Raw genomic sequence first — 288,358 nt, 5'->3', positions numbered from 1 at the left:
AGATCAGGGCCACTATATTATTTGGGCATATATTCCAAGGCCTCTGATAACCACTAGGCCTCATTTCCAAGATGGCGGATCGCAGCAGATCTCCTTCCCGGGCTTCTGCCTCGCCCTCCCAAGGACACCTTACTAGCGTGGCTCCTCCCCCTCACAAGAGCAGATCCAAATCAAGGGCTTCTGCCACCAAATCTAAGTCTTCTACTTCTCTCCAAACCTCTGCTGCTGCAGAGAGAGATGCCTCCAGAAGACAACGGGCCTTGGATAGGCAATTTGATAAAGCAAAACAAAGATTAGCAGAGGAAGGCAGGGAAACTTCTGTTCCACTAACTGAAGATTCTCCTTTATTAAATCAGCCTGGATGGTCTCCCACTATCCCTAGTGGTTCAGGAGAAAACCAGGAAACAATTTGTACAGTTTTTGGAGATTCTTCTAGAGCCATGCCTGAGCCCCCACATCAGGCACCTTCTGCCACCTTCACTCCCACAGCAGCGGGAGTCTCCCACAGAGAGGACAGTAATCCTGCCATTTCTCAGGATATACGGCATCTTATCATGCAAACCATTTCTCAAGGCATTGAAAATGCCTTCACTCAGAGAGGTTTCCCAGCTCCATCTCCTTCGAGCAGCTCTGACCAAAGACCCCATTCTGATAGCCACCCATCCAGACTATGCGCGCTGCGCACACGCTCTTCAACTCCTTCACACCATAGTGAGGAAGACATAACAGAGTATAATCTGTCTGAAGACGAAGAGTCTGCCCCAGACAAACCTGCTCCCACCGGCCTTTTTCGCCATGAGCTTTTCTACACATTACTACACAAGGCAAAAGTTACGGCCAACATGGGGGTTGCCTTACGCCAATCTGAGGGAGCTTCAGATCCGTCAGACCCCAACAAATTCCTCTTTACTGAACCAGTCTCAGAGCAACGGGTAATTCCTTCACCCAAGCTCTTCTTGGACATTATCCAACGTCAATGGGGTCACCCTGGTGCCATTCCTACTCCTAGTGGCTCAGACAAAAAGATGTACACGACGGATCAAGATCTTGAGGACCTCCTCAAGGTTCCTACCGTAGACACCCCAATTGCCACCTTGGCTTCTTCCTCCAACATTATACCTTCAGATGCAGCAGAAGGTCTCCGAACGGAAGACCGCAGAGCGGAACTTTCCACCCGCAAAACCCATCAAGCGGCTGCCTGGGCTATCAGATCTGCCACAGCAGCCTCATTCTTTGCTAGAACGTCTTTGATATGGCTCAGACAAATGCAGGAGAGGATTCCTCAGGATGATTCCAGACTACATCAGGACATAAATAAATTGATAGCGGCGGCTGAATACACTGCGGATGCCACCCTTAATTCTGCAAAATTTGCATCCCGAGCCCTTGCCTCCAGCATCACCTCCAGGAGGCTGTTATGGCTCAGACAATGGCAAGCCGACATGAAGACCAAATGGCGGTTAGCGGCTGCCCCATTTAAGGGTGGATCTCTCTTTGGTGAAGCCCTAGACCCTATTTTAGTTGAGGGAAAAGACAAACGTAAAATCCTTCCCTACGTCTCTAGACGTTCAGATAGACGTCCTTCTCTTCCTTACCGCAGACAGCCTTTTCGCACCCAGGATCCCGGGTTCCAATCCCCGGCCTATCAACGTTCCTTCCAACCTCCCCCTGACAGGTTTCAGGACAGACAGTCCTTTCGTGACAGGACCAGGCAATCCCAGACCAGACGTCCCTACCGTGGATCCGGTTTCCAACCTTATCGCAGGAACAAATGACTATCCTGGCCAGGATCCCATCGGCGGTCGTCTCACCAAGTTTGTCCCTACCTGGTCCCGCACGACAACCGATGCCTGGGTACTGCAAACCATCATCCTTGGTCTCTCCCTCGAATTCAATTCAAATCCTCCGAGGAGATTCATCCAATGCCAAATTCCCAAAGAACCCACCAAGAGGGCTCAAATGGAAGACGAGATTCAACACCTACTGTCCATCAGTGCCATAGAACCAGTTCCCATGCCTTACCAGGGGACCGGCTTCTATTCAATTCTTTTCCTAGTGGACAAAAAATCAGGTGGCACCAGAGCCATCTTAGACCTGAAGCAACTGAACCTTCACATCAAATATCGCAGATTCAAGATGCACTCCCTCAATTCAATCTTAGGAAGCATCAGAAGAGGGGACTATCTAACATCCATCGACCTCAAGGAGGCCTATCTACATGTACCCATCAGACCAGCCCACAGACGCTTTCTCAGGTTCAGTTATGCCGGAGCCCATTTTCAATACAGGGCCCTGCCCTTCGGTCTATCTTCCGCTCCTCGTACCTTCACCAAGATTCTGGATGCTGTGGCGGCCCACCTTCGCACAATTCCAGTAAGAATGCAATGTTACCTGGACGATATATTGATTCTGTCGTCCTCCACCCAGCAGGCGTTACGGAGCTTACAGGTAACAATTCAATCCCTACAGGATCACGGCTTTTCGGTCAACAAAGCAAAGAGCCATCTAGTGCCTACGACCGAAATTGTCCATCTGGGAGCAAGAATCAACACCAGATCCTGCCAGGTGTTTCTTTCCCGAGACCGTCTCCTCAACATGAGAGACACGACAAAAAAGGTAAAGGCACTCAAGAGGGTTCCACTTTCACTGCTCTCACAGTTATTGGGAAAGATGGTCTCTTGTCTGTCGATCGTGCCCTGGGCACGTCTTCACTCACGACCCCTACAATGGCTACTTCTCCCACACCAAAGAACAGGCAACAGCCATACCGATATCAGAATTCCTCTGCCCCCAAAGGTCAGAAAGTCTCTACAGTGGTGGCTGTCTTCAGCCCTGACAAAGGGCTGCTCATTCCAGGAACATTGCCGTCTCGTCCTCACCACGGATGCAAGCCTCTACGGCTGGGGTGCCCACCTATCAGACCAGGTAACTCAGGGTCGTTGGTCCCCCAACGACCTCAAGAACGACATCAACTGGTTGGAAATGAGAGCTGCTCATCTAGCTCTCAGGTACTTCCAAGCGCAGCTATCAAACCATCATGTGCTACTGCTGACAGACAACACTACCACAAAGGCCCATGTGAACCGTCAAGGAGGCACCCGATCCCGCATATTGATGAAGGAGGCTGCAGCCATAGGCCTGTGGGCAGAAAAACATCTTCTCTCACTACAGGCAGCCCACATATCCGGAGTCGCCAACACACAAGCGGATTGGCTGAGCAGGACGACCATCGATCAATCAGAGTGGCAACTGCATCCGGATCTGTTTCTCACAATCATGATCAAATTCGGGCAACCCATAGTAGACCTCTTTGCCAGCCCGACCAACAAACAACTTCCCAGGTTCTTCTCCAGGTTCCAAACCCCAGGAGCAGAAGGAACAGATGCTCTACGATGTCAGTGGTCCCGGGGCCTTCTTTATGCCTTTCCCCCGACTCCCCTTCTGCCAAGGGTCATACGAAAGATCTTGGAACAGAAGGCAGAAGTTCTCCTCATAGCCCCTTACTGGCCTCGACGGAGTTGGTTTGCGGATCTGGTGAGCCTGTCCATCAATCCACCTTGGCGAATTCCACCGGATCAGATTCCCCTACGCCAAGGAGCCATTCTCCACCCAGAACCTCAATGTTACCAACTAGCCGTCTGGCACTTGACAGGGAGATACTAAAGAAAGAAAAGCATTCCATGGGGGTCATCTCCACCCTTCTGGCTTCTAGACGCCCATCCACAACGCGTATTTACGAGGCCACATGGTCATCATTCCATCGCTGGTGTCTTAGACATCGAATAGAACCTACCTCTGCCTCCATTAGACATATCCTGCAATTCCTCCAGGACGGATTGGACAAGGGTTTAGCCACCAACACCATCCGCCGGCAGGTTGCAGCTCTTGCCACTGTTTTATTCTGTGACGGGACCTCCACACTTTCTCAACACCCCCATATCCGACGTTTTCTGAGGGGAGCTTACAATCTGCGACCGCCTCCGGTACACAGATACCCTACCTGGGACCTGACCCTTGTCCTTCAGAAGCTTACGTCTTCCCCCTTTGAACCCTTGAGCTCCTCCAGTCTCAAGCTCTTAACCTTTAAGGTCGCCTTTCTCATAGCCATAACCTCAGCCCGCAGGATCTCCGAGATCGCTGCCCTTTCGGTCAGGAAGGACTTATTGATTTTTCACTCTAACCGAGTCATTCTCCGATTAGACCCTACCTTTCTTCCTAAAATAAACACAAGCTTTCATAGATCTCAAGAAGTCATCTTACCGGATTTCTGTCCTCATCCCAAGCATCCATCGGAGCATCGATGGCACACGCTGGACATAAGAAGGGCCCTGCGTATTTACCTCAACAGAACAGCTCCTTTCAGGAAGACAGAATCCCTATTTGTTTCCTTTCAACCAAGGGCTCTGGGCACCAAAGTCTCCCTATCCACCATAGGCAGGTGGATAAAAGCCTGTATTTCCATGGCCTACGACCAGCAGAAACACCATCTTCCAGGCCGCATCACTGCACACTCCACCCGCAGCGCGGCCACCACAGCTGCCTGGGCCACCCAGGCCTCTATCTTGGACATTTGCAGAGCAGCCACGTGGGCCTCTCCTTCGCCATTTATTAAAAACTACAAGATGGACCAATTTGCCTCAGCCGAGGCCTCATTCGGACGGAGGGTCCTGCAGCGAGTTCTTCCTGTTGCTGAATCTTCCTAATCTTTCCTTTCCCACCCTAGGGATATTTAGCTTGGGTATATCCCATTGCTTTGGACTCTCTTAGCAGCGTACAGGAGAAGGAACATTGGCTTACCTGAAGGTTCCTTCTATGTACGCTGCGTGAGAGTCCAACCCCTCCCTATTTTCACTTATTGTTTTTGTACAGGGAATCTGGAGGTTATTGTTCCGTTTTTTCCAGTTTTCACATTGAGTTCGTCTTCTCCAATACTGCTTCTTTGTTAATAAACTGGAGCTAAACAGGAAGAGGAGGTGTGTTTAAACAAATTCAACTCAGTCTCTGGCCAATCAGATGAAGTTAACAACCCATTGCTTTGGACTCTCACGCAGCGTACATGGAAGGAACCTTCAGGTAAGCCAATGTTCCTTCTAGGAATCCAGTTCTTTCATTTTTATTTGCAAAGGCTTTAGTACTTCTCCACTTTCAGAGGCATTTAAGGAAGAGCCTGAGTCTTACAAGTTTTTTAAAAATAAAATTGAGAAAGAACAAAACATTCTGAAGGAGAATTTGGGATGAAAGGATTTAATCTACCCTCAGTTTATTGTAGAAAGGTTTTTAACTATGTCTTACTGCTGCTATTTCCCTTGTTCTTTTCTTTTTCATCGTATCTAAATTCTATAAAAATATCAATGATAGACATTTATGTTGATATTTAAACTTCTGGTATAGGAAATACCTTTTTTATCACTTTATAGTTAATTGTCATGTTTCTTTATCATATTTTCACATTTTTTTAAAAAATAGCAGTGTGTAATTTTCGTCATAATAATCTACTGTCTGAAACAGAATTAATCCTGCCATTCCCTATGAAACAGGGCAAAATATTATTGGGTCAACTTGGGTCAAATCATCTTGGCCCATATACTCGGCCCATATACTGGACAAAAGGATTAACTATTTTTCAACAAGTCTTCATTAGAGATAATTCACCACTTAGCGAACTTTGGCTGGTCTCAGAAAATTAAACAGGATTAAATCAAGTTATTTTTGGGGGGTGAAGGAATAAAGAATAAAGTGAATAATCAGATTTTATCCTGCAAGATGGCAACAGCAAAACTAGTTCTGTTTTTTGGCCAAGAAAATGGAATGATCCATCTAGGAACTGAGTTTGATTAAAGATGAAAGAGATGAAGACATTACAACTTTCATGTTAAGTATTAGATTGGAAATTGGCATGATAATAGGTGCTAAAAGAATTACCATATTTTTCGGAGTATAAGACGCACCTTTTTCCCCCAAAAAAGAGGATGAAAATCTTGGTGTGTCTTATACTCTGAATGTAGCCCCATCCAGCTTCTCAAACTGAAGTTTCAGAGGCTGAAAAAAGCATCAGAAACAGAGCTTCAGAAAAGAAGCCCCCAAACAGAGCTTCAGAGGCTTTTTTCTGAAGCTGTTTCAGAGGCTTTCAGAGGCAGAAAAAAAAGCAAGGCACAGAGCTCACAACCAAGGAACCTGTTGCTAAAATTCACCTCTGGGAACAGTTGATTGGGGGTATTCCGGGAGGCCGATCTACCTGCCAGTCAGCTTTTTTCTTATTTTCCTCCCCAAAAACTAAGGTGAGTCTTATACTCCAAAAAATACAGTAATAAATACATGGTAGGATCAGATCAATAAAGCAGAATTATCAAGGAAGATCTAGGAACCAACTCACTCTCAGCCTTGGAAACCTATAGGGCCATGATGGCAAACCTATGGCATGCGTGCCACAGGTGGCACACAGAGCCCTCTCTGCGGGAATGCCAGTTGTCACCCCAACCCAGCACCACCACGCATGCACGCGCACCTCCTGCTGGCCAGCTGGTCTTTGGGTCTCTTCTGCACGTGCGGAGATGCATGTGTGCATGCGTGGGGGGGCACATGGGCAGGGATGCATGCGAGGGAAGCACTCACATTGCATTTTGGGATTCATGCGCACACCCTCCTATACCCGTTTTGGTCCTGGAAAGCCTCCTGCACCAACCTGGAAGCCAAAACAGGGTGTGGGGATACTGTGCAAGCTGATTTTTTACTATCAGCTTAAATGGATCCACAAATAGAAAAATATCTATGGAGTATTTAGCAGTGTTCTGTATAGGGCTATCAAAATTAATCAGAGCAATAATAAGGGCAATGACTCTATTGTTACACTCAAGAAAATAAAGACTACAAATTTGTTTACAATTTGACTAATCTGTACTACATTTTTGCTCCCTTTATGACGGAAGGCAGATTCTTCCAGTGCTGATTTTCAAAGTGTCATTGTCAAATTAACTATCTTGGCCTACTTAAAGATTGTTACTAAGGCAATCACAACTGCTTCACTCCAAAACAAAATCACAATACAACTATTGTGCTGCTGCCCTATTTGTTACAGTATCAGCTTATTCAAGGATTATTTGTAATAAAAAAAAACACAGAGATTTTACAATAAAAATCTATCACTATGTATATTTTCCATTTTTTATTCTTTTGAAAAAGGCTTTCCTATTTCATGTTCACCAAATAATTTCAGCTCATGATGCTTTTATATACACCTTTATAATATGCATATTTCGGATGATGTCAAAATGTGTACCTCTAATATTTCTGGAGGGGAAAACCCTATTTAATTTTATGTGTGCTATATTGAAGTAATTATCTAGTGTTCCAGAAAACAAATCCGTGTTGTCATGGATACAAACAGGAGAAAGCATACCTTATAATAAATTTATAAGTTTAACTATTTTTAGTTTGTCTCTTTTTTAAAAATGATAACATTGGACCATGATTTTCTAAGTAAGTCTAGATCAATATGCCTCCCAATCCATATCTCCAACTATATTTTTACTATACTAAGATAACATTTTAATCCCTTAACTGTAATTTTGATAGATCACATTTAAACTATAAGGTCTTTATGGAGGAACAAATAATGTATACAACAACAATAAAAAACATTTTGAGTATGTCTACATTCTGAGAGCAGGTACAGAGTAGGAAATCCTATGACTGCACATTAGGATGGGAAATCTAGAAAACATTTTAAACGAAGACATTGGTAAGGGTCTTCTGTATTATTACCAAGGAACCTTCACAGCTCTTTTCATGTAGTCACAAAATGTCAAACTCAGATCAAGGGAAACTATATTTAATCATTAGCTTAGCCATGAAATCTAATCTTTAAACTGTATCTCCCAAATGCATCATAGTAATAAAGAACCAAATAAAGCCTTAAGTAACAAATAAGAAGTCTATGGAAAATTTCCTAAGAATCATTTTGTGAAACTGTTCAGTTATATAGGAAAAGACCTGCCACAAAGCAGTCCAGTTTACTGGGATCATGGTGCCTAAGTGGCCAAAACTTAACAGCCAAAACTTCTGAACAGGCAAGGAACAATCCAGATAATGTATATTTTGCATTGATGTAATTGCTTAGGGTAAAAAGCCTCATTCAGAGGAAGATATGACTGCAAATATTCCCAGTAATAAAATATCCTGACAAAAGAGTCTGTATTACTGCCAAGTGCTTTTCTTAAGGGTTTCCTTGCAGAATGTAGATTTTCATGGCTGCTGTTTATTGATAAAACTACTTCTAAATAATGAGTAATACATTTGTGAGAATGAATACATGCTGCTGTTTTGCTAGGCACACTGCTGGTTTCTGAAGAATTTGAAATTAAACTCAGAAATAGATGTAATGTCTTTGTATATTACCTTGTTCTTTTCACATTCTTTAATTTTGCATTCTACATAATGTCCCCTTATGTCCAATGTAAATGTCCCCACACTCACAAATTACATATTTCCATTATTTTTACTTCTATATACTTGTTAGAGAGTAGGTGCTCTATTTTGTCCACCATCCCAAACTTTATACTTATTTATCCAGTATTTTTCTTATTCTATTGATGATCCTGAAATATATGGAAAGTTTGCACAATGTTTATACTTTTTCTTTATTCATTCTTACATTTTTTCTTGCGCCAATTAGATTTTTATAATTATGTAGATGAGCACTGTAGAGCACTCAATTTCTTTTGGTTCAGTACTGTAGTTAGATTGCTTATTTTTGTGTCCTATTTATTAGTGACTTAATAAACTGATGTTTCTAGTTGTGTCATATTGTTTATACATGTCTGCTTTTTTATATATATTTCATGATTTTGATAATCTTCATTAGTATGCTTAATCTACCATACCTCCATCGGAAGAGTGGGCTCCCCATCTTTTTTGCTCTATCTACTGGAAGGAATAAGGGGAATCCATGTGTTTGTGTGCATGTATGTATTCTTTCATATTTGCATGAGAGAAAGTGTTGTGTAAAAGCTGCCTTGGGAGACACCACTGTTAACTGGTGCTGGGTTTGATAGGGCGCTCCCTATTTTGACTACTTGTTGACTGTTTGACAGGAATGTGGCTATCCACTTGTGCAGGGATCTGGAAATGCCATAAGAGCTTAGTTTTAACAGTAGTTTGTCATGTACCACTGAATCAAAGGCTTTGCAGAAGTCTATGTGAACTGCATCTATTGCTTTACCCTGGTTGAGTTATGTGGTTTGAATGTTTCTGCAGTGTAGGAGTTGCAGATTATAGGACAAATTTTTCCTGAAATCAAACTGCTTGATTGCAGTGGAGGGTGATGGATTGGTTTATAATTGATTCCGTGACCTTACAGGTGATGCAACACCGTGAACTTAGTCTGTAATTTTCTACTAGGCTGATATCTCCCTTTTTGAAGATAGGAATGACCATGGCTAATGACCATAGATTGGGCAAGGCGCTGGTTCTGAAAGATACCTCATAGATTGTGCTTTGAGGTTCGGCTCAAAGCTTTTTCAAGAAGTAGTTCACATAATCCATCAGGGCCAATAGATAGAGATGGCTTTAGGTTGCATAATGCTGTTTCAATGTTATCTACTGTAAAATCAATATGTAGCAGATCATTGCAATTAGTTGTGGTATGACTAGGAAATGTGGGGCAGAAACCATTGCTGTTGACAAAGACTGAACTGAAGAACATTGGTCTTAACCGCTTCATCATTACTGTCTTCCCCGTTAGGCCCTTTTAGGGGTGGGATAGTTTTCGAGTATTTAAGTTTGGTGTTTATGAAATTATAGAAGGCTTGGGTAGATTTAGAGTATAACAGCTCTTCCTCCTGTTCGCAATGGTAATTGGTGCATTCTGCCTTTATCCAGCGGCATAAGGCTTTGTAGCAGTTTTTAAAGTTAGCTATACAGCCAGTTTTGTTCTCGCACCAAAGAGATTTTTTTTTTGGATTGAAGCTTTCTTATTGTTATGGGTAATTTGGTTTTTTTTTGGCTTTGGGGGTTATTAATGGTACGTGTAGTTTAATGACTCTATTGACTTCAACCAAAAAAGTGTTATAATGGTTTTCTGCAGTATTACAGCCAGTGAACAGAAGGTACCAATCAAGAGATATGAGGTTGGCAGCTATGAGATCATAATTAGTTTTTTTAAAGTTATAATTTGTTGTGCCATCATTATGACCCTCTTTGCAAGGACGTAAATTGAGACAAAAATCAATCATGATGTGGTCACTGTTGGAAAAAGGTTCTTTAATTTGTAGACCATAATTGAGTTTAAGCTATTGCAGAAGATGAGCTCAAGGCAGTTGTTGAGCCTAGTGTTGTTCGTTACCAATTGATCCAGCCCCAGAGTTGTAACAGCATTGTAAAGAGTTGCATGTATAGATTCGGTTGTACATTTGTTTAGGGTCCAATTAATAAGAGGTAAATTGAGCTCACCAAGAAAGATAAGGAGGTGCGGGCAGGAGGCTGCCCATGGTAGTAATGGAGTTAGCTTGTTCGTATGACCAAGGTTGTAATCAGGAGCTCTGTAACATAGTAAGAAGCGAAATGTGGTATTTAGGGACAATTTGCAGACAATGGTCTCAGGAAGAGCAAACTCCTGTGTAACTGTAATCTTTTTCAGATTTAGGGACTTTTTATAGAAGATTAAAACACCACCCCCTCTACAGTTTTTACGGTCAGACCGGTAAACATGATAGTCACTTACTGTGGTAATGGAGTCTGGAAAGGATACATTCAACCATGTCTTGCAGACAAAAATAAGGTCGAATAGGGCCGTACTTAGTAGTAGAAGGAATTCAGGCATTTTGTTTGCAAGGCTTCTTGCGTTAAGTAGCTCGCATTTAAGGTCTGTAGTGGTGGACTTAGAGGAAGTTGGAGGCGTGTATGCCTAGTTTTGATTGTTGGAGGTGGTGGCTGTTGGGACGCGGGCCGTTGGTCTTGTGTTTGATACAGACAGCCCAGTAGTCGATGTATAGGTCGGTCTCTCCTTGGTCCTGGCATCTTTTGAGCTCCAAGCGGAGCTCACGGGCACGGGCATGTTGCAGTATGGACAGGTCGGACCATGAACAAAGTTTCTTATGGTTAGTACAACTTTTGGCGAGTGTGTTTATTGTGGAGATGAATTTGCATTTGCATTAGGGATGTTGGATCTTTGCTTTTCTGTGTTATATCTTTTTTTCCGAGGGATGCTAATCATGCTTCTGTGGTGTGGACTCTTTCAAGTAGGACAATAAATTTGTCCAGTCTGGGTTTGCATGATGGACAGAAAAGTGGAAACGCAAACTGGGAGGTTTTAAGTGAAGCTGATTGTAGGAATTGGTCTATGCTTTTAGTTAACCCCAAGCACTTGTGGTGAGCATACATGTCATATAGGGAGCACTTCATGGTACTCTCATCCTCCTTGAAAGATTCTGTACAGATAAAGCATATGCAGGAGTTGTGTGACTTTTGGTAGAGATCTCCCTTTTTTTGGGTAGGGGTTTGGCAGTGGAATGTTTGCTTGGCATGGTAGGATTGCTGTGGAGTTAGGAGTAGTCATCTAAAATACAAGTTGGCTGCTTTTTAGACAAATTCTGTAGTCACACCAAAATATATAAACACTGACTTCGCGTTATAAATATCAGAAAAGTGTAAATACTAATATCATTGTGGGTTAGCATAAAAGAAGCCAAATTCCTTATTTCACTTACAAAGAAATAACATGTTATGAAATAATTTGCCAAATGTTCTGGAAGATTGTAGTAGACTTACTGGGAATTTGACATCATAGAAAAGAGTAGTATTAAATGTTTTCTACCTGCTTTCTTTTTTTCTTTTTCCAGATTTAGGGGATCTATCATCTAAGGCTAAGAATGGAAGTAGGGATCTTTCGCCCCTGGGAGGTTCCAGCCACACTTTTGACCATCTCCCCATAGCTGACAAAATGGCCAAAAATCATAGCATTGTTTTTCAGCCCTAAATCATAAAATTTCAACAATTTGCATGTATTAGACATGAAAATACCCTTCTATTGTTTTCCAAAGCAGTTGCACTATATATTTCAGATCAGAACCATGTAACATTATTTCAGAAATGTCCCTCTTAAAGTTATATTGTGATTCTTTTCCTTACAATTTTGACCCAGTGACCCCACTTTATATTAATTGTTGTAAGAATAAAAAATATGTGAAGTCCGAATATTCTTGTATGTTACTTCTTTTGAGATCTTTGAAGAGAAATCTCTGTACAGGTACTCTTCAATTTACAACCACAATTGAGCAGAGAATTTATATTGCTAAGTGAAACATTTGTTAAGTGAGTTTTGCCCCATTCTATGACTTTTCTTGCCACATTTGTTAAGTGAATCACTGCAGTTGTTAAATTAGTAACACAGTTGTTAAGTGAATCTGGCTTCCCCATTGACTTTGCTTCTTAGAAGGTCGCAAAAGGTGATCACATGACCCTGGGACAGTGCAACTGTCATAAATATGAACCAGTTGTCAAACATCTGAATGTAAATCACATGACCATGCTGAAATGGTTTTAATAATGAAAAATAGTCATAAACCAGTTTTTTCAGTACTGTTGTAACTTCGAACAGTCACTAAATGAACTGTTAAGTCTAGGACTACCTGTATAGCCTTTTATGATATCACTTGCATATAGCATATCATTCTTTGAAAATATTACATAAGAATTTAACAAAAAATATTTGCTTGTTAATATAAGTGGCATTTTTCCAGATTTCCTCCCAGGTTTTTTAAACAGGTTTATCCCCAGTGAACATGCTTTCTCTCACATGAACAAAATATTTTACTTTTCTTTTTTTTTCTCCTTACAACAGTAATCTATAGAATTATATCCTAATTAATTGAGTTCAAGTAAAAGTTTATTTTACTTATTTCTGAGGAAAAGTGTTGCTACACAATAAAAGACTGCCGATTGTGAATGCTAACTGTTTGGTAATTTTAATGCTTGATGTAATTTCTAATCCACCAAAATGACTTTCAAGAATATAGTAAAATTGGTTACAACTGAATCCTTGAGGATTTAATAAGAATAGTTATAACTGAAGTAATTATTCCTCTATTCTGTACTTTGTTTCTTCTTTCTGTCATGTTAATATAACCAAAAGTCTGTTTCTCCAATGGCATTTGTGATAGTATTTATCAAAATCACCATTACTTTTCAAGTAACTTGGCTTATAAACCCTATTAAATTGGTTACATATACATATACGTATACATATACATATACATATACATATACTTATACATACACATATACACACACACACACACACACACACACACACACACACACACACACACACACACACACACACAGCTATCCTGGAAAAAATCATATGTTTAAATACCATAAAAAAGAATTGACAATGTTTAACCAAGCTCATTATCATCCAGATGTACAAAACAGTCTCTTCAATTCCACCGCCATCCTCCATGACCAAAATTATAGTAATTATTTTATCAAATAGGGGCATTAGATGTGTAGTATGTAACTACTTGGGATTTTTTTAATACAGCAAGATTATTTTTGTTTGATTAAGGAAATCTATAAGATGTAGGGTATTGCATATTAATACAGAATTTCATGGGAATGTTTGGGGGATAAGTATAGGAGCTGATTTGCTTGCAAGTTCAAAAGTAAGAGCTTACTAGTAAGAACATACAGTACCTTTGCTTTAAGCTTATCCTGTTTTCCCCATTTCCCTAAAGGCACCTGCAGTCAACATTATGACTATGCTGGGAATAAGAAAACTGTAAACTCATTGATGTTGACTTGTCAGATTATTACAGTGCTAAAGTGTTAGCAGAAATGTTATAGATTGTTTTAATAAATAAAAATAGTATGTCTCGCACATTTTAATTTGCATTGTATTTGTCCTTCTGTATCTGCCAACTTGAAAATAGGTATTCTGTTTTGAGTGTGGGTGTTGCAGGTGTGCTGTTAATTCCCCCCCCTTCAGTTTCTTTCTATATGATTTTAAATTGTTTATTGGGCCCATTTAAGGTTAACATAAGCTTTGTTTATTAGCATACTAGTTGTTTGAAAATTCGACTTATAACTCACATCCCTCTGGGTTGAACTCAGTCACTTTGCAAGCACAGCTGGTATCTCCTTATACTAAATAGTTACATCTCACCGATCACTGGCCCTAGTCCTCTAGAATTAACTTCTCCCCCCACTTTGGTTGGCCTTTGTAAGACTGGTTAAAGTATTAAAACTAAATATAAATGTGATATAAGATTTAATGCTTGTTTTAAAGTAATGGACTATTCAGTTTCTGGGGATAAATATTAAATTCTATTGTAGTGATTTTATCTACTAATGTGTGATATTTTATTTTATTAATTAATCCTGGAACCTTCTTAAATGAGAAATGAAACAATGGACACAGAAGACATCATACTTGGAATGATACCATTATTAATATAGAAAAAATGTTATAAATGACAAATATGATGCCATACTATTCCAAGTTTTCTTTAGATTCCATGTATTAACTGAAGATCATAAAATAATTAAGGATTCCTGGGTTTATAGAAAGATGAACCTGTGCGGGATAGTTGAAATCATTGTGGGATCAACAAACCTGTCAAATCCCATACTCCATTCCTACTGTGGTGAACCAAATGCCTTTTTGTAGGTGAAAAATATTTAATATATCCAGTTGTGTTCCCAGCATCTATTATTAGAGCTATATTAAAAATAATCTAGCCGCAATGGTTAGTAGCTATTGATAGTCTTGGCTCCATAGATACCTTTATCTTCCTCGCCTTGCAGTATTTTTTTAAAATGTGGCCTAAAGCATTCTATAAATGGAACATTTACATATGTTTAAGTAGAATGACAACTTTGCTTGTTGTTGGCTGTATATTGTGCCTGCAGCCTTTTAATAATAACCCAATATCTTGAAAAGTTTAATTGCATTTTTTAAAGATACCATTTAATACTGTGTTATGCATATAAGCCTTTCTTCCTAGCAATGAGGAGTTTCAGAGGTATCAGCACTAAATTGAAACTTGGTTTCTTTAGAAGAAAATCTCTGAGGAATGATGATAGTTCTGTGGTATAATGTTTGCTTACAGATATATACAGTACAGAAGAAAATTTATTGCATTGATACTCCAAATATTACTCTTCCACACCAGATTTCTAGATATAGCCACAGCGTTTTGCAGGTTACTTCCGCTACAGGGTGATCACAAAAATGACAGTTCTTCTTGACCCCTGGGAGAAAGTAAGATGAAGTAATTTCCATACCTTCTCAGCCTCCACCTTTCATCTTGGGCTATTAAAACACAATGACATCTGCCACTTGCCCCTTTGATGTTAGGAGGCATCGTCTCTGACTACCTATTTTGGTAGTTCAATTTACAGACATCTTGGACTCAAGAAATCAGGTCAAGTTTTATGGGAAAAAGGAATCCTTTGGGGTCACCTTAATCAACCTCCTCCAAACTCATAACAGTTGAATGCTCCTTTCAAGTTCATATAGCCATAATCACATTTGACACTTTTAAAGGCTTAACCTCTTTAAAGGCAGTGTAGTGTGTATACGGCATTGAAAAGAAAAGCCACGGTTTTTTTTAAGTATAGCCATTCCCCTCTTCATGAAAGAATGCATAAAATTTCACACATCAAGGAAGCAGGAAGCTACCCTAATCCAATGTACATGGTTACATCGGTTGTAACAGATTTATAGTTCCTTTTTTCTGAGATATACATGAAAATTGATACTTCCTTGTGTTTTTAGTTCATCCTTTAAACTGAAGGATTCTAGTCTTATGCTACTCATTGATCTGTGAGACCTCATATGGCTTACTTAGCAAAGAAAGAAAAAGAAATGCAAATGATTTTCAGTTATATTTTTAAAGTAAAATTGGCAGCTTGTCAGAGGGCATCCCCGTTCGTTTGCTAATAATAAAATGTACGCATTGCAACACGACTATTATAATTTTAAATTAAAATTCTTAAAATCAGACACAGTTCATCAAAGAGTGATTGTTTTTAACCATTTCAGAGCTAGCTAGCTCTTCTCATTATCGTCATTAAACCCCTCCCTTTTCCTTGAAAGCTTTTTATCTTCAGTTATGCTCCACAGGAGAAATTGGAGTCTACTTGTTCGCTAGATTGCTTGATATATTTTGTTGCTAGTTTCCCGTGATAAAAAAGCAAGCAAAAAGAGAATGCTTGTGCTCTAAAGGAAAGGAGCAAGAACGAACACACAGCTCTACTGCAGGCATTTTTTTAGAGCATGCTGTCCCTTTCTCTGTAATACGGTGCAGCCCTCCCCTGAGCAGCAGCAAGCAGTCTGATTGCTCTCATTCAACACATTTGGTATGCATGAGCACAACCAATCCAAGCTGGGAAGGTGTTTTCTTACGGAGGATCAGTGGCTAAAGCAAATCAGTGGCTAAAGCACTTTGTCAGATTTTCAGTCAAGTTAAAAGAGACATCTGGCTAATGGAATTGCAGGTGTGGAGCCCTAATGGACATGGAATTTCAGCACAGTGGAAGAGCATTTGTTTTTTAGACATTGGTAAGGTTTGTGTTTCATTATTCCAGTGGAATATTTGAGGGTCATGAGTCAAAGTGATGCTCCCCGACCACTAAATTGGACCATTCGGAAGCTCTGCCATGCTGCCTTTCTCCCATCTGTCAGACTACTTAAGGTACTGTGAAAACACTGTGTTTTACGATTGTGATTATGTTGTTAACTGTTTCCCATGCTGCAATTATAGTACAAATCCACAATTACTTTTTGCAGTAGATGCTGCTTTTTTCAATCAGTGGAGATATTCTGTTGCTTATATGTTGGTAAGAAAAGTGCATTTTTGGACTTGGGTGGAATCCTTAGCCTTGGTATAGTGTCAATTGCATTTAATGCTAAAATGAAATGTTTGAGATAGCAAGAATAATTGTTTGTACTGTACAAGTATGGACTGAAAGAAATACCAAAAGCTCTCTGTTTCTCTTATTAAGCCTCCAGATCCATTTACGGGAACAGTGGAGTGTTGTGCTCATCTTTGGTCATTCCCGTTGCAATTTATATAAAGACTAGTTCAAAATCTTCTCATGGAGATATGAAATCGGCTTCTGGACAGAGGAAAACTTCCTAATCATATTCTTTCCTCCATCCAGAAACAAGCTTCTTTTGATTTTCTTAAGCATCTGTGTCTTGATTGTTGTGATAAAAGTGTCATAAGCTCCTTTTGATCCAGTAGAAGACCCCAGACATATCCTCTATTTAACTATACAATAATTTGTAGGATACCATTGAGACTGATGTATTCTACTTGAGTAAATTTAAGACCAACCTAAGAAGGGGAGATACTGAGAAACAAGCATTTAATGTCTGTTTGCAAAAGTGGGTTTTATTAGACAGAGTTTGATACTTTTGCACTTTTGTTTCACAAAAAACTTCCACTTTGATTAATGAGGTTTTTCTCAGATGCGATCATAGGATTATAGCCACACTATGAATTACCTACCGTTGTATAATGCTTTTGGTATACAGAATGTGTTAAGCTGAAATGCAGCCACTGAGCTTTGATCTATGGCTAGAAAGCTAGAGGGAAGTATTTTTCCTTTGTCCCATTTCTCTCTTCAAACCTGTGCTCTGCCAGCTGTTCACAGGCAGGGGAAAAAGTAGCAAGAAAAAAAAATTAAGCAGACTCTATCTGGTGCTCTTATCTACATTCCTCCACCCACCCCCTAAATCATACTGCATTGTTATGATCTCTGGCTAAAGCTTTGCTATAAAGGACTTCCCTAACATGAAAGAATGTGGAGGGATTTGAGGACATTTTGTGATCCAATCTAAGGAAAATGCATCAAGTGCTTGGTTCTAATAGCGATACAGAACGATATAAAAGAATACCAACTGCTTTTAGAGATAGCGATTATAAGGATATCCAATTATTTCTTGCTTTTCTCACGTACGATGACATAATCTCAAGTAGAAATTTCTCTAGGAATTATTTATTAGAGGACAAATTTGCAAAAGGAGGGTCACTCTGGAACGAACCCCTGGAATCAACACGCATCACGCTATGTTTGCTGTGGACTAGTTTGTGGATTAAGCCAGTCCATAGTCTTATAAATTTATCAAATTATAACTAGAGGAAGGATTACAACCATATCTTGTTCCTAGTAAAATGTAAAATGCTCCTGCTAATGTGAACTTTGGAAAAATTAATTTAATTTTTTTTAATCCAAAATTAAGACCTAAATGTTTTTAAGATGGTTACTCTCAGATGGCAGCTTCTGATGAGTATAGAGGCCAAATTATTACAGAGGAGTTTCTCTGAGCTAGAAAAATGTCTGAGTTTCTTCCGAAAATTGGTCAGGAATTCCCAATACACCTACATTTTTATAGCTGAAGTTTGATTATTGTTCTCTTAGAGGAGAATCTTGTGGTACCTTAAAAACTCAGCAGTTTCTTTTCTCATACGCTTTCATAAAATGATCCATGGATAAATGCCGCAATTGCATACCACTTTTCTGAACCCCAAGGGCTCTTTATTTATTATTATTTTAGTAGCAGTTGAGGTGGAGTAGGAGAGAAATACAAAGCCAAGAGTACTAATAGAAGGAGTGGGTTTTTGTTTTTAGCTTTTGGTGTGAACATGTAAGCATTTGAAACTTAGAGAATTTGAATAACTATCTATAAAATAGAATTATAGGAACAGATAAACTTTGTTTAAAATGGAAAAAAAAAGCTAAAACAGTATTTCTCTCCTTCTTCTCCCCATGGATGCTATAACTGTTTCAAAAGTGAATTGGAGTCAATATGGAAAATCTAAAATACACTTTTTTTTAATTTTGCCACCTGTCTTGTCATGAGGATACTCTAGGAAGCTTACAAAAAGGAATAAATAAAAAGGAAGATATGAAAAGAGTGAAACACAATAAAAGTAAAATAATAGTACAGTAAAATAAACAATGAAAAAGAACACAATGAGAATCCATCAATATGACAACCAAAAAGATGGACAGGTGAACAGTAGAGAGCAAGGGAAGGGAGCCAGAGTCTGCCATCAGTTCAGCAGTCACCTCCAGCACTGACCCGCCTCCCCTCCATTTGGTCTCCCAGCCAAGAAATCTAGTTTCTATAATACAGCTAATTTTTATTTTCACCGTGAAACTTTATTTGTAGTCTGCCTTTATTCCCTGAAGTTAATAGATAATATCGTGAATGGTTAATATATAAATATCCTATAGGAATAACATCATGCTACTTCATCAATTGCATAGTATTCAGCAGATATCTCTAGATTCACATTTTCACATCATATGGATATATTAGATGATTCTCAGTTACACAAAGCAACAGTAAATAAACTCTGAGACACAAAAGTCCAATTAGTACTTCTCAATTGCTGCAGTTTCAAGCTAACCAATCTAATAGAACAGAGAAAGAAAGTTATGTGGTGCTTTTAATATTTTAGTGTTATAAGCCACTTAAGTGGTGCCTTTTTGTGCCCCCGTGCTGGCAACTGTCTGGAGAAGTCCCTGCCTTTTTCTTGACAATGTTTTCAGAAGTGGTTCACCAATGCCTGCTTCCTAGGGCTGAGAGAGAAGGACTGGCTCAAAGTCACTCAGCTGGCTTTGTGCCTCGTAATCTCCTGGTTTCTAGTCTCATGGCTTGACAACTACAGCAGAGTGGTTCTTTAGATTGTGGTGGCATAAAATCACTGTAATAAGTAAACAAGGAATATAAGAAAAACATTTTCCCCTTGATTTGTAGCCCAGGTTTTACCAGTATTTTAGCTATGGTTTTCCCCAGCAAGGGAGGGAGCTGTCCAGCAGAGAAAGATAAATGCTTTGAAGGAAGGTTACCAAGACTGTTGAGGAGCTGTCTATCTACATGAATAAATAGAGAACCTAGAGACAAGCTGTGAATCAGAAAAAGGTGTAACTAATACAAATGAATTATACCTCCTAATTCTGTACTTCTTCCTCAGATAAAATAGTTTTTATTTCCCAAAATTCCAAGTGGGTTGTTTTGATGTCTTTAGGCCCTGCAATTACCAGGATATGTCTTCAGAGCCAAAACTATAGGTGTCCAATTACTTATCCTCTACCTCTGAGAATGGTCCTTATAAATCAGACACTAATTGAAAACTACTCTCTGTATACCACGGTATTCTGAGTATTTTTGATGCTTTTGAATCTTACAATAAACCTATTCGATTCTTCTTTATTGTATGCTAAGATTATTTATGGGGCCTCTTGTTAGGTAACCTGATGAAGCAGATATAAAACCCACACATTCATAAAAGTATGTACATTCTTACAATGCACACAAATATGCAGCCTCTTTTTTTAACACCTTACTATAGGAGAAATGGGAAACACTGTTTTACTTTTGTAAGGTGGTCAAAACGTTATTGTTCCATCAAGCCTTTGGTACAGATAGAGAACTTTGGCTGCTATTATAATCTTTTAAATACTGTTTTTTGTGTTATCTCCTATTTAGCATTTATTTTTTACTGTATTACAAATATCCTGGAGTTATAAATATCCTGGAGCTTTCCTCTTCTTGAACCGAGGGCAACGTATCAAGAGTGGTATAAATCAGGGTTTTCAAATTAGAACCTTACCGTTTTCCAAAAACTCAGTGAAGTTCTGTGAGAGCCTAAGGACAAAACTTGAGCAGGAATGTCCGTTGCAATTTTTCTAGGATACACAGAAATGTGCAGAATTTCTTCCTTGAAAATAAAACAACTAGGCTGCCATTTGCAGATCAGAAATTCTCTGGGTATTTTTTTTAACAGGTTTAAGTTTAAAAAATTGAAAACTCCTGATATAAATAATTAAAATGATACCAATATTGATATGATAGAATTATTAATTTATCACATTTATACTCACTGCTAGATAGTTGTTAATAAACTAAATGCCCTAAGGTGCCTCCTGGAGAATGAAGGTGGAAGAAAGTATCTGTTGATTTTCTTTGAAATGTCAGAATGTATTTCAGCCAGATCGTCTCTGGCACCTCCTTGAATGCATGATATGGCACATTGAAGGTTGGTTGTGCTGGCTTCTGTCTCTTCTCTTGAGCTGTGACTTCTGGTTCTGGATAGTTGATAATGAGATTTGAGTGTCAGTTCCCCAAATGAAAGGAAAATATTTGACCTCTGCTATGAAAACATCATACTTGTAACAGTCCTTGTCCTTATGAACTATAAGTGAAACTGTTTTCTTTTTGTTGCTTTTATTCAGCACCAAACATTTCTGTCAAAGGAAAGTTTGCAAGCAACTTTGCCTTTGGGGAATGATCCAGCTCCCAATGGCTCTTTTATTTCTGAATATTGATGAAGTTCAATAATTATGTGAGAGTGAGGAGGCAAGCTGAAATTACTGAATCTAACTTCTTCTGGTTAATAAGAACCTGGACTTGGTGATTGAATTTCATCGTGTTCTAGACAAGATGGCATACCACTGAAAGAATGGGTTCACAGTTTGAAAGTGCTCCTTGATTCTTGGCTGTCACTAAATGTGCAGATGTAAGCAGTAGTAAAATAAGGTCTTGAGTATCTAAAGGACAGTCTTTCCTTTTATGCCAACACAACAGATTTTGTGTTTGCCCACCCAAATTTTGAAGAAAGTGTCAAGGGGGTGCCCAGTTCTCTCTCCTGAAGGACTTAGCATGAAATTTGTTTAGCAAATGAGAAGTAGAACTGCTTGTGAAGCTGTCCCTGATCCATGAGCCCTGTCTTGGCTTCTGTAAATTTTGTCATTGCTGAAGGGTTCTTTCTCTTCCTTATTTCATGTGAATGGAATTCATGTTTGTTTGTTTCCTTGCTTCCTCCTCCTCCTCCTCTTTCCCCCTCCCTCCTTCCTCCTCCTCTCTTGCTGCTACACACAGAGGAGGAAGAAAAAGTTGAATATGAGGTTAGGAAACCAATAAAATCTTCCTGACCATGGCTTCTGTTTATGAGGGAAGGGTATATGGATCCCTCTGATTCTTCTCAAAAGAGTGCCCAATATGATTTTATTAAATATTTTATTTTGTTTAAGGCTTTCATCATATTTCAACTCTTATGCTGCCATATATTGTCTAGTGGTCTACCAGGCAAGACACTGGTAGCCACTGGAATCTTTTCAGATTCAAAACCAGCAGTGAGTTGAGATACATCCATCCCATTCTCTTTGTTACTGCTGCTGAAATGGTTCTTTCAAAAGTATTGCTGAAATTCTTCCCTATCCCAATTAAATTAAACTTTCCTAAATATTAGGAAAAATAAAACATTTCACTTTTACTCCTGATTTTATTGTTTATCAATTTTCTGTTTATTTGTTTGTAAACTCTGAGCTCTTTCACTGAGATCCACAATTTTAATAGTAGTATTTTTTAAAAAATACCACTTCAGGAGAACATCTTTTATTATCTTTCAATCAGGATCTCCCTTAGAAGAAGTATTGAAACAGTTGCACTTCTGTAGAAATAAAAAGAATTATGCTTCTTTTTAAAAAAATCTGAACTGCCAAATTGTGGCTTGGTGAGATAGGACTGAAGATAGTTCAAGTGTATCGTCAACTCACAAACTTACTAGCAGATTTAGAGTTCAGCCTACAGATCACAAAACGAAGGAAAACTGTCATTTAAATACTTAGACCTGCAGGATTTTTTTTAAAAAAATGAAATACACATTAATAAATTAGAAGAACATAGACTATTGCCTGTTTACATATTTACATCTAAATTTCCTTAGAATTAGCAAGTTGCAAACAGTATGAATTGGTTTAAAAATCAATCAGATAATGTCCAAACCGCCATTAAAAAGGGAAATGTGAAGAAAACAAGTTCTGAAATGGTCTATGCTCCAATATAGTGTTTCTCAATCTCAGCAACTTTAAGATCGACAGACTTCAACTCCTAGAAATTCCCAGTAGAATGGATGGTTGGAGAATTTTGGGAGTTGAAGCCCATGCATCTTAAAGTTGCCAGGATTGAGAAACACCGCTCTAATAATTCTTAGTTGTTATCTAGCAAATGTTTGTTTTGTTGGTCATACTAAACCTGTGGCTAAGAAACAACTAGAGGAAGACATCTGATTTCCTGTTAACCGATGCTCATGCAAATAGAGTTGCGTGTCCATCACTTGCGTGGAAACTCCCCCACCCCCACCCCCAGCTGATCCACAAAGCTGGAAAAGTTGGGGAACTCAGGTATATTTAACTTATAGTAGGGAATATGCATTAGATTATTATGCTATTCTTTAAAAAAAACAAATTAGTTCTTTATTACCACATGATTTCATTCTGAGGAATATCTTCTATTAGTTTGACCCCTATTTTTTTTATATTCTCAGCTGTCAAAACTGCAGAAAGAAATAGAATAGAATAGAATAGAATAGAATAGAATAGAATAGAATAGAATAGAATAGAATAGAATAGAATAGAATAGAATAGAATAGAATTTTTTATTGGCCAAGTGTGATTGGACACACAAGGAATTTGTCTTGGTGCATATGCTCTCAGTGTACATAAAAGAAAAGATACGTTCATCAAGGTACAACATTTACAACACAAATGATGGTCAATATATCAATATAAATCATAAGGATTGCCAGCAACAAAGTTACAGTCATACACTCATAAGTAGAAAGAGATTGGTGATGGGAACGATGAGAGATTAATAATAGTGCAGATTTAGTAAATAGTTTGACAGTGTTGAGGGAATTATTTGTTTAGCAGAGTGATGGCCTTCGGGAAAAAACTGTTCTTGTGCCTAGTTGTTCTGGTGTGCAGTGCTCTATAGCGTCGTTTTGAGGGTAGGAGTTGAAACAGTTTATGTCCAAGATGCGAAGGGTCTGTAAATATTTTCACGGCCCTCTTCTTGATTCGTGCAGTATACAGGTCCTCAATGGAAGGCAGGTTGGTAGCAATTATTTTTTCTGCAGTTCTAATTATCCTCTGAAGTCTGTGTCTTTCTTGGTGGGTTGCAGAACCGAACCAGACAGTTATAGAGGTGCAAATGACAGACTCAATAATTCCTCTGTAGAACTGAATCAGCAGCTCCTTGGGCAGTTTGAGCTTACTGAGTATTGTGCTTATAAATTTAAACTATTATTGGTAATAACAGAAAACATTAATTTCATTTTAAAAACAGTATGCTAAGGTTTATAATATATTAAAATCTATATTTTTGAAAAAAGTAGTGAAGTGCTTGGGCTATTCATATTGCTAGATGTACAATATTGTTAACGCTGTCAGCAGCAAATTGCTCATAGAAATCATCACATGCTAACTGCAATGTGTGGCCCACTTAAAACCATGCACAAGATGTCCCAGTAATAAATAGTCATATGGATGAAACCAAATTGTCCTTGATATCACAAATGAATTGTATACCAAAATAGTTTAGTGCAACAGCTTGTCATCTTTGAGTAAGCTTGTCGTGCATGAGTGTTTTGTGTCTGTTTTCTGGTTAGGGCATCTATTTTTCTTTACTTAAAGAGCATTAAAAGCTTTATTTTGTTTGTTTTACAAAGGAAGCCAGAATATAACTTTTCAAAATAAATGCATCTATTTGTTTTAAGGCATATTAAACTGGTGGTGTAGGGATGATGTTGAGGGAGAGATGATCAATGTGGAAAAAAGTGAGACTTTGAATAGAGCTACTCAAGGGATTGAATATCCCTTTTGTTTCATATTCTTTAAATTCTTGCACAGAAGTTACATTCTGAATCTAAAGTCAGGAAAACAAGTTTATTAACCAATTTTTGGCTTAGAAACCTGTGGTTTTTCTATGTTATGATACTATACAACCTTTTACTGGGAATAGAGTATGTTGCTTCAAGAGGCATCTGACAACCGTAAATCTCCAAATTTACAGAGTCGATGCAGGGGACTGTGTGATTGTTAGATGGTTGCTGTCCTGCTTTCCTTAAAAAAAGTGTCAGTGGCTGACAATTTGGAATAAAAAAAAACTTGATTTAAAGACCTTTGAGGAATAATCCAAACCCAATTTATCCCCACCCCATTCAAATCCACCAAAACTGTGGTAAAATAAGAAAGGATAAGGAAGAGAGAGGACATCAGCTGTGTGGAGCATGCTTAAGTAAGAACTTTCCCACAATGAAATGCTTCACCGTATGTTTTTCCCTCCCTATTTTATGCATGGAATGTCAGGTGCATCCCAGACAAAACATTTGACAGATCAAACCCAAGGGTATTGAGGTAGAAGAAGTGCAATAAGGCAGTTTCAATGCTTCAGTATAGAAAGTAGAATTTGAAAGAGGCATCAGGAATAGCCAATTCACCAAGGATTCTCAACAAAACTTATAATTCCCTCATGAACTTTTGTATTGTACATAATTTGCCTATAAGAAAAGCCAATGCCCTTGTATGAGATTTCTTTTCTCTTCTGTTTCTTTTTATCGGAACAGACAGTGTTTAAATTACAAACAGCAAATAAAAGCATGCCATTTTCAAATTTAGAATGGAATGTAGTAGGTGTTGTGGGCATTAAATCTGACATTCCTGTACCCTAAAATTATATTATCAAAGTTAGTTTCTTTTCAGATTAATGAATGCTGTTTGCTCAACATTTTCTTTTACATCTAAACGATTTTCTTAGATTTATCTTGTAGGAACAAGTTGTTAAATATGCTGCTATATTTAACTAACTATGAGATAATACTTGCTGTAAGTAGGCTGTGTTATTTCTGTCTGTGATGATGGCATAAAGTTCTTGATAAGGCTACATACTGAAATATAGAATTTGAATTTAAAATAGTAAAGGTAAAGTTATCCTTGCGGGTTTTACTCCACTAGTTGTAGCCAACTATAGGGGGCAGTGCTCATCTCCATTTCCGTAAGCCCTTCAGCCAGCACTGTCCAAAGACTATTCCATAGTCATGAGGCCAGCATGATATCACGCCACAGCATAGAACACTGTTACTTACCCACCAAAGTAATAACTATTTATCTGCTTGCATTTGTCCAACTGCCAGGTTGGCAGGAGCTGAGGCAAGTGACGGGAGCTCACTCCATCATGCAATGGTAGGACTCAAACTGCCAGAGCTTAGACCTTTTCCCGTGTCTATTAAGCCACTGAGCCACCATGCCTCTCAAAGATAGTAATTAAATTTAAAAAAAAATAGTAAGAAGCACTAACATCAGTAAAAAATAATTTTATTCCCGAGTATATATTAGTCTGACCTGTACTAATATTCAGAGGAAAGACATATTCTAGATCTGTCAATATTGGTGATGTCTGTGCATAAACTTTGGGCAAAATTAGGCTCAATTTCTAATTTGAATAATCGAACTGGTTTACTAAATCTGTGCAGGGTCCATGATTGAACATGAGAAAGAAGCCCCACTGGTCTTATACCAGCTCAGGCTATAGTATTAGAGCTTTACTTGGTAACTCAAAAGCTCCAGTCTTCTCTACCTAGCAAGGCGTGCTAAATAAATGTATGTAATTGTAATGCTTACTTCAGGTAGCCTAAAAATGGAAGCAGGCTTCATTAAGTTGAAGTCAGGGCTGGTTATTTTTCATCAACCACTAATTTAAATTAAATTTCTTTCTAATGGGCTTAGTATCTCTTATTCTGATTCATATTTTTCAGTCCAATTGGCACAGCTATATAGAACTCAAAGTGGCCCCATTTGGATGCTTATGCATTGACTTTAGGGTGCAAAAAACTGTAACAGATTATTAGGAAAAGAATTTTAAATTGAAAGTATCAAGAGAATTTATGCAGGAGAATATCTGGTTTTTTTTCAACCATTCAGATAATTTTATTAAGTATTTGTTCATCTAACCATTTTGAAGTAGTACAGGGCCTTTATGTAGATTGCATTTTCAATGGTCTTCGACTTGAAACTGTGGTATTGTTACAGGAAATTGGATTTGTCCTTGGGGTAGAGGAAAGGTCAAGATCCTAGTTCATGTATTATTATATTATTAATTTTACTGAGATGTTTGTGTCACTTGCACTATTCTGTTTTTCATAAAAAGACAGGGAAGATTTGACCTATTTATTTTATCTTGGCAGCTACAAATTCAGCTGTTACACTTGAAGTAGCCAAATTTTGTGCTGCAGCTTGTAGAGTCAACCAAATGATTCTTCAGGAATCAATTGAGTGGTGAACTAATTAGTCCCAGAGCTCTATTCAGTCTGTTTCTCTATATTATTTTGGACTGGTCAGTGTCTGCATTAAAAATTATCATTAATCATTGGGTTGGCTTTTATTAGAATGTGATAGTATAGTAATTTATTATTACAGGTAAACGTCAATTTACGATCACAATTGAGCCCAAAATTTCCATTGTTAAGTGAGACATTTGTTAAGTGAGTTTTGCCCAATTTTACGATCTTTCTTCCCTCAGTTGTAAAGTGGATCAAGTTAGTAATCTGGTTGTTAAATGAATCTGGCTTCCCCTTTGACTTTGCTTGTCAAAAGATTGCACAATGTGACAAATGACCTTGGGACACAGCAATGGTCATAAGTATGAACCAGTTGCCAAGTGTCTGAATTTTTATCACATGATCATGGGGATGTTACAAATGTTGTAACTGTGAAAAATGGTCATAAGTCACTTTTTTCAGCGCCATTGTAACTTTGAACGGTCACTAAATAAACTGTTGTAAATTGAGGACTACCTGCATTAAATTTATTAAAGTAAAACATTATGTGGAGGAAACATCATTAAAAAAGAAAGGATGCATGAATTTTTAAGCTGTTTTTAAGTGCCCATTTTTCTTTTTAATTGAGTAGAATTAAATTTACAGAAAAGTTAGGCTGTTCTTAAAGAATGAAGGATGCCTAATGTCCTAGAAGTTGGATACATTTGAAACTAAATCCCTTCAATTCTGATGTTAAAGTTTTAAAGTGCACATAAGTGCTGAATTTATTAAAAATGTTTAAAAGGAATATGAAAAAGCACGTAATGAAGTCTGCAGTGATACTGAAGACCATCTTGAGTAATATCAGTAATAAATTGTAGCTAGATACTTGATGGCTATAAAAAGGGAAGAAATGGCTAGGAATATTGGTCCCCATTGTGAATAAATCGGAGCTGATTTTGGAAATAAAATGTGGAGATATATATAATAGATTGATTCATTTGATCTTTAAAAATAAACATTATCATTAAGACATTCAAATAACTTGGATACAAATGCTACTACAGGTAGTCCTTGACTTACAACAGTTCAGTTAGTGACCAAAGTTACAACAGCACTGAAAAAAAGTGACTAATGACTGTTTTTCATAGTTAGAACCATTGCAGCATCCCCAGAGTCATGTGATCAAAATTTGGATGCTTGCAACTGACTCATATTTATGCAGTGTCCTAGGATTATGTGATCACCTTTTGTGACTTTCTTCCAAGCAAAGTCAAGGGGAAAGCCAGATTCACTTTAAAACCATATTATTGTCTTAAGAACTACGATGATTCACTTAACAACTGTGACAATGGCACAAAATTAACTTAACAAATGTTTCACCTAGCAATAGAAATTTTAGACTCAATTGTGGTCATAGGTCGAGAACTACCAGTATTTCTTAGGACAGGTGATAAGACTTTGAGCCAATGGTGGTGCATGTGGAAGTCTAATTGCAGGATTCACTGATTTGAAAGCAGAATTGTTATTCTTTGAAACAAATATTTGTCATCACCATAAGGCATTTTAGTTCATTTGATAATACCAAAAAGTTATGTTAATAAAAAAATTATTTCTTTTTTATGCATTGGTTCCTTTTCCATCTACTGTGCTTAGCTCCCAAACTGTGTATTGCTGTCTTACATAACTTGAGGCAAATGATGCAGCATTTCAATTAAATATTTCAATTATGTAGTTTAGTTTTAAAGTGAAGCTAAGTCTAATTCTTCAGAATTTTATTATAGAAGGAATATGTGGAACCTGGAAAAGAAATATTAATGGAATAAGAAAATTTTACTTTGGAAATTTATTTTTCCTACAAAACATTGAGAATTCCAACTTTTATGGATCTCAAATTGGCTGTTTGATTTTTAAACCCTTAAGTAGTTGATTAAGGGTTTAATTGGATCCATAGCATTTGTGCATTTATTAGCTCTGCAAATTAACTCTATTTTCTGGATAGGATTGCTAATATCTAAATTTGAAAGAACAGAGTAGAAAGAATTTAAAAGATTTTTTGGCAACGTGCCAAGCAGAACTTGCCAAAACATAATAATCACTCTAAATTTTGCTGTTCTAAACAGAATTTCAGCCCTGCCTTCTTGCTGCTTAACATGTTTGCTTAGATTCAGCTTCAAAATATGATTCTGTTATCTGATAAAATCATACTTGTGTCATTCTAAAGAGAGGTCTGCATTTAGGGCAGTCCGTGTTCTCTTATTTTCTGATGGAGACAATGGTTTGGAATATAGTCATGGTTCATTATCCAACTGGGGTATGCAGTGCCTCTGACTTAATTTCCCAAAGATCTTGAAAACATCTTTGGAGTGTGCAAGAGCACAAATTTAGCACCTGTATGCAATAACTTAAATTACTTAAAGCATTTGGAGGGGGGCATTTCCTGGAAGTTGTTTTAAAATGCTGCAGACAGATAAAAGGTTCATGTTGCCATGTGTTTCCAAAGTATCTCTGGGGAGACCAATCTTTCTGTTCAAAGGACCATTGCCAGCAGTAAGGTGTTATGAATTTGGGAACCTAAAAAGAAAATCAAATGATTGACAACCAGTAGGAAAATATCCAAAGTGCTATAGAAGACAGGAACAGAAGGTAACCGAAGAGGGAGAATCTGTTTTCTGTTAAGGGAAACAATGTTGAAAAAGAACATCAAGCTTGAAACATATTGAATAATTTTCTAAAAATAAGATCAGTCTTTTGCCGCAACTTTGGGAATTTTCCATTTTGCTTTGAAGTGAAAATAACTAGATATCTTGAAAAAAACGAAAGAGTCAACTCCGAACTCCTCTCTTATTTTAAATAGCTTGTCAAACAAGACTCCTTTTTTTTTTTGCAGAGTGCTACCCACTTGCAAAGTTAATGTTTTATTTGTGAAGTGATCATTTTTGAAAAACAGGCTACCATAATTAGCATAAAATGAAGCAAATAGGCTATTTCTGCAGCTTCTTATTAAGCATTAATCTATATCAAAATAATTTTTAACATATTATATCATATACCTACAATGTGATATTATGAATTGTGTTTGTATTTTGTTTAATATTCATTTTATTTAAAATTAGCAAACTGATTTAAATCTTACCTTCAATAATTGTGAAAGTTTTGGATACTAAGGCATATGTATCTGAACACAGTAAACAAAAACAATTTCTAATAAGCTTGTCACATTCATTCTGACGAAAATAATACATTAAGTTGCTGATATCAGTAAATTAATAATGTGTACCTCATGTGTCTTCAATGCAAATGTATCCATTAGGACTCATGTGTGCAGTTTCCATTTCACTGAATAAATTGTGACAGTATAGCTAAAAAAATTAAGAAACACAGAATTGTTATCATGCCATATTTCTTTCCTTTTTGTCCTCAATGCATTATTTCACTTAACAGTTGCTGATTGAGGGTTTGCTATACTACGCAAATTGCAGACATCTCATAGAAAACATTATGATATGAAGGCATTAAGTAGCAGAAAGGTCAGGGAATAGCACTTTTATGTCTTTCTAATATCTGCTTCAGTGAAAACTCCCAACGTATTGAAGTGAAAAAAAAATTGTGCTTAATACATACTATAGTTGTTTTTCTTTTAGTCCTCCAAGTACTTTTCTCAAACCACACTGGATGTTTGAGGCATAAGAATCTCGTTTTGTTGATTTTCACAAAGTGGAAAAGAGACAGAAACTAATATAATATCTTGTTACAAAATAGCCTTGAAGTTTCTTAACAGCTTCATTTGCTCCTCAAGACAGTTGTTAAACTTAATCATTTGGGGGTTTTTTTGGTTATTTATTTTTATCACACTTTTTCCTCTTTACATATCTCTGTTATTTATTTAACAGATCTGTGACATTATTCATATGACTAGAATCAATATTCAATACATTGTATACATTCTATTTCTAAACATTCTATTCCTTTATATACATTTCCATTCCTTATTTCTATTATGTATCCATTCATACCATTTCTCCCATACCACATAATATTCCGAATCATCCTTTCCCTTTAACTCTAATGTGAGTTTGTCCATTTCCATGCAATCAAATATTTTTTGAATTACTAATCCCTCTGGTGGTATCTGGTGGCATCAAAGAATGTTCTTTCTACGCCAACTCAGAAAGCTCAAACTGCCCAAGGAGCTGCTGATACAATTCTACAGGGGAATTATTGAGTCTGTCATCTGCACCTCTATAACTGTCTGGTTCAGTTCTGCAACGCAACAAGACACACACAGACTTCAGAGGATAATTAGAACTGCAGAAAAAACAATTGCTACCAACCTGCCTTCCATTGAGGACCTGTATACTGCACGAGTCAAAAAGAGGGCTGTGGAAATATTTACAGACCCCTCACATCCTGGACATAAACTGTTTCAACTCCTACCCTCAAAACGACATTACAGAGCACTCCACACCAGAACAACTAGACACAAGAACAGTTTCTTCCCGAATGCCATCACTCTGCTAAACAACTAATTCCCAAAACACTGTCAAACTATTTACTAAGTCTGCATTACTATTGATCTTCTCATCGTTCCCATCACCCATCTCCTTCCACTTATGATTGTATGACTGTAATTTTATTGCTTACGATTTATATTGATATTGTTTCCTGATTGCTTATTTGTACCCTATGACTATCATTAAGTGTTTTGTATCTTAGAATTCTTGATGAATGTATCTTTTCTTTTATGTACACTGAGAGCATATGCACTAAGACAAATTCCTTGTGTATCGAATCAAACTTGGCCAATAAAAAATTCTATTCTATTCTATTCTATTCATTTCATTTCATTTCCATTTCTTGTTTCTATTATCTATTAATTCATACCATTTTCCCAAACTGCATAATATTCCAAATCATCCTTTCCCTTTAACTCTGAGTTTGTCCATTTCCGTGCAATCAAATATTTTTTGAATTACTAACCCCTCTAGTGGTATCTTTCTTCCAGTACTGCGCAAAGTCAATCCTTGCCGCCGTTAATATATGCATTGGGTTTTGTTTTATTCATCCGTTCTTTAGACAGATTTACTTAATTTTATTTCCTAGCCCCCTCTTAGGTTCAGAGAAGGAAGAAATTACTCTTTCCCAAGCCCTTTTGGAAAGCCAGAACCTGGGACAAACTTACTGTGTGTTATAGTCCTTGTAGTTCCTTATTTCATAGCCATCCAATTCTTTAATGAATTAGTCCAATCAAAATTCCTTTCTTCCTTATTCTACCTGCTTCTGCTGTGCGTTGTCCACAAACCTCTCCTTAGTCTTGTGCTTTTCTCTCTTGCCTTCTATTCTTCTTGTTATCAGCATCTTCTGTTGATTGACTCGTAGTTCAGGAAAAGCACATTCAACCACATAGAAATATCAAGGAAAATAAAATAAAATAAGGCTGACAAATATTATATTAGAAGGGAGATCTGTTCAATCAACTAGCTCTAGTTAAATCAAATATCTTGTAGTCATTTCCATGACATTTCTTTTGTATCTGACAAGATTTTGAGATGAACTAAAATACCAATCTGAAGATTTTAAGACAAAATGTAACACAATCTTAATCATGACCTGCCATACAGATAAAGAACTGTAATTGGCTGATGGGCCTTTGGAGACCATTATAGGAGCTGTAACCCTGGAAATTCTGCTAAATCTAGTAAACGTCTTAATTCAAAAAGACTGGGATTCTAGAGATTGCTCTCTCTATCAGTGATCTGATATATTGTCTCAGGTACTTTCCCCAGGAGAGTCCACTTGACTGTTGTCTCATTGACTATCAAGCTGTCAGAACCAGATTTAGTAACAGAGGACAGGCTTGCAAGTTAACAAACATATTTTCTAAAAGTATTTTTCAATTTTTAAAGATCATTTTTGCCCTAAAGCTGTAAAGATCATTAGTGAAGAAAGAGGGGGAAAATACTTTACATATAATGGCAGATGGTTGGTTGTTCTGCTGATAGGAAAAAAAGATGCCAAAAGGATAATATCACTTCTACCACTAATCCTTGCTGGAGACAAACCGTGATTTATATTAACTTTTGAATGAAATATTATTGCAATTGACAGTTCCATTTCCTAGTTGATACAAGAATTATAATTATCAGAAAGAACCTGCAATGGAGAATGGAAAGAGTTTATATTTCAATAACAATTATAGCTAATACTCTCCAGGGAAGTCTATTTTATATTTTTAGAAATTTGTCAGTTGGGAATATATAAGGTGTCCTCTATACTAAAATAATTAAAAAACGGTACTGATATACAAAAATAGACATATTTTGAAGACCAAAGTCAACATGAAACAAAACAATCTGGTTTGGCTGTCCTAAATAGTGATAAAAATAAAATGTGTCAATTCTTCATAAAATATTTATCTTTCAGCTAAAGTAAAGCTATATATCAGTTTACAATAAATGAAAGACTTCTATTGTTTTCAAGAGACAGATTTTAATTCAAAGTGCTATACATCTAATTTGTATTTAACAGTGTTTTATGATGATGTTAAAAACCTTTACCTCTTCTACCCAGTAGTAAATTTTAAATGCAGTACACATTTACAAAACTATTTGAGCATTCATTAAACAGCTTACATAGTAGACAAAAACACTTAGCTTAACAACTTGTGCAGGATCTAAATATATTGTAATGGTAATTTTTCTAAGTTGGAGAAATTTCCTTCCGAAGCAGCAGCAGCCACATATATCTACAATTCATCTAATCAAGCAAAATGAAATATCTTAATTTACAGTCAGCATTAATGTTTGTCAATTAATGAAATGCCAAGCTACATTTTTGCCTTAATTTAAGAAAGTGCTTGCAAAGGGTTTCTTGTTATAACATGTAGCTCTATGAACTCTTCTTCTAAATTCACTTTCTTGAGTAAATCTTTTAAAATCACTTTCTTGAGACTCTTGATGGCTACATTGGGATATACAGGTAGTACGAAGTGGTTTTGTTGTTTTGGACAACAAAACCACTTTGTTTTGTGGTTTTGGAATATTAACTTAGCTTTTTAGTCAATAGAATTTTCTGGTCATCTATCTACTAACTAAATTTGTTCCCTTAGCTAATGTTCTTGAGTTTTCTGAATTTTTGCAGACCCATGTAACTTTCCAGAAGCTATTAATGCTTTTGAATTGTTAGATTTTACTAAGACTGATTATTTATTATTTGTGCCTTCATTTAATTGGGCAGGGTAGGGAGAGGGGACGGTTTCACGCATGTGTCTGCTGTTTGCACAAATGGAGCTTTATGTGCTCACGCACGCACCCACTACTTGCACAGCCCAGTTCCCAATGGGCTGCAGCGCAGTACTGAGATGCAGCCCTGGGATTGGGGATCCCTGTGATAAACCATATGCAAGGTATATCGTACAGATCAATTAAAACGGATGAACTTTACATTTTAATTTCAATTCTGAGTAGATATATTTATATAAATATACATATGCACACACACACACACACACACACACACACACACACACACATATACACATATACACAGTATATATATATATGTATATTTGTTTTCTGAGGTTTTCACGGGTGTTTGTATGTAGGTTTTTGGTTGTTCGGGTTTTCTCCCGTGTAAAATTGGAAATGTCTTGGCAATGTTTCGACGAAGTCTCATTCGTCATCTTCAGGCTTCAGCTTCGTGCTTCGTGCTTCTCCCAGAAGCACGAAGCTGAAGCCTGAAGATGACAAATGAGACTTCGTCGAAACGTTGCCAAGACATTTCCAACTTTACACGGGAGAAAACCCGAACAACCAAAGACCTACGTATATGTATATACATATACATACACACACACACACACACATATGTATATGTATGTATATGTATACATGTAAGGTTAAGAACCTTACACCCAAAAATGCCAAGACCTACATACCTATACCCATGAAAACCTACGAAAACAAACAAATAAACATATATATATATATATATATATACCCTCATATAATTCATTTATATTTTAATACAATCCAGTTATTTAGTTTCAGATAATGTTTTTTATGTGTGTCTTTATTTATCTTACTTGTGTTACAATAAGTATACTGTGGGATATGAATATGTTGAGCCTGAGGGTGGGATCAAACACTTCATACGTTTGAAGTCGCTAAGCTCCCACAAGAGACCAAATCCAGGATGCTTCAGGTCTTGTCTATAAGGAAGTGTTGTCCACCCTTTTAAATGTATAGAATGGTGTTGTTCCCTTACAGCATGAGGCTGCTTTCCTTGTATCAGCAAAAGATTTTGATCCTGGGAATGTCTCTGCCTTTAGCTGCTTCTGTGGCTATGTACAGCAGAATAGATCTAAAGCTAATATCTTCAAGACCAGCTTGAAGATATTCATGTGTAGGTTCAGTAAGCAACCCCCCTCTGAAGAGAGAGAATTCTGGTATACCTTTTTGCAATAGAAATGATTGGCCAATCCAGTCACATATCATGCAGAGAATAAACATAGTTATTGATTCCTAACAGCTATGGGCTAAAGCAGTAAATCCCAATGAATACTTGCAGAAGAAGGGTTGTGTCTGTGACCATTGTATTTATCCTGTTAATAGGGTCTGGAAACTACCATTCATATTTGCTGTAGTGCCCAGATATGATACTGTATTGGCATCTATTCTAGGACATAATGGCAAATTGCCAATAAAATGTCACTGGAGAAAAAGTTGTCCATTCAGGACTAATACATATGAAAAAGCCTACTTGAGTGTTATTGTCCTGACTAGGGTCTGAGAATGTTGAAAATGTCACAATTCCCTTTAATATTTTTTTTCATTTATTTTCCTGTGAAATGGGCCAAAAAAACAAAATGCACAGGTACCGTATATATGATACCTTGCTCAATAGTAGTAACTGTGAGAGGGATCTTGGAGTCCTAGTGGACAACCATTTAGATATGAGCCAGCAGTGTGCAGCAGCTGCCAAAAAAGCCAACACAGTTCTGGGCTGCATAAACAGAGGGATAGAATCAAGATCACGTGAAGTGTTAATACCACTTTATAATGCCTTGGTAAGGCCACACTTGGAATATTGCATTCAGTTTTGGTCGCCATGTTGTAAAAAGGTTGTTGAGACTCTAGAAAGAGTGCAGAGAAGAGCAACAAAGGGGACAAAGATTAGGGGACTGGAGGCTAAAACATATGAAGAACGGTTGCAGGAACTCGGTATGTCTAGTTTAATGAAAAGAAGGACTAGGGGAGACATGATAGCAGTGTTCCAATATCTCAGGGGTTGCCACAAAGAAGAGGGAGTCAAACTATTCTCCAAAGCACCTGAGGGTAGAACAAGAAGCAATGGGTGGAAACTAATCAAGGAGAGAAGCAACCTAGAACTAAGGAGAAATTTCCTGACAGTTAGAACAATTAATCAGTGGAACGACTTGCCTGCAGAAGTTGTAAATGCTCCAACACTGGAAATTTTTAAGAAAATGTTGGATAGCCATTTGTCTGAAATGGTGTAGGGTTTCCTACCTGAGCAGGGGGTTGGACTAGAAGACCTCCAAGGTCCCTTCCAACTCTGATATTATTATTATTATTATTATTATTATTATTATTATTATTATTATTATTATTATTATTATTATTCTCAATGGAATTATAAATAAATAAAAGAACCAAAATAACTTTTGGTTCTTTTACACTGTCTGAATTTGCCTTGGACCAAACATTGGTAATTGTAACGTTGAACATTAATATCTGCTATTTGTATTTAAATTCCTGGCCTGCTAACTATTTGAGCTAAGATTTACATTTCCAGTAAATGTACACAATTAAGTAAAATAAAAACAACAACATTTACAACAGATCAGCCACTCATTGGGATTATTTTCATTCAGAAAGTTCACACTTACCGAAGTGTAACTATATCAAATATGCAATTAAACTCCTTAGCATTATATATTCTAAAAGAGAAGATAAACTTTTTGCTTCCACAACTGAATCAATAAAGTTAAAAAATAAAAGAACTAATCAGTTTTGATATCAGAATTACAGAACCTTTAATATTTTGTTTGTCAAACTTATATATTTAGGCTTTCTTCCTGTACATCAAGGTTATATATATAAAACACTTCCTCACCTAGCTTTTTCCCAAAGCAATAATGTGAAGTAGATGAAGCCAAGTTATACATTGGTCCCAAATACAGTGAATAAGATTGACATACTACTTTATACTATCTTTGTAATCAATTCATTAAAGGTGGATCTGTAAGTTGAAAACCTGTTCTTGTCCTTTTTCTTTAAAAACAGCTGGTTACCTTTTATTTTTGTTGTGTTTTTTTAATCTTATACACAATCTGTTTGTTTTAAAAGTTATGCTCCCTCAAAATATTGCATAAATATTTTCCAAATTAAGAGAAAGGGGCTTTCAGGACTGTCATTGTGCCACTGTATTTGTAGCATATACTTGGACTGTAAATAGAAATGATTAATCACACATGACCTCTCAAACTCCTAAATTTCTTGCAATTATGCTAATATAGAGTATAACCTTAGACCACATTCTAAATACAACCTGAACTGCATTCATTAGTGCATGACTGTGGAAGATTTAGCTGTTTGACTATTGCTTTAATTTTTGCTCTGCATAATCTGAATAAACGTTCAGAAAACTTAATTGCTTACACATATTTTTCTGAAATTTTAGAAATAGATTTTTAAAAGTCATGTATTAATACTAAGAATTATTTGAAGGTTTTGAAGACAGAAAAAATTGTCAACTGTCTTTACTTAAGAGGATCTGATAAAAACATTTGCCAAATAATGATTATTAAGAAAAATGTCAGGTTATACAAGTATTAAAGTTACGTTACATTTTTCAATTTCATCATTATAATTCAGTTTTTAGAAAACATTAAACCATGCAGAATCATATTTTCTAGTCTCAGGTGCACCTCAGTACAAAGAGAATTCTAATGCTAGGCTTGACAAATTTCATTAAGTGAAAGTTGGAAGTTGGAAACAAGTATCCCTCCAGGAATGCATGATTATCTTTTTTGCAGCATGTTTAATCTGACGTTCTTAATAAATTAAGAAATTCTAGACTTTGGGGATGTAATATAAGAAAAAAGAGTACATTTTTCAGCCACAATCACTTTCCAATATTTGGTTCATCATAATATTAATCTCTGACCAGTCAGGAATTGTAAGTAGAAATTCCATAACATGTGGACTGAAAATATTTTCAATTTATTACATTTTTTTCTTATTTTTTCTTATTTGTTTTATATTAAAAGTTATAGGCTGAGTGCTTAACTGTTATCTCTTTTTAATATTTTCTGATAGTTTTTTTAAAAAGGTATAAAATTATTGTTTCAATATATGAGATATTGATATTTTCTTGTAAATATCTAATAATTACATGGTTATATAACTACATGATCTGATGAATTGATTCTCTGTAATCAATTTCAATTCTTAATGACTACATAGATTGATTTTTCTCTATGATGATCCGTCCCCAACCTAGACCTTCAGGTCTTCCAATGATGTACCCATTCCCATTGTAACTGAGTCTATCCACCTTTCTACCAACCATCCTCTTCTTTTTTCCTCAGCCTTTCCTAGTACTAGAGGTTTCTCCAGAGGATTAAGTCTTTGCATAATGTGGGATAATTTTTAGAAATTATCATTTGTGACTTGTCATATGTGCCTTGAGTGAAATCAACACTCAACTGTCTTTTTGGATGATCAATTGGCTTCTTTTTCTTGGTTGTCCACATTATTAACAGGAGTCTTCTCCAATACCAAAGTTCAAAAGTGTCGATATTCTTCCTATTCTGCTTCTCCAAAGTCCAACTTTTGTTTCCATAGAATGTCAATAGTTACATAATTCACATATAATATTACATATAATAATACTTTTACAGAAATATTTATAATATTTTTTTAAAGATGAGTTACATTTAAATAAAAAATGGATACAGATAAAATGAGAAAAGCAAAAAGAGACCACACCCTTAGTAAGTTAATTAGTTAGTTAGTAAATTTGTTTGCTGCCCATCTCGTATCTAATGACTCTGGGTGGTTTACTTATGCAGAAAATATCTAGGGCCAAGAGATTCAGTACTTTAATTTATTTAGCAATAAATATTATACCATATTGTTAGTTAATAGTACATAAAACTATTTAAATAATACATTAAAGCTATGGAAATTATCTGTTAAAAGACATCAGGCTATATCATCATGCTTTGAATTCTGTTTTCTAAACTGAATCTAAGAATTGAATTATGTCTATGAGGACAACATCAATGTTACTAAGGTTCTCATAAGTTTGGTTGCTAAACTTTTTGGTTGAAAAATTAGGTAGAAGAATTTTCCATAAAGTTCTACACTGTTTTTAAAGCCTTTACTCTAGGTCAGAAAAATCCAAACATCTCCTGTTAAGGGACACGTGGCTTGGTTTGTACATAAATATTTATTTCATTTCATTTCCAATATCTTTATACTAGCTCAGTTGTGAGACTCTGGATAAAATATATATCAAAGCAAAGAAATAGAAATAGTAAAAATTAGAAGAGTAAAATGCACATGTTCCAATTACCGATAATTAATTGGTAGCGATAATTAATTGGCATCAAAGTCATGGTTGGGTACAAATATTTTAATAATTTTAGACTGCAAGGAGGAGTGGCCTGAGAGCCATCTCAGAGAAATTCTGCCATCAAGCTGTTTACTATTTACTTCCTGAGAGAAAGGACTCTGAGCAGGAAATCTGTTCATAACCAGATAGGCAGAATTAGCTTCAGCAAGGTAATGGCTAGACATAACCATAGGCTGTACTGTAAAGGATGTTATAGGTGATAAGCAGCATTCTGAATTGGATTTAGAGGCCTATAGGTAACCATGCAGTGACTTCAAGATTGGTGCAATCCTGAAGTGGTGGGGTTAATTTAACACTAGTCTGATCAGTGCATTCTGAACTGGGTTCATCTTCCATGCCATCTCCAAAGGCTCTTGAAATAGAATGACTTCCTATACTTGAAGGAAGGAAGGAAGGAAGGAAGGAAGGAGAGGGAGAGAAAGAAAAAGGAAGGAAGGAAGAGAGAGAGAGAGAGAGAGAGAGAAAGAGCGAGAGAGAGAGAGAGAGAGAGAGAGAGAAAGAAAGAAAGAAAGAAAGAAAGAAAGAAAGAAAGAAAGAAAGAAAGAAAGAAAGAAAGAAAGAAAGAAAGAAAGACCATTGTGAGGACATCATGTTCCACGTAGGATTATTATTGGTGCAACAGACAAAGTCTTCCCTACCTCCTACCATCTGTTGTACCATAAAAAAATGTTCTCTTTTTAGGGAGAACTGTGTCCCTGTCTAAAGGGTCTGTCAGGATTGATGTTACTACTGTATATCGCCCCAATGTTTATTGACAAGGCAACTTGGTCTGGGTAAAATTGAATCAAAACTTGTTCTGTCCCACTCAGAACCTGACAACCTCCAGTGTCGCGGGCTCAATACCAATAGTCACATGATTGTTTGCAGGCGATCGCGCGCCCCGATCCCTCGTCCTTTTCCCGTTCCCCGGATGGTCAAGACCCCCAGAGCCTGGGCCTTCGGCTGATGTTATGCAACGCACGGTCCGTAGTTAATAAGGCCCCCCTAATATACGATCTCATTCAGGGGGGCGCTGCGGACCTTATAGGCGTTACGGAAACCTGGCTGGGCACGGAAGGGGGTGTGCCCCTTGTTGAGATGTGCCCGCCGGGTTTCCGTGCATTCCATCAGCCGAGGGCTCAGGGTAGGGGTGGGGGGGTGGCGGTTGTGATTAGAGAGAGTCTAGAGCCGAGGGAGACCACTGTACCTCAGATTGCCGGGTGCGAATCCCTCTTTGTGAGATGGGGTCATAGGTGTCAGATGGGTTTGCTGATCACGTACCTGGCTCCTTGCTGCGTGACAGCTGCCCTGCCCGAGCTCCTGGAGGTGCTGGCCGGGGTGGCAGTTGAGACCCCCAGTCTTTTAGTCATGGGGGACTTTAACTTGCCATCGTCCGGCTCGTCATCAACGGCAGCTCGGGAGTTCCTGGCTTCCATGACGGCCTTGGACCTGACCCAAGTAGTTGATGGCCCTACTCACATTGGGGGTGGCACTCTGGACCTGATTTTTATCTCTGGTCAGTGGTCGAGAGATCTGGACTTAAAGGAAATAGTCACTGAACCTTTGTCATGGTCAGATCACTCTCTTCTTCGTCTGGACTTTCTGACCGCCATTCACCACCGCAGGGAGACGGAGCCGATTCGTTGGTTCCCTCCCAGGCGCCTGATGGACCCGGAGGGGTTCCGGATGGAGCTTGGGCCATTTCCTGAGGGTCTGGCTCATGGTTCGGCTGAGGAACTTGCTGCGGCCTGGGAACGGGCCGCGGCGGGGGCCTTAGACCGTGTCGTGCCTTTGCGGCCTCTAACCCGGCACAGGTCCCAACCGGCTCCTTGGTTCTCCGAGGAGCTGAGAGGGATGAAGCGCCGGAGAAGACGCCTAGAGAGTTCCTGGAGGTCTAGCCGTTCAGAAGCTGATCGGACACTAGTGAAGTCCTATACTAGGGCTTACCTAGTGGCATTGAGGGAAGCGAGGCATAGCTACGCCTCCTCCCTCATTGCATCGGCAGATAACCGCCCAGCCGCCCTGTTTCGGGTGACCCGCTCCCTCCTACACCAGGGGGAGCGGGATGACCCGTTTCAGGGACGTGCTGAGGAGTTTAACGGTTATCTATACGATAAAATCGTTCAGCTTCGGGATGGTCTGGACCAAGATTGCAGTGATACGGATGAGACGGCTGAGGGTGGTCTTGGTGACATTTTATGGGATGAGTTTGACCCTGTCGCTCCCGAGGACATGGACAGGTTGTTGGGGAGGCTGAATGCCACCACGTGTTTACTGGATCCGTGCCCCTCCTGGTTGGTGCTGGCCACTCAGGAGGTGACACGAGGCTGGCTCCAGACGATTCTGGCGCTTCTTTGGTGGAGGTGTCTTTCCGGCCGCCTTGAAAGAGGCGGTGGTGAGGCCCTCCTCAAAAGCCTTCCCAGGACCGGGCTGTTTTAGGTAATTATCGTCCGGTCCCCAACCTTCGCTTTGGGGCGAAGGTTGTAGAGAGTATGGTGGCATATCAGTTTCCCTTACACCTGGATGAAACTGTCTATCTAGACCCGTTCCAGTCCGGTTTCCGGCCCGGTTACAGCACGGAGATGGCTTTGGTCGCGTTGGTGGATGATCTCTGGAGGGCCAGGGATAGGGGTTGTTCCTCTGCCCTGGTCCTATTAGACCTCTCAGCGGCTTTCGATACCATCGACCATGGTATCCTGCTGCGCCGGTTGGAGGGATTGGGAGTGGGAGGCACCGTTTATCGGTGGTTCTCCTCCTATCTCTCCGACCGGTCGCAGTCGGTGTTGACAGGGGGGCAGAGGTCGGCCCCGGGGCGCCTCACTTGTGGGGTGCCGCAGGGATCGATCCTCTCGCCCCTTCTGTTCAACATCTACATGAAGCCGCTGGGTGAGATCATCAGTGGTTTCGGTGTGAGGTACCAGCTGTATGCGGATGACACCCAGCTGTACTTTTCCACACCGGACCACCCCAACGAAGCTATCGAAGTGCTGTCCCGGTGTCTGGAGGCCGTACGGGTCTGGATGGGGAGAAACAGGCTCAAGCTCAATCCCTCCAAGACAGAGTGGCTGTGGATGCCGGCATCCCGGTACAGTCAGCTAAATCCGCGGCTGACCATCGGTGGCGAGTCATTGGCCCCGATGGAGAGGGTGCGCAACAGCGTCCTCCTGGATGAACGGCTGTCTCTAGAAGATCATTTGACGGCCGTCTCCAGGAGAGCGTTCTACCAGGTTCGCCTGGTGCGCCAGTTGCGCCCCTTTCTGGACCGGGATGCCCTATGCACGGTCACTCACGCACTCGTGACGTCTCGCCTGGATTACTGCAACGCTCTCTACATGGGGCTTCCCTTGAGGGGCATCCGGAGGCTACAGTTAGTCCAGAATGCGGCTGCGCGGGTGATAGATGGAGCCCCTCGGAGCTCCCGCATAACACCCATCCTGCGCAGACTGCACTGGCTACCTGTGGCCTTCCGGGTGCGCTTCAAGGTTTTGGTGACCACCTTCAAAGCGCTCCATGGCATAGGGCCGGGTTATTTACGGGACCGCCTACTGCTACCAGATACCTCTCACCGACCCGTGCGCTCTCACAGAGAGGGACTCCTCAGGGTGCCGTCAGCTAGGCAATGTCGTCTGGCGACGCCCAGGGGAAGGGCCTTCTCTGTGGGGGCTCCCACCCTCTGGAACGAACTCCCCCCAGGACTCCGTCAACTTCCGGACCTCCGAACCTTCCGTCGCGAGCTCAAGACACATCTATTTACCTGTGCAGGACTGGCCTAGATTTTAAATTTATAGGGGTTTTAAATTGGTTTTAATCTTTATATTTCTATTTTTAATAATTGGGCATTAGAATAAGTTTTTTAATGATTATTTTAATTTGTATATAGATGTTTTTATATGCCTTTGAACCGCCCTGAGTCCTTTGGGAGATAGGGCGGTATACAAATTCGAATAATAAATAAAATAAATAAAATAATTTCAACTTTTTGTATTGTATGAACCTTTATGATCTATAAATCACTATTTATACTTTAGAATCACACATGAGCCAGATTCCTGAGGTGTGTTAAACATCATTAAAATAAACCATTGTTTGGCATAATATATGAACTTAGCCTTAACTTAATGAGAGAGAGAGAGAGATTGCATTTTATTAACAGTATCCGCCCACTATCTAAAATACAATGTAATTTTATGCTGTTGGTAGCTTTTGTTAATTGTATACAAATTTGTAAAGCATACATAAAATAAGAAAAAGCTCCAGCAAGCTCTGAAGAGCAATGTCAATGGAAATGTCTAGGCTATTCATGCATATTTCAAAACTACTGAAAATTAATGTAGCAACAAAATGGAAGAAATTTAAATGCTCTCCGCTGACTCCCTATTTAAGCCAAATATCACGTTAAACTGTCTAGAGCTATTTGCTCACAAACCTTTCCAATCTGCCTAGCCCTATTTCTCCACATAATCTAAATTTCTGTTTCCTTCTGAAATCCAATTATGTTTGTTTGTTTGTTCATCCATTCAGTGTGTGTGGCTTCCCCACTCAAACATATGATTCTGGGCAGCCACCAAGGATTTATTAGATTTCTGATTATCTGTTTCGTATTTACAGATGAAACCTTAATTATTTTGCCCAACAGTCTTCCAAATTTCACCATATTAAAGAATACAGAATTAATGTGTTGTAGTGTTTAAAGTGTTGCGGAAGGTCCATCCTCAGGCAAGGAAGCTGATTGTGTGACTTTGTACCCATCTGTCTCTAATAAATAAAACAATACAAGATAGCAAAATACTTCAATTGAAATATTTAAATAGGCCATTTATTACCTTCTAGAGGTCTGTATTGATGCTGGATAAATGTACCCCCTTTATGAAAGTAGCTTTAAAACAGAGTTTTTGAGATTTGCAAAATTCTATCCTGACTGTCAGTTGAGATTTGCTCTCATGAAAGTAAAGTTTGGCAGCTGGTAAAAGCGTTAATTTCTATGGTATAAATAACAATGTTTAAAAAAGAAAAATAAAAGCAAGTATTGTTGTTGCCTGCTTTTTTTGAGATTGCAACTGCCTTGTTTTGCATTTTATTCACAAAGTCAAGATTCATGAAAAATTATAATTACCTTTGCTGGAAATATTATCTTGGGAGTCTGTCACTTCAAGTGTTCCTGAAAGCTTTGTTAAAGGGACTTGTCAAAGGAGAACTAACACAACCGATTACTCTGAAACACTTGGTTGCTTCGGAGAAGAGAACTTTTCTTCATTGCCAACTCATCAATGTTTTATTTTTTCTATACTCTCTGGGTGTCTTAAAAGTAGGCAGAGTACATTTCCTAATTTGCTTTTTTAAAAAAAAGAGATCACACCACAGTGCACTAAGATTTTTAATGTGGTATTAGCTCCACAGACAGAGTGCCAAAAAGATTTTTCCAGCTGCCTTTTTTTTTTTGGCCTCCAGCAGCTTTCCAATATATACCAATTGATAAAAAAGAGAATTGGGTTTAGCAATGCATTGCAATATACTATGAGGTAGGTCATATCTATAAACCGAAAGCAGTCATGGAGACAGAAGCATCTGTGGCTATTCAGATGATAAAATATATATATAAATCTTTCTGTTTATGTTTTCATTCTTTGAATAATTCCAATTTGTTTTATATTAATATTCACTTACACTGAAATCTTGCACTTTCAAACAGTGTTCCACACCCCTTTCCTCCAAATAGTTCATTAAATCAGTTTATTAGAACGTTAGGAAGGATTTTGAGAAGTGTTGGTATTATGTTTAATATCCGTTGAACATGTTTAAAAACAATCTGCATCAATATAATATAGAACACAACGGCACACTGAGGTAGCATGGTAAATGTAACTTCTCTCTCTCTCTCTCTCCCTCCCTCCCTCCCTCCCTCCCTTCCTTTTCTCTCCATATCTCTAGAAATTAGAATTGATTCACATTGTGAAATTTGTAACCTATATTGTTGCTATAAATAAATACACTTTCTTTTCTTTTTCTTCCTATTGTTCTCCTTCTGAGAAATGGGTGTGTAGAATAATTAAAGCAGAAGTTTCCTATATCTGTTAAAAGTGGTTAATAATTATTATTCAATTTGTTCAAATTTCTTCCCAAATAAAATTTTTTTATGTTTATATTTCTAGCCCATATTTAATCCAGATAGAGCATCCAAAAATTAACCTCATTCAACATGTAAGGAAAATTCTGGGAAGCTCAATTGGGATTAAATGTGTGTTAGAAATACAAACTTAAACATTATTTTGGATGACTTTGAGAAGCATTAGACAAGTATCTTGGGAGCAATGGTTCATTGAAGAAAAAGCTTTTCGTAATTCTATAAGAAGATATAATTCTCAGGACAGAATGGCATCAACTAACAATATGGCTGTAGTATGTCCTCCACAAATGCAAATTGTTTTACATGCAAACAATTTTGAGAGTTAGCGTGCAAAACAGGGGGGAGATGATAAGAGAAGATCTGTTCGCACTCTGTTTCAGACTAATATGCCAATTTAATGAATACATTCATAATTTGGCATGATTTCAGATCATGAGTGAAAGCACTGCTCCATTGGAAGTCTGAGGATTATCATGATATTCAACTAAACCACTTTCAAAAATCTCCCCAAAGTTCATCATAAATAAATATAATGCAGGAAAAGCAGGATTGGTCTATTTTTTATTTAAACCCATATTATTGTGTTTGGTAAAATATATTTTAAATTATATATTTGCTTTAAAGAGAAGGAAAAAAGAAAAAAAGTCCAATAAACAATCTGCACACAATAAATTAAAACAGAGATTAACAACTATGTTTCACTGAAAAAGACTATGTCATTGGGACACTTGAAAGCATTTAATTAAAGGAATGAAATCAAGGCCTTGATGCTGGTAGAAATTTTAAAATTTCTTAGAATACAGATAGTCTTTGATTTACGATCACTGTTGAGCCCAAAGTTTCTGTTGTTGAGTGAGACATTTGTTAAATGAGTTTGCCTCCTTTTATTACTCTTTTTGCCACAGTTGTTAAGTGAATCACTGCAATTCTTAAGTTAGTAACATGGTTGTTACATTTGATGAAGTGAATCTGGCTTCCCCATTGACTTTGCTTATCAGAAAGTTGCAAAAGGTGATAACATGAGTCTGGGACCCTGTTGCCAAGCATCTGCATTTTGGTCAAGGGACCATGGGGATATGGCAATGGTTGTAAGTGTGAAAAATAGTACAAGTCACTTTTTTCAATGCCATTGTAATTTTGAATGGTCACCAAATGAACTGTTGTAAGTCAAGGACCACCTGTGTAAAGCTAGCCATATTCAGCCTTTGTTCAGATCTTATTAGGATACAAATTCAGTGTGTGTGTGTGTGTGTGTGTGTGTGTGTGTGTGTGAGAGAGAGAGAGAGAGAGAGAGAGAGAGAGAGAGAGATACAAACATATACACACAATGCACTTGTTTCAAATTTTAAAATTATTTATGAATGGTGATTATGGAGCCTGAACTTAATTTATAAAGCTAGTTAAATTCCATTGGTAAAGTTAAAAACTATTTCATAGCTGTTTTTCACACTGTTTGGGAAGGAAAAATAATATATATGGAAAATACAATCATTCTCGCATTTGTGTCACTGTGCTTTCATGTTTAAAGAATTAACCGCTGACACCCCCAATGCCCAGGAGATGCCCATTTGAGGACTTCTTTCATGTCCCCATTAATGAGCCCACTGCAGTGGTACCTATTTATCTACCCATGTTTGCATTCTTTCAAACTGCCAGATTGGCATGAGCTGGAGCAAATGATAGGAGCTCACCCCGTCACACAGCAGCACTCAGGTCTTGAACACAGGCTTGCAGATTGTCAACCCAGCATCATAATCATGTGAGCCACTGAGCCAAACCAGAACTTGTGCAAATATATTCTTTTAACCTTAATCCTGAGTTTTGATAAGGTAATAACATAATAATGTAATTTGCTTAATCTATGCCTTAGCAGGATGTGTGTAATTCCATAATAATCAGGCTATTAAACAAATCATAAAACAAACCATGGCTTGTCATCTTATGTGAACCATGGCATTATCTAAGTGCTTGAAACAGAAAGTCTGAAAATTTAGGTCTCTTAGGTCACCCAGCTTGACTAGAAATCTGATTCACACACACACACACCCTTTAGTTAGCATTAATTACTTTGCCCTATCATTATGAAATTTTTGTGCATTGTTTTTTGCCCTGATGTTGCTCTTATTTGCTATCAGTTGCTGCTTTGTAAGGATAAGAGGGATCCCTTTGGAATTCTTCATAGTTGGTTTTAATTTCATCAGTATGAACATTATTAGATTATTAGACATACTTGCCTATGTTACTATTTATCCTGACTCCATATAATTCATGAATAAATTATGTAACTGTACTCTTAATTAAGATTCTTGGGAGAGCATATTTATTAAATAAGTAGCACAGAGCTTCATTTATTTAATTCATTGAACCATGCAGCTTTATTTATTTGAAACCTATTAATACAGTACTAGCAAAGTTCAGCTACCTGAATGGAAATAAAAGCATTACAGTAAAAAATACATAAATCATATAAAATTCATTCCAAAATTAAGTTAAATTAAACCTGAGGTAATTAACATTAACCTAAGAAAAGGAAATGATGTTTGCTTTGTACAAAAAAGAAGTAAGATTTGGTCCCATGCATTACTGGACAAGTCACTGACTAATTTCAGACATAGTAAACACTGTGTATAAAAAGGTAAAGGTTCCCCTCACACATATGTGCTAGTCGTTCCCGACTCTAGGGGCGGTGCTCATCTCCGTTTCAAAGCCGAAGAGCCAGTGCTGTCAGAAGACATCTCCGTGGTCATGTGGCTGGCATAACTCAATGCCAAAGGCACACGGAACGCTGTTACTTTCCCACCAAAGGTGGTCCCTATTTTTCTACTTGCATTTTTTACGTGCTTTCGAACTGCTAGGTTGGCAGAAGCTGGGACAAGTAACGGAAGCTCACCTCGTTACGTGGCATTAGGGATTCGAACCGCTGAACTGCCGACATTTCAATCGACAAGCTCAGTGTCTTACCCAATAAGCCACCGCATGCCTTTTAACACTGTGTATAACTCACTAATATGGGAAAAGCAACAATGCTAATATTTGCTTATACTTCTCTCAACCTTTAATCTTGTCTAATCTTAATTTATTACTTTTTATTGTTCTGCAATGTATTTCATGCAATCCAAATTCATTATTTCAAAGGGATAATCTAATTATTCATAACCCATTCTCCATGGCACTGGGTGGAGGGAATACAGGAGTGGGTACTGCTCTCTCTCTTCTGCCTGGAGACTGAGCGTATCATAATTTTTGGGAACGCCTCCCTTGCCTGGCTAGTCCCCAGTTAGGCTCAGTCTTCAGCCAGATAGAGACATTTTTTTGCTTGGATCAAGGACTAATCACCTACTCCTGGATTCCCTTCTAAGCGTGAGACAATTTCCCTCCTTTCACACAGCACGAATCGTGCTTAGGTCATCTGACAGGTCTGCTGGTCAGACCCCTTTCCAGCTGTCAAGCCGAAGTCCCTGCCAGCCTCCTGGAGAGTGGAGGTGAGTCTGCCTTGTTCTTGACTTTGCCCACGGGAGCACAGAGGGGACTCAGTCCCTGCCCCGCTTCACCTGGGCACACTGTTTGTGGTTGGCACTTTGGTGCAGCGAGCGAGAAGGAAAGCCATGGCAGCAGTTATCCCCAGCGATCTGCCTGCCTTCCTCAGGGACCTTCAGTCCCTGCCCAGCTTAGCCTGGGCACACTGATTGCGGTGGAGCGCTTAGCACTCTATTTGCAAAGCCACGGCAGCTTTCACCCAGTTTGGGTCTGCCTGCCTTTGTCGCATGGTTTCCAGTCATGGTGGCTATGGAGCCTTCCTTCAGCAAGGCTCTGAAGGATGGGGAGGTTAGGGTGCTTTCCCTGCCTCCCCCAGGTCACAGCCACAGCTCTTCCAGCTGGGCCTCAGCTGGCAAGCAAATTAAAACTGCTGCTAGCTGAAAAAGACACCCAGAGGCATCAGGAAGCAATAGAAAAGGAGCTTGCCAAGGCAGAAAAGGCGGGAAAGAAGAAGGGTGAGCCAGCTCCTCCCTCAATGGGACCTGTCATTCCCCTCCCTTTGGAAAGAGAACCGTTGGGGAATTTTGAAAAGACAAGCCTCTCCCATCCTCTTTCTTTCCGAGCCTTTTCACCAGATGGCGTTGGTGAGCTGAATTTCCCTATTGACAGGGAAGGTTCAGTTTATAATGAAGTTTTTTTTATGCTGCAGCCTCAACAATGCCTCATTCAGTTATGCAGGGCCATTTTTCTAGGTCAGGCTCAGGTCCACCTGAGGCGACCTTTATGCCAACTGCAGCTGGCCTCCGCCAAGGAGAGGGTATTGAGTCAGGAATTTCTGACCAATTACAATTGCTTATCTCCCGGGCAATTACACAGGGGATAGCTTTGGGGCTCTAGCAAAGGAGTTTATCACCTCAAGATATTCCTCATCCTTCTCCCCAGCATTTGCCACCCTTGACTCAAGGTCCCTGGTTGGAACCCCATGTGATTCCTTCCCAGGCATCTTCTATTCAGAGAGGATTCCTTGGAAGAGGAAGAGGATTTTATGGCCTTGTCAGGCAATGAGGGGATGGCTCCAGATCCATCTCCATTCATTGGCCTCTTTCACCCTGATTTATTTAGGTCCTTGCTCCACAAGGCCAAGGCCATCACTAAATTGGGGTCTGATCCTGTCACTGCAACAGCTCCCAAGGCACAGGACTCCAGTTGCATACTCTTTTCAGAGCCAACCGTGGAGCAGGAAATGATCCCATTGCCCAAGCTCTTCTTGGACATTGTCCAGCGTCAGTGGGCCCAGCCTGGATCAGGGCCTCCTCTTACAAGGACGGAGAGAAAAATATATAATGTGGCTGCAGACCTTTCTCAGGTTCTGCAAATGCCAGAGATAGATGGCCCAGTGGCAGCTTTACATTCTACTGCCATCATTCCCACTGACTCCCTAGATAGCCTTAAGATGGAGGAAAGACGGAATTGAGTCTCCACAAGGCACACCAGGTGGCTACCTGGGCAGTGAAGGCCGCTACCACCGCCTCATTTTTTAACCGTGCCTCCCTGCTCTGGCTCCATCAATTGCAGGCAAGGGTGGCCCCAGATGATATCCAGTTTTACCAAGATATCAATAAGTTACTGGCAGCAGCTGAATTTTCAGCTGACGCTACCTTAAATGTGGCAAAGTTTGCATCTTGGTCTATCGCTTCAGCTGTGACAGCTCGTCTCTTGCTATGGCTTTGCCATTGGCAAGCTGACAATAAGAATAAATGGAAGCTGGCATCTACTCCCTATATGGCAGCAAGCTGTTCGGGGCGGCATTAGAGCCAGTCCTAGTTGACACCAAGGACAGAGGCAAGGCCCTGCCCACTGTGTTCAGACAGGGGGAGTGAAGACCAGTCCCCTATTTCTGGAGGCAGCCCTTTTGGGTCCCTGATGTTGGCCCTGAGTAACAGCAGTACCAGAGATCATTTTCTGCTTGACAGGCCAGGCCATCTGACAGACCGGGCTTTTGGAACCGTCAACCAAGCAAGCGATCCTTTCGCGGGGCAGGAGGTCATCCCTACTGGCACTCCAAGTGATTGCATGGCCAACCAGCCCATCAGCTGTCGGCTCAGCCTCTATATCCATCACTGGGAGGCTACAACATTGAACAACTGGGTCCTCAGTATGGTTGGGCTTGGTTCTGGAGTTCCTCTCCATTCCCCCCGCCCCAGAGTTCTTCATCCGCTGCCTTCTGTCACAGGACACAGCAAAGAGAGGCCTAATGGAAACAGCCATCCAGCATCTGCTGGAGATCCAGGCCATACAGCCAATTCCTCAGGACCATCAGGGGCAGGCATTTTATTCAATCCTGTTCCTCAGGGGGGGTCAAGAGCAATTGACGCCTCAACAAATACCTCACCTACAAAAAATTCAAAATGCAGTCACTACAACTAATAATGGAGAGCATTTGTGGGGCGACTTCCTTACCCCCATAGACTTGATGAAGGCGTGCTTACATGTACCTATTCTGCCCACTCATTGGCAGTAGCTCCGATTCTTTTACAAAGGCAAACACTACCAATACAAGGCTCTGCCCTTTGGCCTGTCATCGGCCCCTCGGGCATTCATGAAGGTGTGGGCAGCACTGGTGGCCCACCTAAGGACTTTACCAATCAGGGTCCAATGTTACCTGAATGATATTTTAGTCCAGTCCTCTTCCGAGCTTCAAGCAGAGCAGGACCTGAGGACAATGATCCAGGTACTACAGGACCATGGCTTTTCAGTCAACGCCAAGAAAAGCCACTTTTCTCTGACCACCAGACTGTTCCATCTGGGGGTGATCATAGACCTAGTGCGTGGTCTCCCTATCACCAGAGCGTCAAGACAGCTTGCGGACTCTAGCCAGACACATCCAGACAGAAGGTACAGTATCTCTAGCTGTCCTGTCGCAATTACTGGGGAACATGGTGTCCTGTATTGCCATCGTACCATGGGCACGTCTTCATGCCAGGACCCTGCAATGGTTTCTCCTGCCTTACTTAGCTGTCGGGCAGGAGCAACTAATCCCTCAGGGTCCGGGTCCCATGGAAGGTACTTCTCTCCTTAAAATGATGGTTATCCCAGGCCCTCGATAGAGGATGCCTGTTCAAAGAGCCTGCACATCTGACCATCACGATGGATGCCAGCCTATTCGGTTGGGGGATCCATTTCCAGTCATTGATGCCTCAGGGCAGGTGGAGTCAAATGGACCTGAGCAACAATATCAATTGGCTGGAGCTCAGAGCTGTGCATCTGACTTTCAAGCAATTCCAGAATACTGTAACCAGACAACATGTATTGATTTTGACTTTTACATGGCTGCAAAGGCCCACATCAACCCCAAGGGAGACTTATTCCAGGTCTCTCATGGAAGAGGCCATGCATCTGGGCCTCTGGGCGGAGAGTCATAGTTTGTCCATATGGGCAGAACATATATCGGGGGTGCAGAATGTGCAGGCATATTATCTGAGCAGAGCGACAGTAGATCAGTCGGAATGGCATCTACACCCTTCCCTATTTCAGGAGCTGGTAGATCACTTCGACGTCCCAGTCCTAGACCTATTTGTGACCCCTTAAAACAAACAACTGCCAAGGTTCTTCAGCAGATTTGCATTGCCGGAGGCAGAGGGCATCAACACTCTTTGCATTCTGTGGCTTCAGGGGCTTTTATATGTCTTTCTTCCCCTTTCGTTGCTGCCAGAAGTGATCAGGAAGGTATTGATGGAAAGGGCAGAAGTTTTACTGTTGGCCCATCATTGGCTCAGGAGACCATGGTTCGCAGACCTGGTCAGCCTGTTGGTGGCCAAGCCTTGGAGGATACCTCGGGACAAGATTTCCCTCAGCCAGGGAGCCCTGATCCATCTGGATCCACAGTGGCTCCAGCTAGCCGTCTAGCAATTGAGCGGAGGGTCCTGAGGCAAGACAACCTCTCCTCCAGGGTCATTCAGATTACTCAGGCTTCTAGGAGGCCATCCATCAACAGAGTATACAATGCTATCCGGAAGGCCTTTTGGACCTGGTGCTCCAGGATGAACACTGATCCTTCTTCGGGATCAGTGGCTCAAGTCCTGGAGTTTCTCCAGGAAGGCTTGGACATGGGTTTGATGCCTAATACGATCAGGTGACAGGGAACAGCTCTGTCTTCAGTCTTGTCATGTGGGGGTTTGAAGTCCCTTACTCAACATCCCACCATGTGCAGGTTTCTCAGGAGTGCCACTAATTTATGGCCCCCTATGGTCTATAGGTACCCTACGTGTGAGCTGACAAAGGTGCTGAATGCCCTTTTAACCACTGAGATTGGCTGGCCTGCGATTCCTCACATTTAAGGTGGCCTTCCTGGTGGCAATCACATCAGCCAGACATATTTCGGAACTGGCAGCCCTTTCCGTGAGGAACGACTTATGCGTATTTCATACAGACAGGTCTTGTGGTTGGACTCATCCGTCATTCCAAAGGGTTCCACAGGGCCCAGGAATTGATTCTGCCTAACTTCTTCCTGGGGCCCAAACACACCCTGGAGAAGAAATGGCACACCTTGGATGTAAGGAGGGTCCTCCGCATTTACATTAGAAGGACCTCCTCCCTGAGGAGAACGAAGTCTTTGTTTATTTCTTTTCAGCCTTCGATGCTAAGACAGTCACTCCATCAACTGTGGAACGGTGAATTCGGGCATACATTGCCAAGGCATATGAGATTCAATCCCTGCCAGTGCCTCGGAATGTGACGGCCCATTCCACCCGGAGCACAGCCACAACAGCGGCATGGGCAACACAGGCTTCCATAGAGGAGGTCTGTTGTGCGGCAACTTGGTCTTCTCCATCCCTCTTCATACGCCATTACAAGTTGGACACCTTCGCTTTGGTGGAAGAGGACTTTGGACGACAGGTTCTCCAGAGGGTCCACACTGAAGGGGTGACTGGGAACTAGGCTGCTTCCCGCCCTTAGAGTGCACCGGCTTTGGTAAGTCCCACTCCTGGATCTCCCCTACCCAGCGCCATGGAGAAGAGACACTGGTCTTACCTGAATGTTCTTCCTCATGGCGATGGTGGAGGGAATCCAGTCCCACCCTGCAGCTGTCTGGTCCACAGTCCAGGAGGAGCATTTATGTTTTTATAGATTCTGAGCCTCATCATTGCTGCGCCTTCACTGAACTGGGGACTAGCCAGGCAAGGGAGGCATTCCCAAAAATGATGACATACTCAGTCTCCAGGCAGAAGAGAGAGAGCAATACCCACTCCTGGATTCCCTCCATTATTGCCATGAGAAAGAACGTTCAGGTAGGAGCAATGTCTCTTCTCTGGGATAGCTAAATATACTTTTTCTTTTAGTTTTAATTACTGTGCAACTTAATCCACATCGTTTAGTTTTCTCTGGGAAGGTATAGGGACACGGGGGGCAGTGAGGGTAAAGAGGATCTGTCTTGTCAATAGATGTGAATGGACAAAATGAATATTACCAAGTGAAGGCAATATTTTGCACATTGAAAATAGAATCTTTTTATCTTAAATGTTGAATTGTTTGAAAATATGTGATTGTACATCAGTTTCTAGAAGTTATAATGTCAGAAGGGAACCTTTAATTTAAAATCAAAATGTAATCCAGTTTTTAATATTATAATGTGTTCCAAATTGAAACTGAATTCGAAGGCAAAGAGGATCATATTGAACACATTGTTGACTGTGAAACACACTTCTTCATTAATTATAAACAAATTTACAGAACCCAATTCAACAACACAAATATATTTTATTTTCTAAAAAAGGAAAAAGTTGTATGGTTTTCTTCATAGGCTTTGCGGGTTTTCACTCCAAGATAGTAACAGAAGAAACATTTTAAGTGACTGTACCATATATTTAAAATACCTGATATTGCATAGGTAACCTATTCCTGTGACTGAAGTTTTCAATAGAGTACAGCATATCAAATAGCATACTTAAAGACTGTCACAAAGACACAATGTGCATTGTTTAAATGTTGACCCAGAAAACAAAGTTGAAATCATTGACATGTGAAATGCTTAACTTCCCTCAGCTATTGAGATTATTTTAGTACTTATTATTTATATGTCGCTTGAAACGAACAATAGAAAAGCTGGCAGCAGCATTAATTTGCAATCATGTTTGTAAATTAAAAAGAGATTTGGATGTCATATATTATATATTGGAAGTATATATTTCATTCTGCAGATCTGAGTTTTCTAGATATATGACTTTAGCAGTGAGATATGAGTAGTAGCAAGGGAAACATAATGTATCTTTATATCACCACCATTTTTTCCATCCCCCAAGTCCACCCAAAGCCATTTGAATCCAACATGTAATCATTGACATTTAAAAAAAAACACCTTAAAATGAGGGGTGAAATGCTCCCGGTTCAGACCGGATCGTGCGATCCGGTAGCGATGGGAGCAGGTAGTTTGGAGAACCGGTAGCAAAAATCCCTCCCCCCCACTACCCACGCCTCGCTGTTCCTCTTCTCTGTCCCTGAAGCGCTCGGTGGTGATATAGCTGCAAACGGCCTTAAATGACTGCAGCGGCACTTCAAAGGGCCGCACTACAGCTGATCAGCGCTGTAGGAAGCTAGTAGACCGAGGCCTCTATTTTTAAAGAAGGTAGACCGGTGCCTGCCAAAAAAAGGCACTTGGTAGACCGGTGACTCTCAGTAAAACGTAATTGGTAGACTGGGGCCTCTATTTTTAAAGAAGGTAAACTGGTGCCTCAGTAAAAGGCAATTGGTAGATCGGGGCCTCTATTTTTAAAGAATGTAGACCAGTGCCTCTCAGTAAAACACAATTGGTAGACTGAAGCTCTATTTTTAAAGAAGGTAGACCGGTGCCTCCCAAGTTTTGTATACTTTATTATTTTTATTATTTATTATTATTGACCATGACCATTCAGTTACCTGATCACCAAGCCACATCCACCAATTAAGCCACGCCCAGAGAACCAGTAGGGAAAATTTTTAGATTTCACCCCTGCTTAAAACACAAAAAATTTGAAGAGGTCAGGATGTCCCCCACTTACGATAAGTGCAAAGAGCGCAATTCTATCATACATCCAGCCTCTGAGTGACCAAGATTCCAGGGAATCAGAAATTTCACCTCTGTGCAAAACATTAGCAAAATACCCGCTCCAGGTTGTTATGATGGGAAATTGTATGAGGGAATTTCTTTGTAAACTCAGAAATAGGGCACTGCAAATAAATTGGATTATATGGTGTTTTCAAATAAACTGTATCAGAGTAAGGGAAGGGAAATTCTCTACTTTCAAAAGCAGCCAATGGTGTGCAAAAACTTGATTCTAAATTGATAGAAAGCCCTCATATGAATGTACTGTTACTGAATATGTAAATGCTTAACACTTCTTATACCCTCATTTCTTCCCTGCAAATGGAGACAGAAGCTGATCTGAATGATTTCTTAGATTTATTTTAATTTTGTTATCTTCCCTTCAGTATTGATACACAGTGCAATGAAGAATATCTAATATGGAATCCATTGGTGAACTGCCAATCTCTGGTGTATTAGATGAATTTTCAATGAAGCCTTGATATCTGATATATCTTCTCACTTATTGCACAGTTCAACAATCCTGTCTCCTTCTGATGTTTCAGATAACCACAGGCTTCTAACATATAGAAATAAGCATCAACCAATTTCAGGATAGCAAAATCAGGAATTTGTAGAATACAGATATGGAAAAATCGGATTTCTGCTTTGGGCCTATCTATTGAACTGAGTCCTTGGCCATAGGCAAATCTTTTCACCTGCCACCCAAGTTGAGAGTAAATTAGAGAATCTTAGCGTGGCAGTGTTAATTAGTGGTTGAAATCCAAATGCAATTATTATTTTTAGAAATATTTTTTTAGAAAAGTTCTTTTCTATGCTGCTTAAAAAAGGCTCCCATAAACTCTATAGCTGCAAAAAACATATCCTATAAGCAGCTGGCAACATTTAAATTACTTTTCTTTTTCTCTCTTTCTATCTCTCTCTCGGCTCAAAGTGCTTGAATTTCAGCTTTTTGTTTTTTTACTTCATTATTTTAATTTTTTTATTTTAAAGGCAACTATCATAATAGTCTCATTTGGACTAAGGTTTAGCTATTAGCAAGCACTTTTATGTTTCTAAATATTTAATATTCTTGAGATACAATGAAGGCAAAAAGGCTAGAAATTTAATAGCACACTAAATAAAAGGTTTGAAATATTTTACAAAAGTGCAGCCTTTTAAGTAGTATTTACCATATCACTAATGACAGGAGCAAACAGTCCTTTCCTTACTGGAAAAGCTGTAATAGTGTTTAGAAAAATTATGTGAAAAATTATGTGAAAACATGTGCATGTGAAACTTTCATAATCAGCATATGTTTGGGAAATATAGGAAAAAATTGCACAGAAACTGGGGAGGGATTACAATACACAAAGTTATAACTTGTGAGTCTATGCAAAACTGGTTGAAGGATTTACACTGATCTATAAACATCCTTAGTCCTATATATCACCTCCAATATTTCATAAAATTCCTTTGCCTTCTCCATTTTATGATATATTATATAGTTTATATTTACCAGTAATAATTTGGTTATTACCAAATTTTTTGGAAGCTTTATTAGTAACCATAGTTAATTTAATTAAAAGTGACCAAGTTATAAACTCTTTATTCCATTTGGTTACTGGACTCTGCGTCCAGACATCACAACTAAAGAGTGTTTGCAGTGAGGAAAGAACAAAGAAGCATAACTCAGTATACAAAAAAAACAAAAAAAACAAAAAAAACAAAAACCCTAATAAAACTAATATAAGAATATATATCCCTGGGTTCCAGGGATTTTATCTCTTTGATTCTGGATATATTTACATTACCCCAAATAAAACCAATATGGAATTTGGAACAGATGGCAGCTATAGCTAAGGTGGCTCTTGCACAATTTCATTTTGTATGCCAACAGCATCCTTTCCTGGATCAGAAGGCATTGCTCAACTCCTGTATGGATTACTGCACTGCACACTACATAGGGCTGCCTTTGAAAACCATCTGGAAACTGCAATTGGTGTACAATACAGTAGCATGGGCTGCTATGAGTGCACCTCAGTACACTCATGTAACACCTGTGCTTTGTTTTGTTTTTTTATTAAAGAGTTTTACAAAGAATTTTTTCAATACATCCCACTCCCCTCCCCCGACCCATCTTCACCACCACCCCGGACTTCCCAGAGCAAAATACAGGGCATAAGATCTAACAATCATAAGCTAAAATACACTAATTATCCATAAATTCCCATCCCTCCCCTATAAACTCAACTCTCCATCTCCATAATAAAGGGGGGGAAAGGAAATATTCATTCATAAGATATTTTATATTTCTTCATCCAATAATTGTTCTAATTGTAGTCAGTCCATCTTATTTGTAGTATATTTTCTTGTGGGTATTCATTCAGGTACACTGAAATTTCCACCGCTTCCAACAGTTCAGTACTTTTAGCATCCATACCCAATAACATCAATTACTAAATAAACATTATGTTCTTCTAGATTTTTTTTATATATATAATCAACCAAACTTTAACATTTTATAAAATTTTCTTTAACTTTTTAACTTATATACAATTAACATTTAACCCAATTTTTTCCTCCCCCATATTTCCATATCAATAAGTTACCAAATATTTTATAACCATTTTGTCATACAAGCCTTAACCAATTCCATTTCTTTTTTTTTTTAATTTTTTCCCAACACTTTATATGACCCAACATCAGTTTTTGTCCAACATAACTAAATCCACCATATATAATAAAATAACATCAATATAATATATCTCCCACATTTAAATTACAGATTAAGACATATACACCCCAATTTAATTTCCAAATACCATCTATAAAACATTTTATATAAGAAAAAAAATTTTCCCGAGTTTTATACTTATCTAATTAACTACTTACTAAAGCCAATTATAAATTATCCTTTCTACTTTTTATATCCAAAAATTTTGCTTGTGATTTATCCTTTTCCATAAAAAGAAGCTCTTTTCGTTTGAAATTGTTGCTTCTTTACTCCTTGTTCTTTACGTTTAGTAATTACAATCATTCTTGCTGCTTTCAACCTTTCTTCCTTAGTCACAGCCTCTATTTTAGATTGTATTTGCTTTGCTACCTTCTCACACTTTTTAACCACATCCACTTCTCTTCCCATTTTAACTTCTAGCAGTGGTGGAGTTCCAGTCTTCAATACGTTAGTATAAAACTCTCTTGCTTTAAACACCGTATTAAGTCAATATTTCTCTCCTGCCTAATTTACTGTTAGTCCAGCTGGAACATCCCATCTAAACCGTATCTGACGATTTCTAAATTCATCTACCAAAAAAGCAAACTCTTTTCTATTTCTTAAAATTTTTGAGGAAATTTCTTTTAACACTAACCTCTTGTCCTAATATTTGAGTTTTATTTTTATAAGAAGCTTGTAAAATCTTCCTGGTTGTAAAATAAATCACTACATCTCTTGGTAACTGTCTGTCTCTTGCAACCCATGAATTAACATGATAGATTTTTTCAATTTGCGTTTTAAGATCTACAGGTTTCTGTCCAATCTGTCCACCCTCTGAAATTTGACCTGACCTTGCTTAAAGCCTTAATACCTTGGCTGTGTTTCTCCTAGGCACAGACATTGAGAAGTTACTTTGTGCCCATGATATGTGTTTTTTTTTGTGGTTGCAGCTATAGCTGTCACGACCAGTTAGGTTAGGGATGTAGGGTTACACATATGTTAATTTTTAAAATGTTTTTATATGCTCTTTAAAGAAGAATCCCATTTCTCTTTCCATCATCTTTATAAATTCTTCGTCTTTTGTTATTGGTTGATTTAAGGTCCATCTTATTTTCCTCTTTTGTTCCTTCCAACTAATTTTTATCGGATTGTGGTCTTCCCAAAAATTTGGTTCAATTTCAATCTCTTGCACATTCCCACTTAATTCTGAATTCATCCAAATCATTTCTATTCTAGACCAAGATTGATGCACATTAGAAGTAAAATGTATACTGCTTTTTCTCAGGATTTATTTCTCTCCAAATGTCATGTATTGATAGTTCTATCATTTTGGTAAAAGTTCTAGGTAGGGTCCTTCTTGTTTTCTTATTCATTTTACTATTTTTGTAATCCAGTTTTGTATAAACTATTTTGTTAAAGTCTCCCGTGATACAATTTTTTTCATATTCTACTTCTAGTATTTTTATATGAAGTTTTTTATAGAATTCACTGTGATGAATTTGGCGGCCAGATAAATCAATTAAAACTAATAAGTTGCTGTTCTGAACACCACACTATTGTCTATAAATAAAAGAAAACATATAACATCATGGACTTTAACTGGCCCTATATAAAACAGCATTTCTACATAGTTGGGAATACAAAGGAGAAAGAAAATTACTCTTATTCTTTGTGTTGAAATTTACCACCTGCAGCTATGAAATATGAAGATGTAGTATGTGATTGTTTTCATAACTGACTCTGTTAGCTACATTTTATGAATTTTCATTTTACCAGATGCCAATTTTATATAGAGTATGCTTCCTTTTCTGAAACATTAATGTTAAAATGACTCAAAATTTTAATTGTTCTTCTTTTAAATATTTCATATCCAAATATCTCATAAGCATTTTTCATGTTTCATCATGTTAGTCAATGCTTACATAATTCTTTTAAAAATATATTGCTTTTTTGGAAAAAAATGCACAGGATTCTGATACAAACTGACATTTTAAATACTAATAAATCAAGAGGAAGTAGACACTCTTCTTTATTTACTAGAGGTCTTCATACAACGAGTGCCAAAGCAGCTAGCATTGCTCATGTTGCTGGGAGGCATCAGTTTAGACAAGAGACAAAGTCCAGAAACAAAGGGTTAAGGTCTTAACAAAAATAGTTGATTTTGAACTGTTGTATAACAGTTTGCTTTAATAGCCAGTTTGGTGTAGTGGTTAAATCAGGAGACTGTGAGTTCAAGTTCCACCTTAGGCACAAAGCCTTTGGCCAGTCACAGAGGAGCTTTTTCAAGAGGCAACTGAACTTTCTGGTTTTCTTTTAAGACATTTCACTTCTCATCCAAGAAGCTTCTCCAGCTCTGACTGGATGATGGGGAATGGAAGGATTTATACTCCTTGCAGACAGAAGGTCATTTGCATTCTTTTAGCGAGTTATTAAGGCCACCTGGAGGTTTATCGCTGTCATCAGGGTCACCTGAGTGGTGCAAGTGGGTGTGGAGCCTTCTTGGAACTGTGGAAAGGACTGTGTTGTAGACAGGAGATAGATTATATCATACCCCTCACTCTGTGTTGAGAGAGGGCTGTTCAATTTTGAGATACATGGCTTCTTTGACCCCTCTTTCAAACCAGCAGTCCTCTCTGTCTAAAATGTAGACTTTGCTGTCTTTAAAAGAGTGGCCTTTGTCTTTTAAATGCAGATGGACTACTACTTATTACTACTGCTCCATAAATACTTTGCCAGATCACTTTATCTCAGAAGGAGGTAACGGCAAACTGCTTCTGAAAAATCCTGCCAAGAAAATTACAGGGTCTTGTTCTGTCAGTGACTGAGAATCGTATACAATTCAGCAGGGGGTGGGGGAATCCATGGAGCACAAATCCCTGGATTGTCAAATATGTGATGGTATGGTCTGCCAGAGTGCCCGGTAGAGAATAGATGGCAACAGAGCAACTTCATCTACATTGAGTTCCATCTCAACTTTTGATTCTGTGGAATTTTTCTCTAGAAGTGTCCCATTCCCTTGCAAATATAAGAATAAAAATGATTAAGAAATAGGCCAAGTGATAATATGGCCTTGAAACCACAAAAGCTTCCATGGCAATTCAAGGTTGACAAGTTCTTTTCTACACTCAGTAATGAAAGCACATTTTACTTCCTTAAAACAGCCAACAGTCATGCTGCTTTCAAATCACATTTGCTTCTAGATAGTGAAACAACTGTTATACTCTGATAAGACTATATAAGATCCAATTATATCAGAAACCAAAACTATGCAAACAGAGCTTTGTTCATTGAAAATTTGAATATTAATTTGGATGATCCAATTCCTTTATATTTTAAAAAAATAACTTCTTATGTGCAGCTGAACAAAGAGCAGACACTATATTGCTGGTTGCTGTTTACCACTCCGGTCATAATAATCATGTGTGTATGTGTGTGTGTTCATATATATACACAAACATAATCCATGTCTGCTTGTGTGTGCATCTCTGTCTGTGTATCTTTGTGCTTTTGTGCCTTTGAATCAGTTGACTGCTGGGGACTGCTTAGATTGCCAGTTTTCTTGGCAAGATTTCCGAGGGGGCCACTGTCCATTTCCTAGGAGTGAGAGAGAATGACTAGGCCAAGGTCACCCAGTTAGTTCACTTTGTGCCTAAGCTAGGACTAGAACTCAGTCTCCTGGTTTCTACTGCAGCCTGGTGCTTTAAACGATGACACTCAACTGGCTCTCCATAACAATCATATAGAGATTAGTTACAGTTTTTGAGGAAATTGACAAAAATCAAAAATTTGTTAGATGTTATCGCAAGAAATGAGAAAAACTGCAGAAGCATCTTGAAGTCTGCTAAAATACCGACAGCCTGGCAGAGAACGTCTGCTCCAATTGATCCTGCTGATCTCCTGTGTCAGGGCAAGAACTGTAAGTGACCTGTTAGCTACCCTGCTAAGAATATTTTACAATCTAAACATATTTTGCTTTCACTAGTGAAGAATGGGCTAAATTCAGGGCATGGAGACACAAGAAAACCATATCATATGAACTAACCATACTAAGATACTGTCTTATCTTATACTTCATACTGTCTGCTGTGTAATATTAATGTGTCCCAGTGGATTATTCACAAAATTACTTTTGCTTACTTTTTATCAAACCACTATTTTATTATGCTATCATAGATTAGACTAGATAGATAAATTTCAAATATTTATTCAAAATGGTTTCATAATGTCACTGTTAAATCTTTACTTTAGCAAAATATTAGAACTGTCCAACATTGTAACACAGAATGCAAAGATTTAGTATTGAAAACAGCTTCATGACCTGAAGTTTAGGAAACTCTGCCATAGAAGATAAAAAAGTGATGCTTGAGAACATAAATCATGACCTAGATTATATCAGCTTCACTGACTCATTACAGGCAATGCTGGTGTATGAAGTCACAGACAGAAGAAACTGCAACATTTCTTTGTACATCTAAAGAGTTGGATAATCCAGAAAATGTCACCAAAGCCAAGATTAATGTTTCATTAACTCCAGATGCCCTAGACTTAATAAATAAGAAAAATCTTACATTGACTCAAATATAGACAATAGAGAATATACAGTACAATAATTTCAGTAGTTACTAGACTGTTGCTGTATTGTTATGGAACAAGCACTTAGAAATCAGCAAAACCTCATTATCAACCCCTCATCAGAAAATGAGCCAATGCATCTATCCAAACCTCACACTCTTGTACAAAGTAATCAATTTCAAAAGGATGTCACATTAATTCAGTCTTGAAATATTGCACAAAGAGAGTTTTGTGGGCCCCAAGGCCTCAAAGAAACACTTCCATTGTAGCACCCAGACTCAAAGATGTTTCATTTGTTTGATATAACATTAATTATAAACTGCTCTTCTTACAAGTGACTTGGCTATCTGAGGACCCTTGATGGTTTTATGGCATTCTTACTAAATGTTTTGCCAGTTCCTCAAAAAGGCAGGTACGTAGAGGACACCCTGCTCGTCTTTTTGCCCATCCAAGCTACAATCATGACTTTCCAACCACATGTGCATTATGCAATAGCTCCAACAGTCAAGGCTGGTAAAATACATTATGTATTGATGTTTACATACCATCCATTCCCCCAAATCTGTAGGGAACATTATGAAATATAAATAAAAGAAATGAAATGCGCTTACTCACAACATACTCAGTGGTTACTGGAGACGTTAACTTTAGACTGGAGGAGAACAGTAGCTTGTTCTATATTAAGCTTCTCTCCTCCCCTTAATGGAATGAATGTTAGTTCCCAAATAATGACAATTATTCTTACTTGACAATATAAGAGCAAATAGGGAATTCTGCCACCCAGACATCTGATGCATTACATGTATATTTTTGTCATGGTGTCATAGTATACAATTATCTAACAGAATATACTTTTGGGGCCACATCTAGGATTTCTACAATTGACTGCATAGTCAATATTTCACCCAGATTTCCAACTCATTTATTCACATTCAAGTGCTAACTATCCTGATCATGACCATTTCCATAAGGAGCTGTGTCTGAATTTTCTAGGAAATGTATTTTGCCTTAAGAAAGTCAGCTTCTCAAAGTCAGGGCTGGAGATCTGATTCTCTTGTGCAAGGTGATCTCTTAAACATATTACCCCTGCACTGAATTCAAAACACTTACTATATCTTTGTTTTACTCTATTAATCTCTGATATGTCAAGCAGCATCATGGAGCATTATAACTGAATAGTGCAAGCATTGCAGCCAATCTTAATTATCAGGAGCCTACAGAGAATTCAAGGTGTTATTTATTGTTCAAAGACTGATTTGATATAGAAAGTATAAATATCATCAATGCATATCAAGAGACCATTTATCATTTTTCTCTCTGAAATAATCTTCCACACATCAGGGAAAAAGCATTTCCAGAGAGATTATGTGATACAAAATGCCTTTAATTAGCTATCCAAGCCATTAACCATTGTTGGAGTGTCCAGTTCAATCCTGGATACCAGGACTTCAGCAAAGTCTTTCAACAAATTCTTTTCAGCAAATTGTTTAAGGAATACACTCGGTATTTATCGCAACTTCTCAGAGATTAAGTCTGTTCTGTCCAAGTTTCTCAGAAATGTTTTTGGAGTGTTTTGATGTGCATCTAGTATGTTCTTTATATGGATGTAGGAAATCCAGCAGGTTCTGACAGGTTCTGGAGAACTGGTAGCGGAAATTTTGAGTAGTTTGGAGAACTGGCAAATACCACCTCCAGCTGGTCACAGAGAATAGAATAGAATAGATTTTTTTTTTTTATTGGCCAAGTGTGATTGGACACACAAGGAATTTGTCTTGGTGCATATGCTCTCAGTGTAAATAAAAGAAAAGAAACTTTCATCAAGGTACAACATTTACAACACAATTGATGGTCAATATATCAATATAAATCATAAGGATTGCCAGCAACAAGTTATAGTCATACAGTCATAAGTGGAAAGAGATTGGTGATGGGAACTATGAGACGATTAATAGTAGTGCAGATTCAGTAAATAGTCTGACAGTGTTGATGGAATTATTTGTTTAGCAGAGTGATGGCCTTCGGGAAAAAACTGTTCTTGTGTCTAGTTGTTCTGGTGTGCAGTGCTCTATAGCGTCATTTTGAGGGTAGGAGTTGAAACAGTTTATGTCCAGGATGCGAGTGATCTGCAAATATTTTCATGGCCCTCTTCTTGATTCGTGCAGTATACAGGTCCTCAATGGAAGGCAGGTTGGTAGCAATTATTTTTTCTGCAGTTCTAATTATCCTCTGAAGTCTGTGTTTTTCTTGTTGGGTTGCAGAACCGAACCAGACAGTTATAGAGGTGCAAATGACAGACTCAATAATTCCTCTGTAGAACTGAATCAGCAGCTCCTTGGGCAGTTTGAGCTTACTGAGTTGGCGCAGAAAGAACATTCTTTGTTGTCCTTTTTTAATGATGTTTTTGATGTTAGCTGTCCATTTTAGATCTTGCGATATGATAGAACCTAGAAATTTGAAGGTTTCTACTGTTGATACTGTGTTGTCAAGTATTGTGAGAGGTGGAGGTATGGAAGGGTTTCTCCTAAAGTCTACCACCATTTCTATGGTTTTGAGTGTGTTCAGTTCCAGATTGTTTTGGTTGCACCACAAGGCTAGTCGTTCGACCTCTCATCTATATGCGGATTCGTCATTGTCTCGAATGAGACCAATCACTGTTGTGTCATCTGCGAGCTTCAGTAGCTTAACAGATGGATCATTGGAGATGTAGTCATTGGTATACAGAGAGAAGAGAAGTGGGGAGAGCACACAGCCTTGGGGGCCCCTTGTGCTAATTGTACAGGTATTTGATGTGATCTTGCTTAGCTTCACCTGCTGCTTCCTGTTTGTTAGGAATGTGGAAAACATTCCTAACAAACATGTGGAAAACTCTTAAAAATATCACCGGCTATGGCAAACCTCCTTCCCAGGCTGAAGGTAATCAACAACTGGCAGATGACCTGAATGAGTTTTACTGCAGGTTTGAAAGGAAACTACAGCCACCTATCTCCACAACACCCATCTCAGACACACCAACAACAGCCAAGTCTCCTACAACTGACCCCATTTCATTGGGTTCACAACCCCTAGTGATCACAGAAAAGGAAGTGCAGGACCTATTTCACAGACAAAAGCCAGGAAAAGCTCCAGGCCCAGACAAGATAACTCCTTCTTGCTTAAAAGTCTGTGCTGACCAATTGGCCCCCATCTTCACCCATATTTTCAATAAATCACTAGAGATGTGTTATGTTCCTTCTTGCTTCAAACGCTCTACCATCATCCCAGTGCCGAAGAAGCCCACCATCAAGGAACTGAATGACTACAGACCAGTTGCTTTAACATCTGTAGTCATGAAAACCTTTGAAAGGCTAGTGCTTTCCTACCTGAAAACCATCACGGATCCGCTGTTAGACCCCTTGCAATTTGCATACCGAGCAAATAGATCAACAGATGATGCTGTTAATATGGCTCTGCACTACATCCTACAACATCTTGAGTCTCCAAAGACCTATGCAAAGGTCCTTTTTGAGTGAGAAGAGTGAGGAGGGAATGAAGATTTTGGAGTATCTTTCCCCTGGAGTGGGGTGGGAATGGAGATTTTGCAATATCCTTCCCTGCCATGCCCACCAAACCATGCCCACCAAGCCACACCACATCCACCAAGCCACGCCCACAGAATGGGTAGTCAAAAAATTGGATTTCATCACTGGATGCAGGCCTACTTAGTACATGAAATAATATCTTTGAATTTTGGCTACAACTTTTATTTTCCTTGATGGCTTAGCCACATGTTTATAAGTTGATCCCTTTATCTCAAAATGGATTGGATGAGGAAAAGTTGCACCCATTCTGTCCTCATGCATTAGTAACAATGGGATATAACTTCATCAGGAAAAACCTCAACCAAGAAATATTTGATATGGAGCATTAAATTGAACATAAATTGAAGATATCTTACTGATATCTTTTTAGGCAACCAAGTTAACCAAGCATAACATCCAGAGTTTCTAGGAGTTAGGCAGTGTACCTCTTTAATTAAATGAATGAATAAATCTTAATCTAATCATCATACCAAAATTTCAAAAAGATTTATTTATTTATTTATTGTTTATTTATTGTTTATATTTATATACCGCCCTATCTCCCAAAGGACTCAGGGCGGTTTACAGGCATTTAAAAAACAAAAAATACAATAAATACAATTCTAAAAACAATTAAAAAACTTATTCAAAAGCCTTAATTAAAAATATAAAAATTAAAACCCAAGATAAAACCCACAAACTAAAATCTAACTCAGTCCTGCGCAATTAAATAGATATGTTTTAAGCTCGCGGCGGAAGGTCCGAAGGTCCGAAAGCTGTCGAAGTCCTGGGGGCAGTTCATTCCAGAGGGTGGGAGCCCCACAGAAAACCCTTCCTGGGCGTCGCCAGGCAACATTGCCTCGCTGGCGGCACCCTGAGGTGGAAGTATGGAAGGGTTTCTTCTAAAGTCTACCACCATTTCTACGGTTTTGAGTGTTTTGATGTGCATCTAGTATGTTCTTTATATGGATGTAGGAAATCCAGCAGGTTCTGACAGGTTCTGGAGAACTGGTAGCGGAAATTTTGAGTAGTTTGGAGAACTGGCAAATACCACCTCCAGCTGGTCACAGAGAATAGAATAGAATAGATTTTTTTTTTTATTGGCCAAGTGTGATTGGACACACAAGGAATTTGTCTTGGTGCATATGCTCTCAGTGTAAATAAAAGAAAAGATACGTTCATCAAGGTACAACATTTACAACACAATTGATGGTCAATATATCAATATAAATCATAAGGATTGCCAGCAACAAGTTATAGTCATACAGTCATAAGTGGAAAGAGATTGGTGGTGGGAACTATGAGACGATTAATAGTAGTGCAGATTCAGTAAACAGTCTGACAGTGTTGATGGAATTATTTGTTTAGCAGAGTGATGGCCTTCGGGAAAAAACTGTTCTTGTGTCTAGTTGTTCTGGTGTGCAGTGCTCTATAGCGTCATTTTGAGGGTAGGAGTTGAAACAGTTTATGTCCAGGATGCGAGGGATCTGCAAATATTTTCATGGCCCTCTTCTTGATTCGTGCAGTATACAGGTCCTCAATGGAAGGCAGGTTGGTAGGAATTATTTTTTCTGCAGTTCTAATTATCCTCTGAAGTCTGTGTTTTTCTTGTTGGGTTGCAGAACCGAACCAGACAGTTATAGAGGTGCAAATGACAGACTCAATAATTCCTCTGTAGAACTGAATCAGCAGCTCCTTGGGCAGTTTGAGCTTACTGAGTTGGCGCAGAAAGAACATTCTTTGTTGTCCTTTTTTAATGATGTTTTTGATGTTAGCTGTCCATTTTAGATCTTGCGATATGATAGAACCTAGAAATTTGAAGGTTTCTACTGTTGATACTGTGTTGTCAAGTATTGTGAGAGGTGGAGGTATGGAAGGGTTTCTTCTAAAGTCTACCACCATTTCTATGGTTTTGAATGTGTTCAGTTCCAGATTGTTTTGGTTGCACCACAAGGCTAGTCGTTCGACCTCTCGTTTATATGCGGATTCGTCATTGTCTCGAATGAGACCAATCACTGTTGTGTCATCTGCGAGCTTCAGTAGCTTAACAGATGGATCATTGGAGATGTAGTCATTGGTATACAGAGAGAAGAGAAGTGGGGAGAGCACACAGCCTTGGGGGCCCCTTGTGCTAATTGTACAGGTATTTGATGTGATCTTGCTTAGCTTCACCTGCTGCTTCCTGTTTGTTAGGAATGTGGAAAACATTCCTAACAAACATGTGGAAAACTCTTAAAAATATCACCGGCTAAGGCAAACCTCCTTCCCAGGCTGAAGGTAATCAACAACTGGCAGATGACCTGAATGAGTTTTACTGCAGGTTTGAAAGGAAACTACAGCCACCTATCTCCACAACACCCATCTCAGACACACCAACAACAGCCAAGTCTCCTACAACTGACCCCATTTCATTGGGTTCACAACCCCTAGTGATCACAGAAAAGGAAGTGCAGGACCTATTTCACAGACAAAAGCCAGGAAAAGCTCCAGGCCCAGACAAGATAACTCCTTCTTGCTTAAAAGTCTGTGCTGACCAATTGGCCCCCATCTTCACCCATATTTTCAATAAATCACTAGAGATGTGTTATGTTCCTTCTTGCTTCAAACGCTCTACCATCATCCCAGTGCCGAAGAAGCCCACCATCAAGGAACTGAATGACTACAGACCAGTTGCTTTAACATCTGTAGTCATGAAAACCTTTGAAAGGCTAGTGCTTTCCTACCTGAAAACCATCACGGATCCGCTGTTAGACCCCTTGCAATTTGCATACTGAGCAAATAGATCAACAGATGATGCTGTTAATATGGCTCTGCACTACATCCTACAACATCTTGAATCTCCAAAGACCTATGCAAAGGTCCTTTTTGAGTGAGAAGAGTGAGGAGGGAATGAAGATTTTGGAGTATCTTTCCCCTGGAGTGGGGTGGGAATGGAGATTTTGCAATATCCTTCCCTGCCATGCCCACCAAACCATGCCCACCAAGCCACACCACATCCACCAAGCCACGCCCACAGAATGGGAGTCAAAAAATTGGATTTCATCACTGGATGCAGGCCTACTTAGTACATGAAATAATATCTTTGAATTTTGGCTACAACTTTTATTTTCCTTGATGGCTTAGCCACATGTTTATAAGTTGATCCCTTTATCTCAAAATGGATTGGATGAGGAAAAGTTGCACCCATTCTGTCCTCATGCATTAGTAACAATGGGATATAACTTCATCAGGAAAAACCTCAACCAAGAAATATTTGATATGGAGCATTAAATTGAACATAAATTGAAGATATCTTACTGATATCTTTTTAGGCAACCAAGTTAACCAAGCATAACATCCAGAGTTTCTAGGAATTAGGCAGTGTACCTCTTTAATTAAATGAATGAATAAATCTTAATCTAATCATCATACCAAAATTTCAAAAAGATGTGATGCTTGTATGCTGAAGTCCAGAAAATAGCATATAATATTTCTTACTGTGAGCTACTCAATTGTGCTGTAGACACCCATACAAATTTTGAAATGAATGAATGAATGAATGAACGAATGAATGAATGAATCAACACCTTTGTCACTTTAAATCAAAGTCATTGAAACAACGGCCTACATGCTTCTCTACTGTCAATCCTATCAAGAGCTGCAACTTAATTTTTCAGACTTTCATTAACTCAATATTCAGGTCTCAGTGATTCTTTTTATATCAATTATCATATGATTATAGCAGCTGATTATAGTGTTGGAAATTCCTAGACAGACTCTCTTGTAAAGTTTTCATTGTTTTGTTTAATGTTCAACAAAAGCTTATTAGGAATAATTTGACTTGCTGCAGATTAGTTTGTTCATTTAAGCATCTTGTGACACACAACTTTGGGAAACTAACAACAATGATCAAAAACTCAAACAAGTTTACTTTGGCTGTCCTATTTATCTATTTTTAGCTATAAGTTATGCTTTTTTGTTGAAGCCTTAATGCTACTATAAACTTAATTGATATTTTATTATTTATGTTTAAAGTTGAGACTCAATCATAATCTAATCTAGATATAATGGAAATTTAATTGACACAGGATAACTCAATGAGTAAAGCAATGCCTTCTCCTTAGGAGAAAGGATTAGCAACTGTACACTCAAACAATTATTACTAGATCACTGTGCTGATCATGAAAGAAATCAATTGATTGGACTCATTTGTTTATAGGAATAATGAGTGTTATTTCACACCTGTAACTGTCTTACAAGCTCTTCAGAGTCAAAATCCTTTGGGAACACCTTAAGTTTCACAAAAGTATGTATTAAATTTATAAGAATATAATAAAATCATTAAATCTGAAGGCTATTAAAAGTGTCCAAATGAAAGTTATTAACTGCCTTTACATTAAATAACCAGACAAATATGTTCCAGAACTTCAGGATTATCATACTGTGAAAAGATAATTGATCTATTCCTATTCCTTTGTATTATCTATCATAGTAAGAAAGTGGATATATCTGATTGCCCTGAGATAGTTATATTTATTATTAGTCAGCAAATGCTGAAGATACGGAGTTAATTCCACGAATTCCTCTTCTCTTCCATTTTGTTGTCATTTTCTTTTCAGCAGAGAAGTAATTCACTATGTATTTTTCTGCAGAATCTGTCCATGCATGCTAAATGAGTGATACTAGGAAGAGATAATGGGAATTACAATAAATTACACAGGAAAACAAATTACTCAATACAACAATGCTTTAAAATTATGTAAGAATGTGTGCAAATTATTTACACAAATTTACACATAGGTGTATAAATATTATTTTCGCTAAAAATACAATCTATAAACATTCTGCTCCTAGTAATAAAAAAGGCTACTTGAACTCTTGGCTAACTACAGGAGGGCTTTGTTCCATATGCAAATGTACAATATGTTTGTAGATCTCTTTGACTGTGGATTTAACAGTCAATAATCATGCTAATTAGAACAAAACCCACCAATTACAGAATTACAAGAGCCCTATCTAGGAAATATTTGGTGTCTGGAAATTCCCTTTTCTGTCATTAAGTGACAAGGAAAGAAAGGAGAAAGGGAATTGCCAAGATTGCAGACATGAGACACCAAATAGATAGAGCTCTTGTAATTCTGTAATTGGTGGCTCAATTGGAGTCTCATGTAAGGAGTGCAGAAATGCCCCAAAAGGGGTAGGAGGCCTGGCCCACTTCCACATGTGAAGCAATCAACACACACCCCACAAAAGGCTGAACATCAAGGAAATCTCTACAGCATAGCACAAAGCAGCTGCACCGCAGGAAATTCAGAAGGCTCCAGGGGTGTATCATAGCACAAAGCAGTTATGCGTCCTGCCACCTAAGGGTCAAATATCCAGCCCCTGCATTCTGTCATACCCCTAACCTTCACATTTTCTTCATCCCAGGTGCAGGGACCCACCACTGCAGGGAGACGGAACCAACACGCTGGTTCCGTCCCAGGTGCCTGATGGATCCGGAGAGGTTCCTGACGGAGCTTGGGCCGTTTCCTGAGGACCTGACCCACGGCACGACTGAAAAACTAGTTGCGGCCTGGGAACAGGCCGTGGCTGGAGCTTTGGACCGTGTCGTGCCCTTGCGGCCTCTGACCCGGCGTAAATCTCGACCGGCCCCCTGGTTCTCCGAGGGGCTGAGGGAGATGAAACGCCAGAGAAGACGCCTAGAGAGTGTTTGGAGGTCCAGCCGTTCCGAAGCTGACCGAACACTAGTTAGGTCCTATTCTAGGACCTACCTAGTGGCAATGAGGGAGGCGAAGCGTTCTTACGCTTCCACCCTCATTGCGTCGGCAGATAACTGCCCGGCCGCCCTGTTTCGGGTGACCTGCTCTCTCCTGCATCAGGAGGTGCGGGATGACCCGTTACAGGGACGCGCCGAGGAGTTTAGCGGTTATCTATACGATAAAATCGTTCAGCTCCGGGATGGCTTGGACCGAAATTGGGATGATCCAGATGAGAGGGCGGAGTTCCGTCTTGTGGAGATTGTTTGGGATGAGTTTGACCCTGTGGCTCCCGAGGACGTAGACAGGTTGCTGGGGAGGCTGCATGCCACGACATGTTTACTGGACCCGTGCCCTTCCTGGCTGGTGCTGGCCTCTCAGGAAGTGACACGAGGCTGGCTCCGGGGGATTATTAACGCTTCTTTGTTGGAAGGGGTTTTCCCTGCCGCCTTGAAGGAGGCGGTGGTGAGACCCCTCCTCAAGAAGCCGTCCCTGGACCCAGCTGTTTTAGGAAATTACCGTCCGGTCTCCAACCTTCGCTTTATTGCGAAGGTTGTAGAGAGTGCTCTGGCACGGCAGCTACCCCAGTACCTGGATGAAGCCGTCTATCTAGACCCGTTCCAGTCCGGCTTCCGACCCGGATATAGCACGGAGACAGCTTTGGTCACGCTGGTGGATGATCTCTGGAGGGCCAGAGACAAGGGTTATTCCTCTGCTCTGGTCCTGTTAGATCTCTCGGCGGCTTTCGATACCATCAACCATGGTATCCTGCTGCGCCGGTTGGGGGGGTTGGGAGTGAGAGGCACCGTTTATCGGTGGTTCTTCTCCTATCTCTCTGACCGGTCGTAGACGGTGTTGACAGGGGGGCAGAGGTCGATCGCGAGGCACCTTACTTGTGGGGTGCCGCAGGGGTCGATTCTCTCGCCCCTCCTGTTCAACATCTATATGAAGCCGTTGGGTGAGATCATCAGTGGTTTCGGGGTGAGATATCAGCAGTACGCTGATGACACTCAGCTGTACTTTTCCACCCCAGGCCACCCCAACGAAGCTGTCAAAGTGCTGTCCCGGTGCTTGGAGGCTGTACGGGTCTGGATGGGGAGGAACAGGCTCTAGCTCAATCCCTCCAAGACGGAGTGGCTGTGGATGCCGGCACCCCGATACAGTCAGCTGCAGCTGAAGCTGGCTGTTGGGGGCGAGTTATTGGCCCCAAGGGAAAGGGTGCGCAACTTGGGTGTTCTCCTAGATGCACGGCTGTTGTTTGAAGATCATCTGACGGCCGTCTCCAGGAGAGCCTTTCACCAGGTTCGCCTGGTTCGCCAGTTGCGCCCCTTCCTTGATCGGGATGCCTTATGACGGTCACTCATGCTCTCGTTACCTCTCGCCTGGATTATTGCAATGCTCTCTACATGGGGCTCCCCTTGAGATGCACTCGGAGGCTTCAGTTGGTCCAGAACGCAGCTGCGCGGGTGATAGAGGGAGTTCCATGTAACTCCCATGTAACACCTCTCCTGCGCAGACTGCACTGGCTACCTGTTGCCTTTCGGGTGCATTTCAAGGTTTTGGTTACCACCTTTAAAGAGCTCCATGGCTTGGGACCTGGGTACTTACAGGACCGCCTGCTGTTACCTCATGCCTCCCACCGTCCCGTACGCTCTCATAGACAGGGACTTCTCAGGGTGCCGTCTGCCAAACAATGTCGGCTGGCGGCCCCCAGGGGAAGATCCCTCTCTGTGGGGGCTCCTACTCTTTGGAATGAACTTCCCCCTGGATTACGCCAAATACCTGACCTTCGGACCTTTCGCCACGAATTGAAAACATATTTGTATATTCGCGCGGGGCTAGCTTAAACTTTTTTAAACTGTTTAGTTTTTAAATTTTAAATTCTATTTATATTTTAAATTGGGGTTATTAGATTTTAATTATTTTAATTTTTCAGCCAATTGTGTCATAAGTGTCTTAATTTAGTTTTTAATATTGTATATTGTGTATGTTTTTAGCCTGGCTGTACACCGCCCTGAGTCCTTCGGGAGAAGGACGGTTTAGAAATTCAATAAATAATAATAATGAGGTGAATCCAGCCTGACCCTTTGTGAAGAAGGATGAGAAAAAGAAATGCTAAGCTGCAGTGTCCTAAAACGGCCCTTTTAGCCAGGGTCCTATGTAGGGCTGAGTGATGGAGTTGGCTTCACACTGAAAAGAAAAGGATGGGGTGGGGTGGGGTAGGGTAGGGTGGGGAGAGAGCTGTCCTAGCTTTCCCAAGGCTCTGGAAAAAAGAAAATCGTCAATCCTAAAAGAAGACTTGGCTTCCTCTGGATTACAACCACCAAGCAGATTTCTAGCAGAGATTGAGTTCAGCTTGGCTTCCTTGTAACACATTTTCCCTTGTAAGCAGTGGAACAAAGAAAATGATGACGATCAGATGGGATGTGGAGCTGGTGTGGTGGGCTAAGGGGACTGGGCTGGGGCTTTGTGTTTTGTTGGAGAGGTTTCCTGGATATTCGGCCCTTTGTGGGGAAAATGGAACCACCCTGTATGTTAAGGGGCAGAGATGGGGGTGGAGGGAGATAGGAGTTTTGCTCAGTCGTAAGTGCAGGCAGGCAGCCAAGTACCTGATTTTTTATCACATGACTGCAGAGGCACTGCAACAGCTATAACATTAGGCACAGGTCATGTCCCTTCCTTCAGTACTTTCAGAATTTCTAATGGTTGTTGAATGAATGGTTATTAGGTGAAAATTATCTATACAAACAACCATTCAAAGTTATGACAGACCTTTCTGGGAGTGCTTATGACGTGGTTCCAAACTTCTGACAACCACTACTATCCCCAAAGTCACATGACCACAAATGTCAGGCCGCTTGGCAATCAACCTGCATTTATGGCCATTTCACAGCATCCCACAGTCCTGTGACTGCATTTTATAACAGTTTTGCCAAGAAATGCCGTTTATTTCCAGTTTTCGGCAACACTAGACTAAAGTCTAAGGGCCACAACAAAAAAGGTCATAAAATCAGGTTGGTCACATGAATCAGGAGTCTCCAACCTTGGCAACTTTAAGACTTGTGGACTCCAACTCCCAGAAAAGCTGGCTGAGGTATTCTGGGAGTTGAAGTTCACAAGTCTTAAAGTTGCCAAGTTGGAGACCCCTGACATGAATGACTGATTTCAAGACCATTGTGACTGTAATGGGCAGACTTCATCATCTTTATCTTCTAATAAACAAACCATTTTAATCAATAAATTCCAAAATCAGCAGTTCATTTTTATCAATTTTCAGCAAAAAATTTATAAAAGCTTTCCACTCTTTAATAAAAGTTGTTATAGTTATAGTTTCCTCTTTAATCAAACAAGTCAATTTAACCATTTCTGCAAACTCAGCAATCTGCACAGACCATTCCTCCATTACCAGGGTTTCTATAGTTTTCAGTCTTTATGTATATAGTCTTGCTGCAGACTATTACCAAATTTTTCGGCGTATAAGACGCACCTTAATTTTGGTGGAGGAAAACAAGAAAAAAAGAATTCTGCCTCTGCCTACCGGCGTTAGGATCAGCGGTGTCCTCACTTCCATTCAGATTTTGATAACAGATAAGGCACAGATCTTTTTATCAGTTTAAAACAAATCCTATCACTCTATTTAACTGGAGTGGGTAGGTTGGGTGGGGGATGATTTTCTTTTTTTTTTTTTTTTTTTTATAAAAAAGTTTTATTTTTACAATCTTATCAAATAATTCATCCAATGTACAGTTATATACAATTAGTCGGGCCTGCCCAGTCACCACCCCCCTTTTTAACCTTCTTCCCTCTTCTACCTTCTTTTACTTTCCAAACCTTCCTCTCCTTCTCTTATCTACCTCCTCTCCTCCCTCCACCCTACACTCTTCTCCCTCTTCTACCCCTCTTCCTTCCTCTTCTCCTCTTTCCTACCTCCTACTCTCTCTTTTTTCCCTCCCCACCGTTCTAAAATGGCAACTGGTCAGACCCGACCCTACATTAATTATATTTATACATCTTCAATAATCCCTGTACATTAACCATCACTCCATCACTTACCTCAACCCCCAATTCCTTCCCTTTACCCCCACCCCCACCCCGACTTCCCAGAACAAAATGCAGGGTATCAAAACTAACAATCATAATCTAAAATAATTCCTAAATTATAATCTCTAGTCTCTCCACGCTTATTCACACTCTCAATTCCCCTCTCCTTCAAAAATATATCTAATACAAATTATTTCCTAAATTTACTCATATGCTATTTGATATTTTTTTATCTGATACTTATTTTGAATATAATCAATCCACATTTTCCATTCTAAAATATATTTTTCTTGTGTATAGTCTTTCAAGTAAGCAGAAATTTTGCCATTTCTGCCAGATTTGATACTTTAAGAGTCCATTCTTCAATTGTAGGTAATTCTTCTTTCTTCCAATATTGAGCAATCAAAAGTCTTGCGGCTGTTATTAAGTTCAGAATCAATTTAGTCTCTATAGCTGTACAATCCATAATTATTCCTAGTAAAAGAACTGCGGGTAAACTTAATCTTCTTTTTCAAAATATTCTGCATGATCCACCATACTTTAATCCAAAATGCTTTAACTTTTTTGCAAGTCCACCATATATGATAATAAGTAGCATCTTCACAATCACATCTCCAGCATTTAGCCTGTACATTAGGATACATACATGACAATTTTTGGGGTCTAAATGCCATCTATAAAACATCTTATAAAATTTTCTCTCATATTTTGCGCTTGTGTAAATTTAACATTCCTCACCCAAATTCTTTCCCAAGTTTCCAACATTATTGGTTGCTGAAAATTTTGTGCCCACTTAATCATACAATCCTTAACCAAATCAGTCTCTGAATCTATTTCTACTAATACATTATACAACCTCTTAATATGCTGTTGACCTTGATCTCTCATTTGTTTTAACAAATTATCCTCAATTTGCTTAACACCTATTTTTTGATCTAATTTCCATCTAGCTTGTAGTTGTCCATATTGGAACCATGTATAATTTTTCCCTTCTTCCCCCATCTTTTCTCTAGATTTTAATTGTAACTCCCCCTTTTCCATACAAAGAAGTTCTTTATAAGTAACTACCTCCATCTTTTGATATATATTTATATTTTCTATCATGTGTCTCGGGTTTGCCCATATTGGAATCTTTCCATCTAATTTGTATTGATATTTCCTCCAAACCCTCAATAATGCATTTCTAATTATATTATTTTTAAATATTTTATCAACTTTCTTATCATATAATAAATAGGCATGCCACCCATATAACAAACCATAACCTTCTATATTCAGAACTCTTTCCTCAGTTAAATTAATCCAATCAGTAATTAATGATAAAACAACTGCTTCATAATACAATTTTAAATTAGGCATTTTAAGACCCCCCCTTTCCCTTATATCCTGCATTACTTTTAATTTTATTCTTGGTTTTTTGCCCATCCATACAAATTTACTAATCCCCTTTTGCCATTCCTGTAATTTAATATCATTCTTAAACACCGGTATCATTTGAAACAAAAACAAAACCTGGGCAAAACATTCATTTTATAGCCGCTATTCTTCCCAGCAAAGATAGTTGTAACTTCTTCCAACTCTCCATTTCTTTCCATACCTTCTGCCACAATACCTCATAATTATTTTTGTATAATTTAACATTTGAAGCTGTAATATATATTCCTAAATATTTAACCTTTTTAACGATTTCAAAACCTGAAGTTCTTTCTAACTCTTCTTTTTGTTGTATATTCATATTTTTAGTTATCATCTTTGTCTTTTGCTGATTCACCTTAAATCCAGATACTTTACCATACTGACCAATTATATCTTTTAAACCAGTTACTGAGTATATTGGTTGAGATACAGTAACAACCAGGTCATCTGCAAAAGCTCTTAATCTATAATCTTGATGTTTAACTCTAATTCCCTTTATTCGATCGGAACCACGTATGTTATTCAGAAGAATTTCTAAAGTTAAAATAAAAGTAATGGGGACAAGGACATCCCTGTCTCGTCCCTTTCTCAATTTTAAAAGTTTCTGTTAACCCACCATTTACTATTATTTGTGCTGTTTGCTTCTGATATATTGCTTTAATTGCACGAATAAAATAATCCCCAAATTGCATTTTTCTATTACTTTAAACAAAACTGCCAATCCAATCTATCAAAAGCTTTTCAGCATCCAAAAAGGAATGCCGCTGATACTTGGTTGTTTCGTTCCAAATATTCAAGTAAATTTACGATTTGCCTCACATTATATCTCATCTGCCTACCCTTAATAAATCCTGACTGATCATTATGAATTATTTGATTCATCACTGGCATTAATCTATTAGCCAATATCTTGGTAAATATCTTGTAATCAGTATTTAAAAGTGATATAGGCCTATAATTCTCTGCTTTAATACCATCTCGATCTTCCTTCGGTATTAACGAAATAAAGGCTGTCCTCCATGAAGGGGGAACATCTCCTCCCATTTGAATTTTATTAAATAACTCTTTAAGTGGTTCAACCATCTCATTTTGTAAATTTTATAATAAACAGCTGTTAAACCATCTGTTCCTGGTGCTTTACCGATTTTAAGTTGTTTAATTGCTAAGAAAATTTCCTCTGAAGTAATTAATTGATTCAATTCTTCTCTTTGATTTTCTGTAAGCTCACAAATATTTTGTTGTTGTAAATATCTTTCTATCTCTGTATCATCAACCATATCCCTAGAATATAACTTACTATAATACTCTAAAATGCTTTTTAATCAAGTTCTTTTGATAAACTTCCTTACCCTATATTCTATTTTATCAATCGTTCGTGATTTCTGTTTTTCCTTATTATATAGGCAAGACATCTTCCTGGCTTATTGGCATTATTAAACGTATTATGTTTTACATATTGTAAATTAATTGCTACTTGATCTGCCATCAACATATTAAACTGACCTCTCAATATATTTATTGATTCTTTTATTTTACTATTTCCTGGGCTATTTATCAATAATTGTTCTTTCTTTTAATTTCCTCTTCCAGTTCCTTTTCTTTTCTGCAATTTATTTTTGTATTTAATATTCATTTGTATAAGATTTCCTCTCATATAAGCCTTACTGGAGTCCCAAATCATCTCTATAGATGTCTCTTTTTTCATATTCATAATAAAAAATTCTTTCATTTGTTTTTTACATTCATTTACATTTTGTTCATATTTAAACAAATTCTCATTCAACCTCCATGATCTCCTAGCCTCCTTTTCCCGATCAAATTCAATCCAAACTGGACTATGATCAGATAAAGTTCTTGAACAAATCTTAGTCTTCTTCACTCTAGAATACAAATCATTAGTAATCAAAATAAAATCAATCCTCGAAAATGATTGGTGCCTATCAGAAAAGAAGGTAAAATCCCTCTCTTCTGTATTATGTTCTCTCCAAATATCTCTTAATTCCAAGTCCTCCATCATTTCAAAAAAAGCCTTTGGTAATTTCGCCCGGCTTGATATCTTCCTTAAACTTTTTTTGTCTTTTTGAGTATCCAACACACCATTCCAATCACCCATTAATATATATGATTTATAATCCCAAAATACTATTCTTTTATGTAAAAACTTGCAAAAATTTTCTTGTTGTTGATTTGGAGCATAAACTCCTATTAATAATGTCTTCTTTCCCTCCAACAAGAGTTCAATAGCAATGTATCTTCCTTGCTTATCCACCTCAATTAATTTTGCTGATATATCCTTCTTTATATATATAACTAAACCATTTTTTTTCTCCAAAGAGGAGGCAACAAAATGTACTCCCAGTTTTGAATTTATCAAATATTTCTGGTCTAAAGATCTAATATGTGTTTCTTGTAAACAAGTAATGTCATTTTAAATTGTTTCAAATAGTGAAATACTTTCCTTCTCTTCTGTGAATTCAAACCATTAACATTCCAAGATAATAGTTTAATTGCCATTATCGGCCAAAGGAAACTTTTGGAACACTAGCCGCAAATCACATTTTGCTTTAGGCCTTGCTCCTCCCACTGTTTCCGTTGTAGTAGTTGCCAGTTGTTGTTGTGCCTTCATCTCTTGTTCCTTGCGTTTAGCAGCAGCTCTTGTCAGCCTTTGTTCTTTTGAATCTGGACCCGTCATAGGTATTTCCAACACTTGTAATAAATCTTCTTCCATCACAATCTGTTCTTGAACCTGCTTCACTTCTCTTTCCTTCACTTCAGTCTCCTTTCTTCTAGCATCCAGTGGAGAAAGACTTCCAACTTTAATGCCTCAACATAAAATTCTCTTGCTTTTCCAACTGTATTGAGACGATGTACTTTCCTGCATAATATACTATTATACCAGTTGGAATATCCCATCTATATTCAATCTGACGTTTTTAAGTTCATTCACCAGGAAGGCAAATTCCTTTCTAGCCCTTAACATTTTGGTGGAATTTCCTTTAATATTAAAATATCTTGACCAGCAATCTGAATCTTCTCCCCCTTATATGAGGCTTGCAAAATCTGATTTCTCACTGTTCTATTTGTAAAATAAATAACAACATCCCTTGGCAACTTTTTTTGCCTTGCTATCCAAGAATTCACACGATATATTTTATCAATTTGATAAGCCACATCTGCTGGACGAGCTGCTAATATCTCAGCAAATACTTCAGAAAAAATTTCCCTTAAATCCTCTTCTTTATTCTCTTTCAGACCACGAATTCTTAGAGCAAATTCCATATTTCTGTATTGTATCAAAACTATTTCATCCTCTGTCTTTTCCATTTTACTTTGAAATTCAGCCATTTTATTTTCTAATTTTAAATTACATTGCTTAATTACTTCAACCTCCTCTTCTAATAAAATCACATTCGTTGCCAAACTTTGTACTGCCATTACAAATCCTTCTTTAACTTCTTTATTTCCCACTTGAATTTCTGATATCTGCTCTTTCATTTCAGACATCTCATCAGTTATTACTTTAAATTTTTCTTCTATAAAGCCTTTTAAGTTCTCTTGTAACGCCTCTAAATTCAATGTTCTAGTCTCTGCTGTATGAGCTGGAGAGGCACCAGCTGATAAAGTTCCAGAGCTCTTTGTTACAGTAGACTTTAATTGTTTGGCTGCCATCTTCTATAAAATTATTTATTTATTTATTTCCAACTTAATATTCACTTTAAATCTTCTTAACTTCTGAAAACACAGTCTTTTAAAGCAGTATTTAAAAATCTCCTAGATTCTATCAGCAGGCAGCAAAGAGTTAAAGCAGCAAGTAACATGCAAATTACCAACTGCAGAGGCACACGCTGAAAGTATCACTTTCGCTTTCCACTCGTTAACTTGTTAACAATTCGCCTCCATTTTCTTGCTGTTTTCAAGCTTGTTACAAAGTATCGGGGAATCGGCTTGGCTACTTGCATAAAGTTCTCCCACTTTCGTTCTGTCCGGTATAATCCTTTATTGTCCAAAATAAATCTCGGCGTTTGGTCGTGGTGATTGGTTCCGCCAAAGCAGAAGAATCCTCGGATCTGGAGCACTTCGGGTTACTGGAGGGAACTTAACCCTTCAAACCCCTTTTTTCTCAGGGGCTTTAGAGAAATTCAACCTCTGCCCTCAGCTCACCCCTTCTCCCGAAGAGGGGGTTTTCCGAACCGCTGGACAGCAGATTTAAGCTGTCCTAGCGATTCCACATAATCCAGAGGTTGGTGATCGTAAAGATCACCGCCATCACCTACGGTGCCAAACCGGAAGTCTCCGGTGGGGGATGATTTTCATGGGGGCAGAAGAGGGACTTGGCACCGAAGGCTCCACTCTTGAGATGCCCCCGCCTTCCTATCTATAGCTGTAGGCGTTGAAAGCCTGGCTTTCTCGCAGCAAGGTCCCATAGACACGCAGCACTTCAGTCCTCCTGGATGCTGCCATCTCATAAACACAGTGCTGGGCTTCCGAGCAAGCCCCCTGCTACTTTGCTGCCATGGTCGGAGCCTGATTCCGGACCCTTTCCACAATAATTCTAACCCTTTCCATAATAGCTAGATCATGAAATCAACTCCACAGGATGGCTAAAACTACTTTGAGATTGGCTATAAAAACAGAATCTTGCAAGTCTGTTTGTGTTACACTTCTACTTTCTTCTTATAGTTCAATGAGTTAAGAAAGTGTTCCAAATGTTATCTGGACATTCTGACTTAAAAATGCTTTACCCCATTTTGCCTAGGCAATAGCTTTTGCATATCTCCATCAATGTTATCATCTTTACTCTCTACACATATACTTGACTCTGAGTGACAACAGTATGACTGGTAATTTAACTAAATAGAATGCAGGTACTCAAATAGGAAACTTAGTTTAGAAGAGGGAACCAAAATCAGCTCAATACTTTTTGTCATATGATGTCTTCTTTGGCATTCCTCACATTCTGCTTTCCGTTTCCTCTCCTTCCTGTATTCACTTCAGGTAAAAATGTGGATTGCTTTTTCTCACACTGAAAATTAAGATCTTACAAACTAAACTTTGGTTGTATAATCAGAGGCATTGAATCAAAATCACGTGAAGTATTAATACTGCTTTATAAACCCTTAGTAAGGCTACTGTCAGCCCTGGGGGCCATCTTTTTCTTTGGATCTTCAGGGCTACCACACTTAGTGCTATGGGAAACTGGGAGGGGAATTGCATGGAGTTGTACAGATATCTAGCTATAATAACGTTCTTTTCTCTGGGAGTCAAGGACATTCACCCTGCACCTGGAGTGGTGTGACTGGGAGGCATCTCCAGTTGGGACGGTGCATTGACTGGACCATGTGATGGACATGTGGGTGCAGAAAAAGGACTTGAACTTTCTTTTGGGTGGTGAAAACCTGGAAGCTTTCAGATTCGGGTTTTCCCAGATGTGCCAATATGACATCTCTAATAAAAGGAACTTCTAGCCTCAGAGTTTTCTTTTGTTGGGGATGTTACTTGGAACCCTGACAGCTACATCTGGAATACTGCATCCAATTTTGGTCACCACATTACAAAAAAGATGATGAGGCTTTGGAAAAAGTGCAAAGAAGAACATTTAAGATGATTAAAGGACTGGAGACTAAAACATGAAGAATGGTTGCAGGAACTGGGTGTGGCCAGTCTAGAGAAAAAAAAGTCTATGACATAATAGCAGTATTCCAGTATTTGGAGCAACAATTCCTACTCATGGTCATTCATGCCCTAGTCACCTCCAATCTTGACTGTTACAACATGCTATACACGGGGCTGCCCCTGAAAAGCATCCAGAAGCTTGGTGTAAAATACAGCTGCCCACATGGTTTTGTGCAGACCTCAGTGTGCACATGTATCACCTCTCCTGTGGGAACTGCATTGGTGGCCGATTTGCTTCCGGGTGCAATTCAAGGTGCTGGTTGTTACCTTTAAAGCCCTTCATGGCTTGGGACCAAGTTATTTGAGGGACCGTCTCTTGCTGGTCACATCTATCCAACCCACTAGAGTGGGGAGGCATGTTACGGTCTCCTAAGGACCCAGAAGAAGGGCTCACTCTCTCTGGAACATAATCTCCCCAGAGATTAGACCGGCCCCCATTCTACCACTTTTTCGGAAGGTTCTGAAGATGTGGTTCTGCCAGCAGGCCTGGGGAACCGAGAGCGGGATGGAGCCCATTAAATGACTAGTATGAATGTGTGTTGTCACTGGGGTGGGGGAGCGGGGTTATTATTTTGTTATTTTTCTTTTTATTCTTTTTATATCTTTTATATGGTATTTTTATATCCTTGAAAGCTGCCTTGAGTCCGCCATATGCGAGTGGGCGGCAATATAATTTTTCTAAATAAATAAATTTGAGAGGTTGTCACAAAGAGGAGTGGGTTAATTTATTTTCCAAAGCACCAGAGAGCAGGACAAGAAACGATGGATGGAAACTACTCAAGGAGAGAACCAACCCATAATTAAGGAGAAATTTCCTAAAAGTGAGGACAACTAACCAGTGGAACAGCTTGCTGTCAGAAGTTGTGAGTGTTTCATCACTGGGTTTTTTAAAGAGAGACTGGACAGTCACTTGTCTGAAATGGTATAAAGTCTCCTGCTTGAGCAGGGATTGGATTTAGAAGATTCCAAGGTCCTTTCCTTGATTGATTGATCTGCCATTTCAATGACTGCATGGCACAATAAGTACTGGAACAGAGTATGACAGATGTAACATGGTGGAGAGGGAGAGGGAGAGAAGGAGGGAGGAAACTGACAGTTCACTCCCACTATCCTCTTTCCTACCAATATTCCCATTGAAACAGCCCAGCTACTGATGTTCCTTCGGAAGATTTAAATAATTCCATCAAATTAGTAAAACCGAACTTTGCTATTGCTTTTAATTATGCTTAGAGCAGTAGTGGGTTTCTATTTTCTTTGCTATTGCTTTTAATTATGCTTAGAGCAGTAGTGGGTTTCTATTTTCTTTGCTATTGCTTTTAATTATGCTTAGAGCAGTAGTGGGTTTCTATTTTTTTTGCTATTGCTTTTAATTATGCTTAGAGCAGTAGTGGGTTTCTATTTTCTTTGCTATTGCTTTTAATTATGCTTAGAGCAGTAGTGGGTTTCTATTTTCTTTGCTATTGCTTTTAATTATGCTTAGAGCAGTAGTGGGTTTCTATTTTTTTTGCTATTGCTTTTAATTATGCTTAGAGCAGTAGTGGGTTTCTATTTTCTTTGCTATTGCTTTTAATTATGCTTAGAGCAGTAGTGGGTTTCTATTTTCTTTTATTTGTTTTTCCAAATAGCACTATCAAATCTGTATTAAAAAGTACATTCTTATCTTGATATATAACTTCTTCTGTGAAATGTCAGTTTTTTCATAGCAAATATTTTTGTCTTCCAAGCATAAGAAGGGCTTTTACAGATGCAAATTCTACTTTACAGTATTTATTTTAACACAGGGCTACAATGTTGGCTCTGAAAACTGATGTACTTTCCCAGTTTTGTCAACTTGACATCTTGAAAATGAAGAACTGATTGTAATATACAAGGAACAAACGAAAACGGCATTACCATTATTTATTTTTCCTTTGGGAATAGTTCTTCCTCTTAGTTCCAATATCAAGTGTTACCTCTCTTGCCTTGAATAATTTCATTTTATATAACAAAATTAGAGGGATAATACAGAATTATTATGGTAATGTGTTTCACTACAAAATAAATAAATAAATAAATAAATAAATAAATAAATTTGAGAGGTTGTCACAAAGAGGAGTGGGTTAATTTATTTTCCAAAGCACCAGAGAGCAGGACAAGAAACGATGGATGGAAACTACTCAAGGAGAGAACCAACCCATAATTAAGAAGAAATTTCCTAAAAGTGAGGACAACTAACCAGTGGAACAGCTTGCTGTCAGAAGTTGTGAGTGTTTCATCACTGGGTTTTTTAAAGAGAGACTGGACAGTCACTTGTCTGAAATGGTATAAAGTCTCCTGCTTGAGTAGGGAGTTGGACTAGAAGATTCCAAGGTCCCTTCCTTGATTGATTGATCTGCCATTTCAATGACTGCATGGCACAATAAGTACTGGAACAGAGTATGACAGATGTAACATGGGGGAGAGGGAGAGGAGAGGAGAGGAGAGGAGAGGAGAGGAGAGGAGAGGAGAGGAGAGGAGAGGAGAGGAGAGGAGAGGAGAGGAGAGGAGAGGAGAGGAGAGGAGAGGAGAGGAGAGGAGAGGAGAGGAGAGGAGAGGAGAGGAGAGGAGAGGAGAGGAGAGAAGGAGGAGGAAACTGACAGTTCACTCCCACTATCCTCTTTCCTACCAATATTCCCATTGAAATAGCCCAGCTACTGATGTTCCTTCGGAAGATTTAAATAATTCCATCAAATTAGTAAAACCGAACTTTGCTATTGCTTTTAATTATGCTTAGAGCAGTAGTGGGTTTCTATTTTTTTTGCTATTGCTTTTAATTATGCTTAGAGCAGTAGTGGGTTTCTATTTTCTTTTATTTGTTTTTCCAAATAGCACTGTCAAATCTGTATTAAAAAGTACATTCTTATCTTGATATGTAACTTCTTCTGTGAAATGTCAGTTTTTTCATAGCAAATATTTTTGTCTTCCAAGCATAAGAAGGGCTTTTACAGATGCAAATTCTACTTTACAGTATTTATTTTAACACAGGGCTAAAATGTTGGCTCTGGAAACTGATGTACTTTCCCAGTTTTGTCAACTTGACATCTTGAAAATGAAGAACTGATTGTAATATACAAGGAACAAACAAAAACGGCATTACCATTATTTATTTTTCCTTTGGGAATAGTTCTTCCTCTTAGTTCCAATATCAAGTGTTACCTCTCTTGCCTTGAATAATTTCATTTTATATAACAAAATTAGAGGGATAATAGAGAATTATTATGGTAATGTGTTTCACTACAAAATAAATAATCACATAACTCTGTAATTATCATAACTGAGCTGAAAGCAATTAGCATTTTGCTCTATATTATTTGTAGTTCAGTTTAACAACCCTTTTTGATATGCTTGTTTATAGATATTTCTGAAAGGGTAAAGAAAAGGAACTGTAACAGTGTTTCTAGAAGCATAAGTCCACCTAGCTTGCATAAAGGAATGCATGGTTGTTTATATCTGTCCGTAATTTTCTGTTATTTTTTTCTCACAAGCTGTTGCTTTAATCTAACACAGTGATAGTCAACCTGGTCCCTACCGCCCACTAATGGGCGTTCCAGCTTTCATGGTGGGCGGTAGGGGTTTTGTCCGATACTGAAGCACTTTCCTTTTTTTTAATTTAATTGACTTTTTTAAAAAAATTGTAGCATTATTTAAAAACATTTTCATTAGGTTTTCATAAAATTCCCCGTGACAATTTAAATTTCTGAAAATATACTATTTGTATCGCCCGCACATAAGTTTAGTTTGCGTTACGTAAGTGAAAATAATTGATGCTATAGTGCGACCGCAAACAAAAGAGCCTCATCCCAGAATAGCTCGTGCATCTCCCTCCACACCACCCAGCTGTAACAGACAAGCAGAGTTGGTAGCCGGTGTCCCCCCCAATCCAATCCACGATGCGTGAGAGGCATGCGCAGATGACGATACATGGCACATTACTGTGGAACCGGTGGGCGGTTAGAAAATTTTACTACTAACAGAGATACAAAAGTGGGTGGTAGGTATAAAAAGGTTGACTACCCCTGATCTAACACCTAATGTGACCATTCATTAAAGGTTTAAATTACACTTTATTTTGAAATTGAATAGTAGGACACATTAGGAAACAACTAAGTGACTATATTCAGTAGCAACTTAATATGTAAACTCTTTCTCAAAATCATCTCTATCCCTGTGAACTCATTAGGCAGCCTTGGGCAACTAATTTGTGTCTAGGTCAAAGTAGATGCAATGGGACACTTATCCTTTTTATTGACATGCATCTCATTCTTTGAAATAGGAGGAAAGTGTTACTGGTATTATAAAGCAGGGGTCTCCAACCTTGGCAACTTTAAGACTTGTGGACTTCAACTCCCAGTTGGGAGTTGAATTATGGAAGTTGAAGTCCACAAGTCTTAAAGTTGTCAAGGTTAGAGACCCCTGTTATAAAGGAAAGCCTCCTTAGCTTGTTTCAGCCCTTTGCTTGAAGTATTGTTCAATACTCTTGATACTTGAAATTATTATATCTGAAAACTAAAATAGTTAAAGCTGTAAATATAGTAGAAATGGATGTATGCATGTATGGATATTTAGCTTTCTTTGCTTCTGCACTTCTTTCTTAGTTTATGTGAATGTTTCTATCATATGAAAAAATGCATATTTGTCCCCATAATAATGATTAGCTTCAATTATTAATACACTGTGAAAAGAGGACTAGTCTTCTTTTATGAACATAAAATACAAGTGACTCAGAAAATGGTCTGCAATATTATCTAAATTAGGTTGCTCCCAAAGTGTACTGTAATCTTTCCCAGTGCATTATTGGAAAAGAGATACAATTCTGTAAATGTCTGGTGTTATTTGCTGGAACAGTCAGTTGGCAGATAATGGAATTGAAATATCAATGCAAAATGAAAGAGATTTTAAGCAGTCAGTCCCAGCAAATATGGCTAATCAAGGCAATGCATGTCTGGAAAATGTTCTCTTTAAATTTTGATCAAGCTGGGAAACCTAAAGGTAAATAGCAATCATAACCAGCTTAAAGAGTCAGTGCAAGGGTGGAAATGAGTGAGTAGAGAAGTCATTACTTCTGTATTTCTGTAAGTACAGAAGGAAAGACTATAATTAGACAGACATTCACGGGCCCAGTCAGAGTAGTACAGTTGAAAGGGGTCAGGTGTATAGAAATTCAAGGTCAAGAGCTATGAGGAGCTGAATAAGCTGAAAACAAGGCTGATATTTACTTTGTTCTAGCAAAATCAAATCAAATCAATCAATCAATCAATAATCTATTCCAATCAAAATGTTTTTATCTTTGACTTTTAAAGTTTCTACCCATGTTAATTCAGAGGACTTCCACTCAAATAAGCCTGCTATTTCTGAGTTCTCTTCTCTCTACTTTCTAGATCTGGAATCAAAAAATCAAAACCAAATCTTTGTGATTTCACAATGCCTTACATTTTGGATTTGACTATGCTAATCAAATCTCTAGAGGCTGTACAAACTAATTCTGGTCCAGACCTAGCCTTGCAGATCTTTAGTTCTGAGCGTATGGGGCATGATCTAAAACCTACTTATATGGATCAAAATAAGCTACAATAGCTGAAGGGCAATGCACTATCATAGCAGTTCTTTCATGAAACACGGTGAAAGAAGTTGATAGCAATTAGAACTCAATGGATCCTGGAATCACATGATTCTTAGAACAGAATCTGTCAACAGTTTCTATCTGCACCATATAATTTCAATTTAATTTTCAATTGCACACTGTTTTTTTAATATTTTTAATTCAAAGTATACATTTTTATTGTGCCACTTGAATTAAAGAATGAATATTCCAGGAATGAAATTTGGAAAGGTTTTACATTATCTAGTTAATTGTAGCCTGCATTCTAGCCTGGTGACATATCATAAGAGAAAACTTAGTGCCATATAATGGACAAGGGGGGAAGGGCATGATGTCTCAGTGGTTGAAGATGGGGTGAGCTCCTGTTACTTGCCCTAGCTCCTGACCACTAAGCAGTTCAAAAGCATGCAAATATGAATAGATAAATAGGTACCACTTCAGCGGGAAGGTACTACCATTTCATGAGCTTTGGCTGGCCACATGACCACAGAAATGTCTTCAGATGATGCTGGCTCCCTCAGCTAATAAATAGAGATGAGCACCACCCCCTAGAGTTGGACACAATTGGACAGGGGAAACCTTTACCTTAATGGACAAGGACATTGTTGATGATACACCAAGTCTCATACTACTACTCTACTTTACCAGAATACCTCCCGGATGCTGTTAGATGACATGGCTTCTATTCTCTCTGGGATTCCATCACTTCCCTATGTCTAGCCCAATTTCCAGCTTGATGCAGAAAATTCAGCTAGCCTATTTCCATAGATACCTTCTCAACATCTGTTCCAAGTCTTATAACAAAGAAGAGTCTACGTACTTGGTTGCTTCATTAAACTGCTCTTTGTTTTAAGCAGACGTTCTTAAAACTTTTCCTTAAGTCTACCATGCTGCTATGGAATTCCATTTGGTCACTCCTCTGGGAAATCAGGGAAATCTCATGTTATTGGAAGAGTACTATTATATTGCTTTTTATCCTACCCTAATGCTGCACATGCACATTTTTCAACTTTTCTCATAGCAGTTGCTTTTCATACGTCATTGTTCTTCAACTCAGGCTAAGCAATGCTCTTTTTTAATTTGTATATATCAGTGATGGTGAACCTTTTCGGCACTGAGTGCCCAAACTGGAACGCACACTTGTGCATGCGTGTGCTTGCTCCTGTGCGCTAGAAACTGGAAGATCAGTTGGCCAGTGCGCATGCTGTCACAACTGCTCTTCTCATTTCCGGCACGTGCATCCGCGCTGGCCAGCTGGTCTTCGTGTACACCAGAGCGCCAGATATCTGAAGACCACCTGGCTGGCGCACATGTGTACACTGGAAAGCAGAAGAGCAGCTGGCGACGGCGTGCATGCCCACAGAGAGGGCTCTGTGTGCCACCTCTGCCATGCGTACCATAGGTTTGCCATCACGGGTATATATCCTTTCTCAGAGTGTGATTGTACTAACTAGATAAAATATTTCAAATGAGGTCAAGCTAAAGCAGAATAAAAATACTGCTTTTCACAAAATGGGAATAATGGCTCTTTTATAATATCCTGAAATAATGTTATCTTTTTGCAAATAAATTACATTGCTGATCCATGTTGTAATTGTGATTTATTACAATCCCAAAAGTCTTTTGATATGTACAGCTTCCAACTCTAGTTTCCATTTTCTCACCTCAATTCCAACACAAAAACATAAATACAAAAGCTGCAGAATTTTGCAATTTTTTTGCTGAATTTTTTGCTGCAACATTTTTTGTTTCAGCTTAGTTTTCATATTTAGAATTGCATTTGCTTTCTGGAATGTATTTTACCAGATGAATAATATATGGTTTGCAAATCTGATTAAGAAACATTCCCAAATTTTTATTTGCAAAGTATCCTTACACCATTCAACTGCCTGTATTTTTGTTCTCTTCCCTGTGTTTAATCATATTGATAATCACTGATTATCAATTTAATTTAAATTTAATTTAAATTTAATCATTGATCGCCTGTCTGGAACCCATACCACATTTCAGACATCAATACAATTGAACGTGTCCAGAAATATTTTACAAGAAGAATTCTCCACTCCTCTGAATACAATAAAATACCTTATGCCACCAGACTTGAAATCTTGGATATAGAAAATTTAGAACTCCGCCGCCTTCAACAGGACCTGTGTTTAATTCATAGAATCATCTGTTGCAATGTCCTTCCTGTTGAAGGCTACTTCAGCTTCAGTCACAACAATACAAGAGCAAACAATAGATTTAAACTTAATGTTAACCGCTTCAATCTTGATAGCAGAAAATATGACTTCTGTAACAGAATTATTAATACTTGGAACACACTACCTGACTCTGTGGTCTCTTCTCAAAATCCCCAAAGCTTTAACCAAAAACTCTCTACTATTGACCTCACCCTATTCCTAAGAGGTCTATAAGGGGCGTGCATAAGAGCACAAACGTGCCTACCGTTCCTGTCCTATTGTTTCCTTTAATGAAAGGAAACAATATAATAATATCAAATTAATATAGTTATTACATACTTATGCTCATGCTTATGCTTATTTATACTGTTGTGACAAAAATAAATAAATAGAAATAAAAAAATAAATAATATAATTATCATAATGCTTTGCCAAGAACTTTGCCAAGTCAGGAAAATTATGTCCACAACATTCCTACAATCAATTAGAGTAGTAGTCTGGTGGACTACCATCAGATAATAGTCTATGAGCACTCTTCAAAAATTTAAATAGAGATCATTTGGAAAGTTAATGGGAGCAATTATTCCAATGATTAGATTCAGTGTCTTGAGACCTCTGCTTTCCATGAATACAGTGATGTGACTGTCTTGTGTCCAGTTCATTGTTATTCTTTTTTAAAGTACAGAATTGTGTTAGATTTAGATGGGAAATTTCATTTCCTAAGCTTGGAGGGTTTTTTTCTATTAAAAATAGCAGAAGTGTTTCTCTTAAAAATATTTGTAACATTTGTTCATGTAATTCTATAATTAATCATTTTTCAGCCCACATTGTGATCACTAGGATTACATTCGCATTATTAAAACAAGAAAAATTATGTAAATTAGAAGCTAATTTCACAGCAATACTTGTTCTATTTATAATTATAAACTTACGTTGCTATTATTGATGCTTACATTATGTAATACGAAAATTAAGAAGTTTATAAATTTATTCATTGACTATTCAGGAGATATTCCAACAAATGTAAAACGTGAAAGAAGAATACCTTTGTTCTGAAGATATAAATTAAAATACCATATTTACTTAATTATAATCACTCGCACAGCTTGGCAACATTACTTAGAAGCAAATTAAATTTCTACTGATCCTCCCCATTGCCATCTGCCTCATTTTTTCATTGAATCAGCAATCTCAAGCATTAGCTGTTGCAGTCAGATTTTTGAATTTAAGAATTATCTTGTTTCATTTCTTGAAAAATCCTTCTCAGGTAAATAATCTGATTACTTCTATTGGTACAAAGAAAAATCAATATTAACTGCTACTCTTATCACCAAAATTTGTTGTCTCTCCTGTAACATTTAATAGTTATAATCATTAGTCTCATTTTGTTATAAAATGAATCCAAACATTAATAGAACTATCTGGGGTAAATATGGCACATTGGTGGTAGATTATATGATCATTTAAGAGCTTCTTTATATGGTCTCACATGAGCTTCTGTTCTAGGAACAAATCTGGACTTAGGGTGCTTAATTTTTCAAGTCCAGGGTCTGCTTAGAGTTAGCGCCCCAAATATTAAAAATCTGACACATTCTATATTTCTTTCAATATTTATAAGAGAAGGAGTGACAAACCATTGGGAGCGGAGTCAAAAGAGGAATCGGGCTAGGATCTCTCGGTAGCCACAAACGGACTAATTTCTAAGACCATCCCCACCAACACTGAGAGGCAAGCCACTAGAATACAGGTAGTCTTCAACTACCTGGACTGATTTTTTAAACTTTTAAATTTTAAATTTTAAATCCTTGTAATTTTACATGGGGTATTTTAGGTTAGGTCAATCTGAAGGTTTTAATTTGGCCATTATTGAATAGGTATTTTAAATTGTTATTTTAACTCTGTATACTTACTGTTTTTATTCTTGGCTGTACACCGCCCTGAGTCCTTCGGGAGAAGGGCGGTATAAAAATTTAATAAAATAAAAAATAAATAAATAAACTTACAACAGTTCATTTAGTGACCGTTCAAAGTTACAACAGCACTGAAAAATGTGACTTATGACCATTTTTCACAGTTACGACCTTTACAACATCCCCATGATCATGTGATCAAAATTCAGATGCTTGATGACTGTTTCTGTGTCCCAAGGTCATGTGATCATCTTTTGCGACCTTCTGAAAAGCAAAGTCAATGGGGGAGCCAGATTCGCTTGACAACTGGGTCACTAGTTTATGAACTGCAGTGATTCGTTTAACAACTGTGGCAAGAAACGTCGTAAAATGGGGCAAAGCTCACTTAACAACAGAAATTTGGGGTTCAGTTGGTCGTAAGCCGAGAATAACTGTATAAAGTGACAGCAAACTGCACTCCTTGCTAGAAAATGTTGATGTTACCTAATTTGAGTAACGAAATGTCTGTAAGAAAATGCTCTTTTATACAAAAGAAAGAAAGACATATATTACCAGCTTATTCAACATGTTATGTAGCAATTACTATTGACTGCACAAATAATTTAAAATATCTAGTCAATCTAAATCTATATGTAAATCAGCTTCCTATACTCATTCCTATATCTCTTTCTTAGGCTTTTAGAGGTTTCTTTCCTTTTTATCTTGTTGATGAGCTATTTCATTATCCAAAAATGTGGGGAAGCAAAGGGCATGGACTACTCCTTTGGATACAATCAAATAAATTTGGGTAAAAAACCAGAATGAAACAAGTGTAAACAAATGGTGTGGGAGGGGTGGTGCAGAGAAGAATAAGAGGTAATAAGTGGTGATATATGACATGCAAATTGTGTTAGAAACCAGAGAAGACATAGCAGTGAGGAGAGGAGAGTGATAATAATCATGGGCCCATTGGGTGTAAATTTATCAGGCATGGCACTTTTTCTCTTCTACATAATTGTTGCTTTGTGTCATTTATCACCCAACCATCAGTGTGGTGATAAATCACTACTATAGTTAGTCTTTATATGGCCATAGTGTTATAAGTTCCTAATAAGGAATGGCCTATGAGAGGACATCCAAAAATGATTTTACTCTCATTTCTAATATATATATATATTATTGTTTGAGCACAGTGATAGCATTGTAAAATCCAGCATTAATGTCAATGCTGAATTGAATGTCAGCTATAGCAGATGCTAATAATATTATTTAATAATTTCTTATATCATCTTATTTTAATTTCCTTACAAATATTTGCACAACTGCAGATGGTAAAGAGGAAATTATGGGAAACTTTCCAATTGGCAATGATAATTAATCATTCCCTGTAGTTTTTAGAGAGGGACCAGACTATTTTATTTACAAACATATAAGGGCATTCTCACAAATATTTTTACAATCCAGTTTTAAACTGGAATTAGGGTGTTTTAGGATTTACGTTTGTAGTGAGATTTCATGTAACACACAAAAGCAAAACCTTGAACACCTTGTTAATTACACAGACATAAACTGCTGTCTATAATGACAAATCAAACCACACAGAATCAAAACTAAACTTCATATTATTTATATAAATCTGTGCACCTTTGCAAAATACATTCACATGACACATCTGTTTCCCAATTCAAACAAAAACCTTTTACATTTATTATTTCTCACAAATATCTATTCATTGCTAGATGTGGTGACGCAGGAACGAAGAGGTGTTTTTTTTGCTGGATATAAAGCAGCATGTTATCTTCCAGACATTTACTTGGACCTTTGTGTACTTCTATTATTTTTACGTTATTAAAAATCAAGTAATTGATTTTTTAAATAATAGCCAAGTATTATACAAGGAGACCAGTCTTATCCTCTCTTGGCCTTCAACCCCACTGTCCAAGCCTAGATGTTTCTCAGAATAATCAATATCTACAGTATCGCTTTCTGTGCTTGTGGGGACATTTTAGAGAAACATATAGAAGCGGCTCTTCCTTAGAATTGCATGCTTTAGCGGCCTCTGAAGCAGAAAAATAGCTTAAGACTTATAGTAGAAGATCCTTCATAAGATAGTAAGCAATGAGTAATTCATAGCTTGAGTATTTCAGAGGGGGTATTTAATACAGAGTATTTCAGAGGGGGCAGGTAAATTATCCATGATAATGCAGTAAGATCAAAGCCAATGTGGCCATTAAATGTTATAGTAGAAGAAAGTGGGTACCAGCAGTGAGAAGTTCAATTTAGTTGTAATAATTCTTCTATAGAATAATTTACATCCCAAACTGAACTACAGAGGGCCTGGCATACAACTGACTTTAAAACTAAAGCAGACCAACAGAAATAGAATTCCCCATGGTTTGTGAAAAAACAAGAATGAAATACCACAGCTCAGTTGAGGAAGTTGAGGAAACCAGATTATCTCCCTTTTTACAACCCTGTAATCCCTTAATTTGGGACAGAATCAGGTGACTGGATGGTGAGCGTTTACTGACTGGATGCCCTTCCTGATTCCATATGGACTTGAGAGATTGTTTCTCTCTGCTCTAAAAGAGAAACATTTGCCACTACCTAGGTTTGAACTCTCAACCTTCCAAACGGGAGGCAAATATCTTCACCACAATGTTACCATGTCACTTGAAGGAAACCATGTTATCTACAGTCACTCTTTTATCAGGATTACCTGATTTTGGTTATAAAAAATCTGGATGGTCATTAAGTAAAGGAAACCAATTCTCTGCTGTCTTCTTTTGGTGGTCTGGATTTTTCAGCTGAGATATAGTAGCCCTGATTTTGTAATAAGGTAAACAACACTGTAAGATTCTTGCATGTAATATTTGCAATAAATATTTGTGACAAGTATATTTTTCAGTATTATTTCTAAATATGTTGTACTTCAATATAATTGGATAGCTGGTTATATAATCTGTACAAACAGTTTTGTTTGAAGAACATTCTAAATTGTGCTTGCATTATCCTCTAGCAGTAGCTTCTATTATGTCTCATGAAAAATATATAAACCTGGAAAACAGGATAAACCTGCAAACAGACCTAAATAGTAAGAGGTGTATGAATTCTCCATTTTTTAACATCTCAGCCAAAGCTTCTTTATCATTTATTCTGCTTCAATGAGTTTGGACTGCCAACTCAAATGGCAATTAGTGTCAATCACATTTACGGCTTGCTTTGATTCAACCAATAATTTTCCAGAAAATAGCTAATTAAGTTTACTGAATTTTTTTGGTTCATTTATCAGATTGCTTTACTCTTAACAATTATGTTACTGTAAGATGCATGCTTTTCAGATGTATCTTTTTTAAAAAGAAACTATATCCAACACACTACTTTTTAAAAAAACTTCTCATACATATATTTAGCTTTTATGAATGACCTGTATTCAAAATGAAGATGTTGCTACTACTTTAAAGATATGAAATAAATTAGAATATACATATGCTGTAGGGATCAACCCATTCTGTTAAAAAACAATGAACTTTTCAGCCAACTTTATTCAGACACAAAATTCGTTAATTTTACCTCTATGTTTGTAATTCATAGCCATGATTTTCAATCAGTTTAACACAGACAATGCAGAGTGCAGAAAGACATTTTTGCATAGTGTTGTAAGCACTCAGTAAACTATCCCCATTATGTAAACACAATAGCATGTTGTACTTGGAGTAAGGAGTCATCAGTGACTTGGGGTTCTTCTTCAAGACCACATTTCCCATGTCCCTCAATCAGCAGTAAAATAAGCCAACATAGATTTGTGCTGCCTGGAAAAGCCGCATTCTAATCTGTTTCAATAATAATTTTTTATTAATTTTTTTTGCATTTATATCCCGCCCTTCTCCAAAGACTCAGGGCGGCTTACACTATGTCAAGCAATAGTCTTCATCCATTTGTATACTATATACAAAGTCAACTTATTGCCCCCCAACAATCTGGGTCCTCATTTTACCTACCTTATAAAGGATGGAAGGCTGAGTCAACCTTGGGCCTGGTGGGACTTGAACCTGCAATATTGCAAGCAGTTGCTGTTAATAATAGGCTGCATTAGCCTGTTGCGCCACCAGAGGCCCATAATAATGTTGATGAGTGGTTCAGTTCTTTTTTCTTTACTCTTATTTTGAGTCTCCTACTCCCAGCATCATCACTCAGCAGAAGTTTAATGCTTGGACAAGGGTGAATGGCTTTCCAGGCAGAGGTCTTAGCATTCATAGGCATCTTTCAGACTGCCTATGTTACAGATTACCATGGTTACAGTTTTGAACATGGTTTACCAGTCTTCTGGAAATGCAGTAGATCTGTGCCAAGAACAATCCACCTGCCAGGTTAATATGGGTCAGTGAGAGGAGCTTACTGAGAATGCTACCTCCTGCTTTATCTTAAACTCTCTTCCTCCCTCCCAAAACCTCATCATCCTGGCAGCCAGTCTATTTGGGTATAGATTTTACCTGTGGCTTAAATTAGAAGATAAAACTGACAGAACTCTTGTCAATTTCACTGCAGTTTCCCATTATTCAAAATCCATAAGAAACAATAGAACTGGCAGCAAATGGTCTCATTTGGCACTTGAAATATCCCTGGACTATGTGAAACTTATTGTAGGGAAAATTGCCTCATTTTCCCATTGTAGTAAAATAGAAGAAAGCACCCTTGTTAACACAAGCCTCAGAAAGCCTGTAATGGACTTAATCTGAGATAAAACCAGCAGTATATATATTTCCCAGTTTAAATCAACTGGCAGCACATACAGATATACCAGTCTTTTGAAAGACCACTAAATGCATGTGTAACAACCAGTCTAGTGGTCTTCCTGTAGATAGCATGTAGCATTTGAAAGGCATTTTGTGAAGCTAGGGCAGATCAAATGTACAGTTTCTCCTACAGCCAAAATGATCACAGAAGGAAAGCCTACTCAACCGGACGGAAGAAAGGTATATGAGCAGCCTCTACTTGCCAACTGGAATTTGGGAACAAAACAAAAACTAGGACAGATAGGGACAAAATTAAGCTGTATCCATAGTAGGCTGCTGATGGGGTTAAGGCTGCATCAAGAGCAGGGGTCTCCAACCTTGGCCACTTTAAGATTTGTGGACTTCAACTCCCAGAATTCCTCAGCCAGCAAAGCTGGCTGAGGAATTCTGGGAGTTGAAGTCCACAAGTCTTAAAGTGGCCAAGGTTGGAGACCCCTGATCAAGAGACATATCTTTAGAAAACAACTAATGGGACATCTTTATGCCAGATATAGCAAAATCTAAAAGCAAATCTTTAGTAAAAACCAAGTTTTTGTACTTTTTCTTTTCTTCTGTTGTCTATAAAGTCAAGTGATCTCAATGCACTGCTACAGTCCACATCACAATAGTAACTTTATGTGCAGACAATCAATTGTAAAGTTCACACCTATTTTTGCTTTTATATACTTAGTTGCTTCATCCCTTCCAATTATAAGCCTTCACATGTTCCGATTATAAGCCCTAACTTTCTTGATCAAATGGATCCTCTTTCCACAATGTTGCATTTTGAGCATAAACCTGTTTTTCTCATTCTTCTGTCTGCTTCTTATCTGCCCATTTTTCACATTATAGCCTTGCTTTTGATACTCTTTCACTTCAAATGCATATATTGCATTTGCATTTGCAACTAATTGCATTATTTGCAATTCAACTTTTTGACTGATTGTCATCATTTAGGTCACAGATGATTTAATTAATTTGGCTTAGTGTGTTGTATAAACAGCCAATTGTAATTTATTCAATAAATGATTTACTAATCTTGGTTTATTGTAATTTATTCATTCAGTGTAGATACATAGGTCCTTTCTTGAATTCTTGTTTTGCTCTCCAGAGTCTGGATGGATGGATGGAAGGAAGGAAGGAAAGAAGGAAGGAAGGAAGGAAGGAAGGAAGGAAGGAAGAGGGGGACAAAATATATCAAGTACTAGTGAAAGATATTTAATTGTGTGAAAACCCAGTACACATCAGAAATTCTTTTATCAAGAGCATGGTCATTAATATCCATTCTAAGCCACAATTACAATAGTATGTAAATGATGTAATTATCTAATTTGTGTTATTTCTACAATGAAGATATAATGCAGAAATATAACGAAGCAACATTATTATACTGCTTGCCAGCCCATAAGGACAAACGCAAAATGAAAATATATAAACAAGATACTTTTATGTTTTTTAAAAAAACTTTGTGTGTTTTAAAAACTAACATTTAGCAGATTATTTTGTTCAGAAATTAGAACAAAAGAAATAAAAATCGTTACAACACATTCATGATTGCTCTCTTTAATATTAAAATTGGTGAAGAAAAGTCAACATATCATACCTTGGAGCTATAAAAAGAGCAACTAAATAAATTCAGAATAAGAATAGAAGTGTGTCAGTAGGTGGCAGCACTTGGCCAATCTTCTCTGGATCCAAAAGCTGGGCTCAGGCATGGTTAGTATTTGGAAAGTAGATCTTCAGGGATCTTCAGGGAGCATCAGAACTATAAGGCAGTTGAAAAAACAACCCAGAGAAAGTCAGTGATAAACTACTTAATGCTGTTGAAAAATTACATTGACATCTACATGAATAACAAAAGTACTCCATTATATAATCTAAAGAATAGAGTAATGTCACTAATCATCTTGTTCTTTCTTTCCTGTTAATCACTTTGATTTGCTTGTTCCACTTTAATATTTTTAAGATATGTTTTGTTTACCTGGAGACCTTTTATTAGTATAACTAAATTAAAAAATAAAATCTATTCTTCACATCCTGAAGGAGATGTAGCAACAGATCTTACAACAAATAGCCTCAACCGCAGGAAAGTAATACAAGTAGTCGTCATTTAGTAAGTCTTCTTTTAGCCAGAGTTCAGTTATGATAGGAATGAAAAAAATAATTTTGTGATTTGTCCTCACATTTACAATATTTGCAGGTCTGTAAAACAAAAGAAAGCTTAAGGAAGATTATAAGCACAGTTGTGATTTCATTTCGTAACCATTTTGCTTAACAAGCAAATGGCTGGTCCCAGTTGTGGTGGCCAAAAAAGAAGTATCTCAATCTTTCCAGGTTTGCAGTCCAGTTGTGGGGGGCAAAGGGGATGGTTCTGTGGGGTGGTGGCCAAGGACATGTATACCTGCTGCTCACACAAATGGAGCGCATATGCATGCGCTGACCCACTGCTCATACAAGTGGGGATATGCATGCGTGCTCACTTCCACAGCCCAGTTCTGAACTGCTCAAGGCCCTGTAGTGGGCCACAGCCCGGGGGTTGGGGACCCCTTGACTACTTGAACAGAACAATCTTGTCATCCAAGAGCATGTATCTCAGTTAAGAACTGTGTTAGTTAGTAAGTTCTGTTTTGACAATGAAAAGACATTTCTCCTTTTTGGAATTGAAACTATGCTTAATAACACTTTCTTTTCCTTAATGGGAAAGGAATCCCACCATCCTATGTCACTGTATCCCGACAGATGAATATCCCAGATAAAGAAAATTGGGCTACCAGTTTTGCCCATCCACATGTCAAACGGTGATTGTTGTGAAACAAATTAAACTGAATTGAGTAGCATTTTTATGAATATGTAAGCCCTAGGAAGGAAGGAATGGTATATAATAATAATAATAACAGACTTGGAAGGGACCTTGGAGGTCTTCTAGTCCAACCCCCTGCCCAGGCAGGAAACCCTACACCATTTCAGACAAATGGCTATCCAACATTTTCTTAAAAATTTCCAGTGTTGGAGCATTCACAACTTCTGCAGGCAAGTTGTTCCACTTATTGATTGTTCTAACTGTCAGGAAATTTCTCCTTAGTTCTAAGTTGCTTCTCTCCTTGATTAGTTTCCACCCATTGCTTCTTGTCCTGCCTTCAGGTGCTTTGGAGAATAGCTTGACTCCCTCTTCTTTGTGGCAGCCTCTGAGATATTGGAACACTGCTATCATGTCTCCCCTAGTCCTTCTTTTCATTAAACTAGACATACCCAGTTCCTGCAACCGTTCTTCATATGTTTTAGTCTCCAGTCCCCTAATCATCTTTGTTGCTCTTCTCTGCACTCTTTCTAGAGTCTCAGTATCTTTTTTACATCGTGGCGACCAAAACTGAATGCAATATTCCAAGTGTGGCCTTACCAAGACATTATAAAGTAGAATTAACACTTCACGTGTTCTTGATTCTATCCCTCTGTTTATGCAGCCCAGAACTGTGTTGGCTTTTTTGGCAGCTGCTGGACACTGCTGGCTCATATCTAAATGGTTGTCCACTAGGACTCCAAGATCCCTCTCACAGTTACTATTATTGAGATCAGTTCTGAAGAACCTTGCCAAGAAAACTGCAGGGACGTGTCCAGTCAGTCACTAAAAATCAGCTACAATCCAACAGAAAAACAAACAAAGAAACGGTTTTTTCAGGTACTGCATCGACCGTTATCCCTCCAGCCGCCAAACTCATTTCTTTCATCCTCTTTTAATAAATAGAAGAGCTGGGAGGAATTAAATGACTGATAGTCTTCTAATCACAGAGAATGAACTTAAGAAGAATTTGGCCATTTGTTTATTTTAATTTTACTGTGATTTTGAAAGGTTGTTTGTGTCATTTCAGGAAGAGACAAATGCCATATTGCAGACACGCACACACGCACACGAGTTGCAGGTCACAGTAAAACAAACAATAGCTGTTGAAACGTATTTTAAACACAGCATGGCAATTTATGTCTTCTATTTAAAGGTCAGAAAATGTAATTTCAGTCATAATACTTAATTCTTAAATACTTAAAATATTTTATACTGAATTAATTACTTTACAAATTAAGTCTTTTCAGTTTAGTTTTCTGATTAGACACATGGCAAAGAATATGAATGAGAACTCCTCATCAGTTAGTAAATTTGATTGCCTTTGATTTCTCAGGCAGATTTTCTTTTTTAATCTGATATTAAAATTTAAAATTGAGGGCAATTTTATCATAAAATTTAAAATTGAAGGCAGTTTTTTGATGATATTTATATAGGTGGGGGAAATTATTCTATATTACTGTGCAACTCTTCATAACTTCAACTCATATATAGACATATGCAAAGCCATTTGAAAGATAAAAAGACTAAAAAGATGATGGAAAAGGGTTGGCGTTGAGTTGAAGATGAGGGGCTTGAGAGAAAGAAAAATAATAAAAAATGATTAAATAGCAAAGATTGGCAGTCTCAGTCTATAAGAGATGTGAGTTTCAGATGGATTCAGGACTGCCAACTTCTGTGCAAAGAGAGCAATGCAGCATCATATCTGTCTATTCAACGTAGACATCCAGAGGGAAAAGATGCAAAAAAGAAGATCCAAATTTTGTCAGACATGAGAAATTGTCAGCTAACTTCTAACCAGAGTCCCTGATTAATTATTTGCAGAATTCAGTCATATCTAGGCACAGTTATTTTAGAAGAAGTAGTGCAGTGCAGGTTAATCTCTGAATTGTAGAATAGTTAGATAATAAAATAATAATTTCATGTTACAAGTTATGTTTTGTTTGATTGTTTGATTATTGATTGATTGTATATAGCAGCTGATCTCACTTGCAGGTGACTCTGGGTGACATGCACAATTAAAACAGAAATTATCAATCAGCATTATTCAACCATTAAAATAAATTTAAAAAGTTAAAAACTGTAATAACAAATTGACAGAATGCAGTCGCTCTTACACCAGTCACGTAACCATTCAGCTACCTTCCAAATTCCTTTGACAGAGGGAGAGGAGAGCCATAGGTCTCGTTGTGTGCGTGTATTAGATTCCACTTGCTCAGTTATCTGACAGAGAAAGTTAAGCTTTCAGAGATGTGGATCTCTTTCTATCCTTCTTAAGAATCTCAAGATTTTTTTAAACAGGTATTCATTACCTTGGTTAGCTGCAATCTGATTTTTAATTTAATATAAGGACATTTGCCTACAAATTAATTACCTTGAAGGACATGATTATTGATGCTTACAGTTGTTTAAATAAGGAAAGTATGTGTATGGTGTGTATTATAAAAAAAGTAGATTTAAAATTCTAGTCAAGCCAAGCATAGTGATATTTCCATCTTCTTCCACCACTGACTGATTTTCAGATTAGTCTGTCAGAAGAAAGAGAGTAAATTCAATATTTTAAGGAATTTTGACAGTCCATACTTCGGTTTAACAACTCCCAGGCAGACTCACAAATAATAAGCCTTTGGAAGAATTGGCAAGAAAAGAAGGAAGACGGAGCAAAAGCTGGGCTGTCAGTAAGGAAGGAAACAGAGTTAATTCATTATGCCTGAACACAATACACTGTGGATAATATTATCTAAAACATGATGGAAAAGATTATGGTGTTAAGAGAAAAGAGAGATGTAGAGTTCAGTAAGAACTATGAAAAATATTACACATAAAACTAAAGTAGACTAATAGAAAATGTGCAGACTGTTTTTCATTCCGGGTATTTCAGTTTTCCTTTCAGCGCCTTTAGTTGTTTTGTGTTACATAACAAACACATTACAAATTATAGATCCATCCACCTGTCAGCTGACATTATTCACTTGCCAGTAGTTTATGATCAGGGACTCTGTAAGTAGCAACAATAACATTGTAGGAAAAGAGCACGTTTTATTGAGTCAGGAGATAGACTTAAGTATTGATAACCATTACAGTTAATAAAAGAAATAAATTCAAGAAAAGGTAGATAGGTAATGTATTTGCTTTCTTTTTTAAAAAAGAGAGTTAACTGCTTCCAGCGTTTAGAAGTGGAAATAGAATATTTCCAATCTAGTTTTTCTTTATTTACCTCGTTATAACTAGAAACCATTTACAGAAGACAAAGTCCCTGGAGTTTTAAAGCTGAGATATAGCATCAGTCTGCTGGAAACCTGACAATTTTAGTTTTAAAAAAACTACTAGTAATAATAGGTGTATGAAAAATGCCAAACCCAGTCTAAACATCTGGCTGACCTAGACTAATCATAATACCTATCCCAAGTCCTTGGGGTGGATTTGTTAGATGGATAAAAATGCCAAATCCAATCTAAACATCTGGTTGACTCTCTGACCAACCATGATAATCGAAGTGCCTAGAAATAACAGGAAGACACAGTTTCTGGTCTTTGATATTTATATCAAGAGAGGAATCTTTCAAGGAAATTTCACCATCACCACCATTTTGCCATTGCACTGATTCTTCTGTCAACAATACTGAATAACTCAGGCCATGGCTATTAAAATCAGAAAACATCTGCCACTATATCCCATCTCCTTTACTGGAAGATCTGAAACTGTTTGGAAAAACATCATCTGAAATAGGATTGTTTGTCAATACTGTCCATATATACAACCAAGACATTGCAATGAAGTTTTTACTGGACAAATTTTTATTTTATTTATTTTTCAAATTTATACAGATACCCTTATCACAGAAATGTACACAATGTTGTGCACAGGATGGTGCACAACAATTGCAGCCATCATATTCCAGCTTTTCCAATTGAACAGATAAATATATTCCAATATATATGGCTCACAGCAAGCGTGAAATAGCAATAGCACTTCGACTTATATACCGCTCCATAGTGCTTTACAGCACTCTCTGAGCACACTACAAAGACAGCATATTGTCCCCAACAATCTGAGTCCCCATTCTACTGACTTTGGAAGGCTGGAAGGCTGAGTCAACCTTGAGTCCTGTGAGGATTGATCTCCAGGATTGAACTGGAGGCAGAATTAATCTGTAATACTGCATTCTAATCACTGCACTGCTAGGGCAGGGTAAAAACATTTTTTTTTCTTTAATACTTCCTGCTTCAACCAGAGGAAGATAGTGCCTTTAACAGTTTCTAAAATACCAGGCTTTTCATTCAAAAACAAAAAAGCAAAATGAAATTTTACACTAACCTGTTCCCAATCACACCAACACAGAGAGAAATTGCAGTTTATGTATGTGTATTTATCAGTATAATCCTATTTATATTTCTTCAGAAGTAAGTCCCACTGTGTTCACTGAGGCGTATTTGCAAGTCAGTGTGCATAGGATTGCTGCCTGACTATACTGTTGGCAAGAAAACCAACTAAAAATAGTAAAATTGTGATATGAATAGAAGTTAGTTAGATATGCTGTGTGGAAAACAGAAAGTAAATTCCTGCAGTGTGCCTAATTTGATATGAAAGCTCTGTCTCTAAATAGAGCAGGAGAGCAATCTGCTGTGATTTACTTTACAAAATATTTTTTTTTTAAAAAAACACCAAACACAAAAAATTACTTTCTTTATGAGAAATAAAAATAAACCTTAGTGGAAATATAAAGCTCTGAAAATCTGGTTCTGTGAAAGATTCTATGGTTAGTGAACAGCAATTTTAAAACAGATGTCCTCTTCCCAGCATCGACCAGACGAGGAGGATAGAACATGGTAGGAATCTCTGTTTCTTTGTCCCACCTACACGATCTGATGGGGGGCAGCCATAACTTTCACACTCTCAAGGGGAGGACCATCTGATTGCATAACCCAACTTTAACCAGTAGGATGCAGATCATAAATGAAAGAGCAAGAACCCAACTCAGACTGATTGATCACACAGGGTAGATGTAGACCTTGTAGGTCACGAGTGTATATTTAACTAGACAAAAGATGAAGCACTCCACGCAGAGGATCGGTGTGATTAAAATCCAGCTCAGTTTCAAGCCAAATGTATCAAGCCTGTAACCAAATGTATATATCTTAAATGCAATCATAAAAATTGTCAGCACCGTAAACCCTGGCTAAAGGAATGAATTCAAAGAATGAGACTCACAAAAGGCATACATCACCAACTGCATAATTAGCACCACTAGTTACAAAGAGTTGAAACACATACATGTCAGTCATAATAGATCATTTCAGAAGATAGCTGAGGAAACAGACCATGAATGAAGATTTCTGGTCTGTAGCACTTCCTTAGGAAGGCTATGTGCCACCCTTACTATCAGCAGGGGGGAAATAGTGAAAACTGAAGGAATCAAAATGTCACATGGAAATAACATCAAGGATACTGGGTGTCCTTCAGGCTGACAACATCAAGCCCACTGAAGACAAAAAGGTTAATAGTGAATATGTCATGACAGTAAAGATCTTTAAAATACAAACTCAGTGGTGGAAATACCATCAAGGCGATGAACACCATCAGCATTGACAAAATCACCATCAGTCAAGTGCAAAAAGCAGCTTTATTTGGAATAGTTTACATCCTGCGGCAATACCTTTAACATTATTATTACAGCAACATCTGCCTATACCAAGTCTTTGGGAAAAAGTCAATAGATAAACAAAAGTGCCAAATCCAGCTGAACATCTGGCTGATTGTGCAACCAACCATAATACACACATCGTATTACTTAAAGTTGCCCCATAGAAATAAATGCTTAACAGCTTGATGCTATTCCCATTCTTCGGTGTTGTTTAAAAATATGCAGAATGATACCTTATCTAGGCCAGGATGAACCTCAGATTCACACAGAATGAATCATAAGTGTTTCCTTCCTATTTCAGCATTAAAAAAGAACTGTGGATTAACATTAAGTATTATTTGTTTTAACATATGACCTTTGTAAGTTTATGTAAGAGTCATAGTTTTGTTCCATCTTCCATCATTCAGATTCATCATATCGTGCCAGGTCTGGAAGACCTTATAAACTCACTTAATTCAAATTCCAATATTGTGAAAATGGGAGGGGTAGAAAAGAAAATAGTACGTGATCCTTCTATTCCTCATGGTTCATTCTTGTAGTGTTAAATGAGGACGTGGAGCTTATAGAATCATAACTTTCAACAAACCTAGATGTTCTCCATGGTGCCGGGAAAGATCATCCAGGAATGGGTGCTTCTCTGCTTGTTTTAGGAAGGGATGGAAGGCCATTTTTTTTTAGCATTAAATTATAATTTAGCATGATGACAAATGTAATTTGGGTACACAACCCCTTTAGAAATAAACCTTAAAAAGCTGTACAATCATATTGATGTCTTACTTTCTTGGAATCTTAACAACATATTAAAAAAGAGTTGACAGGGTATTTTTTTTACATTTGATAGAAGCATAATATATTCCAGGGTCTCCTTTTTCTCTGTGGTTGAACAAATGAGTTGTTTCTTTGCAATCATGTGGTGTTTGAAAGAAAAGGAGCAAGATCTGTCTCTCATCTGATAAAGAACTTTTTTTCCCATTTCAAACACAGTGAGATAAATACTTTTCCAATTTAATGGGGTCTCACTTTTGTTTGCTTGCTTCAGAACTGAGACAGATGCTTATTTCAACACTCCCAGAACTGGGATGGAGTTTGGGGAATATCTCTTTTGCTAAAAACCTGCAGAAACAAAACTCCCAAACAAAACTCCCATGAAGTGGTTAGTACCATTAAGAATCTATTCAGTCTAATCAGTTATTTATAAAAGAAACTGGAATCTGAAAAGCATGTTTTAGTTTTAGAAAACACTGGCACCTGTATTCAAGGGCTGTTCAGAGACATTTCAGATGCTTTACGGAGCTAAGCCATTTTTGATAGGAAAACAACTGTTTTATTTGCAAAGCTGAAGCTCAGCTAAAGTTATAATTGGTTTTCCATTTGAAGGTGCTTGTGACTTACCCCCATCTCCCAGCATTTGGACTGTCCTCTAGCATTTGTTCACATCTGGAAGCCCATGCCTCTGATGTTATAAATTGTGATTCCAGTATATTCATTCTGCCTTAATCCTTTAGTAAGAAATGTCGAAATTGGGCCAATCTGCTTTGACTGGCTGCCTCCTTAGAGATGTATTCTGCACATGCAAGCTAAAGGGATGTTTCTCTCAATCAAAGAACTTCGGAGTGTTTATTCAGTGGCACCCATGTCAAAACAATAGATACCTTTCATAATTTTCATATGCATTGCACAACTTTCATATGCATTAACTTTTCTGCACCAGGACTGTTGGAAACATCCATAGTTCTTTCTCCCTAGAGTTGGAGGCCATGCTACAGAAAAGTAAATAAAGGAGAATAATAGGATTTGCCGCACAGACAGGACTTTCATGGCCTTTTACCTTATACCTTCTAAAACAAGGATGAAGAAAACCAGGCATTTGTTTTGTTCTCTTTTTTAACTCTGTCTGGGCAATTAATTTTATCCACTGAGTGAATCTTGATGCTTCCAGTAAGAATGTCCTGTGTTTTCATCAGGTTCCAAGAATCTTTGGTTGTTCTCGTTATTCAAATATTGGGGTCTGGATTGTATCAAGCAAAATTAATTGCAGTCTCCAATGGAATGGAGCAGGGTATCCAATTACTTTGATTTTATTAAAGCTAATAATAGAGGAACTGAAATTATAATTTAAAGAATCCTTAAGGCTTTGCCAACCAGATGGAAAACCTGCTGGGGCCAAGAACAGCAGGTGGAAGTTCATTTATGTACTGTCTCCTGATAACCCCTAAGCTAAACTGAAACTCTGATTTTACTGTGTTTGTAATTAATGCATGAATGCATTATACATGAACAATGCAAGAAGAAAACAAGGGAAATATCTTCTTTGTTTGGATTTATTCAGCATGCTAATCCAGGTTTGTTTTCATCATGGTTTACTGAATAGTGACAGCTGCTCTGTTAATCCAATATGTTAAAATAAAATTAAATAAACAAACCACATTCTTTTTTGGTGTGCATTTATTTCATTTTTAATAAGAGGCTTTGTTTTAGGCACATGGAATAAATATTTATTTATTATATTACATTTATATCCTGCTGCAGTTCTATAGGCATTTTTTTTTTGTTTTACATTTATACCCCGCCCTTCTCCGAAGACTCAGGGCGGCTTACAGTGTATAAGGCAATAGTCTCATTCTATTTGTATATTTTTACAAAGTCAACTTATTGCCCCCCCAACAATCTGGGTCCTCATTTTACCTACCTTATAAAGGATGGAAGGCTGAGTCAACCTTGGGCCGGGCTCGAACCTGCAGTAATTGCAGGCTTTGTGTTCTTAATAACAGGCTTTGTGTTCTTAATAACAGGCATTACCAGCCTGCGCTATTCACCGGCCCTTTTATAGGCATTTTCTAAGATAGACAGTAAAAACTAAATCCATCACATTTGGATTAAAATTGGAACATACTGTGTTAGCATATAAAACATAAGCAATCCCAGTAGCTAACAATATATAATTGCACGTTGATAGTTGAGTTGCCTTAAAGAAGAAAAAGCTGACGATTTCCAGGCAATAAACATAATTAATCCAGGATTGAATATATACTATTTTCATTGCCTTGAATAAGAGAACTGTGTATGTGTCCACTAGAATCCCAACAATTATTTTAAAAAAAATCAGTTTTGGCCGAACCATACTTTCTATGAATAAAATGAGTATTCTCTTAGATATTCTTGATTAAAAGCGTGTTCTTCTATGATGAAATATACATCATTCATAGTTTATGGAATAATTAGTTTATAGATTTTGAAACTTCATACATATCAGTTTTCAAATGCCTTCAGTAGACTGTACAGCACAATATAGGACTTGTGTGTGTGTGTGGAGATAAGTAGTAAAATCTAAGAGATGTCTTCAGCATTGAGATATCACTTTCTTATCACTATCACAGGAGACTGACATTTTAAAGTAATGTTGAAGATAAATTGTTGATTTAATCAATTTGTTTAATGGGTGGATTTGAATCCATTTTTTGTACAGTCCATTTTTGAAATTTTTGATATTTTTATCCTATTCAGGAACAAAAACTTAGCTTCTTGAAGTATAAAATAAAAACCATTTCCTACAAAATAATATATTAAAAATCAATCAAAATAGAAATAGGAGGTAAAATGGGCTCCAAGTGTTCCCAAGTCTTAATTACAAATATATGGAAAATATGTACATTGAGATTGGTAATCCCAAAATTACATTTTTAAAATTATTTTTCCATATATATTTGTATGGAAAATAGTGGAAAGAATTCACTACCTGGAACGGGTAGCTGAGGCTTTGGAACATATTATCTTTAGGTGGCTAAGCCAGTGTTATTTGAGGGATCGCTTATGTCCATGGTTTCTTCCCAGCGGTATAAGTTCTAAAATTGATGTACTTTGGGTCCATTGAATTAAACAGTGCTATCTAGGAAGCATGTCTTCCCTGCTACAGGACTTGTCCTCTGGGATAAAGTCTCTCCCCACCTCCCCACTTCCCCAAGGTCCATTTGACTCCAATTCTAATGGTATTCCAAAATGTCTTCAAGACCTGGCTATTCTCCCAAGTCTTGGGATAGGTGGATGGAACTCTTCGTTGAATGAGTTTTGTACACCTGTATGTGTGTGTGTGTGTGTGTGTGTGTGCACGCGTGTGCGCGTGTGTGCATGTGCACATGCAGGCATAATGGCTAGATTTTTTTATCTTCTTTTTCATTTTGTACTGTGTTTTATCAGGCTTTTATTGTGACTTCCCAGAGACAGTACTCCCAGACCTCAGATTTCTGATCTGAGATATGATAGGATACAATATGATATGACCTGTTGATATGAATTGGGAGGTCTTGGGCTTCTTTCTATCTGTATGCCAGCAGAATGACTCTGAAAATGAATAGAAGAGAACCAAATGAGTGGAAGGGGCAGCTTGCAAAAAAAAAAAAAAGCCTGAGTTAGAGCTAGACCATTTTCACCTAGGGGCTGAGAAGGAAGATGACTTTGGGCTAGTCACTCTCTCAGCCCAACCAACCTCACAGGATTGTTGTAGGGAAAATAGGTAGAGGAAGTAATATTAAGTATTTGTTGCCTTGAGTTATTTATAAAAATAATAAAGGCAGGATGTAAATAATTAAAAATTTTTTAAAAGGAAATCCAAAGGCTTTACCATGGTCCTTTAGGTTCTAGACTGGAACACTGCTGACTTCAATGGTGGAATTCAAATTTTTTTACTACTGGTTCTATGGGTGTGGTTTGGTGGGTGTGGTGTGGCTTGGTGGGTGTGGCAGGGGAAGGATAGTGCAAAATCCCCATTCCCTCCCACTCCTGGGGGAAGGATATTGCAAAATCTCCATTCCCACTCCACTCTGGGGCCAGCCAGAGGTGGTATTTGTCGGTTCTCTGAATTACTTAAAATTTCCGCTACCGGTTCTCCAGAACCTGTCAGAACCTGCTGAATAGCACCCTTGGCTGACTTTCCATTCTCTCTTCCTTCCCAGTCTTGTGACCTGGAAGAAAGCCATTTTTAAGGGGCTGGAAGAATTCCTGAAGCCATGGTTTGCACAATTTCCTTACCTTGTTTAACCAACTTTCATCTGGCATTGAAATAATGTCTCTCTGGTATGATATTCCATCATGGGCATTTGTGAAGAACAGGACCTCTTTCTGGAACTAACTTCATTTAGTAGGACTATCTGAAACAGGGCCTTAGACAATGATAGTAAGACCCAATTATTGTGCTCAGGGAGAAGCAGTCTTTTAAGAGTGATTCAGCCTGTTTCAGGCTTCTTAACCTATTGCATTACTGCATTCTATTTTGTATTCAGAATGCCTAGTATTTTGAACCTAGTAGGTACTTTCTAATAATTAATGCTCCAGCAAAGTGCTTCTGAACAACTACAGGATGTGAGCAAAAATACAATTATTAAAGTATTAATATTCATAAAATGCTATATCTAAGTAGATGGGACATTAATCCTGTAGCTAATGGCGACTGCATATTTTAAGAGCCATCATAGCTGTCTGAAAATCATAAAATGAATTATGACTTAATTTTGTTTATGGTAATTTAGAAATATTATAAGAATCACAAGTACTGCTGTACTTTATGAATTCTGTTTCTTTTGCATTAATTGGAGCCTCTTGCATTTTTCTATTCCTCCAAGGATAATCATCCACTTTTATGCTGTTCCATAACATCTAATCCTTCCTACATCAACCTCACTATTTCATATAATTACATTTTCTGGGATGTATATAGTCGCAGTCAAACTCTAATAGGTCCATTAATAAGCTTACCCTAAAGATTGATATGTGTTTACATCAATTAAGGTTATGCATGGACCACTTAAATTTGCATATGGATAGCCCTCATTTAGTGATTGTCTCATTTAATGTAATTTCATCACCTTCATGAAAAAGTAACTTTGTAACAAGTCCTTGCATTTACAACCTCTGCAGATCTGTAAAGCAAAGTAAAGCTGAAGTAAGATCGTAAAATTGTGATATTTCATTTGGTGACCTCTTTGCTTAATGACCAAGTTACCAGCCCCAATGTTGGTTACTAAATGAAGACTATACCTGTTGATACCTCCATGCAAATAGATTTTTATATTTATACCATATTTATACCACAGATACTTAAAGGGTGTTTTTTTATGTTATTCTTGTGTTGTAAACTGCTAAGAGTATAAAAAATGTAGTAAAAATGAAAGGTCACAGGGAAATTAAATTAAGAGATGTAGTCAAAAATGATAACTTATAAATAGAGAATATTTACAAGACGGTTGTTAAGTTTAAATATGCAGTAAACGTTCTATAATCATAAATGCATTTTTCTTATCTAAAACCCTAGACAAAACAGTAGCTGAGGTTTATGTGCTTGAAGATTTAATGGAGGGATAAAAAAAAAAGCAGGACCTGCCAGCATAAGTCTAACATAAAAATCTATTGGAAGGTAAAGTGAGCACTAATTAAGAAAGAGCATTTTATTTGACAGAAATGTGGCAGCAATTAAAGCAGCAAATAAAATTCTCAATTGCATCTATATATGCCCATTCACTTTGTATTTACTAAACTATATTGGAAAATAAATAGATAGTAAAAAAATTACAAATTGCTATCAGTATTTGGGAAATTGGAACAGGGAGAGCAGAATTAGCCATTATAGAAAGATGGATTTTTGTTGATGACATCAGATTACTTAGAAGGAATAAATTAAGAAGTGGCGGTGAAGAGAATCTTTTCAAGATGAAAAAATTAAAATGACAAATGGGATTAAATGTAATTTAATGTAAATACCTGTTACCACCTGCATGCTGAACAGATTTGATGTGGTAAATACCACATCACAGTCTTCTTGTTTGATGGATAATTCAGTAAAAAAAAGCTATGTTAGAGACGAGCTGCAAAATCCAATAATTTTAAAAACTTATGCAAAATAGTGATGTAGCTATGCTTAGATTACTATGTAGAGTTTTGTTTGCCTAACTTCAGGAAGGATATGTTACATAGAATAGAATAGAATAGAATAGAATAGAATTTTTTATTGGCCAAGTGTGATTGGACACACAAGGAATTTGTCTTGGTGCATATGCTCTCAGTGTACATAAAAGAAAAGATACGTTCATCAAGAAAAGACAACAAAAGTATAAGTATGCTGAAATAATTCCCTTGTGATGAAAGGTGCACACATATCAAAAACTTTTTAAATTAAAAGAAAAGAAAAAAAAAGGCAGTGTGATAGACATAGATAAAATTACACTAAGTATGAAAAGTTTATCCTCTTCCCCCTTTTCAGAGTAACTGAATCTGAGGTCATCCAGTAGAATTGAAAGTTGGAAGTTATAGAATAGATAAAAACAAAATACTTCTTCACATATGTTGAGGTTAAACAATATACTGTACGCTATAGTGACAAATGATCTGAATGTCTTTAAGAGAAGATTAGACAAATTCATTGATAAACTTATTAATATAATATAATGTATATAATATACTATATTTATGTGTGTGTGTGTGTGTGTAGGTTTTAACAGGTATAGGTATGTAGGTCTTGGCGTATTCGGGTCTTTTCCCGTGTAAGGTTGAGAGTATCTTGGTGACGTTTCGACGAGGTCTCACTCGTCATCTTCAGGCTGGTGCTTACGGCTTCATGCTTGTGCGAGCAAAGCGTGGTCAGAGCTGCCGACCACACAGTCAACCAACCCGCTTACAGCAACACTTCCCACCTCCCCACCAGTATTTATAGAGAGATGGCAGCTCCGACCACGCTTTGCTCACACAAGCATGAAGCCATAAGCACCAGCATGAAGATGACGAGTGAGACCTCGTCGAAACGTCACCAAGATACTCTCAACCTTACACGGGAAAAGACCCGAATACGCCAAGACCCCCCTCACACACACACATATTATATATATATAATATAATGGTTATTAATCATGATGTCTATCATATTTCTCAAATTCTGATCATCTTAAAGTCCCTTTTTGATCTTATGTTATTTTATATATTAACACAATTTTGGAGAAAATTATAGTTAAATGTCTAAGCATGATATTAAACTACTCCAGAAGTAGGAAATATGACATTTTATGAAGAAATCTGATTTAGCTGAGCCTAGGGATAGTTAAAAGAATCATTCCACATAGATAGGAAGGAAACAACACTCCAATAGTTTCCAAAAATGTGTTATTTTTTAATCTGAGGAATGCCTTTATATTGTAGAGCAGGGGTTTCAAATTTGTGACGACAATGTGCCGTTGTGAATTTGAAACCCCTGCTCTACAATGACGTATCACAACTTTCCCTTTGCTAAACTAGGGGAGGGTGTGGCCAGCACGTGATGCATCCAGCCCACAGGCCGCAAGTTTGACACCCCTATTGTAGAGGTAAGAAGATATTTTATTTCTATATTGTCTAGTTTCAGTAACATAGTAAAAGACTACATTAGTTGTATACTAATAAGGATCCATTCCTGTCTATTTTGTAATATTTAATTTTTTTACTTTTTTGATTTGTATTATAACTGTTACACTGTTTTTATTTGTTTCTTATCATGCTTCTTAAATTCACCAATTAAACAAAAAACTTTATAAATCTGTTTCCGAACAGCATGCCTCTATAGCATTTATGCTCTGTGCTTGGTTAATTGCTGTGGGAACAAAATAGCGGACTATGACAACTCTTCATCTGCTGCAGCACAGATCTTCTTATATTTATATAGAAATTAAACAGGGGTAGCAGCCAGCATGCAAACTTGTAATTTAACGAAATGATGCTCTCAAAATGTAGTTATGATGGGCACTCAAGGGAAAGAAAATTTCTCTCTTCTTTTAGAGAATACTATTAAAATATACATGAGATGAGTAGGCTTAGTAAAACTGGGATGTTTCCAAATGCATCTCTTTAGCACAGGCAAGAAACATATTGAGCCCCTGAACATAATTGAAGAATACGAAATAAACTATTGCTTGAATTTATTGGTGAAGATCAATGCACCAGGAGTCATGGTGACTCAGTGGTTAGAATGCAGTATTGCAGAGGTTCGATCCTTATCGGCTCAAGGTTGACTCAGCCTTGCATCATTCTGCGGTCGGTAAAATGAGGACGGACCCTTATTGTTGAGGGCAATACGCTGACTCTGTAAACCGCTTAGAGAGGGCTGTAAAAGCACCGTGAAGTGGTATATAAGTCCAAGTGTTATTGCTATTGCTCCCAGGAGCATATTTTCTTACATTTTTATAATGGTTTCTGTCAGCTCTACCACTATCAATTGTGCAAGAGTAGAAGAAGAAATTCCCAGTCTGGAGAAAAGAGAAAGATGATTCCCTAACATTTAGTAAAATAATTAATGGCTACTGAAAATGTGTTTCATAAATAGAGACAGGATGTAAGCATGGTACAAATATTGAAATACAGATATTGAAATACAAATTTGAAGACAAAGTTTAATAAATAATCACTCTGAAGAAGGGCAGTGCCAGTTCTAGTATCTTCACCCACCATTCTGCCTTTGTAGGTAGTACCAAATCTTTCAATCTTTGTGCATGCAATAATCTTGCTACAGTTATCATGTAAAAAAGTGAAGTTCTTTCTAACTTCATATCCATCCATCCCAAAAGAAACTGTATACTCTTTAAAATCTTCTGAATCAGTGTATGAATTTGGATGCAAATTCTGATTCAGTGGGTATACTTAAATCTCATAAAATGTTGGTGATCTCAGCTGAAGATCTCACATAAGATTACCAAAACGTCATGAGTTATCATTGGCAACAATTCCCGCCACCTCTCTCTCTCCCTCTCCCTCCCTCCGCCTTCCCCTCTCTCCCTCCCTCCCTTTATCTCGATCATTAGAGATTATTTAAGGATGTGTGATAGAGAACATGGCACCTATGTTTACTATGAAGCCAACACTTTCTTTTGATAACTGATGGTGATATTGTTGGTGATACTGAAACATTTAAACCCAAAAAAGTCCACTATTAGGTAGAAGCAGTTCATTATTATAACAATATACCTTCATGGAATATAAGACTAACTTTCTGTATGAGAGGATATATATTACTTAATGTAAAAATGCCAAAATGTATCTCACAAATATAGGTAATCTTTGAGGCATGACAGCTCATTTAATGTTTATATTTACAACAGATCTTCCCTCCCAAAAGCTACATATGATCCTGTTTCAAAGTTACATCTGCAGCACCTCTACGTGCTGCATTCACCCTTATGACTGATGGTGGACTTGCAGCATGCCCACCCATCTATTTCCTCTCCATCTGCCTCTGCCAGGACCCCAGAGGCACTGGGCCTGCTTTGCTAGCCCACATGGTCCACCCCCTCCCACAATCACTCACTTACCTTCCAAAAATTTCCAGAGCTCAGGAGTTGGAGGAGGGGAAGGAGAACAGGCCATTCTATTGCTGGGCCACATGGTCCTTGGATCTCTCAGGCAGTGTCTTTTTGCGAACCGCACACCTCTTGAACTGAACCAGCCATTCAGCCTAGCAACAAAGCAGTTTCTGCTTGTCTCTCTCCCACAAGGGAGATGGCAAATAGCTTTCTGTCAGTTTGAAATTTGAGCTGGCTTGCTGGTGGGGAAGACTGACTTGGTAAGTGAGTGATTGTAGGAGGGGAGGAGACCCAGGAAGCTGTGGGGACCTCAAGGAGTGGGGGCGGAGAATGGGGGAACTCAGGGTGTCAGGGGATGCCTGGAAGGCTGAGGCAGATGGGCTTGTCCCTGCATTAGGCTCTCTAGGATCACCCCTAAGGCACTCCATGCACACATAATGACCTACACATTCATTTAACATTCATTTAAGGAATGCATTGAGGAAAATAGGGAATGAGGCATCTCATTTAAAATTTATCCCAGCATCTGACAGTAGAGGGCAGGATCCGTTACTCTCGTAACTCGAGTGTTACCTGTACTGAAAATATAGGTTATTTCGTTTATTTGTAACATTCTTGTCTGGTTGCTACACTTAGCAAAATGGAAGATGGCAAAGTTGCTTCAAAATGGCCTATTTTACTACAAGATTGATTGATATGCCTCAAGAGAAAAAGAGGCACAGAGAACGAAGTAGCCTTCATATTCAGTAGTATTATTTGTATTTGTGGGATTTTTTCCCCCCTTACTGTTACAGTTTAATAATTTAGCCTTTAAAAACTCAGCCTGGAGAGATATTTTTCTGATATATTTTATAAAATGTAAATTCTGAACAAGGCTTGTGTTCATAAGGTTTCATTAAAACTTTCTAGCTATTATTCTTGGCTGATTTATTGACTGCAAGCTCTTTACCCTAAAAGAATATCTGAGGCTAAATTGTAATGTTTTGAAATCATATCTGTGTCTACTTATTTTCATGACTCAAGTATCAGAGATTAGATTTTATTAAATTTGTTATTATAAATATCTGCATGAAACTTATCTGTTTGTATCAGATTAATACTATATAATATCAATATTATCATCTTCTTTGATTAAAATATTTAAGCCAGATATACAGTATATTCACTTAAAGGTCTTACCATCAAGCCCATGCATAACTATGTTGTTCATTAGTATATCGTTCATAGGATTCTTTCAGTTCTTCCTGATAATTATTTTAGTATACATTTTTTTGTTCCTCAGTCAGATGAAAACTAAGTTGTGACAAATTCCTGTACTCCCACAACCAAGCTTTACTGAGATTGGCAAGCAATGCTATTCGTACACGTTTAAGAGGAGCAATGGGCAGATTTCTTGGTTTCATGTTGAGTTCACTGTCCAGCGGAGAAAACAATCATCAGACAGTTTTCATAAAATGTGGTAGGACAGATTTGGGAGATTTCAGGTATTAAGATCAAGGTTTACTGATTTCTTCAAATGCAGATGATTTTGCTGTTGCTCCAACAGAAAAGGCAGATCAGGCATATGATCACTGTTATGTATTTGGCCCCAGGTGATCTAGAACAGGCTCAAGGTCCATAGTGGCTATGAGCTCCGGAACTACTTCCGACATCACACTCAGGAAAGCAAGTTAAAGTCTCCTAAAACCAGCGGTGGGATTCAGCCAGTTCGCACCACTTCAGGAGAACCGGTTGTTAACTTTCTGAGCAGTTTGGCAAACTGGTTGTTGGAAGAAATCATCAGGGCAGAGAACTGGTTTTTAAATTACTTGAATCCCACCACTGCCTAAAACCATACCACCAACTCTACCACTAGCCTGGCCATGGACTCAAGGAGCTGAGGAAAGGACATTGCCACCCAGCAGAGCAACTGGTACAATCCCAACTGAACCCTAGAATCCAGTTTAACAGAGAGAGTCTGGGCATATTTTTAGAAGGAGAACACACCCCTCTGCTCCTAGCCAAATTTTGGTAATACATGTCAAGTATCTCATCCATAATTAAGTCACAAATGAGGACCGCCTTATTATAGGCCACCTTGGCATTCAGCAATGGTATCTGAAAACCCAGGATCTTGAAAGTCCACTGACCAAGACCTGGCAATGAGGTGAGCTGAGGATTGGAACATGCCACCAGAACTGTCCTTTAGACTGATCCCTGACAGTGCCTCTCCTAGGTCTTCTGACATGTATCCATTAGCCATCACCTTTAACATTTCTGTGTTCTTAATGTCCTTTGCTTTCTTCAATTCATTCTGAGTTTTCACTTTCTTAAGACCAGAGTTAGAATCCTAGTCAATATCCTGGGACTTATTCTGCTGTCCTCCACTGATTTTTCACTAGAATTGATTACAAATGTAATCTGAGCATCACCTTTAGGAATTCCCACATATCTTCAGCTCCTTTTCCCATTAGCTACTCATGCCATGGAGTCCTACTGCATGTTTATTAAACTCCAGTTTTTGAAGTCTAAGATGCTGTTTAACTATGATAAATTCTGATTTTCCTGAAAACTATAAATATCAGCATTACATAACTGCTTCCCTCTAATGTTCATATGATTTCTAGTTCTTCAACTAAGTATTCACTCTTGACTTCCCTCAGTCAAGATTATTTTATCTGTTCCTTCAGTCTTCAAAGGAGAAGTAGTTAGCAAGGGAAATGAAGACTGTCCTGGAATGACTATATTTGGCAGAATTTGTTTTCCAACAGATGTCAGGGTAATTAAAATGACCATTTACTACAGCTTCATGCCTCATTAAAAGTTATGTATTTTGGTTTTTGAAAATGTTGTTCACATCAACTTGGATGGACAAGTTATATAGACACCAGCAGCAATATTGCTTTTATTCGTTCAACCACTTATTTTAGTGTATTTGTTGTTCTCTATATCAGGGACACCCAATCCCCGGGCCACAGCTCACCTCTGGGCTATTCGGACCTGGGCTGCGGAAGTGGCAGGCGAGTATGCATGTGTATCTACACTTATACCAACAGCAGGTGAGAGTGTGCATGCATGCTCCATTTGTGCAAATGGTGGGCACACTTGCCCGCTGCTTGCACAAATGGAGCTGCACGCACATCACACATCCTTGTCCACACTCACATGGAACCATTCTCTCTCTCCCTCGCTTGTTGTTTAATATAGAAATGTATTAAATCATTTCTGCCTTTTTGTAGTAAAAACTGGAGCTAATTTTTTTACTATTATTTTACCATTAACATAGAAACAGTGAAGACAATGATGTGTTAAAATGATTTATGAGCCAATATTCTTTATGTAAAGTACTTACTTAAGAGATTTCATTTCCCCTCCCCCACATCTATAGGTCAGTCTATGGGTCTCCTAATCAAACTCATCAAATTTTTGAAGTGCAACACATCTTAAAACACTAAAATATCTTCAGATAACTCAGACCATAGTTCCAGAACTATATGCTCCCATTTACTTCGCCAGAAAAAGGACTCGAAGTATTATTTGTTATCTTTACAGTTTCCTTCCATAGAAGCATGGATTGGAATGCCATCTATGCCCTACAATGTATGCTTTCTTCCAATATTTTCAAGATCTGTGACTGTAGTACTATCATTTGTCTTCATGAAGGAATAGCAAAAAGTAATCATTGTCAATGGAATTGATGAGATTTGGAAGTTGTTCTGTCACAGCCCTAATTCTTGCTCCAAGAAACAATATATTTCACAAGGCAATGCGTTGGGTGAAGTATGCAACTACCATCATTTTTTTATGGTGTATTATGGGCATAGTCCTATATTTTCTATTCTTTATGGGTCCACTATCATGTCACCAGACTTGCAGGGTTTTTTCCCCCCTAAATATTTGAAACATGTTGCATGTTTTAAAAGAACTATTTCTATGTTCCAGGGTGCAGACTCTGGTTATTATCCCATCCATTGAATTTGCTTTTCTGTTTTCTTTTTGGCATTTTTCCCTATCAGAGCCTACTTTCTTTGAACTGATAAATTCTTGTTCTTTATCATCAGCTAAAGTGTAGCCATTCACTCCATTAATCCTTTCTTTTTCAATGTGGAAGACAAACATATCAGCAGCGCTTCAGATTGCACTTGAAGACTACTGAACATTTGTCATTCCTTTGCCTTCTTGGGGACTATACTAGTAGAAAGGCTTTTATTTGTTGTTGTTCCTTCTCAAGTTTTGGGGTTCTTAAATTGGCCAATCATGACAAGATGGGAGAATAGGTTACATGCTATATTGCCTTAAACATTGAATTACCCTGACAAATTCTTGTTGGCCTCGCCTGCTTATTTGCTCCATGAAATTTGTCTGCTTCATATACCTCTTATAGTAGCTGCTTACTCAGCAAGAAGCAATCACTCTTCACCCACACAAAGCACTCAACCGGGTTTGGGGCCATGACATTTTCACTCCCACAGCTGAACAAACATGCAGAACACACAGCTTATGTGGTTACTTTCCCCCTTCTGTTATCTCTCTCTGTTAGCTCATTCAGCAAGCTCTATAAAGTGAATTTGGGGGGAGGAGGGGAATAGAATTTCAGATTTTAAAATATATTTCATGACATCTCTTAGTTTATGTCTTTTTGTTTAATATAGTAATTGTTAAAGATTTTCCTGAATAGTAAACTCATTGCACATAAAATGGCAAACTTATTCTACAAAGTGGCAAAAGTCTTCCATGCAGATATGCTTTTTTAAATAAAACTTTTTATTGTATTTTAAAATAACAGAAAAAAAATGCAGGGAACAAAACACAAATATATACATTATCAAAAAATACATAACAAGCATGCGAAGAAAAAGAGCCTTTGGGGTTTTTTAGATAGGGCATTTTTAAGGGGTGGGAGGGTTAGGGCGGGTGTTGGGGGTAGCCCGTCAGGTGGGGAGCCAGTTCCTGCGTGTGCTCGCGGCGGTTATTTATTAGGTTCGGAGGTTATGGGGGGGGAATGTGTTCCTTCTGGTGAGGGTGGTCCTATTTGTACGGTAAGTGGGAGGGGCAGATACGGCGGAAGTGGGGGATCATATCGTTCTGTGGGGGCGCGCGCTCGATGTTTACAGGCGATTGCGCGCCCCGATCCCTCTGACTTGTCCCGTTCCCCGGATGGTCAAGACCCTCAGAGCCTGGGCCTTCGGCTTATGTTATGCAACGCACGGTCCGTGGTCAATAAGGCCCCCCTAATACACGATCTTATTCAGGGGGGCGCCGCGGATCTTATAGGCGTTACGGAAACCTGGTTGGGCACAGAAGGGGGCGTTCCCCTTGTTGAAATGTGCCCATTTCCGTGCATTCCATCAGCCGAGGGCTCAGGGTAGGGGTGAGGGGTGGCGGTTGTGATTAGAGAGAGCCTGGGGCCGAGGGAGACCACTGTACCTCAGATTGCCGGTTGTGAATCCCTCTTTGTGAGATGGGGTCATAGGTGTCAGATGGGCTTGCTGGTCGCGTACCTGGCTCCTTGCTGCGTGACAGCTGCCCTGCCCGAGCTCCTGGAGGTGCTTGCTGGGGTGGCAGTTGAGACCCCCAGACTTTTAGTCATGGGGGACTTTAACTTGCCATCTTCCGGCTCGTCATCGACAGCAGCTCGGGAGTTCACGGCTTCCATGACGGCCTTGGACCTGACTCAAGTAGTCGATGGCCCTACTCACACTGGGGGTGGCACACTGGACTTGATTTTTATCTCTGGTCAGTGGTTGAGAGATCTGGACTTGAAGGAAATAGTCATTGAACCTTTGTCATGGTCAGATCACTCTCTCCTTCGCCTGGACTTTCTGACCGCCATTCAACACCGCAGGGAGACGGAGCCAATACGTTGGTTCCGTCCCAGGCGCCTGATGGACCCGGAGAGGTTCCGGACGGAGCTTGGGCCACTTCCTGAGGGTCTGGCTCACGGCACGGCTGAGGAACTTGTTGCGGCCTGGGAACGGGCCGCGGCGGGGGCCTTAGACCGTGTCGTGCCTTTGCGGCCTCTGACCCGGCGCAGGTCCCAACCGGCTCCTTGGTTCTCCGAGGAGCTGAGGGGGATGAAGCGCCGGAGAAGACGCCTAGAGAGTTCCTGGAGGTCTAGCCGTTCAGAGGCTGATCGGACACTAGTGAAGTCCTATAATAGGGCTTACCTAGTGGCATTGAGGGAAGCGAGGCGTTGCTACGCCTCCTCCCTCATTGCGTTGGCAGATAACCGCCCAGCCGCCCTGTTTCGGGTGACTCATTCCCTCCTTCACCAGGAGGAGGGGGGTGACCCGTTGCAGGGACGGTTATCTATACGATAAAATCGTTGAGCTTCGGGACGGTTTGGACCAAAATTGCGGTGACTCAGGTGAGACGTCTGAGGGTGGTCTTGGTGACATTGTTTGGGATGAGTTTGACCCTGTGGCTCCCGAGGACATGGACAGGTTGTTGGGTAGGTTGAATGCCACCACGTGTTTACTGGACCCGTGCCCCTCCTGGCTGGTGCTGGCCACTCAGGAGGTGACACGAGGCTGGCTCCAGGTGATTACGAGCGCTTCTTTGGTGGAGGGTGTCTTTCCGGCCGCCTTGAAAGAGGCGGTGGTGAGGCCCCTCCTCAAGAAGCCTTCCCTGGACCCGGCTGTTTTAGGTAATTATCGTCCGGTCTCCAACCTTCGCTTCGCGGCGAAGGTTGTAGAGAGTATGGTGGCATATCAGTTTCCTTTACACCTGGATGAAACTGTCTATCTAGACCCGTTCCAGTCCGGTTTCCGGCCCGGTTACAGCACTGAGACGGCTTTGGTCGCGTTGGTGGATGATCTCTGGAGGGCCAGGGACAGGGGTTGTTCCTCTGCCCTGGTCCTATTAGACCTCTCAGCGGCTTTTGATACCATCGACCATGGTATCCTGCTGCGCCGGTTGGAGGGATTGGGAGTGGGAGGCACCGTTTATCGGTGGTTCTCCTCCTATCTCTCCGATCGGTCGCAGACGGTGTTGACGGGGGCAGAGGTCGGCTCCGAGGCGCCTCACTTGTGGGGTGCCGCAGGGGTCGATTCTCTCTCCCCTTCTGTTCAACATCTATATGAAGCCGCTGGGTGAGATCATCAGTGGCTTCGCTGTGAGGTACCACCTGTACGCGGATGACACCCAGCTGTACTTTTCACACGGGCCACCCCAACGAAGCTATCGAAGTGCTGTCCCGGTGTTTGGAAGCCGTACGGGTCTGGATGGGGAGAAACAGGCTCAAGCTCAATCCCTCCAAGACAGAGTGGCTGTGGATGCCGGCATCCCGGTACAGTCAGCTGAGTCCACGGCTGACTGTTGGAGGCGAGTCATTGGCCCCGATGGAGAGGGTGCGCAACTTGGGCGTCCTCCTGGATGAACGGCTGTCTCTGGAAGATCACTTGACGGCCGTCTCCAGGAGAGCTTTCTACCAGGTTCGCCTGGTGCGCCAGTTGCGCCCCTTCCTTGATCGGGATGCCCTATGCACGGTCACTCACGCCCTCGTGACGTCTCGCCTGGATTACTGCAATGCTCTCTACATGGGGCTCCCCTTGAAGGGCATCCAGAGGCTGCAGTTAGTCCAGAATGCGGCTGCGCAGGTGATAGAGGGAGCCCCTCGTGGCTCCCGTATGACACCTATCCTGCGCAGACTGCACTGGCTACCTGTGGCCTTCCGGGTGCGCTTCAAGGTCCTGGTAACCACCTTTAAAGCGCTCCATGGCATAGGGCCGGGTTACTTACGGGACTTACTACTGCTACCGAATACCTCTCACCGACCCGTGCGCTCTCACAGAGAGGGACTCCTCAGGGTGCCGTCAGCGAGGCAGTGTCGTCTGGCGACACCCAGGGGAAGGGCCTTCTCTGTGGGGGCTCCCACCCTCTGGAACGAACTCCCCCCAGGACTTCGTCAACTTCCGGACCTCCGAACCTTCCGTCGCGAGCTTAAAACACACTTATTCATCTGCGCAGGACTGGATTAGATTTTAAATTTATTGGTTTTAAATGGGTTTTATTATTTATACTGTTTTTAATAATTGGCCTTGTAGAATAAGTTTTTTAATTGTTATTTTAACTTGTATTTATATGTTTTTAATTGCCTGTGAACCGCCCTGAGTCCTTCAGGAGATAGGGCGGTATATAAATGTGATTAATAAATAAATAATAATAAAATAAGTGGCTAAAAAACAGGTGAAGAAAAATACAACAGAAAAAATAAAATATAGAGTAAAATATGTTGTTACAACAGTAAACAATTACAATTTTATATATAATTATCTAATGCAAACATTACATTAATATAGTATATATTTGTGTGCAGGTGTGTATTTCTAATATACAATTAATATACCATTTTTTTAACCTACTACTCATAATTATAAGATTACATCTATGGGCAATTGGCTTGCAAGTAGCAAGTATAATCAGATCTTCAATTCATTGAGTAAATGGGAATATTTATTTATTTGTTTGTTTGTTTATCTCCTTTATTATTATTTTACAAATAACACAAGGCTGTGAACATATACAACACATTTTCCTCCTATTTTCACCACCACAACAATCTTGTAAGGTGAACTGGGCTGAGAGTGAGTGACTGGTCCAAGGTCACTCAACTGCCTTTCATGACTAAGGCAGGACTTGAATTCACGATCTTTTGCCTTCTACCCTGTATCTAGTTTGACACTGTTTAATTTTCCAGCTTACCCAAGTTCAAACAGGTGTTATACTTTATCTATAGTTGATGCCTAAGAACAGTGAGTTTGAATGAACATTTACTTCAGTGTCTGCAGGGCTATTGAACATTTGACCTTTTTTTTGTATTGAACAAAATAATTCATTTAGAATATCCATCTCTCTTATTTATTAATCTGTAATGTGGTTGCATAATAATTTTCCTCTGGTGATTTAGATCCTGGGTATTGAAGCCATTGGTGTTTTTTTCTTTAAGAAGACTTAAATTCCTAGGCTAACAGGGGAAATAGAAAATAAGATAAGAGACCAAACTGGCTCTTATCTGTCTTTTATTTTTCCAGTGTTGCAATATCGGTCCTGTAGCTTTAATAAGGGCACAAAGAATCCATTTACACTATCTAGTTGCCAAATTCCATACCAGGTATATAATTCAATAGAATATTATCCCCTGAAAAAATTAACTTTTGTCACAGTCACACTTATATAGTCTACTACTTCCTCCTAAAGAAATGCATATGCATGTTTTGTGCAGTTGATTATAATGTATAGTTTTTACAAAGTGCTTAGTTTTGTATTGATTGAAACAACATAAAATACTTTAAATAAAATAAATAATAAAAGAATCTTCTGTGGAAATATGTTTGCAGTATGGTGGCATCCAGTATTTCAATATCTGTTTTTTCTAAAAGTCATATTCTGTGTGAGAATGAATAGCTAAATAATATTCTGGAAGTCTGTAAGATACTGTATATGATATTTGAATCATACAAAATAATGGGATCTTGGAGATTTTCCTTCCTAATTCTGTGTTTTGTTTTATAATTCTGACAACCATCCATACTTGCTATTACCACTTCAAATATTTAACTATTAAATAATAAATAATATTTATCATGATTATCATCTGGTGTTGAGTCACAATCCATTTATTTACTATTTCCATCCAAAATGCTGTCAAGTGAATTGTTCAATAATTTTGTTTTGAGATTATTTTGTATCAAAACCTACACTTTATAAATATGCAATATGGTATACTTAAATTTTTTAAAATGGTAATTAGCAGAAAAGTTTTATCTATTGTTACATATATCACTGGGGATTGATGTTTATATCATACAATTGCTATTGAAAATACACTTGTGAAAGAGTGGACTGGTGGCTAAAATAGTATTTAAGCATTATATAAATGATAAAAAATAATCCAAATGACTTTTTTGTTTTAATTGTTTTATAAATAATCTTTATTAGTAGACAATGGATGAGTTTACACTTTTCCCCATTTTATGAAAAAACTTTTGAATTGTTTTTATTTCTAATAAAATTACACAAATATAATTATATTTTACTTCATTATATTTTACTGTATAGAATAGAAAACAGGGTAGCATTTTGCTAATGCTACTTTGTGTTTATTTTATTTTAGTTGTTTCTGATGGTGCTGATTGGCCAGGTACATACAATGGCTATAATCTGTATTATCAAAAGTGTCAGTCATTTTTCGTGCTAATAATGGAAGGAGAATTAAGTTAGCCCAATGATGACCGTTGGAACAACGAAAAGATCTTATGTAATTTGTCATGAGAAAGCTCATCACTTAGTCTCATTTCATGCCCTTTCCATTGTTGGTAAGTGATGACAGAACATAACTTAAACAAAGGCTTGAATGAATAAGATTTTCAGTACACAAAAAAATGACCAAAATATTATCACATAGTATGACTGGCACTTGATTTGGGATCCAGATGGCTTATTTTTAAGAAACTGGAGTGTACATATATTTTACAATTTTGTTTGGAAATGAGCTTTATTGGCACTTTTTTCTCAAGGGTTTATGCTGGATGACCAAAAGGGCAAAAGTCAACTATGAAAGAGTGAATCTTACACTATGATTTCACAAGCCACTTTTTGTTATTTTGATATCATTATGGTTGAAATCAGATGCCTGTATTTCTTATGTTGGATAACCATCTGTCTGAGATGGTGTAGGGTTTCCTGCCTGGGCAGGGGGTTGGACTAGAAGGCCTCCAGTCCCTGTTGTTGTTGTTGTTGTTGTTATTATTATTATTATGTGAACACAGCATGAATAGTATCAGGCTAGATTTGATACCTTTTAGGCTTTTAGGAAGCACTTGCATTCTTTCCATTCTTTTTTATAAGTAAAATATCTATGTTACTAATATTGCTATCAAACATTTAGATGACAGTACTAGTTGTAAGAAACTATCAGTAATTTAAAAATGCAGAATGCAGACTCTATTTATACACAAAATAGAAAAAACAATAGGCTCCTGTTCCCAAATAATAAATATCACATTTAACCATTTTTTATACATTTCTCACTCTTTTTCACAACTTGCCTAAACTTCCTTTCTTCTCCTCTTCTCCAAGTTCTTCTACCAACTTGTGTGCATTTCTCTGCTTTGTGTTTTTATTTTAAGAAAATGTTGGATAATATCACTCATCCAGTATGCATTGCAGCAGCTACTATAATGTAGGTTAAATTATAACATGTGAGTAGATTTTTCATTTCATTACTTAATTAATGGAGTAGAGTGCAGTGGGACGTCTATGTGGAAGCAAAATTAAAAACCTATCGATGCAACGTATATTACATTGAACTTATTTTTTGTGCTTTACTTAAACATTGGTATGAAAATTAAAAAAATATTTAAAAAGCTAGAAATTTATATAATTAAAAAATTCCAAAAATAATTGACTAAGCTTATTAAAAAGTATCTTTCTTACCTTTGTCTCTCATTAAAAAAACCTGTAAATCAATCTTGACAAATACTATCTGTATATCGGATCTGGTGGATTTTTAGATTAAATAGTGAAATTTACAAGAAAAATAAGGCCACCTTTACTTACTTTGATCTTGGCAAACCATCATCGTTATTCAGCTGATGGATGAATAATTAACTCACAACACTCATGTTTAAATATTTAGGTCCATCAGCATTTCTTTTTTATATCATAAGAATCGTTGCCACTTATCTCATGTTTTCCAATTTTATGTTTTGCTTTATCTTTTCTTAATGATTGCAATAATACTGGAAACTTATAATGATAAAACATTTTTTCACGTGTTACAAATCATATATTCAAAGCATATGAATTGTAATGTATGGAAAGTAAAAGAGGATTTTGCCTATTGTCATATTTCTCTGAACCTCCTCATAGTTCCCTACAAACATTCCAATTTTAACAGGTACCAATAAGCTTCTGATAAGGGTTTTGCCTTTTGCAAGGTTTATAGGCATGCAAAAGAATCAGTATTTGTACAGTTGCTGATACATAAATCTCTGTTCAGAGCTTTCATTGGAAGGATGTAGATTAGAGGAGAAGGCAATCAGCAACAACCACTCCTCTTTGCCCTATATTTGCTGTATTTTAAATCAGTTAAGAAAAATTTATATCCAATTGTAGTTAGCCATTGATGGAATGTGCCAGTGGAACGATTCTTGCTCTATCCTCATTCTCTTATCCTTCCTCTAGTCAGAATTATTGATTGGAGAAATCATTCAGGCAGATTTGGGAGAAAGTGAAGATAAAAAAAGGTTAAGGTTCCCCTCGCACATACGTGCTAGTCGTTCCCGACTCTAGGGGGCGGTGCTCATCTCCGTTTCAAAGCCGAAGAGCCAGCGCTATCCGAAGACGTCTCTGTGGTCATGTGGCCGGCATGACTCAACACCAAAGGTTCACGGAACACTGTTACCTTCCCACCAAAGGTGGTCCCTATTTTTTCTACTTGCATTTTTATGTGCTTTCGAAACTGCTAGGTTGGCAGAAGCTGGGACAAGTAATGGGAGCTCACCCTGTTACACGGCAGCACTAGGGGATTCGAACCGCTGAGCTGCCGACCTTTTGATCGACAAGCTCAACATCCTAGCCCCTGAGCCACCGCGTCAGTGAAGATAGAACACTTGAATTTAAGTGTGCTTGCACAACGTAATTCTTAATTCTTATCAGAGTGCTGTTGTTCTTTCACATTGTTGCAGAAAGGGCTTGAAGTCATTTTTATCCAACATTGGATATCTATGCATAAAGTATTTCCCATTTTTAGTAGTAGTAGATTAGATAAAAATTATTATTGAGTAAAATGATTTAATCAGAATGATTTGTTAAGTGATGTACACTGGTTTATTTATTTACCACATTTACAGACTACTACATTCTCAAAAGACTTTGTCATTCACATGATAAAGTACTCAAACAATATGCAATTAAAGTATACAATTAAAATATTCACACAAGAAGATTCAGAAAGTACGTGCTGTAGTCTATGTTTTTTTTTTCAAGAGAATACCCAAGGGGGAAATCAAAGCCTACATCTCAACTTATTACTCTGTTATTCTCAATTAATCAACAAAGTTATATGCGTATGAATTCTTATTGACTCATTAAGGAATTTAAAACTGATTGTATAGATTTCTACCCTGTGTTTACTGAGATATTTTTGTATTTTTCTTCTGAACTAAATTAGCAAGCCCATCTTTTTTTCTTATGATTTCATCAATTATAGAACTAAGACTTTCTTAAATTGAAATTGACTCTAGTTGCTACGGGGTCATTTTCTTTCTGTAAGTGAAGGTTCAAGTTAATGAAAGCAGCTTCATGTCATTTCATTGCAGACTCTACACTTTTGGGACATACCTGTGATGTTGCTATCCATGTAAAAATGGCTGAGTTCCTTTTAGAATTCTGCAATGCTGCTTTTTATTGCCAGTCCGATCCACTCTTGCCATTACTGTAATGTCTACGTAATTTTATTGTCAGGAAATATAGAAATGGTTTGCCTTTGATTTCTTCTAGGATTCTTTTTTCTTCAGTTCTGGTTAGGTCTACTATCTTGGGTTCTCTTACATCTTTTCATCTAAGTACTATCTAATCTTACACTGTTTAGTTTCCCAGCTTACACAAGTTCAGCCAGATATTATATTTTATTTATTAGTTGATACCTGAGAACAGTGAGTTCAAGTGAACATTTACTCCAGTGTTGACCAGGCTATTGACCTTTTTTTTTTTTTTTGTATTGAAGAAAATAATTCATCTAGAATTTCCTTCTCTCTTATTTATTAGTTTGTAATGTGACTGCATAATAATTGTCCTCTTGTGGTTTAGCTCCTGGATATTGAAACCATTGGGGTTGTGTTGTTGTTGTTTTTAAGAAGACTTAAATTCCTAGACTAACGGGGAAATAGAAAATAAGGTAATTCCATCCATAATAAAAATGCTATTGCTATTCCCCACAGATATGTAAAGTCTTAAAATTTCTTCCTTACACATATCCGGTCTGCATTTCTTGATCACAATAAACCATATTGTATTTCTGAAATCATCTTCAGTGTCACCATGTCATGCCCTCTCAGTCAGAACTCTACCAGATATCTTCCCAGGCACACTTAATCATTTAATCCTCTTTTGTTTGTGAATTCACACCTCCATTCTCCAAATCATCAGGCATAGAGGCACCATATTTCAATATTTTTCCAATTCCCAAATTTATATGTGTGATCTTACCATTTCCAACATTCTTGCAATATTTTAGATTTCCTTTTCATCAGTTTTTTTCTTAGACACTAAAATATGCAATATTTGCATCAGTTCTAATACCACTATCATTGCCTCATAAATCTCAAAAATACTTCTACGATTTCTTCACTTCAGTTACATTAGAAAACATGTCATTGCTTTTATTTTTAATTATATTTACCCTACAAGAGATTATTTGGTTTGTTCTCTTCCATCTCTTCTAAAACACATTTTTATTTCCATCAACATCTTTCTGAATTTTCTCTCTCTTCTTTAATCTTAGCTCTTCATTGTTCCTTTGTGTATATACTTTGCAAGTCTCTTTCTCTAAATACACATTGGACAATATATTTCTCAACCTAAATTTTCCCAGCAGTCATTTCCATACATTATTTTTTTCTCAGCCACTGACACCTTTCATCAGTAAGCTAATCATCCTTTTTATTCTTTCTAACTCAACAGTATATTGGAAAGAAATTCTGTAAAGGGGTTCCAGACTCTCTCTGTCTGTCCATCAGCAAGATAATTCTCCAAAAAAACTGAACAGAATGAGGCCATATCTGGCATGGGCAGAAGAAGCCAGCAAAAGTAAGATCAAGTTTCAAAAAAAAATATGATACTGGCTCAGGATGCTGTTAACACAGGGGTGAAATTTAAAAAATTTTCCCTACCGGTTCTGTGGGCATGGCTTAATTGGTGGGCGTGGCTTGGTCAGGTGACTGGGTGGGAGTGGCCAATAACAATAAATAATAAAAATAATAAACAAAGTACGCAAAACAATTTTCACACTTTACACACACGCAACACAACTGACTCACACACACACACAAAATGCCACATTCATGAGATTTTGTGTGTTTATGTAATTAGAGTGAAACACTACAGAAACACACCAAATCTCAGAAAGCTGCACAAATATTTTTATTATTTTATTTTATTTATATTTTTAGATAAAAGCAGCTAAATTTAAAACTTCCTTAATTTTAAATTGCTATGTCTAAAAAAATAAAACTCCTTAAAAATGCCTCAATTATCTATTTTTTAAAGCTTCCCCCCCCCAAAAAAAACCCCCAGTTACTTACCCAATTGAAGGGACAAGGCAGGTAGATTGAATTGCTCACCGATGAGATGGATTGCAGGCAGGCAGATTGAGTTGCTAGCTGATACAATTGATTGCAAGAGCCGACATAAGGCAGGAAAAGCGAGCGAGCCTGAAAGAAGCAGCAAGTAGGCAAGTGGGGATTGAGCGATTGGGTGGGGATGGGTGGGAGGAGAGGGATTTTTATTACCGGTTCTCCGAACTACCCGCCCCCATCGCTACCGGAATGCCCGATCCGGTCCAAACTGGGAGCATTTCACCCCTGTGTTAACACCTGCATTCTAAGTCCCTTTCCCTCTTCTTTTCCAGTCACAAAAACTTGGGTTCTTATCAGTAATGGGTTTCAACCGGTGTTACCACTGGTTCGCTTCGCGCATGCGTTTTGCGAACTAATATAAATGAACGAATATAGATAGGTATAGCACAGGGGTGGGCGGGTGTGCCCAAATGACGTTTGGAGTGAACCGGTTTGCTCTCACCTCACCATCTCTGCTACTGGCTCTCCAGAACTGGGAGAACTGGTAGCAACCCACCACTGGTTCTTATTAAGGGGAAGAATAGATTCCAGAAGACAAACTCTACCTTATTCTGTCTTGCTTGTATTTAGCAGAACTCCATAAAGTTCTATGGTATTATTCTTTTCATGTTTGTTCCAAGTTGTATCTTCTTTCCTATGTTCTCTTTCTATTATTCCATAGAGAGTGCAATTTAACTTCCATTATTTTTTCATACTGAATTTGTATTTTTGTCTTCAACAATTCTACTTTGATATGTTCATATCTTTCTCTTCCATGTAGTTTTTCCTGATCCAGTCTTGATACTACCAAATAATGGTCTTCCCACTTTAGAAGACTTATAATCTTCATTAATTACCTCTATGTTTCAGCATGAAGAATCTAATCAGTTATGCTTTGAGATTTATATGTATTCCTCTGACATGCAGATGTATGAATAGATTTATGTTTAAATCATGTAAGCATCCTTTTCTATAAGCAGATACTTGCCAAATAGTCATTTTAGTCTGATTCACTCATGATGCCAAATGGTTCTATATTAATTTGTCTTGTTCTCACTCATTCACTTTTCCCTTAGATTGAATCCATCCAGAATGCTACAGAAGTATTCCTAAAATCATATCTGAATCCTTCCGTGGATCATAACATGCAGTTGCCACTAACCTGTTTTCCTACTTTACCTATTTTCATACATACCTATATCAGCCTAGCCCGAGATCATACCAGAACATTCTTCTTGACATACATCTTGTTCCTTTTATTCACAGTTAAACTAGTACTCCCCTTTCTTGATTGTAGTCTAGTTCATAAAATCAGATTACTTTCATTCAGATCTATTTCATCTTTCCCCTTTTCTTAGTTTTATAAGCATACATCACATTTATTTTTGTTTCTTTTGTGTTATACTTTAATTCATTTATCCTCTTACTTTACAAATCATGAATTCTCTGAGGTCATAATTGGATGGATGGATGGACAGATGCCACACACACATACACCGACATATCCACACACACATAGGGAGGGAGGGAGGGAGAGATCTGTGTCATCCATTCTGGGTTTGTTAAATCAAGGCTTTCACATTTTATGAAAAAGAGGGTATTGATTAAGGTACCAAGTGTGTACGTACTTAGATTATATGCAATATTATTGTTAAGGACAGTGCTAGCCAATTTTGGCCAGTATAACATAAAGACAAAGTTTTAGCCAAGCACTTTCATACCATGGTCTGCAAACTAAAATCTCTAATCCAGAGGTTATCTTACATCCAATGTAAAGTTGTCCACATTCTTTTAAGTGAAATACATCCACTGTACTAACCATATCCAAGATAGGAAATACTCCGATTTTATTGTTGTTGTTATACATTAAAAAGGATACTATTGAAATTGATATACTTATTTTCTTATCCACTAATTTCCATCTGAGGTCCAACATGGTATAGGGTTTATAGTTATTTGCCTAGAAACTAGGAGAAAATGAAACCAACTGGTGACTTTGGGCCAGTCATTCTCTATCAGTCCTCAGAAGAATGGCTATTTCTGAAAACTTGAAAAAAATCACTTCTGAAAAGCATTACTGTGAAAATTATATAAACTTGTTCATTTGAGCATTCAGGTCAAAGGCAAAAATGTCTAAGTTTGCTACCATTGAACTTCCCATTGATCCAAGAGGGAAAAAAAACAGGCATAAGGTTCAATCATTGGGTGCTGCAGCTGCTATTGTTGACTTGTAGAGCTGCCTGAAAGGAAGAATTTTCAGAGCCAGAAGCAAATGGCTTGAAGCTATTTAGCTACTCCGCTAACTAACCACAAACTGTATTCCAATATATTGTTTTCCATAGATTTGTATAAAGCTTGGTTATATGCTATTAAATTGGTGTTGACTCTTAGACAACCATACAAATAGACCTTCTCCAGGATTTTGTATACAGGCAGCAATATCATCTTTCATAGCAAGCACACAAGTGGTTGACATTTTCATTTAAATATTCACTCCAAGTAATATATTTGTTTACCCATAAATTTTTACCATCTTCAACTACACCACTACATAAGTAAAACTGGAAACTTTTTGTTCCTATGGATAATTTTATACTTACACTGAATTTCATTTACCATTTCACTGCCCATTTCCCATTTTAAATTAACTGCTGCTCTTTTAACCATTCTAAATAATTAGATATTCTCAGCAAATCACCCAGCCTAACTCAAGATCATAAATTATTAACATTGTAAAATACCCAGCCATGATATGATATACTGTAGTTCTACAAGAAGAAAAAACATTTTTAATTTTTATATGCCTAATGTTTTTTTTAGTAAAACAATATTTCCTGCAGTCATTTACAGGTTATAAATCTTGTAAATGTAGCTGTTGAGGTGATGTTGGAAAGCAACTGTTTAATTTTTTTCTTCTTTAGGTGCATGGGTTAAGATTAATAGCAGGCATAATAGATGTTTTATAATATGTAGGAAAATCAAACAGCTGTAATAGTGAATGAAGACAAGTTAATTTGAGTAAATTACTAAAATTGCCCAATGCATGACATGTTAACTGCTGAAAGTAAACTTTAACTGAAACCACCTCTAAATGGTATCAGTTATAAATTATTATATTTGTACAATGCATCTTAAGAGCCACCTCACTCCACAGTTTCCCTGTCCACTACATTCTCCTGCATTGCTTTGCTGAGATTTAAAACTGAATATCCTTTGCCCCACTTTCCAGTTGTATCCTCATTCCTTTTTGTACAATACAACAAATAAGCTCATACAAAGAGGGTATTAAAGAATGGCATATAGTTGCACTAGGGAAGACAAGGTTCAAGAAAAAATACGGGAACTCCAGTCTAAACCAGAATTATTACTGACTTACAAAACAGATTTTATTTTATTGCTGATCAAGAACAATGCATTAATATGTTTTAATGTGGTATTCTCTGGACATGTTTATACAAGAGTTGTTATGGAAAGAATGCTAGAATTCCAGGGGTGAAATCCAATAGGTTCTGACAGGTTCTGGAGAACCGGTAGCGGAAATTTTGAGCAGTTTGGAGAACCGGCAAATACCACCTCTGACTGGCCCCAGAGTGGGGTGGGAATGGCGATTTTGCAGTATCCTTCCGCTGCCATGTCCACTAAGCCACACCCACAGAACTGGTAGTAAAAAAAATTGGATTTCACCACTGTAGAATACCTTTGGTTATCTAGCTAACTTTTATGGCATAAAATTCTGCCACTTCCTGTTTCTAGTAGCTGATTTTTAGGGATTTTCTTCCTTATTTAGTGTTAGTAAGGTTTATCCTACATTAGATGGGCGGCTAGGTACATTTTTTAAACAAATGAACAAATCTGTCTAGTTGTTTATGACTGTGGTTATTTATTGTATTGCATGACCTTGGAACTTCCTCTGTATTTTTCTCAGATCTAACAATAACTTGAAATCATAGCTTGTGGTTATATCTTACTCAAATTTTCATAGCTTTAAAAAAGGTTTGGAATTGTTACTGTTAGATTAAAACAAATTTTATTTTAGCAACCTTTCCATTCCTTTCCTTTATATGTTACATTCTGAATTATTTTTACTTCTCTTGAAACTGTATCATTTTTCTTTATTTATACTAAATTATCAGCCAATATAGTTATTTTTTTCTTATGACTTCTGGCACCAAAAGCTGTAAAAACAAAATCCCAGTGGCTTCTTCTCAAGGGAAACTACTATTGCAAAACAGTACTTTTCAGTATTGTGCAAGGTGCTGATGTTATGTAACACATAAATACAGAAACCTGGAGGGCTCTTTCAAAACAAATAGGTTATTTGTTACAAAAATGATTTGAGTTGTTTCTGTGAAAGGGTTCCCTCTCCAGCTGAATTAAAGATTAATTGCATGTGGTTTATTGATCTGTTTCACAGAGTAATGTTTTCATGGGTTACAGCATTGAACTATATGGACAGACGGTACTTGGAGAGAAGAGAAACTCTTATCAGTATTTAATTAATAATTCAATGATTCTTCAAGTTTGCAAGAATTATATACAGCATATTGCTCAGTGCTAAAAGAATTGTAAAGTAGACATGATCACATAACATTCATCTGATTTTAAAAAAATAAAGAAAAAAGGGGGGGAAGAAAAAGGAAAAAAGTCACCAAAACAACTAAACAAACTGCAAATAAGATATATACGTGTTTCTTCTTCATGTGAATTCAATCAATGTTTAAATGTGCCTTCAAAGTTGCTACTGGATGTGAGACCATGAGTTTATGACAAACTAACCAACTGCAAAAAAAATGACACACAATTATTAAGGCTAGTTCTACCATGTTTCCCCCAAAATTATACCATGTCTTTTTATTTTTTTTGAACCCTGAAATAAGCGCTTGGCCTTATTGCCATGCGCTCAAAAGCCCGATTGGGCTTATTATCAGAGGATTTCTTATTTTGGGGGAAACAGGGTATCTATACTCTATAGGCTACGGATCCAAAGTCAAAATGTCTCTTGATTCAATCTTCTACATCCCCGCTTCGGGCTTTCTGGATATCAAAGCTACCAATTTTTAAACTACCAATCTGAGAGTATGACAGATTGACTGGTGTAGTAGGAAAAAATGTATGCCTGTATCTTTACTTATAAAATAATTCCCCAATCATATATACCTTTCATAAGACAAGAATTTTATCCTAGTCTGGGTAGCATTAGAACATTTAACAGTTAAAAGTTTTTTTCTTAATTGATAATGCTGTGAAGTTTTATTTTAATCTATTTTTTCCTCCTCAGAAATTAAAACCTTCAAAGACTGGTAAAAAATTACTGAAGATAAATAAAAAGAGCAACACAGTGCTTGCACTGTCTTTGGTGTAATTTTTAAAAACACAGCTATGCAGCAATGATGTGAGAATACATTATGTAACGCCACTCAGCTGCCCATTTTTGCATTGAGTTTGGTTCTCCCTGTGCTTGCTCTATCTCAGGTATTAACAATCAAATACTTCCTAAATGGAAGCTGTTTTTCCCAGGTATTCTGGGTTTGGGGAGCACAGTCACCTGTTTCATTGTGCAAATCCTCTGAAAGCGGAAACATATGTATGTGTTTACACAGCAATCATGCAGTTCTGGAAAAAGACATAGTTATTTCAGTAAATCTAATATTTTATCACTGCATAATGCTGGAATGGCTGCATCTTCTGGTCCAGTATCAAGAGTAACTCTGTTTGGAACAGTTGCTACTAACACTCTTCAATGAAAGTCATTGAGCCAAGAGTGATGCATAAAACAGGGGTCCTCACCCTCCAGTTTGTGGCCTGGAGCCTGGCCACAGCCCATAAGCAGCAGCTGAGCACCAGCGCCCAAGTGGCATTTGTGGAAACGGTGTGCGCACACAAAGCCATCCCGTATCCTCCTGCCACCATCGCTGGTCTGCCAAGCTGGAATGTTAATAAATCCCCTGTCCCAAACTAGATCTTATTATTGTTTGTTATTTGTTTTTTTTCCTTCCTTAAAGTCAAATCATTTAATTTTTAAGACATGGAGATTTCAGTATTTTTATGCACCATCAATTAAAGAGTATTAATGAGATGTGTATTAATACTAGATAGAATAGAATAGAATTTTTTATTGGCCAAGTGTGATTGGACACACAAGGAATTTGTCTTGGTGCATATGCTCTCAGTGTACATAAAAGAAAAGATACCTTCATCAAGGTACAACACTTACAACGCTTAATGATAGTCATAGGCTACAGATTTAACACTTAATGATACAACATTTAATGATAGTCATAGGCTACAAATAAGCAATCAGAAACAATATCAATATAAATCATAAGGATACAAGCAAGTTACAGTCATACAGTCATAAGTGGAAGGATATGGGTGATGGGAACAATGAGAAGATTAATAGTAGTACAGATTTAGTAAATAGTTTGAGAGTATTGAGGGAATTATTTGTTTAGCAGAGTGATAGCGTTCGGGAAAAAATGTTCTTGTGTCTAGTTGTTCTGGTGTACAGTGCTCTATAGCGTCATTTTGATGGTAGGAGTTGAAACAGTTTATGTCCAAGATGTGAGGGGTCTGTAAATATTTTCACACCCCTCTTTTTGACTCATGCAGTATACAGGTCCTCAATGGAATGCAGGTTGGTAAGCAATTCTTTTTTCTGCAGTTCTAATTATTCTCTGAAGTCTGTGTCTGTCTTGTTGGGTTGCAGAACCAAACCAGACAGTTATAGAGGTGCAAATGACAGACTCAGTAATAAAATATCCTATGTTAATGAGGCCTCTTTGGCTAAAACTAATTCAGCAGATTTATTTTATAGTTGTTGACTATCTAGGGTTCACTGTCTTTGCTGAATATACACAGAAGGAGAAAAAGAGAGAAAACATATTAAAGTCATAGACCTGTTCAAAAAACCAGAAAGAAAACAATAAAAACCATAAAAAAACCCAATCATTATAAAACTGGTGATATAAGACATATATTTTGCAATAGTAAAATGAAGCTTAGCCATATTAAGAAAATCAGATCTCATTGATCAGATAAAGCAACTGAAAATAAAATTTATCTGGCTGGTTTTGAAATCTGAATATATGAAATATTATTAATTGCAACCAGATATCCTTGTAATAATAGCAATATAAAATAATATGGGTTAGTGTTTCATGGATTCATTCACCACAAGGCCAATGTTTTCTTCAAATGAAATGTCCAGTGGTTTTCTCTTGAGAACAGCTGTTGGGAGGGATTAAATCTTGCCAGAACTAGGACGCTTCTCAATTTAGAAATTTGTATTTGGCATAAATATTAAGCCAGCTTGAAAAATGTTAAATGACTACCCAAGAACTCATTTCTGAGAATGACAGCTAGATTTTGGTACACACTTTAAGGGCTGCCTCTGTAAGTTCATGTGCCATCATCATGGTTGCATTAAGGAACCACAGCCAACTGGGAAAACAAAAATGACATGCATGCAAAGTCAACACACATAGACAAGACTATGATATTCAGCATAGAAAAATGCTTCCATGCAATTCCCACCTGCAGATATATAGCCGACAGTCACGTTGTTTTATCCCATATGGTCTGTCAGAACAGATGTAGATCAAGATGGGGCCTGTTGTGATCCAATTTATCATCTTTATATTACTAGGCCAGTAGTACATTTCTAACTTGGAAAGAAAATCTATATTAGACACTCTAATCTAGAAAATGCTTCACTTAATACATAAAAGCAGTCATTTTTCCCTTTCTTGTCTAACAGAAAAAGTAATTATTCTACTCTTCTCAGCCTTTTTTTTTTCTATGAAGGAACATAAAATTAAAGCAACTAATCCACTTTTCTGAAGGTATTTAACCAAGCTCAGAGACTCCAATTAACCATGGCTTAATATAGGGACTAATCTGTATTAATGAAATTCTTCAACAAATCACATTCAAACAATGCTTCAGAAATAATCAACATGTTTTAACACAGGACCTTGCTGGAGCAAATGGTTGGAATGCTCTAGTTAATCGAATTCCATAGAATTTACTTCTACCAACTATCAGAACATGTCCAAGGTTTACTTTTCCAAACCCAATTACTTGCAACCTCTGCAATTGGAGTACTTATTAAGCGTTAAAGTAGCCAAATCAGTCATTCAGATCAAGTCAAGGCATGCAAATTACTAAGTTATTTAAATGCTTTTATTTAGTCCCTTTATTAACTCTACCTTTCCAATACCTAAAACTTTAGTACTAATCATACATTTTTATTGTAGACCTGATTAATGCTTTTAATGATGTCTGCCTGTAAAAAACAATCCCAATATTTATTCTGCACTTTGAAAAAGACACAATATAGTAACATGCCTTTGACACAATACTAAATTGTAAAACTTTCTTCCTGGTTTTTAAAGTGGCTGACAAATCCAAAATCAGATGCAGAGGTGAGAAATCAGTTAAGGACATTCCTATTTCTTGCATATGGTCTTCAGAACATAGATGGTTTGTAATACAGCTTGACTACATTCTGGATATATTCACTGAACTTGGAAGATTCTTTCTTAGAGATTACCAATATACCTCTGAAATACAGCATAATTATTGTTATTTTGTTTAGCATATGCCATAGCAAGTGCTCTCTATCAACCTAATATACCAGGAATTGTTTTTATTTTAATAATATAGCAAAAAGCAGAATGAATTGTTTCCTGACAACTACAACATCCTTTTTTTTAAATCAGTAGCAAGGAAAATGTAAAGATGTGCTTTTCACATTCAGGTTAACTTTAGTGGCACCCACAGCCAACCAAGATTGCATCAAAATAGTAAAATAGGAATTGTGATTTTATTTTATTTTTATTTATTTATTTTGTCACACAGTATATATAAGCATAAGCATGAAATACACAGTATATATAAGCGTAAGCATGAAATAACTATATAATATATAAGCATATATATAAGTATGAGTATGTAATAACTATGTACTTGCATGGGATACAAATACAAAATCTATGGAGTTTGTGTTAGAATGCACATTTTATTATATGTTACCTTTTCCCCTCCCCTCCCCCATAGAGCATGTGAAACCCAGGATCAAATTATTATTTTTTCTTGTTAAGGCAAATAAATTACACACTCATATATCCAACTATCATCTTGCTATGATTGTTGTTACATATCAATTTAACTATTAGCTATTTATGTTTAACTATGGTTGCAGTTACAATTATTGCAGTTCTAGTCAATATTTTTTAAAAAAATTTCAAAGGTTAAAAGATTATTTAATATTACAGATGCATGTAAGATATTAATTTATTTATTAAATGTAGGTATTGTACTTCTTATGTTCAGAGCAATTTAATATGCCATTGTTTTAAAAATACTTTGTTTAAATAAATATGTCAGCAAATCTTAATAAGATATGGCTAACATATCAATGGCATATCAAGCTTTAACAAGCATAATCTTGATGCAGTTGTAATGCATATAAATGATGAAAGCAGTATTGTTGTCTTGAGTTCCTTTGCTTGAGAAGGTTTTTGACTAGGCATAATAATTCTGTAATGATGGAAAACACTACAGTTTGTCTAGAATGTACACATCGTTTAATAATAATAACAACAGAGTTGGAAGGGACCTTGGAGGTCTTCTAGTCCAACCCCCTGCCCAGGCAGGAAACCCTACACTATCTTAGACAGATGGCTATCCAACATTTTCTTAAAAATTTCCAGTGTTGGAGCATTTACAACTTCTGCAGGCAAGTTGTTCCACTTATTAATTGTCCTGTCAGGAAATTTCTCCTTAGTTCTAAGTTGCTTCTCTCCTTGATTAGTTTCCACCCATTGCTTCTTGTTCTACCCTCAGGTGCTTTGGAGAACAGCCCGACTCCCTCTTCTTTGTGGCAACCCCTGAGATATTGGAACATTGCTATCATATCTCCCCTAGTCTTTCTTTTTATTAAACTAGACATATCCAGTTCCTGCAACCGTTTTTCATATGTTTTAGCCTCCAGTCCCCTAATCATCTTTGTTGCTCTTCTCTGCACTCTTTCTAGAGTCTCAGCATCTTTTTTACATCGCGGCAACCAAAACTGAATGCAGTATTCCAAGTGTGGCCTTACCAAGGCATTATAAAGTGGCACTAACACTTCACGTGATCTTGATTCTATCCCTCTGTTTATGCAGCCCAGAACTGTGTTGGCTTTTTTAGCAGCAGCTGCACACTGCTGGCTCATATCTAAATGGTTGTCCACTAGGACTCCAAGATCCCTCTCACAGGTACTACTATTGAGCAAGTTACCACATATACAATACCTGTGCATTTTGGTTTTTTTGCCTAAACGTAGAACCTTACTTTTTTCATTGTTGAATTTCATTTTGTTAGATAGCGCCCAATGTTCAAGTCTGTCAAGATCCTTCTGTAACTTGAGCCTATCTTCTGAAATGTTGGCTATTCCTGCCAGCTTGGTGTAATCTGCAAATTTGATGAGTTCCCCATCCATCCCCTTGTCCAAGTCATTGATGAAGATGTTGAAGAGTACTGGGCCTAAAAGAGAGCCTTGGGGTACTCCATTGCATACTTCCCTCTATGTGGATGTAGTTCCATTGAGGACTACACGTTGAGTGCGGTTGGTCAGCCAGTTACGAATCCATCTGGTGGTGGTGTTGTCTAACTCACATTTTTCTACTTTATCTAGTAGTAGGTTATGGTCTACTTTATCAAATGCTTTACTGAAGTCCAAGTAAATTATATCGACAGCATTCCTCTGGTCTACTAATTTTGTCACTTTGTCAAAGAATGCAATAAGATTAGTCTGGCATGATCTGTTTTTGACAAACTCATGTTGGCTTTTGGTTATTACTTTGTTTGCTTCTAGGTGTTCGGTGATTCGTTGCTTGATTATCTTTTCCAGAATCTTCCCCGGTATTGAGGTCAGGCTGATAGGTCTGTAGTTTTCTGGATCTGTTTTTTTTCCTTTTTTGAAGATGGGAACTACATCAGCTCTTTTCCAGTCCTCTGGCAGCTCCCCTGTGCTCCAGGATCTTTGAAAGATATAGTTCAGTGGTTCTGAGATCTCGTCGGCCAGTTCCTTCAGAACCTTGGGGTGTAATCCCCAAGTCTCCCCACCTTTTATTTCATACTCAAGTAGCATAGCATCTTAGTCTATCTGTGCTAAACCAATGAGAATAGTTTACCTGAATTAAACAGTGTATACTTTGATCAGGTTAAATTATATTTGAAACGGCACCCATATTATCTGCTTTTGATGAAAGTGTTAGATCCTCGAAGCAGATCCTAGTCAACTATGTATAGAATACTAGATTGTCTGTGTATAGTGTATTTTATACCACTCTGCCTCTCCCAAAAAGGAAGACAATACATGCTATAGTTTTTAATCAGATTTGTCACTGATGTGCATGTGGGTTTTTTTTTTCTTTAATCATAGACTATGAAAATGAACAGTGGGGTTTCATCCTGACATCATGTATTTCTAATTTGCATGCTACATTAGGATCCTCTTAATTTACTGTGCAAGGATCTAGCACTGTGAAGTTCTTTAATGGGACTGTGTTAGCCCATATATCATTGTAGTCAAATAAGAACAACCATAAACTAATCTTTCAGATATTAGCTATCTCTCTAATCCAGGCTGCTAGCAAAAAGAATTGCCATTTTTCACGCTGTTAATTTCTTGTCTGACAAGAGGGTTGATCATAACTTTCATCTGTACTCCTGTTACCCCTTTAATGTCATGGCATAGAGGAAGATAAAAGTGTGAGCCAAACTTCATAGAATTTAGATAAGGAAGTTAATCGTTGAGCGTAGAATATATCTTTGGTGCCCAGCATTCATAAAATAAATGATTCCTCTAAATCAGAATCTGTTAAGATAGTATAAATTAGTCATAAGTATAAAAATACTTAACATTTTTGAATTACTTGTGTGAAGGTTTCTGGACTATTTATAGCCTCAAAAAGAACATTCAGTGTATAAAGCATTATCTAAATTATAGACTCTTGTGAACCTTTTTTGGGGTTTTCCCAAATCGTTTCTTATTATTATAGTTCAAAAAGTATCAAATAAACCATGAATGGTGATAATGAAATACTTCATTGTTTTTGCTATTCATTGTGTTCAAAAAGCTATTGGCAACTATTCTTGCTGGCACTCAGGTTGTGAGAACAGATAAAGGTTTAAGTGAAATTCTTGTAGCAATACATCTGACGAAAAGTATAAAGAACCTTTACTTTTTCTGGCGAAAATTATTGCACTCTCTGCAATGTTGCATTAGCAGTTGAAATGACCCCACAAAAATATTCTTGTACTTATATACAGTTTGTCTATGCTCCTACAGTTTTGAGCTGTATTATTTTCAGGTGCAATTATATTGCTCTGCAGGAAGTAAAGCCAAACTCCTGTTGGAAACAAAATGGAAAAGAAGAACAGAGAAAGAAATGAAAAAAATAACTTGCTCCTCTTAAATGCTTCTTCCTTAGTGCACCATAATTCGAATTAACATCTGATCTAGATCAATCAGGTAATTGCAGTTAAAGATTGAACACTGCTGAATATATTGTTTTATATTCAAACCTGTCCTTAAATGCTAAGGGTATAGGGCTATAGTTCTGTGACAGAGTCCTTATTGAAGCATTACAAAGAATTACAAGGTTCACTACCTATCATTTTCATTCACTGCATTAGCCAGTGGCTTGACTCTGTATCAAGCAGGTCCTGCAAGTTTAGTCTTAGTGGTAAGTAACTCATTGTCACAGCTAATACATTCAATGTTTTGTAGTATTTTGTGGAATTACAGAAAAGTGTGATTATTTCATTTCATTTTAATTTATTTATTTTACCACGCATTAAAGGTAAAGGTAAAGATTCCTCTCGCACATACATGCTAATTGTTCCTGACTCTAGGGGGTGGTGCTCATCTCTGTTTCAAAGCTGAAGAGCCAGTGCTGCCCGAAGACGTCTCCATGTCATGTGGCCGGCATGACTCAATGCCAAAGGCGCACGGAACACTGTTACCTTCCCACCAAAGATGGTCCCTATATTTTTGCATATTTTCGTGCTTTCGAACTGCTAGGTTGGCAGAAGCTGGGACAAGTAACGGGAGCTCACCCTCTTACATGGCAGCACTAGGGATTTGAACCGCTGAACTGCTGACCTTTCGATCAACAAGCTCAGTGTCTTAGCCGCTGAGCCACCGCGTCCCTTTACCACCCATTAGTGAATAAATTTAATACTATCAATATAAAAGCAAACAAGCTTCGGAAATTAGGAGGTATTTCTTAGAAATGAAAATAGAAACTAAAGTTGATAACACCTTTGGAAATCAAAATTAGTAAATAACACTTTATGAGAGGTAAACATTTTATGGCGTTGCCACTGATTGTGAGCTTCCTCAGCAAATAAAGTTAGTGTCAAAATGACATCCTGTAATCTTTTATTTAGGACATCATGACACCCATGTTGTCACTTGTGTCCCCTCAGTGAATGCCAGTGCCACTGACTTCTTTGATCCACATCCATCAAACTGCAAGCCAAAACCAAGCAACCGTGACTTTTTCATCTATTGCCAGACAGTAAAGGATGGTCTAATTTAATCAAATGAATTCTATCAGAGACACATTACAGTGACCTTAAACGGAGTTGAACTAGATTTCTTGCAAAATATTTAGGTGTCTTATTATTCTAGATTTCATGCTATAAATGAGCTGCAAAACAATTTTTAAGATATAGCATATATAATAGAATATATATAAAATCAATAAATGTAATCAATTGCCACATTTAAACCTCTGGTAGTTATTTAAGCATTCTGGCCAAATGAGCTATATAGCTATCCTTGTTGTCTCATATACTATAATCTCATATAATGCCAATGGGTTCAAATATAAACCATTGAAATGTAGAACATTGTGATTAAGATATTGGCTGCTATGCAAATTGTGCCTGCAATTTGCAGTTCTTAACCAAATTTCTTAATGCTCATCCAACATAATAGAGAAAAGATATATTTCTGTTTTCCTGAATAAATATACAGGTAATCTTTGAATTATAATGGCCTTGGAACAGGTGCTTTGTGGCCCCTAAAGCACTTCCAGCTGTTGTAAAATATCATGTTCCCCCTTTGGTCACATGACTGCAGGTGCTTGGCAACCAGATCACATTTACAACCAGTTGCTCTGTACTTCAGTCATGTGATCATGATTTGTGTCATTTTTGCCAATTTGCACCGCTTCAGAAGAATGGGTTCACTTCAGGGGCGGGTTTCAAAACCCGTCACTTATCATTTTGCTCATGGGCATGCTCGCGCCCATGTGCAGAAGCATCCAGGTGGATGGGCGGAGTCTCCTGGCGCCGCCACTACCGGTTCACCCAATCCAGGGCAAACCAGTAGCAACAACCACTGGTTCACTTAATGACCATGGCATATGCTTAACGACCACAGTGATTCACTTAACTGCCGTTAAAAATGTCAAAAAACCTGATCAAATCATGTGGCTGCCTCAATTTATGACACAATGACTTACAACTGGATTTAAGGTGCCAATTGTAGTCAAAAGTCGATAATTATTTGTATCTTTTCCTAGCCAATGCAGGGGGAGCTAAGTCTGAATCCAAACTCTACACAGCTTGTAGCCCTTATATAAGTTTGTGGTGAGGCAAAATAGGCAAATCTGCTCTAAATCAATTGAACACTGACAAAAAAAAAGATTCATAATATAATAATTCTTCTTAAAACATGTTGCATGGTTTAGTTTAAACTATACTAAGTATGAAATTATGTTCTCAGTGGCATTCCTTACAAAAAGAAATACAAAGTACTGAATCCCATCTGAATGAGCCCTGAAAAAGCAAGAAAAAAGGATAACTTTAAAGCCTTAAACCTATAATTTCACTACCCGCTCACTACCCGCTTTGATACCCCACAACCAATTTTGTTGTATTTCTTATGCACATTGATAATCTTAAAAATGAAGTCACTGTCTGAAGACATCCATTTCCTATTCCTTGAAAAGTTGTAAAATCTCAAGTTTGAATAAATTCTAGACATATTGTTTTGACATAACAGTATAATTATACACCCTTCATTCATATTTATTTATTTATTTATTTATTTATTTATTTATTTATTTTATTTGTCATAACAATATATACAAGCGTTACATAAAAGGTTATAAATATATGAACGTATATATGAGGAGAAATGAGGTACTAAAAACGTGTATATACATAGGGAAAGAAACAGTAGGACAGGAACGGTAGGCACGTTTGTGCTCTTATGCACGCCCCTTTAGAGTCCTCTTAGGAAAGTGGTGAGGTCAACCGTGGACAGTTTTTGAGTGAAACCTTTGGGGTTATGAGAAGAAACCACAGAGTCAGGTAATGCATTCCAAGTATATACAATTCTGTTACAGAAATCGTGGTTTCTGCAATCTAAACTGGAGCAGTTGACATTGAGTTTGAATCTGTTTGTAGCTCTTGTGATATTGTTATTGAAACTAAAAAGTCATTGACAGGAAGGACATTACAACGGATGATTTTATATGCTAAACCCAGATCCAGTCGGCGACGAAGTTCCAAGTTTTCTAGACCCAAGATATCAAGTCTGGTGGAATAAGGTATTTTATTAGTTTCAGAGGAATGGAGAATTCTTCTCATAAAATACCTTTGGACACGCTCAACTGTGTTGATGTCAGATATATGGTAAGGGTTCCAGACAGGAGAGCAGTAATCAAGAATTGGCCTAACAAATGTTTTATATGCTCTGGTCAGTAGCGTGGTGTTTTTTGAAAAGAAGCTACGTAAAATTAAGTTGACAACTCTTAGAGCCTTCTTAGCTATGTAGTTGCAGTGGGCTTTGGAACTTAAATCGTTAGATGTAAAAACTCCAAGGTCTTTGACAGGGTGGGGTCATCTGCGAGGCAATGTCCATCAAGCATGTACTTTGTGATTGGGTTCTTTCTTCCAATGTGCAAGACTGAGCATTTACTGGTTGAAATTTGTAGTTGCCAAATTTTAGACCAGGCAGATAGATGATCAAGGTCCTTTTGAATTGTGGATGCATTGTCAGTGGTGTTGAAAAGTTTGACATCATCAGCAAAGAGAACACAGTTACTTGAGATATCAATACAAAGATCATTTATGTATATTATAAAGAGAGTAGGTCCAAGAACGCTGCCTTGAGGAACACCACTCTTGACAGGAACAGGATTTGAAAGAGCATTACCAATTTTAACTATTTGTTGTCTGTTTGACAAAAAAGCAGATATCCAGTGGTGTAAGGGTCCTGAAATGCCATAGGATTTTAATTTTAGGAGAAGTTTATCATGTACTACTGAGTCAAAAGCTTTGCAGAAGTCTATGTATATTGCATCTATTGATTTACCTAGATCAAGATTAGTAGTCCATAGGTTTTTACAGTAGAGAAGTTGTAGATTGCATGATAATTTTTTCCTGAAGCCAAATTGTTTATTTGAGAGAAGGTTGTGCATTTCTAAGTGTAAGGTAATGGATTGGTTGATGATGGATTCCATAACCTTGCAGGCGACGCAACATAGGGAGATAGGTCTATAATTATCAACTAAGCTGGGGTCGCCTTTTTTGAAAACTGGAATGACTGTGGCTAGCGACCAGAGACTGGGAAGGGAACTGGTTCTAAAGGCTATATTAAAGATTATACTTAGGGGTTCTGCTAGATTACTAGAGAGTTTTTTTAAAAAGTAAGCACAAAGACCATCAGGTCCAATGGATAGAGATGGCTTCAATTTCAATATCATTCATACTATAAATTCGTACCATTTATGCCAATATTTTTCTCTCTAAGAATTGCTATCATAGATCCTTTTGTTTTAAATAGATGTGAATACAAGTCATTTCCAAAATCTTTGGAGAGTTCCCTGAAAGGAGAATCAAACTGCTTTTATCTGTGAATGAAGATGTGCAAAGAGCATTCTTTTCTCCTCTGCCCCCACTTCACCCCCAAGAGCTACTCTGGAGAAATACAACTTCCAGGAAAATATAAAATTTAGTACAAAAGGCTGCAGTCAGTAGAAAGTATCTGCAAAGTGTGAGGGTAACCTTTGAACAAGTACAGTATAATCTTTCTTATACAAAAATCCAAAAATGCTGCGTAGAAGTTGATAGTTTCTCTATATGTTTATTATTTCATGACTTACTTTGCTCTTGTGGGGATCTAAGAAAATCAGTCCTTAAATTTTAATTTGCCTATATATTTCTGTATATTAAGAGTTTTACATTTTAAAACTTATTTCTGAAAAATATACTTTTACTGTATTTAAAGACTGTTGAAAAGCAATTGTAAAATCCATCTCTTGGTAAATCCAGGGATGGGCTTAAAAATTTTTAGCAAGGGGTTTGCTGCTGGTTGCTGGGTGGGCGTGGCCATGATGGCGTGGCCTATTCGCCCTCCTGCACCATGGCGGGTGGGGCCTTTTTGCCCTCCCTGGGCTCTGGAGGCTTTCCTTGAGCTGCCAAGAAGGCAAAAACGGCCTCCCCAGGCTCCAGAGACCCTCTGGAAAAATGGGCCCCTTTCTGGCCTTCCTGAACTTCTGGTAGGCCCATTTTTCATCCTCCCCGAGCTTCCATGCACACCCTGCACTTACCTGTATCCAAAATGGGCCGCATGGGGACTCCTGAGGGTGGGATGAGGAGGGGTGGGAGGGGAGGGGAGGGGCCAGCCTGGACTGGGATTTTGGGGTTCTCCGAACTGCACAGAATCTTAGCTAGAAGTTCTCCTGAACCCCTGCAAACCCCAGCAGCGAACCCCTGGTAAATACTCTTGTTAATGAACTAATATATATATATATATATATATATATATATATATATATATATATATATATATATATATATATATATATATTCATAAGATTCCCAGCAGTTGTCAAACAAGCACACTTTAATCTTCATTCTTTGAAGATTAAAATATCTCATGTACTTTTCAGATCCTTTCCAGTTTAATACACTGTTTCTTTTGACAGATTTGTTTTTCTGAGTTGAACTTTCAGGACTCAGAACACCATATCACAATTGCACAAGACCTTTTGTGGAAATGAAAAAAAAGAGAAAGAAGAAAATCCATCCAACTCGCTTGTCAGGGCTTGTGCCAGTTAAATCCAAAATCTCCGGCTATGTTTTGTTTATTGGTTACGGGGTTTTTTTGGCACCAGATTAGTTCTTCAAATGAAGGCAGTATTTGGAGGCTGTGAGTGAATCTCTTTTGAGCTCTTAATGAGGCTAATCCCATGACAGGACATTCCAAGTAGCTAATGGGCGCAAGTTCATTGCTTACTTTAACATCTCATGGTCAAAAGTGGAATGAAAACCTTGTCTGGTGGGCAGTCATGGGGCATTAGTATTAGTAGAATGACCAGCTGCAGTGAAATTTAGACAGCACAAATAGATCAGAGAGAGCATGAGACAGACTCAGTGTGGAAGGAAAGGTAAACATTATTATTGTTGTTATTATTGTTGTCAGTCTTAATAACCAAATAATGTTGAAACCATATTCTCAAATGGTATAACATTTAACGTAACGTCATGTTTTATTAATTAAAGCTTAAACAATAAAGACTGAAAACGTATGAAGATTATAAAACATCATTTACCTAGATCAAGATTAGTAGTCCATAGGTTTTACAGTAGAGAAGTTGTAGATTGCATGATAATTTTTTCCTGAAGCCAAATTGTTTATTTGAGAGAAGGTTGTGCATTTCTAAGTGTAAGGTAATGGATTGGTTGATGATGGATTCCATAACCTTGCAGGCGACGCAACATAGGGAGATAGGTCTATAATTATCAACTAAGCTGGGGTCGCCTTTTTTGAAAACTGGAATGACTGTGGCTAGCGACCAGAGACTGGGAAGGGAACTGGTTCTAAAGGCTATATTAAAGATTATACTTAGGGGTTCTGCTAGATTACTAGAGAGTTTTTTAAAAAAGTAAGCACAAAGACCATCAGGTCCAATGGATAGAGATGGCTTCAATTTCAATATCATTCATACTATAAATTCGTACCATTTATGCCAATATTTTTCTCTCTAAGAATTGCTATCATAGATCCTTTTGTTTTAAATAGATGTGAATACAAGTCATTTCCAAAATCTTTGGAGAGTTCCCTGAAAGGAGAATCAAACTGCTTTTATCTGTGAATGAAGATGTGCAAAGAGCATTCTTTCTCCTCTGCCCCCACTTCACCCCCAAGAGCTACTCTGGAGAAATACAACTTCCAGGAAAATATAAAATTTAGTACAAAAGGCTGCAGTCAGTAGAAAGTATCTGCAAAGTGTGAGGGTAACCTTTGAACAAGTACAGTATAATCTTTCTTATACAAAAATCCAAAAATGCTGCGTAGAAGTTGATAGTTTCTCTATATGTTTATTATTTCATGACTTACTTTGCTCTTGTGGGGATCTAAGAAAATCAGTCCTTAAATTTTAATTTGCCTATATATTTCTGTATATTAAGAGTTTTACATTTTAAAACTTATTTCTGAAAAATATACTTTTACTGTATTTAAAGACTGTTGAAAAGCAATTGTAAAATCCATCTCTTGGTAAATCCAGGGATGGGCTTAAAAATTTTTAGCAAGGGGTTTGCTGCCGGTTGCTGGGTGGGCGTGGCCATGATGGCGTGGCCTATTCGCCCTCCTGCACCATGGCGGGTGGGGCCTTTTTGCCCTCCCTGGGCTCTGGAGGCTTTCCTTGAGCTGCCAAGAAGGCAAAAACGGCCTCCCCAGGCTCCAGAGACCCTCTGGAAAAATGGGCCCCTTTCTGGCCTTCCTGAACTTCTGGTAGGCCCATTTTTCACCCTCCCCGAGCTTCCATGCACACCCTGCACTTACCTGTATCCAAAATGGGCCGCATGGGGACTCCTGAGGGTGGGATGAGGAGGGGTGGGAGGGGAGGGGAGGGGCCAGCCTGGACTGGGATTTTGGGGTTCTCCGAACTGCACAGAATCTTAGCTAGAAGTTCTCCTGAACCCCTGCAAACCCCAGCAGCGAACCCCTGGTAAATACTCTTGTTAATGAACTAATATATATATATATATATATATATATATATATATATATATATATATATATATATATATATATATATATATATATTTTCATAAGATTCCCAGCAGTTGTCAAACAAGCACACTTTAATCTTCATTCTTTGAAGATTAAAATATCTCATGTACTTTTCAGATCCTTTCCAGTTTAATACACTGTTTCTTTTGACAGATTTGTTTTTCTGAGTTGAACTTTCAGGACTCAGAACACCATATCACAATTGCACAAGACCTTTTGTGGAAATGAAAAAAAAGAGAAAGAAGAAAATCCATCCAACTCGCTTGTCAGGGCTTGTGCCAGTTAAATCCAAAATCTCCGGCTATGTTTTGTTTATTGGTTACGGGGTTTTTTTGGCACCAGATTAGTTCTTCAAATGAAGGCAGTATTTGGAGGCTGTGAGTGAATCTCTTTTGAGCTCTTAATGAGGCTAATCCCATGACAGGACATTCCAAGTAGCTAATGGGCGCAAGTTCATTGCTTACTTTAACATCTCATGGTCAAAAGTGGAATGAAAACCTTGTCTGGTGGGCAGTCATGGGGCATTAGTATTAGTAGAATGACCAGCTGCAGTGAAATTTAGACAGCACAAATAGATCAGAGAGAGCATGAGACAGACTCAGTGTGGAAGGAAAGGTAAACATTATTATTGTTGTTATTATTGTTGTCAGTCTTAATAACCAAATAATGTTGAAACCATATTCGCTCAAATGGTATAACATTTAACGTAACGTCATGTTTTATTAATTAAAGCTTAAACAATAAAGACTGAAAACGTATGAAGATTATAAAACATCATTTACAGACTTTCGGATGTGCAGTACGGTTAATATTTATTTCTTCATTTTTGGCGATTTAAACTAAATAGCAAAGTTTCTTGCAATTTGCCTACCTTGCGATTTGTTTTTTGTACAGTAATAAATCAGTTCAGAGAGCAGAGCATTTTCTTTTACAACTGTATAAAAAATATTTATAAATATTATAAATAATCTATTGTCAGCAAACATGAGGCGAAACTAAATAGTGATAGACATTTTAAAACTAGGTAATTTTTTAATGTATTGTAAACTGTAAGATTTTTTCGCACTTTACCATTGAATGTTAAAATATTATTTTTTCTGATTGTCATTAATGTTTCATAGCAATTGGAGCATATATAATAATGCAATCATGTTTGTGTTAATATCATAACTATTCTTTTGACCTGGTGATCAGTTGAACATTGCCTAGTGCCTACCAAACCATTACATACATTTCTCGCCTGCCATATGATGCTTAAAGCAGAAGGCATGATTACATAGATACTGTTTGATTTAACTAGTTAGTTTTTCTGATGATTTCATAAAATGTTTTACATTTGATTTTTTAATATTTTTTTAATATTCCAGAGGTAAATCCAAGTTACGTTTTAAGAACACCTCTACATAACATAATTTTATTCTTTATTTTCAAGCTTCTAATCAACCAAAGGTTAACTAAATAAGTAAGCAAATGAAATTGAATAAAGCAAGAATATAAAGGGCAGCATTAAAAAAGTGAATCCTTAAATTGTTTTTTCCTACTCGGTTTCTGGTGACTAGGAAAAGCATTTAAATTTAAGAAATCAATGGTTTCAGTTGTTTATATTGTAATACACAAAGGGATGCAACCTTTGCATCAAGTCATATTTCATCTTTATTAAAATTAGTGGATTTTATTTGATAATCACTATAAAACAGTTTGCATTATTTAAGTATTTGTTAACAATAAAAGCAGGCTATTAAATGTTTTGCTCGATCTCTAAATAAATGTTCTACCTAAGGATGAAGTTTTTGCATCCAACTTCATCACAGAGCATTAAAACAGTTTTTAAAAAATCCAATTTCCTCACCAGATCAGAATTAAAGTGTACTAAAGGTACCAGGCTAAAATATAAGAAGTAATAGAAAATATCCAAAACTCAGTGGGCTTTATCAAAATTAAAAGGAAATAGAAAGAAGAAAGGGGCAATTATAAAATCAATGTACAAAATAGTGCCATGTTCAGTATGCATCCAACACTCTAATTTTATAAAAATCCACCCTGCTTGGAACTGCCTATTGAACACTACCTTAATAATTCTAAAACTGTTGGTTAGAATCTGAGTTATTAAGTTTCTAACAGTCTTATGCTGTAAATCTTACTGTTATATTTATTAAAAATATATGCTACACTACTGTCAATGTTCCCCATATTTATATTCTGTAAGTGGCCTATGACCAAAGTTCATTTTTTAAATTGGTTTATTTTGTCAAATACATTTTATATTTAAATAACATTATATATTAATGCAGTTTAAATATCAGTAAGTTGTTTTGAGCATTTGTTAAAACAACTTCCTAATGCTTAAAAGGTAATAATTTCCATTCATGGCTTGAGTCTTAAAATCTAGACATAATTTCTTTTTTTTTCAAATAAGGGCTTTGCCTTCTATTGTTTTTGCATTTCTCACCATTGGTAACATAAATGATAATAAAAGTTTCTACTCAGAGTATACAGTGAAAATGATTTTATGTCTGTCGGTCTGTCTGTCTGTCTGTCTGTCTGTCTGTCTCTCTCTCTCTCTCTCTCCCTCTCCCCCCTTCTCTCCCTCTCTCTCTCCCTCTCCCTCTCCTCTCCCTCCCTCCCTCTCTCTCCTTCTCTCTCTGTGTGTCCGCGTGTGTATGTGTGCATTTGGTTTGGTTTATTGCTCCCTTTCGCGCTCGCTGGATTTGCTGTTCCTGTGCTAATGAACAATCATCTATTATGTCACTTCTTAATATCTAATTATTTTAACAATGTCATTAATGAGAGTTATATAGTATATCTTGATGTTCTTCTGTCACATGAGCAGCCCTACATAATCAAGGTGATAGAAAAATGAGATAACATATATTGTGGCATCATGAGCAAAGCCCCTACTTTTAACATTCCAGTGATAAGTACCTTATATAAGTGGCAGGATTGTAATGTCACAAAATATTTTACTGACAGATGTCTATCCTGCAGACACCTATGTTCCCAGCATACCGATCGATCCATCCCCTCTTTTTCCTGTGAATTCCTCCATTGTTCTTCCAAATTTGTTCTGAAGCGTAAGCAATTTTGGCTTGTGGACGGGAAGGAGCGAAATCAGAGTTCTTTGCCTAAGCTGCTATGCCTTTTATTAAAACTGAATCTAATGTAGAAAATGGCAAGTCAGAGTTGATGAAGATAATGGTTGTGTTATGTAGCCTGTGGAGTTTCCATTCTCACAACCCTTTTTCTTTCTGATCAGCTAAACCTGATACTGACATTTAATTAACCTTTAATATAGAATGCTTTAAAATTTGTAATAGAAATATGTGCCTAGATTTATCCTTAAAGGTGTGAATAGATAATTGATGTGAATCTGGAGGAAAAAATAATTTTTGAACTTGGAGCTGCTGACAATGCTTGCTGAGAATATCTCCCCACCAGAGCTCAACCTGCTTGCAACTTTATATGCCTACATTTCTATCTGTTCTTCTTAATTATTTAACGTTCCTTGTTGCATCTGTGTTCCTTGTTTCCCAAGTGCCTTCCATATGAATTGTGTGGTATTTTATTCCCCCATGCTCCAGTCTAAAACTTATATGGCAGAATATAAAAAAAATATCAACGTTCTCTGATGACCTTGAATTGTTTTAAAGGACAAAAATATATATTCAATATTCCACTATGCACAACAGATTTTTTTTTAAAAAAAGAGAATTCATAAAAGAAAAATAACACACCATCCAGTGCCTTTCTTATCAGTTGGAGAATGTTGATTTGTCATTTATTTCCATTAATCATATTTTATAGATTGTGTGGTATTAATATTAATAGAGTGTGCAGCCCATCATCTGGAAGGAATGCACTGGTGTGCATTAGAGCATAACACCATCCCTGAGTTGTGCTGCTGCCGGGCATCTGTTAAAATACTTCATGGCTCTTTAAAATTTAATAGCAGCTTTTTTCAAAAATTCATCTTGTTGCTTTTCAGGCTCAGAAGTCATGGATAGAGAGAGCATTTTACAAAAGGGAATGCGTCCATATAATACCCAGCACCAAAGACCCCCATAGGTAAGAGTGCTATATTTGGTTACTTAATTTGCATTGAATATGAAAGTAAGCATGCTATAATATATACTGTAAAAAGTTAAGCCATCGCTATATGCTACAGGAAAAACATATTTATTTTAATAATAAGCAACAACTACTTTAAATATACATTTACTTGGAATGTAAAGTACATTGATACATTTCGGATCTCCTCCAGTACCTCAGGGTGGAGATATGGTAGCTACTTTATGAAAAATGTTTCAACGATTTAAAAGAAAGAAAATAGATTTCTTCTTTCATTTAAACAGGAATGGATCATTTCCGAGATCACATGACCAGATCTTTGTATCATAGGGCTGTTCTTTTCCTCTGTGTTTCCATGTATGGGCCGATGGCATTCCACAGGGCCTTTCAACCTTTGGAGAAGCTTTGGAGAGCATGTCAGGGAGAAAATATTTTTTTCTGTGGTGACTTCCATTTTACTGAAAGATGTAAAAAGTTGGACCCAGCCCAGTACATTTAACTGAGAGAGAGTGATTGGCTCAAAGTCACCCAGCTGGCTTCCATTGCTAAGGCAGGACTCCCATTTTCTAGCCTGTTGTCTTAACCACTAGACCAGGGGTGTCAAACTCAATTTCATTGAAGGCCACACCAGGGTTGTGTTTGACCTCGGGGTGGTAAGTGGTGAGCAGTTTGACATTACTTGTGTCAGGGGCGCCTGTGGTGGCCCTAGTGCTTTGCCAGAAAAAACAAGCTCCCGAGTTCCGTTTTCGGCTGCAATGGCCTTCTGCAACCCTCTGCCAGCAAAAACATGAGCTCTGTTTTCAGCTGCGACAGCATCCTGCAAGCAAAAATGGAGCTCGTGAGGGCTGACTGCGACCCATGCGAGCTTCATTTTTGGCTGCAATGGCCTGCTGCAACCCTCTGCCAATGAAAACAGAGCTCGTGAGGGTCTCCCGAGCTCTGTTTTCACTGGCAAAGGCACTGCAGGCTGGTCCTTCGCTGTTTCCAGGGCAGCCCTGCGGGCCAGATCTAAACACCCTGTGGGCTGAATCCATGGGCCTTGAGTTTGATACCTCTGCACTAGACCAAATTGGCTCTTGTGGCTGCTTCTTTGCAATACTTTATCTAAAAAGACAGTAATCATTGCAAAATGCAGTCTTTTAATTTGGCTTCTGATTTCGGAGAGAACAATAAGTAAAATATGTTTTAAATATATGGATGATTATTCGAAACATATTCACTTGCATCAGAATTAGCCACAGCTGTGCCAGTCAGTGTAATAATCTTATTTCCCCTGTGAAAATAAAGTAAAGCTTAACAAGTTTTTTGCTTGGTTTTGTCTGTGTGTGTGTGTTTGTGTGTGTGTGTGTGTGTGTATTATACTAATGAAACTTTTTCACAAGTGCTAAGTTTTATACATGTTTACAATTGGCCTAGTTATCTATATCTCGTTCTCCTGGCAAAATGATTACTTATTTCATGCAAGACTTCTAGTAACTTTAGTCTTCTGCTTTATTATAACAAAATATTAAGTAGTTTTTGCTTAATGCCATAGGTGTTGCTGTGGGCGCCTAATAGGTCAACATGTGGGACTTACTCCAAGTATCTCCATTATTCAGAATGAGAAAAATGAAAGCCGGCTCGCTCGAAATGACATCCAGTCAGAGAAGTGGTCAATCGGCAAGCACACACAACTCAGCCCGACGGACGCCTTTGGAACCATTGAGTTTCAAGGAGGTGGTCACTCAAATAAAGCCATGGTAATTTTTAAAAATTCTAATGTCCAAATGAATTTCTTACTCTATCTATTATACGGGAGTTTATTGCCTAGCAAAGAATCTATCTCTCTAGGTTGCTGTATAAAACCATTATAATGATTCCTTATATTATATAGAGAAATCTATATATTACAGAAATCCATTGGTAACTTAGATAGACCCTTGCTGTCAAGGAGTTTATTATCGAAGAAAACTGTTTTCAAACTACAGTATGTTCCCTGGAACCCAGGGGTTCCATGAGAATCATCCAGGGGTTATATATGACAGTTTATTCTAAGGATTGCTATGATTTCAAGTTTTTTAAATCTTCATTCCATTGTTTCATTTACAAGAGAAAAGTCTATGAGAAACATAGACAAACAAAAACATATCTATTAATGCGTTTGGGTATCTCAAGTTTGAAAATCACTGGTCTAAGAAAACCAATCAGAAAAGTCATAAAACAGAATTGAAAGAAACCAACAATGGGTAGGAAATCTATGGGCAAAATAGAACACTCACATGTGTTGAGGTAAAAAATGTGGCTTTTCTTCTTGGTATCACCATAGACAGCTGAAGGTACATGTCTGAAATAGTGGGAAGCTACTGATACACGCTGCAGACTTCATGAACAAAGATGGATCAGTGGTCAGATTTTGGTTTTCAAATGTAAAAATGGAAATTTAGTGATAGTATAGAATAAGAGTGAATTGAGAATAGTTATAACTAGGGATGAAGATTTATCAGAAGTATTTGGCATTTTCAGCAACATTTCTGGGTTTCTGATCTTTACTTATTACACTTTAAATATTTTCTATAATTATAAAGCCAAGTCCAAATTCAATTACTCATTTTACTGTGAATGCATTTCTCTCCTTATTAAAATCTGAAGGTATTTTACATTATACCATATTTTTCGGAGTATAAGATGCACCTTTTCCCCCCAAAAAAGAGTGTGAAAATCTGAGTGTGTCTTATATTCCGAATGTAGCCCCGCCCAGCTTCTCAAACGGAGATTTCAGAGGCTGAAAAAAGCATCAGAAACAGAGCTTCAGAAAAAAAAGCCTCAAACGGAGCTTCATGGAGCTTAGGAAAAAAGCCCCAAACGGAGCTTCACAGAGCTTAGAAAAAAAGCCCCAAACAGAATTTCAGAAAAAAAGCCCCCAAATAGAGCTTCAGAAAAGAAGCTCCCAAACAGAGCTTCGGAGGCCTTTTTTTCTGAAGTTCTGTTTTGGAGGCTTTCAGAGGCAGAAAAAAGTTTTTCTGAAATGGAGTTTCAGAGGCAGGAAAAAAAAGCCAAAAAAAGCAAGGCACAGGAACCTGTTGCTGATTGGGGGTATTCCGGGAGGCCAATCCACCTGCCAATCAGCTTTTTTCTTATTTTTTTCCCCAAAAACTAAGGCGCGTTTTATACTCCGGTGCGTCTTATACTCCGAAAAATACGGTATATAACATTTTGAAATGAACTTGGTCAATGGAAATTAATGTGATCTTGGAGTCAGTGAAAATAAAATTTTATTGGCAACATATTCTTATTAGATTTTGTCAATTTTGCTAAAAGGAGAAGAAATCTCTGCAGTAGAAAACCATGTAATAAAAATTGTATTTCTTAAAACTGTACTTATTTAATACAGTATAGAATGACAAACTCCTTATTGCAATGCAGTGTACTGCATTTATTAAAAGAAGAAAGGATTTGCTGTTGTCTAATTTCCAAGGAAAATATGAAGTACTGTTTCAGAGCAATGCAGAGTTAAAATAGGTTACATGTGATTAGAGAAACTTTCAGGTTACCCCTTTCCAAAAGTATTTTGCTCTGAAAAACTGTAGTTTCATTTATTTTACTAGCTGTATTAGTTTGCTTATTCTACAACATACATATATAAAGACAGAGAAGAGAGAGAAAGATTTATGAATTTAATTATTACAATGTAACAGTGTAGAATAAGTTTGGTATAGTGGAGCTGCCATTGAAGACCGCACGGAAACTTTAACTTCTCCAGAGTGTAGCAGCGAACATGGGGGGCCCTAGGTTTGCCCATATAATCCCTCTATTGCACAAGCTGCACTAGATTCCAGTTTCTTTGCAGGTACAATTTGAGATGCTGGTCATCACTTTAAATCTCTATATGGCACAGGGACAGGTTATCTGCAGAACCATCTTTCCCTAATGACAAGTCCTACCAAGTCAGATAGGAGGGGCATCATGGGTGGGTTCTACGTATCTTTACTACAGGTACGCAATGGAGCGGTGCATGCGCAGAAGCTTCCTGATGACGTCCGAGTCAGTGGGCGGAGCCTCCCAATGATTTTACTACCGGTTCTTGTGAACAAGTCCGAACTGGGGGCAACCCACCATTGATGGGCATGCTCCTAGTCCCTTCCCCTAAATACTGCCATCTGAGGGGAGCTAGGAAGCATGTTTTCCCGTGACAGCCCCTGCCTTATGGAACACTGTGCCCCCTGAACTTGGCAGACATCCACCATAAGGTTTTGAAGACCTGCCTTTTCCTCCAAATATTGGGAGAAGACTAGATAATCACATAATTTGAGACCATGCTTTGTTGTTTTTAATGTTTTAATTGGTTGAGTTTTATAGCCTTAATATAATTAAATGTATATTTTATATTTAATTTTATGTCTTATATGTCATATATCTTTTATATGATTGGGAGTTGTTTAAAGTTAATTGAAAGATGGAAGGCTATATAAATGTTTTAAATAATCAAAGATGCATTGAACTTGCAATTCCATCTTAATAAAATCTAGCAAACATTCAGCTATGGGCATCTGCAGCAAACTGAGATTATGTAAGAATGATGATATGTGCAATGTCATTTTAGTGCTAAACCCAGACTTGGGTACTTGCATCCCAACAATTATGTATATTGCAGGTTTGTTGCCATAATATACATTTTGTATATATACACTTGCCTTCTCTTGCCTCTCTCCTGTGCTCCCAGAAGCACCCGTGCTTTTGGTGTGTCCCTGTGTTCATTGTTCCTAAGGATTATGGGTACTACAAAACTTTGTGGGATATTGCCAGGCCAGTTTTTATACTATGCTACGGATTATACAATTGTAAATGGAAGGCAAATAGTGTTCTGGCATATGTTCAATTGTGTAATTGTAGAAGCAATGTAACCTAAATGCCAGTTCCCCAGATGTCAAATTTCAACATTTTGTGTTAAATGAGAGATAATTATGGTGTTTAGATTAATGAGAATTTGTTAAGTTTGCTGACCTTAGATTCATGTCCTTCCCCCTTCTCTTTTCCTTCAGCTCAACTTCTAATATTAATTTAATATAACCTTACTGTAAAAATCTAAAAGCTTCCTAAATCAGTGTTTGAAATTGGCTTGATTCAATAAATGGGAGTTAAAAGATTAATATAAATTTGGCATATAATTAAATGGCAACTTCTTAAAGAGATAATAACAATTGGGTTTAGAGGCATATGTAAATCATTTGAGGGAAGCAGCCTCTGAATATTCACACATACACACATGTACATACACATGCATACATACAATAGAAGACTATAGAGAGCCTTGAAACTGTCACTGTGTGTTGTATTTTAAGGAGGATCCAATAGTTCGTATAGCCTATTGAAGATGCAAATTCAGGATGCTGTTTTGCTTGCACATGAAATGCTTTGTCAAAGAAATTACACAGATTTACTGCCTTTGTACTTACATGAATGGATCTTGGCTTACATAATCCATTTTTTTTCTATCTGGGATGATTACTGCCATGGAGATAGAAATAGTTTCTCTAGCAGGAATTTCTTTAAAGCAACTCATAACTTATCCTATATATCTCACAATCTTGGAAAATCGGTATTTTATTGTATTACTGCTGTTTGTCAATTATCGATTCAAACTGGTAATCAGTATGCTGAGTAGGTTTTAAGGTTCTTATGAATGAAGGCGAATATACATGTACCGCAATAATGTTGCAGGATCCTATCACCAGGACCAGAGGTTTTGTCTTCCGAGCTTTCGGACCCATGCTGGAACCCATCTTTAAGGAACTTCTCTCTAGCAGAGTGTGTGCTGTTCTGTGTGTTGTATTTTTAGTGCCTGGTGTATGTGGGTTTTTAGATGTTGATTGTGGTATGTTGATGACTGGCTTTTAAGTCATTAGCTGTCATTTGCTTGTGTTGCCCAGCCCTCGCCTTCTAAGAACTTGATAGGCTGGTGGTGAATCAGGACTCCTTTGACTGATGAGACTGTTTCCCAGACTTCAATTACTTTCCTGGCTGTTTTTGTGCCTGCTTATCCAACAATCTTAGTAGCTGCAAAATTGAATGTGTATCATTGTTCATTGCAGTGTGAGGCTGCCAAAGAGTTTTGGTCTCCTCGTCTGACTGCTTTTTTGTGTTCTTGCGATCTGGTAGCTAGCTTCCTCCCCATCTGTCCTACATAGTCATAGGGGCAATCCATACAGGGATTCGGTAGATTACATTGGAAATATCTCCAAGCAATTTTAAAATCCTCTTGAATTTTTGAAAGCAAGTTGGGTGACCTTGGGTTAGTCATTCTCTCTCAGCCCAATCAATCTCAGTGTTGTGTTGTGAGGAAAATAGGAGAAGGAAGGGATATTATTATGTTGGTCACCTTGAGTTATTTATAAAAATAATAAAGATGGGATAATAAATAAATAGATATATTCTATGAATGAGCTTAACATCCCTGATAACCATGATGGGGTGGTCACTGATCTAGAGCCAGACATCCTGGAATGTGAAGTCAAATGGGCCTTAGGAAGTCTGAGCAACAACAAAGCTAGTGGAAGTGACAGTATTCCAGCTGAATATTCAAAATCTTGAAAGATGATGCAGTAAAAGTGCTACACTCAATTTGCCAGCAAATTTGGAATTTGCTTCATTGACTATGCTAAAGTCTTTGACTGTGTGGATCACAACAAATTGTGGCAAGTTCTTAAAGAGTACCAGACCATCTTATTTGTCTCTTGAGAAACCTATATGCAGGTCAAGAAGCCACAGTGAGAACTGGACACAGAATCACTTATTGGTTCAAAATTGGGAAAGGAGTTCAGCAAGGCTGTATACTGTTGCCCTGCCTATTTAACTTATATGCAGAGCACATCATGAGAAAGGCGGGGCTAGATGAATCACAAATTGAAATTAAGATTGCCAGGAGAAATATCAACAACCTCAGATATGTAGATGATACCACTCTAATGGCAGAAAGTGAAGAGGAACTAAAGAGCCTCTTGATGCGGGTAAAGGAGGAGAGTGCAAAAGTTGGCTTGAAACTCAACATTAAGAAAACTAAGATCATGACACCCAGCCCTCTCAATTCCTGGCAAATAGATGGGGAAGAAATGGAGGCAGTGACAGATTTTATTTTCCTGGGTTCCAAGATCACCGCAGATGGGGACTACAGCCAAAAAATTAAAAGGCGCTTGCTCCTGGGGAGGAAAGCTATGGCAAATCTAGACAGCATTCTAAAAAGTAGAGACATCACCCTGCCAACAAATTGTGCATAGTCAAGTTTTCCCAGTTGCAATGTATGGCTGTGAAAGTTGGACCATAAGAAAGGCTGAGCGCCAAAGAATTGAGGCCTTTGAATTATGGTGCTGGAGAAGACTCTTGCGAGTCCCTTGGACTGCAAGGTGATCAAACCGGTCACTCCTAAAGGAGATCAACCCTGACTGCTCTTTAGAAGGCCAGATCCTGAAGATGAAACTGAAATACTTTGACCACCTAATGAGAAGGAAGGACTCACTGGAGAAGAACCTAATGCTGGGAAAGATTGAGGGCAAAAGAATAAGGGGACAACAGAGAATGAGGTGGCTGGATGGAGTCGCTGAAGCAGTAGACATGAGTTTAAATGGACTCCAGGGGATGGTAGAGGACAGGAAGGCCTGGAGGAACGTTGTCCATGGGGTCGTGATGGGTCAGACAGAACTTCGCAATTAACAACAACAATGCCAGCATATGCAAACCACCAGTATTGCTACAGATTAAAATAGTTAATTTAGAGTTAGATTAATGAATCAGTACTAAGGACATATGATGGGAAACTATTTTCTCATAATCTGATCCAAAGCTCAAAACCCCAAGTACTAATGTGGCATACTCTTCACAACCATTTTTGATTAAGCATGATGATGAACCTTGAAATGCATGATGAACTTTGTATCATTATGATCATAATCATCATGATCATGAAATGCATGGTCAATCTTGTATGATGAAGTTCATGATGAAATGAAACGAAATTTTCTGGTTCAATGTTAGCTATCTTATATATACAGATGTTTAGTAACTTGTTGTAAATTATTAGTTTATCTTATAACCATAGAGAACATAATGCATAGAGAACAAGTATTTTAATTGGGGTTATTTATATTTTAAGGTTTGTTAAATTGTTTTAAATTTCGGCCACCCTGTAATATGTTTTGTTTTAATCTTGTTTTAATGTGTATATTTTGGATTTTTATTTGGATGTACACCGCCCTGAGTCCTTCGGGAGAAGGGCGGTATAAAAATCGAATAAAATAAATAAATAAATAAATAAATAAATAAATAAATAAATAAATAAATAAACAAACATATAACAATTTCATGGGATTGTCTTACTGTATAACAAAAATCCCATTGATAGAATTTCTATTTAGCTAAATGTTGCCGTTATTAGATTTTGATTCCATCAGAGTTTTTTTTTCTTTTTAATATTTGATTAACTCAAGATGATGAACATACTTAATATTCTTGCCTCTTATTTTTCATGTTACCAGAGATGGAACCAATATGTTTACTACAGCTTAACACTTTTTTTTTCATTTTCAATCAATGTCCCTTGCTCTCTAGTATGTGCGGGTGTCTTTTGACACAAAACCTGATCTTCTTCTACACTTGATGACCAAGGAATGGCAGCTTGAACTACCGAAACTCCTCATCTCAGTACATGGAGGTCTCCAGAATTTTGAGCTGCAACCAAAACTCAAACAAGTATTTGGGAAAGGCCTCATTAAAGCTGCTATGACAACTGGAGCATGGATATTTACAGGCGGAGTAAATACAGGTAATAAAAACTGTCAAGGAAAAAAAATCACTGGAGCAAGTATATCTCAGAAAGCTTGTCAAAGAAATATATCACTCCTTTCCTTCCTTTTTTCATAAACATCACATTAAATATACATTTTCATTTAGCAGGCACATCTCTTATAAAAACGGTGATAACCAAAATACGATTCTAAGCAAGAACTGGAAAAAAAATCTCTTAATGACATGGTCACAACCCTCACACCACCCCTGCTGTTATTCTCATTGAAAGGAAAAGTCCATTAACAATATTTGTCAAGCTACTGTCTGGGTGGAAAGGGAGGTTAAATGCCCGCTGCTTGCTTGCCTGCCAATTGTATCAGGTATTTTCAGTTAAAATAGCAGCAAAGACAATAACCATGGACAAAGAGGAAAAAGCCATGGCACTGATGATAGTTTAATGCAACTCCAGAGAGTTGAAATAATTTATTAAAAGTGTCTTCCTAAATTGAAATGAAGATCGATTGAACAGACTACAGAGATATAGAACTGGCAGACAGGCAGATAAACATTGGAGCATGCTACCTCCACCTCTTTTTATTATTATTTTTGGCAATGAAACATAACAATAATGGATTGGATAGGTAGAATTCAGGGATCAGAAAAATTAACATCTCTGTTTTCTGTGTGGAAAGTATACATTTGAGTTCTTTGTATGTGCCTCATAGTTACAATAGAAATGGAGGGATCTTCATAAGGCAGGGGTGTACAAACTTGGCTCTTTTAAGACTTGTGGACTTTAACTCCCAGAGTTCCTCAGCCAGCTTTGCTTCTGAGAGTTGAAGTCCACAAGTCTTAAAAGAGCCAAGTTTGCACACCCCTGTCATAAGGTATTGATGATCATCGCTCATTTCTTTTCTCTGATATATTTCAACCCAGTGTAGAAACATCCTCTCAACTTACCTCCAACATCCACTCAGTCAAAAATAGTACAATCTAAATTAGCTTGCCTAATGGAAACCATTCTACTGTATAAATCAAAAAGACAAAAGACCTAATTCTTGCTTTTGCCAAGTCTCTGATCCAAGTGATGTTGAACTACAGTTTTCGGTACTCCTCACTATTGCCATACTGGCTGGGCTGACTGAGAGTTGCAGTCCAAAAACATCAGGATCACCACAAATTGGCCCGGGATAGCTCAGGCAATAGAGAAGCCTGTTATTAGAACACAGAGCCTGCAATTACTGCAGGTTCGAGCCCGGCCCAAGGTTGACTCAGCCTTCCACCCTTTATAAGGTAGGTAAAATGAGGACCCAGATTGTTGGGGGGGCAATAAGTTGACTTTGTAAAAAAAATATACAAATAGAATGAGACTATTGCCTTATACATTGTAAGCCGCCCTGAGTCTTCGGAGAAGGGCGGGGTATAAATGTAAACAAACAAAAAAAAAATTCTGTATCCCTACTCGAGATCAGAAAAAAAAGAGGCAAGAATGTATGTAATGAATTAGCTATGATCATGAATTCTGTTATCACTTATGTACAAGAATATTTTTTTATTTTTTCCTGGCCTTTTCAACAAGCTGCAGTTAAATCAAAATGTGACTTAAGGCAATTTTAGAACAAAGTTATAGGTAAACGTACACTTTTTCTATTTATGTCCAAAGCTTTCCATGAAATCCTGAACTACTGTATATAGTGGTTGGCTTTCTCACTTCTATTTTAAATCTTAACCCAATTGCTTGATCTCTGGTTGACTCATAATGTTTTCATTTTCGTATCACAAAATTTAAACTACAGACATTTTTACAGCAGATATTAATGTCATCCTGTCATATGTTAGCATTTCTTTTTCAGGAGTTATTCGGCATGTTGGCGATGCACTGAAAGACCATGCTTCAAAATCTAGAGGAAAGATCTGCACTATTGGAATAGCTCCCTGGGGAATTGTAGAAAATCAGGAGGACCTGATTGGCAAGGATGTGAGTCTTTTGCTCATCTATAAAATACGCTTTGTTAGTATGTTTTAGATATTGAGATTTTCACAAGTTTCTGACCCAGGAATCTACCATGACACCAAGATTAAAACAGAATGCTTTGTATGAGCATATATAGCTCTTCTCAGATGTTTTGATAATTTAAAAATATTGTAATTCCTCATTTAATCATTTAGAGCAGTGGTCACCAACTGATGGTCCGCAGACCACTGGTGGTCCGTGAGGAAATGTTGGTGGTCCGCAGCACACCTGGGTGGAGGAGTTGCTCCTGGATAAGCAATGGCCAGTCCTGTGACTAGAGCTCTGGAAGATGGGACTGGCCAGGCAGCTCATGGTGGGGCTGTAAATCTCCGCTGTTGAGGGAGGTTCGGGCAATTTGCAGCACAGCCCTCGCCAGCTGGAATGAGATAATGGTGCAAGGGGGGGTGGCAGTGCAGGTGGGCCAAAGCAACGGGTAGTGGGAACCTGGGCTGTTTCTTCCCCCTGCTGTAGCTTCCTGTCAGCTGAACCCACCAGCGGCTGTCCCCGCCCCTCACCCTCCCTTCCCAGTTACTCCTCGCCTGGCAAGGGAAGGGGGGGAAATGGCGATTTGCTCCATATTCCAGAGCAGGAGCTGGATCTCGCAGGTGTTTCTTCCGGCCCTTGTTGGTGCTCCTGCACCTCGGTCTCTTGGAGAGACACTTGACTTCCTCTCAGCCCCAAGACACTGGCTGGCCCATGAGATGACAGAGAGAAAGAGAATGGGAGAGGGAGAGAATGAGAGAGAGAATGAAAGAGAGAGAGATAATGAGAAAGAGTGGGAGAGAGAGAGAGAAAGAAAGGGGGAGAGAAATGAGAGAAAGAAAGGGGGAAGAGAGATGAGAGAGAGAGAATAAGAGAGAGAGAGAAAGAGAGGGAGAGAAAGAGAGAGAAAGAGAGGGAGAGAGAGGGAGAGAGAAAGAATGAGAGAGAAAGAGTGGGGCAAGAGAGAGAAAGAGGGCAGAGAGAAAGAGAGAGAATGAGAGAGAGAAAATGAGTGGGGAAAGAGGGAGAGAAAGAGAATGAGAGAGAAAGAGTGGGAGAGAGAAAGAAAGAGAAATGGAGAGAGAGAGATGAGAGAGAGACAAATCAGAGAGAATGAGTGGGAGAGAGAGGGGGGGGAGAGAGAGAAAGAAAGAGAGGGAGGGAGGGAGAGAGAAATAGAGATGAGTGGGAGAGAGAGAAAGAGAGGGGGGGAGAATGAGAAAATGAGAGAGAAAGAGTGTGGGGGGAGAAAGAGAGAAAGAGAGAGGAGGGACAGTGCCTGAAGGACCCCATCCCATCACTGGGAGTCCAGGCACTTCAGCAAGCTGTGCACTAGGATTTAAAATTATGGACCTGGTGTCTCTGAGGTCCAAAAGGTTGGAGACCCCTGATATAGAGGACTCATTCTTGTTCAAGGATGAACAATTTAGTTTCATCCATTTTTTTTACTAATTAAGGACAATTCGTATTATTTGGACATCTGTTTTACACATGCAGAAATGCAAATGTTGGCTCATCCTCCTTATCCACAAATGTAAAATTGTTTTTGCAGAGTGCCTGAATTTGCCATCCATTTTGCAGTTGGCAAAGCTCCCCAAATTGGGTAAAACTAGGACTTTTACCTATGCTTTACATTTTTAGGAATTTGCAGAGCCCCAAAGTATCTATTTCATTCCTTAAAATATCCCCTAAAACAGGTCTTGGTTTCATCCAGCTATAGCTTAAGGCACATATTTGACCTGTGAAGCCAGTAAGACTTCCTTATTCTTTTTGCTCTTTGTGCCACTTATCTGTTAATAACACTGGTAATTGCACTGTTCTTTCTGTCAAAAAAATAGAGAGTTTTTGGACACATCTCTTTAATTGTCTCTCATATTATAATTAGTGCCTATGGTAGCATTTTCTGGAGGAAAAAAATGACTTTGTTTTTGTCATGATCTTTTTTAGCTCATAGCTATTACCTTCATGATGAAAATCTCATTTTTTTATTCATATCAACTAAGTCATAATATTTGTAATTAATGCTTTAGTGCGTTAATAATAATAATAATAATAATAATAATAATAATAATAATAATAATAATAATAATAATAATGCCAAATTAGTCTGTATGGTGTACTGTATGAATCATAATAATGATTCATTATTGTGACAGTCAAACACATACAAAGAAATAAAAACACTCAGTTCTTAAACACTGAATTAAACCTTAAGCACAAGGACTAGGATTGGACAATCTTTAATAAAAACAAGTTCAAAGGTAGAAATTGGATAAATGTATCTTATTAATCTAGAGTTTTTACTCAAGTATGACAGACGCTTTTCACTGAAATGTATCTAGCTCGTTACTACCGTATAATCTGCATACTAAATCCACAGTTCTTGATATATGGCAGAGTAAACTTTTGTGGCAAAGCAAAAATGCATGTGCATAATATCTATTCCACTAAATTTAATACAGTTTTTAAATTATTTACATCTATTTACACTATTGAAAACTAAACAACATGCAGTTTTTGGATTCAGTACAAATCTATTACCAAAAAGCACATGCAAATATATCTTTGGGTTTTTAAAAAACCATCCCGGCATGTTTTTGATGTATCCGTGAAGCTTTGGAAATATTTCTGAAGACTGAATCACAGTAACCCCAATGGAATCACCAATAGGGAAGGTACTAGGAGATGTAAGTGGCCACACCTGGAGAATTACATTTGTGCATTCATGACCCACAATAAACTGTTTATAAAATTCAAATCAGCAATGCTATTTGTTTAATTTGTTATTATAGTAACTGAAGGCACTATATATCTTTCCCTCATCCTTAACCTCAAAACAACCATTGAGATAGCTTAAACTGAGATACGATGACTAGTTTAAAATAATCCAGCAAGTATCCGAGCTTTTACTGGCCAACATTCAGAACTTGAATATAGTGGTTATTTGCAAGATAAAAATCCTTCTTGTGTGTTTCCTTGTGAGGTTGTTGATTTATGCTGTATGTGTGAGTTGTATAGGGGTAAGAGAAGATCCCTGTATTTGCTTCAGATATGTGAAATATTACTTTTTAGTTCCTAGAAAGCCTCAAGAGCTTTTTTGGGTATTGAAAAAGAATTCACAAATAAAAAATAATTATGCCCATTTTCAAAAAAAACAAATCTAATCTCTCATCATGGGAGCATGTTGGGTAAGCCTGAATATGATAAGCAGAGGTGGAAATAAGAAATCCCTAACAATCTCTGGCAAAGAAAACCATAATTGGTGGCAGAAGTAGCCAAATATCCAATGTTGTGCCTGGAAAAATAGTTGATGATATAAAAACTACTATTTCAAGAAAACTTTGCATTAATAATAATAATTAAAAAACCTCTTCACGGATCATAGATCATTTGAGATTTTATTTTTTTGCTCCTTAAGCTCCGTAATTTTTTTCAGAAGAGAATAGTGTTTGGTCTTACTTCCCTATTTCAATACCCTTTCTTGGGATTCTCACTTCATTTATGAGCCGTGGTGGCACAATGGTTAGCGTGCAGTACTGCAGGCTACTTCTGCTGATGGCGGCTGCCTGCACTTTGGCAGTTCAGATCTCACCAGGCTCAAAGTTGACTCAGCCTTCCATCCTTCTGAGGTGGGTAAAATGAGGACCCAGAATGTTGGGGGCAATATGCTGACTCTGTAAACCACTTACAGATAGCTGTAGAGCACTATGAAGCGGTATATAAGTCTAAGTGCTATTGCTATTTCTATACCAAAGTGATGCTTCAAACCTCTGTAGTCATGAATTGAGGAGTATCCTTTTGTTATTATAATGGGCCTGGGTTTTAGACAAAAATGAAGATATACTGTAAGTGCAACATCTTGAGTTAAAGTTATTTCATAGTAGCATTATAGATCTCTGTCAAACAATCTTCCCTGTATAATGCCAAGCATATTTCATATTTACTGAAAACTTGGATATCATGAACTCCCAGGTTTCATGGAAAGCACAACACAGTGTAATGCAAATATATGGCCAAATTTCTTTTTTGAGAGAAATATTGGCTGCAGGTCATCAATAATGAGAAAAGGGTGTTTGAAAGGCTACATAGATTTGAAGGCTGAAATTTGTTTCTTTGTGTGTGGGGCAAATCCCGTCACTACCGATTTGCTTGTGGGTGCATGCACGCTTGCGCAGAGATGTCCGGGCGGGTGGACGGAGCCTCCCGCCACCAGTGCTACCGGTTCGCCCAATCCGGGGCGAACCGGTAGCAACCCACCACTGGTGTGGGGGGGGAAATACAGCATCTGCCTCCAACTCCTTAACCAAACACATCACACATCCATAGGAAAAGATGCAGCTGTATATGTTAACTTTGTTGAGTCAATTCCCTGAAGCAGTGGCACCTTTGTTTCAGGCTTACCTAGAAACCTGGGGGAAAGAGTCAGGCTCCTTTAATGAATAGCAGAGGAGTGTTGCACTCCCAAGGTCCAAAGCACTTCCTTCAAATCATTTTTGAATGGCGCCCAGTTAAGACACAGGCCTCTGTGATTAAAGCTGAAATGTACTAATCTGAAGGAGAAAATGAAGCCTTTTCGTTTTGCTTTTCATATTCATACTAACACACCTGCTGCAGCATTCATAGATTCCTTGATAGTTGGAACTGCTGCCTGCAAGTTAGACAGATAAAGGAAATCTGATGCTTTTCCTGGAGGTTATCCAGCTTCATTTCTCCTGGGTACCTAACAGCTGTGTTCTCTGTTTCTTCTGTAATGGAGTTGATATCGTCTGGGTTTTTTTTGTTTTTTTTAATGGGAGAAGGATAATAGCAAATCTATCTTTTCATCCTCTCTGTCAGAAATTGTTTTATTGCCTTTGATTTGCGGCTTTAGAATTCAGTAGCACTGCACTTTGAACTAATCATATTTCTCTCATCTCCCAGCTCACAAGTTGCACAGGCATGCATTACCAAGTATTTTGCTAGAGCAGAAATTCTTCAGGAATCCTAAATTTAAAATAATATTAGACCAGTGCTAAATTGTGCACTGGTCTAATATCCATCAAAATTGCCAGTTCGATGGAGACGATAAGAGCTGAGCTAGAAAGTGCAAGATTGTGAAGTGTAGCCTTCCCTTAGGCATAAAAGGCAGCTGAGTGACTTTGGATGCTGTTCCCAACCAACTCACCTCTTAGGATTATTGTTGTGGGGAAAATAGGAGGCGTATATTTGTATACACCAACCACATGGACCTATATGAAATAAAGGCAAAATATAAATCTGTTATAATATATAGTGAAATCCAAACCTGAATTCCATTCTTGGCACTTTGTAATAAAAAATGAGCAATGTATAAACATTAGGTACTACATACATATGTTTACCATTTGTCAACAAATAGAAGAAAACAAATAACAGAGTAGACACAGACATAGACACATGAAAAAACTTTGGCACAAAAAAAAAGGATATAAATTGGCAAAACATAGCCATAAACACATAGAATAATTACATATAATTGGGAGCAGTAGGATACTGACGGTAGGCATGCTGGTGCGCTTATGCACAGCCCCTTAGGGACCTCTTAAGAAACATGAAAGGTCCATGGTAGACAGTTTACGGTAAAAGGTATGGGATTAGAGAGACTAACAACAGGATCAGGTAGATTGTTCCAGACATTTACTACTCTATTGCAAAAGTCACATTTCCTACAATTAAGATTAGAGCGAATTATATTGAGTTTAAATCTATTGATGGCCCTTGTACTATTATGGTTGAAATTAAAGTATTCATTTACAGGTAGAAGGTTTTGGTAAATAATCTTATGAACTAAGCATAGATCAAAACGTAGACGACGTAGTTCGATGTAGTTTCATCACATGAAAATGTTCCTTTCAAAGCAAAGCATGCAACAAAGATTCTAATAGAGATGATAGGAACATTTGAGTTACTTATGGTATGTTAGGTGGATGCATGCAGAGATTGAACAACGGTGCCCAATAAGTGTATGTTTGTGGGTCTGGAGAGAGCTCTGGATTGATATATATATATATTTTACATTTATATCCCGCCCTTCTCCGAAGACTCAGGGCGGCTTACAGTGTGTAAGGCAATAGTCTCATTCTATTTGTATATTTACAAAGTCAACTTATTGCCCCCCCAACAATCTGGGTCCTCATTTTACCTACCTTATAAAGGATGGAAGGCTGAGTCAACCTTGGACCTGGTAGGACTAGAACCTGCAGTAATTGCAGGCAGCTGTGTTTTAATAACAGGCTTCTTACAGCCTGAGCCACACTGCGGCCCCTATTGCAAGATTCCATTTAGACCCTGTGCCATTCAACATATTTGTAAATGATTACAAGAAGGAGTTAGAAGATATACTATTTTATTCTATAAATCAGAATATAGAAAACACTTTAGAGGTCATTATCCTAATCTGAGGGCATGTTGCAAAGCTGGAATAATGGGCAGAAACCTATTAGGAAAAATGAAACACCTAATTAGAGCATGTGAAGGTGGTAGGAACAACTTAACTTCAACAGTTCACCCATAAAGTGGATTAAGGTTAAGAGAAGCCATTGTTACTATTTGGCACTGGTCAGAGTGCATCTAGAATATAGTGTCCCTCTCTAGCATCGCATTTGTATAAAAGCACTGATAAAATGTTGAGAGAAAAGCAACCAAGATGGGAAGGGGAAGAGAAAATGTATGAGGAATCTTGGAGGTATTGGACATGTTTTATCTGAGAAGAGAAATCTGCAAGAGACACAAAAGATGTGTGTTCAAGGGCTGTCATATGGAACAGGGGTCACCAACCTTTTGGACCTCAGGGACGACTAAATTCATAATTTTAAATTCCGTGGACCACTAATATGATCTGCCTAATGACCAGCTGGGTGGGCGTGGCCAACTCAATGTCACTCACATCGAGGGGCGCCTTGCCAGCCTCTACTCACTATTCCTCACCTGCCTGCCTGGGCTCCTTAGGGACCTCTTAAGAAACATGAAAGGTCCATGGTAGACAGTTTACGGTAAAAGGTATGGGATTAGAGACTAACAACAGGATCAGGTAGATTGTTCCAGACATTTACTACTCTATTGCAAAAGTCACATTTCCTACAATTAAGATTAGAGCGAATTATATTGAGTTTAAATCTATTGATGGCCCTTGTACTATTATGGTTGAAATTAAAGTATTCATTTACAGGTAGAAGGTTTTGGTAAATAATCTTATGAACTAAGCATAGATCAAAACGTAGACGATGTAGTTCGATGTAGTTTCATCACATGAAAATGTTCCTTTCAAAGCAAAGCATGCAACAAAGATTCTAATAGAGATGATAGGAACATTTGAGTTACTTATGGTATGTTAGGTGGATGCATGCAGAGATTGAACAACGGTGCCCAATAAGTGTATGTTTGTGGGTCTGGAGAGAGCTCTGGATTGATATATATATATTTTTTACATTTATATCCCGCCCTTCTCCGAAGACTCAGGGCGGCTTACAGTGTGTAAGGCAATAGTCTCATTCTATTTGTATATTTACAAAGTCAACTTATTGCCCCCCCAACAATCTGGGTCCTCATTTTACCTACCTTATAAAGGATGGAAGGCTGAGTCAACCTTGGACCTGGTAGGACTAGAACTTGCAGTAATTGCAGGCAGCTGTGTTTTAATAACAGGCTTCTTACAGCCTGAGCCACACTGCGGCCCCTATTGCAAGATTCCATTTAGACCCTGTGCCATTCAACATATTTGTAAATGATTACAAGAAGGAGTTAGAAGATATACTATTTTATTCTATAAATCAGAATATAGAAAACACTTTAGAGGTCATTATCCTAATCTGAGGGCATGTTGCAAAGCTGGAATAATGGGCAGAAACCTATTAGGAAAAATGAAACACCTAATTAGAGCATGTGAAGGTGATAGGAACAACTTAACTTCAACAGTTCACCCATAAAGTGGATTAAGGTTAAGAGAAGCCATTGTTACTATTTGGCACTGGTCAGAGTGCATCTAGAATATAGTGTCCCTCTCTAGCATCGCATTTGTATAAAAGCACTGATAAAATGTTGAGAGAAAAGTAACCAAGATGGGAAGGGGAAGAGAAAATGTATGAGGAATCTTGGAGGTATTGGACATGTTTTATCTGAGAAGAGAAATCTGCAAGAGACACAAAAGATGTGTGTTCAAGGGCTGTCATATGGAACAGGGGTCACCAACCTTTTGGACCTCAGGGACGACTAAATTCATAATTTTAAATTCCGTGGACCACTAATATGATCTGCCTAATGACCAGCTGGGTGGGCGTGGCCAACTCAATGTCACTCACATCGAGGGGCGCCTTGCCAGCCTCTACTCACTACTCCTCACCTGCCTGCCTGGGCTCCTTAGGGCCCCAACAGGAAGCAGTTGCTAGAGCTAAGCAGATACCATGAGAAAGAGTTGGCAAAACAGCTGGCTCAGTTCAGATGGGATCTGACTGAGAAGGAGGCTCAGCAGAAGCACCTGACTAAGGACTACGAGCATAGGCTTTCCAAGCAAAGGGAAGACCTGCAGGAGTGCAAGGCCAGGTACCGGTGCCTGGAGGTTCAGCGGGCTGAGATGGTCAGCCAGTTCAAAGCCATGATGCTGTCCCACTGGAACAAGGCCTTCTGGCTCTTTACCACCAGTGGCACTTCCTTCCAGCCTTCGGCCAAAGCCCACACCAGGAGGCTGAAGCAGACCCCAAGTCAGAATTTCTGCCCCGCCCTTCGATCTGCAAAAAAAGACCTCGAAGGGGAGACTCTGCAGCAACACAAACTGTTGTGTCTGCGCCCCCCAAGCCGGGCCTCCTGCCAGAAAGTGACTTGGAGCTGGGCCTGCTGCCAGAAAGTGACTTGGAAAGTGAGAGGGAAGGGCCGTCAGGACTTACCTCGGGAGTACCGGCTTCCCTGGCTCAGCTCCAGGAGCCAGAAGCAGGCCAGGTGGAAGAGATAACGAGGCCTCCATCCTCTGACTCTTTCTTTTTTTTTTTATTTCTTTTGTCACAACAGAATACACAAACAAATGTCATAGATAAAACAACATATTTTGAAGAAAATATACATATATGTATAAAAATGTGCATCAACTATATCAATTTGATATGATGAAGGGAACAATAGGACAGGAACGGTAGGCACTTTTGTGCTCTTATGCACGCCCCTTATAGCCCTCTTAGAAATGGGGTGAGGTCAATAGTAGACAGTTTTTGGTTGAAGATTTTGGGATTTTGAGTAGAGACTATGGAGTCAGGTAATGAGTTCCAAGCATTAACAACTCTGTTACAGAAGTCATATTTTCTGCAATCAAGTTTGAAGCGGTTGACATTTAGCTTGAATCTATTTTTTGCTCTTGTAATATTGCGATTGAAGCTGAAGTAGTCTTTTATAAGAAGGATATTGCAATAGATGATTTTGTGTGTTAAACACAGGTCATGTCGAAGTCGACGGAATTGTAAGTTTTCTAATCCCAGGATTTCAAGTCTGTTGGTATAAGGTATTTTGTTGTTTTCGGAGGAGTGAAGAACTCTTCTAGTAAATTATTTCTGGACTCTTTCTATTGTATTTATGTCAGAGATGTGGTATGGGTTCCAGACGGATGAGCTGTATTCAAGAATATGTCTGGCAAATATTTTGTATGCTCTAGTTAGTAGTGTAGAGTTTTTAGAAAAGAAGCTGCGTAAAATTAGGTTTACAACTCTTAGGGCTTTTTTCGCTATGTAGTTGCAGTGAGCTTTGGCACTAAGATCATTAGATATGAAAACTCCAAGATCTTTGACAGGGTGGGGGTCATCAGTTAGGTAATGTCCATCAAGTTTGTACTTGATATTAGGGTTCTTTTTTCCAATATGTAAGACTGAGCATTTGCTGGTTGAGATTTGGTGTTGCCAAGTTTTAGACCAATCAGAAATTAAGTCGAGGTCTTCTTGAAGGGTAGAAGTATTATTGGTGGTATTAAATAGTTTGACATCGTCAGCAAAGAGAACACAATAACTTGAGATGAGGTCGCAGAGATCATTTATGTATAGTATGAAGAGTGTTGGACCAAGAACACTACCTTGGGGAACGCCACTTTTGACAGGAACAGGATTTGATATAGCATTGCCAATTTTGACCACTTGTTGTCTGTTTGACAGGAAGGCATTTATCCAATTGTGAAGAGGTCCCGAAATGCTGTAGGATTTTAGTTTGAGGAGTAGTTTATCATGTACTACCGAATCAAAAGCTTTGCAGAAGTCTATGCAGATTGCATATATTGCTTTTCCTTGATCAAGGTTTGTAGTCCATATGTTTTTGCAGTGGAGAAGTTGTAGATTACAAGACATTTTTTTTCTGAAACCAAATTGTTTATTAGAGAGAAGGTTGTTTGTTTCGAGATGGAGTGTAATGGATTGGTTTATGATGGATTCCATTACTTTGCATGAGACACAACATAGAGAGATAGGTCTGTAATTTTCAACAAGACATGGATCTCCTTTTTTGAAGATAGGGATGACTGTGGCTAGAGACCAGAGTTTTGGAAGGGAACTAGTTTTGAAGGCTTTATTAAAGATAATGCTTAGGGGTTCAGCTATATTAATTGAAAGTTTTTTTAAAAAGTATGCACATAGTCCATCTGGACCAATAGATAATGATGGTTTCAGGTTGCGAAGGGCTTTTTTAACATTATCTTCTGTAAAGTCCACGTGTGTTAGGTTGTTGTTTTCTTCTGTGGAGTCTATGTGTGTTGTGTCGTTGTTAACATTTTTGATATGATTGAGGAATGTTGGATATGAGCCATCACTGTTTACAAAGACTGAGCCGAAGAATGTGTTAAAGAGGTTTGCTTTAATTGTTTCGTCGGTACATTCTTTACTGTTAGATTCTTTTAGTGGTGGAATGGTTCTTGTTTCTTTTAGTTTATTGTTTACAAAATTATAAAAAGCACGACTGGAATTGGTGTGTAGAAGGTTTTCTTCTTGTTTAGTGTGGTAAGTGTTACATTCTGTTTTTATTTGGTTGCAAATATTTTTGTAGCGGTTTTTGAAGTTTGTTACATAACCTTTTTTGGGTTTTTTCCAGAGGGATTTTTTTTTGGATTGCAGCTTTTTTATTGATATGGGAAATTTGCTTTTCCTATTGATTTTGGTGATGATTTGTGGTACATATAGTTTGATGATTTTATTAATTTCAATTAGGAATACTTTATAGTGGTCTTCTGTAGTAATACAGGTTGAGACTAGATTATGCCAGTCAAGAAATGAGAAATCATTGTTTATAAGGTCATAGTTGGCTTTTTTAAAATTGTAGTTTGGAGTACTATTGTTGAGACGATTTATGCAAGGGCATTCCCCCCCCCCCCAGCCATGTCTTCAGACCCAGCAATCAGGTTTGGTTGGATCCTAGGTTTCGTAGGCAGGAGAGGAGGGAACAACAGAAGCAGGGGTGGGACAGGCCTAGGAAGTGCTGAGTCATGGAGCCACACCCCACAGGATATAAAGGCAGTGAGCACTGCTGTGTCTCTTCATAGCCGACAAATCAACTGATTAACTGATTCAACTGAGTCAGCTGAAGTGACTCACCAGCATCGAGGGAGATATCAGAGAACTTGGCAGACGTTCGCTATTCTGCTGCCAGAGCTGATAGTGCTGGCTAATTAAGCCATCACTCGGACAGAGGCGAAGGAGGACAGAACACAAAAATTCATTGCATGATCTGGCCCAGGGGCCATAGTTTGAGGACCCCTGATTTAGTGCAATATAACTTGTTGCTGGCAATCCTTATGATTTATATTGATATATTATCATCAATTGTGTTGTAAATGTTGTACCTTGATGAACGTATCTTTTCTTTTATGTACACTGAGAGCATATGCACCAAGACAAATTCCTTGTGTGTCCAATCACACTTGGCCAATAAAATTCTATTCTATTCTATTCTATTCTATAAAAATTGTGAATAATTTTTCTGAGGACCACCAAAATTTTCTTGCAGACCACCAGTGATCCACAGACCACCAGTTAGTGACCACTGATATGAAAGATGGGATAAAATTTCCTGGAGCTGTTTCTGAAGCTCTTCAAGATGTAACGGTTTTACAAAGAAATTGATTTTGGTTGGATGTGACAGAAAAACCAATCTTAATTGTAATTACTATTCAGCAATGAAACCAACTGCTTCAATTGCCTGCAAATTCTCTTTTGCTCCTTTAATAAGCTGCATGGTAGTTTGCAGGATAATGTTAAACAAATGGATTCCTACAGTGCTGAGGGAGTTGAATTAGATGACCTCCAAGGTCTATCCCAATCTGTACATCTGTGATACTATAATTTTAGATTAATTCATCCCATACAGTATAAAACATCTTTTATCTATTCTTTGAACTTGGAAATAGCAGTGGATTATATGAGTATCTGAGGGCTCTGAAGAAAATGAAATCTTTACTAAAGTCTTATATGTACCAGACAGGATTTGAATTGCCTAGTAATGTACTTATCAAACCACAGAATGTAATATTCTGTCTTTACCCTTGTTCCTTTTTTGCGTCAGCAAAAACTATATTGTTATTGGTAACAGAATAAGTGGTGGTAGTAGTGAATTAATAACTGAAATTATTATTATTATATCATCATCATAAATATGATTTACTACAAAAAAGCTTTAAAGATGCTTAATGCTTATTTAGCCACTGGCTTTTATATAGGACTAAGCAACAAAAAGAAAATAAGAATTCAATCCAAAACAATGGTGTACAGTGACTATGATTTTTCTAGGTTTTAGCTAGGTGTACATTGCTGTTTTGTGATTGTTTGGTTACAATGATGCATAACCACAGATTGATAGGACTGTAGGTATGTTTTATTTTATTTATTTATTTTGTCACAATATATGTAGGTATCATACAAAAAGATTATATAGTAAATAAACATATATATGGGTAAATATAAGGAGGTATAAGCATATATATAGGAAGGAGAAAAGAAAAAATCAATAGGACAGGAACGGTAGGCACGTTTGTGCGCTTATGCACGCCCCTTATGGTCCTCTTAGGAATGGGGTGAGATCAATAGTAGAAAGTTTTTGGATAAAACTTTTAGGATTATGGGAAGAGACCACAGAGTCAGGTAAAGTATTCCAAGCACTGATGATTCTGTTACAGAAGTCATATTTTCTGCAATCTAGATTAAAGCGGTTGACATTAAGTTTAAATCTATTAGTTGCTCTAGTATTATTGCAATTAAAGCTGAAGTAGTCTTTAACAGGAAGGACATTACAATAGATGATTCTGTGAGTTAAGCTTAAGTCTTGTCGAAGGCGACGGAGTTCCAAGTTTTCTAAGCCTAGGATTTCAAGTCTGGTGGGACAGGGTATTTTATTGTTTTCAGAGGAATGGAGAACTCTTCTTGTAAAATATTTCTGGACACGTTCAATTGTATTGATGTCAGAGATGTGGTGAGGGTTCCAAACAGGCGAGCTGTATTCTAGAATTGGTCTAGCAAATGTTTTATATGCTCTGGTTAGTAGTGTGGTGTTTTTGGAAAAGAAGCTACGCAAAATTAGGTTTACAACTCTTAGAGCTTTTTTTGCTATGTAGTTGCAGTGGGCTTTGGCACTTAGATCATTTGACATGAAAACTCCAAGGTCTTTAACGGGATGGGGGTCGTCTGTAAGGTAATGTCCATCTAGTATGTATTTAGTTTTTGGGTTCTTTTTTCCTATATGTAAGACTGAGCATTTGCTGGTTGAAATTTGGAGCTGCCAATTTTTAGACCAAGCGGTTAGATGGTCAAGGTCGTTTTGAATGATAGAAGTGTTGTCTGTGGTGTTAAATAGTTTAACATCATCAGCAAAGAGAACACAATTACTTGAGATGTGGTCACAGAGATCATTAATGTATATTATAAAGAGTGTTGGTCCAAGGACGCTGCCTTGAGGAACGCCACTCTTGACAGGAACAGGATTCGATAAAGCATTGCCAATTTTGACCACTTGTTGTCTGTTAGACAGAAAAGCAGATATCCATTTGTGGAGGGGTCCTGAGATGCCATAGGATGTTAGTTTTAGGAGAAGTTTATCGTGTACTACTGAGTCAAAAGCTTTGCAGAAGTCTATGTAGATTGCATCTATTGATTTGCCTTGATCGAGATTTGAAGTCCATATGTTTTTGCAGTGGAGAAGTTGTAAGTTACATGATAATTTTTTCCTGAAACCAAATTGTTTGTTGGAGAGTAGGTTGTTAGTTTCTAAGTGTGAGGTAATGGATTGGTTGATGATAGATTCCATGACTTTGCAGGTGACGCAGCAAAGGGAGATCGGTCTGTAGTTTTCGACTAAGCTGGGGTCTCCTTTTTTGAAGATAGGGATGACTGTGGCTAGTGACCAAAGTTTGGGAAGAGAACTGGCAGTGAAAGCTTTATCAAAGATAATAGTTAGGGGTTCTGCTATATTAATGGAAAGTTTTTTTAAGAAGTATGCACATAGTCCATCAGGTCCAATAGAAAGCGATGGTTTTAAGTTGTGAAGAGCTTTTCCAACATTGTCTTCTGTGAAATCTATATGAGTTAAATCATCATAGTCATTGCTGGTTCGTTTGTGGAATGTCGGATATGTGTTATTGGAGTTAACAAAAACTGAGCCAAAGAAAATGTTGAAGAGGTTTGCTTTGACTGTTTCGTCATTGCATTCTTTGTTGTTAGAATCTTTTAGTGGTGGGATGGATCTTGAGTCTTTAAGTTTATTGTTGACAAAATTATAAAAGGCACGATTGGAATTTGTGCGCAGAAGGTTCTCTTCTTGCTTGGTGTGGTAATTTGTGCATTCAGTTTTTATTTGGTTGCATATGTTTCTGTAGCGGTTTTTGAAATTTGTAACATAGCCTTTTTTGTTTCTTTTCCAGAGGGATTTTTTTTTTGATTGAAGTTTTTTTATTGATATGGGTAGTTTGTTTTTTTTGGTCATGGTAGTCATTTGTGGTACATATAGTTTAATGACTCTATTGATTTCAAGTAGAAATACTCTATAGTGGTCTTCAGCGGTTATGCAGGTTGCAAACAGATTTTGCCAGTCCAGAAATGAAAGATCGTTGTTTATAAGGTCGTAATTGGCTTTTTTGAAGTTGTAGTTGGGAGTACTGTTGTTATGACGACTTAAGTATGGACGTATATTGAGACGAAAATCTATCATGCAGTGGTCACTGTTGGAAAAAGGTTCTTTAATTTGTAGTCCGTAAATTGAGTTTGAACTGTTGCAGAAGATGAGGTCAAGGCAGTTGTTGAGTCTTGTATTGTTAGTTACAAGTTGTTCAAGACCTAGGTTTGTAACAGTGTTGTATAGTGTAGTATGGATTGGGTCAGTTGAACATTCATTAGTTGTCCAGTTAATGAGAGGTAGATTTAGGTCATCCAGGAAGATGAGAGGATATGGGCAAGAGGTAGCCCATGTTAGCATTGAGGTTAGCATATTTGCATGGGTAATGTCATAGTCAGGGGCTCTGTAGCATAGTAAGAATCGAAGAGTAGTGTCAAGGGATAGGTCGCATACTATAGTTTCAGGAAGAGAGAGTTTATGTGCTACTTGGATATTTTTTAGATTCAGTGACTTTTTGTAAAAGATAGCCACTCCGCCACCTCTTCGGTTTTCACGATCTGATCGATAGACTTGATATTCTTTGTTTGAGATAATGGAGTCAGGAAGGGATGAGTTCAGCCATGTTTCACAACCAAAAATGATATCAAATGTGCCACTGTTTAATAAGAGGATAAATTCAGGTAATTTGTTGACTATGTTTCTTGCATTTATCAATTTGCATTTGAGATCTGAAGTGATTGGTGTTGAAGAGGTAAGGGGTGTGCATACCTAGTTTTGGATGTTAGTAGGTTGGGGGTTGTGTACAACGGATGGTTGTATAGATGGTTGGATGGTAGTTAGGTTGTTTGGATGGATGGTTGATTGGATGGCTGATTGGATGGCTGCTTGGATGGCTGTTTGGATGGCTGTTTGGATGGCTGTTTGGATTGTTGGTTGGATGGCTGTTGGTTGAATGGCTGGTAAGATGGGTGGTTGAATGGGTGGTAGGGTGATGGGTACTTGATTGAATACTGGGATGGCTGGTTGATTGTTATGGGTGATGGGGGGTTTGGAGGTGATTTTTTGATTGTAGGTTTTATTTTTTATGCAATCAGCACGGTAGTCGATGTATAGGTTGGATTCACCATTGTCTTGTCTTCTTTTAAGTTCTGTGCAAAGTTCACGAGAACGTATCCGTTGTAGAAAGGATAGATCAGGACGTAATCTAAGTTTACTGTAGGTAGGGTTGGATTTATGGTATGTTATTTGTAATCTGATCCTGCTTTATGGACAGTATATTCTCCATTATACTGTAGTGTACTCCACATGTAGTGGAGGTCCTGTGAGAGTAGGGAAACTATGACATCATGGATCAAATGAATAATTTTGGAAGACTTATGTGCACAAAGATAAGTTACAAGATAATGCAATCAGATCACACATCTATTTAGTTCAATATTCTGCATTTATTTATTTGTTTGTTTGTTTAGAAAATTTAGATAGCCGCCCATCTCACATATGTAACTCTGGGCAGTGAACAAAGTTTAGAAAGAACACTACCTCAAATAATAAAAAAAACATAAAACTGTTAAAACCATAAAATCTAATTTGCAGAACAGAGCAGTCATTTTCCCTATCAGATTCCATAACCTACATTAATGGATCCCCAGACCAGATGATAAAACTATATTTTCAAGTTTTTTCAGAACTTGGACAGTTTACAACAGGATGTGAGAGAAGTAGCATTTTACATTCATGTTCTCTTAACAACTGAACATCATTGATATAGGAGGCAATATGTCATATAAGTATATACACTATTTAAGAAATAAACTTGATTATTTTAGTTTTTAATCTTTTTAGCAATATTTTTTTTTTATTCAGAAAGTTAAAATACAAACTCCCCCCAAAAAAGAGAATTTTTTAAAAAAAAAAAACAAAATTAAACAAACACATTAAAAATGTGCATTAAAAAGACAAAAACAAACACACACACACACACACACACACACACACACACACTTATATACACAACCTCCCGTATAAGGATGAGAGTATCTTGGCAATGTTTCAACAAGGTGTTACTCGTCATCTTCAGGCTGGTACTTACCTCAAATTCGGAGCCAAACCAAAACGCGGGATGCTGCATCGCAGCCATCTGCTCAGGACATCACATCACAGAACTCCAGAGGCCACAACACCAAAGCTCAGAATGTTACAACACAACCTACCACCCAGGATGTTACAGCACAAGACTCAGGAGGTCACATTCCCAGAACTCAGGACATTTCCTGGAAGCCCATTACCACTACAGGAGGTCACATTCCCAGAACTCAGGATGTTTCCACACAGGTCGTTACAACACAGAAGAGTAATGGGAACACAACTAGGACCACACCCACACAGGATGCTACGAAACAGCCGACTAATCTGCAAACACCCATTCCACCTACCAATCAAGATGCAACCACACAGCCAACCAACCACTTACAGCAACACTCCCCACCTCCCCACCAGTATTTATAGAGAGACGGCAGCTCCGACCACACTTGGCTTGCACAAGCACGAAGCCGTAAGCACCAGCCTGAAGATGACAAGTGAGACCTCGTCGAAACGTCTCCAACATACTCTCAACCTTACACCAGAAAAGACCCGAATACACCGAGAGAGAGAGAGAGAGAGAGATTGTCTTCCTTAGTTAAATACTGATTAATATATTGAAACAATGATAGCTTCCTCCTCCTGCAAATCAGGCCCAGAATTTATAAACTTCTACATTTATTTGCAACCAATTTGACTTGTTATACATTTATCTACCATATTTATATAAAAGAAGTAGTTAACTCAAAAATAAACAGCAAGTTAATTACTTTAGTCCCTAACTTTTTGAAAAGGAATAAGTAACTTGATGACCTTCATCTATAGGGCATTACTAGATTACAATATCCACAGTCATTGGCCATGACTGTTGCAACTGATGACAGCTAGTCCAAAACATCTGATTAGAGCTAATTATGTCTATTTATTTATTTGTGTGGATGTTTTGTTTTCATGTTTTAATTGTTTTATAATTGTAGAATTGTAAGCCTCTTGGTGGAGTTGGGTGGCTATAGAAATTGAATAAATAAGTACTTCAAACAGCATCTGCAAGCCACAATATATATCATGAGGTCATTGCACAAAATGGTATTCTTATATAATGACATAATGATGACTGGTATGTTTACCTACACAATGTCATCACATGGGCCATATTCCCCCTGCCAACCTGCCTTTTTTATAGTCTCTCTTAAACTAAAGAACAGATAATAATACTGGAATTCTATTTCTCAGTTTCCATCATTATAACATGAATAAATCCAACTTGTGAATACTTATATGGAATCAAATTTCACAGTGGTTGGTTGGTTTTAAATAAGATTTTGAAAGAGTTATTCGTTTTTCTACTATTATATCTAGACAATAATTTTTTATTGATTTTCTGAGTTTGAAAAATCTCCAACAGTACTTGAATTTTAGAAATGCTTGAAAATTGATTTCAGCAGCTTGGTCTTGGTTTGTTATCTCAATACTAGACTTTCTCAGGATTTCCACGCTACTACAACAATCTATGATTATATTCTCTTTTTTTCACATATGCAGGTAGTCCGACCGTATCAAACAATGTCCAATCCAATGAGTAAGCTGACAGTACTCAACAGTATGCATTCTCATTTTATTCTGGCTGATAATGGAACCACAGGAAAATATGGTGCAGAGGTTAAACTTCGCAGACAGTTGGAAAAGCACATCTCCCTTCAGAAGATAAATACAAGTGAGCAGTTCACTTTCTACTTCTTCTTACAGTCATGGTATCAAAACTGAACAGCAATAGTACCAAAGACTGTTGTTTGAAACAATGTTTAGTATATCTCGTCTAGTACTGATGGATCAGTTTTATGTACACATATATTGAACCATCCGTATCTTTATTATCATCATTAACCAGAATTGAACATGGTATAATAGAGTTGAATATTATTAAGCAATAAAATACAAATACTAGAATGCTTATACCATTTGCTGCAATTCTAGATCAGAAACCATGAAAAGGGAGAATGGAAGGGAATGAGGGAAAGTAAACTATATTAACTGTAAGTAGATTATAAATTATAGCCAAACACTCCAGTTTACTTCCAATCCCATGGGAAGTTAGTTTCTCATTTACCACATAACAGATGTAGTGTGAATTGACAGTATTATGCATCTATAATGAATTGCTTCTGTCTGTGTGTATGTGTACGTGTGTGTGTGTGTGTATACACACGCACACACACACGCATACATACATATGCATATATACAAAGGGACACAGTGGCTCCGTGGCTAAAATGCTGAGCTTGTCGATCGAAAGGTCGGCAGTTCAGCGGTTCGAATCCCCAGTGCCACGTAACAGGGTGAGATCCTGTTACTTGTCCCAGCTTCTGCCAACCTAGCCATTCGAAAGCACGTAAAAAATGCAAGTAGAAAAATAGGGACCAACTTTGGTGGGAAGGTAACAGCATTCCGTACGCCTTTGGCATTTAGTCATGCCGGCCACATGACCACGGAGACGTCTTCAGACAGCACTGATTCTTCGGCTTTGAAATGGGGATAAGCACCGTCCCCTAGAGTTGGGAACGACTAGCACATATGTGCGAGGGGAACCTTTACCTTTTTATATACATATACATATACATGTACATATTCCATTTCTGGCCTTGGTAAAGAATTTCATTAGGATGACTTCACAAATGTCACATATGCACACAATAAGAAAGCAAATTCAGAAATGAAGTTCAAATCATAATCCAAGAACCAGGGAAAGAAGTTATGGCCTAAGTAAATACCAGAAAGGAATAGAAAGAATGCTAAAAGGATGTCAATTCTAGAATTATATCATAGTGATAATCAGGGAAGACAGAGAAAAATAAATCTGATAAACAAGATGATTTTTCAGTCTTTCTTGGTTTATCTGTTTTCTAACTTCAGCTACTTTTGCTACACTAGAGGTTATTTCCAAAATGTTAATATGTTGAAGTCTAATGACTCTGCAGCAAAAACATTCTTGATTTTGTTTAGAAAAGGATGGGAAACCTATGACCCTCTAGAAATGCTGCCCCAGGGAAACTTCTGGTGTTCCTAGACAGCCAGAAGGATGGTGAGTTAAACTTTAGCAATAGATAGTTCCCACCTATGATAACCCTCTTTATAAGAAAGAGCACAAGCTGTCATCTATGTTGTTACTGCATAATTATTTAAAATATCTTGGAAAAATTAATAAAATGATATTATTTATACTTGGTTAAGACATAGCTACTTTCATTTAGCCCAGATTTCAGCTAAATCAAAAACAAACCTATTGATCAATCTAAAATGTTTTGTTCCCATCCATTAAATGAAAAAAATAACAACAAGGTCTGTATACACAAAAGAGCTTAAGCAATTACAGGTTCCTTTTCTAGCTAGAATGACAGCTTGCTTCAGGATGTCATTTAACAAGCTCCATCCTTCCGCATTGATGCCATGATGTCACATTGCAAATACAGAAGGGTTGAAGTTAATATGCAGCTGCATTTTGTCACGTGCTCTGTTTAGGATTGTTGGAAATGAAACCATTTACTTCTGCTGCTGAAGCATGAGACTGTTGATGCTTCATTCTGGTCTTTTGGCTGTGAAAAGGGTTCACTGACTTTGCATTCTTGTTCTTATTCTTTGTATCAAATGTATTTTCCATTTCACCTTGATATCCTCAATTTCATAGCCTAATGCACATATTATTAATTCATCTGCAGTGAGAACTATATGCAACCTATTTTCCATTACATTTTTAAAGGTAAAAGCTGAGTATTGTCATTGTTTTTAATATCTTTTTACTAACCTTTCCCAACTTATTACCTAATTTAATTTTCATATAGGAGCATTTGTGTATTTTTTTCCTCTCTATTATTTTTCTTTATGCTCAGCATTTGACTGTCCAATATTTAACTGCAAAACATACTTGTTAGAATCAGTGCAGGACCTCCAAAGCAGATAAAAGTATGAGTTCCTTGTTTTCTTGGTTTTGATTAATTTCTACTATACTGTACAGTTGTAATAGCTATCAAAAATTATAGTATGTCCTACTATAGTGTAGATTTCTCAGTAAATATAATTGGGGCTATTTAAATGTTATTGTATACTCATATATATTTCTGCACTTTGCAAACTACCATGGTCTCCCAAAATTTAACACATAAATGATAATATAATTAATAATTAATATTATTTATTAGCTTCATTATTTATTAAATTTAATATCATTTACATGTTAATAATATATTATTTAATAAATATTTACATATTTAGAGAAGAAAGATAATTGATTCTCTCAAACCTGCAAGTATAATTGCAGAAAATAGGCCACATAAAATATGTACAAATTTTACATTAGTCTGTTGTCACGCTACATTTTCCTTTATAAAGAAATGTAACAAATTATTTAAATCCTCATTATGTAAAAGCCTCTCTTTCTGCCTGAAAAAAATATTTCTTTATAGTGATCAGGGAGATGTTTTTTAAATAAGCTGCTCTGTTCATGTAGAACCAATTTGGCAATTCAGTGTCAGCATGTATTCAATAATTTCTAAGAAAATTCTCTACAGAAAATTCTCTAATAGCAAGGTTATATAACTCAGTACCAATATTGATGTAGTATTGTTATTGATCCACTATGTGTGTAATAGCTGAGATATTCCACCCTCTAGCAACTGTTTTCATTGCACAATTGCTCTTATAAAGGAGCCATTCATTATGTAATTATTTATAATAGACTCAATTGTTATATATTATTTCTATTTTCATTTATTTTCTGCCAAAATATTCAAAATTACACGAAACAAAAAATTGAGAGGATGTGTATGTGAATCTTGAACTCACAGGAATATTCAAATTGTGTGTATTAATTCTAGTATTCTGTATCCAACAGTAATAATCATAAATAAGAAGCCAACCACTAGATAAACCATTTTATGACCACTGTTCTTTGTTCTCAGGAGAAAATAGCTAATATGTTTCTCCTTGGACAGCTGCTAGAACAGAGTAAGCCTACTGGGAAAATAGAGAAGTAATGATACTTTTAAATGTGTGGCCTTCATATGTTTGTATTATAAAGGGAAAAAAGAGAACAGGGTAACCGTGAGAAGGCATTTGTAACAATTAAAATGCTCTAGCAAAATAAATTAATTAATTAAATCGCACCATTTGTATTTCAGTAATGTAATGTTTATAATTATTTTAATTTGGTTTTAATTTACTGTAATTATTTTAATTTGGTTTTGTACTATTGCATTTTGAAAGGGTTAGTTGGACATTCTGCCCAAGAAAAATCTGTTCTTAATATCACCAGTGGGGGCCTATCTAGTTTAGAAGGTATTAAGAACAAGCAATCCAACAATCTTCCTAAGAATCCTATTTCCTCAAAAACCTACAAAATGAATGTTTTCATAGAAAAGGTTGCAATTGTTTTCCTCATAAAATATGTTTAAAGGTCCTGGTAATTATCATAAATATGCATGGTACCATTTCATGATTGACAAATTATCTTAGAACTATTGAAATATGTTGATTTAATAAAAGCTAGGTGGTTTTCATATTTCCAAATCCACTCTACTACACAGAATTTGGTACTGGGCACAATGTTAAAAGTTTTGAAAATGCCAGTTTTCATCTTAAATTGATAGTGCTTAAAGCTGCTGAAATTATGCTTGCAAGGATGAGGGCAAAACCTGGTAAAACAATAAGGAACAGAAGAGAACTGAAAAAAACTTTAGCATCTTACATACTGCTGATCTTTTTTTTTAAGTAGCAATAACAGAGGTTACCTTGAGAAATAATGTACAGTAACATCTATACCCTTTATAAAGTTAAAGAATTATACACTGTTCAAGTGGCTCCAGTACAAATCTTTTAAACAAACCAAGATGGTATATTTTTTTCCATTTCCCTTGCGGTTATTATTTGTATGCCCAACACTATTGTACTTCATATCTTAAAATAATAAACTGCCTTTTTATGATCTTGCAATAAGCAACGGAGTGAGGTAGCCCTTCAGATTCAAAAGCAAAAATGTCTTCAAAGGGTTTAGGGGAGCTAGCACAGAACTTCTCTGCAGCACCTTAAGCCAGGTGCATCTTCATTGGGGTCACACAATGACCATGAAGGGCAGCCATATCATCCTGCAAAAAAAAAAAAAGTTGCTTTATGAAATTGAAGACAGGGGCTATATAAGCACCTCCTACTGTACACAGAAAGGGCCATTTTTAAAAAAATTGAATCCAAATCCTGGCTTTAATTAGGAATATTTATAAATGCATATTTCCAGTGGGAAAACTTTTTGCATTCTTCTAAATAGGTTCATATTTCAAAAAGCCTGAAGGTTTGCTTGGTTTTTGGAATCTGCACTGAGTCACAGAGACAGCCCAAAAAAAAGTATTCATTTTACTGAATCATATAAAAATACTGTAAAAAGATATTTCCATGAGGTACCTTTGTTTTTTATATATATAAGAACAAAATATTTTACATTATTTACCCAAACTAGGTAATCCTCAGATTAATTGACTTGTACAAATCTTAAATGTTTATGTTAACATATGTGTAGCATATTGCAGTCCATTATAAGTAAATTTATAAAACTAAATTTATTCATCCTCAACAAGAATAGAAAATGAACTGGAGAAGAATATAAGGAAAATTAAAACAAGTGGCAAATTCTAACACTGTAAAGTGTCTGCAGTACCTATTCATGTGACCTGTGGACTTCCCTTTGTCATCCTATGCCTGAGGATATATGAAGGGGGCTGGGAAGGCAAAGGGACGTTCAATTGTCATCACCAGCATCTTCTTTGATCATTGCACTATCATCAAATGCATTGGAATGCTCATTTGCTTATGTCCCAATTCTTTATTTTTTCATACTCTGTTCAATATTTAATGCATTTCTAAGCCCTTGGTGCTTCCTTGGGATTTGACATAGTTAGAATAGAATGTGGATGACTGTGCTGAATCTGAATCCAAAGAGCAAAAGTAGTAACAGACAGGCAGGTTAAACAGAGTCATTTGTAAACATCCAAGTTACATTGTGAATTTTTCTTTTGGAATCGGCTGAAAGTAATGCCATTCACATGGTGGGATGGATCCATACAAGTCTCCTTTTCTTTTACTGAATGCAGGAATGCATTTCCATTTGCTCCTCCCCCCCAAGTTCATGTTTCCCACAAAACCTTCTATGATTCAAAAATAAGGAAAATGTCCAGAGGTATCCCATCACATTTTTGTTTGCCTGACACATGATGAATAGAACTGAAAGAGATAATAGAAACTCTGGATCCAACCTAACATATTTTAAGTATTTTATTGTATGTGTGACAATGACTTGAAATCGTAATCCCTCATAAAACATAATGCATCAACTTTCTTTCTTTCTTTTTGCCTTTCTTCTTTTCCTCCTTTCTTCCTATTTTCCTTTCTTCTTGTCATTTGCTTGCCTATCAGACTGTTCTGCAGTTTTAGTTTGGAGCCAGTACATATTCTAAGTGTATTTTTAGAAGTTAAACAAGTAAATTTTGGAACCATCAGTGTTTTCCATATTCATGATGAAGTGTCAGTTTGCTGCTACAACATTTGCTCAAAAGAAAGACAATTCTAAATTTAAAATGGTCAAAAAAGAAGATTATAAAGAGGAAAAAAGTATTATAAAAAGAAAAAAAAGTATAAGTCCACATGAAAATCCTATGGAATATCTAACTTCCTGTCAATTCAAGATTAAAACCTCTAGATTTTCCCATCAATAAACATAACATATTTGTTCAAGTATCTGCACATAGTATCTATGTATATACATATCGGCCAGAAACAATTCTCAAAAAAAAAAGGAAAGACCAGGAAAACCTCCCCAGCAAATTGAAGTATCTACTGATTAAAATTGCCTATAAAATAAGGCAATTTTTGTCCCATCTGCACAGAAACAATTTTATCTTTCACTTATTATAGACAAAGGCAGAGTCCCATCTTCTTCCACTCCTATGCAAAAAATAATAAAGAAGGAGAAACAGACAACAAAGGACAGAAAGAAAAAGAAATAGAGATGACATGATTTTGATGAGACTAGACAGGAAATGAAAGAGCCTACAGAAGGCTTAACAGGTTTTTATGTTTGGATAAGCACAAATCTACGGACTCAGTCACTCTACTAAGTCCTACTGAGTTCCACATCTCTTCCTGCCAAGTAAGCATGCTTAGGTTTCTAATCCTGCTCAGTCACCATGCCATAGTATACTTCTAGTCAAGTGGAAGGCAGACAAGAGCATTGATCCCACTTGTTACCTTAATGGGTAGATGGTCTGCAATAGGGCAGGAAGGGAAAGAAGTTGCAATGGACTTCATAAGAGGACAGCTTTCTCTGCACACTCATGTATGTTTTAGAGAGCTCACTCTCAGAGAAATTCTATTCAGTGCATATACGATTACTTTTACCTTTCAAAAGTAAGCATTTGTTGGGAAAACTTCATCTTCCTTTTGTGTAGACCTTTATCTTCCTATTGAGTAACGACAGAGATATATTTTGACACTGTTCTGGGATGTCACAAACAGGCTTACAAGTATATGCCACTGAGAACAGTAAAAAGTGAAGAACCACTCATATTTTGTATTTAAGAGTCAATATTGCCAGATTGAAAGTAGCCCCAAATCTTTTGAGTGCAGTTCAAGGTCCAATAAGCAAACAACCAGTCATTAAAAATCTAGCATCAAAAAAAAATGCTTTGAGCCTTTTCAGCCCATTCCACACAGCATTCTTGAACTGTAGCTTCTCTGAATTCATTTTTGTGTTTCCCTAATACAATGCACCTGAAAGCAATCTCTTCAGAGATAAACAGGCAGACCAATAAATGGAACCAAACATCAGAAGAGCATTTTTATGGCACTAGAAAATTGTAACATACAGAATATTTTGTTAGAGAAAATTATTCACTAAAAAGTGTCCTTTTTTTCCCACTGGACATTAATAAATAAAAAAAGGAACATTAAATGTTATTATATAACTTTTGCTTCATAGTGACAATTTCTTCCTTTATATTTTTCAATAGCCACAAAAATAATGGTCAGCTAATCTTGGTCTTTCTGGCTTCATATAAAATTTTCACAGCACAAAGTTTGAACTGATTTCTGGAAATTAAAGAAAAGTTGTTCTTACTATTAGTTAAACTTGTTTGCTGCTTGACTTCCAATGATTCTGGAATGTATGCTTAACCTAACTGGAGAAGTTTGTAGAAAGCAAAATCTTTAACCATGGAAATAAAATATTTCATGTATATATGTATAAGTTTTACTTATTGTGTATTTATGAATTACAATTTTAAATCCTACAGAGAAAATCCTAAATGGAAATTATCTCTAGATAGCTGAAGTTTTAATCAAGGCCTTACAAATGCCTTATATATGAGATATATTGTGAAATGGCCAGTGATATATATTTCTGTCTGATAGGATTCTGCTTTCACTTCTCATTTTTTTTCATCTCTGATTAAGGAGAACAAGCCCAAATTCAAAATTAATGAAAGGTCTGTGAGAGATAGTCAACCAGGACACGTCAGGGGCAAGCAAGCTGCTTTTCTTTCATTTTCATTTAGGTGCAAATAAATAAATACATGCAGGGCAAGCTTTAGGTTCAGGCCAATTAGGCACTAGCCCAGGACACCAAAGTACAAACACAACCCATCCTTCCAAGTCATTCTAAAAATGCAAATTTTCACATTAGCTGGAGGTAGCGCCATTAGTCATTGTCATTTGGGGTGCCAGCTACGCTTGAGCTAGCACTGGATACAGATAGATAAATCTAAGTTGTTAGCTGTGTGGGAATAGAATCATACTTTGAGATTGTCAGAAATATTGCCTATACTTCCTGTCCAAAATACCCAAGATAATTCACTACTAAAGTTACATAAAAGGCAACAAGGAAAAGCAGATTAGAAATTCAGAGAAAATTGTATGTAAAAGAATTTTGATATATGAAATGTGGAGGCTTTTTTGAGCTTAAAAAAAAGTAAAAGATCATGGCTCACTAGAACATTTAAATGATGGAAAATCTGATTTATACCATTAAATATATTTAAAGTATTACACTATTCACCGTGCTGATTCTTGAAAGGCCTTACCACTTGAGATGGACAAAATATGATAGATGTCACAAGCAGGACCTGAGTCCTTCTGAAATGTAACATTCATGGCTATTTCTGTGAACTAGAATAATCAATTTAGCTCAGGGGTGTCAAACTCGATTTCATTGAGGGCCGCATCAGGGTTGTGTTTGACCTTGGCGGGGTGGAGGGGGCATGACCAGGGTGGGCATGGCCAGGTTGATGTCACTCTGAACTGGGGCGCCTGCAGTGAGCTGAGTGTTCTGCCAGAGAAAACGGGCTCCCAAGCTCCATTTTCGGTGCAACGGCCTCCTGTAAGCTTCTGCCAGTGAAAACAGAGCTCAGGAGGGCCACGTGCAGCCCTCCCAAGCTCCATTTTCGCTGGCAGAGGCACCGTGGGCCAGTCCTTTGCTGTTTCCAGGGTGGGCCCACAGGCCAGATCTAAGAACCCACTGGCTGGATCCAGCCCTCAGGCCTTGAGTTTGACACTCCTGATTTAGGTGCTCCTCAGTGGTGTTAGATTGAAGTTTATATGTTATGGTGTTTCTCTCTCTTCCGCCTCATTTCGTAGTGTCTACATTTCAAAAGCAATATTATGTCCATTTATGGGAATGCTTCCACAATAATAATCTAGATAAATTCTAACGTATTGCATTATTGCATCAGCTAACTGGGATCATTATTATAGGTTTTAATTGTGAGAAAGTAACCTTAATTAAGACCTGCCATAGAATTCCTGCATTAAATTCCCTTCTAAAGAAAATGTGTAAAACATGCAACTTTATTATTTATTAAACTTTATTATTGATTCTATCCAAAATAAATAGGACATTTTGGCATTCATGGATTACATTCCTCTAAGACCCATATGTACTTTCTGAAATGCAACAGAACTTTCATGTTTTACGATGATATTGTACAGATGCCCTATGTCTCTTTCAGATATGACTTACTTGTAATTTAGAAAGCTGTGGCCAGAAATTAAAATGCGAGGGGGGCTAAGTTTTTCTTTCTCCCTCCTCATTTCATGGCAAACTTCATTTAAAAAGCAAAATCTTGCCAGTTTATTATTTTATATCTCGACTTGGATGCTATGCACTTTAAGACAAAGATACGAATTACACATAGTTTGTTAATGTTGTTTAAGTGAAATAGTATTGCCGGTAATTTCAGTTTCTATTTGTGTATTTTTATTTGATTTGCCTGCTTTTTTGTTTGTTTGTTTTGCTTTTGTTTATTTCATAACAGGGATTGGTCAAGGAGTACCAGTAGTGGCCCTCATTGTAGAAGGTGGACCCAATGTCATCTCCATCGTCCTGGAATATCTGCGTGATACACCCCCAGTTCCAGTTGTAGTATGTGATGGGAGTGGCCGAGCATCTGACATCCTTGCATTTGGTCACAAATACTCAGAAGAAGGAGGGTAAGTCTATTAGCAGAACGCTGTATTCATATAAATCTTTCTTTGCAAACTCAGTCATTGTCATATTTAAATATTTCAGACATAGCAGAAGCATAATCATTTTTCTTATGTACTGCCTGTGTGTGACAAGTCCATACTAGGTTCTGTTTAACACTATTCCAAAGACCATAGGTTTAACCCACATGCACTATATTCACACTCCCACGCCTTTCGGTTCTTCTGCTTAGAATAAGCAGTATCAAGTATACTCTTTTAATATCTTAAATGTCTATTTGCTGAACGATACAAACACTCAGACTTGGTGTATTAATAAAAATGGAGCAGATGTGGCAAAATCTTTGAAGAGATTATTGCAGTCTTCAAAAATGAAGCTAAACAAAGCAGTGCTTGGGAAACGTCTTTAGCCATAATCTTCACCCTTATCCTTATTCTCTTGGTACATTTTAATGTCCCATGTGTTCAAACATATGTTTTTCACAATCCAAACCATATTGTCAAAATTATTGTGCAGATATACATGAAATATTTGTCTGTTACATTGCAGATCACTGTGATACTGAGGCTCTTTATTTTCTGCAAATCTGTTTGTTGTTTGTTTCCTTTCATTGCTCTGTATCCTCCCTGACTTTCTAGTCCTGGAGAACATGAAACTTGGAGGAAGAACAAAGTTGCAAAATGTACAGGAGGGAAAAGGATGTACAGGAGATTAATTAAAATCATAATCCAGTGTACTGACTAATCTTATCAGTAAAATGTATTTGAACAGCAGCTTAGATCTGGCAGCATCTACTGTTTTTCTCAAAAAACAAAACAAAACTTGAAGTTATCTGGTGACAGCCTACTAAATAATTTATAATTGGACACAGACCAGATTTCCAAATGAATCTGGTCATTGCAGTTTAGCAGGAATCATAGCTGAAAGACCGCAGTGCAATATGGTGTGGAAAGACTTATCTTGTCAGACATAGGACATCAATTCAAAAGAGATTTCTAAGTCAGACAGAAAGATGCCATCTCTGCCATCTGTTTCTACAGGATCCCCCATAGCAAAGAAAGCAGGTATTGTGGGAGAATGTTTTGTTCTCAGGTCTGTCTGACTTAAAATCAGTCTGCCAAATGAAAGAATGAATTTTTGCAGGTATCAATCCTACAAACTGCATCCCTTAAGAGTTTGGGAAAGGTCTCATTGAATATATATTCTGCTGGATCAAAATATTATTTATTTAATATTCCAGTAGCTAAAGTTGATATATTTGCCATTCTCCATTTTAATTTATATCTGCTTCTAATATCCACTAAATTTTCATAGTTCAGGCCCAAGTATATCTCAAAAAAAACCCAAGGAATGTTTTTAAATATTCCTTTCTTTCCTGTTAAAATGCATTTTGGTATCACAAGGGATTCATTTGATAATTTAAGAATTTTCCCAGCATAGTCTTTTTAAAAAGAATACCTAGATATTGACAGGAAGATCTAAATTCTACTCCTGTCTTAGATGCAGAAGCCAAGCATTTGGTGACTTTAGTCTTGTCATTTTTTCTTCTCAGTTATAAAAAGAAAGCTGGGGCCAGCCACTTCCAAATATTTTGTCAAAAAAACTACCCCGAGTTTGTCCATGTAGTTGCTAGCAGTCGAGATGGACTCAAAGACACACATATACCTGCATACAAAATTGCTTTGAGATCCTTCTGACATATTTAGTGGCAAATGGAAGTGACTTTGGAAGAAACAAGTAATGCACACTTGTTCCCATCCCATTTCATATACTCCTAATAAATTACTTTTCAATGGGTCCAATGTCATGTTGCAACGAGTCAAGCTTCATTAGCGTTTGACTGATGCACGTTTATTTTTTTTTTATTTACTTTTCTGTCTTTATGAAATATTTACAGCCTATTTTTCTGCTTCAATATCCTGGGACAACTGACAAATCTATTTGCTTGATATGCTTTATACTGTTATATATGTCATCTTCAGTCCTAAATATTCTTACTTGAAACAAGTAGATGTGATCTGCAATCCTAAATATGCATATTGATTAAAATATAATGCCACAAATCACTGTTCTTGGGTAGCAGACGAATATCCTTATTAAAATGTTGTCAGTCTGCAAAACATCCACCAGTGATTCCCTGAACAAAAATATACCGTATATACTCGAATATAAGCCGATCCGAGTATAAGCCGAGGTCCCCAATTTTACCCCAAAAAACTGGGGTAAACTGGGGACTCGAGTATAAGCCGAGGGTGGGAAATGAGGCAGCTACCGGTCGGGGAAAGCCTCCCTCCCTCAGCCGAGAAGGCTGGCGGCTCCCCCGCCCCGCCCTCTCACTGCACCGGCAGGGCTTCCCCGCACTAATGCAAAAGCCCGCCAAGTTTGCGCCATCCGGTATAATGTGAAAAAAAGAAGAAGAAAAAAACTCGAGTATAAGCTGTATATACTCGAGTATAAGCCGAGGGGACGTTTTTCAGCACAAAAAACGTGCTGAAAAACTCGGCTTATACTCGAGTATATACGGTACATGTTCAAATATCTTTCTTAAAATACAAAAGAATTAATGAATTGATTCATATTTCTCAGTTCCTGAGATAACTTAAGTTCTGTGGAAGCTTTATGCGATTACTAATGTTTCAAGAAAGTGTCATTGGAAACATGTTAACTCAAAATAGAAATGGAGGTCCAAAATCTGAAAGAACCCAGTTTAAGGAATGCCAAGAGCTAGAGAAAGCATAATAAACAAACCTCACACCCAAACATGTTTGTGTGAATTCCTAATTCAGAAACATTGAAAATTGAACCAAAGCATCATGACCCAAAGATATATCTTAATATGTTTGTAAATTCCCAATGCTGGATCAGATATGCTGTAGATGTAGATGTAAATGTAAATGGTGGAATATCTTTTCCACGTATTTGACAAGAATGTATATAATTGCATTAAAAATAACTTTAACGTTTATCACTTTACAGTAGTCATTTTAAACGTTGTCTCCTTAGGTCCTTAGCAGTTGTTTACTAAGAAATAGCTGCATTCTGAAGGACACCACTGTCCAAGGCTAATGGATCTGGATAGTTTGCTGGAAAAATTGATTCTGTGTCCCAAAATGACTCCAATACTCCCCTACAGCTGTGTATTGCAAAGAAATATGGGAAAATCTGGTTCACAGTTTTCTTTCAGGGACCTGTTTGCCATTATTCACTTTTTTCATTAAAGAGTCTTTACTAAGGCTATGTGGAACCAAAATGCTCCTGTAAAAACAACTGAAAGTAACGTGAAAATAACTCTTTAAAACTATGTGGCATGCATAAATCAGTATGACATTTTCCAGGCAAGTGAAAAAATATGCATCAAATATTTAATTTGCATTTTAAAATAAAAGTTACTGTAGAATGGTTAGATAGGTGTGATAATCTCCCAATTTCTTTTTTTAAAAGTAGAATGCAAATAGAAGGATTTTAATTTTAATTGAGTACCAGCCTGACGGATGAAGTTCCTAATCCTTTCTGCCCATGCTATTTTTATTATCAAAATCTACTTGTAACGCAGCTGCTTTCCCATCTGCAGTGGACAAACATATGGATCCCTTTGCTTTTCCCTGTAAGTGGGAAAGCAGATGGAGAGGTAGAAATTTTGGTGACAAAAATAGAAATCAAATTAGATCAAGGTTTCTGTAAAGTAGAATAATATTTCTTCTAGTTGTTCAAATAACTGTTCACAGTTAAATGTTATATCTTTTAATTCCTTTAATCAACAGAAAATGTGTGAAGAGTTTAAATTTGGTTATATGAAGAAGCTTGTCCACTTGTGACACACATTCGGAGAGGTGGGGGAGGGAGGGAGAGGGAGAGGGAGAAGTGGAGGGGAGAGAGCATAGCATAGCATAGCATAGCATAGCATAGCATAGCATAGCATACCATAGCATGTGGTTAGTTTAGTGGTTGGAACACCGCCATATCATGTGGGAAACTGGGCTTCAATTCTGTTGGTACCTACTTTACCAATAAGAATCCTGGGCAAAGACCCCCTAACACTTCACCTGCCTATTTCGAATATGAGAGTGACACAAACTAAAAGAGCCATGTTAGCTCAGATGTCACCTAGATTAATAAGATGTATGCCAGATTTTGGACAACCAGGATAAACTGGCAATAAGTGGGCTACTGAAAGAAATCATACAGGACGAGTCAAGAGAACCTGGAATTAACCTTAACCCTATACAACAAGAGGAATACATGAAATGTTTGAGGGAACAATGAATGGATAAAAGACATACTGTTGTGGCTCCAGCCCCCCCCCCCACAGGCCTGGCCCCCTGCCAGAGAGTGACTCAGAGAGTGAGGGGGAAGGGCCATCAGGGCTCCCCTCCGCAGGGCTGGCCTCTCTGGTTCAGCTCCAGGAGCCAGAGACAGGCCAGGTGGAGGAATTAACGAGGCCTCTGTCTTCTGTATCTCCCCCCGCCCAGGCAATGTTCCCAGACCCAGCTGTGGACAATCAGACCTGGTTAGATCCCAGGTTTCATAGACAAGAGAGGCGGGAACAACAGAAGCAGGGGTGGGGCAGGCCTAGAAAGTGCTGAGTCACGGAGGCACACCCCACAGGGTATAAAAGCAGGAGGGGCTGCTATGCTACTTCGTGATGAACAAATCAACTGACTGGAGAAAACTTGAGCTGAACTATTTGACTGAGCATTTGGCTTGGAGTGCTGTTTGTTCCTGACTTCCTGGTTGACATGCCGGCATCAAGAAAGATAAAAGAAAACCTTGGCAGATGCTCGCTGGTTTGCTGCCAGATCTGATAGCTGCTGTGTACTAAATTGCCGGCTAATTGAGTCATTTCACGTGCCTCCCGGACTGAGGTGGTGGGACAGAACACATACATAAGAACTATTTACCCAGTGCTTTAACAACATTTCACCATAGTGAAGAGAAAGCTGCTCTCACAACTTGAGACACACAACTACATCCCAGACTCAAGAAGACCTGAAAGAACAACTGGATGTGCAGCCAATACCTAAAGATTGAATGTCACTGCCATGCCCTTCATTACACAGCAGCTGATATGAGGCATAAGATCATGGATAAAAATCAACCCTTGAGACCAATTACCAGTGCGCAATGGAGAAGTGCCATCAGATGGTATGCTAGAAGATGCCAATATAGACAAACCTTACTACCATTGAAGAACCATGCAAGGTGTATTACCAGCTGCAGTGCAGCAACACAGTAATGGCAGAGTCAGCAACAGCAGACTATGAACAGTCCTAGAAAAACATATTGGAGAAAAAGATGACACATAGTACCACCACTGGAGCACCTGAAAGCAGACAAGAGCAACAGAAACCAATCACCACCACAGTAGCAAGCATCCAACAGTGGGTCCAGAACATGAAAAGCTGGACAGCACCTGGCCCAGACATGATTCATTCCAAATAGCTAAAAAACTTACAGCAGTGCTTGAACACGTAGTAGCACAGATGAACCAGTTGCTAGCAACAGGCTCCCATCTTGACTGGCCACAAAGGACAGTGTTGATTATGAAAGAGGGAACAGCACCATCCACAAGGGAACAGCACCATCCATCTACCAGATGATAACTTGCCCACCCATAACATGGAAAGCCCTATCATAGCTGCCAAACTCAGAACCGTATGGACCAGCACAGCTAAGAAAGGCATTGGGAACAACACCAGAGTCTCAAAACATTATTTGCTCCTAGATAGAGCAGTTGCCCAACAATCAAGTCCTAGAGAGATCAATCTGAGAACGGCCTAGATTGACTACAGCAAAATCTGTGACACACACATGGATCTGTGAATGCCTGGCACTATACAAAGTCAACTAAGGCTCCTTCTTAAGAATTCGGTGGGACTGTGAAAGAAACACTGAAAGTCAACTCAAGATAGCTTGCACAAGGGACCATCAAGTGTGGCATATCCTAAGTTGATGCATTGTCCCTGCGGCTGTTCTTTATAGGCTTGAACCTCCTCAGAGAGATAATTACAAGGACTGGGATACAGATACAAATTCAAGAGTGGAGTTACCATCAGCCATCTCCTCTATATCATGCTGTATGCTAAGAGTGAACAAAACATTGACTTGCTAATCAACCTGACATGGATCTACAGAGAGGACATTGGAATCCTCCAGATTGGAGAAGTGCAACCTGATGGTAATAAAGAGAGGAAATGTAGTTAAGACTGATGGAGTAGAACTGGCTCAGAAATTCTGGGAGTTGAAGTCCACAGGTCGTAAAGTTGCCATAGTTGCCCATCCCTGATCTAGAACAATATGTATTGGCTGTTGAAGTGGTTGAAATTAGAGATTACTGTGCCACTGACTTATTACATAGAAGTGGGAACGTATCAAAGGAACCCAGCATAGCCACATTTTATTTCAAAAAGGAATTTATTTAAAAAGAAATTCTAATGAAAGGATTAATGCAAAATAACTTTAAAGAGGAAGCCAGTAGAGTTAAGTACTTTTCAGTAGAAAAGCTTAACTAGCATATATATCAAGTCCAGGATAAGTAACAGAAACTCTAATATTATCCTAAAATGCAAGACACAGTATAATAATCTTAAATTACAATAAGGGCAGTTTTGCTTAACGTTACAAAAACGGTCTAAAACCATTTAACCACAACAGTATAGTTGAATCGATCATTATTGTGGCCAGTTACTGAATGTTTTTAATTACAGACTGGATGGCAGAAGTACTTTAATTTGGATTACTGTCCTGGTTGATTGTTTAAATGATCCCATTCAACTCTATGAATCTTGAGCTCAAGAGGTCATGAGAATAATTAATCAACACTATCAAAGAACAGAAAAAAGGTTGATATCATTCATTGGAAAGATAGCCCAAATAAGAACAAAAAGAAACAGTTTTTATATTATAAACAAAAAAAAAGGTTGTCTTAAAAATATATCATTTATAATTAAGACTAAAAATGTTTAAAATAATTTAATACGTCAGGGGCAATAAACTCTGAAGATAATTTCCTTGAGATATTATAAGAGGATTAAAAGAATTCTAAATTAGAATAAGGGATTGCAAAGAAGTTTAATAAATTCTTTCATCTGTGTTCATTCCAGAAGATGTATGGCAAATATGCAGAATATATTTTCATTAAGGGAATTTTAGGAACTGAGATGACAAGAGTCAAAATTCTAGATCATCTTGAGAAATTGAAAATCAACAGATCAATAAATAATAATCCAAGATTTCTAAAAATTCAAATGAGCAGTTGCTGGTAGGTCTGATAAATATGAAAGAGATCCCTAATTTGGCATTATGCCAGTGAATAATTAGGAAAAAAATTAAAATTAAAACTTCTATTATCATACCCTGTTAAAGAACTATGTCATGTAATCACAGAATTTTTTATTTCTATATTTTTTGACATTAGATTTCAAGTAGAATATTGTAAGATGGAAACAATGTAAGACAGACAATCAAGATTATAAAATATGTTTGTCATATTGTGTGTCACCTATAGATAAGAAAGAGATACAAGTAGATGCTTCATTGAAAGCCTTTCAGTTATATATTTTTTATACCTTTTTTCTGTACTATTTGCTAGGAAACATAAATGATGGGGTTTCGATATTCTTTTCACAATAAACTTTTCAAAAGGGGAGATAAATGCTTTAAATTCTCAGCTTCTCAGCTAGACTTAATCAAATATTTTTTCATAGCATTATTAAAATGTTCATTACAGTTTTGAATATAATAAAATATATTATGATATTGCTTAAGAGCCTCTAAATTTTATAGCTCCTGAAAAATACAGTGTTTATTTTGAAAAAATACTGGGGGTAACTTTGAATTTAAAAAGTGACTGCATTTAGCTAATGTAATTAAGAAATATCTAAAATTGATGAATTATGCCAATATATGAATAACTAATACCTGCAATCAAAATTGGAATTGTCCAGCAAATCTTTATTGGTGAATTCATTAAGGTGGGGCTTCTTCAAAATGTTTCCATTTCTTTTTTCCAGGCTGTTTGCATGACACCTAGTTGTCAAGTAAGCAAGACAGGATACAAAGAGGGGTAAAAACCAGGGGTGAAATGCTCCCAGTTTGGACCAGCTCGCGCGATCCGGTAGCGATGGCGGCTGCTGGTTCGGAGGACCAGTAGCAAAAATCCCTGGCCCCGCCCCCTGCCTCTGCTGAGCCGCACCATCAGCAGAGGTTTTTTTTTTTACTTTTAAAAGTTTTTCTTCAGCCGAAAACATGACTTTAAAAGTAAAAAAAACCCTCTGATGATCGTGGGGCTGAGCAGAGATCATCAAAACCCTTTAAAAGTTTTTTTAAAAAAACCCTCTTCAGCCGAAGGGGGGGAAAAAAAGAGGTTTTAAAAGCCTCCTCTCGCAATCCCAGAGGAGTTTCCTGATCCTTAGAAGTTTTTAAACTCACTTTTTAACAGCCCCCACTTACAAGAGCCCCCACCCATGCCCAGCCAATTCCCCCTCCTCACTTACCTATAATTACTGCTCCTTTCGCTGGCAACGGCATGCTTTTCTTCAGCTACTGATTACAGTTTGCTTTGACTTCCTGCTTTGCTGAATGACGAACTCTGGGAGTTGAAGTCCACAAACTAAGTTACTAAGGTTGGATACCCCCTGATCTAAAAAAATAAATAAAAATAATAAAATAAAATATTTGTGCAGCTTTCTGAGATTTGGTGTGTTTCTGTAGTGTTTCACTCTAACTACACAAACACACAAAATCTCACAAAGCTGTATGTGGCATTGTGTGTGTGTGTCTGTGTCTGTGTCAGTTGTGTTGTGTGTGTGTAAAGTGTGAAAGTGTGAGGTTCCTGCTTATTGTAGGGGCCATTTTGGGTGAAGTGCAGCTGCTTTTACATTGTGTGTGAGTCAGTTGTGTTGTATTGTGTTTGTGTAAAGTGTGAAAGTTGGTTTTTGGTACCTCTTATTGTTTTGTATACCTTATTTATTATTTTTATTATTTATTGTTATTGGCCATGCCCACCCAGTAATCTGACCACCAAGCCACACCCACCAATTAAGCCACGCCCACAGAACCGGTAGGAAAAAAAATTAGATTTCACCCTGGTAAAAACTTATAGTAATCAACAAAATAATTGAAATAATAAAGCAACAAAACAATACCAGAGCAAGACAAAGGCTTAAATCGGGTAATAATCAAGCAGGCTTACCAGTCACCTTGGCTCAGTGCCTGCTGGAAGAGCCATTTTAAGGCCTTCCTAAAGAGTCAGACCCATGAAAGACTTTGTGGGGAATGCTCTTCCACACAGCACAGTCAGCCCAGGATTTCATGGCCTTCTTGATAGCCATGGCTCTGTCTCAAATAGAAATACATAGGTTGTCCCCCGCCCTCAATTTTTGTCTCAGTGCTATTTTGTCATGGTCTCATACCGTGTTTCCCCAAAAATAAGCCCTCCCCAAAAATATTTAAACACATGCATTGAAATGAATTATGCCACCAAATGGTCCCCGCCATTTTCTTTGGTTAGAGTGAGCGAGACAGGGATCCCCGTCGCACTCCACACGCCCCAAAATAATAAGACCTCCCTGAAAATAAGGCCAAGCACTTATTTCGGGGTTCAAAAAATATAAGACCGAATATAAATATATATAAATATATATAAATATATATATAAATATATATAAATATAAAATATATTTTATATTCAAAAAATATAATATAAGGGCCGGAATAGCTCAGGTTGTAAGGAGCCTGTTATTAGAACACACTAGCCTGCAATTACTGCAGGTTCAAGCCCGGCCCAAGGTTGACTCAGCCTTCCATCCTTTATAAGGTAGGTAAAATGAGGACCCAGATTGTTGGGGGGGCAATAAGTTGACTTTGTAAATATACAAATAGAATGAGACTATTGCCTTATACACTGTAAGCCGCCCTGAGTCTTCGGAGAAGGGCGGGATATAAATGTAAAAAAATAAAAAAAAAATAAGACAGGGTCTTATTTTCGGGGAAACATGGTAGTATCATCCTCTCTGAAAGACAAGGGAACAGAGCTGGGACCAATCAAATGTCCTGATATTGGATGCCATGACAGAAAAGGCTCCCTTCTCTGCTCTGTGGCAGTCCTTAATAGACCTTAATAGACAGGTGGCAGTCCTTAATAGACAGGCACACTCCTGCTTTACCTAATGGGACAGAGTCATAGGAGCTCTTCCCTCCTTCCTTCCTTCCTTCCTTCTTCCCTCCCTCCCTCCCTTCCTTCCTTCCTGTCTTTCTTTCCTCCCAATAACCAGATTGACCCAGACTCAATAGACACAAACCATTAAAAATTTGGACAATTTATTGGGGTTTTGTATCTCCCCTTAGTCGCTGCAACATGGGAGACCCTTTTTATTTTAAAACAAAAAAATTTACAAATAAAAGAAAAAGAGACTGTAAATGATATATGTGTTCAATTATTGTAGAGCTGAATTTTAATAATAAAACTATTCTCTATTTTAACCATTATCTATAAATGGCTTTAGTTTCCACTTTCCTGCTTCTTCTTTGTTCAAGTCTGTACTTTGTCTTCCTCTTTTCTGCTTGTTTATTTCTGGCTGGGCTTCTTGATTCTTTGCTCTTCTTCTAAATCTTTTTTTCTTCTGTGGGAAACAACTTGAAGATTTACCTCACTCCACTGAGAGGATTCAGGATTGTTAAGTTCGGGAAGTAACGAGGCTGGGGACCAGGGTAGTGACAACAGCTCTTTAATATAGGGTGAACCCAGCGACAGGCTGGGGGAAAAACCTCTCCTTTTATACAGTTCTACTGGAGGCTTCGTCCAATCAGCAACGTGCTGATTTCCGCTCAAATATTTAAAGGCACAACTGTTAATACATAACACTCCTCCTCCCAGAAAACACTTGGTCTTATTTACATATTTATTTACATGTTATTTTTCGACGTAGTCACGCAAATAACCTGGGCGTCTCCTAGTTCTTTCTGACCTGCGCGGTTCAGTTCTGGGTGGTGTTTTGAGCTGGTCGGAGGGGCTGTTTTCTCCTCCCAGCTCTTTCTCTGGGCCATCGGGCTCTGGATTATTGGCCGACTCTTTTTCTTGGCCATCCCGCCTTGGATTAATTTTGGAAATTTTCCTTGCTGTTTCCCTCGGGACCTGATGGCGTCGCTGGAACTCTGGGACCTCAGCTAAGTCTTGCGCCTCCCCCGGGTCATTGTCAGCTGTGGATTCAAAGTGGTATTGGTCATTACCTGTCTCTGTTGGTTGGTTTGGTTAGTTATTCGTCTCCTTAACTGTTCTATGTGGCGCCGCCACATTCGGTTGTCTGGTAGCTCTACCACATACGATTTTGGCCCTGTTACTTTTGTTACTTGTCCTGCGAGCCAACTAGGGCCGTCCCCATAGTTTCGGGCCCACACCCGGTCGCCTATGCTCATTTCCCTTGTTTTTTCTAGCTCCCCCTTGTAACCCTCGGGTGTGTAATGGGGGTTCAAGCGTCAAGTGGGCACCGGAGTTTCCGTCCCATTAGCAATTCGGCTGGGCTTTTTCCAGTGGCTGTGCTTGGGGTTCTGTGCTGGACGGCTAGGAAAAAGTCTATTTTTGTTTGCCAGTCACCTGGCTTGGGCCTGGACAATGCCTCCTTAGCGCTCGGACGGAACGCTCTGCAAAACCATTCGGCGCAGGGTGGAAAGGTGCAGAGAGGGCATGTCGGATGCCTTCCTCTGCCAGGTACTCTTCAAACTGGGCTGCCGTGAATTGGGGCTCATTGTCGGACACCAGAGTGTCCGCAACCCGTGAGTTGCGAATAGGTGGCGCAGGGTTGCGATTACTGCTTCGGCTGTGGTGGACTTCATAAGTATGATCTCTAACCATTTGGAAAATGCGTCCACCACCACTAGGAACGTTTGGCCGTGAAAGGGGCCAGCAAAGTCAATGTGGATTCTTGACCAAGGCCCTTGGGGCTTTTCCCATTCTCTGACTGGGGCTGTTGGGGTAGCGGTCTGGACTCTTGGCAAGCTTGGCATTTCCCTACCCTCTCAGCAATCTCTGCGTCCATGAGTGGCCACCATACATAGCTTCTAGCTAACCCCTTCATCCTTACGATGCCTGGGTGACCCTCGTGGAGGAGGTCCAATACCTTGCCCTTAACTTAACAGGAATTATTACACGATCACCCCATAACAGGCACCCCTTGAGCCGAGAGCTCATCACGTTTCTTAACAAATTCTTTGAACCGTTCGCCCGGCGCAGCGGCCACCTCTCTGTACCCAACCGAGTACAGTCCTTAACACAATGTCCCGGTATGATGCCCGAGCCACTTCCTTTGATGTGACTGGGCCAGAGTCCAACGAGTCAATAAGGAGGATGGGTGTCCCGGAGTGGGGTCTTGATCGCCCTGGCAGTGGGCATCGGCTCAAAGCGCCTGCATGCCCCACTTCTTTCCCGGTCGATGCTGCAGCTTGTATGAGTAAGCGGCTAAAATATAGTCCATCGAGTCAAGCGTGGCGAAAGTGCCACAGGCGTTGGCGGTCGCCAGCCAGTAATCCCAATAACGGTCTGTGGTCAGTCACGATTTCAAAATTCCGCCCAAAGACATACTCATGGAATTTTTGACCCCTGATACAATGGCTAATGCTTCTTTGTCTAATTGGCTGTAGTTCCTCTCTGGGGAGGACATCGTTCTAGAGTAGAACGCTATAGGGGCTTCTGTGCCGTTTGAAGTCTATGGCTGAGTACAGCCCCCACCCCATAAGGGGACGATCGCAAACCAGCACTAGGGGTAGTGAGTCGTGATATTGGATGAGCAGGCTATCACTTGAGAGCAGGTTCTTTACTGCTTCAAAAGCCCTATTTTCTGACTTTCCCCAAGACCAAACAGTATTTTTCCTAAGAGCCTATGCAGCGGTTCCATAGCAGTTGCTTTGTTCTTTAAAAGACCGCGTAAAATTAACCAATCCCAGGAATGCCTGCAGCTCTGCTTTGTTTTTGGGCGCTGGAGCCTTCCTAATTGCCTTAACCTTGCTCTCAGTAGGGTGAATTCCTTTCTTGTCTATCCGGTAGCCCAAGAAATCGACCGATTCGACCCCTATCTGACATTTATTTGTCTTGACTTTTAATCCGGCTGTCCGGAAAATGCTCAAGACCTTTCTTAACCGCTCCCCCAATTCCTCCATGTTTTCCCTGAAATTAGGACATCATCAGTAGGAACTACCCTGGGAGCCCTTGCAGTAGTCGTTCCATCAGGTTTTGGAACAGCCCTGGTGCCACACTAACCCCAAATTGCAATCGGGTGCACTTGAATGCCCCCCTGTGCGTCACAATCGTTTGGGCTTCGGCTGTGCGGGCGTCTACTGGCAGTTGTTGGTAGGCTTGGGCCAAGTCTAACTTTGCAAAGACTTGCCCTTGCCCCAAGGAGTGCAATAAATGTTGCACTACGGGAACCGGGGACGCGCTTTTCTGTAAGGCTTTGTTAAGCGTCGCCTTGTAGTCAGCGCAAATTCTAATTGACCCGTCCGATTTGATGGGGGTAACGATTGGCGTCTCCCACTTTGCGTGGTCGGCTGGGACCAAAATCCCTGATTTATGAGCTTGTCCAGCTCCTTATCAATTTTGGTTTTAGGGCAAAAGGGACTCTCCTCGCCTTAAGCCTAATGGGGGCTACCTGGGGGTCTAAGTTGAAGGAAATAGGGGTCCCCTTGTACTTGCCCAGGCAGTCCTTGAAGACATCTTCGAACTCGTTAAAGAGAATGTCTTTCAAATTGCAGTCACTTCTGTAGATGCCAGTCACTCCCATGCCCAGGGCACGAAACCAGTCTAGTCCCAACAGACTGGGCAGAGTTCCTTCGACGATCGTGATGGGCAGGGTCTTTTGTGAGGGCCGACTCGACTCGGACGGAGGTGGTCCTCGAACAGGGATGCGATTCCCTGGTAGTCGTGGCACCCGTAGCCGCTGTGCTTGCAGATGGCGCTTCGCGACGGACGGCAGCGACTTCGCCAGGGTGTCCCAGGACATGATGGTGATCGCTGATCCCGTGTCCACTTCAAGCCTGCACCGAACTCCCTCGATCTTGGGCTTTGTGAAAATCTTCTTTTCCACTTTGGTTGAGGCGCGGCCTATAATGACAGTCGTTTGGTTAGACTTCGCGCTTTCTTGTTTGAACCAATCGCGGGCCGCCTTTCCGGTTCCGCTTTGATTGGCCGATTTGAATTTTCGGCGGAAGGTTGGGCCGCTCTGCAAACCTGAGCTAAGTGTCCTTTCTTCCCACACCGCCGCATGTTGCGTCTTTAAACCTGCAGCGTTGGCGCTGATGCTGTCCTCCGCAGCTTCCGCACTCGCCACGGTCCTCAGTGTCGCGTTTCTCGGTCCGGCAGACCCCTTCCTCATCCTCGCCTCACCTTCGGATTCGGACTGAATCTCCTCCTGGTGTACTGGCGTTGGCTTTGCGCCGCCTTGGATTGAAGAGGCTTTTGCAGAGTCTCTGCTGCTTTAGTAGACATTTCGTGTGCTCTGGCCTCGTCCAGAGCGGTGGCTAGTGTCAGGTTGCTCCTGGCTAGCAGTCGTCGCCGTAGGCGGATGTCCTTGACCCCTCGGATGAGTTGCTCGAGTAGCACTTCGTCTAAGTCTCGGTATCCGCAGTCCTTGGACCCTCTTCTTAAAGCGCCATGTAGTCACCGATGGACTCGCCTCCATCTGTCTACGTTCTCCGAATTCAAACCGTTGCACGTATTTGGACGGCGTCGGTGCGAAATGGTTCTTCAGTAAAGTCTGCAGAGTCGGCCACGATACCGATTGTATCGGCGTTGGCTCTGCCAGGGCTTCCGCAATCTCGATTACCTCCGGCCCGCAATGGCTTAGGAAATAAGCCCGTTTGCGGTTATCGGGGATCCCCTGTAGTTCGTTGGCTTCTAGAAAGCTTTCGAAACGGGTCATATATGTTCCCCATTTCTCCTTGCCCGGGTTGTACGGTGCGGGTGGCGTGTTTGCCATTTCCGCGTTTCTGCCCTGAGTTTGCTGGGTTCGGGACTAGCGTGCTTCAGCTCGGTTCTGGTTCTCCTTAGCCTCGAAATCCCACCTTCGTCGCCAATGTTAAGTTCGGGAAGTAACGAGGCTGGGGACCAGGGTAGTGACAACAGCTCTTTAATATAGGGTGAACCCAGCGACAGGCTGGGGGAAAAACCTCTCCTTTTATACAGTTCTACTGGAGGCTTCGTCCAATCAGCAACGTGCTGATTTCCCGCCCAAATATTTAAAGGCACAACTGTTAATACATAACAAGGATAGTATATAAAAGGATAATAGACTAAAAACAATCAAAATCCATTCACTTCACTAAAATCAACATGAAATTAATTTAAAAACAAAAAGTCACCTATTATTTATTGCTAGATGTCAAATGTTTCTAGAAAGTATGATGTTAAGTATCTTCATGGATGCCAGAAGCACAGAGGTCTAGCACATCTCAGGGGATTACTTATTCCACAGAACAGAACAGAACAGAACAGAATAGAATTTTTTATTGGCCAAGTGCGATTGGACACACAAGGAATTTGTCTTGATGCATATGCTCTCAGTATACATAAAAGAAAATGCAATCGATTGGAAAAGGCTTCCCACATAACAATCACATCTTCTACTCCAAATGAAATGCTCAGCACCCCGTTTAAACGGGCCTAATCATGTGAGATAAAGAGTGGTCCCTGAATTTACTGATTATTTATATTGTTGCTTGGTACTGTTTTAATTACAGTTGTTCTGGCTTAGGAATTCTGGGAGTTGAAGTCCATAGGTTGCAAACTTGCCATACTTGCTCACCCCTGTGATATACGAAGTTCTGTGTGCATACATTAAGCCAATTATCTGCTCTTTTTCTCCATCCTTCACTGTCAGAGTTCCAAACTAAGCTGAGCGTGTCCTGGAAGTTGCAGCTGAGCCTGGAGGTGGTTCTGATATTAGATACCCTCCATCTAAGGTCAGAGATGTCTTTCTGACCACAGAGAGAGAAATCTGAAAAATCCTTTTGCTTCTGAGATAGCCTGCCAGACCCAGTTGTACTGCAGTTAATTCCAGGGGGTTTTGTTTTGTTTTGTTTTGTTTCATCTCATGATCTAGAAATTGAAACCAAGTCTGTAAAAACAGCAGGTCATTTTTCAAGCATTTTTTTATCTGGTTTTCCTGCCTTTTGTTTTACAGAATGACTGTAATCATATGAAACACAACAGAGTACATTCTTACCTCCCAGGCAGAACAGCATACGTGCCATTCTTCAAGTGTGAAATGGGGGAAAAGTCAAAATGGGTCTAAATATACAATTTATTTTTCACTTTAAAACAAGAAACGGAAAGTGCTTTTTTAGCCTTTATGCTTATGAAATCATGCAGGCAATGCTTTGATCAAATCTCAGAGGTCAGATTTCTAGCATTCAGTTCTTCATGCCCCCCCACTACCAATCATTAGCAGAAGCAAAACAAATTATGCAAAGGAACAAGCACTGCGGAATAAATGTTGGACAAGAGAATTAAATTCAATGCTTTTGATATTACACTTAGAGTTTCTAATTCATAATTTTAAACTCAGTTTTACTTATTGGTGAATGTTTAGATGCTGTCCTTTTTAAATTTCAGGCTTATCAATGAATCTCTAAGAGACCAATTACTTGTTACTATCCAGAAAACCTTCACCTACACTCGGACACAGGCTCAGCATCTCTTCATAATCCTTATGGAATGCATGAAAAAGAAGGAACTGGTAATGCAAATGTATTTAGTAGCATAATGTTTATATTGGTCTCCTATGTGAAAAATGTTTGAAACTTGGCTTTCCAGGGTCATTTCGAACATAATTTCAGGTCTCAATTGCACAACACATGGCTTATATAAGTCAAACTTAAATTGTCTCAAAATTGCAATTTAGAATCAGTATTTGAAAAGTGGGTTTGTATATCTTGGTCCTGTGCAATCCTTGTTCACCTTACCCATACTTAATGTTACTACTAAATAACACTAAATTACCATATTTTTCAGAGTATAAGATGCTCTGGAGTATAAGATGTACATTAGTTTTTGGGGAGAAAAACAAGAAAAAAAATTCTGCCTCTGCCTACCAACATCCTTTGGTACTCATCTGGCTAGTGTCCTTGCAACAAACAGCCTGGTCAGCTTCAGCATGTTATCGCAGCCTGATTCAGCATGAGCATGATTGGCAGTTGGATCGGCCTCCCAGAATACCGCCAATCAGCTGTTCCAGGCTGCAGAGATCACCACAGCCCATCGCCGTCTCAGCATGTTGCCTCCACAGGTCACGTTTATGGCCTTCATACATTGCGTTTTCAGCCTCTGCATGCTCCGTTTTAGACCCATTCCAGGCTGCCAGGATTCACCACCACACATTGCCACTGATCACCACCTCCGCGTGTCGCGTTTTTGGCCTCTGCACATCGCGTTTTTGGCCTCATGTCGCGTTTTTGTCCGCCGCCAATCACCACCACCTGAAACCGCCTGAAAACATGACGTATGGAGGCCAAAAATGGGGCGTGCATAGGTCAAATACACGACACACAGAGATTGAAAACACAACGCGTGGAGGCGGCAATCAGTGGCAATGTGCTGTGGCAATCCCTGCAACCTGGAACAGGTCTAAAATGGAACATGTGGAGGCCGAAAACACAACGCTTGGAGGCCGAAAATGGCCGAAAGATGGGGATTGGCGGGTGGGTGTGGCTTTGGCAACATTTGCTGTATAAGATGCACAGACATTTCTACCCGCTTTTGGGGGGAAGCGTCTTATACTCCGAAAAATACGGTAAGTAGTGTTCAATTATGGCTGAGGGAAGCCAAAGGGAATTTATGTACTTGAGCCACAAACATGAACTTTTAACTGAGGGGGACTGAAAAAAGCAAGAGATCTGTGCATTCCTTGATCTCAACCAAGTCTCTTGGGAGGCCTCTAAAAAGCACAATTGACTGGCTGTTGGCTGTGGCTACCCACTTTGGTCTTACAACAAACGGTATTATTTGTTTGATTAAAGCCGCTTGTGAATATGAAAACTTAATTAATGTTGATAATGATATTAAGCATCTGTTTGAATTTGAAAACCCTAAAGATAAAATGCTCACCAGTCACTCTCTAGTCATTCATGTATAAGCAATTACATAAGTCTGGATTTGCATTTCAGTTAGTCCTCTATTTTTACCTTACATTTACATTTTGTATTACAGCTATTTTGCAGTGCAGTTGGCGTCTGTTGATTAAGGAGCACCATTCTGTTAAATTGTTTATGGTTATATAAATTTAGGTGGCAGATGCATAAAAATTCATGTTCAGAAACTAAGAGGACTGTTGAATCCCAAGGGTATGTCGCTATATTAAGGAAGTACAAAAAATCCCCAATTTATTAGACTCCAGATAAAGGGAAACAAAAACATTGCACCTGTATTTGGTATGTATGAGATACATGTACTCTCTTTGCTAGGAAAGAAGTTCCAATTTTGATTTCCAAAGTATTGTTACAAAGTCCCATTTTAAAAAGAAATTGTGTTAATAAATTCCAGCTGTTTTTTCATCTGTATGTCACAATTAGTGGGAACATATAAAGAAAATGTTAAATTAAAGACAAATTTGGCCCATCACAATGTTAATTGTGAATCTGAATTGGCTTCCTTTTTTCATCTCAAAAAATTCAAAACCTACAAACAAACAAGATATGATGCTGAACTTTGGAATTGGTTGAGGGCTTTATTATAATTAATAGCAGACATGGAGTGATTTTAATTATTTATTTATTTACATCCCACCTTTATTGTTTTTATAAATAACCTAATTTAAAATGCACCTAATATTCTTTCTTTCTATTTTCCTCACAACAACCCTGTGAGGTGGGTTGGAGTGACTGGCCCAAAGTCACCCAGTTTTCATGCCTAAAGTGGTCTAGAACTAACAGGCTCCTGGTTTCTACCCTGGTGTCTTAACCCAGGGGTCTCCATCCTTGGCAGCTTTAAGGCTTGTGGACTTCAACTTCCAGAATCCCTCAGCCAGCTTTGCTGGCTGAGGGATTCTGGAAGTTGAAGTCCACAAGCCTTAAAGCTGCCAAGGTTGGAGAACCCTGCCTTAACCAGTAAGCAAACTGGCTCTAATCCAAATTGGATGTAGCAGGGATGGAAAATTTCAATAGAAAAATCAACAGGCAGATAGAACAATTTAATCCTTTCCATAATCCCTGTCTTATGGATAGGTAGCATAATATTAAACCATTATGATTTAGCATTGTGATGGAGTATTGTGCTTATTAATAATAATATACTTGGTTGCTACCACCATTAAATTCACTCATGATCTTTCAAGGTGGTTATAATGATATATTCAGCTGTTTATAGTTTAGGTTTGATCCTACTTCCTTATACTGAGATCTTACATTTTTAGCTCATCAGTGGGGCATAACAGAATCAAAAAGTTCAGATAATATAACAAGACTGTGCCTTGCCCAGTCACAATCCAACTCTGAGCGAATCTGAGTGATTTTGTCTGCCAGAGAGACTGAATATTTCTCACCATGACCTGCAGGTGATCCTATGGGCCAGGCTCCTTCCTCAATTGGGAGTGAGGCACCCTAAACAGGGCTGTTGGGTGGCTATTGGCAGGCACAATAAGAGTGGAGAAATAACAAGTTTTCACTATCCTTATGGGCTGTTACTTTTGTTCAGTCAGATTCGTCTTTGTCTTTCTCCAGCAGCACTCTAGGAGTTTCTTCTGGCATTTCATCTCCCAGTATTCACAGGAAAACCAAGAGGGGATGCCAGGATCAGTGCACAGAAAAAGGCTGTATAAGAGAATCCAGTCCATGACTTCAGTCACATGCCTATTCCAACTTGCAGCCAAGTCCTCAGGTTCCAAGTTCCCTCTGGAACCCAGTAGGGTCTGTTGGTCTCCTGGGGTGGGCCAAATGAACAAGCTCTTTATACATATTATAACATCACTTCATTCCATGATTTTATGAATCAAACAATTATCAGGTTTTCAAACCTGGCACTCTGTCATTCAAAATACAAAAAGTTCAGCAAAGGAACAAGGTCTTATTTTACACTTAACAAAAGTGGGCTTGGTTACTTTCTGAACTTGTTGATATATTTAAAAAAAGCTATTTATCAGCAATTGGCCTCTAGTTCTTTTCGTAGCTTCATTTTCTTCTGAAACACAAAAGTGTGAATCTCCCTTTGACTCATGTTTTTCTTTATCACGCTGTGCTCTTTCTTCCTGTCCTTCACAATGACTCTATCAAGAAAGCTTATCTTGTTTAGATGTTTCCATCGGATCAATAGATCAGATCTTATCATATGACAAGTACATTTTTGAAGATGGTGAATAACTAATTCTTTGACAAGTGGAATGTCATGCATAAATTAAATGGCAGTCCTTGATATAGGAAAGTGAATGTGTGCTTCAGGGTGAAGGGTATTTCTGCTTCAATGTTATGAAACTACTTTGCTTGTTTCTTTTCTTCGGTTGGAAATATGATAATGCTTTAACCTTCCAGATATTTTAAATATCAGTGTTAAAATATTTTTAACCATTTTTAACTATTTTTAACCATGCATCATGATTGTAATCCAGGCACAAGGTGACCAAAGCACAAAGGGACTATATGCCACCTGGTTGAAAAGTTTTCATGGTCATAACTGTCACCTATTCTTTGAACAGAAGCTGTTGGTCCAGGTAAACCATCCGATTAGTCACCAATCCCAAGACATCCAGCGATCCAAAAGGCCACAGACAACCAGTCTTCTCTCTATCCAAATTCTCCCAGCTTCGTGACACTGAGATAAGACAATGACAGCATTCCTTAACATAGGGTCAAGACCGGGCATTATCAGCAGAGGTGGGTTTCAGCAGGTTCTGACCAGTTCTGGAGAACTGGTAGTAGAAATTTTGAGTAGTTTGAAGAACCAGTACTAAAAATTCTGACTGGCCCTGCCCCCATCTATTCTTTGCCTCCTGAATCCCAGCTGATCGGGAGGAAATGGGGATTTTGCAATAACCTTCCCCTGGATTGGAGAGGGAATGGAGATTTTACAGTATCCTTCCCATGCCACACCCACTAAGCTATGCCCACCAAGCCATGCCATGCCCACCAAGCCAAATCTACAGAACCGGTAGAATAAGGAACAAGGTCTTATTTTACACTTAACCAAAGTGGGCTTGGTTACTTTCTGAACTTGTTGATATATTTAAAAAAAGCTATTTATCAGCAATTGGCCTCTAGTTCTTTTCGTAGCTTTTCTTCTGAAACACAAAAGTGTGAATCTCCCTTTGACTCATGTTTTTCTTTATCACGCTGTGCTCTTTCTACTTCAAAAAAAATTTGAAACCCACCACTAATTATCAGCATACTGAATGGATGACCTTAACCAGTGGCTTCATGTATATGTAAAATATGCAATCAAACATGCCCAATCCAATAAGATGCCCCACTACTCACTAAGTCCAAGCTTGGGAGGAAAACATATTTCTAAGAACTGTTTGAACAAAAGCAGAGTAGAGAGAGAAACCCTATGATAAGAGTATTGAGTCCCGTATCACCCTACATGTGAGAGACTTTGGGCTTGATCTCTCCCCTCCTCCACCGAAGGGAGAACCACCACAAGCATCATGTTTCCCACTCTGAAGCAAGTCCTGAAGGATACAATGATCAATGAAGTTGAAAGTCACTGAGAGAGAAAGGAGAATCAGGACTGTTGCTCCGCTCCTGTCCCAGTTCTGCCCAAGGTCATCAATATGCTGATATTTCATCAGCATTATGGAAAAGTGTGACGCCTAGGTGAAAGGGCTAGTTACTCTAATCTATTTCATCCAAGGCCCTCACCAATAAAAACCAGTTAGCACAACCTTTATCTAACTATACATGAAGAAAGATAAAATATTGTTTTTGATTCTATGGATCATTATTAATTGGAAAAAAAAGAAGATGCTTACAAATGCATCCTTATCGCCATCCTCATGGAAGGAGTTGAGAAGAAAAGGGATGAACCAGAGATGAACATAAATATTAAAGCACATAGGTGGTCTTCGAATTATAAATTTTCATTTAGTCACCATTCGAAGTTATAACAGCAGTGAAAAAAGTGACATGACCTTTTTTCACACTTATAACTGTTACTACGTTCCTACGGCCACATGATCAAAATTCAGACCCTTGGCAACTAGCTGGTATTTATGATGGTTGCAATGTCCCAGGGTCGTGTCATCCCTTTTGCAAGCTTCTGACAAGCAAAGTCAATGGAGAAGCCAGATTCAATTAACAACTTTATTACTAACTGAACAAATTCAGTGATTTACTTAACAATTGGCAAGAAAAAATGAGTTAAAATGGAGGGAAAAATTACTTAACTGTTTTCCTTAGCAACAGAAATTTTGGGCTCAATTGCCAATGTAAGCCAAGGACTGCCTATATATCATCCAGGCAATTGTGGATTGAGGGAATATTATAAAATTGCTTCACACTTGTTGAACTTGAGTGTTAGTCACTTTGGATAACCTTTTTTGTGTGTATGTGTTCCTTTCGAGTCAGTTTTTGACGCCTATCAACTGCCTGGAAAACTCTCTGCTGTTTTCTTGGTAAGGTTTTTTGGAAGCGCTGCTTCCTAGGGATGAAAGAGTGTGACTGGCCCAGGATTAGCTAACTGGCTTTGTGCCTAAGGGGCAACTTAAATTCACACATTCCTGGTTTCTAGATTGGTGCCTTAACCACTGCACAAAACTGGCTCTTTGAAAGTCCTGGAGAAAGGTATTCACTTAGTGCCAAGGACTGAATCCAAGACCTGTACACAAAGCTGGCCAAACTATTTATTTGAAAGGACACACAACTCCAACAACTCCTTCACTGTTTCAGATATATGTATAAGTAGTCCTTGTTTAGTTACATTTGGTACCAATAGCTTGGCGGTTAAGTGAAGCAGTGACTAAGTGAAGCCACAACTGTGCTTATGATTTTACCTGAGTTTTCTTTTCCTTTACAGACCTGAAAAGGTTGTAAACTTGAGGAATGATCAGAAAATTACTTTGTCGTTATTATTGTAACTGAAAACAGTTGCTAAATGAGGCATTTGTTAAACAAAAATTATCTATAGTGCACATTTGGAAGCATAGAAAAGTATCCTGGAAGGAGGTATCTTTTCAACTTTGTCTCTTTTTCACAGACACTAATAAAGACAGCCCAAGAAATCAGTGTAGAATTTCAACTTCATTTCGTGCTCAATTATATTACAACAAAATTCTACATTATTCCGTTATGCTATTTTCCTCTTCCCCTGTAGAATTAAATGAAAAAAGTAATTCTCTTATTATACTTTACTCCATCTGTAGACAAATTAGAGGTTAGCTTGAATTGAAATGGCTGTTTTCCTAGTATAATTAATGGTGTAAATAATCCCCACCTTATCAAATTTTGAGAAAGCTGAATACATATCAAAAAAAGATAAACGAAAACCTAATTCAGAAGAGTTTATTTAAAATAGGCATCTTTTCATATAAAGTGGAATTTACATATATGTAATTGATTTCCTTAGTCTGTGCCAGAACTGTTTTCTCCTTTCATTATTCATAAAATATGTTTAATATATTGGTCGCGCGTGAATTCAAAATTTCACTTACACTTAATAATAGAGTGCTATATAAATCATAATTTTATAACAAGGGAAAGGATTTCTGCGCAGTGTTAGAGAAAATGTTTTTCACTCAAAAGTTCCAGCAACTGTAAAAGGAGATGAGCAAAACATCTATATAAGGTAATTATGTATTGAAAAAGACAGCAGAAAACTATGTAAGTTTATTTATTTATTTATTTTGTTAGATTTACAAGACCTCCAAATGCTGTAGTAATTATGGGCAATGTGCAACAAAATAACTATTAAAATGCAAATAACAAACAAAGAAAAATAATCTTCTTAAAACAGTACCAGTAGTCCTCATTTAACGACCATTCATTCAGTGACCATTCAAAGTTATGCTATTTTTCCCTGGCATGTAGTTAGTAGCAGTTGGTTATAGTCAGCAGTTGTTGGGCCCAGTATAGCAGATTCATCACTTTAGCATGATATTTCTTAGTGCTTATGTAAGTGGGAAACAACTCTGTAACTTCTGCATGCCTGCTAATGGGTTTTTATTACATTTTTCTTCTAAAACGTAGGAGACTGTATGTAGGTGTGAGGACTCATTCCTTCTCATTTAGTTCTGTCTTCCAAGGTACAATTGTATCAAAATATTCAGGCAGGCATATTCAACTCAATCATTATTGCTGCCTACACAGCAGAATAGAATTACCATTCTAGTCTGAGAAACTTCATGTGTGAGTAACTTAGGCTGCAAACAGAAGAGGCTATCCTAGTAACATCTCTTATAGTTAAGCAAAGTAGTTTTGCATTTATAATTTACATCTGCAGTAGTTAAATAAACATGAACAATTGTACTACTAGGCCAAATATTTGTTTTGATTGCCTTCAAAGTGAAAAAAATGAAACTACAGCAAAATCCAGACTGCTGGATGTATTATCATTCTTTGTGCTTCCAAGAAGACATTAGAATGTAACTTAGCTTTTTCCTTTTATGCCCAGTAAGACAGACATTATAACAAATTATTCTACTAAGCCATCCATGAATCGTGGACCCAAGCAGCATGCCTATTGCAGCAACACGAGTTCTACAATGTTAGCAGTCTTGGGATTTCATCTAAGGTAGAACACTGAAGAAGAGCAAAGACTTGGAACATTTTAATTGGTATGTAATTGCCTTTTGCAGGCATTACAGGTAGTCTTCAACTTACAACCAGTGGTGAAATCCTACCGGTTCACACCGGTTCAGGCAAACTGATAGTGATACCAGTTAGTCCGAACTGGTATTTCCGACGATTTGCTGTGCCGCGTGATTTAAAATCCTTCTTTCTAGTGAATCTAAATCGCACGGCACAGCTGTTCCCCCCACCCCCCGCTGTTCTACTTACCTTCCCAAGCCTCCTTTTTCCAAATGCAACACGTGTTTGGGGCTTACTGCGCATGCATGTGCGTGCAGTGTGCATTTGATGTGCATTGTGCATGCACACACAGCGTGTGTTTGGCATGCAATGCATGCACGTGCATTTGTCACACACTATGCATGCATGCATGCAGCATGCGTTTGGCATGCACCCCGCATGCGCAGGCAGCAAGCCAGTGGCAAACCGGGGAAGATTTCACCACTGCTTACAACCATTTGTTTAGTGACTGTTGTAAGTTACAACAGCACTTTAAAAAGTAACTTCTGACCATTTTTCACACTTACCATTGTTGCTGCATCCCCATGGTTTTGTGATCAAAATTAAGACGCTTGACAACTGGCATGCATTTATGACAGTTACAATGTCCCAGCGTCATGTGATCACCTTTTGCAATCTTCTGGGACTCAGTGGGGAAGCTAGATTAACTTAACAATCATATTACTAACTTAACAACTGCAGTTATTTACTTAACAACTATGGCAGGAAAGGTCATAAAACGGGGGAAAATTCATTTAACAACTCTCTTGTTTAGCAACAGAAATTTGGGGCTTATTTGTGGTTGTAAGTCAACTCTACTAATAAATACAGCACTACAGTATTAGTATTAGTACACAGTTTTGTATTTGTAGGTTTATATTCTGATGTGTTTATGTATTGTGTTTTTCTGTCTTTATGTTATCTGTAGAATTTTATAAAGTGTATATATATATATGTATGTATGTATGTATGTATGTATACAAATAAAATGTGGAATAACACTGGCCCCAAGACAGCTTTCTGCAGGACCCCTCTCATTAAGCTCTCCAACTCAATATAGAAATATTAACACCAAATCTCTGGGTGAATCTCTAGATTCACCTGTCTGCAGTGCCATTTGAACTATACTTAACAGCTTTCAAAAATGTTCCTATTGTCTACTAAAGTAGTTACCTTGTCAAAGAAGGAGATAAGATTTGTATTACATGTTCTATTTTTGAGAATTTTTTTAATCTATTGTTGACTCTTAGCAATCATAGTACATAAGTCCTTGACTTACGACCACAAAAAGGGCCTCTGGTGGCTCAACAGGCTAATGCAGCCTGTTATTAACAGCAACTGCCTGCAATATTGCAGGTTCAAGTCCCACCAGGCCCAAGGTTGACTCAGCCTTCCATCCTTTATAAGGTAGGTAAAATGAGGACCCAGATTGTTGGGGGGCAATAAGTTGACTTTGGATGAAGACTATTGCCTGACATAGTGTAAGCCGCCCTGAGTCTTCGGAGAAGGGCGGGATATAAATGCAAATAAAAAAAAAAATTGAGCCTAAAATTTATGTTGCTAAGTGAGAAATTTGTTAAGTAAGTTTTGCCCCATTTTACGACTTTTCTTGTCACATTTGTTAACTGAATCACTGCAGTTGTTAAATTAGTAACATGGTGATTAAGTGAATTGGGTTTCCCCACTGACTTTGCATGTCAGAAGGGTACAAAGGTGATCACATGACCCCAGGACACTGCAACCATCATAAATGTGAGTTAGTTGTCAAGCATCCAAGTATAAATCATGTGACCATGGGGATACTGCAATGGTCATAAGTGAAAAATGATCATAAGTCCCTTTTTCAGTGCCATCATAACTTCAAAGGGTCATTAAATGAACTGTTGTAATTAAATGAACTGTTGTAAGTTGAGGACTACCTGTACTGTCTTCAAAATACTTACAAACGGATACTTTTATTATCTTTTTGAACTTCTTTCCAGGTATGCATATTAGGGTTATCAGTAGATAATTACTAGTATCCTTTTTTTAAGAGAGAGAGATGGAGGGAGGGAGGGGAGAAAGAGTGGGGGGATCTAGTTCTCCAAAATTCCTTATTTGTAGTTGACAGAATTGGAATTGATACCCAAAAGGCTCAAGCTATATAAAACAGGTCATCTCAGTGGGTATATTTTCTTTTTTGGCAAAAAAGCCAGACTTCAGTTCCACACCTACTATCTGACTGCTGGAGCCTCTGGAAGCTTCTGGAAGCTGTCCTCAGTGCCCAACCTTCTCAGGGAGACACTGTGGTCAAACTAGTAGGCCTATGCTTCTCTTTTTCAGTTTCCTTCTTGGATTATCCAGGACACAACTAAAGCAGTCCCAGCTCTGAATTATGCCCAAAGCCCAAATGAAATACGCCTTGTTTCATAGCATTTACATAATGCTAAACGTAAAGTAAGAACTGTACAAGTTTATTGTTTTAAAATAATAGATATAAACTTAAAAATGCTTTAAGTAGTCCTAATGGAGTCCTAATATAAGAACAGAACACATTTATTTCTACTGAAAGTGCACATTCCATCGCAAACCGTGGCTGCAGCCCTCAGAGCTATTTCATAATTGCTGCATTGAATATGCGCAGAAGAGTAACAGTAACTATATTTTAGCAATTTAACTTAAATATCCAAGTTAATTCGTATCCATTCCAGTCCCACCCAATTCTTAATCTGTAACGTTCACTTTATAGAATGCAGCCCCCAGGTATCTCATTCAAAAACCAAATGCATCTGTTAGCCCAGAAAAGGTTCTGCCCCGCTGATATACATAATGCAGTTATTTGAATAGACTTTTCTATCCCCAGTTGCAGGTATCTATAAGCCTCATCAGAGTGTATCATTATTGGCGAGTGAATGTTGGTGTTCTTGTTCTCCCCTCCCCTTTTTGCTACTTATTGATTAATTTGATTCTGTATTATGTTTCTTGTTTAAGGGTTCACTGCGTATTTGTTGATTGATACACAATTGTTGCTTAAATGAAATCCTATTGTCATTGGCCCTAGCACAAATACTGGCATTTGTAAAAAACATAGTTTTGGAGATCATTTGTTTGCGTTATTCAGCACATCCTTTTGCGACTCTTGAATGCTACTTTTGTGTTGTTTGCATACAGGAAAATATACTTGCTGGTTGCTATGGGAACCCCATTGATCTTATGTTAAGAAGCTTAATATACTAGATCAGTGTCACTATTCACAACAAAAGTTGATAGTGGCATATAATCTCTATATCCCATGTTTCTGCTTTATTAGATAATTTTTATCTACTGCAGAGTTCTCTGACTCATCTTTAGTGCGGAAATTGTGATTTACTGTATGGTTAGAGACAGTGGTTTCAAAAATTTTTACTACCAGTTCTGTGGGTGTGGTTTGGTGGGTGTGGCATGGCTTGGTGGGCGTGGCTTGGTGGGCATGGCAGGGGAAGGTTACTGCAAAATCCCATTTCCTCCCGATCAGCTGGGACTTGGGAGGCAGAAAATAAATGGGGGCGGGGCCAGTCAGAGTTTTTACTATCAGTTCTCCGAACTACTCAAAATTTCCACTACTGGTTCTCCAAAACTGGTCAGAACCTGCTGAAATCCACCTCTGGTTAGGGAACATTGTATAGGATTTCACTTGTGCTGCATGGGTAGAAGAAATTATACCTGCAATTTTTTCCTATGCACCTTAGAGTCAGATTTTAGAAGATGCTTATACTGAATAAATCTGTATTACAACGTATCCATACTTTGAAATGGATGAATAATGGGAACATAGACTACAGTACTTTTAACCAATATAAATCCTAATGGTATTTTTGCTACAAGTTTGATCACTGCTCCATTAATGGCTTTCTGAAATTTTGGTGTTTTAATTACCCTCAATAGTTGACAAAGAGAAGGAATTATTATGAATTGTGCAAAATATTTTGCATGTTCCATATAGAATTCATATAGCAAATCTGAACAGCAAGATGACTCTGGATCTATTAATTCTTTAATATTTTCTATGTATTATGAATCTGTCTTCCTGTATTGATAAATCAATTTTGTTTGCTCCCAATATCTCTGAATTCAGACTCTGCAAATTTAACATATTGTTTTAATAGCTATCTGTATTTTAGTTGCACAGGTGAAACTTTTTTTTCATTTCAGATTACAGTATTTCGCATGGGGTCAGAAGGACACCAAGATATTGATCTGGCCATCTTGACAGCTTTGTTAAAAGGTAATGTAATTGTTTGCCTCAACAAGCCTATACTAAATCTACACAGCAAACTCTTATAAATAATGGTGTAACCAAAAGGTGGGATCAGTGGTGGGATTAAGCCACTTCGGGAGAAACGGTTGTTAACTTTCTGAGCGGTTTGGTGAACTGGTTGTTGGAAGAAATCATTAGGGCAGAGAACCGGTTGTTAAATTATTTGAATCCCACCACTGGGTGGGATCTACTTATCTTTACTACCGATTCAGAACAGGAGCACGCAAGCACACTTCTGCACATGCACAGATCGTCCATAGTGATGTCTGGATAGGTGGGCGGAGCCTCCCACTGGTTTTACTACCTGTTCACAAGAACCAGAATGAACTGGGGGCAATCCACCACTGGTGTAACCCACATACAATAGAATTTAGAACAGACTAAAACTGGTTTAATAGCAAATCACCTATTTTGCAGGAGCTTCATTGATTGCCAATGCTCTTCTAGGACTCATTCAAGATGATTCAATAAAGATTAACGATTATAAAGATCTATGTGGTCTGGGCTATCTTTAGAGCCTTTTGCTGCAAATATAAGTCCTTTCAGTAGAGAGGACTGGGGCCTATACGACAACCTTCTCAACAGCAGCCCATTCACTTTGGGATACTTAATATCTTAAGATCAGAAAGGACCCCATCTCTTTTTGTTACTCAGAAAACAAGTCTAAACTTGTTGAACTTTTCAAATGGAGAGACCTCAGTAGTGCATAGTAGTTCATATCACTGCAATCTGTGTTCTAATTCTGTAAAGCTTTTACACTTTCTAATTTTTATTGTTTTCAGCTGCCTGGGGTCTAATAAATAAATATAGCATTATAAAATATGTAGGAATCCAAATTTTGCTTTAAAACATCATAGTCTTATAAAGATTCCTTGTTTACATCTATACTTTTCTTCAAAGAGAATGTCAAGGGGAATAGCTTAAAGGATAGATAGCTTTGTTTGAAATCCAGTGAATGATAATCAGAAATGTGATTTTATAGGAAATTTGTACCAAATTCTAAATGAATATAATCCAGGGAAAATATATTCTTCTAGAAGGCATGAATGGATGTTTTGGAACAAGATGAAAGTACAGAAAAGTGCCCACCATGAGTGAGACTTATAATGGTTTGATACATGTCTGGAAAACATTCTTATATCTTCAGTAGTGCCTTAAAACATGACAGAGGTGTGAATATAAATCTGAAATGATGATTTACTTGATGGCTTATGATATATTGAAAAATTAAAAGAAAATCGAATCTGGAAGCTGCATGGAAGAGAGTAAAATGTTATGGAATGCCACAGAAGTATGTATAGTTATTCTAATGGGAAGCTTGGTACAATGGTGAAGTAAAAGTGAAAAAGAAAAAGTAAAAAGAAAAGGTAAAAGGTTTTACCAAATGAGTGTTATTGGTAACGTTAATATTGCTCCTTCTGAAGTTGCATCTATACATTTAGACATTCTTAATTCAATTTATGTTACATTTCAAAAAAAGATATAATTAGAGAGTTTTTGTTAAAATCTGGGGCGGGGGTGGTGTTTCTGGAAAGGATGTAGAACGCAGCTGTTTCACAAGAGGTTTGTTATTTTAGTTGCTGTTTTTTCCCCCTAGTCCTTTCATCAGTATGATTTGTAGGACAATCCAAATTTTTCTACTGTATGAAATGTTGGAAAAAGCACAGTGGATGATATACAAATATGTCCATTTCCATAAGTGCTACATCATCCATGTTGTGTTCATTGAAGCATATTGCTTTGATTACCTGACTCTGATGTTTTTGGTTTCTTCTAGCTTGTTAATGTTTCGTGACTCATGCTCACGAAGCATTTGTCCTGCAGCTCTGGACCAACATGGCTACTATTATCTAGCCTGATGCATAGGGCAATGTATGTCAACCATGAAATGGTTATAATTCAATTTCATTTGATTTGAAACAAAAATGCTGGAGTATGCTTAGTAACATGTTATATTGAGAGATGTGCAGTTTGTAAATGCCATTTCTGTGCAAGGTGTTTGGAGCAGCAAATAGAACATTTCCACACACGCACACACACACACACACACACACACACATACACACACACACCTGAAAGAGGCCAACTAGAAAACAGATTTGTTGATACATTGGGCGTAAGGTGTTCTTGAAGATTTGCTTGCTTTGTTGTTGTTGTATTAATTTATTTAAATAGCTTATTTTATCCATAGAATTTGGATTTCCGGGGGATACTATGAAATATACCCACATGCATACACTTTGTCTGTGTATACAAAGACAAAGGCTTCCACGTGATCCACATTTTTAACGTATTAATGAAGCAGTGTTTTGCTGCAGTGACACAAGTTCTTCCTGTCATGGTGCAAGCTCCATCACAATACAACTACAAGAAATTGTTGAGATTGTCACAAAGGTGTTTTTCAGGAGGCAACTGGACTTTCTTGTTTTTTCTTTGAAGATGTTTTACTTGTCATCGAAGAAGCTTCTTCAGCTCTGACTGGATGGTGAGGAATGGAAGGATTTATATTCCTTGCAAATAGATGGTCATCTGCATCCTTTTAGAGGGTCATTAAAACATTTGGAGGTTTATCTGTTTCCTCAGGGTCACCTGAATAGTGCAAATGGTTCCTGTTGTCTGCAATTTTTTTTCCTGGAAATCTGTTCATATTCCCACACCATTCGAAGGGTGTTCATCCCAAATTGCACAACTAAAAGTCTGTAGAGATTCTCACCCATTCACGTCATAGTTGTCCCAAACAGGACTTTCTTGTTTTTTCTTTGAAAACATTTCACTTCTCATCCAAGAAGCTTCTTCAGCTCTGACTGGATGGTGGCATTAGCACCACTCAGGTGATCCTGAGGATACCTGCTTCAATGACCCTCTAAAAGGATGCAGCTGACCAGCTGTCTGCAAGGAATATAAATCCTTCCATTCCTCACCATCCAGTCAGAGCTGAAGAAGCTTTTTGGATGAGAAGCAAAATGTCTTCAAAGAAAAAACAAGGAAGTCCAGTTGCCTCCTGAAAAAAGCACCTTTGGGACAACCATGACCTGGATGACTAAGAATCTCTACAAACTTTTTGAAATTGTGTAACATCAACAAAATGCTGCTTCTATCATTTGGTTTCCTTTGATCCTTGCTAAGGTTGCTTCTGTGCACAGAAATAAATATATATTCTTGCTATGTATCGAATAGATTCCAGAAAAAAGTTAGTAAGCATTTGTTTAGGATGATGTTTTCAAATTTTTAACTGAACCCAAATAAATTTGACCCCAAAGAATCTAGATAACAAGAGTTTCCAGAACGTTTTTCCTCCATACTTTTGCAAAACAAGAACATTTTATTATTATCTGTTGCCCTCCACCTAGCTGGAATGCCAGGACACAAAGGAGAGATCAGTTTAACTATATCTGTACAATCTGGACATTTAATGGAAACATGCAGCAACAGAGATATTGCTGTGCTCCGATATAACATTGGCATGATGCAAATCCACTGGAGAGTCACAAGACAGCTTTCTAACTCAGACAGACAAGAAGGGAGTATCCTAGCAACAACACAAAAACCACGTGATGAATCTCAGAACCATTTCTCTGCCTTGATCAGGTTTTACTCCCCTTGAAATGGGAATGTAAAATAGAGAATTCACCTCCTGCCCAACAGTGTTTGCAGTAGGTTGATTAATATGAAGAGACAAAATAATGTAGAAATGATATGTATAAAATCATGCTGCATCAACTGTAACCCAGAAATCTTAAATCAGATTAGTATGTTCAAATTATATATATAAAAAAAAACCTGTTCCCTTCATTTTTTAATAAGAAGGTTCCAAGACTTCCCCCCCCCCCACAATTTAGAGACCCAGGCAAGGAAGGGGAAGAAGAAAAGAGAGGCTGATACTACTGTTTGATCCAGAGCTTTAGAAAATTGCTTCCCAGAATATAAAATGCACTTATTTGTGTTCGCACATTAAGTTAACCATTTGGGCTTTTTTGTTTTGGCTTGGCATGATATACTAACCTAGCCATTACATGTACTAACTATGCTTTATTCTTTTCCAAAAAACCATTATTTAAAAAACAGTGCTTTGGCATCACATATGAAACCAGTAATTGTTTAATTCAGCTGATATTTTTATTATAGCTTCCTTTTTATATTAAAGATAATCAGATTTCATAAAGATTCATAGAGAGCATTAAACACATAAAATATTATTCTCAGCAGGTTCACAGGCAAATACCCACTGATTCAGAGTTGGGTATTTCAGATAAAACGTAAACATACATGACTGCTAAAGTATACAAAATGAGACTTGTAAGATTAAAATCTGTATAGAATTGCCACAGATTTTATTATACAATACTATTTTCTCATTTTTTTAATAATTTAGCTGCCCTGGACAATTCAGGCTACCACTTTAGGATGTTTTCTTCCTTGTTACAAAATCTGTTGATCTAATTTTTTAAAATGTGTTACATTATATCTAATATATTCATTCATTCACATGCTTTGTGGTGCAGCAATCTAATCCAAACCTTTGATAAAGGCCATTGAAGAGCTACAGTTGCATTGGAAATCTCATTATAGCTCAGTGACTGATATTGTATCTGCATCAATACTCATGTCACTTTTCATTTTACTTTACTTTTGAATCTTTCATTGACCTGAAATAATATTATACATTTCTTACATGCTTCTTCTTCCTGAATTACAGAATACACTTTGTTTCTTTATGCCGATACCGTTCAGTTACTCTCTTGTATGCATATATATGTTAAGTTCCAAATATATATAATACAGTTTATGAAATTAAAATAAAGCTCTAAAAGATTGTGTTTTTCTGAAAAGTTTTTGTGAGACAAATTCTGTAAGACAAATTTTTTGCTTTGTTAAAAAAATCCCAGCAAATTATCTTCCTAAAAAAAACCAATCACATATATAGTCCTAGTTTAGCAACCATTTGCAATTACGATAGTGATGAAAAAAAACACCAATCCTTCCTTTTGTGACCTTCACGGGTCTGTTAAAGCAAAGGAAAACTGAAGTCAGATCCTAAGCACATTTGCAATTTGAGTCAGCCACCATTTCTCTTAACAACCGATCTCAGTTATAAAACAATTTTTTTTATAATGCCCAGAAATTGTTCCAGTTTCCACTGATTGCATCTATTCTTGCTTTTAATTTTTAAAACAGAAGCAATTGTATCCTTTAGTTTTCTGTATCCTTGGTTAGTTTTCTGCACAGGTAGTCCTCCATTTACAACAGTTCGTTTAGTGACTGTTTGAAGTTACAACAGCACTGAAAAAAGTGACTCATGTTTTTACACCTATAATCATCGCAGCATCCCCATGGTCAAGTGATCAAAATTCAGATGCTTGGCAACTGACGGTTGCAGTGTCCTGGGGTCATGTGAACCCCTTTTGTGACCTTCTGACAAGCAAAGTCAATGGGAAAGCCAGATTCACTTAACAGTCGTGTTACTAACTTAACAATTGCAGTGATTTACTTAACAACTGTGGCAAGAAAGGTCATAAAATGGGGCAAAACTAATTTAACAACTGTCTCACTTAGCAACAGAAATTTTGGCTCAATTGTGGTTGTAAGTCGAGGACTACCTATATTGTGTTTTAAAAGGAATGGAACTGCTAGGAAAGAGATTGGCAGCATAGGAACCCAGATCCCAGGCTTGGGAGGACTGTCATGTCAGCATAGTCAACTGCCTCCAGGGGCCTTGAAAAGGACCGCAAAAATGGCCACTCACGCGATCATTGGAAAGGCAGAAAATAACCTACAATTTAAAATGTTATATAAGCTTTGTTCTCTGTATGGACAATAGACAATTTTTTCAATTATATAAAATAACTAAACAAACTAAGTTATGTCCTTCCTTCTGACTAAGCAAACTCCTGTGTTTAGTATCTGAGAGGAATGTATAAAGGAGACCTCTGAGAGATTCTTTTAACATTAGATTAATTTAGCAAGCAGAATTAATACAAGCTTCTATACCACATCTCAGTTGTAAGACAGTTCTGCTTCTGTTAACCCGCTTTTTGAGAAAGGGGTTCCAGATTTTTTTTTCATAAATCTGCATGTATAAACCCTAGCTTATCAAAGTTAGAAAAAAATGGAATTTCTTAGTTACTATTGCCTTGTTATAATGAGACCTTTAATTTATAATCTTAATTTTCCAAAATATTCAGGCATCCTGGTTTATTTAAATATCTTGAACTAGACTGCTAACTTTGAGCAAGAAAATTGTATAAATATCATTGTAATAACTCTCATTTGGACCATATCAGGGGTGAAATGTAAATTTTTTTACTACCGGTTCTGTGGGCGTGGCCAACTTTTTTTTTCTTTTAAAAGCATTTTTTCTATAACCTCTTCGGTCGAAGAGGTTGTTAAAAAATGCTTTTAAAACCCTCTGATGATCAGGCAACTCAGCTGGGATCACCAGAGGAGCATTTTAAAAGCTTTTAAAGGGTTCTGACAATCCCAGCTGAGTTGCCTAATTACCAGAACCTTTTAAAAGCATTTTTTCTACAACCTCTTCAACTGAAGAGGTTGTTAAAAAATGCTTTTAAAAGCCTCTGATGATCAGGCAACTCAGCTGGGATCACCAGAGGAGCATTTTAAAAGCTTTTAAAGGATTCTGACGATCCCAGCTGAGTTGCCTGATTTCCAGAACCTTTTAAAAACATTTTTTACAACCTCTTCGGCCGAAGAGGTTGTAAAAAAATGCTTTTAAAAGCCTTTGATGATCAGGCAACTTAGCTGGGATCACCAGAGGAGCCTTTTAAAAGCTTTTTTTTTTTACAAAAAAAATCCTTTTAAAAAATGCTTTTAAAGGGTTCTGACAATCCCAGCTGAGTTGCCTGATCGCCAGAACCTTTTAAAAGCATTTTTTTGACTGAAGAAAAAATACTTTTAAAAGTAAAAAAAAAAACCTTTGAAAATTACATGGCTCAGCAGGCGGGAGGGCAGGGATTTTTGCTACTGGTTCTCCGAACCACCTGTCACCATTGCTACCGGATCAGACGATCCGGTCCGAACCGGGAGCATTTTACCCCTGGACCATATGTCTACTTTCTTTCCTTTTATTTCTCATGAGGGTCTGTTTTGCCACTGACTGTGTTGAATTAATTAAATATTCATATTCTTCTCAATTTCTACAGGAGCAAATGCCTCTGCTCCAGATCAACTGAGTTTGGCATTAGCTTGGAACAGGGTAGACATTGCTCGCAGCCAGATTTTTATTTATGGACAACAGTGGCCGGTACAGTATTTATATAGTTATCAAATACTTTTCCAGTTGAGCATGGTTATTTTCATGGGGGAGAAGAAGGAGGGAGAGAGAGAGAAAGAGAGAGATTTTGGAACATAATGTAATCATAATACATTACATTGTCATGTAATCATAATAAAGATGTCTGTAATTTTTCTTGTAGGAAATAGTGTCATCTAGTGGAGCTGTTTAAAATACAGCATAACCAATTGTTCTTTATTTTGTAGAAAAAATCTAAGGACAACTATATTTATTGTGGCTTATTCTGCCACTTGAGATGTCTGAAATGTCATATTATGCACTTTTGTTCTCTCTCGATATATATTTTGAGAGGCTCTGTTCCAGTTCAGCAACTCCAGATAACGAAACCTCAAATAACAAGGTTGAAAAAATGTTCTGGCCCACCTGTAATTTTGCACATGTGTAAAGATGCCGCAGATATACAAATACAATAAGTAATGGAGTGGATGCAATTCAAATATAGAATCTTCAGTTGTTCAGAAAATTCCACAATTTCCATCTCAGCTTCTGTGTCAGAAAGAAAAAGCTAAAAATTTGGGAGGGATGAATAACATTTCTGAGTGTTATGGAAAAGAAATATAATGACTTCAGATAAGAAAATTAATGGAAAGTTGTTGAGTAGGTTGGGATAGATGGACCTGGTGGAGGATTAATGGCGGAAAGGGCAATTATCTTCAGTAAGAAGGCTAGCTGTATATGTGATCATTTCCACATAAGCTGGAATTCAGAACTGTCCAATGGAACCGTTGTTATGTGTGAAGGCTCTCTGCCACAGACAATCATGTTGTAATATGGAGACCATAATTTCACTTATGTCACCAGCACAACTAGGAAAAGGCAAGTGCTCTTCACTGCTTCTTCCATTTTGACTGAATACTGAACAGAGCCACAGATAAACAAGTATTGTTTCATATTCATTAATATAATGAATTCCTAAATGAAATTTTTCAACTCTTGAGAACTTTTGATAAAGTCCATGGTAAATCTGGCATACTTAAATTTCCAAAACCATTCCGCAAAGTTTGACCAAGAGAATATATCCTCTCACAATTGATAAAACTGAAGAACAGAAAATGGAGGATACTGAACAATTCTTCCAGTGGAGAAATGCAAGCTTTAAGAGTCACTCAGTATTTTGTACTGGGGTTAGTGTGTTTAATGATAAATGATACCAGTTGGTAAAAAGTGACAGGAGACATCCACCCCAAGAGAATAGAAGTAAAAGAAGCTTACAACATCCCAAAATTGTATTGAAAAATAATGCTGTGTGAAACCCATTTTTTAAATGATAGGAAAATGAAAAATATTTCTCTTTTTGTATGAACTTTCTCCATTGATCACAAGATCTCCCTGATTAAGCTATTTCCTTTTTAGGTGGGGTCCCTTGAACAGGCAATGTTGGATGCCTTGGTGTTAGACAGAGTGGATTTTGTGAAGTTACTCATAGAAAATGGAGTAAGCATGCATCGTTTTCTCACCATCTCCAGACTAGAAGAGCTGTATAATACGGTAGGGGCCCTATTTGTTTGTTTAATTCCCTTCAAACCCTAGCATGAAGCCCAGAAATTCATCCAATTTCTTCATTCCCGAAATAATGCTTGCCTTTATTAAAGTGTTCCTGTAACAAAATCTCATCATGTTTTGCCTGCTTATTCTTTTATTAAACCCTAATTCAACTGTATACTTACTATACTTTAAAAAAATGCATCTGTACCCTTTTATAGTTTGGATTCTGTTAAAAATAATTTGCTCCCAAGATGAATTGTGTTTTGTTTTTTTTTAAATGCCATTTTCAAAACATCACTGAATTGGCTAGTCTAAAGCAGACCATTTCAAATGTGCGATTTGGTTCCTATTATTTCTCAGGGAACACCAGCTGCCTTGTCAAAAAAATAAAACCTTCACTTACCAGCAGGCTATAACTCATGTATTTCACTTAAAAGATGAGCAAAAATTCAATAAACAGCCATTTTTCTCATACAGCCAGAAAAAGTAATGCTGCTTATTGAATTTTTGCTTGATTTTCATTTACTAATAGTGGGGAATAATAATGGTAATCTTAAGTCTATCTCAGACTGCATGGGCGGTATAATATTAAGGACATATGGTAATTATTCTAATTCTGCAGAGGTCAGTATACCTTGCCTCCTGCTCTGTTTTCTTAATCATTCCCCAACATTAACTCATTTTTAAAAATCAAGAATTGCATGATTTGGTAATCTCTATATAAGACACACATAATACATCATGCTTAAGTTTCATGAGATAGTTAAAGACCATTAGTACTATTTGTCCATGACTCAACTTTTACCTAGTAGTAAATGTTTGAAGAACTACAGCTTAGTACCTTTTGATCCATATTAACAAGTTGGATTAAGTCTACTTCTATCCCATTTGGAGCATCTTTCAAAAAATTAATATACTGCAACTAAGTCTTTTCATATGGAAGGAGAACACTTGAATCAAAAGAAGAGAATATTTGTAGCTAGGTAACATGAGTGCAAGAAGGGAGTGGGGTTTGCTCTCTGTATATACAGCGAGCAAACCCAATTCCCTACTAGCACTGATAATGTTACCTAGTTGGGTAATGACACATTTGCAAGAAAATAACAAAGCTCAACCCTAAACTACAAATATTCTCTTCTTTTGATTCAAGTGTTTTGTTAGCCATTAAGAAACTACATAAGTGTCACATTCAGTACTTTGGGTGTTATGAGCTTTTTAGTTGGACACTCTGTCCTTTAATCCAAATAGCTTCTTCAGATATATCAGAACTATTAAGCTGTTTGTTGTGATCCTTTTCAGAGACATGGGCCATCCAACACTTTGTATCACCTTGTCAGAGATGTCAAAAAGGTAAGAGTCCGAAGGTGGACAGTAACATGAAGGTAATACTGTAGCTGCTTCTTGTCATTAGAGACAGCCTCTGTTTTGCATGGGCTACCAACAAGAGCTTTCTTCCACTTTCTGCCATTGCAGTTGTGCAATATGTGTTCGTAATGATTCTCAGGCTTGTGTACAGTACAGTTAACTATTTAGTGGCTGCTAGTGGTTACTTTAGATGCTTTAGGTATACTGCTTCTGCTAGTGGACTGTAGGTGTTTTTCATGTGACGTGGATTTACGCAATAGATGTATTTTAATAGCCATCAGTGTTATGAATGCTGACTTCCATATTGTGGGCCAGTGTTGGACATTGCAATATATATTATTGTTGTGCTGGACCTTGAATCATTGCATTATTTTCAGCTTCGTTAAGTGCTATTTTTTTTATAAAGCCCCTTATCTTTTTGAAGTAGCAAGTTTAAAAAGAAGGCAGCTTAGATATAACTCAGTTTGTGTGACTGAAGCTATTTAAAGGAACTGGTGGAAAGAGATTGTGCTTTTTATCAATATGTCTTGGATCCTATTCAATCATATTCCATCTCTTGCATGATTAGCAGCAGAGTGAAGAAGAAAGTGAAAAGAAACTTGTTGGCCCTACAGGTTTTGGTTGCAATTCTTACAGCTTCTTCATGCCTTTATGCTGGACACTGATTTTCTTCATGGAGATACAATGATATAAATTAACCCCCAACTTTAAATTGGTATAAGAAAGTCTCAACTGTATCTGTCCATAAGAATAATGTGAGACAAACCAGAGCATAACATTAGCTAAATAAAACCTCATCCCCCAAATTTTCTTTTTGCTGGCAAAACTATAAATTGATTATTTATAAATTGGGAGGAAGGGGGAAATAGATACTAAAACAGGTGAACATAATATCGATTACTTAGTGGGTGCATATGTACTTGATCACGATCTTATAATCATCTGGAGCTTGAAACTCATGCATAAAATCCAAAGACCATCAGATAGAAATTTACATATTTGTAGATTTCAGTTTTAAGGCAATTTCGCTGTAAAACATAAATTTCCAGAGAATGAGAAAAATATAGATTTAAAATCGGTTGCCCTTTAAATGTTTGTAAAACAAAAATGCAGAGACAGAGTTTCCAACAAAATGTTTAAAGAATTTTAAATCGTAAGTAACTCAGAAATTTGAGGAAAAAAATGAAATGTTTGAATATGCTTGGAAGCAGGAGAAAAACTTTTTGAGAACTTATTTTACACTTGTTACTTCATTTAATTTTGGAGAACCAGGCCAAAATGTGTAACAATTTTTTCAATAACAGAGCTAAACGTCTATTGGGACAATAACAGAACTTTTTACAACTAAAAATGTCATGAATATTCAGCAGTGTTGCCTAATTTAAAATCAGGGATTAATTTAATTCAAGCTTTTTGCTTCCCTGTTCATTTTGTATGAATATCACATATATGCGTGCACACAGACACACACACACACATACAGAGAGACACACACAAACACAAACACACACACATCTTCACTTCATAAATAATGAAGAACTAAAATGTTATGCTACAAGATATTAGATGATTCCTGTAGACCTGTAGCTGATAACATTTCTTTCTCTTCAGTTTCTGAATCTATCAACAAATCTGACAGCAACTTAAATGAAATGGCATTCTAGAAAATAACCTCTTAATGCAACATATCATTATGTTGACAGCACAATGTTTCACTGCCCATGACAGAGACAGATGACTGTTTAAAGCAACTTATCTCATTCCGATGAATGTTTATTTCCCATAGCTTAACATCAGTTTTATTGTAACCCTTTAAGATCAAATAAATATTTGTTAAAATGAAGCACTTTGTAAGTATTGCCCAGAGAAATAAATTATACTCACTTTATTCTGCTGAAGAGCAGTTTAATATTAAGACTGAAAAATAATTTTAATATGTACATTCCAGGCACCTTTATGTTACTTGAAAATTAAACAGCTAAATATAAAGCAGAATGTGAGCACATTTAAAACTGCATATGAAAAATTCCAAAAAAAGCTCTTGTGGTTATGTAGCAGTTATATATTTCAAGTAACAAAATCCAGGTTTTTTCAATAGTATAAAAGTGCAGCATGAGCAGAACCTTATATTGGAGATAGTCTTTGCTATCCAATTATGTTAAGGAAAATCATTTCTAATTGTAAAGGGTGCAAGGAGAACACCGTTCAAGTAACCATAAAAATAATTTTGCTTGCATGCAGGAAAAGGGAAATTAGTAAAAACAGCAAAATTATGCACTTTTCCTCCTATTAAAAGACTTTAAAAGTGATAACTATGAAAGATCATGGCTAACTCTTGAATTCCAGTTCTAAATAAATGCATGCTCTAATGAGTTTATGGAAAAGAATGGACAATGTGACCTTTTCACCTCTTTCATTCAGTTAATAAAGGCCATTTTTCCTATGTTTGAAATCAAGGGCACTGACAACAAGTCATTAGTCAGAAAAGTGTTTGGCCTATAATGACTACTTTTTTGCCAAATTTGATGTTTAATGATTACTCAAATAACAAAAGGAAGATACGTTGGGAACTTTGATGGCTAAAGAGTGCCCTCTAACGTTTATATAGTAAACATTTCTACCCTTTTCCCCTCATCTCTCTTACTAGGTATATATTTAGTAAGATACCTTTGTGATTAATTCATGATCAGTAGGCATTATGATTATGCTCAAAATTAAGCATCTGTAGAAAAGGTGTCACTTTCTGGATTTCTAACAATTTATTCTTTAGTCCTAAGCATGTCAATTTAAAAGGAGAGAGCCATTTGAGTAGAAATTGCTTTTCAAACAAAGCAATAAAGTTCTTAAAATAATGAAATGTCATTACAATCAACATCATCAGGCTATACTTTAAAAGGCTTTAGAAGAAGGAATTATTCTTGGGTTTTTCTAGAAGAAACAAAACTACAACTAAGCCTTACAATCTGAGTCATAAAAATATCATAGAAATATTTCACTTTTATTTGGGTATTCAGACATTACTTGAATAGGTTTGAATACCTTCTAATTTAGAAAAAAAACCAGAAGAATGATTCTCAGTTTGCAGCTAGCAGATTGATACCTGAGTAGAATAAAATTTAGTAAAAATACCAATAGATTGTGTAATCATTTAAAATATTTGGAATCAAAAACTTTGTTTTATGTTCATGTTATTTTAATTGGCAATTGACCAGATTATATAAATTTGATCTGTTCAAATGTCTTTAGAACCAGTAAGATTAATAGTTCATAATATAAATCCTAAACAAGTAATATAGGCACGATTACAGTAATCTCAAAATGGCATTTTTTGTTTGTTTACTAGGCATATGAAGTGCGGGCTACATCAACTATACTATCATTCTTAAAGCAATATATTTATTTAGAGAGGACAAATAAGCAAGTGCAAGATTTTGTATATACAACAGGCCTATGCTTTCTATATATGGGGGTGGGTGGGTTGTAAACTGTTTTTGCATTGCAGTAATAACATAGAAACATGTCCTTTTTGATATTAGGAGAATTGAAAGTCAGTGGAGCAAGATCTGAGAAATGGCTTATGAGGTAAATTCATTATTTGGCCCACTCAGTGCTAAGTAATGAGGTAACAGATGAATTTTGGCACTAAATGATAGATGGTATATGAAAATAATTAGATATAACTTAAATCAACTTTTATTTAAATAAGGACACATTGGAATCTCAAAAAAAAAAGAATGAGGACAAATTCACTGTCATATAGATTTGTCTCTAAAAAGTTAAAATAAATTCTTCTGCACATACTTTTCCTAGATATCAGATATTATTTCACAGTGATTACAGCCAAATATATTTACTTTTTGGAAGATGCAGGACCACATAGCAAAAAAGTCAGTAACCAAAACTTCAAGTGAAAGAATTTTAATTCTGCAGCCTGGTAGATATCAGAATTTTTCACTTTTTAATTGTCAACCATGTGTATGAAGACAGTTTTGGTGTTTTAGGAAATAAAAGTGAAAGTATTAGTTAAAGAATCACAGGAAGGAGACTTCTGCTAAATATTTAATGTCGATCGAAAGGTCGGCAGCTCGGCGGTTCGAATCCCTAGTGCTGCCGTGTAACGGAGTGAGCTCCCGTTACTTGTCCCAGCTTCTGCCAACCTAGCAGTTTTGAAAGCACCTAAAAAATGCAAGTAGAAAAAATAGGGACCACCATGGTGGGAAGGTAACAGCGTTCCGTGCGCCTTTGGCGTTGAGTCATGCCGACCACATGACCACGGAGACGTCTTCGGACAGCGCTGGCTCTTCAGCTTTGAAACGGAGATGAGCACTGCCCCCTAGAGTTGGGAACGACTAGCACATATGTGCAAGGGAAACCTTTATCTTTACCTTTTTTATTTAATATTTATTTAATATTAATTAATTAATATTAATAAATATTTAATATTCAATAAAAAACAAAACTTCTGATTAAAGCATTCAGCATCTATTTATGATAAAGTTGACTTCCTGTCCCAGGAGTAAGTTTGGAAAAGACATTCTTAGAAGCGTGATAGAAGCAGGAAGACACCCAACCTGAGCATAAACATGTACCTCAGGATATAAGACTGTTGTATGGCTTATTTGAGACACCACCGGGTTCCAGCAAATACGTAGGGTTTCTGTAAAATGCTTTGCCTTCATGCTTTCCTTGTTCTGCAGTAGTGTATCCTGCTTTTCTTCTCAGAATAGCCTAAATCCTGTGTTCTGAAACTTATTATCTTCTGTTACTGCTATCTTTTAACACATTTTCTTACTTAATTTATGTCTTTTTTCCAAGCGTGAATATCCAGGTTTCGGTTGGATCTATTTTAAGGTGAATTAATTAATAAGTATCATCATATGTTTTCTTACGTTTCATTTAAAACTCTCATAGTTATAGAAAAATGTGTGTAATAGACTTAATAATCAGTTGTATCTTTCCCCCCCCCTTGTTTTGTGTGTCTTTTATTCTATTGGAAAAAAATAGGGAAACCTACCACCAGACTATAGGATAAGTCTAATTGATATTGGCCTGGTGATTGAGTACCTGATGGGAGGAGCTTATCGCTGTAATTATACTCGAAAACGCTTCCGAACACTCTATCACAACTTATTTGGCCCCAAGAGAGTAAGAATTGTTATTATTGAGTTTTTTAAACCTGTTTCATAAAAAGTAAATTTAACGAGGTGGGTTGACAGGTGATCAAGTCAAAGGTGACTTAGTTAGATGACATTACTAGGCCTTTGGATACATCTTGAACACTGAAAAACTATTATGGGCACTACCGTATAATGATTCTGGGCTGAGCCAGTTACTTCAGTACAAGAAAATGGTGTGTTCTGAGCTCATTCTGTGAATAAATTCCTTCCTTTGAATACACTTACTCAAAGGTCATTCCTTTCCTAAATTCTAAATTCTTCTTTAGATTTTAGTCAGCATCCACCTCCCTGCTCTAACATACACTTAAATTATTTATTTCTGTTACATACCCTGTTTCATTCTCATACCAAAAACACAGTCTGTAACAAAAATATATTTCTTTCCTGTCCTCTCTTTTATTTGTTTGTTGTATTGATTGATATCTCTCCTTTCACTCAGGAACCACATGTGTTTTTCTCCATAACAACAACCCTGTGAAGTAGGCTGATCTGAGATTCAACTTCAATTCCTCCCTCTTCCATCTCTCATGTCAAGAAATCCCTCAGCTTGTTTTTTGTCCTTGCTTCCTCTACTCTTTACATAAAATAGCCTTAGAGGAGTGCAAAAATAACCTTGAGACAATATGCACCAATCACTGTGAAAACATCACCTTAGGCATAGGAGGAATGAATTCCCAAAAATGGGAGGAGGAAGTGAGAAATAAACTCAAGAATGGTCCACCTTGAGTTTTTTGGGTGTAAGTGGGAGAGAAAGGGAAAATTTGGCAGGCTTTCAAGTTTCTGTTTTATCTCCTATAATAATAAAGTAGAGTTTCAATAGTTCTTATGCTGTCTGTTTCCTGCCCGGGACTGCCTCAAAGGATTGATATAGCTCTTACTCTAATTAGTCCCAGATTTCTGCCAAGCCTGTTTCTTTCTGGATAATAACAATGGGATGAAATGCCAGGACGATCACACTGTGTTCGATATACCTATATGTAAATTATAAACACACACACAGAGAGAGATATTATTATTATTCTTTCCTTTCATTTTCCAGTGGATTTCTCACAGTAAATAATTATGAACTACTGAATTCTGGCCCTAGCCCAACATATATGTATTTCATAATCTCCTGCTGCTTTTCTATGTAAGAAAATAAAATGACTGTTGGAAGAAATCATTCTCCGCTCTAAAATGTATCCAATCACATTTTTTTAAAATTAAAGTAATTGAAACACATAAAAGTATGACACTTTACAAATACAGGAGGAGATATCAATCAATAATATCATCCCAACCCCCTACAGCAGGGCTGTCAAACTCTTGGCCTACAGACCAGATGCATCACACCTTGGCCACACCCATGCCCAGTTTAGCGAAGGGGGGAATTCATGATACGTCATGTGATGCTGCCGTGACAACATGCGTTTGACACCCCTGTCCTACAACAATTGGGCTTGTACCTGAATGCCTCTTTTCAATTACAGGTGTATCCAACAAACTCTAATTATAGCTTCAAAATGCTGAAGAGATGCAAGGGGCTAAGCACTAGATGCAAGATATTGCTCAGCCTGATACAAAGTGGAAAAGGATGTTGCTGACATTTTACCCAGTTCCTAACATATAGGAAATTTAGAATATCCTTTCAGGATTTTCTGGGGAGTTGAGGGAGCAACATTTGATTTTTTTGTCCAAGTTTAAAATGCTGGAATAAATCTGGGTGCCGAGGGGGGGGGAAACCATAAGGGTCCACATTATTAAAGGAAAGTTTACTTTTCTTTAACGAACTTTGGAATTTTTGTGCAATAATACAGATCTTTCCCAAACAATAGGGATTTGTAAAAACAGTTAAATAGTAGATAGTGATTGCACTAATAACATCAAGAAGCTTCCAAAGTATGTATGCTGAATTCAGAAATGATGAATGAACAGGATAGGTTTTATTTAGTCCCTGTGCTTTTTGAAAAGTTATATATAAAATTATTCTTTTCTTTTTTTACCCACAGCCCAAGGCCCTAAAACTTCTGGGAATGGAGGTAAGTGGCAGGTCACTCATTTTAATGACATTTTAGGAACTTTTACAACAGAACAAAATATATTCAGGACTGTGATTTCATGTGAATACATGACTTACATGATTTTGAAAAACCTAGTAACTACTTCTATGTACTCAAGAACATTTGCAATTTAAGATTTCAAATGAAGTTCTTTTCCCACCATAGAGGAGGGAAGCAGAATGAGAAGAGAAGGAAGGAAGAAATGATGGAAAAGAAATCAAACATCCCACTGGACATGCCTAGAGCATCAGGCGTACCTAAAATTTATCTTTAAATCCTGGCAGGAAAATAATACATGTTTTCAAGATAGTTTCTAAAGAAAGTCAATTTTCATCTATGACACTGTGCACATATTCATATGTATAACTATGGAAAAGAGGCAGGAAAGTTTATTTTAAAACGTCTAATAAAATTTCACAGTTTTAGTGAAGAATGCATTAAAATATCTGTATTTGGAAACAACCACAAACATTAGAAGTATTAGGTAAGAGTCAGTATAGAAAATTATAATATTATTATAAGCTTTCTTGGGAAAAAAACCTCTTCAAAAATGATCAGAAAACTAATTGTGAAATCAATATTATTAAAATTTCTATATTTAGATGAGAATGCATCAGGATGTTGAAAGTGATTTTCCCAGGAGTATTAAATCAGCACTGGGCATACCAGACAAGTATTTTTGGAGTGCTTAATTGTTGATTGTTAAGTATTTCTCTAAATTATTGCTGTTAAATAAATTAAGGGTAATTTATACAGTTTTGAAAGCTATTAGGCATTATCACTGCAAGAAGGGGGAGGGAGGGAGGGAGGGAGGGAGGGGGGATCTTTCTGAGTAATTAGATCCAGGTAAGCTACTGTGCAAACATAGAAAAGAAACAAGTTCAATGTCTTTTTAAGAATGGCATTATATTCCTAAAGTTACCTTTAGCCTAACAATATTTTTCTATGCTCATCAGGATGATGTTCCACTACGGAGGGGAAGAAAGACCACTAAGAAACGAGAAGAGGAAGTGGATATAGACCTAGATGATCCTGAGATTAACCATTTCCCTTTCCCCTTTCATGAACTGATGGTATGGGCTGTGCTGATGAAGCGCCAGAAGATGGCTCTTTTCTTCTGGCAACATGGAGAGGAAGCCATGGCCAAGGCTCTGGTAGCCTGCAAACTTTGCAAAGCGATGGCCCATGAAGCATCTGAAAATGATATGGTGGATGACATATCTCAGGAACTTAATCACAACTCCAGGTTGAGTTCTTCATGAATGTTACATCGATGTCCTTTGTTTTGTATGACACAGAATCTAGATTGGGGGTAGTCAACCTTTTTATACCTACCGCCCACTTTTGTATTTCTGTTAGTAGTAAAATTTTCTAACCGCCTACCGGTTCCACAATAATGCACCGTGTATCGTCGTCTGCCCATGCCTCTCACGCATCGTGGATTGGATTGGGGGGGAGCGCCGGCTACCAGCTCTGCTTGTCTGTTACAGCGGGTGATGTGGGGGGAGATGCGCAAGCTATTCTGGGACAAGGCTCTTTTGTTTGCGGTCGCACTATAGCACCATTTAGTTTCACTTATGTAACGTGAATTAAACTTATGCGCAGGTGATACAAATAATATATTTTCAGAAATTTAAATTGTCACAGAGAATTTTATGAAAACCTAATAAAAATGTTTTTAAATAATGCTATGAAAATTTTTTTAAAAGTCAATTAAATTAAAAAAAAAGGAAAGTGCTTCAATATCGGACAAAACCCCTACTGCCCACCATGAAAGCTGGAACGCCCACTAGTGGGCGGTAGGGACCAGGTTGACTACCACTGATCTAGATAGAATAACACCACTTCTTTTTATTACTGAGCTGATTAAACTAGAAGTCTGGTAATGCTTTCCAAATCCTAGGAGAAAAACCAGGCAGTGTAAACTGTGTTGGCATGAGGGCTCCCTTTTGGAATGTTTGCAAACACTCTCACCGATGACTGAAAGGCTTGTAAGAGAAATAAACATTTCACTCCAAGCCAAGGGCTCAATGGGCTGGCCTTGTAGAACAGAACAATGCTTCTAAGCCAAACCGTTTTCAAACAGCCATTGAGAATATTGGCTTATAAGACTTCACTGTTAGAATTGAGGGTTAGCCATGCAAAAGGGAAAACAGTTATAACAAAGATTGTTGTTAGGAACATGGGAAATCAATCTTCCAGATCCATAAAAAGCCAGGGCTTTATTGGTCAAAAACAGTACTTTACAGTCTGCTGAAAAAATAATGCAGACACTGGAATTCCAATCTAAAGCCCAAGTAGCCCTATCTGGCAGTTTCTATTACATGCTAGTCCTTTAAAGAGCTACCCTATAAAAAGCATACTGCAATAGCAGGGGTGTCAAAATCATGGCATCACAGTGTCGTCACATGACATATTGGGACTTTTGCCCCCTTCGCTTAACCGAGCATATGCGTGGCCAGTGCAGGATGCATCCCGGCCCATGGGCCAGGAGTTTGACAGCCATCTGCAATAGTTTAACCTTAATATTATAAAGATATATGTGACTGCTGATAACATTTATGGCCTGATTAACCATGGCATGCTAAATGCCTTTATGAATATCCTTAATACAGGAATGTACATATCTGAGTAATAAAATATGCCAAGGCAAGCATATTTTATCATTATTGGAATCTTTTTTTTTATTCAAAAGGTTTTACAAACATTTTTACCCATACTTTCCCCCTCCACCCTCCAACCCTCCCCCTGTCCCCTCCCCCCACCCCCCACCCCCGGACTTCCCAGAGCAAAATACAGGATATATCACCTAACAATCATAAACTAGAATAAGCAAACAATCCATAAACTTCCATCCCTCCCCTAATATCTTAACTCCCCTTATCTATTCAAAAAAGAAAAGAGAACAAACTATTACAATTACATTCTATCCATTCTTAAGCTTTTCAATCCTTCTTCTCCATTCCAATATTCTTTCATAGACAGTCTTTTAAGTACTCTAAAGTTTCTGCTTTCTTTTTTAAGTTCATTAATTTTTGTATCCAATCTTCAACAGTATACGATATTCCATCTTCCAATATTTCAGTAGCGAAAGTCCAATTGCTGATATTAAAATTAAAATCAATTTACTCCCTATTATTCTTCGAAGTAATATCTTGTAATATCACCAGATTTATAGATCCATCATACATAATAATAATATCATTTTTATCCAATCCTTAATACTCCATTTCTTATTCTATTATTATCATTACCTTATTTTTTATCCAAATTAATTTAAATTTTAACAAATCCACATATAATCAACTAGCATTACTACAATCACTCCAACATTTAGAATATAAATTCAAACAATACCATTTACATTTAATCCCAATTCTTCCCCATATTTCCAACACTATAAATTACCAAATAATTTATAACCGTTTTCATACATTCCTTAATTAAGTCCATTTCTTGTTCTGTTTTTATCAAGACACCCCCAGATCAAATAATTCAGTTGTTGACAATTCAACCATATATTCAACCATATATAAACAAATAACATCACTACAGTCACATCTCTAACATTTAAATTATAAATTCAAACAGATACAAATAAATTTTACAAACTCCAAATAACTATTCTTACAAACATATATAAGTTAACAAAAGTTAACCTTTCCCATAAAGAGAAACTCTGTTCATTTGAAATTGTTGCTTCTTTACTCCTTGTTCTTTACATTTAATAACCACTTGACTCAATCTTTTCTCCTTTACATCCCCTACTTTACATCCCCTACTTTTCTCCTTTACATCCCCTACTTTTTCCAATGTTTCTTCTGCATCAGTTTTAATCCCAACTATTTGATGTGGACTTCCAGCCTTTAATACATTAATATAAAAATCTCTTGCTTTAGGTACTGTATTAAGACAATATCTTCTTCCTGTATAATTTACTGTTAAACCAGCTGGAACATCCCATCTAAACCATATTTGACAATTTCTAAGCTCATCCACCAAAAAAGCAAAATCCTTTCTACTTCTTAACATTTTAATAGGAATTTCTTTCATAATTAATATTTCTTGTCCTAATATTTGGAATTTATTTTTATAAGATGCTTGTAAAATTTCATTCCTCATCCTCCTGGTTGTAAAATAAATCACAATATCTCTTGGTAGCTGTTTCTGTCTGGCAACTTTAGAATTAACAGGATATATTTTTTCAATTTGAATTACAACATCTTCTGGTTGCTCTCCAGTCACCTGTGCAAAAACCTCTGCAAAAATTTATTTTAAATTCTCTTGCTTATTTTTTTTTAAACCCTCTAACTCTCAGAGCAAACTCCATTGATTTAAATTGCAACACCATCAATTCATCATCTACCTTCTCCACCTTTGTCTGAACCTCTTCTATTTTATTTTCCAAATTCAAATTAACTTGATTAATTTCATCTACTCTTTCATCCAACTGGATCACACATTCACACAGTTGTTTAAATGCTGCCAACACATCATTTCTTATATCCTCATTCTGATCTTTAATTTCCAGGATTTCCTCTTGAATCTGCTTAAATTTTTGATCTATAACCGAAAATTGTGACTCCAAAGCTTCCTTTAAAAGTCTCTTTAAAAAATTTTTCATATCTTCCTGTAGCTTATGTATTTGAAATGACGAGACTCCACCGTCCTTAACATTAAACTTTGTATCTTTAAGATCCATTTCTCAGTTTAATTTTATACTTTGCAACAATTTCAGTAAGTCTGTAATCTTTTTTTTAAAAAAAGAGAATGTCTTATTCTCCTTATAAAATCTTCATGTAAGTGTAAATTCCAACAAGTTTAAATGGAGCTAAGAGCGCTAGCTTTGTTAATGAGAACGTCCTTAACTTTTGCTTTCACACCCGTTTAGATAGAAATGCCATTTTCTTATTCTTCTTAAGTACTCTTCTCAAATACTATTTAAAAATGGAGTTAAGGTCTGGTACTTGCATTTATCGACCTTCCTGACATTGCTCTGTCTGCGTTGCCATTTATCAATTTAAATTATCATATTGATCGCAGAGATGGTCGCAGTGATTTGGTCTGCTAAAAAGCAGACTCGTCCCGGATCCAGAGCTCTCAGGCTTAAACAGGGAGCTCTCACCCTCAAGCCCCTAGAATCACTCCTGGGGCTTTCTCGGGAGCTCTATCTCCGCCCGTACGCTCACCTTTCCCTCTTATCCCGAGGGAAAGGTTTCCGAGCTGTCAGACAGTTGATTTGCGCTGTCTAGACGGCTCTAACGTGATCTCGGGGCTGGCGGTCTAAAAAGACCATCTCCATCACCGACGGAGCCAACCGGAAGTCCTCGTCATTATTGGAATCTTGTTTCATATGAAATTCAGTCTAAATGCCTAAGAAGATTCTCAGTCATCCAGGTCATGATTGTCCCAAAAGTGCTTTTTCAAGAAGCAACTGGACTTTCTGGTTTTTCTTTGAAGGTGTTTCATTTCTCATCCAAGAAGCTTCTTCAGAGCTGAAGAAGCTTCCTGGATGAGAAGCCAAATGCTTTCAAAGAAAAACCAGAAAGTCCAGTTGCCTCTTGAAAAAGCATCTTTCGGAAACTCAGTCTGTTTAGCCAAATCCAGTCCCTCATTATGTCGCCAATTACCAGAGCATCAAACAGAAATTGAAAAGAAAAACAAGGTGCTAAAACTTAATTCATAGAACTACATAGAATAACAGAGCTGGAAGGGACCTTGGAGGTCATCCAGTCCAATCCCCTGCTCAAGTAGGAGAGTCTATACCATTTTAGCCAAATGGCTCCCCAGTCTCTTCTTAACGGGGCACCTACAACTTCTGAATGCAAGCCATTCACTGGTTGATTGTTCTCACCATTAGGAATTTTTCCTTAGTTCTAGGTTGCTTGTCTCCTTGATCAGTTTCCATCCATTGGTTCTTGTCTTGCTTTCTGGTGCCTTGGAAAATAGTTTCTCTTTCCCCCCCCCCTTATTTTTATGGCAGTCCCTCAAATACTGCAATACACTACTATCATATCTCCCTTAGTCCTTCTTTTCAATAGACTAGATGTAGCCAATTCCTGCAATTATTCTTCATATGTTCCAGACTTTCCTCTAATCATAAGGACTATAGTCCAGGGTTGTCAAACCCAAGGCCCACGGGCTGTATGCGGCCCGCGTGGTGCTTAGATGTGGCCTGCCTAGAAATACCAGATGACTGGCCCACAGTGCCTCTGCTGGCCAAAATGGGCATGGAGGGGGGCTCGCAAAAGGCCCCCCATGCGGCCTACTTTCAGTCGTCAGAGTGCTGCAGGAGGCCATGGAGGCCGAAAATGGGCTGCGGGAGCCGCGCAAGGCTGTCCATCCCATCCCCCCCCGCCCCTCGAAGAAATCCAGTTTGACACCCCTGCTATAGTCAGTCCAGACTTCTATAGTCATAAAGCTGGGTTAAATCACACTATATTTTTATTATTGAAAATCTGATTCTCTCACAGAGTTCTAATAGAAATGAGATCAGAGCAACCAGATTAGCAACAAGGAGAGGATAGCAGACAAGTGGAAGCTAAGATTTCCTAGCAAAATTGAAACTAAGTGATTTAATGAAGGGTCTAATCTGAAGCACAATATCTGCAAGTGCTCTCAGGATCTTAGCCAAACGTGCCAGGCTGTGATGCAATCCCTGTAGAAGTAGGCTGTTAACAATTGTTTAGATGCCACAAACAGTAACAGATTCACAAGCTTTAAAAAATGCCTTTTCTTGCAGAGATTTTGGCCAACTGGCAGTAGAGCTGCTGGACCAATCCTACAAGCAGGATGAACAGCTGGCTATGAAACTGCTGACATATGAGTTGAAGAACTGGAGCAATGCCACATGCCTGCAACTTGCAGTGGCAGCCAAGCATCGAGATTTCATCGCACACACATGTAGCCAAATGCTACTCACAGATATGTGGATGGGGAGGCTTCGGATGCGCAAAAACTCAAGTCTAAAGGTCAGGATTGTTTTAAGTGTGAAACTTACGGGAAAGTTTATATGTTAAATCAGCATATAAATATCATATAAAGAATTGACTGTTTCTAAAAATAGAGAACAGCCATATCTCTTTGCACTTCAGAAAGGTGGGTGGCCAACTCATTTTAAAGGGCCAGGACTTTATAAAATACTAACTCGATTATTGATTTCATTCTTACCATTGCCTACAAAATAAAGTAGAACTCTAGTCACGAACGCTTCTGACTATGACCAAATCATGTTCCGACCCAAAAAAATCCACCAATTTTTTTTTCACAGGCGATTTTCCCTTCTGCATCATTTTTTTATAAGGGAAAAATTTCCAAAATTAGGTTCGGGTCATGACCAAATCGAGTCACAACTAAAGTTATGGAACGAATTATGGTCATGACCAGAGGTTCTACTGTAGTTATATAATTTTGAAGCGTATATGCCCCAAATGTCTCATTCCTAGATGCATAAAGTGCATGTGTAATAATAAACACAAAGAGCAACTGGCAATAATCATAATTTCGTTAATTGTGATGATTGTTGTTATCATTATTATTGATTTAGGTAATTCTAGGAATTCTACTTCCTCCTTCAATTCTCAGCTTGGAGTTCAAAAACAAAGATGATATGCCTTACATGTCTCAGGCTCAAGAGATCCATCTGCAAGAAAAAGAGCCGGAAGAGCCAGAAAAAACAGTAAAAGAAAAAGAAGAGGAAGATATGGAACTCACAGTAAGGAGAAAACATTGCTAGAAGTGATCTGCATAATTATTATTTCTTTTGATAGTTGTCATCTGTGTCAAGGCACACAGTGTAATTCAATATACATTCCTTCAGGCATCCATTTTTAAACAAACTATACCCAAGTATTAACAGTAACCGGGGAATAATTCCTAATTTGAATAAAATATTGTACAGTATCTTTATTAGGAGAAAACATGTTGAAATAAATAACCACACTTCCCAAATTGCACTAGTAATTTTGTATTTTATACATTGAGTTTCTATTATACAGCTATTTATAATACTTTTTTGAAAAACTTACCTTAAGTTACCTTGTATAAAACTATAGGAGGTTCTCAACCAATTATTACTAAAAAAAAAAAGTTAAGAGAATTAACAAACTAAGAAAGATGGTTGTTAGTTGATATTAAGTTCAAATTCCAATTATATTTTAATGAATAAAACTCATTCTATACAATGGCTATTAAACCTGCTGGAATACAACAACAGCATCAACAATAATAATCTCTCTGCAAGTCATTTAAACAAAATAAAACAAAAACTAAGCAAAAATATTTCCACTGAAAGCTGTAATGCTTAGCATACAGTTCCTTATTATTTATCTTCATTGTATTTTGTATCTATTTCCCATTTATGATTAGGAAAATATACTCCAGAAATGTGCCTAAAACAATATGCTCAATATTTAACACTACCCATCCCCTAGACCCTTACACACACATACCCAAAAATGTAGGGATCTTGAAACACTACCAACATGCTTGTGTATGATGCAAGGAAGTTTTCTAAAATACTGTGTGGTTAGATGCAATATACTAAGGCAAAACACATCATTTTGGGGTGATTCCAGTTATAAAATTATTAATAAAATATATTTGAAAGCTTGAAATTAGGCGAAGGAAAGATAATTTCTTATCTTTATTTACGGGACCGCCTGCTGCTACCGAATACCTCTCACCGACCCGTGCGCTCTCACAGAGAGGGACTCCTCAGGGTGCCGTTGGCTAGGCAGTGCCGGCTGGCGACGCCCAGGGGAAGGGCCTTCTCTGTGGGGGCTTCCACCCTCTGGAACGAATTTCCCCCAGGACTTCGTCAGCTTCCTGACCTCTGAACCTTCCGCCGCGAGCTTAAAACACATCTATTTATCTGCGCAGGACTGGATTAGATTTTAAAATTTAAATGGTTTTAAATGGGTTTTATTATGTATATTGTGATTTTAATAATTCGGCCATTTCTAATAAGTTTTTTAACTGATGTTTTATTTTGTATTTAAATGTATGTTTTTATTTTGGCTGTGAACCGCCCTGAGTCCCTAGGGAGATAGGGCGGTATAAAAATACGATAAATAAATAAAATAAATAAATAAAAATAATGGCTTCACAAATAGGTAAAAGGCTAATTTTTACAGAAAAGCTTTAAGCTATTTGGGATTTCGATTAAAAAAAATTATAAAATAGGATGTTTGGAAATCATTTCACATTTGAAACTACAGAAAATAGTTTGCTTTTAAAAATCCATTTCTTTAAAGATTAATGTAAAAAATGTAGGTTGGCCTTTTCTGATACCACTAGGGTCAATCTTTGGCTTAAGTTGTCATTCATTTTATTTTTCTGTTATTTTATTTGCTTTTCTTTAAATCATTATAAACATGCATTAGATAGCACGTTTATTATGACAAACACTGACAGCTCTAGCAATTTGAAGGGCTAATTCAAATCAATTTATTGTACATAAAACAGAATCAAAGCCCCAATATAATCCAAATATTCATAAATTCACTGCTGACATAAGATTTTATAAGCATTTATTTGTATTTTTACATCTACTGACTTTCTTTCAGTGCCCTATTCAGTTTAGAGAAGTCATTAAAAACTGGATTGCTTGTTAAAAATGAGGCTATTTTCTTCAGGCCACCAGCAAGAACTATCCCCAGGATCTTATATGCGGGCAGGCAGAAGGCTCTGCCTACAAGAACCACAATTCAGGGAAGGAGACGACCCTAGGCACAAGATCAACCTACAGGACCCCTATGCAGGCAAGACCCCGGACCCCGGAAAAAGAGGAAAAGGTCATAAGCCAGCATAAGATTGACAGGTTGCTTTCCTATGATATGAACTTATTCTGCTTTAATAGTAGTTAATTCTTGCTGGCTTCTGATCAAGAGATTACATGATGATTCAAATCCAAAAAGCACAGAATGTTTAATGGGTCTACATTGTAGTGAATAGCAATTGGTCTCTGTCATTCCCCAGACCACGATTTCCTCCAATACCATGTTTTGTTTGAGCAAAGTTCTGGCATGCAAATACCAAAACAGTAGCATGGTTTTCCTCTCCCTCCTCTTATTGTGACTTCAATCCTTTACCTGTTTTTTCCCCATGTCTAATATTAAATTAGTCAACCTATAGTATAATGTATATGGAAGGATCATGAGTGCAATCAGACTTTCTTCAATCAACAGCAGAGTAGTTGGTTTGAAGGAGTCTGATACTGTGGTTTTCTTTTTCAGAGTCTTCAAATGTGTAATTGTTTTAAATGAACAAAAGGTTCACATTGTTGGGTTAAATGCTGTTGACAGGAAAAAAGGAGCGATTGAAAGACTGCCTGGGTGAGCAGTCATGAATATTAAACAAGTATGCCTATGGTAGAAAAGAAGCAGGATACAATAGTTTGAAAAATAGGAATGAGGCAGTAATGTGCAGTAAGACATGGAGAATATCAAGTATTATATTATATCTATCTAACACTGATTAGAACAGGGGTGTCAAACTCAAGGCCTGCAGAGTGCTTAGATCTGGCCCATGGGGCTGCCCTGGAAACAGCAAAGGACCGGCCCTTGGTGCATCTGCCAACAAAAACGGAGCTCAGGAGGGCTGCAGGTGGCCCTCCCGAGCTCTGTTTTTGCTGGCAGAGGGTTGCAGGTGGCTGTTGCAGCCGAAAACGGAGCTCGGGAGCCTGTTTTCGCTGTCAGAGGACTCGGGCCACCACAGGTGCCCCCAACACGAGTGACACTGAGCTGGCCATGCCAACCCTGGCCACGCCCACCCTGGGCCTCCAAAGTCGAACATAACCCTGATGTGGCCCTCAATGAAATTGAGTTTGATACTCCTGGATTAGAATCACTATACCACACATTTGAAGAAAAGCATGCTGTAACTAGAGCAAATAGATCCTTCATTTTTTAAAGAAAAATCATAATGTTCTCCTCATTGAAACTGAAACTGAAGGGTAAAGGGGAATTCTAAAAAAACTTAGTAGCCATAACATGTCATGACATCAAAATGTCTTAATGATATTCTTACATTACTCGTGTTGTTTATGTTTTTGTTTTTATAACTTCATTTTTAATTTTTTTAACCTTGCTTTTTGATTTTAAAAAATTCAATCAAAAATCCAGACTTTATGCTGACAAAAACCTCCAATGACCCTTTTTATAAATACTAATAGTTAAAGATATAAATCAAATATAATTATACATTATAATACTTTTTTCATATTTCTTATATATAAATGATAATATATATCATTTAATGATATTTGTATTTTGTTTGAACAATTTGATCAGGTATAAACTATTGATTGATTTCCACCAGCTCTTTCATATAATTGACAAAAGGATCATTTTATTGCAGATAATTTTTCATTGAAGATTTTCTTTTTTTTTAATGTATAATAATCGAAAAAATTCTTGAAATTTGAAGTATGCCTGGAAGGAATCACAAGGATATCCCTTTAAATTTCAGATAAGGTGACCTCACATAGTTTGCAGTCTTGAATTTATAACAATAATATTTAGCTATTCATTGTTAATATTTTAATTATTTGACCTAAATAATATTTAATCAACTTATGCATTACTATGCTAACTTATAAATTCATGCAAAACAAACCAAAGCAATAATAAAATTTAAAATAAAAATTCCATAATTAGATACTAAAAGTAATTTACAATACCTTTAAAGATATAGTCTGCCAACATTCCTGAAAACAGAGTTGGATCCAATCTTAACTTCGCTCCTTTTCCATGTGCATCTCTACAAAACTGTCATGGCCTTTAAAAAGCCTCTTGCATCTTTATATCTTTATAGGAGAAAATTAGCTGGAAAAAAGGTGAATTGGCAAAATGTTTTCCAATAAATAAATAAATAGATAAAGAGTACGATTAGAAAACTATATTTTTTTCCTTTTAGCAAATATATTTAGTTGCAAGCCAATCCATGAGCATTTTCTCCTTCCAAAAGATCAAACATTGTCTTCCTAAATTGCCTAAATGGTAGATTTATCCAGCTTGATAAATGGATCGCTAATGAATGGCACTCCATTTTATCAAAAAATTAGGACCATATTCAATGTCATCTAATTAGTTAAAGCTATCATATCCGGTATATAAAAATAAGGATCACCACTAAATGATAGGAAATAGAGTTAGACTAAGCTTCTACAGAAATTTTCTTCCTTCTAGTCTGTCTTCCATCCCTTTTAACATGCCCTAAATCTGTTTCAGGCTATTCTCCCATGCATGGCTATTGTATCTGGATTGCAAAAATACAGATAGGCAGTAGATAGCAATAAAGAGATATTTTGCTGTTCTTTGCTGTCACTAAAAAGTCCTCCAAATGGTTGTCTTACTCCACATTTTTGGGGGACATATGAAAAGGGGAGATAGGATTAGTTTGATTGGCACATACTGTTCTTGTAGCTAACAACATTGGATCCAAATGTGAAGTAGGAAATAAGTATCTTTCACAACAACTCAGATCCTATTATGCTGCTATTCTAACATTACAATTATCAGTTCTATGGTCCTTCCACTCACTGTTGTATGTTTTCATTTTACCTGATTCAAACACACTAACCAGGAGAATGGCAAATCACACAAATAGAAGCAAATCTTTTTGTGTATTCCAAGAAATTTGTGAATTGCGGTTAGATTTCGTTTGTTGATGTGGTACTGGTTTACCGTTTGAAAATGCAGTCAGTATTTCAATACAGTCGATTTTTTGCTCAGCTTTCTTATTATAATACTGAATATCAAATTATATTTATTTCTATTGAGCTTCCTCTCATCCATTTATCCAATGTTTTCTTCTTTTATAGGCAATGTTGGGACGGAGCAATGGAGAGTCATCAGCAAGAAAGAAGGAGGAGGAGGAAGTTCAGAACAGACATAGATTGATCCCCTTTGGACGTAAAATCTATGAGTTCTACAATGCACCAATTGTTAAATTTTGGTTCTATACTGTAAGGAGCAATTATCATTTTATTTCTAGTAATACTAATTTATAAAGGCTTCATTCTTCAGTATGTTTACATTGTATAACTACTCTTCATAGATTTAGAGCAGGAGTCTCCAACCTTGGCAACTTTAAAACAAGTGGACTTCAACTCCCAGAATTCCCCAGCCAGCTTTGCTTTGCTTTGCTGGCTGGGGAATTCTGGGAGTTGAAGTCCACAAGTCTTAAAGTTGCCAAGGTTGGAGACCCCTGATTTAGAGTGATGCAACTGGTATGTGCTCTTTTACTAAGTTTATAAAAATCCACTGAATTGGGTTTAAATTGTTAAAGTTAAACTTTTGCATTAGCGATGTTTCTGCATGAACTGATTTGCTTCTTATAATCATTTAAAGAGACTAGCAACAATGTATTCGCTTCGCTTGCAGTCAAGGAATTGTACACTCTTTTAAAATAAATTCATAAAATCTAAGTATAGGATTCTATATATGCAATGAAAGTCTTGTATTCATAAAGAATTCCTTAATTAAAAATTAGTCTTGTAGGAGAACTTTTTTGTTTCTAGAAATAATGTGATTTCAGTAATGTATCAGCTAAACATTTAACTCAGGGGTCTCCAACCTTGGCAACTTTAAGCCTGGTGAACTTCAACTCCCAGAGTCCCCCAGCCAGCCAGAGTTGAAGTCCTCCAGGCTTAAAGTTGCCAAGGTTGGAGACCCCTGATTTAACTCATATATGCCGGTAAACTGGTTTTTTCTCTTTATAGATGTCTTACATTGGATACCTGATGCTGTTTAATTATATCGTTTTGGTGAAAATGGAGCGTTGGCCTTCCATGCAAGAGTGGATAGTTATCTCATACATATTTACAATGGGAATAGAAAAGATGAGAGAGGTAATACTATCCTAAAGACAGTTGTTCCTTGTGCTTTTTCCTAAAAATCAATCCTACTGTAAACAAAATAAGGATACCGTCATCAGTAGAAAATATTTTGGGGTTTTTTCCTGACTTTGGCTGGTTTTCTGAAGGTGTTGTGAAGAACTGAGATGGTTAAAAATAATGGAAATTATACCAGGAAGGGAAAACGGGGGGGGGGGATGCCACATTGTTTCTGTTTGCAAGAACTTCCAATGGAATAAAAGACCAATGGAACTGACAGAGTCTAATCCAGTGTCCACAGTAACTTCTCTTTCCTTTTAAGCAGACTATAAGTTTAAGAATTTTCTGATTTCTATGGGCACCTATAGTTATTGTGACATAATTGCATATACGAATTGATTTTATTTAACTGACTGCTGATTATTAATTTAGTTTCCATTTTTATTACATTTTTCTAAATGTAAGTCATTTAGATTTGATGGTTAAGTATCAATAAGTAAAATTTAACTGTGAACTTTAATGTGCTTATGTGTGAAGCAGTAGTTTTTTCCCCTGCATATAATTTGTAGGTTCCCCAATAAGGAAAATTTGAAATGCATATTTATTCAGAAAAATGCCTCAGAGTGGCATTTATTACATCCAACACTTTCAGAAGACATCAGATTGGGAAAAGCCGTAACAAAAGCAATGTTAGTGCATGCCTGATTTGAGGGATTTACCAATGTTTATATCTTTCAGTCACACTTTTTAAATAAAACACTCACCTTGTACTACAAAAAAGAAATAAGTCACTATTAATTCAGACGCACTATCTGATAGAGCCAGCTTGCGGGGACATAAATAGACAAAGCATTCTTGTCTTCATGCAATGGCCATTGTATGCTATGTTTGTTTTCATAAAGCATTCAGAAGCCTTGATTCTAGCTGAAACTTGTCTGGATTAGAAGGAGGCAAACTGCAAGAAGATCCTGAAATATTTTGTTTGTACAGTAATGATACTGTACATAGTATCCAGGATACATATTTGTTGTTGTTAGTTGCAAAGTCGTGTCCGGCCCATCGCAACCCCATGGACAATGTTCCTCCAGGCCTTCCTGTCCTCTACCATCCTCTGGAGTCCATTTAAACTCATGCCTACTGCTTCAGTGACTCCATCCAGCCACCTCGTTCTCTGTCGTCCCCTTCTTCTTTTGCCCTCAATCTTTCCCAGCATTAGGCTCTTCTCCAGTGAGTCCTTCCTTCTCATTAGGTGGCCAAAGTATTTCAATTTCATCTTCAGGCTCTGGCCTTCTAAAGAGCATATACATATACATTTACATACATATATACATATACATACATATACATAGACACAAAAACACACACACACAAACACACCCCAGTAGGGGGATTCAAGTCCCATTGCTACCAGCTTGCTCATGCGTGGGTGTGCGCGTGCATGTGCATGCAACACTTCTGCACATGCGCATAGATATCTGGGCGGGTGGGTGGAGCCTCCCACTGCCATCGCTACTGGTTCACCCGATCCAGGGTGAACCGGTAGCAACCCAATACAGACACACCCACACCCACACACACACACACACACACGGTGTGATGGTACATTCGTAATGGTACAAATAGACCTCAAGTACAGATCATATAAGTGGAATGACAAGAGGTGCGGGAAAGAGAGTCAAGGGTCCTGACTGTATTCTAAAACTCTGTTACAAAACCAACGAGGCTATTTCACATTGTCTTACTTAGCTGGCTCTTATGTCCATCTTCCATAAGGCTTGAGGTAGTCCTGTGAATAGATTGTGAAATTATAATCCAGGACATCATTCATCATATTATTTTTGACCCAAAAGCTATTCCATTTCCATTTCTAGATATTGATGTCAGAACCTGGGAAACTACTGCAGAAGGTGAAGGTGTGGCTTCAAGAATACTGGAATGTTACCGATCTTATTGCCATCCTCTTATTCTCGGTGGGCATGGTGCTTCGCCTGCAGGATCTGCCGCTCAGGAGTGATGGTCGTGTCATATATTGTGTCAACATTATTTACTGGTATATCCGATTGTTAGACATCTTCGGGGTGAACAAATATTTGGGGCCATATGTAATGATGATTGGGAAAATGGTAAGAAAAAGTTACCCATCCTTCCTTTTTGTTCTGCATGTTATAAGCGAAAACAGTAGAAGGTGGTACTAGTTTTGTACAAACTTTAGGGTAAATCTTTTAAGTACTTCTCTGTGCAACGCAGCTTCCTTTTGTTATAGTATAGTATTCAGTTTGAGAAAAGATGTCTTTTGATGGCAAGGCTTTTGCATTTTTTTGTTGTCCTTGTCAAAGTTATTTGGATTGTTGATTCAAACAGAATTCTATGGAAGTTCTAGGAATTTGGACAGCAAGTCTAAAATAGTTAGCAGCATTACAGTATACTCACTATTTTTATAGAAAACACATACAGATACATTCAAACGTCACTCAGACTATGAATATCTGGGAATGGGATAGAAATAACCCTAATCTATTTTGCATCTAGGCTAGCATATAGTAGTGGCCAAAATTGTGGAAACCTTTTGGGAAAAGTGTGTTTTGAGGTTGATTGCTAATAACACCACTTTTTTTGGGGGGGGGAGTTTTAAGATAATCATATTCCACTGTTGGAATGGCCTGGGGACAGCCCAGACCTTAATCCAATTGAAAATCTAAGGAATTAAAGAAACTTGTTAGTTAGAAGCGACCCAACAATAAAACCCAGTTAATAGAAGCAATAATTCAATCTTGGTTTCACATTATAACAGCTGCAGAACTAAAAGACTTGGTTCACTCAATGGGAAGAGGTTGTAAGGCTGTAATTCATGCTAAAGGTTTCCCAACTAAGTATTAACTGACATGATAATTTTTGTATATCTCATTTTTTCTATGGTGATAATTTTTGTATATCTCGTTTTTTCTCTGTGTTTCATTTTTCTTCCTTATACTGTAATTGCTATTCTAATAGCAAATCCTTCATAAAAGTTATTGCATTACATTCTTGATTAAATTATCTTTCCATTGATATATAATTTTATGGTACTATTCAAAAAAAAAAGTGGTGTTATTAGCTAGTTTTAGAAAATACACTTTTCCCAAAAGGTTTCCACAATTTTGGCCACTATTGTAGTGGGAGGAATAGAATAGAATAGAATAGAATAGAATTTATTGGCTAAGTGTGATTGGACACACAAGGAATTTGTCTTGGTGCATATGCTCTCAGTGTACATAAAAAAAAAGATACCTCCAATCTGTCTATACTGAGGTTACAGGGGAAGTCTGGGAAAGATTGCTAAGCTATGTGATACAGATTTCACATTTCAATAAGATGATATGGAACTCACAGATGGAAGTGGGATAAAAATTAATTAAGATCATTCAAGTCTGCCCTTGATATTTAAGGGATGGAGTATTTTAAATGGCAGAAAATTAACACCCTTATTCATTATTTTGGAATCTCTTTATCACAGAGCCTTCGCTGCATGTGTAGCATTGAATTATGCAGGAATAATACATTTCAGTAGGGTTGATAAGTGTAAGGGGTTGAGATGTGAGGAAAAGCAATAAATACAAAACTGGGCTATTTAATTTAATATAAACCTGGATTATTTACAGTGGTAGATTAGCAATGAAACCAGTCAGGGATGTAGTAGTAGTAGTAGTAGTAGTAGTAGTAGTATAGTAGGTAGTAGTAGTAGTAGTAGGAAGAGGAGGAGGAGGAGGAGGAGAGAAGAAGAAGAAGAAGAAGAAGAAGAAGAAGAAGAAGAAGAAGAAGAAGAAGAAGAAGAAGAAGAAGAAGAAGAAGAAGAAGAAGAAGAAGAAGAAGAAGAAGAAGCAATACTTGGAAACAGCAGAATAGAAGAGAAAAAAAACTGGGGGGGAGGGGTGTCACAAAATGCAAAGACATGAAAATGGAAGTAGAATGACTGTGACCAAAAAAAAAGGATTAATAGTAAAAGGTACCCTGAGTGCAATTTCAAAATATCTGAACATTTGAACACCATTGGTATGTTGATTTATTCCAACATCTACCAAAGCAGCTTAGTTAACTGACTCATTTGATAGTGCTAATTGTAGCCTAGGCCATAGGCCAAAATATAAATATTTGTACAGTCCCACACCCATTGCACAGGGGAGGAAAACCATTTCTTTTTGCACACATATCAAAAGAGGGCAATGCATCTATTTTATTGTCATGCATACCTAAACTTTGATTTACTTTGCAAAGAAAGCATTAAAGCATTCTTGAGGTGGAGTGAGATGAGTTCCTTAGCAGTATTTGAAAGTTACATCACATCACATTCTCTCAGAAATGTGGAAACATAGAAGTTTACTGGGAATGGCAGAAATATAAAGTTTGCAGGCTAGAGTAAACCTGTTCCAGTAATGAGACTTCAAAGTAAAATTTAGGGCTGATTCACACATTCATGTGCATCACAAAACAGATAATGATGCATAATAAAATGTATTCTCAGCTTCCACTCAAACATATTACGGGGTGAGATGATGCAATAAAAAGGTTCTAAAAGGCATTACTTGATTTGGTACTTGTTGAAAGTTAGGAGAACTTCAGTAATAATAGGAGTGAAATTTTTGACTGCATGTCTATCTAATCCAAGAACAAAGAAACAAGTAGCTCCTATGCTATGTTATGCATTGGGCTAGTTTTCTCTGTACTAAAACTGAAAGTCACATAATGTTTGCCTGTACATGTGTATGTGTGTGCATACATAGATGGTAGGTAGGTAGGTAGGTAGGTAGGTAGGTAGATAGATAGATAGATAGATAGATAGATAGATAGATAGATAGATAGATAGATAGATAGATAGATAGATCAGATTTTATTAACTTGCTTGGAAACAAGCAGAAACAATCAATAATAGTCCCAAAGAATCGACAGCATTTGTATTTATTTTCCAACCTGTATTGCTGCCTTTGGGCTATACCATTTTAAAATGTAATATTTCTGAATGAAAACCTGGGATTTATAATGGTACATGAGTAAAAGATCTTCAACATAACAGAACATAAAATTTAATAGACAAAGATCCAGCACAAGTACTTGAAGAAGATTATCATGACAAGCCAAGCAGCTTAAATAGAGTGTTACTATGCGCATGCTTAAATCATTTGACGATTTATGCTTTAGATACAAGTTGATCAATTCTCCAGAATAAAGTGGCCTTCTTTCTCTCTGTCTCTGTAATTTTTTTTCTTTTCTTTCAGATGATAGACATGATGTATTTTGTCATTATTATGTTGGTGGTTCTGATGAGTTTTGGTGTTGCAAGGCAAGCAATTCTCTTCCCCAACGAAGAGCCATCATGGAAACTGGCAAAAAATATTTTTTACATGCCCTATTGGATGATCTATGGGGAAGTGTTTGCAGACCAGATAGACCGTAAGCAAGTTTATGATTCTCATACACCAAAGTCAGGTATCAAACTTTGATCAGGTGATGTCTTACATGATTATTGTTAACACTCTCAATAAATGGCTCAAGATAGAGGATTCAAACATTACAGGAAAGTATGATATATTTAAACTGTTAATCTCAGAAGGTGAAATCAACATTTCTATACCACCCAGGCTGCCTGTTTTTTTTCACATATAAATCATACTCAAAGTATACATCTACTTTAGTGTTTTACCATTTTAATTAATCATTGCCTTTCCCTGTGAATCACTGGTATGCTGAGAGGTCCCAAGCACTCCTCAATGAGGTCCATATTTGAGGAGTCTTCACCAGCTTAAGTTTGTAGTGCAGATTATATCAGTTGCCGTCCATTAGTTTAATGGTGGAATGTACAAACCCTGTTTGCTTATAGACCGTTCAATCCTAGAAGCTACTGCACCAATTCCAGATTTTTACCCAGCGTTGAAGTTACAGTGGCATTACACTAATTTATGCCACATTTTTGACCTGTTTCAACCACCCTGTTTTGGTATATTAGTAAAATAATAGTTATTTTAAAATATATTGTAAGTGTTGTCTATGTATTAAATAAGGACTATATACCACTTTGTACTTTATTTAGAATTGATGGGGTATCGTGTTAAGGGACTGGGCTGCAACCTGTGAATTCCCTGGATCGATTTCATTGTTTGCCACTAGGTGTCTTTAAGAAGCCACTCTCTCATTCTCAGTTTCCCTAATTGTGATTTAGGGATATTAAGCTGACTGTTCCAAGAATTTCACCTACATATTATCTGGGAGAAGCCTGAGAGAGTTACACAAATATGAAACTTCATTTTTTGTGTTCCAAACCTGGAATCTGTTTCCACATATGTTGTTGTAAGAATTCATTTGCCTGGCCCTTTGCAAATATTGTTCCTTTTTAATGCATTTCCTGATGGCTGGCTGTGTAATGTGCCAGATCAGATCATGCTCATATGAAATTTTGGAGCTGTAGGAATGAACAAGAAGAGCTTGCAAAGACAGGGATGTAAGAAGAATCTAGTTAACTCACCTCTTCTGCTTGAGAGCGCAAGGATGGCATTTAATGGTTCAAATTCACTCTGAGTATAGTTAGAAACTTTTTCAGCTGTTCCCATAGATCTATTGTGACGTCAGAAGTTTCTTTCAGGAATGAGTGTGCTTCTATAATACAGCTCAGGCTAATGCAAAATTCAGTTACATACAATATAGAAAGAGAGAAGCAGATTGTTTTTCCCAATTATTCAGATTTTAAGAGGTTTTTTTTTTTTTTTAAATGGCTGCATTTTATTTAACCTCTTCTTCATTTTATATGCCTGCCAGAAGGAAGCATTTGCTGAAACACCTTTATATATACTCTTTTCTTTCTACTATTGATAAAAGAAACCCATATCATTCTCCAAAGAGAAAGAAAGAAAGAGTAATTATTTATTTCCTCTTGCAAATTATCCTTCCTTTTTGTTCTGTTATAATGCGGAATTCAAATGAACAAAAGTCCTTCATGATTTTAACTTTCTGCTTGACTACATATTTCCTTTTTTGTTCTGTATCTGGGGTTTAGGAAAGCCAAGGAGTGGGAGAGAAGTAGAATCCCAGACTGTGGAATTTCTTTTCAAAAATGTCTGTTCCTCTACAAGTGGCCATTTATTGCTGTTGTACTGAAAGAAAAAAATCTACTGGCATAGTGCAACATGTTCCACAGCAACTTGGCTGAGGAAAACATGCTTTTTCTTGCCGTGTGCTGATTCTAGTTTAGAACCCTGAAAATGGAGAATGGAAATGACAAGAGCAGTGCTTGCTGTAGTTCTCTTTGAACAGAGGAGCATATGTTTAGACCTGAAATAGAGAACTATATACTACATCTGTTTTAAATACGCACCAATGACTGAACTCCTAATGAAGGAGATTATTTCAGCATGAAGTGCTTCATACTGTACTATCCAAAGTCAGATTGTGAATGGCCATGTATCACCCTCCTCTGGAGGACTTGATGATAATTAATTGAGAATTAATGAATCCCTATGTTGTTTTAACCTCACCATCCAAACGGAGAAGGCAGAATTTGTCAGCACTAGTATAATGCAAGCTGCCTATGAAAAATCCCTATGATTTTGGCTAATTGCTTGGCAAAATATCCAGAGGATAATGTTTGTTTCTCAGTTAGATTTCTATACAGAATCCAAATCCAAAATGCATAAAGAACTAATATAGTCTGACTGCATTTAAAGGATAATTTTGCTCAATCAAGTTATGTAAAAGTCAGAAAATGTCCCAACATACAAAAAATTGAGATCGGGGGCGGGGGGATGAATAAATGCTAACTGCTAATCTAAGACTTGTAAATCCATCTTTCTGCTTCTGTATATTTTATATTCAACCTACGGTACTTATTATTGATGTCTCATGGAACAATATGTATCTTTGCACACAGAAAGAGAGGATATTAAACCACATATTGTTATTTATCTATTCAGGGTACTATTTTCTCACTTTTTGAAAAAAATGTACAGCTGTTAGTCTCCACAGTAGCCTAAGCTAAATCAGCCACAACTTACTATGCAAATTATTATCTTTCTGAATTACCAATCCATCTATCTTAGAGTTCAGTACCATTTATTTAAAAGTGTATGCTATATACATACATAGATTCAGGCTTTTCTTTCCTTTCCTTTGCATTGGTATTACTTGTTACTAGTTATAAATTCTGGGTTCCTTTTAAAAACCCACATCTCTCTCACTATTTGCTTGATTTTAATTTTATAAAATATTTCACTGAATTTGAGAAATATACCAAGTATTATGTAAGACTCTAAGATAGGTTTGGCTTTTTGTTTCATTCTTTTGTACTGGTATGTGAAGCATGAAATCTGGCTGTCCAGATTAATAGTCAATGTCTCATCAACTGGCAGCCTCTCCATTCAATGAATGTATCCTATATTCCTCATCACTTTTTTTTTTAAACAAAGCGTTTAATGATTTCTGGGCCAATGCATGTTTTTTGTAATTGGGTTCTGGTGATGGGGTATCAGTAAATAAATATCAGTTTAAGTTATTTTGGAATGGGAAAAACAATATGTATGGTGGCTGGATTGTACTGTTAAGTTTTGAGTTTCACTTATAGAAATGGTAATTCCTTAAACTCCGAAGAATATTACTATTTGAGACTCATGGAATCTGGTTTTTAGACTTCTCACTGTTGACTTGGAAGAGAGCACAGCTTAGTGATCCCTTCATGTCTATAATTAAAAGTTTTTAAGTAACAAAGTAAAATGGCAGTGTGGAAGAGAATCTTGAATGGTATTTTGAAAAATTGTTACCCATCAGGGAATAATAGGCAATTTAGATACCCTATCATCTTGCCCAGACCATTTAAGATATGCATAGGATGGGAAAACTACCTGAAATCATGATGGGCTGCTATCCTGTATTGTTCCGATTGCTTGCTGTTCCATCCAACAATGATTGATTGAGTGTAATTTTGAGTCATGTTTGATTTATAACAACTTTAGTTTTCTTGGCAATATTTTCAGAAGTGGTTTGCCATTGCCTTCTTTTTAGGGCTGACAAAGAATGACTCCACCAAAGTCACCCAGCAGGCTACATGCCGAAGGCAGGACTAAAATTCCAGCTTTCTGGTTATTAGCCTGAACTGTCGAGAGAGGCACATAAACTAAAATCCATCCATATTTGCTAAGTATCTGCTCTATTAAAATTCAGCAAATAAGCAGGCGGTTGGACTAGAAGACCCCTTCCAACTCTGTTGTTCTATTCTAAGATAAATGATGTGTGATTTACTCATAAATTTGGAGAAGTAGAATGACAAAAAATTACCCAAATGAGAATTTGATATACTGAAAATTAACGTCTAAGATGAATAAATGCCACCAATCAGCCTGCCCGCTGAAGTAACACTATTCACCATTGAACATCAGAATTCAATGGGTTATCATTAAATCAGAAGTAAAGAGTTGCTTCAGTCCGCACTTGACAGAGTTTTACTAATCCCCAAGGGTGGGCTGATGCTACTTCCAATTTAGAACATTGTTGTGCATAAGGTTATTTTATTTCTCCAACTAACTGCTCATATCAAGATTGTCTTTCCTTTCTTCTTCTCTAAGCCAATCATGTTCAAATGTTTCACATAATCTAAACGAACAAGGAATTCCTGGCAAAGGATACTTTGGAAATGTGAAAACTGCAGTTCTCTTTCAAGAAAAGAGGAGGATTCTAAGAATACTTTCCCTAAATGGCTCTGGGGAAGCATCAGTGAGCCTTCTAGTCTTTGGGCAAGTTGCTTCCCAAACGATTTAAGCTTCAAGGAAAGCAGCTGTTTCAACTGTGTTTAGGAAAGGGCTTCCCCTAGTGACTTTTATCTCTGCATTTGTTCATTTATTAACACTAGCAAGAGTAACCGTAGTAGCTTTATTATTTGCTTATAACATCATAGTAACATTAATATAGTGATGATCACTATATATAGATATAGTGATCAAAACATCTCTCATCCAGAATCCTCCCTTACAAACTTAAGAGAAGCAAATTTAGATAATTTCTTTGCCTTGGTGGAATGGAAATCAAGAGACATTTCCTACCTTAAATCTTTCATTCCCAAAAGAGAAGAGAGGACATTTTATTCATCCCAAACTTTTCTTATAATTTTTCAGATTCTCTCATTATTTCTGAATTTGGTAGCATTATTTACAATTCCCTGAGTTATTCTCTTTTTGTTACTTTGGTTACCGCAAGGTGATCTGAAGATTTGCAATTTGAATAAAATTCTGCATTGCCTTAGAGGGGCAAATTCCTGGTTTTATCACTTCTAGCCAAGGAAGTTAGAAATTTCATTCCAGTACAGGAATTAATTTTATAAGCTAACCATGCCTCCTGCTGAAGGGAAAGCCTATTCTAAAAGATATTTGTATTAATTGATTTTCTTAGTTTTCCAAATTCCTGTCAGCCCTCATTAGCTATTATGGGGTATTTTAGAGACACAAAATAGAATTAAGTACATCATAGATTTTCTCATGATCTCAGAGACTGGATTGCTCCAGGGATCAATGAGGCTGAAGGTTACAGAGTTAGATTAGGAGAAAAAACCCTTAGATTTAGTTGCCAATAATTTAGCAGTTCAATTTTTAAAGACTGTGTTAGTCACTTTATAGACTCAACGAACCGTGTTAGGAATAAAAAGTAGGAAAATGGGGAAGAGGACAAAAGAATTTGACAAAAATAGATAAATATTGAAATAAATATGCAAAGCTTGATTATTTCCTCATATAAAAGTCTATTTTTGTTAATGACTAGGCAAGAACCAAGGGCTCTTTACTGTGAAGGCTCAATTATTAGAATGAAGTACAGGTCAATAACAAAACATGATTTATTTCAAAATCAAGATTATTATTTAATTCCTGCCCTCTGGAACATCTTACCCTCTGAGGTGAGATTGGCTGCCACATTCCTGATGTTTTGTAAAAGCCTCAAGACATATGGCTTCTGGACCCAATGGGGAAGCTTCATACTGGAGGTGGTTGATTAATTAAATTCAATCCCACCTCCACCTCCCCTTGTGTCCAGCTCCCCTCTTTGCCATCTTGTGTCCATGATTTTATCTGCTATGATTTTAATATTTTTCTATGTTGTAAACCTCCCAGAGTTGTTGGATACAAGATGGCAACAAATACATTTTATACATAGATAAATAAATTTAACAGTGCATTCAGAATTGCTTTATTCTAATAGAGATATTTCTTGAAAAAGTCTAACTATTCTCAAATGTTGTTAATGTTTTGAATAGATGATGATAATGATTTTGTTGCTTGAACCATCAATCTTAACAAAAGAAAAACATAAACATACATCACAGGTCTTGTAATTTAGAAATATAAAATAAAATCTTCCTAATAATCAAAATCTATTATCTGTTATTCACCAGACAGATCATGTCAATATTTCATAGTTTATTTAATTTATAATTATTTAATATATAATGAAATTAACCTTTGAAACTCCAAAGGAAAGCTAAAATAGGGTGTTAATTTAACAGCATGTAAATCAAATGAATTAAATCCTTTGTTAGAACTAAATAGTGGAAATAATTCAGTCTTATTGCACAGTGCATATTTCTATTCCTTTTTGAGGACAGAATTAATTTATTAATATCAGATGTAATTTTTAGAGAGATGTTTTATAAATAAATTTATCCATAATTAGGCACTAATTGCATGTTGTAACTGGTCATGCATTTGCTCATAAAGATGATTCAACATCCATTCAGTTTTAAGGTATTCATTTCACACATTAATAAAATATAATATTTTATGAATGCCGAGATTCAAACAAATTGCTCATTAAAATATATGTGTGCTCCATACACTATCCAAATGTAGCCCCTTCTGAAAGTCCTGCTCTTTCTAGAGAAATAATCCATCCATATAATGTATTATTTAATCTGTGATCCAAATCAAACAACTAACTTGATAATATACAGTAGGTTGGCACAGCCAATTCACCTCATTCTTTTGCTGATACCAATTCTAGAGGTCACTTATTAGCCATAAAAACAATTTAATTAAGATGATACAAAAAAGACGAACGATGTGGGTGGGAAGAGAAATTATCTGACACAAAATAAGAAAATAATCTTTTATTGACTTTTCAAAACCAGATGTCATGAACAAGTATCATAAAACAAAGATGATTTTCAATATTCTGATGAAAACTATGCAGCAATTTGAATTTTGCTTCTTTTTCCCCTTATACCCCCTATAGGTGGTATTTCCCACCTATAAGAACAATTCATTTTTTAAAAATATTTTATTTTTTTAATATTTTAATTTTTATACCGCCCTTCTCCCGAAGGACTCAGGGCGGTGAACAGGCAAAATAAAAACAACAATCAAATACATACAGTAGAATAAAATATTAATTAAAAAACTTATTTAAATTAGCCCAATCTAAAAATACTTTTAAAATCCCAAAACCTCATTTAAAAATTTAAAACCCTAAAAACAACTAAAATTCTATGCCAGTCCCGCACGGATGAATAAATAGGTCTTAAGCTCGCGGCGAAAGGCCGAAGGTCCAGAAGTTGGCGAAGTCCAGGGGGAAGCTCATTCCATAGGGTAGGGCCCCCACAGAGAAGGCCCTTTCCCTGGGGGCCACCAGCCGACATTGCTTGGCTGACGGCACCCTAAGGAGTCCCTCTCTGTGAGAGCGCACGGGTCAGTGGGAGGCAAACGGTGGCAGTAGGCGGTCCCGTAAGTAACCCGGTCCTAAGCCATGGAGCGCTTTAAAGGTGGTAACCAACAGGCAGCCAGTGCAGTCTGCACAGGATTGGTGTTATATGGGAGGTCCGACTTGCTCCCTCTATCACCCGCGCAGCTGCATTCTGAACCAGCTGGAGCCTCCGGGTGCTCTTCAAGGGGAGCCCCATGTAGAGAGCATTGCAATAATCCAAGCGAGAGGTAACAAGAGCATGAGTGACCGTGCATAGGGCATCCCGGTCAAGGAAGGGGTGCAACTGGCGAATCAGGAGGACCTGATAAAAAGCTCTCCTGGAGACAGTCGTCAAGTGATCTTCAAAAGACAACCGCCCATCCAGGAGAACGCCCAAGTTGCGCACCCTCTCCATCGGGGCCAATGACTTGCCCCCAACAGTCAGCCACGGCTGCAGCTGACTGTACTGGGGTGCCGGCATCCACAGCTACTCCGTCTTGGAGGGATTGAGCTTGAGCCTGTTTCTCCCCATCCAGACCCGTACGGCTTCCATACATCGGGACAGTACTTCAACAGCTTCGTTGGGGTGGCCTGGGGTGGAAAAGTACAGCTGCGTATCATCAGCATACAGTTGGTACCTCACCCCAAAACCACTGATGATCTCACCCAGTGGCTTCATATAGATGTTGAACAGGAGAGGCGAGAGAATCGACCCCTGCGGCACCCCACACGTGAGGTGCCTCGCGATCGATCTCTGCCCCCCTGCCAACACCGTCTTTTTAAAATAGCACCTTATATTAAGGATTGTAACAAAATTAATACAAAGCAATATAGACAAAAACCAGAAAAATAGAAAGAAAAGAAATGCAACGTGCAAAAAGTTAAAGAAAATAAGAAATAAAATGGAAATAGAAAAAAAATATTTTAAGACATGATTTTCACTCCTTTCAGTAACAAATACAAGCAAATTTAATATTTGCCGACCTCTTGTAAAATTATAAAAATAACCCACTTCTTACTATAATCCTCCTTTTCATTCACATATTTAAAAATCATTGTCTTTTCTGTTCAAGTACTGGCAAAAAGTCCATAAAGAGTTCCAGCAGTATATTTTATTTTACTCTTGATCAGACAACCAATTTTTTATTCCTTTTTTGGTTGATTGGTTGGTTTTGCTCTAACCATCTCAATCTTTACATCATACAGTTGCTGCTATGGGCTTGAATCTGCATTTAAAATTTCTTCCTCCCATCTCAAAAATTTTAGAAATCCACTTTTGTAAACCCATTAATAAATCTTTGTCCCTGTGATTTTTCATCTCTTCACATCATTTGTATTTCCATTTTAATTCTGTTTTATAATCCACAATTTCTCTATTTTCCAATATTTCTATATCAGCTGGAATTTGTTTCACCGCTTCATTCTGTCAGTCTGTAAATTTTTCCATTTTACTTTTTCCTTTTTTATTTCCTCTTTAGAATCATTTTCAAGAAATGCATTAGCAGTAATTATTACTATCATTTTAAGTTTCTCTCCCAATTCTTCAAAGAACCTTTGAAATGTATCTAGTGTCATACCTATATCTGTCAATTTATGAGCTTCACTATTATTCTTTCAAATCACTCAAATAATAAAATATGGACTCTTAAAAATAAAGAATAAAAAACAGGTTTATCTCCTTTTTTCCCAACTTGGAACTTCAGTGTCAAATTTCTATAGAATCTCAACAATCATCTCTTCCCTGGTAAACTAAACAATTTATGTTCCATCATAAAATATCATTTTATTTATCATGTTATTTCACAAATCTTAGCAAAAGTTCCAATATTCCAAATTCTTCTGGTCCCTTAATCTATTTAAAACTTTCTTGAATTACATTATTTATCTTTTTGTCCTTTATTTTATATTTTTAAGTTCTTTAAACTGTTGTTTAATTTTTCTTCTTTTAGTGGATAAAGTTTTACTCATTAGGTAGTATGGGGTCCTTGGTGCTCTCTGTTCAACTCAGTTCAGCTTAACATTGAGCTACAAATATTCTCTTCGATCATCACAGGATAGGTTTTTTTTTAAAAAAATGCTTAAGTTCTCCTTTAACTTTGCAAACATTTTTAGAAAGGAAGATTGTTGAACCCCCATGTTCAAAAGTAAGGAAGAGAGATCTAGTGTCCTTATATCGTCCACTAGGATTGAGAGTTTGATGGCTTCCCTGACTTCACAGGGCTCAGACCTGTGTGTTGACTGGTCTTTCAGGGTCTCCTCAAAAGGAATAGCCATTTGAAGCATAAGTGGGCAAACTCTCATCCTCTTCATACCTGGAGAGATTCTGTTAGACAAGTTCATCACTGATTCTTAGTTCTTTGCCAATGCATCATTTGCACTTCTCCAGAGATGTCTTAGTTCACCAATGCCTCACTCAGAAATTTCACTAATGGAACTGTCTTCTCCCTTTCTCCTATTTAAACCAGGCAGATTTGCCCATCCAGGATCAAAAGCAATCTGAGCTTCAGTATCTTTATTAATTTTGAGGGGGGCCAACATTTTTCTCATGCATTCTGTAATATGAAATGAGCCTGCACCTGCTAAACGTTCTTTCACTTCTTGGACAGATTAATTTACTGGATGTTTTCTCGTTGTACAAATTTCTCCTTATTCACTGCTATATTGGGAATGTGTGAGAAAATAATCAGGGGTAGGAGAGGAATAGCATTCCTTGCACTTCCTAAAAGTAGCAAACTGATCTACAGTATTGGTGAGGAAATGTAGTTGTTGTTTGGGAGAACAAAAATAGCCAAAGTCATCCCAAATTAAAACTTCAGTTAATTAATAAGAAGGCATAATTTCTAAACTATATCAGCATTAGAAAACTACGCCATTTTGTCCTCTGCTCTTTTCAAACAGCTGGTGACACAAACTAAAGTAAAATGTCTGCTCTGTTGCCTGTAAATCTTACTTGCCTGCCCACATTTGATTCTAGAATATCGTAAAGTGGACTAAAATAAGGCAGCAACAAAAATCCTATTGTGATTCTACATATATTAGTCATATATAATATATTCATCAAATGTTCCTTTTTCAAATGTACTCTCGTTTGATAGTATTGATATATCCTAGTTACTAAAAAGCAAATGGATGTATAAATAACATTTCACACAGATGTTTTTATCAGTTCTTAGCACATTTAAAAGAGTTAAATTTCAAAGCACATAGTAAGTACCTAGAAATTGGCAGAAATTTTTAATTTCTTTTTAATATTTGTCACAAGACTGGTTTTAAAGTATCTACCAACAGAAATTATTTACAATAGCAAACAATGTAAGTATTCCAGAACAGCGTTTAGAGTACACTGATCATGGGTATCTTTTGCAGAAATTTCTAAGATTTTGAAATATAGTGTGTTCTGCAATCATTTCTTCTTAAAATTTATTTTCTTTCACCTCCTCTTACCTGTTTCTCCTCAGCTCCTTGCGGTCAAAACGAAACTAGAGAAGATGGTAAAATAATTCAGCTTCCTCCCTGCAAAACAGGAGCGTGGATCGTTCCTGCCATAATGGCTTGCTATCTTTTGGTTGCAAACATCCTTCTGGTGAATTTACTGATTGCAGTTTTTAAGTGAGTTGATAAAATATTACATATTTCTCCTCCATCCACAGCAGCCATGCCAAACTTTTTAGCATTTAAAGCATTTACCAACAGAAATTATTTGCAATAGTAAAAAATATAAGTATTCCATGAGAGAGTTTTAGAGTACATAATCATGGATATCTTTTGCAGAGGGTGTATGTCCAGATATTTCTACGATTTTGAAATACAGGTGAGCGCAGTGGTACTACAATGGCCAAAATTTGGAAGACCAATCAAACACAATTCATTCAGCACCCTTGTAACTTTTAATAACTAGCCACTGAACAAGTTGTCATTAATCGCAGACTATCCCAAATGTGCTTTTTCAAGAGGCAACTGGACTTTCTGGTTTTCCTTTAAAGATGTTTAACTTCTCATCTAAGAAGCTTCTTCAGCTGAAGAAATTTCTTGGATGAGAAGCAAAACATTTTCAAAGAAAAATCAGAAAGTCCAGTTGCCTCTTGAAAAATCACCTTTGAGACAACCATGACCTGGATGACTGAGAATCTCCATAGACATTAACGGTGGATTACTTCTCTATAGGCACTATGTATGCCTTGACAAAGATGTAGCTGTTTTAAAGAGTAGCAAACAGAGGCTACATTTGTGCACTCTGAAGAAAATTTGCCCAGTTCTACACCACAAGAACACCCAGTTATAGAAATAAATATATAGTATAAAAGTTGTGATTGTGTTACACTTCAATCTGTAACTAAAAGTTCAGTTGTGTAATTGAAAACTCAGATGTGTTTCATATTCAATCAGGTTTAAATTCATAAACTGATAAAAAATAGATGGAACTGTATTTTACTTTCGAATAAGAAAAGTCTGTATTTTAGGGTAAAATTTAACCTTCCAAGCTAGAGATGATGTGGAAAACAAATAAAGATTTCCAACTGAAGTTATTTTAAAATATATACCTGAAGATAGTGTTAAGTTTGATCAAAGTCAAAAAGTGCTCAAAAGTGGCAATTAACCCTTGCTCCTCAGTCCATTTTTCAGTTATTTTGGATGCATCAAGCAGATTGAATTAAAAAAAAGAACCTCTATTGAACACTTCTTCCAATATATATGCCCCAATCAACTAATATCAGGAGGTGTTTCCTGTACTATTTCCTATCCTAGACTATTTTCTACCTGAAGGAGTTGACATATTGAAGATATCCTGAGATAGATATGGATTCATCAAGGAAATCTCCTTCCTCCCTATCTGCTGTTCAATTAAAGAAAAAACTTACAGGCTGATAAGCAATTTTGAGGCAGAGGTGCAAGGCCTGTATTAGCAGCCAAAATAGTTTGGTAATTACAGAATAAGCAGGGCCCTCCAGTAGTGCCAAATGTTTCCATACAATAAGCCTGCAAAAGACACCTGGTTTATTTGACTAAGACATGAGGTTAGGTTGAAATATTGAATTGTATTCTCCAGTTATCTATCTCAGTAGTGAGGAACAGCCTTCTACTGGATGCCATCAAACAAGATAGTCACCTCACAATTTTGCCCCAAGTCCAAATTTAACAGCATTTCAGTGCTTTTACTTGCGCTTGAGGTCCTCTGGCTGTCTTAGTGAAGTGGGAAATAATGGAGGTTGTGGTGGTGTTGCATCCATGCTACTGAAATAACCTAAGACGATGGCCAGTGTTAATCAAAGGAAAATCTTGGAAACTGGTTCTTATAGCAGTTACATTTAAATACCCAAATGAATAGATAGTTCTTTTAGAAGTAGACTATCTCCTAATATTTTTATGCAGAAATCAAAAATGTTGTATATGAGTAAAATAAACAGTATAGTAATGTAAACATAACAGATACTGTTATGAATAGTCCATCGAAAAGAGTTGGAATTGACTGCAGATGCTAATTGTACATACACTCTAAAATTTATTGTTTTTCAATATGTAGAACAGATCCCAGTGTTTCATGTGTGAACAAAAAAATTCAACTGTTTTATCAAAAGCCTGTTCCTTTTTCTATTCCTATTTCAGCAACACGTTTTTTGAAGTTAAGTCTATATCAAACCAGGTATGGAAGTTTCAGAGATATCAGCTTATTATGACCTTCCATGAAAGACCAGTCTTACCCCCTCCGCTAATCATCTTCAGTCACATGACCATGATATTTCAGCACATATGCTGTAGATGGCGGAAACACGACAGCGATCCAGACGAAGCAGACTATGGGCTCAGTAAGTGTCATAGGATTTTTGCAGAATTACTTGGATAAAGCCATTATGCTTCATGAGGGTACTGGCATCACTTAGATACAGGACCACCCATGAGCAAACAACAATTTCAGCTGAGGAATACACAACCAGGAGGTATGTGTGGTTTTGTAGTACAGCAGCCTTTGGGATACTGTACATTTGGAACCATTCCTTAATCATAGTCTGCAAAGTGAGTTTTGGAAATCTAAGGCTTAAAGCAAATTCGTAGGAAGCTGCATTCATCCATCTATCATACAATTAATTACCTTTGAAGCAGCGTGAAATCAAGCCGGATATATCCAGCTCACATGAATTGGTAGCACCGGTGACGGGAAGCTCTGCCCACCTGCCAAGACGACATTACGTCCCATTTTTGACCCTCTGTGCATGCGCAGAAGGCTCTGTGCATGTGCAGAAGAGGTGCGCGCATAGCGCGCTCCCGTTCCCAAACCAGTAGCAAAGGTAAGTGGATTTCACCACTGCTTTGAAGGTAAGCAACATTCTGCAAAGGATAGAAAAAGAGTAAGGCATAGTAATCAGAATAAATTAAAAGGAAGAGATAAAAGGAAGAAGGATACTTAATTAAGTCTCATTTCTACTATTGTTCACTACACTTTTCCATATCTTTATATTCTTGCAAAATATGGTTGCAGCATCCATTAATAAATTACTACATTGTCTTTTGTCATTTAAAATTCTTATACCTTTGTCCTTTTGAAGAATCATCAATTCCATCCAGTCTCATCAGTTTTCTCCTTCTTCTCAATACTTTTCTTTTATATCATCATTTTGCAATTTATTCATTCTCTCTATGTGACCAAATTGTTTGGATTCTTGACTAACAATATAACTTCACCTGCACTAAAAGCACACAAGCAGTCATGACCCCAGCCAATATATTTCTAAAGTAATCACACCTTTCCATATGTATTTATTCATAAATACATTAAACAATGTAAGGAGCATCATGTATACTTGTTTTATCTTGGATTAGGCCTATTTAGTTTATTTTAAGCTTTGTATATGAACAAATATACAATAAACTTCTCATGTTTCCAGTTTTCTTAATGATCCGTACACCTCTTGACCAATGCTTTAACCAAAAACTCTCTACTATTGACCTCACCCCATTCCTAAGAGGTCTATAAGGGGCGTGCATAAGAGTACAAACGTGCCTACCGTTCCTGTCCTATTGTTGCCTTTCATTATATCCAATTAATATAGTTATCACATACTTATGCTCATATATATGCTTATATATTATATAGTTATTTTCATGCTTATGCTTATATATACTGTTGTGACAAATAAATAAATAAATAAAAATAAAAAAATAAATATAAAACCACGCTGCACTAAACCAATTTTGCTTATTGCCTCCTTATATTCTCTCAATCAGATTCTGTTACCCTTAACAAATCAATTCTTAGATCATTTTTGCATTCACTTTTGCTGCATTTTCCTATGCAATTGCTATGAGAATAAAAACATATCAAATATGAAGCATAGAAGCTCTTTTCGCACATACACATTTACACTGCATACCTACTTAATAAGCAAATTGCATCCATATTTTAGCATTTCTGTTGTTATATGTATGCAGTGCTATCATTTTTCACACCATCTGTGATTTCCTTTTCATCAGTTATTTCTTAAAACAGTCATTTCAGCTTTAATTAATATTGCTGTACAAATCTCTCAACTCTCTCAGTTTTATCTCAAAAGATTTCATCACTTTTGATTATATTTAATTTCATAATTTGATAGACAAAATATGTATCAAGACCTAACTCACTTATTATCAGCTTTGTGGTGTTTTTCACTGAAGAAAACTGGGAATGAAGCCCATATCTTATGTATATAAAAGCATGTGCATAGTTGGCTAAAATCAGAGTAAAACAGGTTGCAATTCCCAGTCCAAATATAATTTCCAAAAAATTTTCAAGACATAGAATGAATTAATAATATTTGGCTTGAGCATCTAACTGGTCTCTAGGTATTATAAAAGGGATGATTTTCTTTAGGCTCATGACCAAACTTTGAAATTTCTTATTTTCCTAGTTTGGCCTGCCTTCAGGTTTGGTTTTGTTTTTGTTTTCTGACCTTTGTCATTATGCAAAATTCTCAGACGTTGTATCTTTATCTGTGCTCTATATTTATAGCTAATTAGTTATTGACTGTTGTTTATTGCCTTGTATGTCTCCTATAGAACTTTTTATAACAGATGATGAACTGAAGAAGGTTCATGATTTTGAAGAACAGTGCATAGAAGAATATTTCAGAGAGAAAGACGATAGATTTAATTCTTCCAATGATGAGAGAATCCGTGTAACTTCTGAAAGGTGCACAACATTTTGTTCGGCTTTGTAGATAATGTATGTTTTGAAAATTATAATCATAGAATTTTTCATTTTGTTGTTTTAAAACAAAAAGTGGTTTAAAAGTTTCATAATATTTTATTGGCTGCAAACTAATAGTAATCAAAAGATGGTAAAACTATTTTGGAATTGTCATAAAAATGGCATTTATACAGAAACCCACCACCACCACAAAAATTAAGCATATTTCCAGGTAAAAATCCTTGGTTTAGATTATTTGGTTAAGTCTGGCTAAAATAGAGACCTCAATCGTCAGTAGAATATAAAGTCTAAAAAAAATAACTAGAATACAAAAATATAGATTTAGTTGTTGTGTGTCCAGTCTTTCTTTTTCCTATTATCAAATTGGGGGAGGTGAGAATGAGGCATGAAATACATGGGAGGAAAGGGCTATTTCTGACTCCAGTGCAAGTGACACCCAAATTTCCTCCCCTTATGCATGGCAGAATCCTTCAGGGGGAAAAAAGATCTCTGCAATGCCAAAATTTGGTACATTAGTGCTACAAGCTCTACATCAAGCAAGCAACTGATTGGGCCTTTGATCTTATCCAACTCTGGTATTTCCTATGCATATCCCACTTTTTTCTCTTTCTCCTCTTCTTGGTGAATAGGAAATCATCCCTGAATCTCAGAGTCATTTTTGGGATAGAACATTGGGTTGTGTGAAGTCTGCTTTTATAAATAGGTCTTAGAAGCCATAATGCAAATTGAGGTCTTATTTCATAGTCTCTTAAAAGATAAAGATTCCCCCGCACATGCGTGCTAGTCATTTCCGGCTCTAGGGGCGGTGCTCATCTCAGTTTCTAAGCCGAAGAGCCAGCGTTGTCCAAAGAAATCTCCGTGGTCATGTGGCCGGCATGATTCAACGCCAAAGGCTCATGGAGCACTGTTACCTTCCACCAGTGGTCCCTATTTTTCTACTTGCATTTTTTTACGTGCTTTCTGCTTGTCCCAGCAGAAGCTGGGACAAGTAACAAGAGCTCACCCCATTATGCGGCACTAGGGATTCGAACCACTGAACTGCCAACCTTCTAATCAACAAGCTCAGTGTCTTAGCCACTGACCCACCACATCCCTCATAGTCTCTTAGTTTCTATTTAAACAGCCAGACTTGTTGGTGTAAACCTAAAGAAAAATTGCAGAAAAGTTAATAAAGCATACATTTAGGGGCCGGAATAGCTCAGGCTGTTACAGCCTGTTATTAGAACACATTAGCCTGCAATTATTGCAGGTTCAAGCCCGGCCCGAGGTTGACTCAGCCTTCCATCCTTTATAAGGTAGGTAAAATGAGGACCCAGATTGTTGGGGGGGCAATAAGTTGACTTTGTAAAAAATATACAAATAGAATGAGACTATTGCCTTATACACTGTAAGCCGCCCTGAGTCTTCGGAGAAGGGCGGGATATAAATGTAAACAACAAAAAAAAAATTAATTGTATGTAAAATAATTACTTTAGAATATACTTGTCTTATTGTTGTTTATATGGTAGTTTAATGTCGGGTGGTGGGGGGCACAGAAAGGAAGATGCGGGGATAGGATCAAAAAATTTATATTTTAAATGGGAGTTATAAAAATAATGTCATGGAATGTGAAGGGTACAGGGAATCAGATTAAAAGAAGAAGATTGGAGCTTAAGATTAAAAGGGATTTACCAGACATTTTATTTTTACAAGAAACCCATCAGAAATCTGAAGATTCAAATAGAATGTATATAAAAGGTATGCAAATATATGAAAAAGCATTTGGAACTTCAAAAGCTAGAGGAGTTGCAACACTGATATCAGATAGGGTGTACTTTGAAAAACATAAGGTAATTTTGGATGAAGATGGAAGATATGTAATAATTGTTGGAAATCTTAATGAGGAAAAAGTGACACTTGTTAATTTATATTTACCGAATGAAAAACAAAGAGAATTTCTTGAAAAAATAACAAAAATTTTGGAGAATGAAAGTGTAGGGAAAGTAATTGTGGCTGGGGATTTTAATTTAATCAGAGATAAAATAGACAGTACTAATCCCACCCGCTGTGGAGGAGCAAATAAAATGGGGATTTTAAATATGTGGATGCTTCGAAACGGCGTGGTTGATGTGTGGAGAGAGGTTAAAGGAATTGAGAGAGTATACACTTTTTTCTCTAAGATATATAATACATATTCTAGAATTGATTATATTTTTATTTCTAAAGATTTGTTGAACAATGTGGATAAGGTAGATGTGGGAATTTTTAAAGATTCTGATCACGCAGAAGTTATGGTGGACTTAGATTTTAATTTTGAGAAAAAAAGAAGCTATTGGAGATATGATGAGAAATTGTATAAAAATGAAAAGGATAAAAAATGGATACTTAAAAAATTGGAGGAAAGTTGGAGATTAAATGATAACGGGGAGGTTAAATTTGAAATTGTTTGGGATGCGATGAAAGCGGTGTTTAGAGGGGAGAGTATCAAATTATCAAGTAGGAAATATAAAAATTATAAAATTAAAATGGAAAGAGATAAAAATCAGATTAAAGAATTGGAAAATCAATTTTTGCTTACTAAAGAAAAAAAAATTCTTCAGGAGCTTAATATGTTAAGAAATAAAATGATAGAAGAAGATACAGAGTTAGTAAAAAGAAATTTGAGATTTTTAAATAGGAATTTTTTTGAATTTAGTAATAGAAATTCTAAATTATTGGCAAAGATGGCGAAAGATAAAAGAGAGAAGAGAGAAATTGGAGTTTTGATAGATGATAGAGGTATAAGATGTTATAAAAAATTAGAGAAATGTGAAGTGGTTAGAAACTTTTTTCAGAATCTATATTCAAAGAAACCAATTAATCGGGGAAAATTGCAAAGCTATTTAGAAAAGTATGTGGTGAAAATTGATCAAACATATAAGGAATTGATGGAAGAAGATATAACACAAGATGAGATTAATGGAATAATACAAAAATTAAAATTAGGGAAAGCTCCAGGTGAGGATGGATTACCTGTTGAGTTTTATAAAGAATTTAAAGAATTAATAATACCAAGACTGCAAAAATTATTCAATGGAATATTACATGGTGGGAAGTACCTTCGTCATGGAATAGAACGGTGATATCCTTAATTCCTAAACCAGATAAAGATTTAGAAAGGATTGAGTCCTATCGGCCCATCTCTTTAATTAATCAGGATGCAAAGATATTTACTGCCATTATAAGTAATAGATTAAATAGATTTATAGATAGATATAAAAGTTATAATCAAGTAGGTTTTGTGAAGGGTAGATACATGAGTGATATTGTTAGAAGAGTATTAAATATTATAGATGTAGCTGAATATAATGGAGATAAAATTGGTATAGTATCATTGGATATTTTTAAAGCTTTTGATTCTGTACAATGGGAAACTATTAAAGTAATTGTGGAGGCTTTAGGCTTTGGTAATAAGTTTATACATGTTATTTCAAAATTGTACCAAAAGAGTAGTGCAAGAGTGAAGGTGAATGGAATATTAACTGAAGAGATAAAATTAGAAGCTGGCACGAGACAAGGATGTCCCCTGTCCCCAACATTATTTTTATTGGCTATGGAAATATTGACAAAAATGATAGAAAAGATGAAGAATTAGAAGGATATAAGGGTATAAGATAAATTTGTATGGATGATACTTTAATTATTTTGAAAATGTAGAGAAAGATCTGAAAAGATATATAAGCATTTGATAGAATTTGAGGAAATGACAGGATTGAAAGTAAATTGGTCAAAGTCAGAATTATTGATGGATAGTAATGGTAATGAGTCTGAGAATATGCAAGAGCAATTTGGGATAAGGATTAAAACACATTGAAATATTTGGGTATAGTGCTTTCACTTAAGGTTAAAGAATTGAAAAAACTTAATTATGATGTGGTGATTAACGAAATTGAGAAGAAGATAGATAAATATAAAATTTTAAAGTTGTCTTGGTTTGGTAGAATTGCAATGTGTAAGATGATGTTGCTGCCTAAGTTCAACTTTTTATTCGAGATGCTACCACTAAATTTGACAGAGAAAGATATTGAAGGATATCAGAAAAACTGGATAAATTTTGCAATGGTGGCAAAAGACCTAGATTAGTGAAGAAAATGTGGTATCAAAATCAAAAGGAAGGTGGATTAGGAATCCCCAAATTATAATATCCGACAGGGTGTTCAATTCACAGCCAAGTTCTGGAGAGTTCCTACGGTCCATTGGGTCGTCTCAAGGACTTAGTTCTGGATTCCATCCGGAGACCAATGGAGCGGCTGAAAATTAAATTTGATGGTGGAACAATACATACGGTGTTATGTAAATTACCAACAAGAAAACTGGTCCGACTTGTTACCATTTGCAGAGGTTGCATATAATAATGCCGTACACAGCAGCACGGGATTAACCCTTTTCAATAACCAGCGGCATGGACTTCGTTCAATGCCTGAACTCCCTGCAACCCCCACTTCGGTTTCCCTAATGGACTGGATGAATTCCTTGAAGAAAGGTTGGGAAAACACAAAAAAGGCCTTAGCTGTCACAGCTCGGAATTACAAAGCCCAAGCTGACAAACACCGTTCCCTTCAACCCCCTTTTCGCATTGGAGATAAAGTCTTTTTGTCTACTAAATATCTAAGATTAAGAATACCCAGCAGGAAATTCGGTCCAAAATTTTTGGGTCCTTTCCCCATTGTAAAAATTATTAATCCCGTTACCGTCCAACTTAAGCTCCCTCGAATATTGGGAAAAATACACCCGGTATTCCATACCAGCTTATTAAAACCTGCTAGACAGTCTGGTCTGAGACCTCAACCTGCTGCTCCCCCACCACCCTTGATAATCCAAGGTGAAACCCACTATGAAATCAACAAAATCCTTGACTCTAGACTATATAGAGGTCAGTTACAATATTTAGTCCACTGGAAGGATATCCAATATCTAAATCTCCTTGGGCAAAAAGTTGGAAAGTACATCCGCACACTTTGATTAAACATTTTCACGACACTTTCCCTGACAAACCTAGGAAACCTCTTGGAGGGGGGAGGGGGGGGTAGAAGGGAAGTGTGAACCACTGACACTCTTCTTTATGGACTTTTGTTTTCTTTGCTAGGATATAGCTTCTTTTCCAAGGGGGGACGCCTGTCAGGCCTGGAAACCATATTGAACTTTCGGTTTCCAGACGCTGCCACATTTTTATCTTAAGGGGAGAAGGGGGGGGTTGAGGGGCAGGGTAACATTCTTCCGGTGGTCAAGGTCGGATGGTGTTCACGTCTGCACGAGGAGTGGCAAGAAGTTACTCGAATGAACTGGAAGGACGTGGGACCGTGTGATCATCAGAGGGGTCAGGGGGGTGGGACTACTGGGGTTTGTATAACTGGGGAAACGAATCCGGAACTTCAGTTTTGGGAATTGCATTCATCGTGTGCCAGTCTCCTCATGCTAGTAAAGGACTTTGAGAAAAGGAACGGATGCCTCCGAGTCTTTTTTTACGCAGAAGAGGTATTTCTGGAACCTTGACACTTGTTTTATCTTGGATTAGGCCTATTTAGTTTATTTTAAGCTTTGTATATGAACAAATATACAATAAACTTCTCATGTTTCCAGTTTTCTTAATGATCCGTACACCTCTTGACCAATGCTTTAACCAAAAACTCTCTACTATTGACCTCACCCCATTCCTAAGAGGTCTATAAGGGGCGTGCATAAGAGTACAAACGTGCCTACCGTTCCTGTCCTATTGTTGCCTTTCATTATATCCAATTAATATAGTTATCACATACTTATGCTCATATATATGCTTATATATTATATAGTTATTTTCATGCTTATGCTTATATATACTGTTGTGACAAATAAATAAATAAATAAAAATTAAAAAATAAATATAAAACCACGCTGCACTAAACCAATTTTGCTTATTGCCTCCTTATATTCTCTCAATCAGATTCTGTTACCCTTAACAAATCAATTCTTAGATCATTTTTGCATTCACTTTTGCTGCATTTTCCTATGCAATTGCTATGAGAATAAAAACATATCAAATATGAAGCATAGAAGCTCTTTTCGCACATACACATTTACACTGCATACCTACTTAATAAGCAAATTGCATCCATATTTTAGCATTTCTGTTGTTATATGTATGCAGTGCTATCATTTTTCACACCATCTGTGATTTCCTTTTCATCAGTTATTTCTTAAAACAGTCATTTCAGCTTTAATTAATATTGCTGTACAAATCTCTCAACTCTCTCAGTTTTATCTCAAAAGATTTCATCACTTTTGATTATATTTAATTTCATAATTTGATAGACAAAATATGTATCAAGACCTAACTCACTTATTATCAGCTTTGTGGTGTTTTTCACTGAAGAAAACTGGGAATGAAGCCCATATCTTATGTATATAAAAGCATGTGCATAGTTGGCTAAAATCAGAGTAAAACAGGTTGCAATTCCCAGTCCAAATATAATTTCCAAAAAATTTTCAAGACATAGAATGAATTAATAATATTTGGCTTGAGCATCTAACTGGTCTCTAGGTATTATAAAAGGGATGATTTTCTTTAGGCTCATGACCAAACTTTGAAATTTCTTATTTTCCTAGTTTGGCCTGCCTTCAGGTTTGGTTTTGTTTTTGTTTTCTGACCTTTGTCATTATGCAAAATTCTCAGACGTTGTATCTTTATCTGTGCTCTATATTTATAGCTAATTAGTTATTGACTGTTGTTTATTGCCTTGTATGTCTCCTATAGAACTTTTTATAACAGATGATGAACTGAAGAAGGTTCATGATTTTGAAGAACAGTGCATAGAAGAATATTTCAGAGAGAAAGACGATAGATTTAATTCTTCCAATGATGAGAGAATCCGTGTAACTTCTGAAAGGTGCACAACATTTTGTTCGGCTTTGTAGATAATGTATGTTTTGAAAATTATAATCATAGAATTTTTCATTTTGTTGTTTTAAAACAAAAAGTGGTTTAAAAGTTTCATAATATTTTATTGGCTGCAAACTAATAGTAATCAAAAGATGGTAAAACTATTTTGGAATTGTCATAAAAATGGCATTTATACAGAAACCCACCACCACCACAAAAATTAAGCATATTTCCAGGTAAAAATCCTTGGTTTAGATTATTTGGTTAAGTCTGGCTAAAATAGAGACCTCAATCGTCAGTAGAATATAAAGTCTAAAAAAAATAACTAGAATACAAAAATATAGATTTAGTTGTTGTGTGTCCAGTCTTTCTTTTTCCTATTATCAAATTGGGGGAGGTGAGAATGAGGCATGAAATACATGGGAGGAAAGGGCTATTTCTGACTCCAGTGCAAGTGACACCCAAATTTCCTCCCCTTATGCATGGCAGAATCCTTCAGGGGGGAAAAAGATCTCTGCAATGCCAAAAATTGGTACATTAGTGCTACAAGCTCTACATCAAGCAAGCAACTGATTGGGCCTTTGATCTTATCCAACTCTGGTATTTCCTATGCATATCCCACTTTTTTCTCTTTCTCCTCTTCTTGGTGAATAGGAAATCATCCCTGAATCTCAGAGTCATTTTTGGGATAGAACATTGGGTTGTGTGAAGTCTGCTTTTATAAATAGGTCTTAGAAGCCATAATGCAAATTGAGGTCTTATTTCATAGTCTCTTAAAAGATAAAGATTCCCCCGCACATGCGTGCTAGTCATTTCCGGCTCTAGGGGCGGTGCTCATCTCAGTTTCTAAGCCGAAGAGCCAGCGTTGTCCAAAGAAATCTCCGTGGTCATGTGGCCGGCATGATTCAACGCCAAAGGCTCATGGAGCACTGTTACCTTCCACCAGTGGTCCCTATTTTTCTACTTGCATTTTTTTACGTGCTTTCTGCTTGTCCCAGCAGAAGCTGGGACAAGTAACAAGAGCTCACCCCATTATGCGGCACTAGGGATTCGAACCACTGAACTGCCAACCTTCTAATCAACAAGCTCAGTGTCTTAGCCACTGACCCACCACATCCCTCATAGTCTCTTAGTTTCTATTTAAACAGCCAGACTTGTTGGTGTAAACCTAAAGAAAAATTGCAGAAAAGTTAATAAAGCATACATTTAGGGGCCGGAATAGCTCAGGCTGTTACAGCCTGTTATTAGAACACATTAGCCTGCAATTATTGCAGGTTCAAGCCCGGCCCGAGGTTGACTCAGCCTTCCATCCTTTATAAGGTAGGTAAAATGAGGACCCAGATTGTTGGGGGGGCAATAAGTTGACTTTGTAAAAAATATACAAATAGAATGAGACTATTGCCTTATACACTGTAAGCCGCCCTGAGTCTTCGGAGAAGGGCGGGATATAAATGTAAACAAAAAAAAAAAAATTAATTGTATGTAAAATAATTACTTTAGAATATACTTGTAAGATAACTGAGGGTTGAGGTTATCATGACACTCTAAATTTATTTCTCCAGGGATCACTTGTTGCCATCATATTCATTTGACAAGAATTTGGCACTTTTCCAACTTCCTTGCAGTTTTCAAAATCTGAATAGCTGTGCAATTTTAGTAGTTTGATAAATCAGTTACTACTTTCTATAGATTTGATAATTACTAAGGCGTTCGCCACATAAAACCTATAAAATGGAAATATTTCTATACCAGAAATCAGTATTTTTATGTATGCAGGCTTTATGTGAGCCTGCATAACATACAGTAGATCTGTAAATCTTATGTTTACACATTTTAAATCTATAAATAATTTATATAGAACAGCTCTAAAAGTTTATATTTTAAGATATGTAAATTTTTATTTTTTTAAAAAAGGGCATCAATGCATCTCACAACTTTAATCAGGAGCAAAATGTAGATTCTTGTTTAAATATGTGTTGATAAAATCATTGAGGGGACAAGCAGTAAATGGATTTATCATTCCAGTTACCCAGTAACCTATTTTTACTTTTAACTTTAAATTATTTTAATTGTTTATTTTAAAAAAGAGGATTACGTTTCTAAGTGTGTGTATCAATATATTAATTTACATTATTATCAATTTTCCTGATTAAGTAAACTGGTATACTTAATAACCAAGCTAACCTGCTTGCCCTACTGAATGTTATCGAAACATTTTTTCCCTTCTCTTTTCTTCCTGCAGAGTAGAGAATATGGCAATGCGATTAGAGGAAGTGAACGAACGAGAGCATTGCATGAAGGCCTCGCTTCAGACTGTCGATATACGGCTTGCTCAGTTGGAAGATATGATTGGGCGAATGGCCACAGCACTGGACAAAATTAGTGGCGTGGACAAAGGAGAGGCCAGTAAGATACGGTCTCGAACATCTTCTGACTGTACTGACGCAGCTTACATTGTGAGACAAAGTAGCTTCAACAGCCAGGAAGGGAACACATACAAACTTCAAGAGAGTATTGATCCCACGGGGGAAGAATCCATGTCCCCCACCTCTCCAACCTTAACACCTCGACTGCGAAGTCACTCCTTCTATACGATGAATATGAAGGAGAAGGGTGGGCTTGAGAAATTTGAAAGTATTTTGAAAGAACGGTCTCTGAGCCTTCATCGTGCCACTAGCTCTCACTCAGTCTCAAAAGAACCAAAAGTTTCATTAATGCCTGTAAGCACTTTGTCTATTGCTCCAGATTCTCGGAGGCCTTCCTCTTGCATTGATATTTATGTGTCTGCCATGGATGAGCTGCAGTCGGGAATAGAGCCCCTGGACAGTTCCATGAACATCCTTGGGACCGGAGACCCCACTCTTCAAGCTCAGATAACTTCCAGCATTCTCTCGAGTAGTGCTTATGTCAGTGGTACCTCTGGGGATAGAATCTCAGGCAGAAGTATTGAGTATGAAGAGCCTTCTTCGCTGGAAACGAGGGTGTTTTCTTCAGATTATTCCCAAATTACAGACAGCCAAAACCCCTGGGAATTGGATCCCCCCCTATATCACACCTTAGAGCGTTCTAAAAGTAGTCGCTACCTGGCTACAAGCCCCTTTATTTTAGAAGAGGCACCTATAGTAAAATCTCATAGTTTTATGTTCTCTCCTTCCCGGAGTTATTTCAGCAGCCTCGGAGTACCGGTTAAAACAGCAGAGTACACTAGCATTACCGACTGCATTGATACAAGGTGTGTCAGTGCTCCTCAAACCATTGCAGAAAGGTCAAGTTTTCCTGGGACCCATGGAGATAAGCTGGATGATTTGGGATGCTGCCATCCAGAGAGGGAAGCAGAACTAAGTCACCCAAGTTCTGACAATGAGGACAATGAAGCCAAAGACAAAAAAGCAGTTTCCTTGTCACCTCAAGATAGCAATACATCTAGGACCTTGTCTAACAATATTCTGCTTCCTAAAATAGAGCGGGCCAATAGTTATTCTGCAGATGAATCCAACTTACTCTACGTGCACACACGGAAAAGCTACTCCATCAGTGACAAACTTGATAGGCAGCGCAATGCGGCCAGCCTTCGAAATACATTTCAGAGGAGCAAGTCATCCAAACCAGAAAGTACAGGAGACACCTTGTCAATGAGGAGACTCTCTAGAACAGGTGCATTCCGGAGCTTTGAGAGCAAATATTGCTAGAGATGACATCTGCTCTTTGATCCTTCTCTTGAGCAGAATGAAGTAACCTCAGATTATGATGTGTCAGCAAAAAGCTGGCTTCTACCACCAGTCAAATTAGCCCTCTTTAATCTCTGTGCCAGCCACCGAGATTCTGCCTCTTGACCCAGTTGGCATTTGCACTTAATAGGGATGGGACGGGTGGGAGGGAAGATTTTAAAGACATTATTTTTTAAAAAAAGCTTTATGACATCGTGCATAAATGGGTAAATAGTTTGAGAAATCTGCCTTTCAAAATAGAAATAGATTTTTTAAAAAAAGAAGCAAAATATCATACATCTAAAGTGGGTGTTTTAATTATGATTCTGTTGTTGTTTACATCAGTACATTTGTGATAACGTACGAAGCAGTATCTTTTGAATTACATTATAGAAGACAAACCTATCAATTCCCACTTTTCACTCTCATG

General features: G+C 37.6%; 1 protein-coding gene across 1 annotated transcript; it reads left to right on the top strand.

The window, feature by feature from the left end:
* Window positions 1-156,092: 156,092 nt before the first annotated feature.
* Window positions 156,093-288,075, top strand: TRPM3 (transient receptor potential cation channel subfamily M member 3). Its single transcript, XM_058168060.1, has 26 exons — window positions 156,093-156,116; window positions 156,757-156,836; window positions 158,374-158,578; window positions 165,417-165,630; window positions 167,447-167,571; window positions 186,283-186,454; window positions 196,083-196,257; window positions 212,850-212,973; window positions 225,173-225,245; window positions 232,436-232,536; window positions 233,941-234,075; window positions 235,372-235,422; window positions 240,253-240,288; window positions 240,442-240,582; window positions 242,603-242,632; window positions 243,610-243,899; window positions 249,396-249,624; window positions 250,200-250,367; window positions 255,477-255,620; window positions 256,377-256,505; window positions 258,362-258,613; window positions 261,740-261,914; window positions 272,624-272,774; window positions 274,770-274,969; window positions 277,197-277,329; window positions 286,464-288,075. Exons 1-26 carry the CDS (start codon window positions 156,093-156,095, stop codon window positions 287,908-287,910), a joined length of 5,004 nt encoding a protein of 1,667 aa, XP_058024043.1. The 3' UTR covers window positions 287,911-288,075.
* The last annotated feature ends 283 nt before the right edge of the window (window positions 288,076-288,358 follow it).

The sequence above is a fragment of the Ahaetulla prasina genome, chromosome 2 (genome assembly GCF_028640845.1).
Source record: "Ahaetulla prasina isolate Xishuangbanna chromosome 2, ASM2864084v1, whole genome shotgun sequence".
Lineage (NCBI taxonomy): Eukaryota > Metazoa > Chordata > Lepidosauria > Squamata > Colubridae > Ahaetulla > Ahaetulla prasina.
Note: the sequence above shows the minus strand (reverse complement) of the source record. Positions and strands in the feature narration are given on the sequence as shown.

Bases quoted from the DNA above. Each gene is read 5' to 3' on its own strand.
- TRPM3 (XM_058168060.1), top strand. From the start codon at position 156,093: ATGTGCCTAGATTTATCCTTAAAG. The intron at 156,837-158,373 runs GTAAGAGTGCTA...TTAATGCCATAG, and splicing joins AGCACCAAAGACCCCCATAG to GTGTTGCTGTGGGCGCCTAA. The intron at 261,915-272,623 runs GTAAGCAAGTTT...GTTTCTCCTCAG, and splicing joins GTTTGCAGACCAGATAGACC to CTCCTTGCGGTCAAAACGAA.